This window comes from Pantherophis guttatus, chromosome 9 (assembly GCF_059756535.1).
Source record: "Pantherophis guttatus breed Tessera chromosome 9, ASM5975653v1, whole genome shotgun sequence".
NCBI lineage: Eukaryota > Metazoa > Chordata > Lepidosauria > Squamata > Colubridae > Pantherophis > Pantherophis guttatus.
The window spans coordinates 15,942,695-16,208,994 of record NC_142071.1 but is presented as its reverse complement, the minus strand read 5'-3'; the positions used below and the strand labels follow the sequence as shown (position 1 = coordinate 16,208,994).

General features: G+C 42.0%; 3 protein-coding genes and 1 pseudogene across 28 annotated transcripts; 1 reads left to right on the top strand and 3 right to left on the bottom strand.

Moving 5' to 3' along the window:
* The first annotated feature begins 2,081 nt into the window (after window positions 1–2,081).
* Window positions 2,082–23,758, top strand: YKT6 (YKT6 vesicular SNARE protein). Of its 3 annotated transcripts, none has more exons than XM_034436947.3 (8): window positions 2,082–2,302; window positions 4,395–4,528; window positions 5,573–5,655; window positions 6,729–6,829; window positions 7,689–7,793; window positions 17,690–17,755; window positions 19,487–19,588; window positions 21,169–23,758. In XM_034436947.3, the coding sequence occupies exons 2-8, from the start codon at window positions 4,425–4,427 to the stop codon at window positions 21,202–21,204; spliced, it is 597 nt and encodes a 198-aa protein (XP_034292838.1). In that variant the 5' UTR covers window positions 2,082–2,302; window positions 4,395–4,424; the 3' UTR covers window positions 21,205–23,758. The 3 variants fall into 3 exon arrangements, with proteins under 3 accessions (XP_034292838.1, XP_034292837.1, XP_060549509.1); XM_034436946.3 differs by having other exon boundaries at window positions 2,180–2,364; XM_060693526.2 differs by having other exon boundaries at window positions 2,209–2,480.
* A 6,756-nt stretch (window positions 23,759–30,514) lies between these two features.
* CAMK2B (calcium/calmodulin dependent protein kinase II beta) lies at window positions 30,515–264,708 on the bottom strand. Of its 23 annotated transcripts, none has more exons than XM_034436925.3 (26): window positions 264,264–264,708; window positions 194,491–194,585; window positions 139,229–139,288; window positions 131,495–131,549; window positions 117,706–117,771; window positions 92,694–92,766; window positions 82,463–82,565; window positions 82,271–82,354; window positions 81,128–81,222; window positions 80,183–80,305; window positions 79,299–79,382; window positions 72,652–72,694; window positions 70,299–70,379; window positions 61,536–61,576; window positions 61,097–61,168; window positions 56,384–56,428; window positions 53,704–53,752; window positions 50,150–50,269; window positions 49,197–49,322; window positions 47,179–47,283; window positions 46,506–46,634; window positions 45,267–45,401; window positions 38,496–38,571; window positions 37,370–37,464; window positions 36,022–36,256; window positions 30,515–34,276 (listed from the first exon to the last, which is right to left on the bottom strand). In XM_034436925.3, exons 1-25 carry the CDS (start codon window positions 264,326–264,328, stop codon window positions 36,024–36,026), a joined length of 2,253 nt encoding a protein of 750 aa, XP_034292816.1. In that variant the 5' UTR covers window positions 264,329–264,708; the 3' UTR covers window positions 30,515–34,276; window positions 36,022–36,023. The 23 variants fall into 23 exon arrangements, with proteins under 23 accessions (XP_034292816.1, XP_034292817.1, XP_034292821.1 ...); XM_034436926.3 differs by having other exon boundaries at window positions 61,536–61,573; XM_034436930.3 differs by lacking the exon at window positions 47,179–47,283.
* LOC148112488 (uncharacterized) lies at window positions 151,774–159,977 on the bottom strand. The gene is made up of 2 exons (XM_087875849.1): window positions 158,072–159,977; window positions 151,774–151,886 (listed from the first exon to the last, which is right to left on the bottom strand). The coding sequence occupies exons 1-2, from the start codon at window positions 159,975–159,977 to the stop codon at window positions 151,774–151,776; spliced, it is 2,019 nt and encodes a 672-aa protein (XP_087731975.1).
* On the bottom strand, window positions 159,997–162,686 carry LOC148112487 (uncharacterized; annotated as a pseudogene). The gene is made up of 2 exons (XR_015729396.1): window positions 162,605–162,686; window positions 159,997–162,348 (listed from the first exon to the last, which is right to left on the bottom strand). The product of XR_015729396.1 is annotated as an uncharacterized LOC148112487 (transcript).
* Window positions 264,709–266,300: the final 1,592 nt, after the last annotated feature.

The window sequence follows — 266,300 nt, the reverse complement described above, 5'->3', positions numbered from 1 at the left end:
AGTCCCAGCTGATTGGGAGGAAATGGGGATTTTGCAGTATCTTTCTCCTGGAGTAGGGTGGGAATGAAGATTTTACAGTATTCTTCCCCTGCCACGCCCACCAAGCCACGCCCACAGAAGTAGTAGTAAAAAAATTTGAAACCCACCACTGGTTGGAGCTAATCGTGACACCTCTTAGTCAGTAAATTTGGATCTCCTGGCTTCTTAGCTCTTGTACTACAAGTACAAAAGATGCAATAGTATAAAAAATCCAGTAGTCCCAAAATGTTCAAAGATCTCCAAGAAACATGCAATCAAAGTGTAAGGCCCCAAAATGTACACGAGTCACCAGAATGCCAAAGAGAGAGACTCAAGACGAGGCTTGCAAAAAGAAGCAGATTTTATTTATGACCAAAAATAAAAAGCTGGGTAAAACCGTTCCAAACACATACAAAAGAGACATGTATATAGAAAGGCCACACCTTCAGTGAAGATCTGACCCCTTTTTTATACTGTTAAAACACCAGTTAAATCCCGTTCTAGCATCCTAATTTATGCTTGTGTATTCCTTGTTGCCTTGCAAAGGAATAGAAGCCTCTCAATTAGCGTTATCTCTTCCTTGAGCATTCCTTTGTTCTCCCAATTGGCCATTTGGCCCCCTGGTGCTGCAGGGAACTGAGTTCACACAGATCAAAGGTGTAAATTAGGGCTGAAGTGTAAATTATCCCCTGGATGATGTATGCAGTTCCAACTGAGATATGTACCTTGCTTTTGGATGGCATGAGAAAAGGGAGAAAGTAGATTGATATGGGTTCAGATCAAATGGCAGGAACATATGTTTAACGAATACCAGATACTTTACAGAGGCCTAATAACAGTATATGTTTGTTACAGGATGTTAGTTACAGGAGGCGTACTATAAAGGCGTAATATATCATATGTGTGTTATACAAATACAAAGGCATAATATGTGTTACAGGAAACTAATGGTTACAGAATAACAAGTTTCTACTAATTCTAGTATACCAGCATATTCTATTCTATTATTATTTATTATATCCTATTCTATTATTATTTATTATATCCTTATTACCGTTTCCCTTCAGAAGATTTAAGTGGCTTTTTACCTTCAAAATGTAAATGGTAGTGTTTCCTATTTATTGTGCTTCTCTTCTGTTTGGTCAGCTTTGCATGGTATCTCTTCCATATTTCCACGAGGTGGCTGAACTGATGTGTAATCGTCCAATTCTTGTGCTTACAGAGGTACAAACATCTTTTCAATTGCCAATCGTGGCAAAAGACACTGCCGCAGCCACATTTTGCTGTTGTGAAGATGGACTGTGGCGACGAGGAGAAGGAAGGCAGAGTAAAACCTTTCATTGCATGGGGCTCAGCTATTGTACTCTCACGTGCAAGGATCCTTGCTTGCACCAAATCAGAAATTGTTTCCCGAGGATGCCACTGCCTTGTTCCTGACATTTAGAGAAAAGCATGTTGTTTTGGCACTTAACGCAGCATTTAAAACAGCAGAATCACGATAGCCCCAAGGACGGCAGCCCCGTCTATAATATATCCAAGAATATATTACAGAATAGAACTGGAATATAGCTCTGTATTCTTGACCTTGGAAGTCTTTTACTCCACCCCACCTGCTCAAGCAGGAGACCCTATACCATTACAGACAGGTGGCTGCCCAGTCTTTTCTTAAAAACCTCCAGTGATGGAGCGCCCACGATTTCTAGTGGCAAGCTGTTCCACTGGTTAATTGTCCCCACTGTTAGGAAATCTCTCCTTAATTCCAGATTGCTTTTCTCCCTCAGTAGTTTCCGTTCATTGTTTCTTGTCTTGAATTCTGGTGCTTTGGAGAATAATTTGACCCCCCTTCTTTGTGACAGCGCCCTATTCATTTGGACTCAATTGTGGTCGTGCATTTACAAAGCCTATTCACGTGGGACTCCACCGTTGTGATTGACTACAACTCCCAGATAACGGGAAGAAAAGTCCGACAACGGGAGATCCCGAGAGATCTCTCCCCCCACCCCCGCGCCCTCCAACAGCTCCGCCAACAGTTGCCCCTCCAACGGCGCCGAGGAATGCCCAGACGCGTGCGCGGCAGCAGGTGGCGCGCGGCGACTCTTTCCCTTTCCTAGCTCTATATTTTTCGCAACTCTATGGCTCAGCCAGCCGTCGAGTTGGCAGCTCTTCCGGCTCTTCTGTCACGGGGTCAAAGGGCGTACCGGCTTCCGCTTCCATCACTGTTTCGGGCCGCTCAGCCGTATCCGAGGCGACGCGGGGCCGAGCCGGGCTCCCCTCGGGTCGTGAGGTGGGTCCTTTCGGGAAGTGAAGCGGCTTGTTGGGCGAGAGCGCGGCGAAGACCCCACCCTGGTATTGTTATACTGCCTTAGAGACCTTCCGGCCTGGTTGGACACCCACGCCCATTATCCCCAGCCAGCTGCCTGAGGGAGTCGGGAAAGGCTTTACTAAGGGCTTCCCAGAGTGTGGTGGGTGCAGGCCCAGCAGGAGACTGGAGTGGCCGACGGGGGTGCGAATGCAGCGGGTGGGGGATGCATGGCGGCCTCTCGGTTTGGCTTCTGGGTCTGGGAGGGGCCTTAAAATGGAGCGTGGAAAAAAACAAATCTTAAAACGAACTAATGGCCCATCATCCCCGTCTTTTATGGCAAAAGACGGCCCTTTATTTCAGAAAGCTGCCCTGATTCATTTTTCAAAAACTCACTTGGGGCCTTTCTTGTCCCCTTGTACAGGTAGTCCTCGATTTACGACCACAATTGAGCCCAAAATTCTATTTAGTAAGATATTTGTTAGTGAGTTTTGCCCCATTTTATGACTTTTCTTGCCATGGTTGTTGAGTGAATCACTGCAGTTGATAAGTTAGTTACCTAGTTGTTAAATGAAGCTGGCTTCCCCAATTGTCTTTGCTTGCCAGACGCTCACAACATGATTCCGGGACACTGCAACAGTCATAAATATGAATCACTTGCCAAGTGTCCAAATTTTGATCACATGATCCATGGGGGATGCTGCACAGGTCATAACTGAAAAATGATTGTAACTCGCATTTTTTAATGCTGTTGTAACTTTGAATGTTCACTAAACAAACTGTAAATCAAGGACTACCTGCAAATGGTAACCCTTTGGGCAGAGTCTTTAGTCTTCATGGGAAAAATAATGGAAATTGAATGGTCTTGTTGAAACAAATTTGCATACTGTTTGATGTCTTTGTGTTGGAATATGGGAAGTTTTTGCTCTTGGATTTTCCTTTGTAAAGTCAAGTTATAAACTGTTAAATGGTTTTAACCTTACAAACCTCATTCAGATTTGCCCCCTTTGGGTGAAGTGTTGCCCTTTATTTTTCTCAAGAAAATATGGTCACTGTTCACATACAGGTAGTCCTCAGCTTATGACACTACTGAGCCCAAAATTTTTGTTGCAAAGTGAAACATTTGTTAAATGAGTTTTGCCCCATTTTACAATCTTTCTTGCCACAGTTGATAAGTGAATCACCACAGTTGGTAAATTAACGGTTGTTAATACTTCTTTTTTCTGATCAAATCTTGGTTGATTTGCTTGTCAGAAGGTTGCAAAAGGTGATCACGTGACTCCTGGACACTGCAACCGTCATAAATATGAATCAGTTGCCAAGTGTCTGAATTTTGATCATGTGACCATGAGGATCTACAGTGGTCGTAACTGAAAAATGTGTCACTTTTTCCAGTGACGTAAGTTTGAACGGTCACTAAATAAACTGTTGTAAATTGAGGACTACCTGTACTCAGCTGAGAAGTCAGGAATCAGTTGGGAAATGTGACATTTAAACCATAGACAAGGGTGCCTCAGGTTAGAAAATTTAGAAGGGAAGCCTATTGGTATGGAAAAGTACCTTCCATCGTTCACATTTAGAGTTGGATTATCATGCAGAGGGATGGAAATAAGATAAAAGGGAATCCAGTCAAGGATTACCCATAAGGTTCAAAAAAGGCAGAAGGAATTTTGAATAAGTGCCAAATCATCCTGGATTGGGAGTAGATTTATTTACTGCTTCCTAACTAGATCAGGCAACTTGTCCTTCCAGTTTGTAGTGCAATTTCTGACTCACCTCCACTTCTATTATTCTGGGAAGAATGAATCAGGTGCTTTAATATCAAGATTAGTTGCAGAGTAATTTCATTCTTAATTCAGAGGACAATCATGCACCCCAAGATCTAGATAAACCTTCAGGTAAATAAGTACATTGCATTTAATACAAGAGTTTGTTTTGCTAGCCTTTGTTTTCTGTTGTACAAAGTATCCATGTAAAAGGATTATAGGTCTCTGGTTAGGAATTCATGTTTGCATTTATCCTTGTAATATTTTACTTTATTACTGATTAAGGTGGGTGGCTTTTTTTCTTTGCTCAGGTTATCGAAAAAGGTTGAACAGATAAAAAGATGAAGCTTTACAGTCTAAGTGTTCTTTACAAAGGAGATCCCAAAGTGCACTTACTGAAAGCTGCTTATGATATCTCATCATTTAGTTTCTTCCAGAGATCCAGGTAGGTCTTCGCTCCATTTTAGGATCAGTTAGCTTTCTCCCCCTGATGCTTTCCTGTAACTGCACTGTGACATTCCCTTTGAATTTGTTGCATTGAAATCAAGATTGTAATACTTTTTTTTAATGTAACTTCTAAATCCAAGTAGCGATAAATAACTATTAAATGATAGATCTCACATTCATGTTTCTGTTTCTAAAGTGCATCACCTATGAATTCTATTAAGGTTTAACACTGTTTCCTATTTGGGAGTAATCTGAACAGATGCATTCATATGTCCTTGTACCTGCAAGCAGAATGCTAGCAGTTTTGAATTTGTTTAGGCTGTATCTGTTGATTCTAAATATACATGGCTAAATATAGTTTTGCATTTAACCTTTGAATGTTGAGCCCATCTTCCTGCAAAATGATATTGTAAAATGGAACTACTGGAGTTTGAAAAGAAAACAGTTTATCAGAATTCATTTTCTCTTTTCATACTTTTTGAAGTTACTTGCACTCTTATTGTATTGCAGTGTAGGCCAAATTTACTCATAAAAACATACATTGAATTGATTAGTTTTTTCCACTCATTTATCTTTGGCCTTATTTTACTGTTATAGATTTGTATGCTGCTTTTTTAATGATTTGTATGCTGCTTTTCAAAATTAGTATCTTTTTTTTTAAAATAAAACCATATGTCAAGCGTAAGAAATCAGGAACCAGAATGGTTCAAATGAATACAGGTTTAATGCATGCAAACATTTACAAGAATCTGAACTCCCAACAGTCAAAGCAAATTGGCAGTAGATAAGAGTCAGTGGAATTCAAGGCAGGCTGGGCTTAGATGTCTTATAAGTGCGAAGGGACTCCAGACTGATGATGCACTTGACCCCTCCCTTGGGCTTAGCTTGGTCATCTCCTACATCATATGCTATTACAATTTTTATGATGTAATTATTATCTTCTATTAGCAGCTGATTCTGCTAATAAAATTTATTTTCTTTGCATTTGAATATAGATGGTTTGATAACTAATTGTGATATTTTTTTAATTATTAACTTTCAGTGTTCAAGAATTTATGACCTTCACAAGTCAACTGATAGTAGAGCGTTCAGAGCTTGGAAGCAGAGCTTCTGTAAAGGAACAAGGTAGGCATACACAGTGGTTTGCCTTAGAACTATAGTAAACAAATAAGGGTCTGCAAATAAGGTCTGCAAATATGTAGGGCTTGACATTGAGAATAATGCTGATAAAGAAGATGTAGATAACTACTCTGTAAGGGGGAAAAAGCATGTTGGAAGTTATCTAAGGGAATGTTCTGGATGATTTCTCTAGCTCAAACTGAATTAAATAACTGAATTTCTTAGGAATTTGGTGAATATATTAGTATCTGGCAAGTTGGCGATTGCTATTAAAGTTGAATGACAGCATCACAGGATCCTTTGTGTTGGAAGTTGAGACAGTAAAAAGGTTCCTTCTAAAACTGCTCTTCTTGGTTAAAGAATCCATCACACACTGCTAATAGTTCAAGTTAGAACTACTTCATCCAAACATGTTACATGTTCTGATTTTTTGTAAGGTAAATTGTAATAACAGAAGATGAATTGTGTATAGTATTCAGTCCTGTTAAATCTTACATAAATGTTAAAAAAAAAATTAAATAGTTTTTTTTTTTTAAATTTTTTTTTGAAAAAAAGTAAAAGCTAACAACTAATACAAACTAATTATAGAATAAGGAAGAAAAAAGAAATCAGAACTAAAAGTGCAAGAAAGAAAGAAAAATAGAAAAAAATATACAAAATGGCTTCCAATCTTCTTTACAGCAGCTATAACTATAATTATAAATTTATTTATTTCTCTAAAGTTACATCTATATGCTCATATTCCTTGTGGCTGTGTGTGTGTATATGTGTGTGTGTTTAATGGAACTTTGAGTGTGTTGAACTCTGGTCATGTATTCATATAATATCAAATCAGAACATATTGGAATGTGCCCAAGCAAGACTCCTATTTCTTCTGCTTGGAAGCTGATTCTCTTTTTTTCCTAAATGAATCTTATGTTCAGACTTAAAGAATTGGTTGAGACTTAAAGAGCTCAGCCAACTTGTATCTAAAAAACAAAGGGACTGATGAGTTGGGAGAGTCTGTGGTTCTTTTTCACCAATTCTGTGGAATTTTATATGGGGAAAATGTACATTGTTCATGTTATTCTTCATTTCAGAATACCTCTGCCATGTTTATGTACGGAATGATGGTTTGGCTGGAGTGGTAATTGCAGATCATGAATATCCATCCCGGGTTTGTTTCACTTTGTTGGATAAGGTAAATACCAGCTTGTGCAGGGAGGATTTGAATATCTACAGATGGACTGCAAGATAATGCAGAGTAGGTGCTTTCATAGTTAAAATTGCTTGTAAATAGAGCTCTGACTCAATTCGGACATCACATTAAAGCATTAATCATATTTTATAATCCAAGCCTAGCCTAGGGTAAAATGTCATTTAGAATTAATAAAGACTTTGAAAAACCAGGGAATGAAATATGCTAGATGTAAAGCAGCAGCAACAAAGTTGTTTACACAGCAATGTTCCCATTGGGACTGCCACATGTACCCACTCAGACTGACTGTGTGTGATGATGCAGGGGAGGTTGGTGGAGAAAAAAAATACATTAAAATGAATTTCAGTCTTGTATGCTCAAGATTGCTTTCAGTGAGAGGAAGCTTAAAGTATTGTGTCTTAGAATACTTTCAATAACTTGAAGTCCATTAACTCTATGTAAAATGCATTCTGAAATTTAATTCTGTTACCTGAATTGGGTTTAAATAAACTCTTATGTGTAGATTATCACCTCAGTGAGATGGGCAGCATAGAAGTCTAATAATAAATAAACTATCTCACTAGCATCAGATTGTCTGAGTCATTGCCATCTGTGTCAAAAGCAAAATCATTAATCATTGTCATTGTTCTTTCTGCTTTTCATTTCATATAGTCCCTCCCTGCTATATAATTCTAGAATTTATAAATTCCAATATGGTGTCTAAGCTTTAGGAAAAATGTAATATGATATCTCTATTTTATTTTTGGGGAGTGATGTGTAGAATTCCTTCAAAAGAATGTAAGACATCTTTGAAAATCTGCATAGAAGGATTCTTAGGTTTCTCTTGGTCTTCTGTATGTAGGTACTTGATGAATTTTCTAGGCAAGTTAGTCGGATAGACTGGCCTTCTGGATCTCCAACAACGATAACCTATACAGCATTGGATGGATACCTTAGTAAATATCAGGTATGGTTGGAATGAATATAAATTGTTAGAAAAAAAAATCGGTAAAGGTTTCAGGAAATCAGCTTGATCTCAGAATAACAGAGTTGGAAGGGACCTTGTAGGTCATCTAGTCCAGCCCCCCGCTCAAGCAGGAGCCCCTACACCGTTTCTGACAAATGACAGTCCAATCTCTCCTTGAAAGCCTCCAGTGATGAGGCCCCCACAACTTCCGAAGACAAGACGTTCCATTGGTTGATTGTTCTCATTGTCAGAAAATTTCTCCTTATTTCTAGGTTGAATCTCTCTTTGATCAGTTTCCATCCATTGTTCCTTGTCTGCCTATAGGTGCCTTGGAAAATAGCTTGACCCCTTCCTCTCTGTGGCAGCCCCTGAGATATTGGAAGACTGCTATCATGTCTCCCCTGGTCCTTTTCTTCACTAGACTAACCATGCCCAGTTCCTGTAACCATTCTTCATATGTTCTAGCCTCCAGTCCCCAATCATCCTGGTTGCTCTTTTCTGCACTCCTCAATCCAATGTCTTTTTACCATCATATGATGAATAGAAACTGATTTTATTTATACCCAGTCCTCAATGCCTATAATGCATGATTTAACCTTTAAAATATACAATCTGCAATGGTGTTATCTGGTGCCACCTTCTCCCCCCCCCCCCCAAAAAAAAACAACAACCCAGATTGGTTTCTTGTTTGGCATGGTCCTAAGAGGCTGTTTTCCTAATATTTCTGATCTCACATTGTTGACTGCATCTGTTTTTTATTATCGGCTGATGCTATGCAATGCCAGGTCCGTGGTAAATAAAGCCCCCCTCATTTGTGATCTTGTTCAGGAGGGGGGAGCGGACCTGGTGGGTATTACGGAGACCTGGTTGCGCCAGGAGGGGGGAGTCCCTCTCGTAGAGATGTGCCCACCCGGTTTCCGGGCATTTCATCAGCCAAGGTCACAGGGAAGGGGTGGCGGGGTGGCAGTTATCATTAAAGAGGGTCTTGGTCCGAGGGAGGCCACTGTTCCTCAGACGGCCGGATGTGAGTCCCTCCTTGTGAAATGGGGTCATGGGGTGCAGATGGGCCTGCTGGTTACGTACCTGGCTCCCTGCCACGTGGCAACGGCCTTGCCTGAACTACTCAACGTTATAGCCACGGTGGCGATTGATACCCCTAGACTTATGGTCATGGGGGACTTCAACCTGCCATCCGTCGGTGAGGCGTCTGAGGTGGCTCAGGAGTTCATGGCTTACATGAAGGCCATGGACCTGACCAATTAGTTCATGGCCCTACTCACACGGGGGGAAACACTCTGGACCTGGTTTTTGTCTCTGGTCAGTGGCTGAGTGGTCTCGAGATATAGCGATCGAGCCCTTGTCATGGTCAGATCACTCCCTCTTTTGCTTTGACCTTCAAACCGCCACACCCCACCGCAGGGAGGCGGAACCGATGAGGTTCCAGACGGACCTTGGGCCATTTCCTGAGGCTCTGGCACACGGCTCGACTGAAGACCTAGTGGCTGCCTGGGATAGGGCGGCCGCTGGAGCTTTGGACCGGGTTGTGCCTTTGCGGCCTCTGACCCGGCGTCGATCTCACCTGGCTCCCTGGTTCACCGAGGAGCTGAGGGAGATGAAACGCCGGAAAAGACGCCTGGAGAGCAGTTAGAGGGCCAGCCGTTCTGAATCTGACCGAACACTGGTAAGGTCTCATATTAAGATCTACCTGGTGGCAATAAAAGCGGCAAAGTGTGAGACTTCCGGTTTCCCTGTCTTCGGCGACGGCGGCGCCTTTTGAAGCTCCGCCAGCCCCGCCGCCCGTAGAGCCGCTCCGAGACGAGGAAGCGGCTCGAAAACTTCCAAATCCGTAGGATTGAGGAAGAAGAGGTCGAGCCCCTGCAACCCCCCAGGGAAGTTTCTGGGGAGAGAACAGGCGTGGCTCCCTCCCAACCTGCTGAAACTCCGGGCGACGTGGGACGATTCTGCTTTCGCAGAACAAGCCGGCTGCAGGAAACTTAAAGCGAAAAGAACCAGCTTTAACAAACAGTGAAATTACCTGAATCCTGAAACTTGGAAACGCAAGTATTAGTGCTTTGTTGACTTTTTAAACTGAGAAAAATGCGAATGAGTGAAAGTGCTTTGAAAAAACATGGCGCTCAGAGTTAACGAGCCAGCGAGTGTGGATTGGTGAAGTTATCTTGTTTTGTTACAAAGTTTCCAAGTTGCTACAAAGTTGCTTTGTTTGTAATAAGAGAAACAAGTGGAAAATTTCTCCCTTTTCAATACTTGACTTTGCTTTACTTCAACCTTTATTTGATCAAATCTGGGGGACTTTTTTAGAAGTCTTTGTGCAGGAGGGAAAGGAAAAGGAACTTCCCTTTTTAGAAAAACTAGATCACGTGGCAGGATGGCTTCAAAGAAGCAGGAAGGGAAGGCAACAGGGGGGGGATCCCCCACACACAAACATGAAACGCAGCCTCCCCCTGCTCAACAGCTACAGACTCAGAAAAAAGAATTTGATGTGGGAGATTTAAAAGAATTTATTTCTAAAACTTTGGATGACAAATTTCAAAAATCTCAACAGGAGATACATGATAAACTTCAAAAATCACATCAGGAGTTTATGCAGGAAGTTAATGAAGTTAAAGATATGGTGAAACAGAATCAAAACAAGGTGACCAAAAAAATATCAGAAGTGGCATCTGGCCTGGCAGAATTTATTGGGAAAGTTGATTTTAAAGTTGAAGAACTTAAATCAGAAGTTAATGTTAAGATGAAAGACAATGATTATAAAATTGCTGATGTTGATAATAAAATGCAAAGAGTTGAAAACGAGATTGTCATGATACAATTCAGGGCAATGGAGTTTGCTATACGGCTTCGAGGAATTCGAGAGGAGGAAAGACAGGATTTGAGACAAGTTTGTTCTGAGGCCCTGGCTAAGATTTTACAAGTTAATCCAGATGTGGTTTTTCACAAAATAGACAAAATTTACAGAGTGAACTCTTGGGTGGCCAGACAAAGACAATTACCTAGAGATGTGGTCATATATTTTACAGATAGAGAAATAAGAAACGATATCCTGCAAAAATCCTTTTACACTTCTGTACAAGTGGGGGGCTCACGAATTGGAATTTATAAAGAATTGCCTCCTAAAATGCTGAAAGCCAGAAAAGAATTTGGCTTTCTTGTTAAGGAATTGCAAAATTTACAGATACCTTTCCGGTGGGGCGCACCAGTTGGCATAATTTTCAGATACAAGGGAGAAAGATACCGTTTGAATACCGTGGAGAAGGCACAGCACTTCTACACTACTATTTTTAAGGAAAGAACACCATCTCCACGTACATCTACAGTTTTGGAGATTAAAGAGAGTGAAGAGAAGCAACCTCAACGAGAACTGCAAGAACAGTCTAAGCAGGAATTAGAAGAAGTGCAAGGTGCAGAAGGAGGTTTTCTGGATGAGCCCCTGCTGGAATCTTCTCCAATCTTGGACCCGGTTCGGATGATTGAAGTTAAGGATCAACGTATAACTCGAGCTCAAGCTAAGTTACTTAAACAAAAGCAACAACAACAACAGGAAAGACAAGACAAGGAGGCAGATAAGAGTACTGCACAAGAGACTGGAGCTATGGGAGGAGCAAGATCGAAGCTGTCGGATGACCTTCAATTATTTTGCTCTTTGCTCCAGAAAGAGGCTGATGATGTTTAAGTGTTTATCCTGGAATGTTAATGAGTTGAATTCAGCACAGAAAAGAAAGAAATTATTTACATATCTGAAACAATTTAATAATGATATAATTTGTTTACAAGAAACGCATATCACAACTCAAGATCAAAAATATTTGATAAACTCCAAACTAGGAACACATTTTATATCTTCAACTTCGCAAAAAAAGAATGGTGTGGTTATTTATGTAAATAAGAAGTTTACAGCTAAAGTTATAGAAACAGATGAAGATGGTAGGTTTGTAGCAATTGAATTGTCTATAGCAAATGGCCAAATTCTTCTGATTGGGATTTATGCTCCCAATCAACAACAGGACTATTTCTATAAGATGTTACATACTAAAATATTGCAATGGGATTACAGATCTATTTTAATTATGGGAGACTGGAATGGAGTAATCGACTCTAAATTAGATAAAAAGAGTTTGGCAAAGTCTAGACTCAGATTACCACAGGCCTTTTTTGACATGAAAGAAGATATGGAACTAAAAGATGTTTGGAGAATACATAATCCAAAAGAATTGGACTATACTTTTTTTTCTGATAGACACAGATCCTTCTCTAGGATTGACTTTATTTTGTTGACAGATGATTTACTCGTTAAGACAAAAAGAACAAAGATTTTTCCAAGAACTTTGACTGACCATAGCCCAGTATGGACAGAAATTGAGATGGACAAGGTTGAGAGACGTTCTTGGAGATTAAATGAGAATTTGTTTAGATATGAAAAAAATACAACAGAACTTAAAAAGCATTTGAAAGAATTTTTTGAAATAAATTTGAATAAAGGTACCCCAATTGAAATTGTGTGGGATGCAAGTAAAGCTTATATGAGAGGGGTACTTATCTACATGAACTCTAAACATAGACTGTTCCGACAAAAGAAAAGATCTGAACTGGAAATAGAAATAAAGAATAAAGAACAGTTACTTATTAAAAATCCAACAGATGAAAGAATACGTAGTGCTATAAAACTTTTGAAAGACCAATTTCAAATGCTTTTGGCGGAACAAGTTGCAACAAACTTACAATATGCGAAGCATAACACATTTTGTAACGCTAATAAACCGGGCAGATGGTTGGCTTACACATTGAGGAAAAAACAAAGTATACGGACTATTGATAGTATTGATATTGGAGGGAAAGAAATCTTTCAACAAAAATTAATTAAAGAAGCTTTTGTGGACTATTATACCAAATTATATGGTAAAGAGGAGGTGCAGAATGGACTTATAGAAAAATATTTAAACGATAAAAGAGTTACAAAAATTACTGATCAACAAAAGGAAAGAATGAATTATCCTATAACAGAGGAGGAGATAATAGTAGCAATTAAACAGTTAAAAACAGCCAAAGCTCCTGGCACGGATGGTTTGACTGCAGTGTACTACAAAACTTTGCAAGCTGAAATGGTGGAACAACTTAGAGATTTATTTTGCAATATTCAGCAAGGGGGTAAAATACCCCCATCATGGACAACAGCTTACATATCTTTGATACCAAAAGAACAAATCGGTCCTAAAAAACCAGAGAACTATAGACCAATATCTCTTTTGAATACAGATTATAAAATTTTTGCGAAAGTACTAGCCAACAGGTTGATGCCAGTAATTCAAAAGGTGATTCATGATGATCAAGCGGGATTTATCGAGGGCAGATATATGAAGGACAATGAAAGGCAAGTAATAGATTTATTGGAATATCTTGAGAAGAATAAACAGATCCCTGCAGTGCTGGTTTTTTTGGATGCAGAGAAGGCCTTTGATAGAGTGGATTGGAATTTTCTATTAAAGACTTTGAAAAAGATGGACTTTGGGGATCAATTTATACAGGCGATTTCGGCAATTTATCAAGAGCAAAAGGCACAGATCATTATTAATGGAAGTTTGACAACAGAGTTTAAAATTGAAAAAGGAACAAGACAGGGATGCCCGTTGTCCCCACTTTTATTTATTTTAACACTAGAAGTCTTGCTAAATACAATACGGGACTCTAATATCTTGAAAGGTATAAAGATTAGGCAAGAGGATTACAGAATAAAGGCATTTGCAGATGATCTGGTTGTTACCCTATCACAACCAATGGAATCAATAATCTTGATGAAGGACATTATACAAGATTATGGTAAGGTTTCAGGTTTTAGATTGAATCCAAAAAAGACTAAAATGATAGCTAAAAACATGACACAAGATCGCAAACATGAGCTTGAAAGGAGGGCAGGTTTTGAGACTGTACCTAAGGTAAAATATCTAGGAGTTCAGGTTGCAGAATCAAACATGAAATTGTTTCAAAATAACTATGAGGTGTTGTGGCGAGAGGTGCAGAAAGATATGGAGACTTGGAAAAAACTGCAGCTGTCTCTACTTGGAAGAATAGCAGCAGTTAAGATGAATATTTTGCCAAGATTTCTTTTTTTGTTTCAAATGATTCCGGTGCTTAAAAGTGATAAACAATTGAAAGTTTGGCAATCTGGAGTGAATAAATTCGTCTGGAACGAGAAGAAGCCGAGAGTGAAATTGAAAATTATGCAAGATGTTCCAGAAAGAGGAGGTCTTAAACTTCCAAACCTACAGCTATATTATGATGCAGCAGCTTTAACCTTAACAAGTGATTGGTTTGGAAGTAAAAAGGCTGGAATATTGAATGCAGAAAGTTTTGATCTTGAATTTGGATGGCACGCTTACTTATTTTATGATGACAAAGTTGATAAAGTATTTAAAAGTCATATACTTAGAGACTCTTTGATGAGAGTTTGGAAGAAGCATCGATTCAAATGGGATTATAAAATACCGCTATGGCTGGATCTTGGTCATACTTTGTGGAATACAAATATAATGTCACTCGGGGGGTTTTTATACAAAGAGGTTCTTTTTACAGATGCGGGCAGATGGCAGCTGAAGACATTGCAGACACTGTTGGACGAAGGGATTAATTTAACTTGGTTACAATATAATCAATTACAATTGAGATGGAAAGAGGACCAAAAAACTGGTATTATGTTGCATGAGGAAGAATTGGTTAGACATATAAGAGAGAAAGGTCCAATGCATATCAAAAGGCTTTATAATGTTTTGCTAGAAAGGGACTCAGAAACTGAATTAGTTAAAGATTGTATGATTAAGTGGGCACAAAATTTTGAAGAACCAGTGATGTTGGAAACATGGGAAAAAATTTGGGTTCAGAATGTTAAATTTACACAGTCGCAGAACCTGAGGGAAAATTTCTATAAAATGTTTTATAGATGGCATTTAGATCCCAAAAAGTTGTCATGTATGTACCCTAATGTTCAGCCAAAATGTTGGAGATGTGAATGTTTGGATGCTACGTATTATCATGTTTGGTGGACCTGTAGGAAAGTTAAGGCTTTTTGGATAAAAATTTGGTGGGTTATGCAGAATGTTTTGAAGAAAAAAATTCAATTTTCTCCACAACTGTTTTTATTGGGTATAGTTAAGGGTTTTACATTGGGTGAAACAAAATTGATATTGTATATGATAACAGCAGCAAGATTGTTGATAGGTAAATACTGGAAGAATGAAGCTTTGCCCACTATCGAGGAATGGACTTTGAAGATGGCCAGTTTTGCAGAGATGGCGAAGATTTCAGCATATTTAAAAGATTGTTCACAAGAGACTTATGAATGGGAATGGAAAAAGTGGATAGAATATGTTCAGAACAAATATCAAACTAGAAAGTATCAAATAGCTTTTATTTGAAAATAATGTATTGGAAATATTTTAATGTGATGAGGTAAAGAAAAAAATTATACAGGGAAGGGAGGGGTTTAAGTTTATATATAAGTGTTATATTAAGGGTTTTTTATGAGTATATTATAGGGAAGTCTGGGGGGAGGGGAGGGTTAGGGAGGGTTAGGGAGGTTGGGAAGTCTGGGGGGGGAGGCGGGGGGGAAAAAGGGGTGAAAATGTAATTGTAAAACTTTTGCAATAAAAAAAAAAGCGGCAAAGTGTAACTATTTTTCCGCTCTTATTGCGTCATCAGATAATCGCCCGGCCGCCCTGTTTAGGGTGACCCGCTCCCTGCTCCACCAGGAAGCGCGGGAGGACCCCTTGGAGGGTAGAGCCGAGGACTTTGTACAATATCTGTATGACAAAATCGCTCAGATTCGGGAAAATTTGGACTCTGACTGGGTAGATTCGGGAGGGAGGATGGAGGCAAGTCTTGAGAATATTACCTGGGAAGAGTTTGATTCTGTGACTCCGGAAAACGTGGACAAGATACTGGGCAGACTGAGCGCGGCCACATGTTTATTGGACCCGTGTCCCTCCTGGCTGGTGCTGGCCTCTCGGGAGGTTACACGAGGCTGGCTCCAGGGGATTATAAATGCTTCCTTGAGAGAGGGTGTCTTCCCTGCCGCCTTGAAGGAGGCGGTGGTGAGGCCTCTCCTCAAGAAGCCTTCCCTGGACCCAGCAGTGTTGGCTAATTACCGTCCAGTCTCCAACCTTTGCTTCGTTGCGAAAGTTATTGAGAGTGTGGTAGCGCGACAGCTTCCTCAGTACTTGGATGAATCGGCTTATCTAGATCCGTTCCAGTCGGGCTTCAGGCCTGGATACAGCACGGAAACGGCATTGGTCGCATTGATAGATGATCTCTGGAGGGCCCGGGACAGGGGTTGTTCCTCTGTCCTGGTCCTATTAGACCTCTCAGCAGCTTTTGATACCATCGACCATGGTATCATGCTGCACCAGTTGGAAGCGTTAGGGGTGGGGGGCACCGTGTTGCGGTGGTTCTCCTCCTTTCTCTCTGATCGGTCGCAGTCTGTGTTGACGGGGGGGCAGAGGTCGACCCCGAGGCCCCTTGTATGTGGGGTGCCACAGGGGTCGGTTCTCTCACCCCTTCTGTTCAACATTTATGTGAAGCTGCTGGGTGAGATCATCCGTGGTTTTGGGGTGAAATATCATCAGTATGCTGATGATACTCAGCTATACATCTCCACCCCGGACCACCCCAATGATGCCCTTAAAGTGATGTCCCAGTGCCTGGAGGCTGTACGGATCTGGATGGGGAGGAACAGACTCAGGCTCAACCCATCCAAGACCGAGTGGCTGTGGTTTCCGACGTCCCGATATAGTCAATTGGTGCCATCACTGACTATTGGGGATGGGTCATTGCCCCCCACGGAGAGGGTTCACAACTTAGGCGTCCTCTTGGACTCACGGCTGTCTTTAGAAGAACACTTGACGGCTGTGGCCGGGAGGTCTTTTTATCAGGGTCACCTGATTCGCCAGTTGCGTCCCTTTCTGGATCGGGACTCGTTAAATACGGTCACTCATGCCCTCGTCACTTCACGCCTGGACTACTGTAATGCTACATGGGGCTCCCCTTGAGGAGCACCCAGAGGCTCCAGCTGGTCCAGAATGCGGCCGCGCGGGTAGTTATGGGAGCAGCATGGCGCTCCCATGTGGCTCCCCTCCTGCGCAAGCTGCACTGGCTCCCTGTGGTCTTCCGGGTGCGCTTCAAGGTCTTAGAGCGCTCCATGGCTTAGGACCGGGGTACTTACGAGACCGCCTTCTGCCACCAATAGCCTCTCACCGCCCAGTACGCTCCCATAGAGAGGGGCTTCTCAGGGTGCCGTCAGCCAAACAGTGTCGACTGGCGGCCCCCAGGGGGAGAGCCTTTTCTGTGGGGGCACCCACCATCTGGAACGAGCTCCCCCCAGAGATACAGAAGATTCCGGATCTGCGCACTTTCCGCCGTGCCCTCAAAACATTCCTGTTTCAGCAGGCTGGCCTGGCCTAACTTTCCCTTTATATTGCTTTTTGATTTTATTTTAAACTGGGATGTCTTGAATTATCTAGGACCAGAGTGTTTAGTATATTTTAATTGGTTTTTTTATTAATGTTTATATTAAATGTATTTTTATCGTTCGCTGTTCACCGCCCTGAGTCCCTTAGGAATAGGGCGGTATATAAATTTAATAAATAAATAAAATAAATAAATGAATAAATTATGTTTCATAGAAGTGGTTGGTTGCTGAAATAAGAGCAGAGAGAATAAATATTTATCATAATAAAATTTACTAATGTTTAGAGCACAATAGGGCCTGAGTTTGCATGGCTTTGGTATACTTGAAGAAATTGCCTTTCCTAAATATTATATTGTAATATTAATGACGATTTTTGGTGTCATGCCAAAACATCATCAAATAAAATTCTGTATTGTTCTTTAAGAATCCTCGTGATGCCGATGCAATGACAAAAGTGCAAGCCGAATTGGATGAGACCAAAGTTATCCTGGTAAGTGGTCAGCATCTTGCTATTAATATGGAGATTGCTAGGTACTGGTAAAATTTGGAAGCAGGACAATAATTTTAAAAAAGCAAACTCTAGGGAAAAACCTTAGCGAGGAGATTTATTTGTCACAGGGATCTGTGTATGGCATTCAGAGTGCAGACTCAGTAAATGCGGATCCTATTTTAAAGTCGTCAGGATCGTTTTCTTTGAGGCCGTGAAACAAAACAACTTCTCTTTTTTTTTGTACATGTGAATATAGTTCTAGGTGTTCCAGACACTGGTTAGCTCTTAATTCAGTCTCTTAATGATCACATGTAATTCTTTAAGCCAAGATGAAAACATGATGCAATCAGATAAAAGTAGGTCATAACTAATTTTTATCTTAGCTGTGACCTCCTTTTTGTTGGTTATTGTGATGTCAGCAGAGATGCTCTGATACCAGTAATGAACAAAATGCTTCCTGAATTGTGGAGTAAAACAGTGAATGTCCCGTTTTGGGTACTTCCTGAAGGAGGCCACTTCCCCACCATTGCCCTGAATGCCATGGTGGGATTTCCATTCAATGAGCAGATAACACAGTGCGCAGAGTAGGTTGTTCCGACGCTTTCTTCCTATTTATTCTAGCAATATGTGCAGAAGAGTAGCTAGTTAACTATCTTCAGTGGCTAGTCAATAGTGTGTCCTCCACCTTCTTAGAGCACGGTCAATCCTAAAATCCCTCTGAAATCCTGGGATTCTTTGGTTATTGTGGAGCAATAGAGTTATTTAGTTGAGGGAATCACTAGGAGTAATTTTCATCAAAATATTAATATTGATTGGATTGTAAGCAGTTGATTCATGTGTCTTGTATTAGACACAGTCAAATATAAATAATATTTTTGCTACACCGCAGTTACTTCGAAATAAATCCTAATCATTTCGTCCTGTTAGAAATTTAAAGTGACCCACTGGTTACAAATAGGATATTGATACTGCTCAAAAATGGTGGGGAGAGGCTGGAAATTAAATATTTCTGTCAAATGCTAAAGGTGGAATAAAAATAAAAATTTAAAAAAGTCATGCAACAGACAGTCCACTTCCAGGTGAACAGGCTATGAGGGGAACAAACATCTATAGGCCACCGTTAAGATCACAAGGTGTGCTGCATATGAAATATTACAGAATAGGTTCTTGAGTTGTGGGGTAAAACAGTGAATGTCCCGCTTTGTGTCCTTCCTCAAGGAAGCCATTTTCCCCACCATTGTCCATGGTCTCTAGAGTGTTGTATTTTTAGCACTGGGAGAGAGAAAGCAGATTCTTGCTTCTAATTTTAAAATATTAGGAAAAACTATTCCTTTGAGACAAACCTTTTTGTTTTGGGTTAAATTTCTTTAAAGAGCTCTTTGGTAGCATTTTGGCAGAGACTAAAGTAAAAGTAGAAGAATGGATTTAGTGATAGTGGTAGGGATAGACCGTTGGTCTCCTTAAGAGGCAAATGTAGGCAAAGGCCCAACTGATATGAAAAGCACAATGGCGCTTTCTAAGCTTTTTTCCAAACCAGAAAGTGGAAACCGTAAACACTTGATAGGAGGGCTGAGAGGGTGGGTGAAGGGAAAATTTGGAAATTAAGCTCTCCTAAGAAGGCAGAGCAATTGTAGCCACACCACTTCATAAGCTCCTGTGTTTGCTGCCTCTTCTGCAGCTGGGTTCCTAAGTCAGGGATCTCTCTCTCAGCTGTGTCTTTTTCCCATTTAGCACAATACAATGGAGTCCTTGTTAGAACGAGGAGAGAAGCTGGATGACTTAGTGGCCAAGTCAGAGATTCTTGGAAATCAGTCAAAAGCCTTTTACAAAACTGTAAGTATATTTGGACCAGTGTTCTGTAATATAGACAGTGCTTCCTATCTTCCTACAATGATTTACTGTTTGAGGCAATAAATGTATGGGGTATTTTTAGTCAGTGGAAATTATGGCCTGGAAATCAAATGCCATGAGAGTCTAAGGAGATTATCATTCAGGTCACGGTTGTACCAAAGTTGCTTTTCAAAAGGCAACTGGGCTTTCTTAGTTTTTCCCTTGAAAAGGTTTTGTTTTCACTGGTTTGAAAGAGGAGTCAGAGAGACCATCTAAGGTTAAAATTGAACAGCCCCCTCTCAACAGAAGGGAAGGGATATGACATCATCTATCTCCTATCTATGACACAGTCCTTTCAGCAGCCCCAAGAAGGTTCCACACCCATTTGCACTCTGATTCAAGTGACTCTGAGGATACAGATAAACCCCCAAGTGGCCTCAACAACTCTCAGAAAGAAGCTAACAACCAACCTTCAGATACCAGATGACTACAAAGATTATAAATCCTTCTATTCCCCACCATTCAGTCAGATTTGAAGAAGCTTCTTGGATAAGAAGAGAAACACTTTCAAGGAAAAAAATCAAAAAAGTTCAGTTGCCTTTTGAAAATCACCTTTGGGGCAAATGCCGGGAAATACTAATGTTAATACATCACATTTAGAGCCAGAATACAGTTGTTGTTGTTGCTGTTACTATTATTTATGAATATACATTTACAAAGAACTGTTGCTCATTGGGAAGGTGCTTAAAGAGTGGTAAAAGATGCCTTTGAGTAGAATGCAATTCTTACTGAACGCAAAGCTTCCTTATTATGCAGGTAGTCCTCAACTTATGACTAGTTGCTTAGTGAGCCTTAGAAGTTACAACTGATCTACCCAGGACTACTTACAACCCAGAGTCGAAGGTCTGACAGCTGTGCCTCCCCCTGTGGTCACATGATCATATTTTAAGTGTTTGATGACTGAGCCGCTTTTATTGACCCCATTGGGGTAGGATCCCATTGTCAAATGATTAATGTACAATTTTTTTGTCAGAAACTGGTGTTTGTTTTTGGTTTCTGGCAAAAAGTATCCATTGTGGACAATTGACTTACTTAACAACCGCTGTAAAAAGTTCATAAAATCATGACCCAATTCATGACCAGCACGGCTCATGACTAGACATAGTCCTCAACTTGCGATCACAATTGAGCCCAAAATTTCTGATGGTGAGACATTTGTTAAGTGAGTTTTGCCCCATTTTATGACCTTTCTTGCCACAGTTGTTAAGTAAATCACTGCGGTTCTTAAATTAGTAACAAGGTTGTTAAGTGATTCTGGCTTCCCCATTGACTTTGTTTGTCAAAAGGTTGCAAAAGGTGACCCTGGGACACTGCCACCATCATACATCTGAGTCAATTGTCAAGGATCCAAATGTAAATCACGTGACCATGGAGATGCTGCAACGGTCATAAGTGTGAAAAATAGTCATAAGTTACTTTTTTCAGTGTCGTCGTAACTTTGAACAGTCTCTAAATAAACTGTTGTAAGTTGAGGACTACCTGCAATAAGTGTGTATTTCTTCCCACCTCTCCTGACCTGGAAGGCCCGGAAGCAGAATTCATGCTGTGACATCATGTGACTCCATCCACCGTGTACCTTCACCACCTGCTTTGGACTATCTGGATTTGATCTGATTTCATGACTCCTGGAGAGAGAGGCAGCACCAACAGCAGCAACTGTTGTTTCCAGATTCAGCTGTCTCAGCCACACCGGAGGCAAGAAATACCATGTTGGGGGGTCCATGAAATTAAAACCTTATTTGAAAAAAAAATCCTTTCATGGCTAGAGAGTATCTGGGATATTAGGTTGATGACACAAAGGGAGTTGGGAATGGATCCTGGTGCTTACACACATTCCTGTTTTGGTCATTGGCTGATACCTGTGGGGGGATTTGCTGTTCTCCTTTCCAAAACTACAAGCAGATGTGGACTCATTGTGCATACTTAAGAGTAAGATAAACAGTTTGGCCATCTGAAAAATGCCTTTTTTTTTCAGCATTGCACAGTGTCCTTGTGTCTTAAAATGTTGGATACTGATTTTTTAGAAGTGAAGCAAAACCCAATTTGTTTTGAACCCATACAGAATTATTCAGAGAACACGGATCTCTGAGTTCTGCATGAAAGAAAAAAAAAGATCTCTAAGGCAGCCCGAGAACTGATTATACTTCATAATATAGAAGAAATTCCAAAGAGGTGGGAAAGCGGTTTTAGGACTAATATGGATATGCTTTTAAGTTTTCTCTGATTCTAGGTGGGAAATTTCTTTCCAACCTGAGTCAGACTTTGTTTTGTTTTTGCCAAGGATATAAACAGCAGCATTTAGCTCCCTCTTTTATCTGGTATCGTTGCCACTGATCAAACCCAGGATTTCATTAAGAAGAGATTGTGTGCCACAACCCCTTGGCTGCTCTTGGATATTGCAGTTTGTTTAGGTTGGATTTATTGATGAAAAGCTGGTAATTTATCTAGCTGATGGCTTGTCATTTCTACACTGTTCAGCAGGATGTGGAATGAATGGGGAGCTGTATTGCAATCCGGGCATACCTTCTCACCTTATGTATTATGGCTGCTGTTCTGACAGTGAACCTGGCAGGTTCACTGCAGCCCTTCTTGAACATACTGCACCCAAAAGAATAAGCTGCTGTTTTACACTAGCCATTATACCAGAGCCTTGTAGAGTGTGAGCTATCCTGTATTGGGTCTAAGTGTGTTAGTTGCTGCTACTACGCAGCTTGGTGTTGTCTTGTGATGTCCTCAGCCAAGACTAGATTCTCCCACGGTTGGAGAATTTGTCCCCGCTGGTTTTGTGTAAATGTAGGAAATGTTATTAATGCTTTTGTCTTTCCGTCGGTGGCATCTTGGCTCCAAGGCCCATTCTGTCTTTGCAGGGTGGGGGCCAGGGTGGGTAGGGATACCATTCTACAGTTGTATTTATGCCTTCCTCCCCAAGTGTTTTGATTTATTGTAACTGGGTTGGACATGTCTGCACACCATGTCCCTTAAAGTCAGCTGATCCCCAACCAGGAGTCCTTTGTGAAGCAATTCATCTAGGCAATAGGAAAAACATGCCACTTGGAGCTTTTGCCCATCAATGGCATGTTTGTGCACACCCACCCATGGTGGAATGATCACTCCTCCGATATATTAATCCAATAGGGATAGAAGTCCATCTTCTAGACTCGAGATGAGTAACCAGTAACATCTTGGGCACAGCTTTCCTAACCCTGTTGATAAACTGAAATCACTGACTGAGCCATCTCCATTCCAGAAGAGGCACGTAAAAAGCCAGGAAGCTGTCTTTGCCCATTAGCAAGGAGCCAGTTAGTGCCAAGATAAAATGACAGAATGACAAACAGCAACTTAAGGCAAAGTTGAAGGTTTCTGATGTGACTCTGAGGGGAAATCCTATTTCTGGCTTGCATTGTTCCTTTCTTAAAATGTGTCCGTCATGTACAGTTGCACCAGCTCTTGTTAACTTCTTGAGCCAACTTCCAACTTTCGTGCAGTATATATATCAACCTAGGGGCAGTACAGTGAAGTGGAACAAGTCAGCAACCTGGGGTTTGAACACATTTCTGTTTGACTTGAACCGTGATGGGTGCTTCCTGGGACTTGACAACTTGGCTACATTTGCTTTGTGAGGCCTTTTTTTGGGGAAGACACCGGAGTGAAAGAACAGTGACTCATGCAGAGGCTGCATTGGCAGATCTGATGCAGCACCCTTGTGGTGCCAGAAATCACCAGCCTTAATTCTTTTTCTTCCTCCAATGTCTGCTTCAGATGTACCAACCTAAGGGCTGTCATATTTTCTGTAAAGTCCATTTCTGCAGGGGTCAGTTCCTTGTGGACTGCTAACTTTGTTCTGAAAGATTAAGAGGGTAGGTGGAACACTGCAGTGAGTTTTGCTACTTGCTGTAAAAGAAAATGGGTTCTCCTCTCCTCATTCTGTGATTTGAAATGTACAGTACTATAGAAACTTGCTTGTGTTACTTTATTTTGCCCCCTAGGCTCACAAATTCCTAACCTCTTTCTAATGTGGAAGCTTTTACTAAAGATTGTATTTTAATAAATATTGCTTAATATCTGTACGTACTGGTTATTGGAATATATCTATAAAGTTGTCACTTGATCATCTAGAATTGGTTGTGTCTTATTGTGGGGATTTTAGTTGGGGTCCTATTTCTCATAGGGTGCAATTGTTTGATATGCTTCCAATATTGCAATATATTCTTCCAGAAAAACTGGCTGTTTTTGCTTATTTTTGAACTCCACACCTGGATTAAAGTATGTTGTATTTAACAATGTTTCAACAATTTCTATTATGACCAAAAATTATAACCTCATGTGGCAATAAGGTAAAAAGTAAACGAGTCTCTGCAGATTTTACTTCGCCTGTTGTTGTTGACTGTAGGGGATGGGATGGTGGCCATCTGTTTCATGGCCATTGAGCCAGTGCAGTCTGAAAACATTTCTGCTGTTGTGACCAGCATGACATAATGGAGCACTGTTACCTTCACACTGAAGTGGTACCTATTAATCTACTCACGTCTACATGCTTTCAAACTGCAAGTTGGCAGGGGCTGGGGTGAGGACGGGAACTCACCCCATTGCATGGCACTGAGGTCTTGAACTTGGGCTGCCGGTTTTTCCAGCCAACAAGACCAGCATCTTACCTCTTGAGCCACCCTTCCACCCCATGAGATAATACAGTTCCCCAACACCCAAACTATGAAACAACCCTATTTTAGCTGAATATTTTATTGTGCCAATCCAGCTGAGGAGGCTTGCAGAGCATGTAAACCTTAAAGCACCTTGTTCCAATGCCATGTCCAGCGGGCATTTTCTATGGTCATAGGTAATAGGTGATAAATAAGGGAACCATAACCTGAAGCTGAATGACACTCAAGCAGATCCAGCCAATCTGTCAAATGATCAGTCTTCAGTTAAATGAAGAATGAATACCTTGAATTGCTGCATTCAATGTTATGTTCTCAGTGAAGTTTAATGGCATCTAGTGCAGCTAGCCCAGGAATCCTTAGGAATCCTCTCCTGTCACAGGCAGAGTAGGCCAAAGTGTATTTAGATCCTCCACAAATAAAATTTCCTACAGGAGGCTGGGACACTGCACAAGGCTTCATTTGAAATTACTCGTCAATTCAAGTGTTCCTGGAATGCTGGATATTATCCTGAGCAACACAGGTAGTCCTCAACTTACAACAATTCATTTAGTGACTGTTCAAAGTTACAGTGCCACTGAAAAAAGTGACTTATGACCATTTTTCACATGACCATTGCAGCATCCCCATGGTCATGTGATCAAAATTCAATGATTGGCGACTGACTCCCATTTATGACAGTTGCAGCATCCTGGGGTCACATGATCACCTTTTGGAACCTGACAAGCAAAGTCAATGGGGAAGCCAGATTCACTTAATGTGTGGCTAACACCTGCATTCACTTAACCACTCTGACAAGAAAAGTCGTAAAATGGGGCAAAACTCACTTAACGTCTCACTTAGCAACAGGAAGTTTAGGCTCAATTGTGGTTGTAAGTCAAGGGCTACCTGCACACAGTGTGCAAGCGATCTTGTCCCCCTCCCATCGGTTCATCTAACCTTAGATTGACGCTTTCCTTTTTATATTTATTTTATTATTCTCATTTCTGCCTGGATTAAGTCAGAGGATGCAAATACAACAATCATAAAAACCTGATCAGGAGCAGGGCGTTTTAGTATGCTCGAAAACGTGAACGCAGACTTCAAGTGTGTATTGCAAACAAAGAATATTTTTCTTCTTTAATTCCCTAGGAAGGCTGACAGCTGCATTTTTATATTAAAATTAACTCATTAGCATGTAAAAAGCACGATATGGAAAAAAGGAAGCTTGTTATAAAAGCTCAGAAACACACTGAAGATGCTTTTTTTCTAATGCTTCTAGTCCCCTTTTCATGTTTGGGTGTGTGCATGTGTTTCTTTTTAAATTTTATTTTATTTGCAGTTCTCCGAGACAAAAACAGTCGGAATTGGTTGGTTTTTGTTTTTTTTACACTTACAAGGCTCAGAAAGAAAAGACAGTGAAATGGTAAGAAAAAGAAAGGGAAAGTTACGTCAGAAAGAAGAAAAAAGATCCACCAGCATTCATAGAACAGACTAACAGCTCAGCTTCGCTTTTAGTTCTCAATAGAGATAATATATATATATATATATATAATGTATATATATATATATATTTGTAGATATAGATTTTTCTTCTCTTTAAGGTCATGCAAAAGAAAATCCAACCTCCTCCCCCAACCTAAAAATACCCCCACCAATGTACTGAGTTCCATAGTAAACAAGGTGAACATCAAAGGGGAGGCAACCCTGGTACATTAATGTTTAATAATGAAACACCTGTTTCAACATGCGGCTTGTAAGTTTTTTTTTCATATACATGGATGTAGAGACACTTCTCAAGTTAGTCTTCCACAGAAACCATACAAGCATATTATATTATGCCCCCCCACTGTGAAATCTCCCTTTTTGCATGTTTATTCGAATACCCACCTCCCATTTCCAACTCCTCCCCTCGAAAAAAGAAATGCCAAAAAAAAAAAAATCAAAAACATTTAAACGCAAGGGTGCAAAGGCAAAACAGCTGGAAACGACTGGCTCTAAACATTGTCTCCTCCCTGGGCAATCCTGTCTTGGAAGCACTTCCTCCCCATGTGTGTGCGCATGCAGGGGGTTGATGGGACCACAGCCCCACTTGAGCTGTGAGTGTCGGTGCGGGTGTCTTGTGTATGGAGGGGGGGAAATGATATTTGACCTAAATCCCAGCAAGCAGCCTGCCTCCTGTTCTTCAGCATGCTCACAGAACACAACTGTGTTGGGGAGGGAAACAATACAAGGGAAGCCGCCCCCCCCCCCACCCTTAAGCTTCATCTAGAAAAAGGAGCAAGATTTATGTCTTCTTGCACTCCTGTGCTCCGCTGAATGCCACTCCAGCCATTACGGTGGTGCAGTGCAAAGCCCAATCTCAGGACTGGGCAGTTGTTAAGAGATTTAATCTCTTGATATAAAGTGCTTTCAACGTTATTATCAGTGCTGGTGGGACATTTCCCCCAATGCCTGCTCACATCTCCCTCCCCCCTCCCTCCCCTGTTCCATCGTTCTCTCTTGGTCCAATTATCTTTTACATTCATTAGCCATGCAAAATACTGCACTGAGATGATGGTCTACAAGGAGAACCGGGACTAAGGCTGCACCTGAATGCTATGAAACGTCTCCATACTAGAAGGCCTCCAACTGTCAGGTTTGCACAATCACACAAGTGTGCTTCCTTCCTCTTCTCGAGTTGCTCACACTTAACAGCGGAATGAGTCAATGGCCTCACCCCTCAAAAATTCAAGACCGCATCAGAGAGATTGAAAGAAGCTTCCTTGTCCACTATCAACCACAAGGAGCAACCAAGCCCTTGGTTATTGTAACCAGAGGGGAACCTGTGGATCTTAAGCAGCTGTCAGTGCTACAGGAGCAGTTTTAGATGGAAGAAACAACTAAAGTGCAAAAACAGGTGAGATCTGCCTGAACATAGTCTAAACCACTGAACTACAGTCTAGCCATAAGGCACAAAATAATGCTTGCCCAAATGCTCCCCGCCCCATTTTCACGTGAAATCTGTCCTGTCCACCACGGTGCAGCATCCCCATGGAATTAAGATGCTTGTTGTCAACCAAAACAGGAACTGAGTCTTCTATTTCAATAGTTCATCATGAGCTCCAGTTGCTAAAACTTTACTTTCAACCATATGGATTGCTCTGAGATGTTCAAGGATGTGAATTTGCATAGGAATGTCTAAAAAACAGGTATGCAATTCAATACTCCCATGTTTTCTTCTCATTGGTCCTGTCCATTACGCTGTAAAATGATTGCCGGGCCCTAGAGCTTCTTCTGTTGTGTCTCTGAGATGTGGATTACCCTGCTTGTAGGCAGCCAATACACAACTTAACACTGACATTTGTATTATCATTTTTGCATACCAGCCATAGTAGGATGACAAGACAAGCAAGCCATCACAGAAGTCATACTAGAAAGCAGTATCATTGTGGGGTAAAGAACTGGGACACCATAGTAACAAAATTAGATGGGACACCACAGAAATGACACCAGAAGCAACTCCCTTAGAACATGCACAGGGAACAGCAATAATCATGCCACTTGTTAAGGAGACTACATTACACCATCCCAGCTCAACTAATCCCTTAGTCCATTGTCTCAAATTCCAGCTTTGGTTTCTGACAGCAACTATCACTCTCCAGAAAAACAAACCTTTTTGCTCAAAAATACTGCCAATTTATGTTCTTTAACCCAACAGGTTCTAATTTCTGATCAAGCACATAACTCTTTCTGGGAGGTAGTTTGGCAGCTCTAGTACCTTCCAAATCTCAACTGAAGTCATAGTTACAATTGCACATTAAGTCCTCGGTGTGCAATCTTAATATATTTGCAGTCTATTTTTGACTGTTCTTCTTGCCAACTACATGCAATCAATCTAGCTTTAAGATACTGAATCCCCGAAGCATCAGATCATGCAAAGTTGTGTTTCTTGTACTGGGAGCCGATTGGAATACAGACAATGACTTTTTTTTTTAGATTCAGACAAGTTTCTCCCAAAAAGCACGAAGCAATATAAGCAATGAAACCCATCAGTTTCATATGAGACTGCCAAAAATATAAGACTCCAGTTAAGAGTAGTACACTTGTAGTAGGATAAAAGCAAGGCAAGGTAGGTAGGCACAAAGTAGGTTTAATCTGAAGTACTTGGGAATGAAGGGTGGTTAGGAATAGCTTCCTTAGAATTAACAATAGTCCTATAATTCACTGCAGGAATAACTGCTCAGCAAGATCTCTAGATCTCTTGCCAGCCACCATAACAGACAACTTGGGGATTGGGTAAGCACACGCCCATCAGGGCATTTGCAACTGATTACATGTAAAAGACTCACTTTTGCACAAGCTCTATGGTCACTTGGCCTTCTCATCTGATTTTCGCTCAGTTTTAGCAATTAGGTGGCTTGTATAAGATGACACTGGTTGCAGACTCAAGTATGGATTGTCTTTCAGAAAGTGATTGGCTATTAGGAGAAAAACTACAGTACTTGGTGTAATTTTGTGACTAAATGCGGCTTGTCATCTTTTTTTATTCCCACCCTAACAGCAATGGCCATACTCTTATCTCTAAACATGTTCTTCTGATGATATGAACTTTAGTTACCATAGATTGAAGTGATGGTGCAGAATCACTTGGTGTCAAGTGATAGTGTCAGTGCAGAAGCAAGACCTGCAAATAAACTGGCTGCTCATTTGACTTCATTTATCAATGGTTTATCACTTGGACAAGAGCCAAGTATTGTTAAACTTTGTAGAATTAAATGTTGGCAAGACCGGTGCGAGAAATTTGCCTATACCTGATTACATACAAGATGTGATGTGATTACCTTTTTTATAAATATGAACACTAGAATTGCCAATAGTAAAACTTGGGTCCAGTCATCAATTCGATTTTTGTTCTCCATGAGCATCGATTTTAAAAATCAGTCTGTTTAACTGATTTTTTTGAGACTACTACAACCTGGCTTATGAGACATGTTTTCATTTTTGTGAAGACTTAAATTGTAATATATGTAATTATATTACGTATAATTCCACTTTCATATAACTCATATAATTGCACTTTCACTCGCAGCCAGACAACAGAAACCAGGGAGGAGGAAGGAATGATTGGAATCAATGGGTGGCTGGGAGGGAATTGAATTCATGTGCACTGTCCGTGGCCTGGGAGAATCTCGACAACTCAAGATCAAATGATGAGAGCCTTCTCAGATGAGCAGACTATTTCCCAAAACAAAGAGATTGCACTGGATTGGTGGACACGGGACAATGGGTGGCCGAGGGGGGAAAAGGAGGATTTTAACTATGCAGGTTTTCGCGCAAAAGTCAGAACTGGCTTTGCTGTCTACTATGCCTATATGGATCTATCAGTAAATAGTAAATACACTTGGCAAAATAATATCCCAGGAGTTTCCTTTGCTGCGTATGCCAGTGGGACGGTTGACAGCTCAATTCTTTAAACTGGTAGGATATATCAGTGATCTCCCCGATTGACCTGAATAGCAGGGCCAGCCTTCCCTTACCCGTTGTCTTCCAGTTGCCTTAGATTACAACTCATAGGATTCTCAGGTGGAAGGCTATTGGATGTGTTTACTGGGAAATTTGGAATTTGAAGTAGATGATGTCTTTAAGATTCAGAAAGGTTCTATTTGACATTAATGGAAATTACCCAAGGTTTTAATATAACTTTGCTGCCCTCTGGTGAGCACATTACAAGTTTTAGAAGCAAGGGTGCTTCCATGAAACCAACACAAGTTTCTGACTTTTGCATGAAAGTTTGTAGTTTAAGAAATGCAACAATAAGGATAGGGTCCTCACTCTTATTGTAATCCCCCAGTTGTTTTTTTTAATGTTGCTCATGCATAGTAGTTGAGCTTAGACTTCTAAGTACTACCAACCTTACATAATTGGTTTTCTTTCTGCTGCAAATACTGAGAACCAGAGAGTTAGAAAACCAAAATTTTCTGGCATGTCTTGGGAGATAAATGGACTCCTGTAGGAAATATTTAATTGCTGAAATCCTTGTAACTTTATATTGTTCCTTTCAATAAATCTACTTAAGAAAACTTTGTATGACTTGTGCATAGAAAAACAATTACTTTCAATTTAAATCAACTGCCCAAGAGCCAATTTATCACTTACTCCTCATTTGTACCTAAGGGAAAATATATTTAAAACCATGCACAAAAATTCTAGGGGAAAATCATGAGCTGACATGGGGAAAGATGACATAACAAACTTTAGATTAGAAAAAGAGAAATGCATTTGAACTTGGTTACATTCACCCATCTCTATCACTACAGACTATATGAGTTCTAAAAACAACACTGGGATTGAAATTTTGCATTATTTACATCAGACTGAAATGCTGAATTAATTCTATTCGCATCAAATCGTAAAGTAATGGATACTTGGGGAAGTCAGGCGGTGAGGCATTTTGATTGAGACACTGCAAAAATGGTTTTTATCTAATTAAAAAAAGTCTCTTTGGGGATTTTCAGCCCCTAAATTGTAAATTTTTTTGTGTTATGCAAAATAGCACTTCAACCTTTCGTTCCAAAAGCGGCATTGCCTTCCCATTTATTTTAGCTCACATCACGTAGAGTGGATTCCCTGTGCAACCTAAGTTTTCAACAATCTTGTTCTGCAATCTACAGTCCTAGGAAATCAACGTGTTTGTTTTGGTGACAGAAGTTCCTCCGAAGGCAAAAACTGTAATTTATAAAAAGAGGAAAACCCTTGAGACCTAGGAATATTTATTTTGCTCTCATAATGAACAGGGAAAGGGAGGCAGTGCAGTCTAGTAGCTAACGCTCTTTCCATTCCTGACAGACCTCATATGGCCCTTGTTTGCCAGACCTGTTTTAATATAATAAACTAACATTTGTTATGTAATTTTAGATAAGATCCCTTTATAAAAATTTGAAGATCTGGCTTAGTCCATAAATTCTATCTCTGGAATAAAAAAAAAAAATTAGAAACAACTGTATTTTCTGCATGCACGTTTTCTGAGTACTGTTTGAATATATGAAAGCTAACTAAACTCCCCTAAGTCAGGGGAATCCACCTTTATTACAGCCACTGAGAGATAATGTAAAGCCCACAGATGGGCACAGGTGAGATAAGAGAACCACCCAGAAGAGCTTTAGCTTCTAAAGCATACAGGAAGAATTCTACTCAGACTCTTTTGAGGCAAGTATTTCAGATACATCTAATTATCCAAAGTTGAAGGAAAAATTTGCAACATGGGCTCTGCCTTCCTCCCTATGATGGCCTGTCATCCCTGGAGCTACGCACACCTAGAATTCACCGTTTAATTAAACAACAGGACGACTGGAAGCAAGCTACGAAAAAGGAGCGTCAACAAGAAGTCCATGGGACCACCTCCAAACTTTAAATGGGTAAGAAAAGTAGGATTTCAAAAGACCCCAATCCATCACCCAGTTCTAACTATGGGGTTCTTGATATCAACCCACTTGATTTCCCATTTAGTTGACACTCTGTGCGCAACCCACATACCATCTCAGAAGCAAAGCCAACTGAAATCAACTTGTGCCACTTTCCTGTGTCTCCATCTCTAGAGAGATTACTAGAAAAACCCCTCCCTTCAAAGCAACCACCTCATTAAACTTTGCCTTGAAATCTTTCCTGGCAGGAATCAACAATGTGAATTTCCACTTGTTGAAATAGAGGTTTATGCCCTGCACATTGTAGCAAGGTATTTCAGCCCACTCCCCGCCTCCCAAATCTATTCCTCTAGTCATAGTCTGTGAGGAATCACTCATTTGCCTCTGTGGTCACAAGGACTTAACTAACCACCACATGCTAGGAAATCAATTGAAGCTGTGGAATGCTGAGCAAGCCGCTGGGGAGGAGGAAGGTGAATATTTAAAGATGGAGGGAGGGGAGATCCCGTTAGAAGAAAACAGAGCTTTCTTATTAATACATTCTGGCAAATGCCACACTGTACATTTGCTACGGCCAATATGAGTCTCCTGGCATGAAGATGTAACGAGCAGAGGACAATTGTTGAGATCTTCCACTGGGAGCTGGGGCAGCTGAAGTTGGCACTAGCAACTGCTCCACAGCATCTGACATCATTCACACCACCCTCAGCCAATGAAAGATCCCACAACACCACCTTCCATTACATGCTGTTACAACTTGGTCCATGGGGAGAATTGCCCCCTTTGGTTTCATGTGTTTGGGGCCACCCGTTGAGTCAGTTCCTGAATCTAGAGCTCCCTGAAGAGCAATTTTCTTAAAGTTTGCTGTTACTCAGCTCTCTTTGTAGGTAAATTCACAGAGGAGAGAGAGAGAGAGAGTGAGAGAGAATGGAGATGAATGAATGGCCTATGCAACTTTATGTTGACCAGCTCTTTTTCTTCTAGGCTAAGAACTTCAAGCACCCTCTCCCAAAAATAGTCACTTCCTATTCCTTTTAAGTCAACATACTCTATGGAAGGTAAAGAGAAAAGGGGGTGGGCAGGCTGAACATTTACAGAGTGTAAGAAAGCATCTCTTCCTTGTTCTGCTGGACAGATAGCTTCCCAGCACTAGATAAGGCTGAGATTTAGCACTGTTGACTCTTTTCTTGCTAGCTCTTTGAAGTGACATTACAACTTCCCAGCCAGTCCCACTAAGCAAGGGCAATCCCCATCCTAATAATAAACTATGGTAGGGACACAAGTACAATTCCAGTGTTAGTAGCCCTTGTTGAGAGATCAGGATCAAGAAGCTAGTAAAATGTTAAGTGCTAATGAGAACGCAGGTATCCAAAAATTTGCAGCGAGGCCTATATGTAACTCCAACTACATCATCCACAGACCTGTCAGGATGGCTGCAGTCATAAGCCTACCAGAAAATCATTGGCAGTGGTGTTAGCCTGGGAGGAGCCCAAAAAGCAAAACCCCTCCGCCACCAATAAGATCCCCCCTCCCTCTATTCAAAGGAAACAAAGAAATCAAATGAAGAGGCTGAATAATTAGCGTCATCATAATCCACAACTACAGCTAGAGGAGAAAGGAAATGAAGGGGCCTGGAGGGGGAAGGGTCTTCTTCAAAACAAAATGGTAGCACTGATCACAAACTTCCAAGTGCGAACACAATCACCAGAGGAAAAAGGCCCATACTTTTGGCAGAGAATGCAAATACTATAAAAGGGGGCTGTGTGTTTGGCTTTGTGTATGTGAGTGTGTGCACACACACACACAAACACACGTACGTTATATGTATATATATTTACAATAGATCCTGAATTTAACAGACTCACGGGGGAAGGGATGTCCATCACATCTAAAAAAATTGCAAAATGCAGTTAATTTTTTTAATACATGTGTAAAATGGCAAATGTGTATTTTACACGTGTGTCAAAATGGCCAAGGAGCAGATGCAAAAAAGTGCACGGACAGATTTTGTCCACTGCATCTGAAGCCCGCTGAACCAAGGTCTGGTAAATTAAGTGTGTGTGTGTGTGTGTGTGTGTGTGTGTGTGTGTGTGTGTGTGTGTATAGATGTGTATTCACTAAACAAACAAACACTGTTCAACACTGGGATGGATGCAGGGAGGAGATGGGATCTTTGTTTTTTGTTTTGTTTTTTTTGAAGTTGAGACATTTTTCACTGCAACATCTGGTCACTTGAACAGCTGCACACCAAAAGGAAAAAAAGGAAAATGGAATTGATAGGGATGGTGAGTGCATTATAGTCAGGCTGCAAGTCAGACAGCTGGATGGATTTGGCTGGGTTTGCTGCTGCTGCTTCTTCTTTTTTTTAAATAATTGAGTCTACTTGGATTTTTGTTTTTCTGTGTTTCTCTGTCTCTCTGTCTCTCTCTCTCTCTCTCTTTGCAAACACAGGCACTGGAAATGAAAGAGGGGAAGGAGAGGGAACGGGGGGACACGAGCATGCGGGCGCGTGCTTGTCACTGCTGCTCCCGGCTAGTGGCTCAGCTGAAATCACCATCTCCTTCGGGATGAAATCAGAACAGCCAGCATGAATTCTGAAAGACAAACAGAAATGGAGACATCGTGACGAACAGCTCGAGAACCCCATGAGGGGGTCTAGGACAACTCACCGCTAACTCGCCACGGGACAACTCACTGCGGCCAGCTCAGCTGTGGCCAGGTTACTTGGGACAACTCGCCGCAGAACAAGACTTACACTAATATTGAAGAAATTGTGGAATAGAATCACTAAATAAAGGATGCAAAAGGAAATGTGAATGACAAAAATTAAAATAATTTTAAAACTATTTTAAATACTTAAAATGAATTGTTGAATTGTCCCGCAGTGAGTTGGCCATGGCGAGTTCTCCCATTGTGAGTTTTCCTGTAGCGAGATGGCCCAACAAGTTGGCCCATTCTGCCCATGAGGCAGGCAACCACATGCAATGCAGAGACCTGGACCCTGTTTTTCACAATCCTGAGGCTATTATGCATAACTCAGTTTCAGCCTTGAGCCTGGACATTAGTGGCATTTGTAGGCACATCCAACCCAGTAGTGGGTTTCAAATCCCATCGCTACCGCTTCACTCATGGGAGTGCGTGCTCTCTCTCTCTTGCGGGCGTGACGCTTCTGCACATGCACAGAAGCATCTGGGCAGGTGGGCGGAGCCTCCCACCGCCGCTACTGGTTCGTCTGACCCAGGGTGAACTAGTAGCAACCCACCACTGATCCAACCATTTCCTGATTAAAATCAAATACAAAAGAAACCTCTTTTACTGTAAAAGTTGGATTACCTTAACACTTAATACAGGAAGTCCTTGACTTACAACCAACCATTTAGTGATTGTTCGAAGTTACAACGGCACTGAGAAAAACGTGACTTATGGCCAGTCCTCACACTTACAGCTTCACAGCATCCACATGACCATGTGATCAAAATTTGGCCACTTGGCCACTGGTGTGTATTTATGTTGGCTGCAATCTCCTGAGGTCACAATTTGTGATCTTCCCAGTCAGCTTCCAACAAACAAACTCTACAGGGGAAGCTGTCTAGGCGTAAAGACCACATTATTCCCTTAACAACTGCAGCCAATCACATAACAACCATGGTAAAAATGGTCATAAAATCAGACATGGCTCTCTTGATAATCAGTTTGCTTATAAATGGAAATTCTGGCCTCAATTATGGTCGTAACTCAAGAACTACCTGTAACTGATTAGAAGTCATGTTTCATCTCTTGCAATAGGGACCCTGCTGTCTGCCTATGTTAGAACACCACTGCCACTCCTTTTTTTCCTTCTTCCAAGCACTTAGTCCTCTTCTAGAAGTTTGCCAGAGCTTAAAACTCTGCTTCAAAAACAAATAATGATACAACGCTCCGTTATTTTATGACTCTTACAGCTTCATTTAAGCAGAGTGGTTGCATACATATACATTCTTGAAAACCAAAGTCACGGACTCTAAGTTGATTAAATAAACTGGGGAAAAAAACCAGGGGAAAGCTGCAGCTCCCATCAGAAGCGAAGTCAGAGTGATCATCCACATTCAGCCTGATCTTTTGGAATGGGTGAGCTAATTTTGGGGTTAGAATGGAACATTTGCATTCCCATCTAACAAACCCAGAGCTTCACACACCAAGAAAAGGCCCCAAAAGCAGAAAATTGGCTCCCAATGGGTCTTGCATTGATCCATTCTCTCTCAAATCCAACACAATCATGTGCTCCATACTGACCAACACAAACACCTCAGTTGATCGTTCCTAGAAATGGAATTTAGCCACCCGTTTGCCATCTTCGTACCTTCACTGGAGTGGGGCCACTGGAGCTCCCGAGCAGTGGAAGTGGACATTCTGCCACTTGCCATCCCGGCGGTGCCAGACACGGGTCTCTTCGGACTGGCAAGTACGGGGACGGCCCTGCCCATCGATGTACTGTGTCAGGCGGATGTAGGCAATGCAGGCAGCATCTTCCCCAATGACATGCACATGAGGGTTCAGGATGGTTGTGTGAATGGGCTTGTTGTTCTTAGATAACACTAGAAGGACACAAACAGGGCACTGGTTAGGAAACTGTACAGCAGCAGAAGCAAGGAAAAGGCAAGTCATTTTTAGCCCCTTCTCTTTCAGGAAAAAAAAACCCAAGCCGGTTTAGTCTAGTGGTTAAGACATCAGGCTGGAAACCAGGAGTTCTAGTCCTGCCTTAGGCATGAAAGCTGGTTGGGAGGCTTTTTGGCCAGACATTCTCACTCTCTCTCAACCCAACCTACTTCTCAGCCTTATTGTTGTGAGAAAAATAGGAAAAAGAAGGAGTATTAGGTGTATTTGCTGCCTTGAGTTATTTATAAAAAGTAATAAAAATGGCTGATTTGATTGGATTTAATCAGGTTTTGCTGGCTGATGTGGATTACTGGATATGTTTGACTTAATTAAACACTATTGATTAGAATTCTACTTGGCTTGAAGTGAAGGAAGGAAGAGCAGGAAAACGTTTGCCTCAGTGGCTGGCAAGGTACTTGGCTTTTTTACTTGTCAGTAAAAATTTTTACATCACCTACAATGTTGCAAAGTCCTGTTATCTAGCATCAAAGCTTCAGCAGAAGCTCTGTAAGAAAGATTGTAGATGGACTGATCTAGTTGCTTATTTGTGTTCATCTATTTTGATTGCCCCCCCCCCTTTTTTTTTTTGCCTTTTATTTCTGTTTTATTTGCTGGCTACAGGCTGTCCTAGATATAATTGTGCTGCTAGGGCAGACAGAACTCTAATTTGGGCAGCTGGTCTAAGGGAGGAGACCAAAGAAGACAAATCTTCAATGATAAAAGGAAGGATTAGAACAGGAAGGAGCAACAGTTGCCTCTCTTAGCTTGTTTAATTTAGTTCAGTTCAGTGTAGTTTTTTGCAAGGAATTTGGGGCCTTTTGCTCTTTAAAGTTGAACACAAATTTGGGTGGGGAGACTGTTTTCTATGGGATGAAGCGTGTATCTCTCTCTTCTAGAAGGTTCAACCATCAAGGCTTTAGTTTTGCTTCAGAATCTGTTCAGAAAAAAAAAAAGGGGGGGGAGGCAGAAATTTGAAACCCATGCATTTCAAGGATGTTTTGGGGCCCAAGCACTGGATTGCTCACTTTTATATTATGCAATGCTCTACTCACAGTTTTCAAAGTAAAATCTGTGGAAGTCCATCCCTTCAACAAGATTGCCCAGCGCTTCAGGCTCAAACGAAGTTAGGCCTGGATCACATATTTTTCTAGGGAGAAAGAGAATGTGAAAATTGAGATTAAGGTTTTTTTTCATTTTATTTTTCTCTTTTGGAAGGCAAAATAACTTTTAAGCTTCTTAGTTTTTAGCATCTAACGTAGAAATCTTGCACAGCATCTGAATGCATTCCGCACAAGAACAGGTCCGCACTATTTACAGGGTTTGGGACATTGTATTGCTCTCCCTTTTTACCCAAACATATACACATGAGCTAAGACTAATTTCAACTGAGAAATTAGCTAATGAATGTGTATCACAAAACTGTATCAGATGTATGCACAGCTAAGAGAGCCATAGCCGAGCTGTTAATTAACCAAAGGATTATAAAAGCAGAAAGCTGGAAGGGACATTTCAATCTGAACCTTTCAAGTTGAGCCTACTTAAATCTGACCCACAGCCAAAATTTCAAATTTAGCAAATCCAATTTACTAGTAGGCCAGGCAGAGAAAAATGCAAATGAGCTGACACATCTAAACTTTGCATAAAGTTGAACAGATAATTTTTACAAGCATAAACTACTGCTTTCTAGGTAGAATAAAAGTCAAAGGGAACTCCCATGTTCATTACAATAGGCATCAAATAATGTGGCTATTTGCATGTAACACCTTAGCTGCACAAGCTACATTGGGTGCCGGTTTGCTTCCAAGTCCATCCATGGCATGGAGCCAGGTTACGTACAGAAGGATCCTCTACCCATTATATCAGCCTGTCCCACCCAGTCAAGCAGGGAGGTATGTTACAGATAATATGATTCTTGCATATAAAAACACAGTATTATTTTAAAATAGGGAAGCATCACTATTGAAATGAATGAAAAGTTTGCATACTGTTGTGTAGCTGGAGTTGACTTATTAAAGATATTGCCCTATTATGGACATGGTAAATAGCACAGCAACAAATTTAATTCTATTGATGAAGGGCACTGTTTACATTAAAAAAAGCAATACATATAAAACTGCATATAAAATAGTGAGTTGTGAGACTAGGACCCTTGGAAGATCTCACGCTCAGCCTACTCACGCATAGGCCTCAAAATCGCCATTGTTCACAGCCTCTATCAGTTGCTCCGTTATCTTGATTATTTCCTGTTTGCGGGCTAGGTAAAAAAAAAATCAGAAAAAAAGAAAGGTGGGGAAATTAACAATATGATCAAGAGTGAACACCTTTCATGTCAAGCAGAAAGCAGAAAAATACTGCTTTAACATGCTCCATTCCCACTATTCTTTAGGATCTTAAGGGCAATGTTATTATATCTTGGCTGCAAATATCTGAACTATCACTAAAAGGAAACAGAGAAAGAAAACATGCTAGGTCTTTGCTGCCATCTAGTGACTGTCTGCAGTCCTGATCCTAACCAACAATAGAGATGGAGTTAAACCAGGGAGAACTCAATTCAAAACTCTGGTTGACCATGAAGCTCTTTAAGAAGCAGTGGACCAATTGTTTGGAGACTGCACAACTGCACGAAATCATTATGAGAGTTAAACTAAGGTAACATAGGATGAGCTTCTTGGAGAAAAGGTGAGTTAGTATTAGTAGTAGTGGGTTAGTAGTAGTAGTCCTTCAGAATTTGATGCCATCTTAAAAGAATGTGGAAAAGACTAACCATGGGTCTAAAAGACACAGACTCCCTCAAAAATCAGAGGTGCACAGATTATTCACCATATAATAAGAGCCTGTAGTACAGTGGACTAAAGCACTGTTATTAACATCTGCTGCTTGCAGTTACTGCAAGTTCAAATCTTACCAGGCTCAAAGTTGACTCAGCCTTCCATCCTTTCAAAGGTAGGTGAAATGAGGACCCAGATTGTAGGGGCAATAAGCTGACTTTGTATAAATATATGAAGGCTATTGCTTAACTGCAATCATACAATATAGGAAACAATAACCTATTGTCAGCTTCCATCACATTACCCTTGCCTCAAATATCAGGGCATTCCTTTTTCCACAGAGAAATCTATTGTCCTCTTACAATGTGGGCTGAATCTCCACATATCTCTGAAACCAGCACACACAGGGAGATGCAGGAATTACAATGCACTCAAGTGACTCAATTAAAGCAAGTGCTATGAATAGTGAAACACTCTACCGGCAGAGATGACAATGTCACTGGCCTTGCCTAGGTCATCTCCTTGGAGCCTAAGCAGTTTTGAGACTTCTGTCTTCACTGAAAACCCATTTTGTGGTTGGTTAGCAAGCAACCCACCCTATGTCAACAATAAATTCCCTTTCTTTAGATCTTAACTCTGCTTGTATCTTACAGAGCCATAAGCCATAAGGAGAGGTTAAGTAATCTAAAAAATGTCTTGCAAATAAGAACCTCTACTGAACCTCATCCAATAAGAGACCCAATTGTGGGTCTGAGTGATACGTATTACAAGTATAGTTCTTAATTTATGTCCACAATTGAGACTGGAATGTCCATCGTAATATATTGCAGTTGTATGTCAAGTCAGGCCCAATTATATGACAATGTTTACGGTGGTTGTTAAGTGAATCAGTGGATCCAACTCCATCCATTTCTGCATGAAGATGCTAAGTTTCCTTTCTCAAATTAACTAAGCCTATGAACAAAGGCTTAGCAAAGGCATTTACTATGCAAATGAGCAACAGAAAGGCAGTTTCAAATTAGTACTTGGCTCTGTATTTTACCATCAGCTGATTCCACCAATTTTCTGGATGCTCTTGAGTTTTAAATATTCAATTGTTACTCAGGTAGCACTCTTGCTGTTAAGAAGAATGCAAAGCTAAGAGAACAAATTGTCCATGCTTATACTGCGGGAAAACTCACTCAGAAGACATAAGATTCCTCCCAAATAATTGATATATCAGCAAGACTAAAATACGATTGAGATGGAGCCAGTAAAATCAAGGATTGATAGATTTTGCCTTACAAGTTACCACATATGGATGACTCCTGGAATAAATTAAATGGATAAAAAAAGTAAGGGAAAACAGTGACTCTTTTCCTCAGCCTTATCTGAGCCACAGTTACAAGCTTCATGGAGCAGTAAATCCTATTCTGCAAAGAATTGTCACCAAATATTGCTCAATCCTAAATGATATGACAGATTAGTCCACAGTCATCTCTGAATGCCCTAACTATTTCTTCTTGGGCTGCTGCTTCACAAAGGACAAATGTTTCTCTTTTTACACATCTATTTACTTTAGAAAATTTCCAGGGCTTCTTTTGTTTCCACAGTTGGCCTACTCAAGGAACCTTATCATTTTTTCCCATTAAGTGAATACTCATTCCTGGTTTGTCCCATTTTATACAAAGAGACAATCAAAAAGATCATTCCACATTAAAGAGGGAGAGGGAGGGAGGGAGGGAGGGAGGGAGGGAGGGAGAGAGAGAGAGAGAGAGAGAGAGAGAGAGAGAGAGAGAGAGAGAGAGAGAGAGAGAGAGAGAGAGCACTGAGGTTAGAGACTGAAATCCTATGCACATGTATCTGGAAGTAAACTCCACACAAACAGGATTTATTCCAAGCCAACACATTCTGAGAGAAATGAGAGCATTTTGCCCTTAAACCACCCAAATTGAAAACCCTTGAAAATGCACATCAACTGATAATGAATTCACATTCAGTCATGTTCAGTATAAACATTACACTTTGCAGATGCCACCCTTAATCCGTGCAATGTTGCCTCCTTCTGGTTGCTAACTAAGGAGGAAAATTGCCTTTGTTTTAATCTTCAGACTAAGGACAGTTCTTATCTGTGGCCCTGTTGATCATGCCTACTTTCTCTTTAAAAAGGTAGCATTCTCAATGCTCTAGCACCACTTGTGGGAGTCTCAACTCAGCTGTGCCAGAATCTCCCTCCAGCTGCAAACATGCCAAGCTGTCATCCGTCCTTTGTAAATGTACACCAGTGTCAGAGACTCCCAGCTTTTGAGCCAGAGAAAGACAGTTCAGCGCAAAAAGAACCTGCAGCAGACACTGCAACCTTGTGACTCAAAACTCCAAAGGGAAAAAGAAATTTCCTTTTCCATTTCCTTGGCAGTTGCTGCTAGATGCAATTAATCAGCTATATCAACCTTTGATGGAACAACAAAGAAAATAACCAATAGTCCTTTCTGACCCACTTCTGTGAAGGTCTAAATGTTTAGGTGATCAAGTCTAAAAGTCTGCATTTTCTAAAAACACTGAACTTGTAGTCCCAAACTACTCATAAACAAGTTCATGGGGTTTTTGTTGATGTTATTGTTTGTTTATTTTTTCAGGATTTTTGGAGGTTGCGGTAATTGGATGCCAGACTAAAAGATTTTTGGAGGATCAAGAAAATGACATTTCTTTTTTCTACCTCCAGTAACCTCCAAGATCTTGTTTCTACTTGAAATCTCCGCTTGGTGCTTGAACAAGTTTTGCAGCCAGTCAGAATCCAAAGGCTTTCAAATGAAACAATATGCATGCCCTAATTCCGTGATGGCGGACCTATGGCACGTGTGCCCAAAGTGGCACGCAGAGCCATGTCGCCTAGCATGTGCGGCGTTGCCCGTTCCTTTTCTGGGTTTCTGGCACGCATGCATATGTGACGATCAGCTGGTCTTTGTGTGTGCGGCAGTGCTGGAAGCCAGAAGAGCTGGTCTTCCGTTTTCTGGCATGAGCATGCGCGCCGGCCAGCTGATCGGCATGTGCGCATGCATGGCAATAACCGGAAGACTTGTTAAAAACTGGAAGTACCTTATCCGGAACGTGCATGCCCCCTAGGCAGCTCCTCTTCCTGGTTGTGGCCCTGACGAGCATGTAAAGTGCTCCCTTTTCGGCACTTGGTGCCATGCACTCACATGCACGCTCGCTTTTCGGCACTCGGTGCTGAAAAGGTTCACCATCACTGCCCTAATTGAAACTAACATGACAACTTCCTGCCTGAGGTTCCCTGGATTAATTGGGAGAGGTAGAGAGCCAGGAAGGTGTCTGTGAATCACATAGTCAGATGCTATATGCAAAAAGGACAGAAGCATTCCTTTGGTCCTGAGAAGGAAGATAGTACAGGTAGTCCTTGACCACAACTGAGCCCAAAATTTCTGTTGTTAAGCAAGACAGTTATTAAATGAGTTTTGCCCCATTTTATGACCTTTCTTGCTGTAGTTATTAAATGAATCACTGCAGTTGTTAAATTAAACACAGTTGTTAAGTGAATCTGGCTTCTGTATTGACTCTACTTATCAGAAGGTTGCAAAAGATGATCACATGATCCCGGGACACTGCAACCATCATAAATACATGCCAGTTGCCAAGCATTGGAAATTTAATCATGTGACCATAAGGATGCTGCAATGATTGGAAGTGTGAAAAATGGTCATAAATCACGTACATTTTCAGTGCCACTGTAACTTTGAGCAGTCACTAAATGAACTGTTGTAAGTCAAGGACTACCTGTATTAAGAAGAAGCTTGAGTTGGCCCTTCCCTCAATCACTGGGGTCTAAAAGGGAAGCGAGGAGCACAATCAGGCTGGCAAGATTGTGTTGCTGTAGCCTATTTCAACAGAATTCTAATCTTCCTACAGAGTTGATTTTACTGGTTGGTCTACTTCATGGGGTTGATAGGTGAGAGCAAGCATGTATATTTATAATTGCTGGACAATCATGCATAAGACAGACAGTTACATTTGATTAACCATTTCACAATCATCAATTAATTGGACATCATTATTTGTCTAACAAAATTATACAAACTGCAGATGGTAATATCTAGAAGGAAGACTCAGTCTTAACGTACACGTATTGAATCAATTAACTCAGGGGTGTCAAACTCAAAGCCTGGTGGCCAGATCCGGCCCGTGAGGTGCTTAGATCTGGCCCATGGGGTTGCCCTTGAAAGAGTGAAGGATCAGCCTGTGGTGCCTCCAAATCTCCCTTTTCAGCTGGGACGGCCTCCTGCAACCCTCTGCCAGTGAAAATGGAGCTCGGGAGCCTGTTTTCGCTGGCAGAGCACTTGGGCCACCACAGGCGCCCCTGACATGAATGACATCAAGATGGCCATGCCCACCCTGGCCACACCCACCCCAGCCCCCCAAAGGTCAAACACAACTCTTTATTTATTTATTTATTTATTTATTTATTTATTTATTTAATTTGTATACCGCCCTTCTCCCAGAAGGGACTCAGGGCGGTGAACAGCCAAAATTAAAAAAACATACAAATGCAAAAGTTAAGATAATTAAAAGAATTAAATCATTGGCTAACTCTGATGTGGCACTCAATGAAATCAAGGTTGACACCCCTGAATTAATTGATTAAACAGCTACGTTTTTTCCCATCTGATAAGCAGATTTATGTATACTTAATACACTTATTTGGGACAGTAAAGGAAAGCCATGTATTTGCACACAAATGTCTATATCCAAGTAATTTAAAAGTGAAGGTGGGCAAAATTGGTACTACTTTAAAATCACTTAGTTGAAATACTAAGCAAACAGGGCACACTTAGAAACCCCAATGAATATTTATAATTGTGGTCTGAAAAGTATTAGATTACAAGGGCAGGAGTTGCATGAGAACACAGGGATAATGAACCCTACATCTGGTGCTTGGGTAAGGAAATGCTGCAATAATCAGAAAAATGGTACACTCTATATTGTTTGAAAAGCTCAAACCATATCAATGTATTACTTGTCAAATACTCAATCAAATAAATGCATTATTAACATAGTCAGCATAACCAAAACACAACTAATAGCAACTAAGGCTTCCATCTTACACACTAGAAAATAAGACCACTGAATACAGCAGGACTTGCCTCTGAATAAAAATGAGCAAGACCCCACTACATATCAACAAGAATATAAAATGATTAATGTACTATTATAGAACATACAGTATTAACCCTTGAAAGTAATCACAGGCAATATAATGTTTGGGATTAGGACTATGGATATTCAGGGTCATGTCAACATCAAAAGCAGGAGTGTACAATCTTGGTAACTTGAAGACCTGTGGACTTCAACTTTCAGAATTCCCCAGCCAGTTCTGCTGGCCCAGGCATTCCCTTTTAGCCTAACCTACCTCCCCATTAAGTTGCCTTGAACTTTGGAGGAAAGGTAGTTTATGAATTATAATATTAGCATAGCTAGCCACCTGCTGCACTGGAGCCATCTTGGCTCTCCTCCCACCATCCCCAAAGTTGAAGTTGCATGGGTTGCAAAAAATAAGGCCATGGCTTATAAGTAATATGTCTTCTGGGATGTTGGTTGGAAAAAAAATAGAATTCTGCTTTTCCAAGGGACAAAGAGAATAGAATGAATTAAACATAGGAATTGACCTGGTGCCACTCCAAATAAAAAGGCAACATTTGCACATAATATGGAAACATGAAACATAGACATAAAATGGGTTCTTCTGATGTTTTTGGCCAATATCTGCCCTTCCAAGTAAATCCAACCTGTAAGTTCTTCACCAATGCCAGCTAGCGTTAAAAGTAGCTGAAGTTCAACATCTGCACATGGTTAGAGCCACTGATCATAGAACACTTGTCAGTACCTTCTAGGTTTAAGTACTTGATACAAGCACAACACATCTTTCACGCCAAGACCACTTTTGCACAAGCCATCTGCATACACTACAGTCTGCACAATCCAGTTCTCTCATGCACATGCATCCCACCTTCTTAGCTTGCATTTAGAGCAACCTAGTGAAGATTTAACCATTCAGGCAAAGGCACATGGCAATAAGCGTTAGGCTGTTATTTCACACCTACAGTGTCAGAAGAACTGAATGTTCTTTCAAGTCAGAATAGATCAAGCAGGGCTCAGCTGTTGACTATCAGAGACCACTTGCGCTACTTACGATCTGAAGGAAGAGGACTAGCAATGGGTGGAAATGGGAAAAACTGGGTGGCAGCAGGCTGTGACCCTTCAGCTTCTGGGGCTCCAGAGCCCCTTTTCACCATGCTTAGGACATCAGACAACTTGGAGGCTGGCGCTAGACAGATGTAAGAAGGCATGGAGGTAATCATAAAATAAACAAATTAAAACAGATCAAGGATGTGGGGAAAGGAGTCCTCAAAATGGTATGTGGATTATTTATTCCGGCTCAGGTAGGCAGGTCTTAACCTGACTGTTCCCTTATTTTATGAAAAAAATATCTGTCCGTGTAACAATCCTACTTCACAACCTAACCTGGTTTCTTATAGGCTTCCAAGTGCAATTCAAGGTGCTGGTTATCATTTTTGTTATTGTGGCACCTGATCTCTCTCTGCCCTTCTCTCAAAAGTATGGCTAGCCCTGACCCAGTTGGTCTTCAGAAAGGCAATAAAACGTGGGTTCTTTTTCTTAGGCTTTGGGGTTGGGATGATTGAAGCTTCCTTTTTGGAGAGACACGTGAATATGAGTTTCTGGTTGCCTGTTTGTGTTTTAACTGATGTTCATCATTATCTATTGCATGCTTCCCACAGTTGCAATGTTTAACCCATTCCATGAATGAATAAACAAGGAAGCCCAACTTAAAATTTTTCCTTATCTCTGATTCTGTATTAGAATTAGAAAGAACTCTGGCTGAAACATAGTTGACCTATTTCACAAGATAAATTACTAATTCTGAGAACCAGCTGGAAACCTGTCTCTTCCTTCTGATTTATTAGAGCATCTTCAGCACAAATTAGTTTACCAGGTACAAATTCTTGCTAGAGAACAGTCCCCAATGGAGCAGCTTTCTACTTCTTTGAAAGCATTTCAGCCCTGATCAATGTGTTATTCCCTTCACCTTCCCTTTCAGTTTTTGAGTTGCCATCATGTTTGTTCTAAAGCAATCTGACCTTGCTGAAAACCTCCAGAAGCTAGAGACTACCCACAGTTTTCAGGGAAACCTCTGGAATAAGAGTTTTGCAAGATTAGAATCGTGCTGCTTGTGTGGGACTAGGGACAAGCTCAGCTACATCAAAGACAAGTCATAGAAAATCAACAATAATCTCTTAAAGGGGAGATCAATGGGAAGCCAAGTTCCCGTGTTTAAAAAAAGACCCACAAAGGGCTCATGTCAGTTGCAGGAATTGTAATAGAGAAATCCCAGGGACATTCCACTACTTACACGAGGGAGACAGAGAATTGGTGACAATAGAAGGTGGTCCAGAAAGGGGGCTGGAGGTCTTTGACTCTTCACTTTCGGGGGGCGCAGAGCCCCTTTTCATCATGCCTAACACATCACAGAGTTTGGCAGCTGCGATGGCAGTAGATGAGAAAAGGAAGGGAAAATTGAGAAAACAAAACAAATGGCGCAACCAGAAGAACAGAAAGGGAGGGAAATCCCTTTGTAGCGGCAGAATGTTGAAGAGAATAACCACTCTTGTGCAACTGCACGAGGGAAATTACTCCTCTTTAAGCACAAGAACTTTATTTAGAAGAAAGGAAGGTGGAAAGCCGGAGGTCTAGCACAACTCGGTGCAGCCAATTCATCATGGAACAACTCGCCATGGCCAATTTGCCGCAGTACAATTTGCCGTGGAACAAGAATTACACTAATATTGAAGAAATGATGGAATATAATCATTAAAGAAACGATGGCAAAGGAGGGACAACATTAAATTGAATTGTTGAATTGTTCCATGGTGAATTGTTCCACAGCGAGTTGGCATGGGGAGTTGTCCTGTGACGAACTGGCCATGGTGAGTTGGCTGTGGCAAGTTGCCCATTCTGAAAGCCAGAGGGATTCAGCAAATTTGTGACATGCCACTTTAGAGGCAAGAGATACCCCTGCTACTTACACTGCAGAGGAAGAGGATTAGCAACACCCGTGGATGGATTAGGCAGGGTAATGGAAGGCTTTGGGTCTTCAGCATCTGGGGGTCCAGGACCCCTTTTCACCATGCCTAAGACATCAGATGGTTTAGCAGCCAAGGTGAGATGAGGAAGAGAAAGATGAAGAAACAAATAAAATATAAAAAAAGCACAGAGATGGGAAAAGTAAAATAAGAGGACAGATTAAAGAAAGCATTCCACTGAAGGGAAGGATGTTTCTCAAACGATTAAGAAGCAAGTGGCTTGCATCAATATCCTCCTATGTTTGCATGTTTAAGGCATTAATCAGAGGCTAAATTGTACAAAATGATTGCTGATTAGTTAGGGGCGCACAAGCCTTCTGTTCATTTGGCCCGCAAAAGTGATTGCATATGTTTTTTTTGTGAATTAGCATCTAGGTGCAGTCCTGAATTCTGAGTGGAAGACTTTTTTGCCCCAAGAATTACATGAATTGCATAATAAACACGGAACAAAATCTGATGAGGTTCCTAGCATGTGCACATAAATTTATATCAAGCCAACACATCAATCCTTTCAGTGCACTTTACTGATTGAGTATTCCAACATTGAAGGGATGTTCTCCCATAAAAAGCAAGAAAAGCTAGTTCTGTAGAGCAGTTCCTACTTGGCTGTAATCAGAAATCTACTTACATTGGAGAGGAATGGGACTTGCAACAATAGAAGGTGAGAAGGGCAAAGTGAGAGAAATATTTGGTTTTTCTGCTTCAGAGCACTCTATTTTACCTGGCCTCGTACCTTAGAGAACTAGGCAGCTGGGACGAAAAAATAGAAATAGGGAAGACAAGAAAATCTCTAAAATGTTGAGTTGAAAAATATTAGAGAACTGCATTAGGACAAGAACAATAATAGTATAACAGAAGGGACCTTGGAGGTCCAACCCCCTGCTCAAACAGGAGATGATATACCATTCCGGACAAATGGTTGTCCAATCTCTTCTTAAAAAGCTCCAATGATGGAGCATTGAGAACTTCTGGAGGCAAGCCATTCCACTGTTTAATTGTTCGCACTGTCAGGGAATTTCTTAGTTCTCGTTTGGATCTCTCTTTGATATGTTTCCACCCATTGTTTTTATTAAATTTGATAAAATAAAATAAATAAATTGTTTCTTATCCGGCACTCAGGTACTTTGAAGAATAGGGTTGGTTCCATCCGGATTTCAGCAGGTTCTGACCAGTTCTGGAGAACCAGTAGCGGAAATGTTGAGCAATTCAGAGAATCGGTAGTAAAAATTCTGACTGGCCCTGCCTCCATCTATTCTCTGCCTCCCAAGTCCCAGCTGATCGGGAGGAAATGGGGATTTTGCAGTAACCTTCCCCTGGAGTGGGATGGGAATGGGGATTTTACAGTATCCTTCTCCTGCCACGCCCACCAAGCCATACCCACAGAACCGGTAGTAAAAATTTTTGAAACCCACCACTGGTCCCATCCTATCTGTGGCAGCCCCTTAAATACTGGAAGACTCCTATCAAGTCATCCTTAGTCCTACTCTTCATTAAAGCAGACATACCCAGTTCTTGCATACAACATTCATTGTATGTTTTATATATGTTTGGGATCCTTTTCACATGCTCTACAATTCTCTATCTTTGTGGAAATCCAGAACTTCACCCTGTTGTTATTATTTTGAATTATTTCTTATTCCATCTCTACAATTACAAGAATTTTCCATATTCGGGACTAATTATTTTAATTTGTTGCATTAATTCCTGCTGAGATTAAAAAATGTTAATCACACTGTAGACCTTTTGATTTAGTATAATTTGACATTATTACTTTGCAGGACTTTCAAATGGATCATACAATCTTTGCTAATGAAATCCAAGCCAAGAATGCATTCATTATATTTCATTAAAGCAATGTAAGACCTGGTTTAATACCAAGCCACAAATGCTTTCTAGCAACACTCTTTTTCAGCTACATAGCCGTTGAATTCTGCACATCCTAGCACTCACACACTACTTACACTGGGGAGGGAGAGGGCTTGCAATAGCTGGTAATATGCAGGGTGAAGAATTTGTTGGGTCTTCAGCCACAGGGGTAGTACCTGATCCCTTTTTCACCAGGCCTAATACATCAGAGAGCTTGGAGGCTGAGACAGGACAAATGAGAAAGGCAGGGAGGGAGAGAGAGAGGGAAGGAAAGAGAGAAGATAAAGGAAGGACAACGAAAAGTAACAGTGAGGTAGAAAAAAAAATCTGAAAAGATGACTCAAAGATGCCAAGAATCCTTTAACCAATGCACCAAGTATGTTTTATCTATTTAGTTATGGCTTTCTAAATCAAATTTCTCCTAGCATCACTGAGGCAAATGACTTAAAGTTACATGGATATGAGTAAGGGCTAAGTTGAAAGAATTTTGTCTAAGTTCAACTACTACCATACTTATTCCCGCATTGCGGATGTCTTTTTTTTTTTTTTTTTGTAATCATTCTTCTATATGGCTGAGCCTACAAGAGGCCTAGGGATTTGGATTTCTACCAAGTTTGCAAGCAAGATTAGGGGACCCAGCTTCTATGTTTTTTGTTAAAATAATTACAGGCAATGTGAAGCTGTAGCCATGATTTGAGGCCCAGACAGAACTGAAGATTAATTGGCAAAATCATTACTCAATCTAGCCACAGTTCAAATATGAAGGTCCATCCAGAGTGGATGTTATCAAACTCTGGCACATCAAAGAGGAAGAGATGAAAGAATTAAAGGTTCAAATAGGTTCATTCAGATAACAGGAAAACCAGGCTTGTTGCCATAGCTGAATGAAATCCATGGCTTAAGGCTTATAATTAGGAGTCTTCAATGGAAGGTGGAACAGGGGATCATTTTATTGTAAGCTGCCCAGAGTTGCTTAAAATCGGCAGCCCTATAAATTTTCCAAATAGACAAATAACAGATAAACCAACATTGGGGCCTTGCAACTTACAAGCAGCCGTGATTGCAGCAGCAGCAGATGAGATGACAGATGTCTGCAGGCTGGAAGGAAGTTCAGGGGCAGATCCTGAATTCACGTGACTTTTTACAAGCTCATTATCAGTGCTTTTAACTGGGGAGAATGTGAAAGAGTAGAAAAAGAAACAGAAACACCATAAAGACAGAAAGGAAAAAAAATCCAAAGAACAGCGACACCTTTGGTGGAAGGAAAAAAACAAAATAGGAGACACAGAATGGGAAAGTAAAATGTATTTTAATAGAAAAAAAAAAGAATAGGGAAATGGAATTAAGATACACAGACACATAGAGGCAACATACTTTCAAGTATGACAAGCAGGAAGGTTTGATTACATTCATGTCCTGCCTGGGTAGGGACTTTTTAACAAGGTTATCTGTAGTGGTTGAAAATTCAATTCTTCCCAGTGGGCTTCACCCCTTTAGTCCTAATAGACAACTTTCCTTCTCCTTGGAAACAGGCAATAAAGCATAAAATGGCCTTCAATGGACTTTCCCCATTGTTTTTAATATCCCAAGGCTACAATCAAGCCAAGCAACTGGTTACCAGAAGAATAAGAGACATGGAGTCCCATCTAGAACTTAACAGGATATCTCTCTACAGAAGATATCAGATTAAATAGGGTGTGTGGGAACCAGCAAGGTATCCGAAAGACCTGAGTTTTTCTAAGAGTAGAACAGCATCTTTTACAGCCAGACTTAATATCCTCCCCTCAGCACTCCTGCAGGGCAGGAATGATAAAACCACAATAGCTGAGTGAATATGTACAAGTGGCGATGGGGAAATTGAAGATATTTCACATGTCCTATTGCACTGCAAGTTCTACAGGGACATCAGATCAATGTATGTTCTCCTTCTAGTAGAGAGATTTCTAGGGAGATCAGGTAACTTCTACGTGAACCATCTCCTCCAGGATTCAAATCCAGCCACCACTTGTGCAGTAGCAAAATTTTGTGCTGCTGCAATGATAATAAGGAAAAAAATATCTAAAGAACTAAATATCTTTATTCATATTAATACTTTGCTAAATTATTTTCCAATAATTTCTAGATAATGTTTAACTTTTGTGCTGGTCTGTGACTTTAATAAAGATTGATTCTGATTCTTTATAAGGTATCTGAGCAGCAACATAAGATATAGTTAGACTCAGCTTAGCTCTTCTTAGGTTCTAAACTCATTTCTCTTGATCACATTGATGTGGGACCATCATTTAAGCATCAGGGCATGGCCTATTTCATAACTCTACCCTGGCACTGATCATTTGAACAATCTATGGAGAAAGTGAACGATACAAAAAGGTGCACATTCTTTATGAAACCACAGAGATTTGAGACAAGACTTGTATCATGTAGTCTTCACTCCTCATTTGTGAAAGGTTACATGAGGCGAAGAGATATGACAAAGCTTTCCCCGAGGGTGGTCCTTCTGAGTTCTCCTATTACCTCTTGGGCTTTAGAATGTCTCCTCTGCCTTTTGCTTGATAGCACTAGAAGCCACATGTCTAGACATGCACCCACGTTTTTCTCTTGGAAATGCAAGCTGAGTCTTAAGTAAGTCTTGTAGAAAACACAAGCCCAATCTAGCATACATGTAGACCATGCACACACATGCCATCCATTACAGTAGAACTACGTTACACAAATTAACCCTCATTAGTCAAGGACCAAAATTTGACCCCAATACTGTAGCAGGAATCCACCCTCTCCTGCAATTGATCTAGAGCTCTGCTTTACTAAATATAAAAGATTATGCTTCAAAACAGAAGTTACGATATTTGGTGGAAAAGGCATATACAGGAAGTACAGCTACATGTTGGACAGAAGACAAAGCTTAAGGTTACTCTGAAAGAGTGCTACCTCTCCTGGTTTGTATGTGTGTGTGTATGTGTATATAGGTCTTGAACCCAAACAATATAAATCCAACCTTTCTTCCTTTCTCTTTCAACATAAGGTTATCTATAGAGCTGTGGTGGCACACCGGTTAGAATGCAGGGCTAACTCACTGCTCACTCCAGGAGTTCGATTCTGAGCAACTCAAGGTTGACTCAGCCTTCCATCCTTTTGAGTTGAGCAAAATGAGGACTCAGATTGTTGGGGGCAATATGCTGACTCTGTAAATTGCTTAGAGGGGGCTGTAAAGCATTATGAAGTGGTATATAAGTCTATGTGCTATTGCTATAGTGTCAAAAACCTTTGCACTGGTTGACTTGTGCACCATTCTTCCCGTTCCTGGACCAGAAGGCCTTGCTCACAGTGATTCACATCCTAGTCACCTCCTGTTTGGATTTCAGTAACATACTCTTCATGAATGCCTTTGAAGAACATTTGGAAACTGCACCATGTCCAGAATGCAGCAATGTGGGCAGTTTTTGATGTTTCCCATACATTCATATAACACCACTACTCTGTGAGCTGCACTGTATCCCAGTAGGCTTCTGGATGCAACTGAAGGTAATCGTTATCACTTATAAAACTCCTGCACAACATAGGACTGAACTATTTACAAGACTGCTTATGTCCCATCATCTCTGCTCATCCCACTATATCTAGCAGGGAGTGTTCTATGTCCCCTCTGTCATACAATGTCATCTTGTTGGACCTTCATGGCACTTGTCCTGTAGATCCTGTGGGAAATGCTGGTGGCATCATGATTGGAGGGGGAATCACAATATTCAGGTTGTTTTGATGGAGCAAAATATACAGTATCTTAAACATCACAAAAGCTTCATATTACTTTCTGATCTTCCTCTAGTAGGGCAAAACTGACTCATTCTATCTTGCTTATCAATTTCTTTAAATGTGTTATTCAAAAAGAGATGTGGTAAACATGGGTTAGGTTAAGTAGGGTTTTGAGCCTAGATTGAATTACCACTTAAAGAAAACACCAGTAATTATGGCAGATACAGATTTCACAAAGGTGACATTTCTCAAGTATCCTTGAAGATTGATTTGTCATCACCAAGTGTCAACAGCCTGCAAGCACTGGAGTACAACACCTTCATAATAAGCCAGGATTCATCAAACAAGTGAGAACATGCACATCTGTTTTCCATTTGCCCACAAAGAGCCTTGGTAGTACAGTGGTCTAGGCACCCTGTTATTAAGCTGGTTATTAAGACCAGTTGCCTGCAATTACTGCAGGTTCGAATCTCGCCAAGGCTCAAGGTTGACTCAGCCTTCCATCCTTTCTAAGGTAGGTAAATTGAGGACCCAGTTGTGGGGGCAATAAACTGACTTTGTATAAATATACAAAAGAATGAAGGCTATTGCTTAGCACATTGTAAGCCTCCCTGAGTCTCCGGAGAAGGACGGCATATAAATCAAAAAAAATTTTTTTTAAAAAAAAACTTCCTTTCTAGCTATGGTCTAAAACAGAGTCTGCATTTATCAATTTCTACTATGTAAACTGCTACGGCTTCCAATATTCCATTTATAGTCAAGCGCACAGACAATCAGGAGTATGCAAGCGGAATAACTAACTCTCCAGATGTCAAGCCTTTGACCCCTGGGCCAACTCCTTAATTCTGTTACCTTTCGTGTCTTCATCCTCTATGGTGGTGTTTGTGCTGTCGGATGATTCCTGTGGAGACAAATAGGAGTAGGAGAAAAAGAAAACAGAAGGTTAGCAGCTCTGGCCACAAAAAGATGTTTGAGGAGATGATGAGCATGTACAACTTGAACTTGAGACCAGAGAATCTGGATAAATCAGAAAAGAAACTGTGGGATACTCAAAACTCTCCTTTTTCAAATAACAATAAATCGGCATATTAATCAATATAGAAGTATCTGCCCCAAAAAACTAGGGAGATGGTTCACCAAGTATACCAACTTAAAAAACAGAATTGTAGTTGGCTTGGTTTTTCTTGCTTCTTAAGGAAGAAAGAACTCAAATCTCATCTTTAGTAAGATTGATAAAGACTTCTCATGCAGAATTGAACTGGAAATTCCATTTTTAATGTTGCAGTGTGAATCAACAAGGAAAAAATGCACAACTGGCATTTGCTTCTACATATGGGTGAACCTTGAGATAATTATGTCTCCCAGTAGTTGAGCCAAACCCTATTTACTACTGGAGTATCTGTCATAACATAAACTTAGTCTTGTTTGCAGAATTATGGTCCGGCTCATAACTATAAGAATGTTCTCATTTCTCATAAGCATTTCATCAAAGAATGTTATTCTAGAATTAAGACTTGTCAGATTGTGGCAGCTCAGCTTCAGCAACTAAGATGTGGGGACTTCAACTCCCAGAATTTCCCAGTCAGCTATGCTAAAGTTGTGGAGAAACACTGATTTACAGCATGATATTCTTTGAGGTGTGGAGCTGGTCTGGGGATAGATATTACTACTCTTCCTAAAAGTAAAGCTTATTTGGAAATAAATGCCATTGATTAGATTAAGGGGCCTGCACAGAATAGAATCTTATCCCTCACATACTATTAAGATTAATTCAAAAATTCAAAATTCCAAACAGAATGATTAGTTTTTTAAGAATCATGTAACTTTTATAAAAATGTATATTAATTAATATTAATTAATAAATCAATAATTTCCCCCTTCTGTTCAATTATGTTTGATTCTTGGAGATTGCCTGGAGTCCCTGCAGTTTTGCTGGGGGAAGCAAATGCAATAAAAGCAGCAAATGTGATATTCTCACAAGTTCTTTTGAACATAAACCACCTATCTCATTTGTCAAAAACAGAGTAGATTTAACATTATGATAATATTTTATAACAGTTCAGTTTGCTGTGACACCTTAAAGAAAATGGTTGCTCTCCCTCATGACGAAAAAGCTATGTTTCTAACAGGAGAGGATTTTCCTCTCCAAACATTTGCAACAGAAAAGAATATATTCTAGAAATAATTGTAAATATGAACAGAAGACCTTAGTAGCCTCCATTTATTGCCCAGTTGGAAGAAAGTCAAAGCCCCACATTCAACATAATCTCCCCAGATTCTTCATCCCAATGTAATCTGATATAGGGGTACCAGTCCCCAGACTTATTTTACTTCCTCTAAAAAAACAAGCTGTATAATTAGAAAAACATTATCCTTTTTTCCCTTAAAATTCATCTAAACCAGGAAATATTCTGTCCAGAAGAAAAGATAAATAAATGGGGAGGTTGGTACTAACATGGTTTCCTTGACCAACCTCTATCAGATTTAACCTTTAAAAAACAAAAAACAAACCAGCCAACAACCCACAAAAAAAATTCCAACTGGTTCTCTTCTTAAAGCTGTGTCAGATGCACTGAGTGAATGGGCTTGAAGAGATAGCATAAACATGGTAAAAAATTAAAGCCCCTGCAGCGAAGAATGGGTTAAGAAAATGCAGGTCTGGGTGGAAGTGAAGGCTGGGACCGATAATGAATGATAGTGACATGGAGCAACTATGCTGATCCTCACACCATCCAGCCTCTTGGGATGTCTCTCTTTGGTCTGCCTGGCTGCATTCTTTCACTTGAGCATGAAGGAGTTCTGGGGTCAGAGTTGAGGCTTTCTTTCCCATCCTATCCCCCAGCACAAAAATGCTCAGTTGAGACTTTTAGGAGTATAGTTGGGATTACGAGAGTCTCCACACAAATTAAGAATTTGAGATGGGGAAGGTTGCCTCCCCCATCTAGAGTTCTCAATTTGTGCGGAGACTGCAGTAACCCAAACTAGCAGGCTCAACACATCTAGGACCAGAACAGGAGAAAACAGGTTTGAAGGACAATCCCATCCTCCAGAAGATCTAGTTCCAGGTGACAAGCGACTATCAACTTCTTCCCCTCAATTCCATCTGTTCTGTCTGGACCACTTTCATTAGCCTCATTGTAAGCCTAAAAGACCTGGAACAAAATGTAGGGAACATACCACCAGCAAGGGAGTCATGGAAATTCTTCACCTTTCTCCCCAAATAGTGGAAAGTCTAATATTTGCGATTCTTCAAGCAGGCCAGACCTTTCAAAAACAGTGCTGCAGTTGTAATTTCGTGCTTTCTATAACACCTCAAAAGGCAACTCTCTTCCCCCACCCTTAATTAGGCCAGTGGATTAGGGTCTAGGTTGCAGGATTTCGGGTATACGGAAAAAGGCACAACAAGAGCCTACGGTCTGTCCCCAGAGGTGAAATTACACAGCAATGCAAGGAGCAGGGAAAAAAAAGTCAATTTTTATCCAAGATAACAAAAAGGGCAAAACTGAGGAGAAGGAAAGACAGGCAGCAGTACCTTAATGCTGTCCACTGGGTTATGGATAACGGTGGTTTGAGGTTCCTACAGAGGAAGGAAAGATGAACCAAAGAAGAACAGAACAAAGAAGAGGAAGGAATTAAAAAAATATATATAAGGAGAAGAGGCAATAATTGGAAGAGGAGATGGAGCAGAAAATGATGGTAAAAAATATGAAAAAAGGGAAAAGGAAGGGAAAAAAAGACCAAGACCCACATAAGAGCAGGGGAGGGGAACAAAATGGAAGGGAAAAAAGCAAAAGGCAATTAGTTCAGCAAAAGGCAAATGATTAACAAACAAAAAGTGGCAGAATAAATCAGGAAGAGAAGAATCAAAACTGGATTTTCCATGAATGAAACCAAAAAATCATATTTGAACCCCATGATAAAATTGCTGTGACTCCCTTGGAAATGGAGAGGGCAAGCAGAGGTATCTATGTTTAATCTGTTTGCGAGCCAAAGAAATTGCTGCAATAGGGAGCATGGTCAGGAGAACAAAGAAGAAACTTGTAGGTGGGAGCGGCAACCAACACTCCTACCTGGGCGGTTAACATCACAACGCAGGTTCCACTGAAGATGGAAGGAGGGAAAAACGTAGCAAAAGAAGAGCAGAAGGTCCTCTGAACAAATTCCTCGGACTTGTGCTATGCTCTGAATTTTTAAATTAAGAACCAATCTCTACCTCGCTCCATGGGCGCATTCCATGATGATCCTGTAGTTTGGATCTCTCACCCATAGGTTCTGGGTACACAACAGAGGGCTGAGCAAGAGGTATGGGGTATGAAAAGTCCATCCAATATAATTCTAGAGATAGCTGAGCAGAGGTTTTGCTCGCTGAGAACTTACCTTCCATAACATATGTTGTTTTACAAACCTTCAGTGCTTTTCTGACACTTTTAAGATGTACTTACCTGGAAGCAGGTAATTCTAGGGCACTAAACTAATTTGTTCAGTTGGCATGGATATGGACAAGACTTTTATGGCTTGGTGTAGGCAGGGTGGTAAAGCGAATTTGGCAGGAATAGGCAACATGTAAGAATGAGAGACCGGTCTCTTTTTTTACATGACTGTTAAAGTATCAGCTTCCCACCAGGTGGTTTAAGAGGGTAGAGCTTGGGAGAAGAAGGACCATTCCAAAGCTGAGAAACTACCAGAAAACCTGTCTGTAATGTATTTGATATGGTCTAAGAATTATCCACACATATATCTCTACTTCTTTAGTAATAGTGAATGTGCATGTGTGGCCAATGTGTGCTAAATATGCTTAAAGGTGTTGTGTGAATATAGTGGAGAAGGAGAAGAGATATATGCATGTTAATAAAGCTTTGAAGCAACTCAATAGTAAATAACGCATGCTTTGGTGCAAGATCTTCCAAATTCAATCTTTGGCATTTCCAGTTAAATAAGCACGTAGCTTGAGATGATTCTTCTTTCTTGGGAACCTTTAAAAAAATCCTGTCAATCACTATTCAGCTGCCTTCTCCAAGCTGATGCATTTCAGGCAGGCTGCGTTTGTGCTGCGTTATGTCTTAGAACAACAGCAGCTATGAAAGGAAGTGCTGAACCAAAATCTAAAGAAATGGGGCACAGTTCAGTCATTTTTAGATAATTGTGAAAGCAAGACATCTTTTTTCTACAGCTGATACCTACAATCCAGTTTGTGCAAACCTGCAAAGTATTCCAGGAAGAATATGAATTACTATAATGGCTTGTGTAGCTGGACTTAAAGGCTAGAGACCTAATTGTGTAAGCTTGGTACAGCTCAATAGTCCTTTTTATGCGAGGGGTTGGGGATCTTGAACAATGAGTTCATAAAAGGGCAGGTTTCGGTACTCACGAATTACCTATTGACACGGGCACCAGTGCTACCCATTTAAGAGGCTATTCAGAACTAGCAATAAAAGCAAAGCATCTTGACTGCCACTGAGAGGAACTGAATAAAACTATGTTTGAGGGTTGCAGATGAAAGTCAATTCCCATCTGAAGAGATTGGAACGATGGGTGGGAGTATCAGCCGGGAAGGGGAAGCGGGAGTGAATGGAAGCAAAAAAATCTTAGGTTTCACATCGCTTTTCAAGATTCAACCCTGTGTTTCTTGCCCCCACTGGCAAACTCTGAATTGATACATTCTTCACCAGCCGCTCTGTAATATTTAATATGCCACATAGGGCTCTAGCTATTGAAATCTCTGAAGGGTTGGCCTCTTGCCTTCAATAAAGCCAAGCTCTTGCTTAATAGACAATTGGAGAATTGGGTTGGGGAAAAAACCATCCATTTTGCTCAATTAAAGGCAGTTTTCAACCCTGTTTCTTTGGAAGGCAAATATTTGTTCCCCATGATTACAGAAGGAATCTGTAGTTCCTGCCACACTGAAGAAACTGATAAGCTTTTCCCAACGTATATTATCATCTAGGGTGCTTCTATGCTGGGGAAAAAACTTCCAGAGTTCTATTAAGTTTATTCTCTGGAATCTTTCCTAGCATCAACTACATAAATTGACTATAGAGAAATTTGCCATCAAATTCAATTTCTTGTTGAAAGGAAGGGCCAACAATTGACATAGCTTGGGAAATGATCACTACCCACCAATACTCTGAAAATAGCATTTATCATATAACGACAGCATTTCAAAGTGCCTCTTTTAAGCTTGTAAGAGAACCAAATAACTGGAATACATGTTTTTCATCATTAAAACCAGTTCAAAGTCTAGTTTTAAATTGAATAATGACAAAGAAAGCTGTTGAAGATAAATGGGCTGTAAACCAATATTGAATATGGGTCTCATAGAAGAAAAGAAGTAGTTTGTGCTGTAAGAAAGAAGTTCAACCTTGTTGTTTTGATCAATGATAACAGCCCATTTACTGCATTTTTAACACTCTGCTACCTTCCTAGTGTACGTATAATGTAAATATGCTCTATTCTCTTGGACAGCTCCATATACTGTTTGGATTCATATAATTTAATTTAAACCTGCTGTCTCCATCCCTTGACCTCTTTTAATACTTTTTGTACTAAAAAATTAGTGGGCAAAGAAAACCTTTCAATAAAAAAATGTCACAGTTATTTAAAGAATTATCTCATTATCTAATTTGTATCATATTCATATAAGCAAAGATAGCAGAATGCAATTACCTATAATTGCCCAATTTGTTTTCAATCTGCGTCTTTCTGAAGATTCATTAAAATCCCAGTTGTGGAATTTTATTTCCCTTCAAAAGCAACATAAATTTCAAGATATCTTCCTAGCCAGTAAAGTCAATGTAATTTTATATTAAGACTTCATGAAAAACATTATTACAAAACTGATATTTATTTGGTAGAACAGCTCTACTGTTCCTGTGTTCAAATACAGGACCTCCAAGTTATTTAAAGAATTCCATATTTGCCACCTACGTAAGGGGAACCTACTGAAAATAAAGACCAAAATAGAAATATCTTTAAGGTTTGCAAATACAGCTTCTGAGAGCTTTAAAACTTTTATAATAATTCTAATTCCTTCACCTGTTAATGCTTCATTGACTTGTTGACAGTGGAGCAAAGTGTGCAAAGTTTAAATAGTTCCTATACGTTTTACCCCAATGCCTTACTTTACAGCTTTTTCCTATATATATATACATACATATATATATATATATATTTACAATAATTACATAATAACAACCTAGAATCTGTAACTCCTATGAAAACAAATGGAGCCCTGCAGATCAATTAATGTTTGCTATGCCACACAGTTATGTCCCAGAATTATTATTCCAGGAGTTTAAAAATATGTATAATGTACATTCTTTTGCACTTTTTTACACTTGAGAGTGAGGCTTGTGGATACTTGGGATAGGCTCTCAGTGGAATAAAATGTTTAGAGAAAATTAAGAGATTTAAAATGTCTCATTTAGCACCAAATCGTAAAGTAGCCATGAAGTTATGAATATTTAAGTTTCAGTAACCAACATGACCTCTGGATTGAACATATCTGGAAAGGAGGTTTTAATACTGAGGCACTAAGTACAAATTTGCACAAAGCAGACCAGGGTGATATCCACAGATGGGATTCAGATGTTTAGAGGTGGGAAAAAATTAATTGACAACCACAGTTACTGGGTTCTATTATTTCTCAGAATGACTGATGAGACAAGGTGTAATTATAAGACACTCTTGTTTATTCTTTCTGACCAAGAATAAAAAGAGGCCTTTGTTTTTCTTTTTTTGAGGACGAGGTGGGGAATTTTTTTTTTTTTTTTGGATTGTCTGCTGGGATATAAGACAGTATTAATTTGCAATTCAAATATCCTTATCTTGTGCCTTGTATTATTGAATGGGAGAACCCAATCAATGTGGAATACACTGCGGCTTAATTTTGTTACCAGGAAGCAAATTAAACATTTAAAACTGCACTAGATCCTAGGTAGCAAGATCAACTGAATGGGGTCTTCTGGTTTGGACTGCCTAAGAAGTAAAATATATATATGGAGGATAAGCAGGAGGACCATGAATAAATTCTGAACTGTCTCCCAACAATGGAGCAAGAATAGCATGAAACAATTTAGGGATTCACAACGGTATCAGTTAGAGGCAGAACACAGAGTTGAAGTCCTTAAATCATGTATAGTTGTATCAGCAAGCATTAAAGAGCAATTATAGCAGCAAAACCACAGGGAAATCAGTGTCCCAAATGTTTTGTATAAAAACAGAAATAAAAATAGAAGGGAAACTGTACCAGTGCGGCTGGAGGAAGGGTTCCTTTTGGACTGGTAACTCCGGTGCTGCCTTTGGTGCTGTTTGTCTGAGGCTGTATCAAACATACACATTTTTGTCAATGAAGAAAAGAACACAAAACACTTTTCATTCAGATAATCCATATCAAGGCCATTTAAACTCATAAAGGGTGCATCATTTCATGATTTTACCTAGCAATTATGTACAGATAAAGCTTTGGAGAATGGGCCCTCCTTTCACCGTGGTTCAGAGGGTTTTAACTTATAGAGAATAGAAAAGTACTTTCATTTCTACCATTTAGCTACTTTGCTAATTGAGTTTCTGAAAACGATTGTGGGTTTAGAGCAGAATAATCTCTCCCTTTAATACGGCACAAGCCCAAATCTTTCCCTGGTTTTCTCTTTCATGGAATGTTCCACAAAAACCAGAAATATATTTACCTTCACGCCGTCCGCTTTCTTATTCAGTAAACTTTTAGCTGCTGCATAAAGAGGGAAGAAGAGATTTTAGTGGTAACTCTCTTGTTATCTTGAGAAATACTCTGCACTGTCTAAATAGTCCTTCCCCCTACCCCACCCCCAAAAACAGTTTCCCCCATCCAACTGCTAAAAGGCGACTTGAGAACAATGGCTAAGCCCCAACATCTCCAAGCCAGAAGTAGACTTACAGATGAATAAGTTTCACCAGTGGGCAACCTCCCAAAAGCAGGGAGGTCAGTAATGGGTCTGCAATAATACAAAAGAGTGGAAGCTTTGCTCAATGGTATTTTAGTCACTGTTGTTTCTCAAATTGCCATTAGCTTGGCTTAGGCACACATTATTTGCCCAACCACAAGGAGGGTGTCTCTGTACAGCAGTGTTCTGTTTAACAAAGCAGTAGTTTGAATAAAGTGGGACAGGATCCTTCTATGGAGAAATTCCCCAAGCATTCCTTCTCCCCTTTAGCTGAACTTGCAGAAGAACATAGACAGCTTCTTGAATACTAATTTTGTGCTAATAGCTCCAAGACCTATCCTAAGTATCTACTCATTTTAGAGACGCTGACATTTGCACTGAATATGCTAGATCTTTTCAACAGAATTGCATACAGGTTCTTTTCTTTTTGAAATAAGGAATATCTGTCTTTCTTATACTAGGTAAATCTTCAAGACAACCTTGAATCTTGCAGATGCCCCTATAACTATCTTGGCAACAATCTATCTTCTTCTAAGGTGATACTATCATCACCATCATGATGCAATCTAGTCCCACAGTCCTAGCATCCCCCAGTAGTTTCCCATTTAGGTATGCCTACAAGTCAGTGTTGATACCTGGTGACTGTCTGGATTGGTCCTTGCAGTTTTCTTGGCAAGACTTTTGGGAGTGGTTTGCCATTGCCTCCTTCCTAAGGCTAAGAGAGTGACTGGCCCAAAGTCAGTCTAACGTGGACTAGAACTCACAGTCTCCAGTTTATAGCCAGGTGCCTTAGCCACTACACAAATAGGCTCTCTCCTTTTGCACTGAGAATTTCCAAATTCTTAAACATGAGCTGTAACCCAAGCTGACTCTTGCCAACCAAGCTGTACAATTCTGCTCCTAGCAACAATTTTTATCTTCGAAGCAAGGTTGGAGCTCATATTCTGATTTCTAAACAAGTCACATCTGCTTCTTTACTGAAGCCACTCTATTACAGTCCATTAAGCAAGCTGCATTATTTTCCCATGTGTTAAGATTGTGACATTACGCCCAACATAGCATCAGTCTTTTTTCCTCTGTAATTAGGATTTCCTTGTAAATGGTGGTATAGAATCATTTCATTTCCACCTATATCTCATGAGATATTGATAATTCTCAAAAATTCAATGATTAAGTACTGGCTTCTTATGTCGGGTTGGAGTATGTCATTCAGAGAATATAGATTTCTTGGCCATTGCATGGTTGGTTTTTGTTTTTCTAATTGCTTCTTGTTGCTATTATTTGGCTGAGGAGAGACCCAAGAATGATATGGGGAGAAAAAAAAGCTGAATTGAAATGAAATGCATGGTAAGGCTGAGAGTGGGATTAAGAAGAGTGATAAGAGCAAATGTGGTAGGGATTAAAACTAGAAACCTGGTTATCTGTTATTTGGATCTGGTTACAAGAACTTCTGGGAATCAACAATGCCATGAGAATCCTCTAGGGATTGAACAATTGATGACTATTGTGTTGTATCTGGGCAAAAACCAGGTAATTTGTACAGTTGAATGTCTAGTGTACAGCAAAAGAAATCAAGTTACAATCTATTATTGGATCTACTGTGAAAGTACTATGTCAGATGGAGCACCATCTGCGGAAGAAGATGACTCCCTCTGCTTCTGAATCCCAGTCTTATAACCCTCTTGGTCCCACATTAAGTCCAGTCACCACCATTGATAGTTATTATATCAAAGGCCAGAACTCAACAAAAAGTTTGCTTACCTTACAGAAATTTACAGAAGAGGAAAAGGCGAGAGAGACAGGCAGTAAGGAGGAGGATTGGAGGAGGGATAGGGAGAAAGAGAGGGGGAGAGAAAAAAAGGGGAGGAGAGAAAAAGTGTTGAGACAGAAAGCAAAGCCTTTGGGACAGAGGCCCTGTCTTGACACCAAAGGGGAGTGAAGCAGCAGCACCAGCACCACAGAAGCAGCACCACATACGCACAGGGAGGAAATGGACCACACAATCACCACACTAATGGAAGAATGGGAACTCAAGGATAGAAAATGGACTCCAAGTAAGATGACATCGTTTTCCACAATGTACAACTCTGGAACACCAGAATCAACATCACTCGGGTTTTTTTAAACACATAACTCTTTTTCTACTCTTCCCTTAATGCTAAATATTCTGGCTTGTAAAGGTTTTCTTTTCTTTTTTTCAAAGTTTACCTGTGACTCATGTAGTTCATGATGAAGCGTGGAATTTGTCCTAATAAACTTGATACTCCAAAAGTCAGTCCCTCTCAAACCCATTTGTTGGAACTGCAAACCCCAGAATTCGTGAAATGGGACCAAACGGAGGAATTCCACCCTGGAGGTGGCTGCTAGATTGATGGCAGACTCCATCTCCTTGCTCTCTGTCTTCCACCCATCAATCAGTAGAACAACTTGCCTCCAGAAGTTGCAGGTGTTCCAACACTGGAGATTTTTAAGAAGACATTGGACAACCATTTGTCTGAAATGGTGTTGGATTTCCTGCTTGATCAGGGGGTTGGACAAGAACCGTGATGGCAAATCTATGGCACGCATGCCCAAAGTGGCACACAAAGCCATGTCTCCCTGCACGCACAGCCTTGCCTGTTTATCTTCCGGGTTTCTGGTGTGCATGCGCATACAATGATCAACTGCCCTTTGTGTGCACAGCAGGGCCAAAAACTGGTGTGCACATGCAGGTTGGCCAGCTGATTGTCGGGTGTGCATGCGCATCAGAACCCGGAAGTTCGGCTTTTCTGGAGCGCAGCCCTGACGAGTGTGTGTGCACACATGACATTTCCACACAACCTTTCGGTCTCGGTGCCAAATAGGTTCACCATCCCTCCTCTAGGGCTAGAGTATCCCTACGGTGAGATAGGCAGCAAATAAATTTAACAAATAAAATAAATAATAAATAAATCCCAAGAAGTATGATCAATGGATTGTGTATTGGACTGAGAACATTTTAGTCATATAACGTTCTTGGAAATGACTACAATCATTGCTGCTACCTTTTAGCTTTAAATGGCTTTGTGTATAATATATATTTTGATAGAAACAATATTGGCAAGTTCATTTGTTAAGAGCAAAGATGGGGCAATAGCTGATATATCTCTGAATGTTAGAATTACTGGTCTAGCTATATAGCAATGCCTCCAAATGTAAGAAGAATCTACAACAGAATGTATTACAGTTTATTATGCCGGGTGCAGAAGAGGAAATTACAGCTGTTCTTCAATATTGCTATATCTCTAGCAGCATGCAAAGCCTCAAACACCCAAAAAGAAATGCAGAAAATCTGTTTATTAAGGATATAGCCAATATTCCCCTAGTTCTCCTTCCTTCCCCTAGTTCTTCTTCTTTCTGATCAATCCAAATGTGTTACGGAGAATCCTTCACATCTGCAAGAGATTTATGAGCTATGTTGAAAGGTGCTGTAAAAAGGAAAGGAGGAACGTGCTTTCATCAGCAGACAAATAGCACTGGATCCAATTCGATATCCTTTGTTTTTAAGCCACCATAATCAAAACAATGAAGCTGACCTCAAAGAGTACTTGGAAAGTACACAAGATGACTTTCTCCTCACCCCATCAGAAGGAGGTAGAATATTATCATTGTATCTTGATTTTGTCAGAAGTTATGTCAGCAAATCAGTATTTTAAATGAAGGTATTTTCCTTGGACTGGGTCCAGGAGCTTCAGCTGTTGGATAATGCAGTGGTCAAGGTGTTGGGTGGTGCATCCAGCTATGTGCATAATTGAAGCAACTGCAGTATTGGCTGCCAAGTAGCTATTATGCCAGATTCAAGGTGGCATTTTTGCTATATAAGACACTAAAAAAATCTGGACAAACCACTCAACACCATTACAAACCTATGGATTGCTGAGGTCATCAGAGAAGTCTTGCTCTTACAGACAAGCCTCCCTTGTGGCCACCTGAACTTTGGTACCATTTCCTCCGAACACGAGTCAAGAGCCCTTCAGCATTTGTTATAGACCTCTCTCTTTCCTGTATCAATGTTGGAAGAGTTTTAGTTTAGTTTAGTTTTTTTCCTTCCACCACCTTTCTAATGAATCTGTTTCAACCTTTTTCTTATTGATCTTATTTTGGCCATTTTTATGGTAAGGTGATAGATTGAGAAATAGTATCTATCTATCTATCTATCTATCTATCTATCTATCTATCTATCTATCTATCTATCTATCTCCTCCATCATCATCATCATTTATCTATCCATCTATTTTAAGTGCCCACAGTTTCTTTGGATAGTGGAATGAGTGGCATATAAATTTAATAAACTAAAAAAGTGTTCATGACCACACATATCTCAAAAAGTGATTCTGTGTGGTGTACAGGAAGTGTACGCTACTAAGTATGGAAACAGAATAAAATATATTAAATAATAACTAAATGAAATGGGCCATGGCAACAACTCTGTTGCAAGAAAAAAAAATCAATATTTCTTGTGCTGGCAATTGTTATGAATCCAGTAAAAATCTTGCATTGCTCAGAATTTGGAAGGGAAAAGAATTGTGATAGGAAAAGGTTCAAGAATCATTGACCATTCTTGGATATAGGCATTTTAGTCCCTACAGCAGTCTCTATATTATGTCCAACATTTGGCAGCAATATTTATAATATCTTCTAACAGGCAGAGGACAATAGGAGAAGGGCTTGGCTTCACTCCAAGAGAAGAATCAGAATAGCACATATTAATCATCAACCTATTCTTGTAGAATCAGGAAGCTAAAGAATAATAATACACCTGAGAATTAGAGGACCAAATGCATTTCAAAACGTATGTTGATCAGGCAGCTACCAGAAGAATATATATTCATCTCATGGTTGTCTCTATTCTTGGAGTTTCTTCTACTGCTTCTGTAGTATCAATCCTGTGTCTCTCTCTGAAAATGAGGAACTGGCTACATCAATGTTTCTCAACCTTGGCAACTTTAAAACCTGTGGACTTCAACTCCCAAAATTCCCCAATCAGCTATTACTTATTATCTGGAGTTGAAGTCTTAAAGTTGATAAGGTTGAGAAACAATGTGTTCCAGTATTTCATGTTCAGCATTAGAAAAACTGCTATCAATTATTAATTGGATAACATATTCTTGAATTTCAATTTTAGAAGACGCTAAATTAGAAAAAGAAGACTGGAATATCACGGATGATCACTGCAAAGGTTACAGGATTAACAGAAGCACTTTCTGTGGTAAAGCAAAAATCTGCAATACGTGAAGCAGCTTTAAATAAAAACTGAGAATAAAGGGTGAACAAGAAGACTTGGAGCTTTAAAATATCTAAAATCCTTGCGGGGGCAATTTGCTGAGATGACAATAATAAAAGATGTTACTGGTGATTATGTAGCAGCAGTAGCCATAGAGGCAGAGTGGAAGAATCCAAATGGAATAATTATAACTGTTCCCAAAGAAGAAAACCTACTTATTAAGCCTTTTCTGGATCTTAAAGGAGGCAGTTTTAAGTTCAATACAAAAATGAGCCTTTGTGTCTTTCCTTCATTTAAATTATGGGAGTTGGTCCAATACATGAAAAGCCCTGGGTTGGAGAAGTTTGGAGAAGAATATAATGTACAGCTTTTACACTGTACAACAAGGCACAAAGCAGTAGGATATTTTGCTTTAAAGAATTGGCGTACAAAATCAAGGAGACAGGCAATGCAATAACATAATTTTCTCTTTTGCTTCTTTTTCTCTTTTTTTCAAGCCTGAAATCTTAAGGTGGGTTTTCAGAATGACATTAACTCAAAAGTAACTTAGACCGGTCAAATTACTGCTACCATACAGAACTATCCATCTTGCATGCACATCAGCCAATTTCAGCACATCAGAAGCACTTGTCCGCTGTCTGAGAAGAATTACTTCTAATTCTTCTAGTCAAGGCCCAAATCATGCACCAGGGCTACACAAATTCCATGCACCATTTACCATTTTCACACTATCACAAAACTGGGGTACAGACAAACCTGTGACTACACCAAGCAACAAGAAGTTCTGGCATGAATAAAGCATCAAGGGAAACTTACGTTCGCATGCCTCAATAACTGTCTGGATGGATTAGATATGGAAGAAAGGTGTGCTCCTGGATCCTAAACCCCTTACTCTAAAGCAATGAGCCTCACCTGTTTTCTCCACTCTAAGCTGCATTTCATCTTCAGATGTTTGTAGGAGCATCAAGTATGCTCCAATTTTTGGTTTTAGTTCTCCTACATTTTTCTACTAGTTCATCCATGTTTTCATCTTATCCATAACAGAAAATTACAAAAAATCTATCACTTGGTGCATTGCCTTCGGTTTTGCTTTCATAATCCTTCCAGGGTATTGATTCAGACGCATATTAACCTACCCAAGGTTAATTTATGGCTGAGCTGCAAACCTCTAGTCAAAGGAGAACAGAGTCTGTTTGACTGCATACTTCATGAAGCTTAATGATCACTAGATGTATTTTTATCAATTGAAACCAGTGCCAAGCCATCTTGGTGAAATCAAGATCATCACCAGGTCTTCTCTACCTTGGTGTCTCTAAATCAGGGATTCCCAAGCTTGACAATTTTAAGACATGTGGACAGTTCCAAGAATTTCAATGTGGGAACCCCTGCTCTAGATGTGTTTGTACTCGGGTCCAAGAATTCCTAATCACCCAAGGGTCATGATGGCTAAAAGTTATAGGAGCCCAAATTCAAACCATGGTGTGGTTTCAGGTGATGGAACAGGTAAGCATAATTAGTTTCCTGAGATAAAACTTATTTTTTTTAAGGTTTAAGATTTAAACAGCAAAACAGGGAACAGAATGACCTCCTAGAAAGGATGGGTCTACATCTTCTGCATGCTAACAAAATAAGCCTGATCTATAAATTTACAGTTCTCTTTAGCAAAGGAGAACATCTCCACCAGAGTTCATGCCTGGTTTCAACAGGGAAAAAAATGGTAATTCTCATCATCCTACTGATGCAAAAATTAAACTCCAGAGAAAGTCAAGCTATGAAACAAAGATCAAATTCACTTTGATGCATGGGTGATGCACTGTTATTGCCCAGCTCATGTAGTGCATATTTTTATTAGCACCAACAGGTTCACCTGAGCAAGCAGCAGTCCTTTTTGGGAAAGAATTTAACTCCCAACTCATAACAAATAATTAGCAAAGCAAGAGCGGAAATAGATATTCTTCCTTCTGCATTTCAAATGCTTAAGCTCCAAATCAGACAGGTCAGGCAGCGAAGTGGGCAATGTTCCAAAATTCCTATCAAAGTGTAAAAATCAATTTGTTGGTTGGTTGTTTATGAAAGAACCAACTCAAAAAATGTTGCCAGGGTTAAATGATACTGGAGGAGTTTCACTGCTGGCAGTTAAATGAATACAACATAGCCCTTTTCATGACTGGAAGAGGAAAGAGCTATGTTAGAAATATTAACATATTTGAATTCTGCATGCAAATAAGGAAGTGCATGGGGTCTTTTAGCAAGTATTTCAGCTATAATGAGCTTAACGGTTCTTAAGGCTCTGAAGAACTCTCTCTTGCTCCAGGCAATAAGGCAAGTTCTGGTGTTTGAGGATTCTTGATTTAACCAGGGCAACCTATATGTTGTCACAGTAGTTTTTATCTTTTACAGTTAGTTCTCGACTTACGGACAATCACTTAGCGACCATTCAAAGTTATGATGGACCTTCCTGGAGCTACTTATGACCCAAATTCAAAGTTTTGATGGCTGGAGGGAGGGGAGCCTCCCAGTCATGTGACTGCATTTTGAGCACTCAGCAACCAGCCTGCATTGATGGCATTTGCAGTATCCCTGCAATAGACTATTTAGTTTCAGTCATGAAGACCAACTTAGCAATTTTTGATGAGAAATCAAGTGCAGTACCTCACAATCTCTCCAAACACCTCACAAGTAAGGAAAGTTGGGGAGGAGGGAGGACAGACCAAATGACAATTAGATGCATTCATCAGGCAGTCACCCTCTCTCCTTTTATTAAGACTACCACTGTTCCTCATCGTTTCCATGTTCTATTGGATGTTCCATGTTGTTAGAGTAATAGCCTCAGGTGGTATTTAATAATATATGGTAATATATTTACAAAATACGCTAAAATAATATCCACCCACCAGATCCTCAACTTCTAACAACAACACCACTACTTAGCCTGCAAAGAGTGCATTTCCTTTCCTGTCATTGGTCTGCAACTTTCATCCTGTTTTATACAATGTCTGGAGACTGCTGACTTGCAACTTTCACATTAGCTGATTTCAATCCCTTCCTGTAACATTTTCATGACCATTTCTAATCACGACTGAATGGAGCGCAACAGAACTGACACCACTAAACAGACAGACTTCTACAGAGAGAGCCCTTGTTTGGGCTCTTTGGAAGTGAAAAGGCTAGCCCTGAATCTTACAACAGGGTGGGATGAAGTGTTTTGGATGGATGACACAACATGCACTCAATATTTCAAAATGAGAAAGGGGAAAGTGAGGAGGATCTCTTCCGGACATGTCTACCTTGCTCCACCAACCCAATGGTGGCACCGGAGGCTGCTGCTGCTGCAGACATGGTGGCAGGAGCGGTGGTCTGTCTGCCCACTGTTAGCACCAGAGTGGAAAACAAAGAAATAAAGGACAGCAAGTAGGAAAAGGGATGGGGGAAAGAGTTAGAGAAGAGCGGAGGCAGAGAGAGAAAGAAAAAAGAAAAGGCAGAGGGAAAGTAAGAAGGGGAAAGAAAGGAGACAAAGGAAGCAGAACAAGATTAGAGTTAAAGTTGAGATGAAGAGACATGACTATTGGTAGCAAATGTGCATTCACTTTTACACAATCCATGGATCTTTTCCATCAGATCAAGAGTTATTATTATCTTCTTTCTCTGCACTGGAAGCCCATTAACTGTAGGGAAACCCTCGGTCCTCGTTTAGGCTCATAACTTTTGAAGATGCTCTAAAGTACTCATTCTGCTACCGAGTCCTAAAAAGCATGATGGCTAGGAAAGGCTTCTGTAGGAGCAGGATTAATAAAATGCAAGTGGAATGAACAAGGTCTGCTGAACATTAAAGTCCTACTGTTGCGGTTGAGAATTCCTAGATGTTACTAAAGCATGGAATGCAGTATGGGAGCCATGCACCTCTTCTGCTGTTGGCTTCCTGAGCTTCACTGATGTATTAAAACACAGCAGTCATCTTTCTTCCACTTCTGGGGTTTCCTCCACTATGATTCCGAACCACTTAATGGAAGACACACTTAGCAAGGAATGCTTAAATGCCAAGTTCGAAAGCCTCCAAACCAGAAAATACTGTGATTCCAAAAAAATTTATGGAATTTGGAAATCACCATAAAATTACTTAGGAAGAAGTAAAAGAAACTCATGGCAGAACACAGGTGCTTTCTAGCCATCATCTGTTTTCCAGCTGGGAGGATCAGGCCGCCATTAAAATCCAGTAGCTTACCCAGCTATAATTCCAGGAGATCCCATCAATCCCCTGGCTAGCAACAGGCCAGGAGTAGAACAAAAAAATTGAGATTTATTTATTTATTGCTGAAGATCACTGCTTCTTTCAACATTTTTACCCATCTTCCTTCTTCCTCAATGTTTTCAAAATGCTACAGCTTCCCAGGCACTTTGTCAATCAACACCCAGTTTTTTCCCAGAAATTCCTGCATCCTGAGTAAGATAAAACCTCCTTGTCGATGTTAGCATAGTATATCTTTATCTAGAACTAACAGCCCTTTACAATCCCTGCTAGCTGCAGAATTTGAGTTTTCGAGGTGCAGAAAATGGATTGTGCTGTGATTTGCTGGAAATTTCATAGGGCTTTGATTAGGCCCATGAACAGTGATGGGAAAAGAAACCCCGCAGGAGAGCAAGGAAGGAGAGACAACAGTAGGGGTAGACTATTGCTTGAGGCATCTACTCAGCCATCTTTAACGGTGATTTTTTAAAGAAATCAGATGCGTTTGTTTCCTCTTTTTTGGCAGGAAAAGCAACTCATTTCCCATAGTAGGAAAGTACTTGGCTCTTTTAGAAAGTGTTTCCAGGATGGATGTCCATTATGAACTAAGACCCACAGATGGAACAAGCTCACTGCAATTCTGCCTCCCCAGGCCAAGCCAACTCGAAGAATTAATATGCTACAGTCCAAAGCATGCACCTTCTCAAGATTCCCCTTCCAGTTTCCTTTCCCTCTCCAACAGGCAAAACTAAGGAAACAACCTAGAGAATCTGCCCTACTTAAACCTGGAACAGTTTTAGAATAACAAGAGGACTGTTTCAGAGACAGAGGAAAAGGACTTGGGGGAATTTGCAACAACTCCTGAAAGTTCTGTGGTAGAGTCAGGATTAAAATGCATTCAAGCTAGGTTAATATAAGGAGGAGCCTGAGAAATGTAAATTGAGGACAGTTTGGGGGGCAGAGGAGCCACACAGAAAGCCTGCATGGATGGGTATCCCAGTGCTAAAGCATCGAATACAGACTTTGGCTGCATTTATTTAGGACAATGAAGGAGGAGAATAGATCCACAGGAAGTTTGGCAGGGCTCACGAAAGCAAGCTTGTTAGAAGGCCTTTGGTGGCCATTCAGGGTTTTTTTCCCTGCCTTTTGAATCACTGATGAATAAATAAAGTTTGGGTGCTACCTCTGGTCCCAGCTTAACCTTTCTGATGATAATACGGTCATGCCAAAGAACATAGAGCATTAAGAGAAAAGGGATGAATGTCACATTTCAAGACTGAGACTAAATAATAGTGGTTTAGAAGAATTTCCTTTTGCTTGCTTGCTTCATTTTAATTAAAGGAGGTTTGGAAAGCACTAAGGTGTATTTTTTTTAGGGTTGTCATTTAAGCAAAGCAAAGCAAAGCTTTTCTCACCTGAAAAGTTTCTTGTTGCCAACATAGTAGTTAGAATGGCACCCTAAAAAGGAAGAAAGCAGAAAAAAAGTAAATAGATGTAAAAAGAAAATTCTTGAAAGAATTTTAAACACAAAGGAAAAAAGTGAATAGAATTTATGTAGCATAAACAAAGAAAAAGCAATGCACCAAATCGTTTTCTGTGTTCTTAAAGTTCTATGGGAAGAGGTGTTGTTTAATCTACTGTAGCCTTTTTGAGATATTTATGTATCAGTAGAAAATTGTGTGCTAGATATTGTTCAGATCTCAAAGGATGACAGCAAATCTCAACAGTTATGTTGGTACATCACTGGACATCATGTTTGTATTCTAACATGACCCTATGCCCAGTACAGATAGCCCTTGGCTTATGACCACTATTGAGCCCAAAATTTATGTTGCTAAGTGAGATGTGTATTAAGTGAGTTTTGTCCCATTTTACGAACTTTTTTGCCACAATTGTTAAGTGAATAACTGTAGTTATTAAATTAGTAACACAGTTGTTAAGTGAATCTGGCTCCCTCATTGACTTTTTTTAAAAAAATTATACACCGCTTTACAGTGCTTTACAGCACTCTCTAAGCGGTTTATAGAGTCAGGATATTGCCCCCAACAATCTGGGTCCTCATTTTACCCACCTTGGAAGGATGGAAGGCTGAGTCAACCTTGAACCTGGTGGGATTTGAACTGCCAAACTGCAGAAGCCGGCAGTCAGCAGAAGTAGCCTGCGATACTGGATTCTAACCACTTGCTTGTCAAAAGGCCGCAAAAGGGTGTCACGTGACCCTGAGACACTGCAACCATCATAAATACGAACCAGTTGCTAAGCATCTGAATTTAGATCATATGATCATGGGGATGCTGTAAGGGTTGTAAGTATGAAAAATGATCATAAGTCACTTTTTCAGTGCCATTGTAATGTCGAACGGTCACTAAATGAATAGTTATAAGTCGAGGACTTCCTGTATTGTCCCTGCTGCCCAGTCAAGTGACAAAAGAAACTGTCATGGATTGCTGAAAGTTTATGTCCACATTTTTCACAGTCCTATTCTTTCAAGCCCATAGACAGGATCTCAAAGGGGGTTGTAATCTATCATTAAGTTCTCACCCTTCTCCATCCCTCTAAAGCACAAAGGGTTATTATCTTCATAATAGGTCTCTGAGTAAAGTCAAGCTGAAATAATAATACTACCTGCCTAAAAAATCATCTGCTGACCTTCACAAATAATGGTAGCCCAAACAGTGGTTCACCAAATTCCACACACTAATATTCTGCCTTTTGTGTTTCTCATTATCCCAGCTGTAATCCACTTAAATAACAACACCATCCCTGAAATAGTGAGTTCTAAAATGAAAATAAAACTAATATTAAAAAGATAACACAAGCTGGCTGTTGCCTCTGTCTTTGGAAGGTTTACCGACTAAACTGAAATAAAGAATGCAAACTGAGATGCGTCTAAAACATGATTCATTGAAGAATAGCAGAAAAATCTCCCTAATTGCTAAAAAGAACTACTAATTTAATGAAGATTTTCTGAAGTGGATTGTTGATTAACATTAAAATCTTTGCAGAAAAAGATTAATATAGATAACATGCTGTTGGGCAAAAAGAAAATAATTCCATTTCTTTTCATTATAGCTAACCTTTGCCATGCTTGGAAAGTTAAAGACATCTTGTCAAATAAATCAGATCAATTAGTATGAGGCCTGGAGAATGTACGGAAGATAAATGCTTGTGCCCTAAGCTGCCTATTGTAATACTATCACTTTTCCAATACATGGAATATACGTGAAATAATGTGTAACAGACATAGAATTATCAGGTAATGAGTGCATTGTAATGAGAAATAGGCTACTTTTAGAAAAGAAACAGATGTCTAAATTTTGGGGCAAATTTCAAAATTATCTCTAACATGTCCTGAAGGATAATCATTTTTATTTGCCTCACTAATGTCTCTCTCATCCAAAGCAGGAGCAAAGAGTTTTAATTTGATTTTAAAACCAATGAAGAACTGAAGGCAGCTTCTCTTGCTAACTTAAATATTCCATAAACTTCATCTCTGGTTTATCTTGTGTGTCAAATTTCATATTGGCCTGTTAGGAAGGCTGCATGTCTGTTTCCCGCCATATGAATATACTATATAGAACAGGGTTGTCCAACTTTGGCCAGTTTAAGATTTGTGGATTTCAACCTTCAGAATGCCCCAGCCAGCATGGCATGGCTGGGTGGGGAATTCTGGGAGCTGAAGTCCAAAAGTCTTAAAAGTGGCCAAGGCTGGACAACCTTGGTATAGAACAAAAACATAACAGTGGGACTCTCACATAGACATTATTTCCTGAGCCATGAATGGGTCATTTCGTCCTTAGAGGATGGATGTTTCTCCTTCATTTCATTTAATCTACTCTATGAGATTCCCAGAAAGCTCCTTCATCTTCAGCCTATCAAAAGGACAATGTTATCTTTTCCCAGCCTTAGTCCTTCCTGTTCTGATGGAAACATAGCTGAGAGAAAGGCTTAAGTCTTCACAGTCTTTCTCATACAATACAACTGTAACTTCAGCTACTATCTGTTTGTCCATCAACTGCTTGCTCTGGTGGGGCCAAGAGACATTGGGGACTAAGGTCTTTGTGTGTTGAATAAAAGATGTGGCAGTCAACACATTTGGGGTACAGGTGATGTCCCTATATGCTAGATGCAACCTGGCATCAGGAACATCAACTACTAAACAATGCATTCAGTCTACTATTTGTGTGTCGAGACTGGCTTTGAATTCAGGAAATCAGGGCCGAAACATCTGGCCTAAAGTTTTACTTTCCTTACATATAATTTTATTCTCTATCATCCATTTTCACTAACAGTTATATAAAGGATCAGTGCAGCTATGCTTGCTTTTCTAAAGATCAGTATTATTGCCAGAAAACCAATCTGAGCTGTCATGGTTCAAAACATGGCATTACTTCTGTTGCCTTTATAAGAATTATAATAATTTTAATTAATGTTTAATTAATTAATGCAATTAACCTTAGATGGCAGAAAAAAAGTTGTTCAACCTCATCCTAACCAAAAAGCTAATCAGGTATTTTCTACTGTTTTATTCTGGTTTTAACAAAAGGTACAGGGTTCAGAAAGAGAAGATTCAGTATTTTTATCATTGTTATTTCTATAAATAACCCCAGACCCTGGAGTTCAGTCTAGGCTGTTGATCACGTACCTCTCCCCCAGCTGTGTGGCCTCAGCCCTGCCCGCACTATTAGATGTCTTAGCCGAATTGACGGTAGAACTCCCCAACCTTTTGGTTGTGGGAGATTTCAATCTGCCATCGGCCAGTGAGTCATCTGAGTTGGTGCGGGAGTTCATGACCTCCATGACGGCCATGGACCTGACTCAGATTGTACAGGGCCCAACTCATATTGGAGGACACACACTCAACCTTATTTTTCTCTCTGGACAGTGGATAAATGATCGTGGGGAGGGGACTTTATCTACTGACCCTCTGTCATGGACCGATCATTCCCTCCTTAGACTCGACTTTTCCTCCGCCATCCCCCATCGCAGGGGCGCGGAACCAGTAAGATGGTTCCGCCCCAGGCGCCTGATGGAACCCAAAAGTTTCCTGATGGAGCTTGGGTCATTTCCCGCCTCCTTAGCCCACAATTCATCTGAGACCCTTGTTGCGGCCTGGGAACAGGCTGCGGTGGGGGCCCTGGATCGAATCGTGCCTTTGCGGCCTCTGATCCGACGCAGATCCCGGGCGGCTCCTTGGTTTACCGCGGAGCTCAGGGAAATGAAGCGTCGGAAAAGACACCTGGAGGGTGGTTGGAGATCCTCCCGATCCGAGTCCGACCGAACACAACTAAGAACCCATATTAGGTCTTATCTTGTGGTGATGGAAGTGGCGAAACGTAACAGGGCCTAGTCTTGGTGGAGACATCTGGGTTGAGTTTGAGCCTGTTTCATTGGATGACGTGGAAAGGATTATGGGTAGGCTGGGGTACATGTTTACTGGACCCTTGTCCCTCCTGGCTAGTTTCGGCAGCCAGGGAGGTGATTGGAGACTGGATCCAGGCTGTTGTCAAGGCTTCACTAAAGGAAGGGGTCTTTCCCGCTGCGCTTAAAGAGGCGGTGGTTCGACCCCTCCTTAAGAAGCCTAACCTGGATCCTGACGTACTTAACCACTACCGTCCAGTCTCCAACCTTCGCTTTTTAGCGAAGGTTGTTGAGTCCGTGGTGGCACAGCAATTCCCTCAATTCCTGGAGGAAACTGACTACCTGGATCCTTACCAATCTGGTTTCAGGCGTGGCCACAGCACGGAAACGGCATTGGTCACCCTAGTAAATGATCTCTGGCGGGCCAGGGATGGGGGTTGCTCCTCCATCCTGGTCCTTCTTGACCTCTCAGCGGCGTTCGATACCATCGACCATGGTATCCTGCTGCAGCGGCTCAGGGGGATAGGGTTAGGAGGCACTGTTTTACAGTGGTTCTCCTCCTATCTCTCAGGCCGTCTGCAGTCTGTTTGGGCGGGGGGTCAGGGATCCTCCCAGAGGCCTCTCACTTGTGGGGTGCCTCAGGGCTCGGTTCTCTCCCCTCTGCTCTTTAACATCTATATGAAACCGCTGGGTGAGATCATCCGTGGTTTTGGGGTGAGGTATCATCAATATGCTGATGATACCCAGCTTTACATTTCCACCCCGACCACCCTAGGGATGCCCTTTCCGTGATGTCCCACTGCCTGGAAGCGGTGCGGGTTTGGATGGGGAGGAACAGGCTTAAACTCAACCCTTCCAATACTGAGTGGCTGTGGATGCCGGCATCCCGGGATCTGGAGATTCCATCCTTAATGATCGGAGGTGAAACCCTTGCTCCCTCCGATAGGGTCTGCAACTTGGGTGTCCTCCTGGATTCTCGGCTGTCTTTAGATGACCATCTGACGGCCGTAACCAGGGGGGCCTTCGCACAGGTCTGTCTTGTGCGCCAGTTGCGCCCGTTCCTAGACCGGGATGCCCTCGCCACAATCACTCACGCCCTTGTTACCTCTAGGTTGGACTACTGCAACACCCTCTACATGGGGCTGCCCTTGGGATGTGTCCGGAGGCTTCAGCTAGTCCAAAATGCAGCCGCGCGGGTAGTTACGGGGGTGTCTAGATACTCCCGTGTAACACCTCTCCTGCGTGAGCTGCACTGGCTACCGGTAGCACTCTGGATACGTTTCAAGGTGCTGGTGCTCACCTATAAAGCTCTTCATGGCTTAGGCCCGGGGTACTTGCAGGACCATCTCCAGCCGTTCTCCCATCGTCCTGTGCACTCTCACAGAGTCAGCCTCCTCAGGGTGCCGTTGGCCAAACAATGTCGGCTGACGACCCCCAGGGGGAGGGCGTTCTCTGTGGGAGCCCCGACCCTCTGGAATGGATTGCCCACTGAGCTCAGGACAGCCCCCGACCTTCTTTCCTTCCGTCGCGAGCTGAAGACGTGGCTCTTCCGCCAATTAAACTGATCCGTTTGGGGGTACACTGGTATAATTTTAAATTGTTTTTTAATTGGGTTACTGATTTTAATTTTGTATTGTATTGTGATTTGTATTGAAGTTGTCATTTTGTAAGCCGCCTTGAGTCCCTAGGGAGAAAGGCGGCATATAAATCGCAATAAATAAATAAATAAATAAAATAAATAAATAAATGCTATTTCGTGGGTCTGAATATTTCCCATAGGGAAAAAAAATAAAAGCACTTTACCTCCTTAAGGTAATTCAGTATACAGATGAAATGGGGGAATGGTAAACTAGGAAAGGTGTATCACAAACCTGGATTTTAATAGTAAATAATAAGAGAACTGGTGATTTTTACAATAAAAAAAAAGAACAGTGAGCTCACATCAATATTTTTAGATTTTAATGAGGAAAAATGATAGAAAGATGCATATAGACACAATTAGATGTACGGATATGTTGAAGATGGAAATATGATTGGGTATGACAAATCTTAAGAAAACTCCCTTTTATGAACCTGTAATCCCTTAATTCAGGGTAGAGTTGGGGCAACTGAAGGGAGCTGAACATTTACTGGCTGGATGCCCTTCCTGACACCACGTAGAGTTCGCAGCAGATATTTGCATATCTTAAGAACAGCAGCCCAAAAGGTGAAGACATCACAAAAACCAAAAGAGTAGAGAAGTTGAGAAAGTGAAAAACAATCATATTGAAGGCAATGGAGAAAGAAACATTGGAATAGGGAAAGGCAATGAAGAGGCAGGAAGAGTCAAAATAAATTGAACAGACGACTCAGTCAACTCGTAAGAGGCAAAATCTAAATTGAACAAAACATGGCAGGTCAGAAATGAAACCTGTGATTACAGATAAAATAATTGAGAAGGTTAAAAAGATAGGAAGATGATGACAGAGAATATGAAGAGGAAAAGTTGTAAGCTGATGCAAAAGAAGTTAAATCTGTTCAAAAAATGATAGACAGTAAAGAAAAGCCATCTTTATAAGGTGAAGGAAAGAGACCAAGGATGTTGATTTATATTACTAAGGACAGAATCAACAAAACTATTTCACTTACAGGACCCACAAGAGAGATACGGCACGGAAAGTCCTTATGCATTTTCATCTTCATATCCCCTTAAATCGCTTACCTTGAGCTTCCTTCTTGCATTGAACTTTTTCAGACACTCTACAGTCTCCTGCCTGTGCATCATTGAGGCCACTGTCGAACGTTGCTGCAAAAAGAATATTACAAGACATGAGTGTGAGATAGGGAAGCCAAGAGCAAAAGTCTAAAGCGTTTGGCCTGGCATTAAAAAAAAGTGCATGCAGAAACAAGTGGGGGGGAGGATTCAACAAAAAGGCAAGGTGAATTGGGTTTGTGGGGAAACAGAGACAGACTCTATTGCCCTCCTGACCTGCTTCGGTGTATCTAATACATGCAGGTTCCTAAAACAGCTTAGGTACCAGTTAGTCATATTGAGCGCACTGTGAAGGAGGTCCTTGAAGCAGTCCATGGAAAGGTGGTTGTAGTATCTGCCTACTCAGGCAGTTTCCCCAGCACCATGCAACCCATGGTTCTGCAGATCCCCAATAGTAACATATGTAAGTCAGCTTCTTGGAGAGGAACATTGGTATCACTAACAATAAGATTAGTCTAAACAAACTGTACAGGGGACAAGTAGTGGGCCTCCTTGTGGCTCAGTGGATCCTCCGTAGATCATCCCTATCTAGCCTCTTCTCAGTGGATCCTTCTTGGATCATCCAAGCTCTTTTAGTCAGCTTGCCACAGAATACTCAAAACAGTGAAGTTTTATAAACAAAGTTATTTAAAACTTCTGCTCAGTAGAGGTACTCTCATAAAAGCTCTTTGGGTGCTTATGCATCCTTATCATTATTTTGCTAATATCCTATCTTAGAAGGTGTAACTATTATAATCTCTAAGGGAACTAATCAAAGAAACTTGGGATTCTTCTAACAATGTTTGAGCAGATAGGTTGAAACTAAGCCACAAGGAACACGCAATCATACTTACGCAGACCCATGGATGTTTCAGAGCTTCGTGTGCTGTGATTCTCTTTGCAGGGTTGATGGTTAACATCTGATTTATGAGGTTTTTTGCTTCAGGAGTGACTGTATCCCATTCAGGGGAAGGAAACTAAGGAAAGACGATATTGCAAGAAGACAACGTTAATATTAAAAGAAGAGGGTCTTCTCTGATCAATTAAGTTGGTATTTCTAATAAAAATGCTAGAGTAACACAAAGACGCAACAGAAATCTGAGGCATGAGCCAAGATTTCATCCACAAATTGCTGTTAAAACTCAATATGAGGCATTCAGTTACAGACATTTTTTAAAAAGTATGTATATATATATATGTATATGATTTATTCCATTTGAATCATTGTTAACATATTTGGCAATATTTTTTTAAAAAATGGACATATTATTCTAAATCAGGCATGACCAACACATGGCCCACGGTCTGCATATGGTCCTGGACAGCTGTTACAAGATCGTAAACTTTTAACATTATAATGTGATTTTTTTAGAGGTAGTTACTATATTATATATTTTATATGAGGCCCAAGACAATTCCTCTTCACTCAATGTGACCCAGGCAAGCCAAAAGGCTGGAGGCACCTGCTGTAAATCATGATTTCTTTATTTCATAAATAATTAGTTGAATACAATACAGCATATTAGGGTTTAAGGTGATGTGTAAAGCCAAGCTATCTATCTATCTTGACAGCTATCGATTGAAGAAAGAAAGAAAGAAACACCCACAAAGCATCCCTGAGTCCTTTTGAAACTCAGCATTCTCACAATCTCAAGGAGACTTAAGCTCCTGCTGAGGAGCTTACAATTAGCCCAATACATGATTTTAAGAAAAGCAACTTCTGAACATTTTTCTTCGGGTAGTAAAACTTCACAGGTTGTAAGACAGAGGGAACACAAGCAAAAGAAACCACTGCTCACATCGTAGGCACCAGCCTTAATCTGTTGGTACAGCTTGTGCTGATCCTCATCCCAAAAAGGAGGATACCCCACGAGTAAGATGTAAAGAATGACACCTGGGTGTGGGGAGAAATGGAACAATAGCAAATTGATAAACAAACAAATGACATGTTGCAATGTGATTTGAGATGGCCATTTGAGTAATCAATCAGCAATAATCTAAACTGAACTAAGTAAGTGAACAGATCCAAATCTTGAGTTGCATACTCTACTCATCCTGATTTGGGACAGGAAGAAAGCAAGCAAGGAAACAAGCAAATGATTTCTGATCCTCATCTTGCAATAGATTTCCAAATTGTAGGCAAGGAGTTGTAGGCAAGGAGTTGCAGGCTACTTCTTTTACCAGGAGTGTGTGTTTGTGTGTGTATGTGTGCATGAGCAAATGGGAGGTCAATAGTGATTGGAACAATTCAGCAAGCAAAAGGACTTGAGAAGCACATCCCATCTAGAGCGTTCACTGGTTTTCAGCAGAAGGTGAAGACCTGGAGCAAGAGCCTTCTAGCCATGGGCATCCACAGATATGGTTAAAGAAAAGTCAACATGCTGACCATAATGGTGTGATTGCCTGGTTTTTGTTTGTGTTGTACATGTGACCCACAAAAACAAATGGAGCTTTGATAGTCCTGCCATCTTCACCCCTTTGACCACAAGGTTTTATATGCTCCATCCAGTCAAGCACGGTATCTGGTGACCACATAGGCACACCCATGTAATTTTCCTGGCAGCCATATGGAACAGAATGTCATCATGCAGCTTTGACTATTTTGCTCATATTAGTGCTAAATGTAGTGTTTATTATTGCAGGGGTGGTTTTTTTTTTTTTTGCTCTGGGCCATCTTCTGTAAGGAGGAACATAAATGTATAGCTATAGTAATATGTGACTTCAATCCTTACCGAAACAATTTACTCTACAAAACTGTCTTCCAGTTTGTCTTCTATCAGAGTTCTATCTGTGTTTATCTTCTACCTGAGTTTTGAGGGCAACACACCAACTTTTGTAAGCTGCTCTGCAGATCAGTGCTGAGCCGTGGACTAAATGGGAAGCCCTCTCTGCACCTCTACGGGCCCACCATGATAGAGCAGAAAGATGTAGCTCTCTCTTACCACATGCCCAGATATCCACAGGTTTCCCATAAGCTTCTTTGCGTAGAACTTCTGGAGAAAGGTAGCCAGGAGTACCTGCAAAGCCTGAGGAAGAAAGCAAAAATTGCCAACACACGTATGTTCACACAACCGTCTGGCTCTACCACACAAATCAAGAAAAGAGGAAGGGAGCATAGTTCCACCAGCACTCACCAAACCAGGCCTGCTGGTCTCCTTGCACCTCAATTGCCAAGCCAAAATCTGCCAATTTCACCGCTGCTCCTTTGCATTTGCTGGCCAGAAGCAGGTTCTCCGGCTGTCGGGATGACCCAACAGAATACAGGGTGACGTTTTCATAGTCATGTATGGTTTGTGGTTAGTTTAAATCAAAAGGGAAGGAGGAAGAAAAAAGAAACAACAACAACCAGTTTGCAGAAGTCGTCAAACATTTGCAATCCTCCCCTCCCCTCCATATAGAGTGAGACAGACAGACCTAGAGAGAACCTATTTAAGTGGAAGATTATCACTAAAACTGAGACACTCCATCGTACAGACCAACTTTGCATGAATGGCTAGTTGTGGACTGAACGGTTTTGACCTCATAACTGAACCCCCTGCTAGTTATTTGCGTGATTTGATTTAGCGACATCATGAGAGATCCAATGTGCTTTTGTGCCAGTATTTCTACCAATGCAATCCTATATGTACTGACTTGGGTACTCAATCCATTGAAGGTGAGTAGGCAAGTTTAACATTCGCCTGTTGGCAGTCCAGGATCATCTCTGCTGCTTGTGTATCTATAACATCGTAGTCTAACTTATAATTAAAGTGAGTGGCATTCATCCAGAATTAGAGGGAGCTATCTTAGCAGGTTCAGAAGCACAGGCTTTCTACAGTTCTAAGTAAGCTGTTTTTAAAATGAGTTTAAGTTGGGAAAAAAGATTCATAATTTATTTTAAATGCACTTCTATGGGGCTATATTGGGAGGGGGTGCACACAAAAACTGCAAGGGGCATAAATAACCACTAGCTTGACTTGCATTTCCTAGCACATGTTTTTTCCACTATATAGCTGTGACTTTAATCTTCTTGATTTGAACCTGGCTCATGATATATAGTGCCCTCCCTACAGCCCTCTTACTGTCCAACCTACCAATACCTCTTTAAAAGGCAAGCTGTGGTACTAAAGAGCTAGCGAGGGCTTTGAAGCATCCATGATGTAATGTTTTGTGTTTACAAATTAGCATTCCAGGGGAAAAACTAATTTCTTGGGAAGATTTGGGAGATAGATTTCACTCCTGCTTGCAATATTGTTTGCTATTCTAGAATTGTTAAAGCGTTTCCTAGCACAGGTAGTCCTTGATTTATGGCCACAATTGAGCCCAAAATTTCTGTTGCTAAATGTTTTGCCCCATTTTTACAACCTTTCTTGCCACAGTTGCTAAGTGAATCAACACAGCTATTAAGGTAGTAACACATTTGTTAAGTGAATCTGGCTTCCACACTGACTTTGCTTGTCAGGTCACAAAAGGTGACCTGAAGTGATCTGAATTTTGATAATGTGACCATGGGGATACTGCAATGCTCCTAAATGTGAAAAACAGTCATAAGTCACTTTTTTCAGTGCCGTTTTAACTTTGAACAGTCACTAAATGAACTGGTGTAAATCGAGGACTACCTGTAGAACATCTTGACGATGCTTCCCTTACAACTTGAGGTTTCGGTTGCATTTAGTTTTGAAGATTCTGAATTCTGACCCCCTTCCTTCTTGCTGGTATCACCCACTCGTTGAAGGGGGTTGGATTAGATCTTTTCCAAGCAAGAAGTATGTAGTGTGATGCTAGATTTCCATCAGATTGGGGCAGACTGGATGGTGACAGGTTAGGTAAGGCTAGATTCACTCTTCCATTTCTCTCTGGTCATGTCATTACTGTAGCAGAATGGGATGAATATGTGTATGTGTGTGTGTGTGTGTGTGTGTGTGTGTGTGTGTGTGTGTGTGTGTGTGTGTATGCAACATCAAAGAGAAAAGGAACATAATGGTGGGTCTCTGTTTCATTTGGTAAACTGAGAACGACACAACAGACAATATTCGACCCACCAAACATGCACAAGGGCTCCCCTCCATTCCATCCTTTGTTTGAATTTCTTTTTTGGATCCAACAAATATGGATTAATAAGCTCCACTTTGCATCCCATTATAGCTAGTGTCCAAAAGGCAATCCAGAGGCTAGCTGCTCAAAAGTTAGCAGACACAGAAGTATTCCTGTTGAATGCATTCCTTAGAAAATGTTGGCAATGTTATAAATTATAGAGAAAAAGAATGTACGCAAGCGTTGGAAAAAGATTAGGAGCAAACTGTGGCTGCCAGTATGCAAACATGCACTGCTGAGTCTATGCACCATGCAACTTTCTTCTTATGGGGTTTAGGAGGGACACCTTAAAAACAAAAGAACTTAGATTCTACAGACTGTACTAATGGGAGGTCCAATAATTATTAAGAGATACCATATATCCCACTGAAAAAAGTAGGGCTTGACATTTAGCTATGCACTTTGGGATGAACATCCTTGAATGGTGTGGGAGAATGAACGGACTTTCAGAAAAAATGCAGACTTCACTACAGGAACCATTTATGTTTCTGTCTGAGATGCAGGCAACACAGACTCATCCCCAACAGCCTGCACCTGTGTTCAACAGTGAAGGGCCACAGGGCAGAAAACATCCTGCAGAAAACCCAGCTCCACAAAACAGTCCTTTCAACAGTTCCAAGAAGGCTCCACACACATTTGCACTACTCAGGTGACCCTGAGGACACAGACAAACTTCCAAGTGGCCTCAACGACTCTCTAAAAGAATGCAAATGACCAGCTGTCTGCAAGGAGTATAAATCCTTCCGTTCTCCACCATCCAGTCAGAGCTGAAGAAGCTTCTTGGATGAGGAGCAAAACATCTTCAGAGAAAAACAAGGAAGTCCAGTTGCCTCTTGAAAAAGCACATTTAGGACAACCATGACCTGGATGACTGAGAAACTCCATAGAAATAGGGCTTGATATGCTCAAGTTCCTTCTAACTAGCCATCAATTCACAAACACCATTACATCACTTTGAGACAAGGAAGATCATCACCCCACTTGGAAGGGTCCCAAAGGTGTTTTTTTCAAAAGGGAACTGGACTTCCTTTGTTTAACATTGAAGACATTTTGTTTCTCATCCAAGAAGCTTCTTCAGTTCTGACTGAATGGTGGAGAACGGAAGGATTTATATTCCTTGTAGTCATCTGGTTGTTAGCACTCTTTCTGAGAGTAATTGAAGCCTCTTGGAGGTTTACCTGTGTCTTCAAGGTCACCTGAATAGTGTCAATGGGCATGGAACCTTTTTGGAACTGCTGAAAGAACAGCATTCAGTTAGAACTGAAGAAGCTTCTTAGTTGAGAAGCAAAACATCTTCAGGGAAAAACAAAGAAAATCCAGTTGCCTTTGAAAAAAGCTACTTTGGGACAACCATGATCTGGATGACTGAGAATGTCTAGCTCTCAGTTCTTCATACTTTTTTTTTCTGCCCTGAAAGACTAGATACAGCTTCTTAACTATTGTGGGATGGCTATTTCTTCAGAGGCATGGTTGTTAAGGAATGGAAACATATTTCCAGCAAAAGGATAAAGTCCCCACTGCAGTCCTGCTACAGTTAATGAACATCACTTTCCACTAGGATTTCACAACTACCTTAGGCTTCAGTTGAACACTTTCAAGACAGAGTGCTTCATTAAACTATAATTCCCAGCTAGGAAACTCCAAAACAAGCTGGAACATCTATTTATAATCCACCCTTAGAATGAATGGGAATTAAATTAGTTGTCTAACCCTATTGGTTCAAAGACAGCTTAAATAATACTGAATCTTGGAACTAGCATTATAAACTCAGGCCAGGGTATTTCCCGGTGACACAACATGTTTCCTGGCCTTCCTTTTCCCCCCCAATAAGCAACATCAAATTAAGATACAAAAGCAATGCAAGGAAGCACTTCCACCCTACAGTCATTGGCAGACACATCCTAGAAGCTCCGTTAAATGTGGAGGGAATCACATTTGTAACAAACTATTATTTATGTACAATATCAATAAGACCTTTCGGAATAGAAGCCAACATTTAGCCAAGTTACTGTACTGAATATTTCTACATGTAGCAGCTAAGCAACTCAGAGGTCTGATTTGCATATTCACTAACCATGCTTTGTTCAATAAACCTTAAGTGGTTGGATTTATACTTCATACTCAGTTGGAAATCAAACTTCCTAACTACAATGGTTGGTTTCACAGTACAACATAAACTAAAATCAAAAAGGCACATTATGTCTTAATATGATATATGAAGCTACAGGTTGTCTTTGGAATTATCTACAAATCATAAAATAGCCTGAGACCAATGTAGCTGGTTGGTCACACCTTTTCCTAGTAGACTTCTAAGTCAACTTGAAAGTCCCTTTGGTTCTACTTTATGGGCAATTTATAGTTACTATTATAAGTCAAGATAACTATTGCACTTTATTGATTTCATACAAATATCTACTGTATACAGTTGTTGACTAATCAAGAGTGAAGGTCAACAACCATTAGGAAATTATGTCCACTGAACCTTTGTCTAAAAAGTAAAACTTAGCTATAAGCTATAAGTATAAAACAGTATTACTGAACTCTACACTAACTTTCACAGTCCATTAAGAATTGACAATTATACTTTATCTTCATTTAGTGATTTCATTCTGATTCTACTTTTCTGCAAACGGCTAGAAAATGAACTGATAAATTCAGTTAGCAAAAATTAAAGAGATTTCATTCATAAGCACACTTAACTTGGTAGTGCGTTCTATTATAATCAAGGAGGACAAACATGAAGAAAAAAATTGCTTATAATTTGAATGATGTGTTTTCTAAGGGTCTATGACAATTCGCTGTGGCCAACTTGCCATGGCCAACTCACCACGGTCAACTCACCAAAGCCAACTTGCCATGGCCATCTTGCCACAGGAGAACTCACTGCAGGACAAGAATTACACTGATATCAAAGAAATGGTGGAATAGAATCGTTAAAGAAAGGATGCAAAAGGGGGAACAAAATGAAAGCTGAATGACAATTTTTTTTAAAAAAAAATTATTTTAAATAATGAAATAGAATTGTTAAATTGTCCCGCAACAAATTGTCTGGTGGTGAATTGGCTTTGGCGAGTTGTCCTGCACCAAGTTGCCCGTGATGAGTTGGCTGTAGCAAGTTTGCCACAGTGAGTTGGCTGTGGCAAGTTGTCCCATTCCCCAATACCACACCAAGCAGTGCATCTGCTGTTCAAGTCATTAAACCTTACTGTAACCAAAAATCTTTTTGGCACAATGTGATTAATCTAATTAAATCTGTAAGACTACCATGTTAATGACTCTGACAGTGTATAAGGTCACTCAGTTTAGTTACACCTTTGTGTAAACTTCTATAGAATCATAGTGGAAAAATGCTTTAATGTAACGGCTGAGATCCTCCATGATATTCACCACATCTATCTTCTTTGCTATTCCTCTTCAACGAATTCAAAAAACTATCTAATTTTATATATTTATTAAATTAATTTGCCACCCATCTCACCAGTGTGTGGGTTTCAAAATTTTTTACTACCAGTTCTGTGGGTGCGGTTTGGTGGGCATGGCAAGGAAGGATACTATAAAATCTCCATTTTCTCCCGATCAGCTGGCACTCAGGAAACAGATAATAGATGGGGGCGGGGCCAGTCAGAATTTTTGCTACCAGTTCTCTGAACTACTCACAATTTCCGCTATCAGTTCTCCAGAACTGGTCAGAACCTGCTGAAACCCATCTCTGTATCTCACCATGCCTATCTCACTCCACTGGGTGGCAGAGTAGCTGTGTTCATATATGAATAACAGAGTTGGAAGGGACCTTGGAGGTTTTCTAATCCAACCCCCTTTCAGGCAAGAAACCCTATACCAGTGATGGTGAACCTTTTTGGCACCGAGTGCCCAAACTGGAATGCGCATGTGCATGTGTATACGCCAGAGCGCTGGAAACTTGAAGACCAGCTGGCCAGTGCGCATGCATGCGCCAGCCACCTGGTCTTTGGGTTTCCGGTATGCATGTGCCCACAGAGAGGGCTCTGCGTGCCACCTCTGGAACCCATGCTGTAGGTTCACCATCATGGCCCTATATACCATTTCAGACCAATTTCTTCTTAAAAACCTCCAGTGATGGAGCACCCACAATTTCTGGAGACAAATCATTCCACTGATTAATTGTTTTGTCTATTTCTCCTTAGAACTAGGTTGCTACTCTCTTTGATTAGTTTCCATCCGTTGCTTCTTGTCGTGCCTTTGGAGAATAGGTTGACCTCCTCTTCTTTGTGGCAACCCCTGAGACATTGGAGCACTGCTATCATGTCTCCCCTAGTCCTTTTCATTAAAGTAGACATACCCAATTCCAACAACTGTTCTTCGTATAGTTTAGCCTCCAGTCCTTAATCATCTTTGTTGCTCTTCTTTGTGCTCTTTCTAGAGTCTCAACATCTTTTTTTTTATCATGGCGACAAAACTGGATGCAGCATTCCAAGTTTGGTCTTTCCAAGGCATTACAGAGTGGTATTAACACTTCAGATGATCATGAGTGCAAAGTGTTTTATATTTTAACTCTTGAGTTTGAAAATAAAAAAAAAATTAAAAAATCCCTTTTAAAAATTTATTTTTCAGAAAGATAGTGGAGAAAGTCTTCCTTGCCACAACTAATTTTTCAAAGCATCCAGTTATTATGAACACTACGGTAGATATTAGGAGATAATGGGTCGCTTCCAGATTGAGTTATCTTTAGAACAAACTGAAGGAAATGAAAAAATTGTGACTAAATTTAGTCCCCTTGATTTTAGTTGGTCCTCTGGAAATACTACATTTAGAACTGAACCATTTAGGCTGCATTTCCTCGTACATCTGCATAAAGTAACACCACATGAATATTTTCATTTATACTTTATCTTTGATTTGCATAAGAAACAAAATCTGCATTAAAGGCTTTGTTTAGTCGCAAATATCAGAGTAAATATATTAATAGATACGCTAAATGGATATCCTTTTGTCATAAAGTATGAGTACACAAGTGTGAGTTATTAATGCAGGAACCTTTCTTGTCACTACAGGTAGTCCTCATTTACTGACCATAATTAGGACGGGCAACTCCATCATTAAGCATTGTGGTCACTAAGGGGAAAAAACACATGACCACAGTGACCTTACAATGCCACTTCCGTTTCCATTGCTAAGCGAATCACTATGGCCATTAAGCGAAACATCATGTGACTTGTGATTTCACTTCTCCTTTCTCCATTAATTCTGCTTATTGGAAGCCAGTTGTGAAACATGCAAATGGTGATCATGTGACTGAGGGAAACTGTGACACTTGTAAATGCAACAATTGGTCACAAAGCTATTTTCTTTCCAAGTGTTGTATCCTTCTACAGTCACTCAAAGACGGTCAGTAAGCGAGGACTACCTGTACACTCTTACAGATTACCATAGGTGGATTATCATTGGCACTGTATTATCCCAAAACTGCACACACAAAAGCCCCTGCCTTGGAATAATAGAAGCTGGTTTAAAATTGCACATCTCCATTTAGAAAGCAAAGGGAATACCACTTCGTTATCCCATGCATGTGAAATCACATTTTATCTCTCAAGAGATTTTATTTTAGCAACCATGAAGAACCACAAGCATCTTCCATACCGAACCATGTTACCATAGGCAAATCCTTGGCAGAAGCTAAAACTTTTCAACCATGGAATGGAAAGCAAAGGTTTTACCTACTTAAGCAACATTGTCCAAGGCTCTGGAGATATTTTTGCACATCTTGCCTGTTAAGAGTTTAGGTAGGTTTATGCACAAATTTTATTAGGCATTTGTGAAGGCAATTCCACTGCAAGCAAAGCCAACTGCTCAAATAGACCAAATAATTTTGAGGCATGGATGCTTTGCTTGACTCCAGAAATGAACCCTCCAATTAGCTTGACACCTCAAACAATTGAGCCCTGCTTATGTTGAACAGAAAGTTAAAGATGTTAAGCAATTTTGCCAGGTTTCTTTGTTTATTTCTTTTTTTTAAATCTTAAAGGTCTGGTCAAATTTATGTTCCAAAATCTTAACAAGAAATAATAACCACAGAAGTGGAATGAGAGGGGTAGCCCAGTTCTTTTTTTATAAAAGATCAACAGATACAGACACAGAACTTTTCAAAAAGAAATTCCCAGCACACAGAGACAAAGAGGGGGGTCTTGTCAAGGTTCCCCTCCTTTATTGCCACTACAACACACCCAGACATTGCTGAACCTTAACCACCCATTAAACTTATCAAATACGATCTCTTTATAACACCCCAGCAACATCTCAACCCAAAGGAGTGTTATAAAGAGGCCGGACAGGGAGTGTGCCACAATCAGAAACCCAATACAGGAACACTCACAGAAATAAATCATTTGCACACATTTAAACCAGACATAGAATGCATGCACACTTCTAGAAGAAAAGAGATTACAGCTGCTCTGTCTATAAACATTACTATGTGAATTAAAGTCTTGACCCAGACATCGAAGCACAGGAAGAAAAAAAGTTGGAAAGGGTGGGAAAATGAATGGCTAAAGGAAAGTGGAAGAAGGCAAGGAGTAAGTAAGTTGGGGAACCAAATGATAGTTCAAGTTTGCTAAAAATATTGGGATTTGGCTGTTCCTATGTCCTACCCTATGGACTCCCTGGTTGGTCCTCCAACAGCTACCCAGAAATCAGCTCAAATCCACCAAACTGCATGAAAGTGCAAGGATAAAAAATGCCATGCAAGCATGCAGAAAGGAAGGCTTTCTTACATGGAGCCCCAAAGCATTTGGCAATGCTGGGAGAGGAAGATATACAATTACAGAAGATATGACAGGATGGATGGATGGAACTGGAAGGTCTCCACTGTATTAGGAAATGATCATGAAGTATGGTAGCTCTCCTATTAAGAAAACGTCTTGCAGTCCAGGACTCACTGGGGACCATCTTTTGAAGTTCTAACTTTGTACAAGGCAGTGATAGCAAAGAGTAGTTTTGCTCCAACGTGGCCAAGAACATAGAAATACCTCTGAGGTCTTTCGCATTCCAAGATTTGCCCAAGTGGTCCAAAGAAATCTGCTAGGCAGTCTAAACTGCACTTGTACAATCCATTGGTTGTGTACGGTCACACAAGCTCTAGAATTTAGGTATCCTGGATATATAGCACTCCTGGTACCTTACAATGAATTCTTACTAAACATCCTCCTTCAAGCATGCTCTATTTGATCTCTGAATTTCAATAAAAGATGCAGTCTGTTGTTTGATCACTGAAGGGAAATTGTTGTAACTAATTCTTCCATGTTCCTGAAAGCTAACAACCTCCTAGTTCTGCAAAACTCAGAACAAAACAACTTGGCTTCCCAGTTATACTTCTGCAGCTTGGTAAAGTAAAATCAAAATCATCTGTCTCTTTAACATGTAGAATCCAGATTATTTTGGCCTTACTTTTGCTCAAGGTGGCAAATTATTATGTTCTTGATTTACTGGTAAATGTGGGGGCATACTTTGCCTAGTTTCCTGGTTTATTCTGAGTTTAGGTATCTTTCTTTTTTTTTAATCTGGACTCTTAGGGCTCTAGAATGCATGTTACATGGGAAAAGAGGGTGGGTGCATATCAGGGTGCATATGTGCATGCACTGCGGTGGGAGTTGGGAGAAGGTAAGCTGTAAAGCACACAATTCTGCAGTTTTCAGATGCAAAAGAGATGGAAAACAATGCAACCCAAATCAGCAGTTTGATGTAAGGATGCTGTGGGGCAACATGAAGATCATAGATCCCATCTCTCTAGGCAAAACAAACCAGCTTATCATGAATTATAAAGTCAGCATAGCTGGGTCTTCTTCAAAGCCTACAATCCTGTTGTGCTGAGGTCCTGCTCATTAACTTCTAGATGACCTCTAAAGGAATAGAATACTGGGCTTGATAGCTTTTTTTGGTCTGACCCAACAGGATTTACTTATTCTAATCACCTTTAGAATGACGGTTTCACCCAGTGCTTGGAATGTTAAGATGATAAGGTTCACCAGGCAGTAGATCTCCCCTATTTGTCCAAGCCAGGCTAGATCACAGGAAAAAACATACAACACAGCTGCCATTAAATTAAGCTGATTTCTGATTAGTCTGTCAGAGGGATGACCTAATAAATCCAAGATCAAGAAACAAATTGCACAACTATCTAAGGACCCTGGAACATGTTTTTCAGGAAATTTAGTCTGAACCATTCAGAAGTGATCCAACTTCTTTTTTATGGAAGTTAAAAAAAACATGCAAAGATACAAAGACGGACAGACGGACAGAGCAGTGGGGAAGAAAACTCACCTTGAGGTCTCTGTGGACGACCCCCATTTGGTGGCAATGGAGAACAGCCTCCAGGATCTGCTGGATGCAATGACTGCATGCAAACACCAGGGGGCGTGTTAGTTCACGGTGAGTGGTAACAACCGCACAGGCTGGTGGGTGGTGGGGTGGGTGGAGGGAGTAATGCAGGAAAAATAAGGAAAGGGAAAACGGAAGAGGAAAAAAAGGAAGAGGAGGAAAGGAGGGCATGGGAAATAAAGGAATCTGATTTCCTCTCTGCAAGATGAGAAACCCAAGTTACAGATACACACTGTGGGAAAGTGAAAGTGCAGCTGAAGAAGAATGGGGGTGTTGCCTCCCGCAGAGAGGGAAAGGACCAAGAACTAAGAGGGACTGAAACCCTACCAGCCAAGAGACAGAGCTTACAGCAGATAGATGTCTGAGACTGCAGTCAAGAAAGGCAGAAGAACAGAGTCTTCTGGTGGAAGGGCCTGGTGGCTCAGCAGACTAAAAGCATTGTGATTAACACCAGCTGTCTGCAATTACTGCAAGTTGGAATCTCACCAGGCTCAAGGTTGACTCAGCCTTCCATCCTTTCTAAGGTAGGTAAAATGAGGACCCGGTTTGTGGGGGCAATAAGCTGACTTTGTATAAATATACAAAAGTATGAAGGCTATTGCTTAACGCATTGTAAGCCACCCTGAGTCTCCGGAGAAGGGCGGCATATAAATCAAATTAAAAAAAAAGAGAGATCATAGGAGAATGACGGCAATCCCAGCTTCTATCTTGATCTGGACGTAAAGTTCCCAGGAACAACAAATCAAGCTTGCTATCAGTATCCAGCCTCTTTCAGGCACCCCAAAATCCAGTGCACTAACATCTGCCCTGAACCCCCTATGTGCAGCAGCTGTCGTCAGTCCCCTTCACATACCTTCACTGCAAAGTTGGGATGGATCACTGTGGGAAATTAACACGGAAGCCTCCTACTAGCAGGGATGTTGTAATGCTCAAAGCTAAGAGATGATTCTTCACAGTGGTCCTCTCAGATCTTTTAAGGTCAACTTGGTAACCAATTGCTTGCGGTCCAGTATCTTTCATCCTCAGGAAGATACTGGAACCGCTTGGATTGAGGGGACTGTATAGGTAGTCCTCAATTTACAACAGTTCGTTGAGTGACCGTACAAAGTTACAACGGCATTGAAAAAAGTGACTTATGACCATTTTTCGTACTTATGACCGTTGTAACATGCCCATGGTCACTGTGATTTACATTTGGATGCTTGACAACTGATTCACATTTATGATGGTTACAATGTCCCAGGGTCATGTGATCCCCTTTTGCAACCTTCTGACAAGCAAAGTCAATGGGGAAACCAGATTCACTTAACAACCATGTTGCTAATTTAACAACAAATGTGGCAAGAAAAGTCATAAAATGGGATAATACTCACTTAACAAATTTCTCACTTAACAACATAAATTTTGGGCTCAGTTGTGGTCATAAGTTGAGGACTACCTGTATTAGGTTTATTCCTGGGCAGGGTGAGATACTTCAGATTTGTTATTCACCCCTAACCCTTACAATCCCTTCTATATAGTTCCAGGAGACATTTTCAGAGGAATATCAGTCCATTTTGGAAAACTGGGTGTTCTGATAGGCATAAAACAAATCCATTTCTTCTGCCACTGAGCCATCACTAGATAGACTGTCAGTAGATTATCTCCAAATAGCATTTGGAAATGAGACCAGACATCTGCAGAAGACTTTGCTTAAGGGAAATGAAATTTTCAGTTGTCCAAGTCCAATCAGCCCAGCCTACAATTTCCCCAAAATATACTGATGACATTGCGTGAAAATCAACCCACGACTGTGACAACTTTCTAAACATTCTCTGTCAATATTCCTTGTATTAAGTATATTAAGCTTCCAATGGATTTAATGCACCAATGTTTGTTCTTGAAATAATTACACTCCTAAGATTAACAATTAAACAGGTAATCTTTGACTCTACCCCTTTTGGTGATGTTACTGGATGACTGCTAGGCTCATGTAAAAATGTAAAGAAAAAAAAGGAGTATCCCGCTTACCAAAGGGGATATACCTGCTCAGACTATAAAAGGAAGTTTCAAGCAAGACTGAAGGAATCTCTCAACTATTTCCAGTCATCTCATTCATGATAGGACAATAGCACTAGCTTTCGTAACAGGTACAGGATTTTGTAATCAGCATATAGACAATTTTTTTCTTTTAAAAAAAATACCATTAACTACTGTGGTAACCAGGAGTCAGGAAAAGGCTCCAATTTTCCTTCCCCAAAACCCATTTCCACAGAGTATACAGTAGCAAGTATACAATAGCAATATAATTTGGTCAAGCAGTTGCAAGGCAGTTCTGACTTTCTTGGGTGTGTATCAGTCAACCTGGCACCCAAAGCTACTCCATAAATATGCTGTATTTATTCCGTGTATTTAGTGCAAATACACTGAATGTCCACCTAATAATGAAATAGTTCTTACTCGGGGTAATTTATCTGCAAAGTAGGTGTTAACAAGAAATAGTAATTCCTTCTTAGACACTATTGATATATTTATTCCTAAAAAGTGAATGACTAAGCTGATCTAAGGATAGAGTATTCAAGTCCTGCATCAGTTGAACTCTGTTGATCTTTAAGATTGTGCAACACTCAATCTTCCTCTATACAGTTCTGTTGTGTGTGTGTGGGGGGGGGATTATTGTCTAAAACTATCACAAAATATACAGTTGCTATGTTCCTCTTAGAACCAATGGCATTTTTATGGAGAAGGATATATTCTTTTAAACTAGTGTTTCTTAATCTTAGCAACTTTAAGATGTGTGGTCATGAAGCTCAAACATCTCAAAGTTGCCATGGTTGAAAAACTTTAATTTATACCACTATCTGATAAAACAAAAGGATGGGATCAACCTAGGACATTTTTTTAAGAAGCATAAATTTTAAATGACCTTTTATTTGCCCCTGGGAAGATTATTCTACTCACACCTTGGAGTGTCCTTCTTTTTTCTCTATAAATAGAGTAAAATGGCTCTTGATTCCACACTGGGCTGGAGACATCAACCCCTGGTTCACCTTTTTTTGGCACTATGTGCCATTTTTAAAGACAGAAAACGACAGAGTCCTAAAACTTGTCCTTTAAGTGAAATTGCAGTGGAGAAAGGATTCAGTCCAATAACACTGGACTCATCTGCTAGTTGTTGTAACTTTTCCATTAAAATATATTTGGTTATTTTGAGACATTCAAAAATGAGTTCAGGAAGCTATCAGGCTTAAGTCTCCTAGGGTTAGACCATTCCCATTTTGTTTTCCTGGAATTACTGCAAAGAGTTTGTAATTGTGATTTTTTTTTTACTTTCTTAACTGTATTTACCCTATCATCCATGTCCAGCTAGCTTTTCATATGGCTCATTAAAACAAGTCAGTTATAAAACTACAATGTAGAGTCTGACTATCACAAGGACCCAATTTTCTGCATCAATAAATCTCCCAAATTATATTCTTGATTAGGTAAGGTATTGAGAAACCTACATTATCTCAGTATTTCTTTTAATTTACAACTTTATTTGCCTCCTTATCTTTCCTAATTTGAGTTAGGACATATGCATGTGTTTCCTCTCATTTTATTCTCAGATCAGTTTTATGTGGGAAACTGGACTGAACAAGAATTGGCCAAAAGTGACCCCATGAGCTCCATTATTAAGTACAGACGTCAACTGGGTCCCTGTCCAACTCTCATCAACCAGCATGATAATTTCTGGGTTAGATTAATAGGAGTTACAAATTCAGTGTTTTTGATAAGCACTTGTTTGGAAAAATTTGGGGCAGGGGATTAATATGTACCCTGATATGTACCCTAAGACTGCTGAAGGCATCACATCTCCTGTTTACCAGCAACTACCTCTTCTTTTTTGTCTTCTTCTGACTTCTTCTTTCATTGAATGTTCCCTCCATATACTAAACCCTTCTTTCTTGCTGCATCTGAGATCAATAAATTTCCTTCTCCGTTTTATGTATTAAAATTAATAGTCTATTGAGAAAGAGGGTGGGAAAACTGAAACAATTTGTTGCTTTGATTGAACACTATTGATCTATTTGATCATTTCAAATATTAAATTATATGCTGGAAGAGGTCCAGGGCAATCACCCTATTGCATTGTGGGAATGACCTTGGAAGACGGGGAGAATTCACAGCCAGGAGAATAGTAAAATAAGAGCTTAAGCCATGGTTAAGGAATGTTGGAGTGACAAACATCTCAGAAGGGACCCTCCTTAATTACTTGTGCAGTAAAGGTGGCAGGGGAGAAATGTACTTTCAGACTTGCAAAATTCTGTTAATATAATCTTACAATAAAGTAGAATTAGTCCATTGGATCCAGCTTCTTGTCTGGACTATCTCGCTAGCCTAATACTTTCCTGCCCTCTTCAAAAAAAGCTCTGCTTATGAAGACTGAATTACTACTAAAGAAAAGTGCAAAGCCAATGTTGTAATCAAACAGCCGAGTTGGAAAAACAGCAGTACCAAGAATTGTAGTTCTGAAAAAGGACAAATAAGACAGGTTAAATATGGACCCATAGGACAGAGATATAAAACCAGACATGAGGTAGAGAAAATGGATAGGAAGACCTCTTCTCTATGTGGTAAGGACCCAAGATCATCTAATAGTTCTGGAAGTGAAAGACTCAGATCAGATCACAGGAAGTAACTTTTTTGCATGGGATACCTCAAAGCAGTGGAGACAGCAAGTGACTACCTTGCTGGACCCTTCAAAAAGGAATGTAATAGATTGAGGGAGTTTATCAATAGCTATTAATCATGATATACTTTCTGACATTATGCAACTCCCATGCTATTTCAGCTGCTAAGGAACTGGAGGATTCTGGTGTGCTTATCTTCTTCTTGAAGACATGATTTCCCATAGTCTTCGGCGGGGGGGGGGGGGGGGGAAATCGGCCAAGACAGGTTCTTTTGAATTCTTATATTTTACTCAGTGGTGGGATTCAGCCAGTTCACACCACTTCGGGAGAGCCAGTTGTTAACTTTCTGAGCAGTTTGGCAAACTGGTTGTTGGAAGAAATCATTAGGGCAGAGAACCGGTTGTTAAATTACTTGAATCCCATCACTGATTTTACTCTTGGCAGGATCTGGTTTCTTTCAAAGGAGGAGACTGTGAACAACTAGAGTTGCAGCATTCTGCAGCAGAAAATATATAACCATTTTTTTCTTGGCCGGCATCAAAAAAGTCTAAACCTTCCTATGGCTATTTAACAAATGCACCTTTTCAATACAACTGCAGTGATGTTTCCCCTATTACAAATTCGTTGTTGGAGTTTACCTATATCTGTAGCCTAAGGCAGACATACAGATCCCTGCTTGTTATAGGGCTTCTGAAAGTCATGTGTCTTGTTGAACAGATCTAAATGCTTTGCTAACAGATCTCAAAATATCAATGAGATTTTAGGAAATGACGTTTGTTTCATGACAAATTGAAATGTGCTCATTTTTTACATCCCAGATGCAGAAAAAGTTTATTTCTGGTGTACAGAGAAGCATATTTTAAAGGGAGCATTTGAAAATAGCTTTGTTAAAGCGCACTGGTAAATATACACCCACAGATACCCAACTTGGGTTGTTCATGGCTATGTTACAAATCATGCTTAAAATCTTTGCAGTGTTGAGGATTATGGAAAGGAACATAAAACTATGTCTTATTATGGACCTGCACCATTAGTTGCTGCAGATCTGTTATTTGCTACAGAAAAAGGTAATAGATACATTAGCACATGGCAGCATATAGAATGCCTTAATTGATCTCAGAAATGAAACAGCATTGGCCCAGTTTGGGAAATGGGACACCTCCAGGAAAATAGCAAGGGTTTATGCTAGATGGGGAAACCCCGTAAAATATCCCAGAAGAAAATGGGACAAACCATTTCTGCACTGTGGCCAAAAAAAGTACATGGAGAAATCCGAGCCATTGGGAGATGAGCTTGACTTGATCTCTGTAGAGGCATATTCTTTAATGTCAGCTGTGGGCTTCTTAGGAAAGCCAGAAAAATACTTCCTTTAGGAAACTGGAACATGGTACGGTCAGGATCCAGAAATAGCACTGTCCTTTTCTAAAGGCTAACTTGGCAGCAGCCATCTGCACATTATGGAAAATGATGCCAAGTGTTAGAAGAGCTTTGGAATCTAGCCCAGCACATGTGAACATCTTTTTCGAAGCAAGTCAATCTTGTGACTACAGATGACTTTACTACCATTGGGAGTTGTATTTAACACCCATAGTGGAGGTTCGGTTATTATTTGAGACACATAATTAAAATATCTTTTTTTCTGCAGATTCGATGAGAGGCGATACCTCACTCGCCACCCGTCAACTATTCTTAATTTAATAGCAATAGCACTTAGACTTATATACCGCTTTACAGTGCTTTACAGCCCTCTCTAAGCAGTTTACAGAGGCAGCAGATTGCCCCCAACAATTTAATGCTTTCAATTTAGGTGCCACCAGACTCCAAGACTCTGGAAAGCTCACAATACAGCAAATAGTAAAGTGCTGTGTGAATAATAAAAAACAAAACAAATACAGAACAAGAAAAATAATAACAAAACATTGGAAAAATCTATTAAAAGGTGCTCCATCTACCCTAGTTCAAGGTGTGGGAAAACAGGTACCTTCAAGTCCCTTCAGAATATCACTAGGATGGGAGCCACACAGATCTCAGGGGCAACTTTATTCCAGAGGGCAGGCATCCCACCAGAGAAGGTGCATTTCCTGGGTCATGATAACACTGACTAATTGAAAGGCCCCAGAGTGGATTGACCCTGTCAGGTTGTATTGGCTGGACAGACACCATGGGAGATAGGCTGTCTCTCAAATAACCGGGCCCTATGCCCTGTAGAGCTTTCTAGATCATAACCAGGCTTTCTGGAACTTCATCTCCCAGAGGTTCTCAGTAACCAAGGTACATCCTGAGATCAACACATAAGTAGAAGTTGCCTAGGGGTGATGTAGTCCAAGGCTTCAGCCACCCAGATATTCAAAGCAATGACTAAGGACATGGCCAGGAGATCCTCGTGGGGGTGGGGGGGGGAGGACAACAACCATAAGCTTCCTCTGGAATCCTACTGGCTCTACCAGTAGCTTGAAGATACTTGCACTTAAATATGTTTAAGATGTAACTATTTGCTCCCTGATGTTATATGGGCTTTTGCTCCTCCTGAACAGAAGGAGAGAGGACACCAAATTTCTATTGGTTTATGAAATAAAATAAGCTTTACAAAACAGCTTCCACCTAGCTCATAGACCCCTGGATATATGTCTCATGGTGATAATTTCCGCCCTTTTTTTTGTAAATCACATACACAGAGCCAATGGTATCTAAAGGACTCTCTAGACCACTGGTGATGTCCTCATGTAGATGTTACAATAGACTTCTAACCCACACATGGCCAGTCTCCCAAATCCTGTTTTCCTACTCCTTCTGAAATTCTCAGTGCCAAAATTCAGCATTAAAAAGACAAATTACAGTGCTGTGAGTTTCCACTTAAAGAAAGAAAAAGCAATAAAATAGATGCACTAGAAGGGGAAGCCCAAGTTTTAAAATCTTAAATATGAATGGATGGAGGGCTGGAAATTTCTCTGTTCTAAAGATCAGTAGGGTCAAAATTAGAAAAAAGCTGGCTTGGGTGGGGGTTGAAAAGAAATCAATTGGGGTCAGGGGAAAAATTTCTTCAGTCTGCATTTTAATGCCAACTAAATCATTTTTTTGAAACGTATATGAGAACTGGAACATAATGATAAATGCATTTTTCAAAATATTGTGACAGAGATTACAACTTTAACAACACATGTAAATAATCCCTAGGATGGAAAATTGCATGCACGCAAAAGAAAAATGCACACACAACTGCATACATTATTTCCTACATTCATGAAATCAGACAGAAATGCAACAACCTAAATCTGAGATTGGCAAAAATGAAAAACGAGAGTGAAATGTAATTCAACATGCACAACCATTCCCAGAAGCATTTCATTCTTGGATTTTGTTTACTCAGTTCACTATACTTTATTCCATACAGTTTAAGAAACAAATTAAGAAACATTCAACCAAACAGATGGTTAGAAGATCACAGAATGGGGGAGGGGGCAAGGATATTTGCCAGACTGGTTTATTTGAATGTTTTTGCTAGAGCCAGACAGTATCTAACAAACAGAATGGAAATTACTTTTTTTGGGGAGTTAAGAAATGGTCTCTGAATGGTTGATTTAAGAATCTGCATCTCTGTACAGCTCCCTTATTGGACACATATTTCACTGAGCCCTGGAAAATCCTTGCTTCCCCAGCTACCACTCCCCATATCTAGTCAAATGGAACTGGTAACAGTGCATTCAGGTGGGTGGCCTGGTTTGCAAATGAATTTCAGAAACACAGTGACATGCTCCCTCTTGGCCATACTCTGTTCTCTGGAAGCCCAAATGCAAGCTTAAAGATGGTGATAGCCATTGCATCTTTGTTCTCTTTCAGGATGGTAGAACAAAGGTCAATGTTTCAACTTTCCTTGGCAGAAACCAATAAGGTCTATTTTCCATAAAAGCTTCCTATCCTTTCAAATAGTCAATTATTCCAGAGATTTTTCCAACATTCTGTGCTTTTTATCAACTCAAATGAATCTTGTACAAGATGAAGCCCTCTTGACTGAGATGTATGGACTGTAATCCGTATGCACACATGCAATATGTTAATATCTATATACTTTGTTCAGTTCCATTTCTTTAGAGCTGACTTTAAATCACTTCTGTCCTCTTCACTGTATGACACTCCCCACTTAAAGGAATTAGGATTTGACTAGATGTTTTGTTTCTTCAATGGCTATTATGCCAGAGCTGCCTGTTCAGAATGGATTCTAACCTTTGAATGAATCTTTTCCCCCTCCTCTATTCATTCAAAAACGGTCAAGGGAATCGATCTTGCTTGTGATCCCCTTCTATGTTCTCTTCTCCTCTGTCCCCTATAGATTTTCGAGGAGTTTGAAATCAATTGGAGATAAATCAATTTCTTTTAATTAGATTTCCCTTCCCCGTTCTACAACAACTTTCAGAAGCTGGGATCCTGAATGAGAGAAACCACTAGGTATTTATGTAATAGCATCACATTCTGAGTCACTAAATAAGTCAAGAAACTGAAGCTCCCATCAATATTGTGCATAATGCACTCCAAAGCAATGAAATTTAATTTAATTTAATTTATCGCATTTCTATGCCACCCAACTCCCAAGGGACTCTGGGCGGCTTACAGCAAAAATACAGAAAAAGAGTCCACAGCATCCCATTTCCTGTCACAAAGCAAAGGGTTCAAGGGAGGCTGGCTTAATGAGTCCATTGTCTAAGAAAGTCTAATCTAGAAACTTTTCTCGATCACCAGATAGACTAAACATCCTGAACCAGGCTCTGGGTGTTCCTTTATTTGCATCAATGGCATGCACTCCAGCCCAACCACAATCTGTATTAATTCTGATCTTGAGAAGACGTAAGATGATGCTTTGGTTCCAAAGGAAAAAAAGGACAAGAGTTGGGAAGAAGCAACTGTGGTAAATCATCAGTGTAGACCAGGAAAGAGAAAGAGGGAGAGGGGGAAAGAGAAAGAGCACACACACAAGCACATGTGGAAAAATGAATGGATGAAACATGCCACATTGACTTTGCCTCTTCCTCATTTGCCCAGAAGGGGTTGTTGCCCCAAGATAATCTGGAACTGGGAATATATCTGGGCCTGTGTGATGATGTGGGAGGGACATCCCAGATCTCCTACCTGCCTGCACCCATCTGACCTTGCTGGAGTGTTGCACAGAGGAGAAGGATATAGCCATGCAGGTTCAAGGTGGAAAGAAACCATCTCTGAATAATTGCCCACCCCATATGCCAAACCAGAAAAGGAAGCTGGCACTGCAAATCCCCAGACCTGGCCAGGTTTAATTTATTATGGCAGTGCCCTATTCTCCCAACCCCACATTCTAAGAGGGTGAAAGGCATATGTATACTGACCTTCAAATCCCTGTGCACAATGGCATAGTGGTGAATGTAAGTTACGCTTTCTAATATCTGATGGATACAGTGACTGCAAAACAAAACGGGAAGGAAAGGAGAGGAGAGAAGGTGGGTGGGGAAGAAGGGGAAGGTTGGGAGGGCGAGGAGGAACCACACACAGAAGAGGAGCAGCAGGGAGGAAGGAGAGAGAGAGAGAGAGAGAGAGAGGGAGGGAGGGGGAGAGAGAGAGAGAGAGAGAGAGAGAGAGAGAGAGAGAGAGAGAGAGAGAGAGAGAGAGAGAGAGAGAGAGAGAGAAGAGGACAAGGAGGAAGGATGGAGAGATTACCCAAACAAAGTGGAGTGGAGACAGTAACAAAAATATGCATGGCAGGAAATCAAAATCAGGGATTCCAAAGGAGTGCAGGGAAGGGAATGATCCACAGGACAGACAGATGGACAGACAGAAAGGGACAGGGGACAGGGGGAGATATGGGAGAACGAGAGAAGGAGAGAAACAATGTTGTGAAAGCTCAGAGACCACAGCAGGGTTATCACAAGATGAGTGCAGGTCAGCGACTGTTAATGGCACCATAAACTGTGCCCAGTCAGGGTGTGAGAATAGGGAAGCCAAGCTAGGCAGCGGATTTCCCCTTCTCTTCCAACCAAAGATGTTTAGGAGGAGTGAAGTGGTTGTGCAAATCAGCCCAATATTAAGGGTGAAGAGCCTTCCCCCCCCACTTCTAAAAGAGACACTTGGCATTCAGAGACCCTTTAAGGGGCTGTAGTTCAGAAGGCATCTGAAAAGAGGAGGGAGAAACAGTCTGCCAGGTAGTGAAGGGAGGAGGAGGAGGAAATCCATAAATTTGACTTTTGCATTTTTTTAAAAAAATTGACTTTTTTTGTCAAAAGCACCAGAGGCGTTCCCAGGTTGAAAGGATTATTTTGTGACATCACAATTGCCCTGGGGATGCCCAGTTGGAGGCTCCTTTCATGTCCCTGGCAGGAGCTGGAGTGAAGGATGAGAGCTCAACCCCGCCCCATGGCAGCTCTCGGGTCTCGAAAGTAGGCTTGCTATTCTCCTGCCCAGTGTTCCAATCACTCGAGCCACCGTGGTCCTATGAATTTGACTAAGAAGCAATAAAAAACACCTTAGTCATGACCTGATAAAGTAGGGGCTTCTATATCTGTAAACTATATTGTCTAACCATGTCTACAACCTCATCAGCTGCTCTTTGTTTAGATTTCCTTCTGAACAGCTCATCTGGGTCCAGCTAATGTAGCACTATTTCAATTGGGAAGGAAAGAGAAACACTCCCATGTGTCCATAGAAAAAGCTAGTAGTGACAACATGGTTTTGGTTACCCTTGGGACATAACATGGAATAAGGGATTGTTCATACTTGTATATCAGGGGTATCAAACTTGATTTCATTGTGGGCCTCATCAGGGTTGTGTTTGACCTGGGGGGGGGGCGGGGTGGACACGGCCAGGGTAGGCATGGCCAGCTTGACTTCACTCCTGTCGGGGATGCCGCTGGTGGCCCTAGTGCTCTGCCAGCAAAAACAGGCTCCCGAGCTCCATTTTCGTCTGCACAGCTGTTTCCAGGGCAGCCCCACGGGCCAGATCTAAGTAACCCGCAGATGGGGGCCCCCAGGCCTTGAGTTTGACACCCCTGCTGTATTTGGACAAGACTCGAGGTAGGTACCTCACTCGAGCCCACTGATTGAGACTCATCAGCCCAACCTAATGTTCTGAGTGTAGACTCTTCCTCTTCGCCTCTTTCAATCCTAACCTAATTCAATTCATGCTGTTCTAGGTGCTACCACCATGCTTCTCTGGATCTGTCTCTCTCCCTCCAGGAATCTATTCATGGAAATCCTAATTTGACCCATCAGTGCCCCTTCTTCCCCAGTCCTGTGCTTCTCATATGGGAGACCATTCCAGTCAACCTCTGTAGTTCTATTAGGATTTTTGTAGATAGCTCATAAGAAGAGCTAAAAGCTACATGTAGGCAAAAAGAAAAAATCCTTAAGATAATTTCTTCCGGCAAGAATTGCTATACAACAGTTCTCAGAATTCTTTTTAGCTTTCTGATGGCTTTTTGATAGCTTTCTAGGCGTGGCAACTATGTGCCATATTGAGCAATGCTAATAAAATTCTTATTACTGATTTGCATAATTTTTCTGTTAAATTTGCAGCTATTGATACCTTGGTATGGTAACTGTCTTCAAGATCATATTCATATTTGCATTCCAGCACTGAGGACTTTTTTTAATACCTCTCCCTTGTAATAAAGAGAGTTTAGATCAAATATTCTAAATAATTAGGTGGCATCAGATCACATCCTTGAATGTACTCCCACATCAAATATTTCCTATTAATAGAAAGACCAGTCAGTTTTCTCCCAGAAGAAAAATGCTGATATTAGGCATGTTCCAACACATAATCCTCCAGCTACAATATGTAGTGATATAGTCAAGGAAGGGCTGTACAATCTGGTAGTTCTAAATATGTGCTTTAGTTCTATCCAGTGGGTCAGGCTTTACTTTACTTTACTTTTATTTGATTTGTATACCGCCCTACTCCCGAAGGACTCAGGGCGGTGAACAGCCAACAATAAAATACATACATACAAAATTTAAAAAGCAGAAATAAAATCGAATTAAATAGTTTGGCCCAGACAGATTAAAACCCCAATCAATTTAAAATAATTTAAACTTTGAAGATTAAAAATATTAAAATATTAAAATTGTTTAAAAAGAAGGAGAAAGTTAGGCCAGGCCCGCCTGGTGAAATAAAAAGGTCTTTAGAGCGCGGCGGAAGGTGCACAGATCCGGGATCCTCTGTATCTCCGGGGGGAGCTCGTTCCAGATAGTAGGTGCCCCCACAGAGAAGGCTCTCCCCCTGGGGGCCGCCAGTCGACATTGTTTGGCCAACGGCACCCGGAGGAGCCCCTCTCTATGAGAGTGTACTCTATGAGACCTGATTATTATTATTATTATTATTATTATTATTATTATTATTATTATTATTATTATTATTATTATTATTATTATTTGTTGAATTTGTATACCGCCCTACTCCCGAAGGACTCAGGGCGGTGAACAGCCAGATAAAATACATATAATACAAATGTTAAAAAAGCATTAAAATACAATTAAATAATTGGCTCGGAAAACGAAATTTAAAACACCCCAAATTCATAAGACAAATTTAAAATTGAAGAATTTTTAAATTTTTAAAAGTTTAAAAAAGAGGTTAGGCCAGGCTGACCTGCTGGAAAAGAAACGTTTTGATGGCACAGCGAAAAGCGCGCAGGTCCGGGATCCTCCGTATCTCCGGGGGGAGCTCGTTCCAGATGGTGGGTGCCCCCACAGAGAAGGCTCTCCCCCTGGGGATCGCCAGTCAACATTGTTTGGCCGACGGCACCCTAAGGAGCCCCACTCTATGGGAGCGTACTGGTCGGTGAGAGGCTACTGGTGGCAGAAGGCGGTCTCGTAAATACCCCGGTCCTAAGCCATGGAGCGCTCTAAAGGTGGTAACCAAAACCTTGAAGAGCACGCGGAAGACCACCGGGAGCCAGTGCAGCTCGCGCAGGAGGGGGGTCACATGAAAAATCCTCCTGGTCACGGCCGTCAAGTGCTCTTCTAAAGACAGCTGTGAATCCAGGAGGACGCCCAAGTTGTGCGTCTCTGTGGGGGCCAATGATTCACCCCCAATAGTCAGTGATGGCACCAACTGACTATATCAGGACGTCGGAAACCACAGCCACTCGGTCTTGGATGGGTTGAGCCTGAGCCTATTCCTCCTCATCCAGATCCGCACGGCCTCCAGGCACCGGGACATCACTTCAAGGGCATCGTTGGGGTGGTCTGGGGTAGAGATGTACAGCTGGGTGTCATCAGCGTACTGGTGGTACTTCACCCCGAAAGCACAGATGATCTCGCCCAGCGGCTTCACATAAATGTTGACAGGAGGGGCAAGAGGACTAACCCTTGTGGCACCATGCATATGAGGGGCCTCGGGGTCGACCTCTGCCCCCTATCAACACAGACTGCGACCGGTCAGAGAGAAAGGAAGAGAACCACTGCAACTCAGTGCCTCCCACCTCTAACTCTTCCAACCGGTGCAGCATGATACCATGGTCGATGGTATCAAAAGCCGCTGAGAGATCTAACAGGACCAGGACAGAGGAGCACCCCCTGTCCCTAGCCCTCCAGAAATCATCTACCAACGCGACCAATGCTGTTTCCGTGCTGTACCAGGGCCTGAAGCCCGACTGGAACGGATCCAGATATGTTGTTTCATCCAGGTGCTGGGAGAACTGTTGCGCAACCACACTCTCAACAACCTTCACCACAAAGCTAAGATTGGAGACCGGACAATAGTTTACCAACATTGCCGGGACCAGGGAAGGCTTCTTGAGGAGAGGCCTCACCACCGCCTCTTTCAAGGCAGCGGGAAAGTCACCCTCACCCAACGAAGCATTTATAATCCCCTGGAGCCAGCCTCGTGTCATTTCCCGGGAAGCCAGCACTAACCAGGAAGGACACGGGTCCAATAAACAAGTGGTCGCATTCAGTCTGCCCAGAATCCTGTCCACGTCCTCAGGGGTCACAGGATCAAACTCATCCCAGATAACATTCTCAAGACCTGCCCCAGTCCCTCCCCCTGAGACTTCCCAGTCGGAGTCCAGATCGTCCCAAATCTGAGTGATTTTGTCATACAGATACTGAGCAAAATCCTCGGCTCTACCCTCCAAGGGGTCCTCCCGCGCTTCCTGGTGGAGCAGGGAGTGGGTCACCCTAAAGACGGTGGCCGGGCGGTTATCTGATGATGCAATAAGAGCAGCAAAATAACTACATTTCGCTGCTTTTATCGCCACTAGGTAATTACTAGTGTCCGGTCAGATTCAGAAAGACTGGCCCTCCAATACTCTCTAGGCATCTTTTCCGGCACTTCAACTCCCTTAGCTCCTCGGAGAACCAAGGAGCCAATTGAGATCGGTGCCGGGTCAGAGGCCACAAAGGCACAACCCGATCCAGAGCTCCAGCGGCCGCCCTATCCCAGGCGGCCACTAGGTCTCCAGTCAAGGCATGTGCCAGAGCCTCAGGAAATGGCCCAAACTCCATCTGGAACCTATCAGGTTCCATCAGGCGCCTGGGGCGGAACCATCTTACCGGCTCCAGCTCCCTGCGGCGGGGTGCAGCGGTTCGAAGGTCCTTCACCCCACCCCTGCACCCCAAAGGCTATCAGCTTAACAGTGTGCATCCTATTCTGATGCCCACAGAAATTTTAGGATACCGTCTGGAAGGTCAATGATCGAACCTTTTCCTCTGATTTGCTCTGCCACTTGCTTTAGAGAACTCCTGCAATGAATTTGGGCTTAAAAAGCGATGAAAACTCTGTTATAGATACAAGCGGTAGACAGCAAGATTCCATTTCAAAAGTAAAAAAGCACAGAGGACATGAGATTGGTGAATGGGAAACAGTCACTGATTTTAATTACCCTCTCTCATCATCATCCTAGCACTCTCCAGGAATTATATTCTATAGTTCTTCTGACCCCCCTGACCACTGGACTTCCAAGTAAACATGAGGGCAGTTGTAGTTCAAAGCATGAATGAACTTGAGACCATTCAGTTGGACAGCAGCCAATTAAATATTCTGCAGTTGTTCTGGATTTCAGTCCCATCAAGGAACATGGCCAGCAGTAAGGGAAGTCCAAAACATCCAGAGGTCATCGGGTTGTCTACCTCTACTTTAACTGAAACCTCAATATGGATACTCTCAGTCTAAAAGAAAGCAAATTTCCCTACTGACATCATCTTGGTAACCTTCCTCTTCACCAACCCCGCCCACAAAGGAACATTAAGTTTTTATCAGGCAATAGCAACCTTAATAATCAAGGAAAAGACAGAAGCTGACCATAAATGGTAGGAAGCCTAAATTATATTATGTTAATCCAGAAGAAAACAGAATATGGCACAGCAGCCACAAGGATCTTTTTAAGTGCAGAAATAAGGCCTTTGAACATTTGAGCTGGACGTTTTTGTTTAAAGTTTTGGAAGATAAAAATTTTGGGCAGAAAATTATAGAAAGGATGAAATTGATCTATACTTCACAGATGGCCAAATAATTATTTATGTGGATTTAACCAAACCATGTGATATACAAAATGGAACAAGGCAAGGTTGTCCATTGTTCCCCCTTATTTATTTTAGTTCTTGAAATATACAGTGGAATAGAGACATAAAACAAGATAAGAGAGTCATGGACATAAAGATTAAAAAAGAGTTATACAAATTAAGAGTATTTGTGGATGACTTGGTTCTGCTTTTAGCAAATCTTTCAAAATGAATTGGACTTTTAATGAGTAAATTAAAAGAATTTGGGGCTTTAGTAGGTTTCAAGATTAATATACAGAATACTAAAATGTTAACCAAAAAAGTGAAGATACAAGATCAAACAGAATTAATGAATAAAATGAGGTTTTAAGATTAAGAAGGTAAAATACTTCTCTATTACTATGACAAATATGAATTGTATGTTATTTCAAAATAACTATGTTAAGACATGGAATGAAGTTTAAAAAGGCATGTTAAATTGGGATAAAGTATAATTGTCACTGTTGGAGAAAATTTCTGTGATTAAGTTGAATATTTTGTCTAGAATGTTATTTTTGTTTCAATAATAATTGTCTTGACAATTGATGTACCATTTAAACAGCAACAAAAGGAGATATCTAAATTTGTTTGGTAGGGGGAAAACCCTGAGTATTATATATGGTATTATAAGATGCAAAGGAAGAGGGGGATCGGGTCTACCAGATTTCAAATTATACTTTGCCGCTGTTAACTTAGATGAAAGTGGATGTTGTTAAGAAATAGAAGGCTGTTGGAGACAGAAGGACATTATCTGAGATTTGGGTAGCACAAATATCTATGATATGACTAAGCTAAGATTAATGTAGATTTCATAAATCATTATGTCAGGTGGGCTATTTTTAGAGTATGAAATAAATAAATCTAGGTTATGCCCAAAAATACCTTTATGGCTGTCAGCTAAGAAGCATTTTATAGATGATAAGTGGTAAGTAAACATAAATGTTTAACTTATTGTGATATACTATGATTTTCTCAAGAAGAGTGCAAAATAAAATTAAGAGAAGATTTGACAATAGAAGGATATATTTGTCAATGGTTTTCCTATGCCCAATTATTAGAAAGATTTAAAATGGATAAAAGATTTTACAGTTTTGAACAATGCAAGAGTGACTTTGAAATAGAATTATGTACCAATGAGATGATTATGTTATTGCTAAAAGGTATAAATTTTTATTGAAATATGAGACAGAAGAATAAGCGAAAGCATGTATACTAAAATGGGCTAAATATTTTGGTTACACTAAACAAATGGATCAACAGGAAAATGTGTAATTGAAAGAATTGAAATTTAATTATGTTCTAGTCTTAAAGGAAATTTTTATAAACAATGTACCATTGGTATTGGTCACCAGAGAAATCATATAGAACACGGGTGTCAAACTCACCACGTCATGTTGCCGTCATATGACATATCGCATTATTTTTCCCCTTTGCAGAGCTGGGGTGGGCATGGCCTGTGCATGACGCATCGCCAGTTTGACACCCCTGATCTAGAATGTATAAAGGGTACTTCAAATTTATGCTGGAAATGTGAACAACATGAAGACATATTTTATCATGTGTGGTGGATGTTAAAATAAAAAGGAAAGAAAAAAAAGATACAAATACATACACTAATTCAGAAGATTTTAAAGTCTAATGACCAATTAAATCAGAAGTTTTTCTTTTGGGATTAATGGACAGATATCTAGAAAAATGCCATGGAATGTTGTTTTTATACATGACAACTGCAGCAAGATTATTATATCCCCAAATTGGAAGGATTCTGCATCACTTACAATGGAGGAATGTTTGGTGAAGATGATGAAATTTCCAACGATGGCTAAAATGATTTCCTTGATTAGAGAAAACATAATATCTACATTTATGGCTGACTGGAAACTCCTTACAGATTTATTTATTTTTTTTACATGAAACAGGAAAAAAAGGCACAATGAGCTTCGGTTTTGAAGACTAGAAAATAAAATGAAATAATAGAAAAAAGATGAGCGTTTGTTTTTGTAATCATAGTATAAGAGAGACCTTTGTAATCATATTTATATTAGTTGTAGAGGAAAATGGAAGCTTTTTCTTTTAATTTCTTTTAATTTTTTCTTGCTGCGCTTTTGCTTTTTTTTTCTGTTTTCTTTAGTCTGTATTAGTTTGTGTTACTCTTTATTTTATCTTTACAATTTATATATAGATAAAAGCGGCACATAAGATACTGGACACAATTACAAACTGAGGAATCCATCTGGGGACTCCTTCAGTTCATATCTACATGACAACTGAGTGGAGTGATTAAGTTAGTAAGTGGAGTTATTAAGAAAAACAAAGCATATACTATTACAAAACTTAAGTCTATATGCAGGGAACACCCAGTGCACTTGCACGTTTCTCTTGCTGTGGTTTATTGAACAAGCTAAAATGGTTTGGTTCATACATGATGTGAAGCACACATGGGCCGCCCTGGCAAGCTATGTCAAAACTCAATACAGTGGTTCAACCAAGCCATTTACAAAAGTGATATCTCCCCCACAATAGTTTTGTGAAGCTACAAGGGAGAGGCCAACTTGTGTTTTAATTATTCTCATATGCTTGAATTACATCCTATCCCACTGAACCTCTTTGTTCCTGACCTCTTGGACAAAGTGTCTCATTTCAGTAAGCTTGTCTGGCCCACCACACCTTGACGCATGTGTGTAGCTTGCTTGTGTAATTTCCTGAACTCCCTACATAGGTTTTATCACTCCTGTTCTTAATTCAGTTATTTGGGGTATTATGCTATTAGCTGTACCTAACTTCTCTCCAAGGCTAACTGAGCATAACTGCTGGAATTGGGAACGCATACTAATCTGTCAACGTCCAGTTCTTTTTTCCAAGAGAAGAACAGAACATAACATAAAAACAGAATTGGAAGGGACTTAGCAGATCTTCTAGTCCAACCCCTTGCTTAGGCAGGAATCCCTACACCATTTCAGACAAATGGTTGTCCAATCTCTTTTTTAAAGAGTGTTGGAGCATTCACAACTTCTGGAGGCAATTTGTTTCCCTGATTAATTGTTCTAATTGTCAGGAAATTTCTCCTTAATTCTAGGTTGCTTCTCTCCTTGATTAGTTTCCATGCATTGTTTTTTGTCCTGCCTTGAGGTGCTTTGGAGAATAACTTGATTTCCTCTTCTTTGTGGCAATCCCTGAGATATTGGAACACTGCCATCATATCACCCCAATCCTTTTAATTAAACTAGATATATCCAATTCCAGCAACCATTCTTTGTATGTTTTAGCCTCCAGTCCCCTAATCATCTTTGTTGCTCTTCTCTGCACTCTTTCTAGAGTCTCAACATCTTTTTTACATCATGGCGACCAAAGCTGGATGCAATATTCCCAAGTGTAGTCTTTCCAAGGCATTCGAAAGTAGAATTAACACTTCATGTGATCTTGATTCTATTCTTCTGTTAATGCAACCTAGAACAAAGTTGGCTTTTTTGGCTAAAGAGAACATTGCTTAATTTGGGCAAGAGATAGCAGACTAAAGAGGAAGTTTCTAAGGCAGTATTTCTCAACTTTGGCAACTTTAAGATATATGAACTTCAACTCCCAGAATTCTCCAGACAGCTGAGGAAGAAGTCCATACATCTCAAAGTTGGCAAGGTTGAAAAACACTATTTTAAGGCATCAGCTGGATTTGCAAGATGAAGGTTTCAATTTCATAGATTGGATTTGGAACAGTGCTGGGCTTGGCAATTATCTTGCATGCACACTAGTTTCTGCCTTCCTACTTATAGTTCCAATGTACTTAGCAGGGCTGTTCTGAAGGCAAATACAGATAGTCCTCAACCTATGACAATTTAACCCAAAATTTATGTTGCTAAGTGAGAAATTTGTTAAGTGAATTTTGCCCCATTCTATGACTTTTCTCACCACATTTATTAAGTGAATCAATGCAGTTCTTAAATTAGTAACACATTTGGTTAAGTGAATCAGGTTTTCCTATTGACTTTGCTTGTCAGAAAGTTACAAAAGGGGATCACGTGACTCCGAGACACTGCAACCGTCATAAATATGAGTTAAATGTCAAGCATCCGAATGTAAATCACGTGACCTGCAACGGGGATGCTGCAATGGTCATAAATGAGAAAAATGGTCATAAAGTCCCTTTTTCAGTGTTGTTGTAACTTTGAATGGTCACTAAATGAACTGTTGTAAATCAAGGACTACCTGTATTTAGGATTAACAGAGGATGCTTTTCTATCACTAGGCCCTTCTTTATGGGCAGGAAGACACCATGAGAAAGGATCTAAGGTTTTCATGCAGGGTTACCATCAAATCAAAGGTGCTTAAACAAAACACAAGATATTATTTTCATTATCTATACCAGACTATCATTGTCCCTGATCTTTTACAGAGTACAAAAAAACAGGGATTGCTGTTCTAAGGAGCATAAAATATTAAAAACACCAGGCTGGAATTTATGGTAGAATTATTCTGCACTCCTGTGGTTATTTCTCTCATCACTGAAGCACTGGAGGAACAAGATAGGAAAGGAACAATGTAGAAAAACTGAATTGTGTGGGAAGAATTACACCAGATTCTAAACTTTGGGATTGCTATGGCTTCCCTCTCTTAGAATGTCTTCATTGCTAAATGTCTGGAAAACTTGGGAAATGGCTATGGGCAACCAGGTTTCTTAATTCAAACAGATATAATTTCACAATGTATTTCTTCACGTTCATGCCTTGGTCAACAATCTCGTTATTTATTTATTATTTATTTATTAATTTTATTTCTATACCGCCCTTCTCCCGAAGGACTCAGGGCGGTGTACAGCCTAATTAAAAACACAAAGACAGACAAAATTTAAAAATAATTAAAATTATTAAATAATAGGCCCAATTTGTAAAACCCCAAATTTAAAATCCCATTTAAAACCAATTAAAATCTTTACATTGATAGCCCAGCCTGGCGGAACAACATGGTTTTGAGGGCACAGCAAAACACACGGAGATCAGAGATTTTACGAATTTCTGGGGGCAGATCATTCCAAAGAGCAGGGGCTCCCACAGAGAAGGCCTTCCCCCTGGGTGTCGCCAGCCGACATAATTTGGCCGATGGCACCCTGAGGAGACCCTCTCTGTGGGAGCGAACTAGCTGGTGGGAGGCTACTGGTGGCAGAAGACGGTCTCGAAGGTATCCAGGTCCAATGCCATGGAGCGCTTTAAAGGTGGTAACCAACACCTTTAATCGCACCCGGAAGACCACTGGGAGCCAGTGCAGCTCACGCAGGAGGGGTGTCACGTGGGCACAACGAATTGCGCCCATAACCACCCGCGCGGCCACATTCTGGACCAGTTGGAGCCTCTGAGTGCTTTTCAAGGGGAGCCCCATGTAGAGAGCATTGCAGTAGTCCAGTCGGGAGGTGACAAGGGCATGAGTGACTGTGCGCAAGGCGTCGCGGTCCAGAAAGGGCCGCAACTGGCGGATCAGGCGAACCTGATAAAAAGCCCCCCTGGCCACGGCCGTCATATGTTCTTCTAAAGACAGCCGTGCGTCCAGGAGGACGCCCAGATTGCAGGCCCTCTCTGTGGGGGGTAAAGATTCACCCCCAATAGTCAGCGATGGCACCAGCTGACTATATCGCGATGCCGGGAACCACAGCCACTCGGTCTTGGAGGGGTTGAGTCTGAGCCTGTTCCTCCCCATCCAGACCCGCACGGCCTCCAGGCAGCGAGACATCACATCAAGGGCATCGTTGGGGTGGTCTGGGGTGGAGATGTACAGCTGAGTATCATCAGCGTACAGATGGACTCTCACCCCCAAACCACGGATGATCTCACCCAGCGGCTTCACATAAATGTTGAACAGAAGGGGCGAGAGGACCGACCCCTGCGGCACTCCCCATGCAAGGCGCCTCGAAGTCGACCTCTGCCCCCCTGTCAACACGAACTGCGAGTGGTCAGAGAGGAAGGAGGAGAACGACCGCAAAACGGTTCCCCCTATTCCTAACCCCCTCAACCGCTGCAGCATGATACCATGGTCGATGGTATCAAAAGCCGCTGAGAGATCTAACAGGACCAGGACAGAGGAGCAACCCCTGTCCCGAGCCCTCCAGAGATCATCCACCAACGCGACCAATGCCGTTTCTGTGCTGTACCCCTGCCTGAAGCCCGACTGGTACGGGTCCAGTTAGATAGCTTCATCCAGGTGCCCGGGCAGTTGTCGTGCCACCACACTCTCGACAACCTTCGCCACAAAACGAAGGTTGGAGACTGGACGGTAGTTGGTTAATTCAGTCGGGTCCAGGGAAGGCTTCTTGAGGAGGGGCCTCACCACCGCCTCTTTCAAGGAGCGGGAAAGGCACCCTCACTCAGAGAAGCACTTATAATCCCCTGGAGCCAGCCTCGTGTAACCTCCCGGGAGGCCAGTACCAACCAGGAGGGACACAAGTCCAATAAACATGTGGCGGCACTAATCCTACCCAGAACCCTGTCCACATCCTCGGGAGCCACAGGATCAAACTCCTCCCAGATAATATTCTCAAGACCTACCCTCGTCTCCTCCCCTGGACTCACCCAGTCGGAGTCCAAGCGTTCCCGAATCCGAGCGACTTTATCATGCTATCTGGAATTGCTATCTGAGGAACAGTGGTCTCCCTCGGACTAAGACTTTCCCTAATAATCGCCGCCACTCCCTCACCCCTCCCCTGGGCCCTTGGCTGGTGAAATGCACAGAAACCTGGTGGGCACATCTCAATGAGGGGAACCCCCCCCTCATGGCCCAACCAGGTCTCCGTAATACCTGCCAGGTCTGCACCCCCTCCAAAATAAGATCACAAATGAGGGGGGCTTTGTTAACAACAGACCTGGCATTACATAACATCAGCCGCGGACCCAGGGCATGAGGCTCTGTGCAACCCAGGACCCGAGTCGCGCATTGGGGGCCGGAGTGCACAATCACTCGTAGACAGCGTATGCGCACCCCTGAAACATGATATGGTCCCCTGCGCCCATCGTATCTGCCCCTCCCACTCACTATTTCAATTGCACTGCCCTTCCCAACACCTTGTTTTTCCCCAGACAAATTTCCTTCCGTGATCCCTCTGCTGCGCCCAAGCGACCCATCATCCCACCCAGTGGCTATATGAACCCCCCAGGTCCATCTCTACAACCCCCTCCCCTCCTCCCGGGTCCCCTTAAAATTTTCCTTAAAAATCCCAATAAAAAACCCCTCAACTCCCTCTTCGCTGCATGCCATCTCTCGGGGTTCCAAAGCCCGTCATCAAGATAGGCCCTCGATAATGTGGAGGGCCAGGCCTGCGAGAGGGGGGAGTCTCGCAGCGCTAGAAGGTCAGCTTTTAAAAGCATCATCCGAACCAAGGACGGGAAAGGAGGGCCAGTTCGGGGTTCCTCCATAGTCCAGAGAGATAACCATGCACAGATCACAAATGTCCATCGTAGAGCTGGACTCCACTGTCCTCTCACGACAGGGAGAAGGTCCAATGTCCTTTGATGTTTTTCTTTCACCCAACGGAGAGCCATATCCAAACCATCCTCTCACAATGGTTAGTCTCCCTAGAGATGGTTACACCAGGGATGATGTTCCGTCTCCTCCGTTGGGTATAAAAGTCCCTCAGCTCCCCCATAGTAGTGCTTGGTCTCTCCTTCCGGCGAGAGTTAAAGTTATGAAAACTTTAAATTGATATCTGAATTTCTTGATGTCTCTTTGGTACCTCCCGCTATCTCCTCCACCTTTGCTGCTCTACACCACTCCAAAGGCTGGAACTCCTTCCAATCTAGGTTGACAAACTTCAGACACCCAGCTGTCATTGTATTGTAGCTATGAACACTTCTCAAATGTAACTCTGTTTTGTAATTTGGTGGCCTTGATGCATCAACTCTTGAAGCTCTTTACTAATGACAGATACTTTGCCCAGCAACTGGGCAAAAGTTGAAACTGTTCTGTCCCATCCAATTTTTTATTCCTTACTGCCAATATTCCTGCATCCTTGCACACCTCCAGTTCTTATCCCAACTATCCTGGTTAGACTACATCTGCAAAAGAGATGATACAATCTCCAAATTAGCCTAGAGCAATAAAAATCTCTCTACGGTTGAAGTAGGATGAGAAAGTTAAAGTGTGAAAGCACTAACAACAACTTCCTTTTAAGAAGGCTAAGACCCCATTTGTACTTGAGATACTCAACCACAGATTAAGCCTTGTTTATAGTAGTGGGAGCACACTCCAGCCACCTCAATCAAACTTCTCTCACCTGTCACACTTCCTTTAGCAAAGAACGGAGCTGGTAGCTGGGGAGTGACCTGGTCTGATGAAAGTGCATTTGGGAAAGAGAGTATCCTTAAATGATCAGATGTACTGACAGTGCTTGCATCTTATATAAATTGGAGGGTGGGGGAGGCACATGAAGAAACCAGGATAGGTATATCTCTTCTCACCCTGCAATGCCTCACATAAATTCTATCTTCATCACAACTGTAAGGTGAACGGGACCCCCGCCCTCTGCTATGTAATCAAGTGCAGGAGTCCAAGAGTGTATGGGAGGATTGGCTGGCATAGTATGAGGCAATGGGGCACATTATGGCAACCACTGGTGCCAAAGGATGTGAGAATGTCACTGCAATCGTGAAATCTTTTGAATACAACCATGTGCTCCAACACCCCCCCCCCTTCACCTCCCTGATCACAGATGGGTTCATATTTCACAAGTTCAAGCTGGAATGGGATCTGGGAACAGAGAGAGAAGGTGGGGCTGGAGGAGGGAGAAGGATGGAGGGGGGACAAGTGGATGTGGAGTTACCACTCACCTTGCATCAGCTTCACTGTAGTATTCTCTGGCAACAATGTCTTCGAAGAGCTCACCGCCCGTGACCCTGCAAGGTGACACAAATGAGATTTCAACCAAAGTTTGACATTTGTCAACAGGACATTTGGGGAGTATAACACTGTCAGCCCTTCACAGCAGACCAGACTAGGAAGTTCAAGGTATACATGTCAATACTACTTTAATCATAAAGTTATGGGACAAAATATGCAATACTGAATGTAATTCTCCCCACCCTATCCCTTTATCTTCATGAGAACAAGAAATGGTCTTCCCAAAAATGCTTTTTGAAAAGGCAACTGGACTTTCTTTGTTTTTGCTTGAAGACGTTTTGTTTCTCATTCAAGAAGTTTCTTCACAACTGAAGGTTACTACATATTGAAGATTTGAACTGAAGAAGCTTCTTGGATGAGAAGCGGAAACGTCTTCAAGCAAAAACAAAGGAAGTCCAGTTGCCTTTTCAAAAAGCATCTTTGGGACAACCATGACCTGGATGACTGAGAATCTCCATAGACAAGAAGTTGTCTGAGAAATTTTCTCATGTTATAATTCTGGCCAGGACTCAGATTTTTTTTTAATCAGACTTTTTCCCTCATGTTTCTCAAGGTTATTCCTTCTTCCCATTATAACCACTGAACACAACTATTCCCGAAAGGCTTGGAGCATTTGCTGCAAGTTCTAGCCTTCTTTCAGCCTCTTACATAATTGCCTGGCCCTCACCCAAATAAATTGTCATGGACCCAATTTTTGTTCCATCAAGGAATCTCACCAAAACCAACGTAAATCTAGCTTGTTGAGCATCTGTCAAGGTTTGCTAATGTGACAAAATTGTATTTATTTGGTCAGAAAAGGCCTAATTTTTCCAACTTTATTTTGAAAATTAATTCTAACTTTAAATATATGTAGTTTAAAATCTCACTGCAGCTACCCCAAAATGGTACATTTATATTGAGGTCATTTGTCCACTTTCTTTTTCTTCTTCCTCTCTTCTCCTCTTTAGGAGAAGTTCTTATATTTTATCTTTCATCCAGATAGAGGACTAATTATTTCAGGGTAAGCAATCTTACAACAAATACAGTAAACAAGTTAAGAAAAAATATACCAAAGCCATTTAAGGCATGAATTAAAAAAGGGAAGAAATACAGCTAAGTTTAATTTACATGACTACCATTCAGTAGGCTTCTATATTTCTTTTTCTTCTTACAAGATATTCTTGTTCATAAAGTGATTCTTGTTCTTGAATATGTTCATTCTTTCTGAGGATCTGATCAACTCCATCCAATTACAATTTTCTCCGTCTCCCACTTTACTCTTGAGCCATAGCACTACTTTTCTGCCATCTTAAATTTCTCAAAACATTTCCCCATTTTTAGCAAATATTCCATGCAGGAATTCAATAAACCATCTGCTTGCTCTAGTTATGTGGCATTTATGTATAACTTACAACTGTCCATGCTATCTTCCTGGATAACACAACTATTGATTTTGATATATTAATTTTCAGATCCATACTCTATTGCACAGTACAGTTTACACTACATATCTTTTGTCTATGGTGATTCAGGTCATCCAGGTCATGGTTGTCCCAAAGATGCTTTTTCAAGAGGCAGCTGGATTTTCTGGTTTTTCTTTGATGACGTTTCGCTTCTCATTCAAGCTCTGAGCTGAAGAAGCTTCTTGGATGAGAAATGAAATGTCGTCAAAGAAAAACCAGACAGTTCATTTGCCTCTTGAAAAAGCACCTTTGGGACATACAGATCTTTTGGGTTCTCAGCTAACAATACAGGGTCGTCCGCTTACAAAACTGCATGTACATCCATATTCCCAAGAAACACACCCCTAACATCACCACAAGTGTACCTTAATGTGCTTATCCACAAAATACCTTGAACAACCAAGGAGGCATCACATCCTTTTCTTTCCCTCAGTATTGAATTATTTGCTAAGCATTCCGTTTATTTGCCTTACTTCCATCATATACTGTTCTTGTTTCATTCAACGCACAACTTTCAACTACATCTTCATGAAAAAAATAATAATCTAAGCCTATTCCCTTTTTCATATCCTTTCCTTTCCCCCCCTTTCCCCCCTTTTAAAACTCCCTTTTTATGACCCTGTAATCCCTTACTTCGGGGTAGAGTTGGGGCAACTGGATGGACCTAAGCGTTTACTGGCCAAATGCTCTTCCTGACGCTCATGCGGAGTTCACAGCAGATATTTTTTCTTTGCACCCTAGGAGAGAAATACCTGCTGCTATGATTGAATTCTCAACCTTCCGAGTGGGAGGTAAATGTCTTCATCACTAGGAAACCGTGCTGCTCACCCTCTAAATCAACCAATGTATAATTTATTTATTTATTTATTTATTTATTTATTTGTTTTAATTTGTATACCGCCCTTCTCCAGCGGGACTCAGGGCAGTGAACAGCCAGAATAAAAACAGGACATACAAAATTTAAAAAAAGTTTAAAAATAATTAAATATTTTTGGCCACAATTTAAAACAACCCAATTAAAATCAATTCAATTTAACCGAAACAGTGGGATCAAGCCAGCCCGGCTAGGTGAAATAAATAAGTTTTCAGGGCCCGACGAAAAGTCCGGAGGTCTGGTATTGTGCGTATCTCTGCAGGGAGTTTGTTCCAGAGGGCAGGCGCTGCCACAGAGAAGGCTCTCCCCCTGGAGGTCGCCAGCTGACACTGTCTGGCGGATGGCACCCTGAGGAGGCCCTCTCTGTGCGAGCGTACTGGCCGGTGGGAGGTAATTGATGGCAGAAGGCGGTCTCGTAGATACCCCGGCCCTAAGCCATGGAGCGCTTTAAAGGTGGTCACCAACACCTTGAAGCACACCCGGAAGACCACCGGGAGCCAGTGCAGCTCGCGCAGGAGAGGTATCATATGGGAGCGCTCCGTCGCTCCCATAATCCCCTGCGCAGCCACATTCTGGACCAGCTGGAGCCTCCGGGTGCACCCCAGGGGGAGCCCCATGTAGAGAGCATTGCAGTAGTCCAGGCGGGAGGTGACGAGCGCCTGAGTGACCGTGCGTAGGGAGTCCCGATCCAGAAAGGGACGCAACTGGCGTATCAGGCGAACCTGATAAAAAGCCCCCCTGGCCACGGCCATCATATGCTCTTCTAAAGACAGCCATGCATCCAGGAGGACATCCAAGTTGTGAGCCTTTTCCATGGGGGCCAGTGATTTGCCCCTAATAACCAGTGATGGCACCAGCTGGCTATATCGGGATGCCAGAAGCCACAGCCACTCGGTCTTGGAAGGGTTGAGTCAGAGCCTGTTTCTCCCCATCCAGGTCCGCACGGCCTCCAGGCACTGGGACATCACTTCAAGGGCATTGTTGGGGTGGCCTGGGGTGGAGATGTACAGCTGGGTGTCATCAGCGTATTGATGGAACTCTACCCCAAAGCCACAGGTGATCTCACCCAACGGCTTTACATAAATGTTGAACAGAAGGGGCGAGAGGACCGACCCTTGCGGCACCCCACAAACAAGGCACCTCGGGGTCTACCTCTGCCCCCCTGTCAACACAGATTGCGACCGGTCAGAGAGGTAGGAGGAGAACCACTGCAAAACGGTGCCCCCCACCCCCAACCCCTCCAATCGGCGCAACATGATACCATGGTCGATGGTATCAAAAGCCGCTGAGAGATCTAATAGGACCAGGATAGAGGAGCAACCCCTATCCCGAGCCCTCCAGAGATCATCCACCAATGCGACCAATGATGTTTCCGTGCTGTGCCCAGGCCTGAAGCCAGACTGGAGCGGATCTAGATAGACAGCTTCATCCAGGTACTGTGGCAGCTGCCACGCCACCACACTCTCAACAACCTTCGCAATAAAACAAAGGTTGGAGACTGGACGATAGTTAGCCAAAATAGCCGGATCCAGAGAGGGCTTCTTTTTTTTTTTTTTATTGCAAAAGTTTTACAATTACATTTTCACCCCTTTTTTTCACCCCCCCACCTCCCTCCCCAAACTTCCCGTCCTCCCTAACCCTCCCTAACCCTCCCCCCCAGACTTCCCTATTATGTACTCATAACTAATAACACTGATATATAAACCTGAACCCATCCCTCCCCCTATATAATTTTTCTTCTTTGTCTCTTTACATTACGATATTTCTAATACATTATTTTCAAATAAAAGCTATTTGATACTTTCTAGTTTGGTATTTGTTCTGAACATATTCTATCCACCTTTTCCATTCCCATTCATAAGTCTCTTGTGAACAATCTTTTAAATATGCTGAGATCTTCGCCATCTCTGCAAAACTGGCCATCTTCAAAGTCCATTCCTCGATAGTAGGCAAAACTTCATTCTTCCAATATTTACCTATCAACAATCTTGCTGCTGTTATCATATACAATATTAGTTTTATTTCACCCCGTGTAAAACCCTTAACTATACCCAATAAAAACAATTGTGGAGAAAATTGAATTTTTTTCTTCAAAACATTCTGCATGACCCACCATATTTTTATCCAAAAAGCCTTAACTTTCCTACAGGTCCACCAAACATGATAATACGTAGCATCCAAACATTCACATCTCCAACATTTTGGCTGAACATTAGGGTACATACATGACAACTTTTTAGGATCTAAATGCCATCTATAAAACATTTTATAAAAATTTTCCCTCAGATTCTGCGACTGTGTAAATTTAACATTCTGAACCCAATTTTTTTCCCATGTTTCCAACATCACTGGTTCTTCAAAATTTTGTGCCCACTTAATCATACAATCTTTAACTAATTCAGTTTCTGAATCCCTTTCTAGCAAAACATTATAAAGCCTTTTAATATGCATTGGACCTTTCTCTCTTATATGTCTAACCAATTCTTCCTCATGCAACATAATACCAGTTTTTTGGTCCTCTTTCCATCTCAATTGTAATTGATTATATTGTAACCAGGTTAAATTAATCCCTTCGTCCAACAGTGTCTGCAATGTCTTCAGCTGCCATCTGCCCGCATCTGTAAAAAGAACCTCTTTGTATAAAAACCCCCCGAGTGACATTATATTTGTATTCCACAAGGTATGACCAAGATCCAGCCATAGCGGTATTTTATAATCCCATTTGAGTCGGTGCTTCTTCCAAACTCTCATCAAAGAGTCTCTAAGTATATGACTTTTAAATACTTTATCAACTTTGTCATCATAAAATAAGTAAGCATGCCATCCAAATTCAAGATCAAAACTTTCTGCATTCAATATTCCAGCCTTTTTACTTCCAAACCAATCACTTGTTAAAGTTAAAGCTGCTGCATCATAATATAACTGTAGGTTTGGAAGTTTAAGGCCTCCTCTTTCTGGAACATCTTGCATAATTTTCAATTTCACTCTCGGCTTTTTCTCGTTCCAGACAAACTTGTTAAGTCCAGTTTGCCAAACCTTCAGTTGTTTATCACTTTTAAGCACCGGAATCATTTGAAACAAAAACAGAAATCTTGGCAAAATGTTCATCTTAACTGCTGCTATTCTTCCAAGTAAAGACAGTTGCAGCTTTTTCCAAGTCTCCATGTCTTTCTGGACCTCTCGCCACAACACCTCATCGTTATTTTGAAACAATTTCATGTTTGATTCTGCAACCTGAACTCCAAGATATTTTACCTTAGGTACAATTTCGAAACCTGCCCTCCTTTCAAGCTCATGTTTACGATCTTGTGTCATATTTTTGACTATCATTTTAGTCTTTTTTGAATTCAGTCTAAAACCTGAAACTCTACCATAGTCTTGTATAATGTCGTTCATCAGGATTGTTGATTCCATTGGTTGTGATAGGGTAACCACCAGATCATCTGCAAATGCCTTTATTCTATAATCCTCTTGCCTTATCATTATGCCTTTCAAAATTTTAGAGTCCCGTATTGTATTTAGCAAGACTTCCAATGTTAAAATAAATAAAAGTGGGGACAACGGACATCCCTGTCTTGTTCCTTTTTCAATTTTAAACTCTGTCGTCAAACTTCCATTAATAATAATCTGTGCTTTTTGCTCTTGATAAATTGCTGAGATCGCCTGTATAAATTGGTCCCCAAAGCCCATCTTTTTTAAAGTCTTTAGTAGAAAATTCCAATCCACTCTATCAAAGGCCTTCTCCGCATCCAAAAAAACCAGCACTGCAGAAATCTGTTTATTCTTATCAAGATATTCCAATAAGTCTATTACTTGCCTTACATTGTCCTTCATATATCTGCCCTCAATAAATCCCGCTTGGTCCGCATGAATCACCTTTTGGATTACTGGCATCAACCTGTTGGCTAATACCTTCGCATAAATTTTATAGTCTGTGTTCAAAAGAGATATTGGTCTGTAGTTCTCTGGTTTTTTAGGACCAACTTGTTCTTTTGGTATCAAAGATATATAAGCAGTTGTCCAAGATGGGGGTATTTTACCCCCTTGTTGAATATTGCGAAATAAATCTCTAAGTTGTCCCACCATTTCAGCTTGTAAAGTTTTGTAATACACTGCAGTCAAACCATCCGTGCCAGGAGCTTTGGCTGTTTTTAGCTGTTTTATTGCTGCTGTTATCTCCTCCTCTGTTATAGGATAATTCATTCTTTCCTTTTGTTGATCAGTAATTTTTGTGACTCTCTTATCCTTTAAATATTTTTCTATAAGTCCATTCTGCACCTCTTCTTTGGCATATAGTTTAGTATAATAATCCACAAAAGCTTCTTTAATTAGTTTTTGTTGAAAGATTTCTTTCCCTCCAATATCAATACTATCAATAGTCCGTATACTTTGTTTTTTCCTCAATGTGTAAGCCAACCATCTGCCCGGTTTGTTAGCGTTGCAAAATGTATTATGCTTCGCGTATTGTAAGCTTGTTGCAACTTGTTCCGCCATAAGCATTTGAAATTGGTCTTTCAAAAGTTTTATAGCACTTCGTATTCTTTCATCTGTTGGATTTTTAATAAGTAACTGTTCTTTATTCTTTATTTCCATTTCCAACTCAGATCTTTTCTTTTGTCGGAACAGTCTATGTTTAGAATTCATGTAGATAAGTACCCCTCTCATATAAGCTTTACTTGCGTCCCAAACAATTTCAATTGGGGTACCTTTATTCAAATTTATTTCAAAAAATTCTTTCAAATGCTTTTTAAGTTCTATTGTATTTTTTTCATATCTAAACAAGTTCTCATTTAATCTCCAAGAACGTCTCTCAACCTTATCCATCTCAATTTCTATCCATACAGGGCTATGGTCAGTCAGAGTTCTTGGAAAAATCTTTGTTCTTTTTGTCTTAACAAGTAGATCATTTGACAACAGGATAAAATCAATCCTAGAAAAGGATCTATGTCTATCAGAAAAGAAAGTGTAATCCAGTTCATTTGGATTATGTATTCTCCAAACATCTTTTAATTCCATATCTTCTTTCATATCAAAAAAAGTCTGTGGTAGTCTAATTCTAGACTTTGCCAAGCTCTTTTTATCTAGTTTAGAATCAATTACTCCATTCCAGTCTCCCATAATTAAAATAGATCTGTAGTCCCATTGCAATATTTTAGTATGTAACATCTTATAAAAATAATCCTGTTGTTGGTTGGGAGCATAAATTCCAATCAAAAGAATTTGGCCATTTGCTGTGAGCAATTCAATTGCTACAAACCTACCATCTTGATCTGCTTCTATAACTTTCGCTGTTAATTTTTTATTTACATAAATAACCACACCATTCTTTTTCTGCGAAGTTGAAGATATATAATGTGCTCCTAGTTTTGAGTTTATCAAATATTTTTGATCTTGAGTTATGATATGCGTTTCTTGTAAACATATTATATCATTATTAAATTGTTTCAAATATGTAAATAATTTCTTCCTTTTCTGTGCTGAATTCAACCCATTGACATTCCAAGATAGACACTTAAAGGTCATCAGCCTCTTTCTGGAGCGCAGAGCAAAATATTTGAAGTTCATCCGAGAGCTTCGATCTCGCTCCTCCCATAGCTCCACTCTCTTGTACGGTACTCTTAACTGCCTTCTTGTCTTGTCTTTCCTGTTGTTGTTGTTGCTTTTGTTTAAGTAGCTTGGATTGAGCTCTAGTTATACGTTGATCTTTAACTTCAGTCAACTGAATCAAATCCAAAATTGGAGAAGAATCCAACAAGGGCTCACTCAGAAAACCTCCTTCTGCACCTTGCACGTTTTCTAATTCCTGCTTAGACTGTTCTTTCAATTGCCTCTCTTCACTCTCCTTAATCTCCAAAACTGTAGATGTACGTGGAGATGGTGTTCTTTCCTTAAGAATAGTACTGTAAAAGTGTTGTGCCTTCTCCACGGTATTCAACCGATATCCTTCTCCCTTATATCTAAAAATTATCCCAGCTGGTGCGTCCCACCGGAAGGGTATCTGTAAATTTCTCAATTCCTTAACAAGAAAACCAAATTCTTTTCTAGCTTTCAGCATTTTAGGAGGTAATTCTTTAAAAATTTCAAGTCGTGAGCCCCCCACTTGTACAGAAGTATGAAAAGATTTTTGCAGGATATCATTTCTAATTTCTCTCTCAGTAAAGTATATGACCACATCTCTAGGCAGTTGTCTTTGTCTGGCCACCCAAGAGTTCACTCTGTAAATTTTATCTATTTTATGAAATACCAAATCAGGATTAGCTTGTAAAATCTTAGCCAAGGCTTCAGAGCAAACCTGTCTCAAGTCCTGTCTCTCCTCCTCTCGAATTCCCCGAAGCCGTATGGCAAATTCCATCGCCCGGAATTGTATCATAACAATCTCATCTTCAATTCTCTGCATTTTATTGTCAACTTCATCAATTTTATAATCATTGTCTTTCATCTTAACATTAACTTCTGATTTGAATTCTTCAACTTTAAAATCAACTTTCCCAATAAATTCTGCCAGGCCAGACGCCACTTCTGATATTTTTTTGGTCACCTTATTTTGATTCTGTTTCACCATGTCTTTAACTTCATTAATTTCCTGCATAAATTCCTGATGTGATTTTTGAAGTTTATCATCTATCTCCTGTTGAGATTTTTGAAATTTGTCATCCAGAGTTTTAGAAATAAATTCTTTTAAATCTCCCACATCAAATTCTTTTTTCTGAGTTTGTAGCTGTTGAGCAGGGGGAAGTTGCGTTTGATGTTTGTGTGTGGGGGATCCCCCCCCTAATGCCTTCCCTTCCTGCTTCTTTGAAGCCATCCTGGCTCGTGATCTAGTTTTTCTAAAGAGGGAAGTTCCTTTTCCTTTCCCTCCTGCACAAAGACTTCTAAAAAAGTCCCCCAGATTTGATCAAATAAGGGTTAAAATAAAGCAAAGTCCAATATTGAAAAGGGAAAAAATTTCCCAGTTGTTTCTCTTATAACAAGCAAGGCAGCTTAGTAGCAACTTGGAAACTTTGTAACAAAACAAAGTAACTTCACCAATCCACACTCGCTGGCTCGTTAACTCTGAAGCTAGGCGCCATGTTTTTTCAAAGCACTTTCACTCACTCGCATTTTCTCAGATTGAAAAGTCAACAAAGTGCTAATACTTGCGTTTCCAAATTTCAGGATTCAGGTAGTTTCGCTGTTTATTAAAACTGGTTCTTTCGCTTTAAGTTTCCTGCAGCCGGCTTGTTCTGCAAAAGCAGAATCGTCCCACGTCGCCCGGAGTTCCAGCAGGTTGGGAGGGAGCCACGCCTGTTCTCTCCCCAGAAACTTCCCTGGGGGGTTACAGGGGCTCAACCTGTGCCCTGCGATCTCTCCTTCTTCAATCCTGTGGATTTAGAAGTTTTCGAACCGCTTCTTCGTTTCGAAGCGGCTCTACAGGCGGCGGGGCTGGCGGAGCTTCAAAGAGCGCCGCCGTCGCCGAAGACAAGGAAACCGGAAGTCCAGAGAGGGCTTCTTGAGGAGGGGCCTCACCACCGCCTCTTTCAAGGCAGCCGGCAGGACACCCTCCCTCAAAGAAACGTTAATAATCCTCTGGAGCCAGCCTCGTGTAACCTCCCGGGAAGCCAGCACCAACCAGGAGGGACACGGGTCCAATAAACATGTGGTCGCATTCAGCTGTCTCAGAATCCTGTCCACGTCCTCGGGAGCCACAGGATCAAACTCCTCCCAGATAACACTCTCAAGACCTGCCTCAATCACGCAAGACCTGCAAGGGGTCATCCCACGCTCCCAGATGGAGGAGGGAGCGGGTCACCCTAAACAGGGCGGCTGGGCGATTATCTGATGATGCAATAAGAGTGGAGAAATAGCTAGATTTTGCCGCTTTTATCGCCACTAGGTAGGTCTTAATATGAGACCTCACCAGTGTTCGGTCAGATTCGGAACGGATGGTCCTCCAACTGCTCTCCAGGCGTCTTTTCTGGCGCTTCATCTCCCTCAGCTCCTCGGAGAACCAAGGAGCTAGGTGAGTTCGGTGCCGGGTCAGAGGCCGCAAAGGCACGACGTGGTCCAGGTCCTCAGCCGAGTCATGAGCCAGAGTCTCAGGGATTGGCCCAAGCTCCATCTGGAACCTATCAGGATCCATCAGGTGCCTGGGGTGGAACCACCTAGTTGGTTCCACCTCCCTGCAGTGGGGTGTAGTGGTTAGAAAGTCTAGTCGAAGGAGTGAGTGGTCAGACTATGACAAGGGTTCAATGACTATATCCCCTATATCAAGGTCACTCAACCACTGACCAGAGATAAAAATTAAGTCCAGAGTGTGCCCACCTATGTGAGTGGGGCCATGAATTAACTGAGTCAAGTCCATGGCCGTCATGGAAGCCATGAACTCCCAGGCCACCTCAGACGTTTCACCGATGGATGGCAGGTTAAAATCCCCCATGACCAAAAGCCTGGGGGTATCAACCGCCACCCCAGCTATGACATTGAGCAGCTTGGGCAGGGCCGTTGCCACGTGGCAGGGAGCCATGTACGTGATCAACAAGCCCATCTGCACCCCACGACCCCACTTCACAAAAAGGGACTCACATCCGGCTATCTGAGGTACAGTACCTCCCTCGGAGGTAATAACCTCCCTCCCTCCCTCCCTCTCTCTGTCTTTTTATTTGTCTTAACCTGTTGAAGAACAAAAATGTTGTCTTCCCAGCATTAAGCCACATAGCAGTTCTGAAATACTATTCATTTCAGAACTGTTATTCACTTCTCAAACTTTCCATCAGAATTCCACCAGATATCTTCCAAACAAATTAAATCTCCTATGGGTTTTTAAAAACAGTTTTGTTTTTGGAGAATTTTTGTTGAGGACTGGTTTTATTTTATTTTGATTGTTTCACTGTTGTGGTTACTTTAATTTTTCAAGTCCAGCTCTGCTATCTATTATGTTATTAGGCCATTCATTTTTGATGCCAAAATAGACAACAGCAGACACATTATCATCAACACATTATATCTCAACCAGGATAAAAGCAGGCAGCCTCCCTCAGCCTTCAGACAAGGCACTAAGAAATTGCCATCCATACACTAGAGCAAAAATGATGATACAAATTCATATACAATACCATTAAAAGCAATGTAGGATAGGTAGAAGACAGATTATCCAAGGCTCTATTCAGATGCCAGGTATGAAGAATGGCAGATGAGTACTCAGAGTTCAGTTGTACTTAAAAAATCCATATTTGCTCAACAAGATGGGTGGCAGAATGAATGAATGAATGAATGAATGAATGAATCAATCAATCAATCAATCAATCAATCAATCAATCAATCAATGAATTCTTGCCCCATTAACCAAAAACACAAGAAATGTGATCAGATGGAGATAAGGAAATTAAACTCATCGCCAGGAATAAAGAATAGCCACCTAAATCACTATCCATGCCCCAAGAATATTACTTGATTAAACCTGGTCAAAATACTGGGCTGCTACAATTGTGCAAAATCAATAGAAGGCTCATAAATACACTCACCCCAATGGAAGGCCCATTGAATTCAATGGAATGAAAGCCCAAAAAACATGTTCCTGTACAGATGCACACCTATCGTATATTTGAGTCAGGAATGTGGCTTTTGGACTAAAATTTAGATTTATTCCTACATTCCATTACAAATAAAAATAATTCATTCTGACCACTCTACAGGGATGTGTATAATTCTGTACTTTTCCCTTTAAACTACCAAATGTTAACTGATTAATTAAAAACTTTGAGAGAGGCTAGAACAGGGGTCAGCAACCTTAAACCCTCAAAGAGCCACAAAATTCCTGACCAGAAGCTCCACGTTCAATTCTGGAGCCGACTAGAAGTCCGGTTCCCACACTATAGAGTCTCCTCCTAGCGTGGCGTCCTTTTTCCTCTACTTGTCCTAACCAAAAGCCCTATCAATTGTGGAGCCAACCAGAAAACCCACCCCTTGCCATAGAGCCTCCCCCTGGGATGCCATGCTCCCCCCCATCACTTAACTGGAAGCTCCTCTCCAAATTGTGGCACCAACCAGTGACAGGGAGCCACAGCAGAGGGATGAAAGAGCCACATGTGGGTCCAGAGCCATGAGTTGCTGACCTCTGGGCTAGAAGGAAGAGGAGCTGTCATGTGTTAAATAGCTGGATGCCAGAAATGCACGATTCCTCTTTGATACAGAAATGCAGAGATTAGGAAACAGAGTGGAGTGGATATAAAGGTTACAGCAGAGACCCAAATGGATGATTCAGCTTCCACATCATTACTGCAACTGATTACTGTAGATCAAGTCTTAGGCATTAGAGGCACTAGAGCTCTTCAAACACCTTCATTGGATGACCATAACCTGTTCCTCTTCTATCCCCTCATTTCTCACACATGCTCCTGAATCTGCTAGGTATTCAAGGAACCCAGATTTGGCACACAAAGTAATGGCACACAAAGTAATTGAAAGAGTATTGCACCGGATGGGCTCTAGAGCTGGGCACAGAGCCACCTTTGGCCACTGCAGAATGTACATGAAAGGAAAAAAATCTATCAGTAGCTTTCAATTCTTCCTGTTGCAGCCATGGCCATGCCAAGGTCTGTGTGACTCCAAGCAGAGAGAAAGGAAGGAAGGAAGGAAGGAAGGAAGGAAGGAAGGAAGGAAGGAAGGAAGGAAGGAAGGAAGGAAGGAAGGAAGGAAGGAAGGAAGGAAGGGAGGGGGGAGAAAGGGAGAGAGAGAGGGAGAGAGGGAGAGAGAGAAGCAGGAGCTGCACTGACTCAGAGGACAGCTAAATATAGTTTGCTGTTTAACTGGAGCTGTCAGAGAGGAGGAGGAGATGAGATCACTGGTTTCTATATCTGGAAATCAAGTGAGAGGCAGCCAAGCAAAGCACACCGTGTCTCTGTGCCTCCCTCCACGGTCAGATACTTTGCCCAGGACATGGCCTACAAAATAAAAGGGGACGAGGAACCAAGGCACGATCACCATCTGGAGCCCTGGAGCCAACCTTCTGTGTGGTTCCTAGCTGGCCTAATCTGGGTCTTCAAAGGGTAGAGCAACAATGGGCCTCTCTAGCCTGCCAGGGTCCCTGAGTCACAGCTATCATCCCAATAGCCTCCTTTCCCCCTCTTCCCTGCCCACCCTTTTATGCTAATGGCAGCCCTGCAGCTGCAGTCTTCGCCCACCTACATCCATTAATATGGCAACGCCTGCCCAGCTCCTGAGGCAGCATGCAAACATTTGCTCAGAAGGTGCCGGAAGGCAGGGCGTAAGGCTATCCAAAGCAACCCACAAAGAGGATGATCAACTTGTGGCAGCCAAAACACATTGCCACAAGGAAAAGCACAGAGCAGAAGACTTATAAAGATGAGCAAATTCCAGAAAGACCTTGGCTGGTACAGAGTTTCTTCAGAACCAAGTATTACTTACAGATCAAAGACGAGGTAGTGGAAACCTTCCTCGGATATGCTGTCATGGAGGCGAACTGCAAAAGAAGCACAACAGATATGTTACATTGGGCAAAGAACTTCCTAAATTCTGCAGTATCTTTTATTATCCTTGCCCTCCTTCTGTCTATTTGATGCACTACATAATCTCACAGATCACAAGTCTAGGGAATAGCAACACCGCACCCATTGTAGCCAGTTCACAAAGTTCTAGGATTCAGCAACATAGCTCGAAGAAAGATCTGCAACAAAATAGGTGACCTGCAGCCTCCCATCACCTTCAGAGTCCAAGTATCTTGGCATTTTTGCTGTCCCACTGCTTTATCTATGTTGTATCTATTATTTATGATGATTGTATTTTATGATTATGATTATCACTTGTTGCTTGTATGCGCCCTGAGAGCTTATGCACCCCAGACAAATTCCTTGTGTGTGTCCAATCACACTTGGCCAATAAATAAAGAATTCTATTTCTATTATCATCTCCCCCACCTCCCCAATCTTGTTGAATTTGAATCTGTAATGCCCTCTGTGATATCTGCACTAGGCTGTTCCCTGCCAATAAACCTATTTGGTGGGAGAAAATTAGGCCATAATTAAGTCTGGATTTTCTGCCCTAGAATCCAGATGTCCATCTTGTCTAGAATCCTATTTTCAAGAGCAAAGAAAATCAAGCAAAACCTGACAATCACAGATCCTGACTACTATGGAGCCTTCATTTTTACTAACCTCCAGCATTGGCCCATTGGTTTTTATAAGAGTCTAATATCAACTATTTTTCAAATTGAACCTATGGTGCTCAATACTCCATTATGGGATCTGGTTATAAATCCCAACAAAGCAGGATAAAAAGGTGCCTCCAGTGACGGTGAAAATAAAAATCAATTAATGGGGTCTAAAACCTAATCCACTAAACATACAGAAGTTTTTCAAACATGGTTGTAGTTCAAAATGTACCAAAGGTGCTTTTTCAAAAGGCAACTGGACTTTCTTTGTTTTTCTTTGAAGACCCTTCACTTCTCTTCAGTTAGAACTGAAAACGCTTCTTGGAGGGGAAGCAAAATGTTGTCAAGGAAAAATAAAGAAAGTCCAGTTGCTTTTTGAAAAAGCATCTTTGGGACATCTATGACCTGGATGACTGAGAATCTCCATAGACATGTAGTTCAAAATGTACCAAAGTACTTAGCAACATGCAATGAAGGGAGATGGGACTGTAATTTTAACAAATGCATACATATTTTAACAATATAGCAGTGAATTTAATTTGCTCCGGCTGTTTTTTTAATTAATGATTCTCGGCTACATGTTTATTTGAATATGCCTGAATTTTAATAGGACAGAAGATAAACGGATCTCTCATGGCATGCCAGCACTGTAATTCTGTTAAGGAGAAAGCAAAACAAATCCATAGAGATTCCACATTTTGGGGAGGGGGGAGAAGCTGGCAGGGCAGACAACATTCTTATAAATACCTCATATCCAAAAAAAGAACTTTCTTGCACCCCATAGAATTAAATCTGACTAAAAATAAAAAATAAAACTTGTAATGTGTCGAAGCCTGTTAAAAACAGAATAGAAGGAGGAACAAACTGGCAGATCACCTAGCAAATATAGTGTGAGTCTGGCCTGACAGCTTCATTCAGCAAACTTTCAAAATTCTGCTAAAACTTTACTTATTCATGGAACATATTCCCTACAGTATACATATTCCTGACCATTTTTTCCTGCCCTACAGGACTGTTACCCAGATATATTTGGCTGAACGATAGTGATATACCAAAGTCATCCAGATTACAAGTGTCTCAAAAGTGCTTTTTCAAGAGGCAACTAGACTATTTGCTTTTTCTTTGAAGACATTTCACTCCTCATCCAAGAAGCTTCTTCAGCTCTGACTGGATGGTGGGGAATGGAAGGATTTATACTCCTTGTAGACAGCTGGCCATTTGCATTCTTTTAGCAAGTCATTAAGGCCACCTGGAAGTATATCTGTGTCATCAGGGTCACCTGAATAGTGCAAATGGGTGTGGAGCCTTCTTGGAACTGTTGAAAGGACGGTGTTGTAGACTGGAGATAGATGATGTCATATCCCCCACTCTGTTGAAGTGAAATGTCTTCGAAGAAAAAGAAGAAAGTCCAGTTGGCTTTTGAAAAAGCACCTTTGGGACAACCATGACCTGGAGGACTGAGAATCTCCATAGACATCCAGTGTGATTCATAGTTTGGAGGGGGGGTGTTGTTTGAACCCAGCTCCCTGCAATCCTAGTGTGAGGTTCTAAGTTCTACACTGCACTGATTTACATAACTACATATGAAATCACAAGCTGAAAGAAGGGATTGATTCCTGATGCAAGAGGGACTTCTTCAATAAGTTGAAGAAACCTTTTTGTTACTACAGTTAGTCCTTGAATTACAACCACAAGTGAGCCCAAAATTTCTGTTACTAAGTGAGACATTTGTGAAGTAAATTTTGCACCCTTATATGAGCTTTCTTGCCACAGTTATTAAGTGAATCATGATAGTTTTCAATTTAGTAACACGGTTATAAAGTGAATCTGGGTTCCTCGTTGACTTTGCTTGGCAGAAGGTTGTAAAAGGAGATCCCATAACCCATAATCCCTCATAATAAATATGAGTCAGTTGCTAAGTGTCTGAATTTTGAACACGTGACCATGGGGATGCTGCAATGGTTGTAAATATGAAAAATAATGATAAGTCACTTTTTCAGTGTTGTTGTAACTTTGAAGAGTCACTAAACGAACTGCTGTAAGTCGAAGACTATCTGTAATTGAAGTACAATTCTCGAAGGAATACTTTCACATAATGATCATAAACAGAAATCTCTCAAAACATAGACCACATCATCCAAGATCTAGGATAAAAGAAGCTCCCCCTAATGATCTAACTGAGTTTCCTGCATGGTCCAGGGGATTCGAAACAATGGTTTTCATGGCATCTCCCCACCATTATCACTTTATTTTTTCCAAAAATCCCTTTTGGATCTTAATGTAACCAGTATCTTTTCCTCCCAACCCCAGTACTGTACTATGTTTCTTTAGAAAGAGAATTTGGGTGAATATAAAGTAGTGGTAAATTTATAGTATTAGGAGGAGAACCAAATTATATTCTAATCTCAACAGGTATTTCCAGGACTGCCTTACACCTGGTTGCAGAATTACACAGGATGCTATACAACTCCTAATAATCCAACACTTCCATGACATTAAAAGGGCTGAAACTAGGAGATAAATATTGTTCCATCACAGCACCAGCATTACAGAATATTTCGATATTTATGAATATTATTGAATATTTATGGAAAGAATTAAAAACTGAGTTATTCCAGAGAGCCTTTGACAATTGAATATCACCTTGCTATTATATGCTAGGTTACATTGGGGCCTATTGGGTGATTATTGCAGGATGGTTAGGGATATTATTAATTTAATTGTAGAGCGTTACATTATTTTTTTATTTATAATCTTTTTGTTTTTGCTGTGGACATTAAAATGTTGACTTTTTGCCAAAGTCCATTGGAGATGGGTGGCTAATAAATTCAAATTAATCATCATAATGAAAGAAGTAATACTTAAGGAGGGAGGGAGGGAGGGAGGAAGGATGGTGCCTTATTTGCAACACTCCAAGATCAGCTCTGGATTCAGAGGAATGAGCATTCGCAGGAAGACTATTCAGCAGGGTTGTCTACAGAGCATGGGGAAAAAAAGACAAGATGAGAGCTGGGTTGTGCGATTAAAGAGCCATCCATTTTGAGTGGATGTGTTTCTCTGTGTATGTTGCATGTGACACACATAAAAGCCAGAAAGAGCTTCAATCACACCATCCCAGACATCAACTTGCCTTCTTTTTAAATCATATTGTGCCAACATCTCTGTACTTTAGCATTGGTTATTTGGAGAAGAAACCAGGCTCAATACTTAGCTTTTTTCTAGTAGTATTGAAGCAAAACATAGCATCATGTAACACAGCAGAGAAATCTTGGAAGAGCACAAAGGTAAACACAAATCATCCTTCTTCCAAAAAGAAATTTGAGCTAAAAATCTTGCAAACCTCAATGTGGCTTCTATGAACCATAATCTGAAGCCATTCATGGTTCATATTTATTCTTACTTCAACCATGGCATTTTGTTTGAATTCAGATGGGGATGTATTTATGATAAAAAGGGTTAACTGTCCCCTTCTAGTTTCTGGACCTTACAATGGAACTATTTCTTAACTCTACTAACAGAATAAGAGACTTGGAAAGGACCTTGGAGGTCTTCTAATCTAACCCCCTGCTCTTACAGGAGACCCTATGCCATTTCAGATAAATGACTGTCCAATCTCTTCTTAAAAATCCCTAATGATGGAGCACCTAAACTTCTGGAGGCAAGCCATTCCACTGATTAATAGTTCTCACTGTCAGAAAATTTCTCCTTAATTCTAAATTGAATCTCTCGTTGATAAGTTTCTATCCTTTACTTCTTATCCTGCCTTCAGGTGCTTTGGAGAGTAGGTTGACCCCCTGTTCTTTGTGGCAGCCCCTTAGATATTGGAATACTGCTGTCATGTCTCCCCTAGTCCTTCTTTTCATCAAGCTAGACATACCCAGTTCCTGCAACCATTCTTCATACGTTTTAGCCTCCAGTCCCTTAATCATCTTTGTTGCTCTTCTCCGCACTCTTTCTAGAGTCTCAACAACCTTTTTATATCATGGTGACCAAAACTGGATGCAGTATTCCAAATGTGGTCTTGCCAAAGCATTATAAAAGTGCTATTAACACTTCGCATGATCTTGATTCTATCCCTTTATTAATGCAAACCTATTTGGGAATACAGTTAGTTTTTCTCCACCTTGCACATCTTAGTTCCAATTAGACCATGATGTATATACATTCGTTTTTTAAGTAAATAAATAGACAGTAATAATGGTAGCAAGCTGCTGTTGGCAATGTTTACATGTTACGGTCTTTGAGACAAACCAAGTCTCTTCTTACCTATAGTTAATGTTAAGCTTGCTTAGTGTTGTGTATACACTCAGCTCTAAAAGCACCACTTCAAGCTAAAGCACCCCAATGCTGCCAAAAACCAAGAGGAGAAGATTTAATTTGGCTGCCAAGAATTGGTGTAGAGAAATAAGAGCAGTGGAAAGGAACATGATTCTTTCCCTGAAGAACCAAGGGAAAATATGCCTTTCAGAATTTTGCTTCTGCTACGTGGCTTTGGGAGAGATATATTACTCCTTGCTAAAAGGAGGTTTTTCATCTGTTCTGACTAAATGGTGGAAGGATTTATATTCCTTGCAATCATCTGGTCATTAGCACTCTTTCTGAGAGCCATTGAGGCTACTTGGAGGTTTATCCCTCAGGGGCACAAATAAATTATTCAGGTGACCCTGAGGGCACAGATAAACCTCAGAGTGGCCTCAACGGCTCCCAGAAAGAGTGCTAATGACCAGATGACCTCAAGAAATATAAATCTTTCCATTCTCCACCATTCAGTGGTGGTTCGCAACGGGGCCACCCACGCGATTCATAGGGACTATGACTCCTATCCAGTCAACAGAGTGCCTGTTGCAGTTCAGGGGATAATTGCCACCTATCTAATTTCACTATTTCTAAATGAAATAAGATTAATGGGCCCCATATGTTTAATGCCTCCTCACCTTTCCTGATGATGAACACCTAACTTCCTTAAAACTCTTTGAGGAAATTCAGTTTCAGAGCCTAAAGGGCTTACATTACACACTGGGAGAGAGACCGGGCACTTCTGTCAGTCAAAGCAAATCCATGATTTGCTGAATAAACCAAAATTAGACATTATCCTAAGCCCTAAATGGCTGTTCACAGATATCATGTTCGCATATTGCAGGCAGTCAAAACCAAGCAAACTACCCGACAGGTTCATGCAACCCAACCCAATCAATTTTCTGGACCCATGAATCTTTTGCTCCTGTACTGGTCTTCTATATCTTTCTAAGATCACTGAAGCTAAAGTGCATCTATTTCAATTCCATTATACAAGAACGTTTCTTTTTTCTTTTGCACTTGTGGCTGTCTCTAAATCTACCCAGAAGATACCTGTGACGACACAGTTTCCATAGAAACTAATGCATTGGGAAGAGGGGGGTTGAGAATAGAAGATTTTTCAAAAAGAGCCAAAAAGCCCCACAAGGATTAAAACAGAATAACTAGCATAAACACACTGAGTCCATTACAGCAAGCAGGGAGTTCAGTTTTAATTGCCTATTTGGTTGAGATGGAGGGAGACCTGGTCAAGATGATGCTTCCTGGAAGCTCGTCTTCTACCAACCTTGTTGTCATTAGCAACTGCAATGGATTTGCAAAAGTCTTTAAAGGTGGCTCCATGCAGCACTGGGAACAAAGGGGGCAGGTTGACCTGTTGTTCAAGCAAAAAATCCATGTCCACCTTTCATAATAACAATTGTGGAACTCGCTCTTTGAATTTATAGCCTACTTTTCTTCAAAATAAAGCAGAAGAAGAGACACCATTGGCATTTATTTGATTTACAGGATATTTTTCAAACAACCTTGGGAGATAAAATGGTGGGACACTATTAGGATTTCACAATAACTATTCAATGCCATAAGAGTAAGTCTAAATTTCAATTTCATGAAATTTGGTAGGAATGGTTTCCTGAAAAGACTTAAAATCGGGCAAAGTGATATAAAGGCAGAACTGTTGTCCCAAATGGAGAGGAGTGAAGTGGCAAGCCAAACTTTCATGCATTTTGATCATGGACTGAAATCCAGGGAGATCTCGAGAATAAATAATGCACAGATTTGGGTGACAGTTGTAGTTTGATCTGAAGACTACATTTTAAACTCATCCTAACTTCATAATTACTCTTAAGTATAAATCACTCTGCCAAATCTTCTTTGTATAATAAACTAAAATCAAGCCATCTTTAAGTGTGTGTAGAAAAAAACATTATTACATCAGGTTCTCTCTCTCTCTCTCTCCCCCTCTCTCCCTCTCTCCCTCCCTCACACCACACACACCACACACATACACAACCCCCCCCCCAAAGTTCAGCAAAGAACAACCTCATCCCACTTTTCCTTTGGGAAGCTTTCAGCCCCCTCCCAATTGAGTCCTTGCCAGGGGTATGAACTTCAGTTACTCCTACACATTTCTGGATTTAAAGTCTGCACCCTGATTTTAAGTCAGAAACAAATCTGGAGCCAACAGAAGTGAAAAAGGGCAAAATATGGTCCATCTTACCAGGATTTAAAAAAGAAACCAACTGGGTCAGCTGTCCAAGGGTTCCATAAAGCCAACCAATATCAGTGAAAAATTATCTAATAAAGGCACCGTAGTATCACACTAGAATTTATATTTATGTAGAAAATTCACAAATATAAGAAAAAATCACCATCAATCAGGTTTTTTTAAAAAAAAGTGTGGCACTTTTCTCTTCTTTCTAGTACTTAAAGGGATGGCAGAGAGGAAATCTCCTGCAAAGTTTTTACTGGTTTTACTGGGAAGAGTACTCAGAATATTTTTAATATTATTCAATCCAAATTGTCTAATTGTTTGGCAACTTTAAGAGGCATGGACTTCCCAGAATTCTGGGAGTTGAAATCCACACATCTTAAAGTTTCCCAAGTTAAGAAATATAGACAATCTTGACGTTTGCCATGTACACCATCCCATCCCATCCCCCTCTTTTCCATTTCCATCTTAACCAAGCAATATTTACCAATGTTGGAATGCTTCAGGAGACGGCAGATGCGAGCTTCTCGCTCCAACTTCTGGTGATCTGGAAAGAGAAGAAGAATATACAGCCTTTAGCATGCCATGGATGTCAGATCCCATAACATTCGTTTTTTTAACAGAACATCAAGGAGAGAAACAGCATTTTTCTGAAGGCAATAAGTTAGTTCAGAACTCCATTGCTTCCAATAATAAGATAGAAAATTTCCTGTTGCGGGCTATTGGCTATAACAAAAAATAGCACCAAACAGAGTAGCCCAATGCACTGCTCCCATCAGCTAGTTTTCTATTTGAATTTTAAGCATGTGATTTCAACTACGTTCTTGCATATATAAACAAAATCTACTGCATCATTTCTGAGTCAAATTTTAAACTGATTTTAAATTGGAATTGTTTTAATCACGGCCAAAAGATTTAATTATTTTAATCAGTTTTTAGATTTTGTATGTTTTGTATGTATGTCTTGTTTTTATTTTCGGCTGTTCACCGCCCTGAGTCCTATATTGGAGAAGGGCGGTATAGAAATTTAAACAAATAAATAAATAAATACATGCATTGACAAACCTCACTATTGGGGAAGCTGAGAGGATTTAACTAAAGCAGTTAAGATGTTGAATGTACAAACTTTATAAATTTGTTAACTGAAGCAAAATATGTATGAGGGTGAAGGTTCATTCTTATAAACAGAAGAACACCAACATCGACATCCCCTAAACTCCACTGAAGATGTTTCCTAACCTGGTAACAAAACATTCGAAGACCAACCCACAAGCTCAGAGAATGAACCTTCACCTTCATCCTATATCCGAGCTAGATATTCACCACTATTGCAAAATATATATAGATTAATTTTAGAGTAATAAAATGCAATGCAAGTTATGTAAGGATACTAAGTATAAACTGTAAAAAAAAAAAAAAAACAGAGGCTGAGCTGGAATCAGTGAGATTCAGAAATCAGCTGAATAAATGACCCTTCATTTGGTACTAAATCGAAATCAATATTAGTATTAGCCTGTTATCTTAAAGAAGACATTTCATAAATGTGAAACGCTGACATCTCTAGAATATCTCGCTTTCCATTGTATGATAGCAAAAGAGGTAAACCCAACTCTATTCCAAAATGATGGTGATTCAAATAAGGGTTAGAAGTAGTCCTCGACTTACAACAGTTCACTCAATTGTGACCATTTTTCGCACTTTCGGCCATTGCAGCATCCCCAGGATTATGTGATCAAAATCCAGAGGCTTGTCAACTGACTCAGACTTATGGCCATTGCAGCATCCTGGGGTCACATGATCACCTTTTGTGACCTTCTGATAAGTAAAGTCAATGGGGAAGCCAGATTCATTAACACCCAGGTTACTAACTGAACTGCAGTGGTTCGCTTAACAACTGTGGCTAGAAAGTTCATAAAATGGGGCAAAACTTACTTAACAAATGCCTCACTTATCAACATAAATTTTTGGTTCAATTGTGATCATATGTTGAGGACTACCTGCACTTAGGAATCAAATTTCAGGAACAGTGAGATGTTCAGCCATTTTACTATTTATTACAGTTTCAATCCACTCAATAATCAAAGTTTGGTCTATTTTCACCGAAAGGAAGGTCCAGCAAATGTTACAAAAACCCTGTGGGTTTTTTCTGAACACACTCAAATTGACCTGCTCTAAATATATACGTATCTTGTTATTTTACCAAATCAGTTACTCTTGAAAGGGATATAATAAGTAGTTCGATCAAAACCAATAATATGTAGGATTAAAGTGTTTTAATGGTTTCTGTTATATTCCTCCTCAGATACTTCATCTTTTCAATGAAAAGTGGCTCTCTTTTGATTTGCACATAGAGGAAATTAAGAATAGGATTAAGAAAGCAAAGAGAGAGAAGTGATTCTCTCACAAAACTGGGGAAATTCAGTAGAATTTAGTAGAAACAAATGGAAGTACTTGGTGCAAGACATAATTAACATTTTTCTATTGCAAGAGATTGTAACATCCACTGTTCTTGAGAAAGAGGCAAGGATCTATTGCTCCCATCCTCAGAAGCCTGACTCCTGTGTCTCTGCAAACTGAATGAAAATTATTATAACTTGTAATTATCACTTCAGTAGAGGCCTATAAAATGAGGTCAGCTTTTAAAAAAAATCTTCAGCACTCAAATGCATTAAAAAACTGCGCTCAATTGCCATAATGGAGGGAAAGACAGAGTTTATTGCAGTCAGAAACCAGAGTGCAAAATAAAATATGTTAACAATAAAATAAGAATAAAAATGTTACAGTTGGTGGCAGGTTGGATGGAAATGCATACTGGCATAGCTGTTTGCTGCCTCCAATTTTATAGTATGGCAATTTCATGTATGTATGTAAAGTAAGTATGTCTGTAAATGTGTAGGCATTTTTATTCAGGGTTCAACATGTTTCACTATAGGATAGTAAGAGAATGCCAATTTTATAATACGACAATTTTGTATCTATAGGCAGTCCTTATTTAGCAACCACTACTAAGATCAGTAATTTGGTCCTTAAGCAAAGCAGCCACTAAGTAATACTGCAACTGTGCTTGTGATCTCACTTCAGCTTTGCTTTGCTTTACAAACCTATGAAAATTATAAATGCAAAGTTTGGTAGTTAAGTTACTTTTTCATCACTATTGTAACTGTGAATGGCCACTAAACAAGACACTTGCTAAATGAAAACTGTCTCTCCTCCTCCCTCTATCTATCTATATATCTATCCATCTATCTACACTTTTATCTAAGTTAAATAAGTTTCACCATGCAATAATAAAAAGAATTATACTGCTTCCTCAGTTTTTCTTTCTCAGAAGTTGCATCTGCTCAGAAGGCATTCAGTACTTAATTCTCAAGGTATCTACCTTTGGCCTTGGAAGATTTAATTTCTGATATACTGGAAAGTGCATTTTCTAGCTATATCATCTAGACATTATGAGTGAATGAAGCACTGAAGGCAATTATTATAAATCAAGCGAAGCGTGATTAAAGAGGCATTGATCCCACCCAACTGAAAAGTGATTGTAAGAAATATTTATATGGTAAAATATGACAGAGGAAGAATAAAAATGGATGTTTGCCTTTATGTAGGTGATCTAAAACCTCCAAACTACAGCTGATTATTTCACACATTCAAAAAAATTGTCTTGACTTCTTACCTCTGTATTGCTCCTTTTTCTGTATATGTAAGGATCGCCTCTCCTTCTAACTTAAGAAAGTACGAACTCTTGAAACGTGGTTGTTCAAAAGGATTTTTTTATTAAGCAGAAGTGAAAGCCATCCAGCTAAAGCACAATCTGAATGCCCTTAGGCCAGCAGTTCTCAACCTGGGGGTCGCAACCCCTTTGGGGGTCGAACGGCCATTTCACAGGGGTCGCCAAAGCCCTCTCTCGCCCCTCCCCCCACGCCTTCACTCACCCTCACTCTCTGCTCTGTTGGATCGCCGGCTGTTCGCTTACCCCGCCCACCCCCAATCTATTGCTGCCTCCTGAGTCCCAGCTGATGGCTAGAGGAAAAAAAACTGTTTAAATTCTTGTTGCGGGGCTTCAAAGGGCTGCCCTATAGCCAGTGGTGGGATTCTGCCAGAACCGTTTGTTAAATTGCTGGCTTGCCCCGCCCCTCCGCACCACTATTTATTGCCAATAAATAGTGGTGGGCGAGGGGCGGGGCGAGCCAGCAATTTAACAAATGGTTCAGTGTTTTTTTGTAATTTTATTGGCCCGCGGAGCTTCAGCATAGGCTAATCAGCCCTTGATTAGATGGGCTCCCGACTCAAAGAGTCCTGGAGCAGATTTTTTTTCCCTAGCTATGCTGAAAAACGAAACTGAAACTGCTTTGCTGTTGCTGCAAGGTTGGAAAATTAGGCAGGCAGATTTCTTTTCTTTTTCCTCACCAAAAAAGGTAGGTGCAAACAATGGGAAATTTAGGGCAAAAGAGGAGAGTTCAAGATTTTAAAACACAAAAGAAAAAAAGCTCTATTTAACTAGGGAATTGTAATAATTGAGATAGTATTAATTGTATATTTCTGAAAGCAGAAATGGTTAAGTTGTGGTTTGGAGGAATATATAGGGGAAATTATTTGGTTTATTATTATTGGTAAATATAATTAATTGATTTGTAAGAAATTGGATTGCATGGAAATAATTGGAATATTCATGTTCATATTGATTAATATACAAAAAAGGTAGTTATATAACTAATTGATTTATATTAAAATGTTGAATTTATATTAAACAACTGTAATATTACATAATTAACCAATGTGAGGATGGATATAAAAATAGATGACAATGGGAAGGGGTATAATATAGAATAGAAGGGAAAAATTGAATTTGATTAACATTAGAGATGAGGATGAAGGGTAATATTGGTTTTTTACAAAAATAGATGAGGAATAAATATGGCAAAAAGGAAATATAGAAATTGTAAATTTAATTGAAATGACTAAACACTGTTTAAATTTGTGAACCGGCCAAATACTCTGTTCAAAGAAAATACATTGTATGTTTGTATGTGTGTTTCTAATTATTGTTATTTATTCATATTTGTTCTCTTTTATTCTTTAAAGTTTAACAATTCATTCTTTATCTTAATATCTTTATATTTGTTTGGGGTTGGCTTTCTTCCCTTTCATCTTTTTTATTGTACAGCAATCTTTCTCCTCAAACCTACCACCTCTCTCTTTTCTTTCCTTCTTACTTTCTCTTCCTCCCCCTCTTCTTCTCCTCCCTGCTTCCTCTTCCTTTCTCCTTCTCCTCCTCTCTTCCTCCCTCTCTTACCCTCCCTCCTACTCTAATTTCCCTTCCCTTCCTTCATCCCTCTCTATTGCTGTATCCTTTTATGCATATGGACTACTCAGAGGGCTGAAAAAGTTATTTCTGACTGGTCCTCGCACTTTTGACCAGTCCTCGAATTTACGACTGTCCTCACATTTTACGTTTTTGCCCTAGCTTGTCACCATGGTGAAGAGAAGCAGTTGTGAAATGAGTGACACGGTTGTTAAGAATGCTGCATGGGCATAAATGTGAAGATGGTCAAAAGTGCGAGGATCTGTCAGAAATGACTTTTTTCAGCCCTCTGAGTAGTCCCTATACACATAGCCATGGCCACCCGGTCACATGACCAGCTAGCCATGCCCACCCAGTCACATGATCTCCAAGCCATGCCCACAAAATAAGCCACGCCCACAGACCCCCCTGGTTGGGGGTCACCACAACATGAGGAACTGTATTAATGGGTCGCAGCATTAGGAAGGTTGAGAACCACTGCCTTAGGCAAAGCAGTAGGATTAAAGTGGTAGAGACCCCTCCCTTTAAGTCAGAATGCAGATTTTAGCCAATACACAAGTTTGAAAATATTTTCTTTACTATTTCCTTTGAGAACCCGAACAAACATGCATTCCCACCACTACCCTTTAAAGTGAGACAACCCACATGGCTATCATATAAATTCCTGCAGGTAAAGGGAATCTCAGGCCTCCTTGGTGCCAGGATATAGGTTGTAAAATATCTGATGACACAGGCCATGCTAGTAATTCAAATCCAAGTTTCCCCCTTCCTCCACTTGAATGGCAGTATCACTTTTAGGGATCTGACAGAATACTTCTTTAAGAGTACAGAATAAAGGTGGCATACACATTTAGTAATATTAATAAAATGTATAATACTTTGATATGACTCAAGGGCTAATCAATAAAGTAAACTCATGCCAAGCAGTGTTGTAGGCGATGACCAGGCTGAGACTAAGGGAGGGGTCAAATGTGTCATCCATCATGAATCCCTGAGCATCCACAGGAGATCAAAATCCAGCCCACCTTGAATGCTTTCTTAATTCCTGCTCATTTCCCTTGACCATTAGTAGTTCAGATTCTTATAGAGAGCTTAAGCTTGCAATAAATCTTTATACCAGGACGCAGGTTGTTGGGGGCAATATGCTGACTCTGTAAACCGCTTAAAGAGGGCTGTAAAAGGACTATGAGGCAGTATATAAGTCTTATTGCTATTGCTATTGCTATACTCCTTTGAACTGCCTGATCTTCTGATTTCCCCAGCGCTTGACAAGTGTCACTAATTCTGCTTATGAGCAACCCCATTGATCTGAATCAGAATTTAAAGGAGTGAGGCTGTGTAATGGTATGTGGGAATGAAGAAAGGAAAAAGAGCTGCAAACCAGGCAATGGTCTGATGAACAAAACTTGAGTCCAAAGGAGAGATTGGGGTGGCAAAAGCACCTCAGAAGGGACCTTTCCTAGTATTGAGGAGAGTAGAAGTGAATGACGAAAGCAATATGTTTATGGAGATTCTCAATCATCCAGGTCATACTTATCTCAAAAGTGCTTTTTCAAAAGACAACTGGACTGTTTTTTCTTTATGAAAAAAGAAGACAATGTTTGGCTTCTCATCCAAGAAACTTGATCACTTGTGACTCACATCAGTCATAACTGATGAATCTTCTTGGATGAGAAGCTAAACGCCATCTTCTTCTTCCATAAAGAAAAAACAGTCCAGTCACCTTTTGAAAAAGCACCTTTGAGAAGAGAGCAATACTTTCAGATTTGCAAGATTTTGTTAATGCAACTGCAATAAAGATAGAGCTAGTAATCAGACCTATGGGTCTTCTCTACTATCAGCCTGTTTAATGTCAGGTACTAAAGAAAATGGAAAGGCTCACCTAGCATTTTGCAACACTTTTTCCAGCTCTTTTAGCTGAATATGACTATTCTAGTTCCAAACTTCCCTTCTTTATTTCCAACTCCTACCTTCCACCCAGCTTTTTTTAATTTTTCAGCATATCTTTGAAATGTTTGATCCCTTGTCAAAAATCTTCCTACTCTCTCTGACTCTTTCATCTGTTTTACTTAATTATTTTAATTATGTTACAGTTTTAACTGCTATGAGATGCTTAGGGAGCCAATTTAGAACGGTAGTAAATTACAAATCCTTTTGCCAAAAATATAAACACAGATAGTACTGTAATATCCCACTACAACTTTCTAACTTAATGGCTATTAGCACTACTAACCGTACGTGGTAAAGTGTTATGACTGTTTAACAGCGGTTTCGTTCCATTTTCTATTACTACAGTGATCCTCGATTTATGATTATAATAAGGACCAGAACATTTATCGCTAAGTGGTATAGTCGTTAAGTGAGGCATCAAGTGACTGCACCCAATTTTATGGTCTTTTTTTTACTGCAGTCATTAGCCAAGACATCATGTGATTCTGATTTGCAACTTTTCCTGTTGGCTTCCCCATTGACTTTGCTTGTCGGAAGCAGGCTGGGAAGACCACAGATGGTAATGTGATCAGATGGACACTGTGATGGTCCTAAATGTGAGGACTAGTCATAACTCACTTTTTCAGCACTGTTGTAACTTCAAATGGTCACTAAAGTCAAAGGCTACCTGTATCCTGTTCTGAATTGTGCACCTGAACTCTGCAATATTTCCATTATGAAACTACTCTGATTCATTGAAGAATTAAAACAATGGATTTCACTGGGATCAAAGCATTTCTAATTGTAATCTTACTGTGCTTTTTTCACACCACTTATCTTTAAAAAAAATGTGTTATGGAGGAAATGCTAGAATGTCTGCACGCAATCTTCTCATTGACAGACCTGAAACTGATCTGTTTCAAGGCACCCGTTTTCTAACTATAACAGCTGTTCTTCTGGTCACTCTCTTCTACAACTTAAAAAAAATTATATGCTGTAGTTTTTCATGATTTGACTGTACACATAACACTAAGGTATGGTTTGTAATAAAAGCCAGTGTAGTGTAGTGGTTAAGATACTAGGCTCAAAACTGGGACACTGTTCTAGTCCTGCCTTAAGCATGAAAGCCAGCTGGGTGACTTTGGGCCAATTACCAGGAGATGTTGAGTTCTAGTCCCACCTTAAGGCATGAAAACTGGCTGGGTGACTTTGGGCCAATCACCAGGAGATTGTGAGTTCTGGTCCTGCCTTAGCCAGCTGCATGACTTTGGGCCAGTCATTATCTCAGCCCTAGGAAGGAGACAATGGCAAACCACTCTAGGGGCTAGTAGAAGCTGTCAACAGTAGTCAATATTGTCTTGAAAACACTAAAAATAATTTACAATAAACTACAACTAGTTGGATTCATAGAATACTATAAATCATGATTTATTGCTTAGCGCATTGTAAGCCGCCCTGAGTCTCTGGAGAAGGGCGGCATATAAATCAAATTTTAAAAAATAAAAATAAAAATTTACAAACCACAATGATATAAACCAGTCTGGAACCATACAACGTGCTTACTACAAAGTCAAACTACATTATGGCTTAGTTCAGTGGTGAAATGTAACATTTGTTACAACCGGTTCTGTGGGCGTGGCTTGGGGGGGTAATGTGACTGGGTGGGCGTGGGCAACTTTTTTTCTTTTTTAAAGCGTTTTTTTACAACCTATTCAGGCAAATAGGTTGTAAAAAAATGCTTTTAAAATGTTTTAAACAGGCACTGACGATCACAGCTGTGGTGCGCGATCGTCAGAGCCTTTTTTTTTTACTTTTTAAAAGCATTTTTTTACAACCTATTCGGCTGAATAGGTTGTAAAAAATGCTTTTAAAAAGTTTTTAAAAGGCACTGATGATCACAGCTGTGGCGTGCAATCATCAGAGCCTTTTTTTAACCTTTTAAAAGCAGGAAGTAATGAGACCCAGGTGGGTGTGTGGAGCCTCGCGCCACCATCGCTACTGGTTCTCCTACTACAATCGCTACCGGACCGCGCGATCCGGTCCGAGCCAGTGATCTGTCCCCGTCTACACACACACACAAACACAGCCAGCCGAGGGTTAAGAAAGTACTTGGCAGGCACACAGGTTGTTATCTCAAACTTGGCAACAATATAAGCACCGTCTGCCAAGAGCTTTACTGCAACAGATAACATAAAATTACATACGCATTGCAAATAGTCCAGCAAAACAATATCCCTTCGGCAGCTTCAGATGTTGTTCAAGTGACTAGCCAGAGTTAGTTTTTGTTCGTCACGGAGTTTTACCAGCCACCACCCTCTCTTATATAGTCTCTGGGGTGTGGTCCAGTGACTCAGTTCTAATCCCTAGCACGCCTCCTTAACTGCTGCAACCGTTTATCACGCCTTTGTTGGCGTGCATCCAGGAACAACGGCTCTCCTTCCTCGCTCTCATCCGAGACACCTGGCTCCTGGCTAATCTCCTCTCCCTCGGCCGGCACCTGAGACAGTGCCAGTGGGGAGGGGCCTGGAGAGGGAGGCCTGGCTGACTCCTCTCCCTCATGTTTGGAGCCTTCTTCCTCCGATGAGATAGGCTCAGAGGGCGGGGCCACAACAGCCAGGTGCATTTCACCCCCGGCTTAGTTTGATATTTACAGAAAGCTAGTGTTCCCATTTTAATTGTTCATCATTTCATTCATTTTTATTCTGCTTTATTGTTATAGAACTGAAAAAAAAATTGCTACTGCTTTCTTGTGACAGAACTGTTTCTGTGAACCAGTTTCTTAAAACTTTTAGTTGAGCTCGGGTTATTTCTCACACAGAAAGGGAGCAAGGTTTGTGTTGCAAATTCTATTTCTCATGCCACTGTTAGTTTCTAAAAAGAATTTGGGTTTTGTTACTTCCTTAAAGATAAATAAATTTCGGGTGCAAATGGACTTCACACATGTCTTTCAGCCTTTGCACTTCCTGCTTCCAAGGCACATGTGTCACAAGCAATGCACGTACGATGTTTCCAAAAATAAGAACTGCCTGGTCACACTTTCCCAGGAAGGAGGGAAAACATTCTTAATTATTCAGATAGTACTTTGCTCTATTTCTCACTGAAACTCTATCAAGCCATTCTCCATGCAAGAGATGGGAGTATGAAAATTCTAATTCCATCCAGGGTGTGCATCCTGCTAAGCCATGGTTTATTTAGCTCATCTTTGTTAAATAAATCACATTTTCTCTTAAAGTGTTATATGAACTCAGGAAACATTTCTGTTGCTGGATGCAGGGCCCATTTTCTGGAGATTGCTATATGTGGGGTAAATTACAAGTTCTGAAGCCCTTCCGAGGAACTTAATCTCTTAAACTTTTACTCTGAAAAGTTCAATTATCTTCTGTCCACAATCAGTGCCTTCCATTCATTGGCCAAGAACATCCAGAAAGACAGACCAAGGCAAACATCTGCAAGTTTGGGAAGGGAAAAGTAGAAGAGCAAAACTAGTAAACCCCAGGGATTGACAGTTGGCCATCACCAGAACAAATGCTTTATTTAATAAAAGTGAAGCTCAGGTGAGCAGGAGAAATCCTGCCATTGGCCTCCCTAATAGTTTCAACCCTCCAACCTCCTTCAATATTTTTGTAAGTTCACCAATGGAGTCTGTAACAAAAGCACAAGTATAAGAATATCTTGGGAGAGTAATTAAAAAAATCTTAGATTGTGCAAAAATGAACAGATTAATTTTGATGATTGAAGAGAGAGAGGATATGGATTATTATAAGATATGGGGAAATTTTATGATTGGTTAAAAAAGAGATATAGATAAAGATTGTGATAATTAAATAAGGAGAATGTTATATTAAATGTATTGTAATTTGGGGAAAATATCGCAACAGAAAAATGGAAACTATCAAGGAGAAATGAAGGTAGGAGGAGTAATAAAAAGAAGAAGTCACGGAAGAAACACTGAGATGACACACGGAAGGATTGATGTATTATGTGTTTGTTTTTAAAAATAAAAAAAATACTTTTATAAAAAAAAGAATATCTTGGAGCTAGTGACTGGGGAGGGGAAGGAGGGGACAGGAGAGGAAGGGACAGGAAGGGAAGGGAAGGGACAGGAAAGGAGAGGTCATTAGAGGGAATCTGTATTTTCTTCTGTGTAAAGTAATAACGTGTGTATCTGTACGTGCACTTCCCTCCAGGGATTAATCATGGGCTGGGTATACAGGTGCCTCTGTATATGAAAGGGAAGAGGGAAGGTCTAATCAGGGTATGTGCCTATGCATTGTGTGCATGTCTGTATATTTCTACCCTTCTCTCACATTGTATTTGAATGTGTCTATGCATTGGGAATAGATTGCCTGTTCTCCATTCTGGATCGTGAAACCAGGAAGAAGGAGGAACGAACAGTTTATATATTTAACTGCTTTTTCCATGGAGATTCACTATCATTTTTTTTAACTTTGCACATCCCAAGTCTGATCTAGTTAATTTTCAAACTAAAATTTATTTTACCAGTTTCTTCTCCACAATTTACTCTTGGGGAGGGGGGGAGAGTTATCATGCTGATGGACAAACAGATCCCCTTTACATAATTTATCCCCAAATAGAAAGAATAGGGTAGGAAAACATTTAAAAAGAGCTCAATTTTGTTTAATATAGCATCTTCTTTTTCCTGTTGTTGTTCCCCAGCTAGCAGAAACTTAAAAAATAAAAACAAAACAAAACAAAAATTGGATTTGCTATTGACAGACGATGGAAATTGCATGTAAAAACTGCTGAACCTTGACTGCTATTGTCCCAGATGTAGGGACATGAGACCAGATATGAGAAAAATGATATATATATTTGACAACTTCTGAGCAGACATCAGATCTGAAAAACAGATACTGCTTGGAAGAACAGTGAGTTAAAAACACATCTAATTCAATGCAACCGAAAGAGGATGCTCCTCAAAATTGTGGCTGAAGGAGGGAGGGAAGAGAAAATGAAGAAGAAAGAGAGTTTTCGAATCTGAACTTCCAGTAATTTGTTATTTTTGATGGCCACAGCAAGACGATCAAAAGAATTATATGCCATTTGCAGGACACAATAATCAAGGATTGATAAATCTTACAGGGATCACAAATTGCACAAAAGACCCTTCCAGCTTTATCCCTTTTGGGCATTGCACCATTCACAAAAGTATAAAATGGGAGATACTGAATTTATAGTTTGGTGCAACCAAAGTCATGGTTGACTTTATGGTTATAATTCAGTGTTTTTCAACCTTGGCAACTTTAAGAGATGTGGACTTCTAACTACCAGAATCTGGTCAGGGAATTCTGAGAGTTGAAGTTCATATATCTGAAAGTTGTCAAGCTTGAAAGACAGTGTTATGATTGCTTAAGGGGGCAGGAACACCCTCTTGGGATGTATAAAACAGGGAGATCCAGACAATGAATGGGGGAGGTTGGATTGTGAGGACAGTTCTCTGTGAGGACAGTTGTCTGTGAGAACCCCCGAAATATTCAAGGTCATTTCCCTGAGAGAAGAATGCCAACATGTAGAGATATTTTCAAAATATCTCTTTTAAAAGTTCATTGGACAATGAGAGACAAGCAATGGGAAGGGACTAAGGGAAGAAAGTTAATTGGGAAAATTTGGCATGCAAACCCATAGTTCTGGCTTTGCACTATTGTAATTCAGTTGACTTCTAGTAAACTATACCTTTCTCAACAAATGGAGTTAAGGATCGTTTTTGCTTAGAAAACCAAGTTGAGGCAGGTCTGAAAGCCAGGGTGATTGCCAGTTTTAAGAGAAAATTCCAAGGTTCTTTAGGAGGTAAGAAATTCCAAGCACCCGCCAGCCATGCCACTGGTCTGGCTCTTGCTAACAAGATAAGCAGCATCATCTGCTGCTAGTTCTTGATGCTCCTTGCTGGGGCTGCCTATTAATCAGGGACATCTGCAAGCTGACAAGCTGTCTCCGCTGATGCTCAGGGATCTCCCCTCAAAATGACACGTCAGGAGCATCACCACAGCAACCAACTGCTTTCAAACACAATGTTCAGCAAAGCAGTTGTTGTGTTCAAAGGCTGAGGGAGGATATCCTGCTGGTGTGCAGTTGCCATGTTTTCAAGGCAGCGTTCCTTTCTTCCAGGGTTGGAATCAGCGAGGAATCACTCCCTTTTCACAAAAGCTAAAGGAAAAATGATATTTTTCTTGGAAGTTGAAAACTGAGTTAGAAATCCCTAGAAGATGAATATTTTCTTCCTTTTTGGGTACGGGACCAGGGATGAGTTCAGCACAGTCTCAGTTCCCCTACTTTTGTAAGCCATCCTGGCTTGAACCTTCAAGCAGAACTATAACTAAATGATGGTTTCATCCAAGTTGACTTCCCAGTGGAAGAGACAGGCTGAGCAGAAAATAATTGGGACCTTTGTTAAGAGCCAGGCAGCCTTTAAAAAGCATGGTTGTAAATCCTCGATTTACAACCATTCATTGTGGACTTCAATTCCCATGCTAGTTGGGGAATTCTGGGAGTTGAAGTCCACAGGTGTTAAAGTTGCCAAGGTTGGACACTCCTGATTTAGATTTAGTCAATGCAAAATGAAATGGCATGGAACAGATTTTGTCCACCATAAAATGCTTCCACTGTTCCTCAAACTAGGCTAGGAAGACCTTTCAGCTCAAAACCATAACTGGTTCCATAAAGGGGCACCACAGTTCACTTGAAATAATTCACCTGACACAGCAAGAGTGGGAAGGTCCATAGCAAAGTCAAGGGTGGAGCACATTGTCCACCCAAGATCCAGGATTAAATTACCATTTCTCTAATCAGGATCTCAGAAAGGTCTCTCTAGAACCCTGAATAGCTGCAACTATTCATGCAAACAATAGTGAGGTAGAGAGATGAAAGTTTATCATGGTTTCTTTGGTTTTGGCTAAGCACAGGGTGTGAAACTGGCTGTTTTGGTCCATTCAAAAAACCACAACTTGTAGGACTTCCGGTTGGCACCGCAGGAATCGTGGACGGTCTCTCCGGACCGCCAGCCCCGCGATTTCGTAAAAGCCGCTTTGTCAGCGTCAAGCAACTGTCTAGCGGCTTGAAAACCTCTCCATCGGGAGAAGAAGGAGAGGAGAGCCGGTGGGTGTGAGTAGAGCTCCCCGAAAGCTCTCTGGAATAATTCCAGAGGCTTGGAGGGTGAGAGCTCCCCAGTCAGCCCACTAAAAAACTCCGGATCCGGGACGACTCTGTTTTAAACAGAGCCAGACGTCGCGACCAATCCTGCAGGCAGAAGTGAGTTTGATTGAATACAAGCGCAGGCAGAGTGGAAACAGGAGAACAAGCTTTACAAGTAACAGTGCTTAACTCCGGATTTACATTGTTTCTAACTGAATCTCTTTGAGTTGGAGGCTGAAGATGGCGCCTTTGTTATGGGTGTGAAAGTGAAAGTTAGAAACGAAAGTGTTTACTTTGCACTTTGAGAGTGGATTAAAGCTGCTGGGAATTGAGAGTTTGTGGAGAAAAGACTATTTTGCTTGATAAATTATAGACTATAGAATTTTCAAACTTTTGAAAATTGTGCAAGGGATTTTGTGGCTGTGAAAGGAAAAAAGACTTTAAAAAAAAGATGGCTTCTAAACAAGTTAAGCCAGGAGCTTCTAGAAGTGAAGGAGGTTCTCCAGTAGTGTCAGTAGTGACACAGAAAGCACAACTTCTGGCTGATTCACAGAGTCAGGAGGCTTCTTTTAATGAACTCAAAGAATTTATAAAAGAAGCCATGAATAATCAAGCTGCAGCTATGAATAACCTAACAGTAATTGTGGAAGGGAAATTAAAGAAATTTGAGGAGGATATAAAGTCAATTAAAGAAGTTGTTGAAGAAAAGCATGATGAAATAAGAGATGATATTGTTTTAGCAGTCTCAGGATTGGCAAAACTTATTATTCAGGTGGATGAGAGAGTGGAAGAAATCAATGAAGCCAATCTGAACTTGGAAAACAAAGTAGGAGACATTATGACTAAAACAGAGAAGGTGGATGAGCTTTTTATGGAAAGGGGTAAACTGCAATTGAAACCCTTAAATGTATTAAAAGAAGAAGGGATAATTTACACTTGGTTTCAGTATGGTCAGCTTCAAGCTAGATGGAGAGAAGACCAAAAAATTGGTGTTATGCAAAATGAGGAAAACTTGGTAAAACAGATTAGAGATCAAAGTCAAATGCATATTAAAAGGTTGTATAATGCATTATTGGAAATAGATTCAGAAACGGAATTGGTTAAGGGCTGTATGATAAAATGGGCACAAAACTTTCATGAACCAGTGATGATAGAAACATGGGAAAAGATTTGGGTTAGAAATGTTAAATTTACGCAAGCACAAAACTTAAGAGAAAATTTTTATAAAATGTTTTATAGATGGCATTTAGATCCTAAAAAATTATCATGTATGTATCCAAACTTGCAAGCTAAATGTTGGAGATGTGAATGTGATAATGCAACTTATTATCATATATGGTGGACTTGTAAGAAAATTAAGGCATTTTGGATAAAAATTTGGTGGGTGATGCAGAACATTTTGAAAAAAAGGTTAAAATTTACTCCTCAATTGTTTTTATTGGGCATAACGATGGATTGTACAGCATTAGAGACTAAACTGATTTTGAACTTAATATCAGCAGCAAGGCTGTTGGTAGCGCAATATTGGAAGAAGGACTCTTTGCCTACTAGTGAAGAGTGGACACTGAAAGTAACGAACTTAGCAGAAATGGAGAAAATCTCAGCGTATTTGAAGGACTATACACAAGAAAGATACGTATCAGAATGGAGAAGATGGATTGATTATATTCAAAATAACTACCAGACAAGAAAATATCGAATAGTTTACGAATGAATGTTAAGTTTTAGAAGTATTACGTTATTTATAGTGGAGTTAAGGTTTCAGGGGGGGATTTTGTAGTCTAAGGATAGATAAGTTAATTTAGCTTATGATTGTTAACTGAAATACCCTGTATTTTGCTCTGGGAAGTCTTGTGGGGGAGGGTGGGATGCGGGGAAGGGAAGTGGAAGGGGTGGGGGGGAGGGAAAAAGGGTGGGGGGAATATTGGGGGAAAATTCTTTTTTTTTGTAAAACTTTTCAATAATAAAAAAAAAAGAAACCACAACTTGTACAATGTAAGGCCGTTTCTTAACAGAAATACTTTTTAATGTTCATACAAATAAAGTATATGAACATTGCATCATTATCATATTTTTCTTCAACTTCATCATCACCTTCATCCAAAGTTCATCCTACCACTTTTCAAACTGGGGTATATTTTAAATCTCTTAAAGTTTGTTGTTTCTTTTCACAATGTATCCATTGCCATTTCCTATACAGGTAGTCTTCAACTTATGACCGCAATTGGAACCAAAATTGCTAAGCAAAGCGGTTATTTACTGAGTTGTACCCAATTCTATGACTTTTGCTATAGTTGTTAAGCGAATCACATAGTCGTTAAGCAAATCAAACCTCCACCACTGGCTTTTTCTAAAACTGGCTGGGAAGCTCACAAATGGCAATCATATGACCCTCCAATACCCAAACCCTTGTAAACATATGTTGGTTGCCAAGGATCCAAATTTTGATCATGTGACCATGAGGACGCTGCAACCATTGTTAAGCAGGAAGACCAGTTTTCAGTCACTTTCTTCAGTAGCTGCTGTAAGTTTGATTGTTAAATGACTGGTTGTAAGTTGAGAACTATTTGCGAAACCAAGAAGTTTGATCAATAAAAGATCCATGGGGAAGAAACCAAATGGAAAAGAAAAAGAACAAGATTATTATCTTTCATGGACATTTAGCAACAAAATATTGTTTTTAATCAGCGAAGGACAATCTTTGGAAGAACAAATGATGGCTGCATGTAACAAACGGAACAGGTTGCGGAGAAACAAATAACAGCACTTGGGGAAATGCTTCAGGAGCGACCGTTGGTTCACGACATGACGTAAGCATGTCCCTATTTTAATCTACAAAATGGGAGAGGACAAGCTCAGGACATCTACTGCAAACAGCAAGGAGAGAGGGATTTGAGACCAGAAAGGGGGTCGGTCATTTTAAAAAGACAGAAGGAGGCAAAGATAGGAGAGTCTTGTTTAGTTCAAAACACGTGAAGTTTGGAATAATCAGCAGAAATGGGAAAAGGTCAGAAAAGTAGGCTAAAGGAAGAAGTGTTTCTCAGAACAGTGCTGTCAGCAACAGGATTACACCCAAATGCATATCTCCAGAAGAACTGGAACTAGAACTGGAACAAAAAAGGAAAGGAGGGAGGGAGAGGAGGCGGCTGATGACAAGGAGGGATCCTGGGCTCTTGGAGACAAGAGCAATAAACTGGGAAACAGGCCTTCAAATTCAGCATGTCCAAGTGACGAAAGCTTGTTCTATTAGAAAGAACATATCGGGAGTGTGGACATCATACAGGATGGAGCAGCTTGGTTCAGTTCTGTTCTCTGAAAATACTTCAACAAACCCTTAGCTATGCAAGCCAATCTAGCAGCTCCTCCTGAAGCAGGCTCAAAAATTTGATACTAGAAAGTGAAGTTCCCATCTTGCATTAGGCATCGAGGGGATTCCATTGTATATCTATCATGGAAAGAAGGGCACCTCGGAGGACACGAGCTCTGTCTTTCAGTATCTTCAAGATAACTTGGGTGTCCTCCTGGATTCACGGCTGTGGCTCTTCTAAAAGAAGAGCATTTGATGGCTGTAGTCGGGAGGACTTTTTATCAGGTTCGCCTGATTCGCCAGTTGCATCCCTTTCTGGATCGGGACTCCTTATGCACGGTCATTCATGCCCTCGTCACTTCCCGCCTGGACTACTGTAATGCTCTCTACATGGGGCTCCCTTTGAGGAGCACCCAGAGGCTCCAGCTGGTGCAGAGTGCAGCCGCGTGGGTGGTTATGGGAGCGACGTGGCGTTCCCATGTAGCACCTCTCCTGCGCGAGCTGCACTGGCTCCCGGTGGTCTTCCGGGTGCGCTTCAAGGTTTTGGTTACCACCTTTAGAGCGCTCCATGGCTTAGGACCCGGGTACTTACAGGACCGCCTGCTGCCACCAGTAGCCTCACCGGCCAGTACGCTCTCATAGAGAGGGGCTCCTCAGGGAGCGTCGGCCAAACAGTGTCGACTGGCGGCCCCCAGGGGAAGAGCCTTCTCTGTGGGGGCACCTGCTATCTGGAATGAGCTCCCCCCGGAGATACGGAGGATCCCGGATTTACGCATCTTCTGCCGCGCCCTCAAGACCTTTTTATTCTAACAGGCTGGCCTGGCCTAACCTCCCTTTTTAATTTTTAATTGTAAATTTTAAATTTGTCTAAAATTTTAGGGGTGTTTTAATCTGTTCTGGGCCAAATTTATTTAATTAGGTTTATATTGTTTTTAAATTTTGTAATTCTGTGTGTTTTATCTCTTGGCTGTTCACCGTCCTGAGTCCCTCAGGAGTAGGGCGGTATATAAATCTAATAATAATAATAATAATAATAATAATAATAATAATAATAATAATAATAATAATAAAAAATAACCATTTCAATGAAGGGATTTAGTATGAAGAATTTGGCGGCATGACAGAAAATGAACATTGGAGCTTACCTGAATGTTCGATCTATGTGCGCTGCAGGAGAGTCCAAGCAATGGGTTCAAGTTTAGCCTGGTTGGCCAGAGACTGAGTTGAATTTGCCTAGCCACGCCTCTTTCTCCCATGAGCCTTCAGTGTTTCGACGAAGAGGTCTGTAGAAGACGTAGCAAGATGATAGAAGAATGTCCACTATAAGTAAGTGTTGGATGCTGGACCGCTACAGTAGGGCGGGGTTGGACTCTCCAGCAGAGCACATAGATCGAACATTCAGGTAAGCTCCAATGTTCAACCTCCTGTGCGCTGCTTGGAGAGTCCAAGCAATGGGATATACCCAAGCTAAGTATCCCTAGGGCGGGAGTCCGAGCGGTCCAGGTGTCGTTCTCCTGGTAGAACTTGTTGCAGGACTCTTCTGCCAAACGAAGCCTCGGCTGAGGCAAAAAGGTCCAACTTGTAATTTTTTTTTTAAATTTGATTTATATGCCGCCCTTCTCCGGAGACTCAGGGCGGCTTACAATGCGTTAAGCAATTTCTGATAAAGGTAGTGGGAGAAGCCCAAGTTGCAGCCCTGCAGATCTCCAATATGGAAGCCTGAGTAGCCCAGGCTGCTGTGGTGGCAGCGCTACGAGTTGAATGTGCAGTGATGTTTCTAGGCACTGGAGTAGATTGGTGTTCGTAATCCATTGCGATGCAAGCTTTGATCCATCTCGCAATTGTAGATGGGGTAACTTTCTTCCCCATGGCAGTAGGCTGGAATGATACAAATAGTGATTCAGACTGCCTGAATGATGTGGTCCTGTCAATATATTTGCGGAGTGCCCTACGAACGTCGAGCGTCTGCCAACGTCGTTCTCTAGGATGTGCTGGGTCAGGGCAAAAGTTAGGTAAAACCACCTCCTGTGCCCTGTAAAACCAAGATTTGACTTTTGGTACGAAAGTCGGTTCCAACCTGAGGACCACCCTGTCGGAGTAAAAGATGCATAGATCTCTACGTACCGACAGTGCCGCCAGTTCGGAGATCCTTCTCACAGATGTGATTGCTATCAAGAAGGCGACCTTGAAGGTAAGTATTCTGAGGCTGGTGGATCCTAAGGGTTCGAACGGAGCAGACGTAAGTGCTTGCAGAACAAGAGGCAAGTCCCAGGAAGGATACCTATGGACTGGAGGAGGCCGTAAGTTAGCAACTCCCCGAAGAAAACTCCTCACCTTGGGGTGTTGAGAGAGAGAGATAGGACCCTCTCCCTGTAGAATAGTCGCTAAGGCGGCCACCTGTCTGCGGAGCGTGTTGGCAGTAAGTCCCCGTTTGAATCCTGAGTGTAGGAAATTCAAGACGTCCGGAAGAGAAGCTGCCCTGGGAGGAATGTGCGATTTTTGGCACCAGCTAGAGAAGGTTGACCAAGTGGCGTCGTAAATCCTGGTGGTAGACGGACGACGAGACGCCTGGATGATGGAAACAACCTCACTTGAGAATCTGGAGTCCCTCAGTATTTCCCGCTCAATCGCCAGACGGCCAGTTGGAGCCACTGGGGCTCGGGATGTTGAACTGCTCCCTGGCTTAGGACAATCCTGTCTGGCGGAATCCTCCACGGGCGGGACACTGACAGTGATACCAGGTCCACAAACCAAACCCTTCTGGGCCAGTGCGGAGCCACCAACAGAATTTCTGCCTGCTCGTCCAGAAGCTTCCGGATGACCCTTGGTAGTAGAGGTGTCGGAGGAAATGCATATAGAAGGCCTCGAGGCCAGGGCGCCCGAAGGGCGTCTGTCACTTCTGCCCCTGGCGTCGGAAATCTGGAAAAGAACCGTGGTAGGTGAGTGTTCTTTGGTGTTGCAAACAGATCCACGCATGGTTGGCTGAACCTGGTCATCAGTTGGTGAAACAGGTCTGGATGGAGACGCCATTTGGAGTGGTCGATGGTTGTTCGACTGTTCGACCAGTCCGCCTGTTCGTTGTGTGCGCCTGAAATATGTTCCGCTTGGAGGGATAGCAGGTGTGATTCCGTCCAGAAGCCGAGGCTCTCTGCTTCGGATATCAGGTCCTTGGACCGAGTGCCTCCCTGCCTGTTCACGTGTGCCTTGGCGGTCACAATGTCGGTTAACAGCAACACGTGATGGTTGGTTAGCGAGAGGTAGAAATGACGGAGAGCTAGGTGGGCAGCTCTGAGTTCCAACCAATTTATGTTGTGTAACAGATCCTGCGGAGACCATCTGCCCTGTGCCATCTGGGAACCCAGGTGAGCCCCCCAGCCGAATAGACTGGCATCTGAAGTTAGTGTTAGACGTGGCGGTTCCTTGAAGAGACAGCCTTTCTCTAGGGAAGGTGACATCCACCAGTTCAGGGAGTGGAGAACTTTTGGAGGCATTCTGACTCTTGTTGTGGAGTGACTGATGCCTGCTCGTTGGCTCGGTAGGAGGAACCATTGTAAGGTTCGGGAATGTAACCTCGCCCAAGGAACGATTGCCAGACATGAAACCATTTTCCCTAGTAACTGGGACAATACTGCGAGGGAGACAGACCTGGCTGACCTGACCCGATGTATCAAGGCCCGTATGCTGACTAGACGTTCTGGTGATAGAAAAACCTGGCAACTGACTGTGTCTATCCGGGCACCTAAATGATGGATAGAATGGGATGGAATTAACTGGCTCTTTTCTAAATTTATTGAAAACCCATGAAGTTGCAGAGCCTGAATAGTCTCTGACAAATCCTGTCTCGCCTGCCTGATGGATGAAGATTGAATCAAAATGTCATCTAGGTAACATTGAAGCCTGATTGGGCGAGCCCGCAGATGGGCTGCAACCACGTCCAGGAGCTTTGTGAACGTCCTGGGGGCAGAGGACAGGCTGAATGGAAGGGCCCTGTATTGGAAGTGTTGCCCTGCATAACAGAATCTGAGATATTTCCTGTGTGAAATCCGAATTGGTATGTGCAGGTAGGCTTCCTTTAGATCTATGGATGTAAGCAGATCCCCCTGTCTGATGCAATTTAGAATAGAGGTTAAGGATTGCATGTTGAATCTCTTGTATTTGATGTGTTTGTTGAGTCTTTTTAGATCTAGTATTTCCCTGCAACCCCCCGATTTCTTGAGAACCAGAAAGAGGATCGAGTAGAAACCGAGACCCTTCTGCGAGACAGGCACCGGTTCTATTGCCTGGATGGAGAGTAGATGAAGGATCTCGGCTTCCATTAGAGACCTCCTGGTGGCATCCCTGGGAAGAGTGCGAGAGATGAATCTCCTTGGAGGAAGGGATGAAAACTCCAATGTGAGACCGAGCCGGACGGTTTGCAGAGCCCAGGTGTCGGTTGTGATGAGCTCCCATTGGGCTGAGAACCTCAAGAGGCGGCCTCCAATGGGAACGTGTGACTGGGAGTCATTTGGACCTGCGGTAAAGTCTACCGCCGGCCCCTCGAAAGGGTCTCCTAGACTGGGGTTGTCTAGACCTGTCCCTGAACTGAGCCCTATCCTGGGATCGGTCTGAAGTTGGAGGGTAAGTCCTCTGATAGGTTGGGGCGGAGTAACCGCCCTCCGCCCCACGAAAGGACTGCCTGCGATAATATGGAGAGTATCTCCTGTCTGTCCTCGTGTATGACAGGGGAAGTACCTTCCTTTTATCCTTGGTCTCTACCAAAATGGGATCTGAAACATCACCAAAAAGATTATTGCCCTGAAAAGGAGCAGACTCCAATTTCCATTTGGATTTCATATCGGCTTGCCAATGGCGAAGCCATAATAATCGTCTGGAAGTCATATTAGAGGCCAGGGCCCTGGAAGCGAACTTAGCCGCATTAAGGGTTGCATCAGCAGAGTATTCTGCTGCAGCAATTAACTTGTTGATGTCCTGGTGTAACCTGACATCTCCCTGGGGAGCTCTTGCCTGCATTTGGCGCAGCCACAGGAGGGAGGTTCTATTAAAGAAGGAAGCTGCCGTGGCTGATCTGATCGCCCAGGCAGCTGCTTGATGTGTCTTACAAACTGACATCTCAGCTTTCCTATCCTCGGTCTTCAGCCCTTCTGCAGAGTCTGAGGGGAGAATATTGGAAGATGCTAGATTGGCAAAGGGAGTATCTATTGTAGGCAACTTAAGCAAGTCCTCTACCTCCTGTTCTACAGTGTACATCTTTTTGTCTAATCCGCTGGGATTAGACAAGGACCCAGGTTGAAGCCATTGCTTCTTAATAATGTCTATGAATAATCTGGGAGAAGGAACAGAGTCCTGGGTAGTGACCGGTTCTGTAAATAATTGAGCATGGAGATCCTGCTCAGCTGAGCGGTCAGATGCCCCAGCCACAACCCCTAGATTGGCCATGGTTTTGGCCTTGTATAACAAGGACTTGAACATGCTAGGGTTGAAAAGGCTAGTGAAGGCTGGTTTGTCTGGAGATCTGCCTTCATCTTCAGAAAGATCATGATCTGCGAATTCTTCCTCCTCCTCAGCATAAGACCATTCACTGCCCTGAGAATCATGAGGTGAGTGAGGGGCCCGGGAATAAACCTTATTCTGGTGGGCCTGTGTACATTGGGAGTGGTACCAGCTGAGTCAGGAGCAGGAAAGCCTGTTCTAAGCAGGGCAGAGTCAATGCCCTGGGCAATGGTCTGAGCTAACATCTGGCAGAGTTCCTGGGAAAGGACAGGGGCCTGGCTTACCTCAGGGCGGAGCCTCGCCGCTGTAGGGGTGAAAGTAGCTGAGGGAGCTGACCTCCTAGGTACTGAAATGACTCCCTGATCAGATGAATCCTGTTCTGATATGGGAATAACCTCCACAGCACTCTCAATTAATTCAGTTGGAGGATCTGTGGTAATAATATCTGGAGACCAATTCAATCTATCTTCGTTTGAAGCAGAAGGAGGTGTATCCTGAATTGGAGGGATATTAGGCTCTGGGTGAACAATGACAAGGCCTAGGCCTGGAGGCTTCTGCCTGCTTTTTTGCCTTTGCAAATTGTTTCTCTAAGGCTTTTTGCCTTCTTTCTGCATCCTTATCAACAGCTGTGGAAGAAGGGGCCTTGGATCTGGTGGAAGGCCCAGGCTGAGCCCCAATTGCCTTACTGTGATCTGAAGACTTAGCTCTCTTAGAAGCAGAGGAATGGGATGCAGTACTTTTGGAGTGAGAGGAGCTGCGATCCGCCATCTTGGAATGACAAGCAAAAAAAGGCAATTCAATCAGAGGATCTTACTAGGACAATGATTATAATAATGATATTATTCCTCACTCTTGTAGTTGTAAATATGGTGCCAATTTTCCACTGCTGTTAGGTATTAAGCGTGAGACTGATCAATGACCAGCTCTAATAACGCTATGAGAGAAAGGCAGCAGTAATCAATGGTGCGGGAGAGACACAACAATCCCCAAACCATAAAGGCAATAGCAGTAAATCAGCCAGCAATGCTAGGCCCGATCGCCAAAACTCACATGGCTCCTTGCTGTGTTTCCGATAAACCAGGACTGCTAATTAAGATCCCTTGAAGGTTTCTGAAAAGTTTGAGGCTTTTGCTCCGTTTCTGAGCTGCTAGAAGCCAAATTTGCCTTTAAAAGCTGCTAGGAGTCAAATTTGCCTTTAAAAGGATTGCCTCCGCTGTGCTGTTAATGGCGGCAATTAGGAGAGGCCCCTGAGGCAACAGATTAGCTCCGGAGCTAATTAGTTCCACGGAGCTCCCGGCTGCAGCTGGAAAACACCTCAGGCTGTTGGTGGTAATTTTAAAGAGAAAAGGGAGCAAGAGGCTTCTTTCTGTGGCTGGCAGAGTATTTTAAATAATTTTTCTAAGACAGAGAAATTTAAAGCAAGTCTCTTTAGGCCGACTGAGTTGAAACACTGAAGACTCATGGGAGAAAGAGGCGTGGCTAGGCAAATTCAACTCAGTCTCTGGCCAACCAGGCTAAACTTGAACCCATTGCTTGGACTCTCCAAGCAGCGCACAGGAGATAGAGAGGTTCCTTTAATATGAAAGACCAGGAGAAATCAAAGCAGTCAGCAAACTGGGCATTTACATACAAAAATAAATTTACATTTACAAAAATAAATAAGCAACAGCTTGCTTACCCACAGAATTTCTGTTCCCAATCCTGGTCATAAAAGGAGGACTACATGCATACATTGCTTCTGAACATATGCACCACCATGTCTGTTAATTTGAGTAATTGAGAAGGTGCTACTTAACTCTCAGCACACCCACGGATTTTCTGCGACAAAGTTTGCCCCTGAGTGGATTTGATTTAAATCAACTTGATTTAAATCACGATTTAAATCACTAGTAAAAAGGCTTGATTTAAATCAACTCGATTTAAATCATAATTTTTAAAGAGCAACTGTCAACTCTGACCCGCAGCGGCTCCTCCTCTGACCTGCTGTTGACTCACCAACAGTCCCAATATTGCAGAATATACCTCATGCTACATAACTTTCATGCTGAATAAGCTAAATTATTAATGTATCTTAAATAGATAGCTATTTTTAGATACATTTTTACTCCCAAAGCATTTTATTAAAATAAATTGGATAAAAATAAAAAAAATCCAATTTAAGTAAAAAAAATCCAATTTAGATTTTTAAAAAATCATTTTTTTTATTTTTTAAAAAAAGAATCATCGATTTTTATCCACCCTGGTTTGCTCTGGGGGTAGGATTATTCTAGACTAGAAGCTTACTTGGTGCAAACACCAAAAAGCACAGATGGTGAGAACCTGAAAGCTAATGGCCCAGGAATCCCCAGGACTACATACAGGCTACATCACTCGAAAGCAGCACACAAACACACACCTTGGTCTCCTGAAAAAAATCAAGCGTCAAAACCTTGCCACAAATCTTTTTATAGGAAGGGCAAAAGGATTTATATATATAAAAAGAAAGAGTTGTGCTTTCCGAAACCTTCCTGCCTCCACTCTGAAAACCACCAAATCATTTGATTTTGGGGGAGGGGGTTGCCCCTTTCTATAATGTGATCACCCTTCTTCTGATGACATCACCTCTTAGCTTCCGGGCACTTGGGAACAAGCTCTGACCCCCAGTTCTTGATAAATTGCTTCCTGATTGATGTTCTCATGCCTACAGTTCTCATGCAAAGCACGAGATTAAAAATCAAGATGTACTCCATAATGTCCAGGTTCAAATTCTGACAATTCTATATGTTGTGTTAATACAGGTAGTCCTTGACTTATGATCACAATTGAGCCCAAAATTTCTGCCACTAAGCGAGACATTCCTTAAGTGAATTTTGACCCGTTTTGCAATCTTTCTTGCCACAGTCGTTAAGTGAATCACTGCACTTGTTAAGTTAGTCAAATGGTTATTAAGTTAATCTGGCTTTCCCATTGACTTTCCTTGTCAAAAGGTCGCCAAAAAGGGATCACGTGACCCCAAGACACTGCAACCGTCATTAATATGAGTCAGTTGTCATGCATCTGAATTTTGATCACATGACCATGAGGATGCTGCCACAGTCATAAGTGTGAAAAACGGTCATTTTTTAAGTGCTGTTGTAACTTTGAACGGTCACTATACGAATTGTTGTAAATTGAGGACTACCTGAATTGTGAAGATCAGCATGCTAGCTGGGGGAATTCTGGGAATTGAAGTCCACACATCTTAAAGGTGTCAAAGTTGAAAAACACTGCTCTTGACAAATGTTAATTCAAACAAGAAACATTTTACTATTCATGTCTCACTTATCCTTCAGTCCAAAAGCTGGCTTCCTAGACAAGTCCCTCACTTAAATCCAACATCAATCTAACCACTTTATGAGGTAAGTTACAGCTTACAAAAGCTGCTGCCTTTTAATTAAATTTGTTAGTCAGAAAAAATGCTTCTTCTAACTTTTGGCCAGTACAGACTTACACAGCTCTCCTCCTACAATTTCGACAGGCACTTGTTCCCTTGTCCCATGGAATATAGATGTACAGGAGGTAGCTAATCAACAAAGAACAAAAAAAGGTTACCTAGATTCTTAGGTAAAACAGTACTAAATTCTTACTAGACTAGAGGAAAACTGATACAATCCATAAATGTACTTCAAATCATGAGCCTGTTTCGGGAGAAACAGCCCACTTTCTCATAAATAGCTACCAATGCTGGTGTTTTTGGTTAGAAGGCACAAAATACCATTTTCATCTGGATCCCTGGAACAAGTACTCACAAATTTACTCTGTCTGATAGCTGCACCAATTAATATGAATTCAATATGATTAAGCCCCTTCTGCAAACAGTCATTTTAACGAGCAAAGCCAACAGGCTCATGTCTATCAAAAACAAAAAACAAAAAACAAAAAACCCACCCCAGTCAGCTCCCAAAATTTTCAGATTTCAAGGTGCACATTAAAATTCATAACCATTAAGGGAAATAAAATGATACGAGATAGACTTTTCCACCACGGGTTACACCAATTAACTCGTCATCTTGCACTGCAGATGAGGAGGAACGGATTGTACCACCTTTGAGATATAAAAAGTACCTCCGCACTGTAAGGTGATAAGTATTCCAAGCTTGCTTGAGAGTTTTCAATCTTTTCTGTTCAAAACTGCTATACTTTTGAACACCCATCCTTCTTTTTCTAAAGCTATACCCAGATTCAGAGCTCTCCAAAATCATGCAGCTAGAAAGGGCTGAAAAATACACAGCTTACTAAGACCTATTAATCAGACTTTTATAATAAGAGAAGAAGCTGCCTAAATCTAAGGTAATAAGGATGACATTGCAATAGGAAGATGAATGCTTTGGTGAATCTTATTTCCAAGCAATGGTGGCTAGGTCTTCAATACTACCTTTGCCTCTGGAGCTAATCAGCCTTTGCAGCCTGTAAACCTTTATTTTTAAAGAATCAATGTCCTTTAAATGATATAGCACCAAAAGAAGCCAGGGGAAATTAAGATGTGGGCGAACATTCAGAGATGTGATTCTTAACACAAGAGTTCCCCAAGCATGCTTTATAAACATGCCTGCCCAGAAATTCCTACAGCTGATGGCTCCTATGTCTACATCAGGGGTGTCCAACCTTAGCAACTAAGACCAAGCTGGCTGGGGAATTCTGGGAGTTGAAGTCCACAGTTCACCCAGAGTGAACACTGGGTTCACTTAACAACAACAATTTATTATTACAGACTTAGACCAGAGACCAGAACAAATAAAAGCACTTAGTATATATACACTTACAAATTCTAGTATAAAATAATAAATAACTAAAATCTATAATAAAATCCAGTGTCAATTATACATGATCTGACTATATGATAGTTGCAATTCCTAAATTGTGTGGCCCGTTGTAGATTCAACACTAAAAGGGAAATGACTAAGCAGTACTAAGGGTTTACCACATTTGTTATATAACATCGCTATGGTGGAGAAGACACGTGTTTGCGACAACTCCGCACTGCTTCTGCGCAGAATCTAGCCACCTGCGGTAGTGTCAGAACGGCCAGGATACCTAGCAGTTATTGGCAGAATATGTTTTTTCCTTATCTCCGTATAAAAGGAACATCTAAGGAGCATGTGACCCACAGTCTCCACCTCTCCTGAGCCGCAGGGACAGAGTCTTTCCATAAATGGTATCCTTTTATACTTGCCATACAGTACAGCCGATGGAAGCACATGGCACCATGAGACTGCAAATGCTTTCTGGTGGTTTGCTGACTCCAACTGACTAAGATAGCTGGCAGGAGCAACAACACATCTAATGGCATCTGGAGCCAGAAACAGTGGAGCTTTCCCTAAGTCTGCCTGCCTCTCAATGTACTCCACCCTTTGTCGCAGGGTTTGTCTTGCTATATCATAGCCCATCTTGAATATTAAAGCTGGGGAGAAGTCTAGTTTGGCAAGGTTGGACTCGACAGTCTTGATGAAGAGAATTTCTTTTGATGGATTAAATTCACTTAACAAATGCAGCATTTGCTTAACAACCACCCACAAAAAAGGTCATAAAAATGGGTCTGGTCATGTGATGACCTGCTTTAAAACCAGCACAATTGCTCTAATTGCCATGCTCAGTTTCAGATGTAAGATGAAGACTACCTGTATGTCATTACATGGGCTCAAGCCAAACAAGCATTTGGTTTGCAGGAGCTGATCTACTCAGCAGGTGAATTGGTACATGGCAGAGAGTGGTAGTCAAAGATCTTTGCACACATGCCATTACTCAATTTTATTCCACCAAATATGATCATTGCTAACCCTCATTTGATTGATTGAATGCAGAAGAACATAGTACAATCTTATTTATAAGAAGCCAGTAAAAGAGCTCTAAATACAGAATAATAGAGATGGAAGGGACCGTCAAGGTCTTCTAGTCCAACCCCCTGTTCAAGCCATTCCAGACAAGTGGCTGTCCAGTCTCTTCTTAAAAGCCTCCAGTGATGGAGCACCCACAACTTTTGAGGGCAAGCCATTCCACTGATTAATTGTTCTCACTGTTAAGAAATCTCTCCCTAGTTCTCGGTTGCTTTTCTTCCTGATTAGTTTCCATCAGTTGCTTCTTGTCTTGCCTTCAGGTGTTTTGGAGAATAGGTAACCCCCTCTTCTTTGTCTTCTAAAAGATTTTCAGGCCTGGTCTTGTGCATGTATGCAGTGATGGGCTGCTGCCGGTTCAGACCGGTTCAGGCAAACCGTAGTTCTGACAATAAGCTGGCCCTGCTCTATCCTGCCCTATATCTCCTTCTTTCTGGCTCAGTTGATTCGCACGGCACAGCTGATTTCCGCCCCTCCGCTGTTCTACTTACTGGGGCTGCCTTAGAAGGTAAGCAGCTGAGTTTCAAATTGCTGTATTTTGAACACTGCATGCAAGTGCGCTAGGCACAAGTGGGCACAAAATATGCATGCCTGCACAAAGCGCGTGCTCACAGAACCGGTTGTTAAAGTGGTGGGGTTGCAGCCCACCACTGCATGTATGTATATGCCATGTATGACATAAGGAACCAGAAACTACAAACTGGAATTTGAGCAAACAGATTCAACAACAACAACAACAAAATTGTTAGACCAATGGGAATAAAAACCAATTTACATGATTTTGTTTTCACAAATGAGAGAGCAAGAGTATTTGTTTCTTTATAAACAATTGGAATCCTGGAAAGAATGCCACATCTAAAAGAAAGCAAAATTGAGTCATGTGCTTTAAAATACATTTGTGGAATTAAAGGAGTGATGATAGCCCAGCTAGCAGGATAATAAATCAGAGCCTTAAAAAGCCCCAGAGAAATATAATGCCTATCCTCAAAGTTATGTTCTTACGATATCAGGAAGATTCTAGTTTTAGCTGTAGATAATTTTTAGAGCATCAGATATTTCAGCCTCTAATTCTCCATAAAAAGTTTCTCTGCTTTCAGTTCATTTATACAGCTGACCTCCTCCTCTGAAACTGGTCTGCAGCAGTCTGGATCCTGGTTGTTGCTTATCTAGTCTAGCAAGATGTAGAACATCTAAAATAACAACAGCAACACAAACCTCCTGCAAGAATTAACACTTCTTCTAACAGTTTCCTCCATCACATGTACTTACATTCAGGTTACAGGGCTCAGTTCAGCTGGAACTTAAGACAGGAACTTGGATATAGGTGAAGTTACACTCTTCCCCTTCCAGAGGCATTCTATACTTTAGAATAGCACTTTTCAACCTTGGCAATTTTAAGATGTATGGACCTCAACTCATTATCCCAAACTGCCCACTGGACTCATTCAAGTATTGATTTAATGATTTAGCAGAAAACATTTTTTTTTTTAACCGACAACTGCTAAAAATAATGATAACACAGCAGTTAAGTGGAAATGACCTGCCAATTATAAGGGGAAAGTAAGGTTTCATAAAAAATGGATTCAAGGATTTCTCTTTCAACCATGTTCAAGATAGACAACGGCCACTTTCTATAGGTTGTGATATTTTTGGAAGCATGAAAAAAACCCCAAGAATCTTTATTATAACATCCTTATTTGGGTTTTTAAGGGGATTTCAAGCCGGCACCTTCTTAATCTCATCTTCTATCCGTAACCTCAGCAACCATACACATTTTTTTTTCTGAAGTCTATCCAACTTCCTTAATACTTGTGTATGATTCTCACTGCATTGTTGCATGTTCAGACAGTGACTGGCTTCATTAAAGAAACCTATGATCTTGTTCCTGCATATCCTTCTTGCAAAGCCTTTATGATACATCTGTTTCTACTTCCTAGCCACTCAGAACCACACACAAAGTCCTGAGCAAAACTAGAATTTTCTGAAAGTAAAAGTAAAAACTTCCTCAAGTCAAGCTCAACTGTTGATAACTACCTGGGTATCTGCATCAAATCATCTTCCGTTGCATTTTGCAGGAATGCTTTTTCAACTTCCAAGTCTACAGATAGTTCTCGACTTACAACCACAATTGAGACCAGAATTTTCATTGCGAAGCAAGGCGGTGGGTGGTTAAATGAGTCACACCTAATTTTACAACTTTTTTGCTATGGTTGTTAAGCAAATCCGGTTTCCCCGTTAACTTTGCTTGATGGAAGCTGGCTGGGAAAGTTGCAAGTGATGATCATATAATCTGGGGGCACTGTAATTATCATTGCCAAGCGCCTGAATTTTGATCACAGGAATGTGGGGATGTTGCCACAGCCATAAGCGTTGAGGACCAGTCATATGTCTCCTTTTTTTAGTGCTGATGTTACTTCAAATGCTCACTAAACAAATGGTTTTAAGTCAAGGATTACCTGTAGTTACAGTATATACCATGGATTCTCTTGTACAGGTAGTCCTCAACTTACGACCTCAATTGAGCCCAATTCTGTTGCTAAGCAAGACACTTAAGTTTTAGTTTAGTTTAGTTTTATTAAATTTGTATACTGCCCTACTCCCGAAGGACTCAGGGCGGTGAACAGGCACAAGATAAAATACAGAAATACAAAAATTAAAACAATTTAAAACCAAATTAAATAATATTGGCCCACGACAATTAAAATCCCAATAAATTTAAAACCAATTAAAATTTCAATTTAAAATTTTATTTTATTTTTTTAATATAAACTTTATTGTTTAAAAGAAAGAACATTTAAAAAAAAACACGTACAAGTTTCTCACAATTGAGAGACAAATTTACATATACAGTACATAAACGTCACCTATTAACTAATTTCCATTATTCTATATAAATATATATATTAGATGTACATATATATAAACGTACAATAAAAAGGGGAGAAAAATTAGGCCAGGTCAGCTTGCTGGAATAAGAGGGTCTTAAAAGCACGGCGTAAGGTGAAAATGGAGCTCGCGTGAGGCCCCTCCGAGCTCTGTTTTTGTTGGCAGAGGCTGCAGGAGGCCATCACGGTTGAAAATGAGTGACGTCAAGCTGACACGGGTGACGTTCAGCTGGCCATGCCTACCCCGGCCGCACCAGCCCAGGGGCCCTGACGTCGAACAATACCCTGATGTGGCCCTCAATGAAATCGAGTTTGACACCCCTGCTCTAAACTAAAATTACACATATTCATGAAGGGTAGCTCTGTCAACATCCACTAGTTACATTACCTCGTACTCATGTTTTGCGAGGAATCACCACAGAGCTACAAGGCTATTGCTGAGCACATTGTAGGCTGCCCTGAGTCTTTGGAGAAGGGCGGCATATAAATCAAATTTTAAAAAAATTAAAAAAATTAAATTAAAATTAAAAAATTAAAATTAAAAAAAAAAGAGCAAGAGGAGAACTGTGTGGTGTTTTGATTCAGCGAAAAGCTCTGGTTATGATCATATGGCCAGCTGTTCGAACTGGGGGCTGCAAAGCCAGAAACTATATCCGGTGAAGTGGGCTGGATTTCATAGGATAAGTAAGTGCACTCCACCATTTCACTCTGTGGAAGGGAGATTTGTAACATGTTGTGCCTTAAGGTGCGCTTCACAGGGCTTACGGTATATTAGTTTGCATTTGTTTTTACTTTGTCTTCAAAACTTTATGTATGACTTTATTTATTTATTAGATGTAGTGGTGCTGGAGAAGTACCAGGGCCTGAAGGAGGAACTGGAAAGTGGAGGTCAAAGTGGTCCCAGTGGGGTAAGGGGCACTTGGAACTGTGACTCCAAAGCCGGGAGAGGGGCTCCAACAGATCCCAGGAACCATATCGGAGCTCTCTGTCCAGAAATTGCAATGCTAGGAACAGCTGAGATACAGGTAGTCCTCAACTTACAACCACCATTGAGCCCAAAATTTCTTGAGACATTTGTTAAGTGAGTTTTGCCCCATATTACAACCTTTCTTGCCACAGTTGTTAAGTCAATTACTGCAGTGAATAAGTCAATAACCTGGTTGTTAAGTGGATCTGGCTTCCCCATTGTCAGAAGGTTGCAAAAGGGGATCACAATATCTTGGGGCACAGCAATGGTCATAAGTATGAACCAGTTGCCAGGCATTTTATCATGTGAACATGGGGATGCTGCAAAGGTCGTAAGTGTGAAAAACAGTTTGAATGGTCACTTTTTTCAATGCTGTTGTAAGTTTGAATGGTCACTAACTGTTGTAACTGTCGAGGACTACCTGTACTATGTAGAACCCTCAAACTCCTAGGCCCCTGGTTGAGGACCCAAGACTGAAGAAGACACAGATCACACACACACCCCGGGGGGGGGGGAGGATAAATAGACAGACAGACAGACTGTCGAGATCCCCTCGACACCTTGCATTACGGTGAATCCTGGTGCTATGAAACCTTCAGCAGCAAGTGGCTTGTGGGGGTTGGTTAGGTTATTGGGTGGGATCTCACGTTTACACAGGTGGTGGGGGTGAGTAGTACAATTGCAGGCGGTCGGTCACGCTGCAGTCGGGACAGGCTTTGTATTCCTGACACCCTCCGCCCGCCGCTGAGAAGGAGGAGGATGCGGCTCATGCATGCGTTGTGGATGCCAGACCCGGAAGGGCGTATTAACAAGCCGCAAGAGCGGGCGCGATCTTTAAAAGGCGTTGGGAGGCAGCCGCTCCCAACGCCGACTTTGTGTATTTTCACATCAAGTTCACTTGTTGTTAGTGGAGCTGTTCAGGTGGAATAAAAGATTAAGCAGCTGAAACCTGTTGGCAGCGTTCTTCTTCCCACTCTGACTCAGACACGCAATGCAAGTTTGACACAGACAGACGTTTACTATTATTCTGATTGCCTTTGCGTTAACAGAATACAGACTGACTGACTGGCTGGCTGGCCTGGCTTGCTCAGTATGTTCCACAATTGTTCAAGGGAGATGGAGGCACACCAAGAAGCCCCTTATTTCTTCCCATGAGGTTGACAAGCAAACAAGAGGGAGGAGCAGAAACCCCAAACTGCTTTGTATTGTTTTGTGACTCCCAGCCTATCTTTCATCAGGAGAAAAAAAAGCAAGAAAGAGAATCTGGTGCTGGTCCATGGAACTTCTCAGCAGCCTAGACAAATTAAAGGCTCAGGAGCATATATGTCAAGCTCCAAAGCAGCTGAACATAGGCCAAGCCTGGTAAGGCTGCCTAAGCTGGGTGCTGTCAGTCAAATGTGCAAAGCTGTGCTCTCACTGGCAGAGGAGTGGAACGTGCGATTGAGCATGCTCCAATCTACCTGCATTGCAGTGGCTCAAAATGTCCTCTATTAACCCAGCTGTATGCTAATCCCATCATGCCCACCCAGGACACTGATTAGCACAGCAGCAGAGCCAGAGGAGGGACTTTTTGCTCTGAATACAGGAGGGTGGGGAATGAAGCAAGGAGGGGATGCAGGGAGAAAGAGGGAAAAAAGAGAAAAGGGAAAGAACAAACCCATCTCTGTAACAGATCAAGCATAAGTGTCTTGCTATCATTTACTATCATCATCATCCACCTCCTCCTCAGCATCTAAATGACATTTTTTCTTGAGAAGCAAAATTAAGACTTAGGTGATGCGGACCAGTGTCACCAGAGACTTGGAAAACCTGGTAGAAACTCACTGTCCATCTTGCTGGCCTCCAAAAAAGTTGTCTTTGAGACTAAGAAGATCCCAAGATTGGTGGAAAGGAGAAGGTCCTTTATCAGGGAGCATAGTCGTATATTTGAAAGACTATACTGTACAATGGTCTCTTGCCAATTAATGAGGTGATAAAACTGGAAGGAAGACATGGGAAGCGAGGTCCTGTTACTCCTTGGATGGGAGCCGTCTCTCCTTCAGCCTTCATCAGACAGCCTCTGCAGAGTAACAGGGAAATGTAGAGGCAGGAGGTCAAGTTCCTTGCAGCCCCTTATCCCCAAGGAAGCTAGATTCTCACTGAATCTTGTTAGCCACATTTATTTAAAAGAAGGGGTTAATAATACACATTACATTACACCCAGTGGTGGGTTTCTACCGGTTCGGTAGTGGCGGTGGTCGGAGGCTCCACCCACCTGCCCGGACATCATCACAGATGCTCTGCACATGCGCAGAAGCGCTGTGCGCGAGTGAAGCAAGCACGAACACACACGTGCTCCTGATTTCGAACCGGTAGCGAAATTACATGGAACCCACTCAGGAGTGGGTTCTAAATTTTTTTACTACGGATTCTGTGGGCGTGGCTTATTTTGTGGGCATGGTTTAATGGTCATGTGACAATTCTTTAGGATTTAGCAGAGTCTACCAGGCTTTTAACTGCTTGCAGAGCCGTACCAGTCTATCCTTTTGTTTTTGGAGCATTCTGGTCTACCCATTTGTTTTTGGAGCGCACTGGTCTACCACCACACTGCCTTTTACTGCTGATCAGCTGTAGGGCAGCCCTTTGAAGCGCCATGGCAAGAGTTTAAACAGTTTTTTTCCTTCTAGCCAATCAGGCAGAGGTGGTATTTACCAGTTCTCTGAACTACTCAAAATTTCCACTACCGGTTCTCAAGAACCGGGGAGAACCGGTAGCAACCCACCACTGAACCCACTACTGATTACACCCCATTCATCATTAAATATCTTTAGGCAAGGTATAACAATAGCAATAGCACTTAGACTTATATACCGCTTCACAGTGCTTTACAACCCTAAGCAGTTTTCAGAGTCAACATATTACCCCCAATCATCTGGGTCCTAATTTTATCGACCTTGGAAGAATGGAAGGCTGAGTCAACCTTGAGCTGGTCAGGACTAAGCACCTGGCAGTGAGCAGAATTAGCCTGCAATACTGCATTCTAATCACTGCATCATCACGAGGTTCCTTGATCTTCTTTCCAACCACCCACTGATCCAGGGGGGAGGTAGTTGCTCTTTTTCCTGATACAGGCGAAACATAAAGGTATTCTGAATTTACAATGTTTGGCAAACTGTTAACCTTCTCAGCCCTGAGGTCCATTGTGCATTTTCTGATTTTCAGAAAAAAGACCATTTTCCTGCTCCTCTACTCCATATGTTTTCATGCCAATTTCTCCTTTTAAGAAGTGCTTGACGATCGTTAACAAATGATGATTAAAATTGCTTTATTACCTTTTCCCTCTTCTCTCACTTTCCTTTTGTGCTATGCTTTGTTCATTTTAAAAATCTGTTTCCTAAGGGACAGGACTGCCCTTAAATAAGATGCATTATGAAACTCATTTATTGAAAACGCTTTAAAATGATCATAGTATTTTGTCAACAAAGTACTGTTGAAAATAAATCTGATTACTTACACTAGTATGTGACTGTGGTACATGCCACTCCCCGGCCTATTAATTTCTGCCCCCAAATGGGCCTAAACTGTGAGCAAAATCCTGACATCCTTCAGATACTTGATGCTCATCAACACCACCAACTTTTGCAGAAACAATATGATTTTAACAGCTGCAGCTCAAAATACAGAATTGATGTGCAGCCAGCAACAACTGGCCTTGACCTCATCTACCACTCCTGAGGTCAAGGCGAAAAGAGCTGCCAAGGAAAGCAAGATGACAATGGAAGTGTGCCCAAAGAAAGAAGACACACCGAGTCTAATGGATGGAAGATGGAATCAGCAGGAGAGGGTCATCCATTCAGCTAGAACATGTCTCCATGAAAACACTCCACGGAAGTTCAGACTTTCAAAGGGGAGAAGCAGTTTGATGTAGGGTGGTGAAGCTGTGGTACTTTTGAGTTGAACAGCCCCCCAAAATGCCTTTACTTTGGACAACCGATAAAAGCTGCACACACAGCGAAGCACTGCAAGCCTGTTCATTAGACACCTCTGAGCATGCTGCAAATACAAGCTCATTAATACATAGAAGCCAAATATCATAAGGGAAGCAATTAAACTCGAGACCTAGAGGGTTCTATAGAGAAACTAGCAGGGGCTAATCTCGTAATGCTTCTCACCTTTAAAATTGCCCAAGTACTGCTTTGTTCTTTATAATTGGGGGGTAGTTTGATGGTCATTTCTTGCCCCACAGTTGCTACCTGAACTGCTACCCCACTACTTGAACTCGCCTTCTTTATATACAGTAATGGCTCTAACTTTTTACAGGGCAGCACAATGCCATCAAGGTGATGCCCCCAGTATGGGTCTATCATCTTGCAATCACCTGTGTGGTTTCTTTGCTAATTCTTCCATGCAACCCATAATCCAATCTTTTGGTGGCTTTGGTGGCTTATTGGATATGACTGCTGAAAGCCTTACAATAGGCACATGCAGTAAAGTTAATCCCTCTTTCCAGCCAAGCTTGACTTTTGCTGATTTCATGAACACATTCACATAGTTTCCTTGGCAGCAGTACCAAAGGGATTGCTTCTTCCAAAATGCTTTTGACTTCCCAGTCTAATTTATCAACCATGGGAATTTCTGATAGCCTCCCAACCAAACACAACATAGCTGAAACTAATAAAGGATAACCTCCATAACATTCCCAAAATTGCAGCTAAAAATCTGCTATTTTCTGAATCACATATTTTTGCTGCTCTCTTGACTACTGATGTCCTCAGCCCTGTTGACTTAACTTCTCTGATTCTACCTAGGCTTCATTTTTTTATTTATCAAGTTTATTTGCCATCTATTTTGCGGTTCAGGCGACTCTGACTCTTAGACCCAATACTCCATCTTGTTTAATTCTGTCTATGCCAACTGCCAGTTAATCTTCATAGTTTCTAGCAGAAGTCTTTTCCAACAGCCATGATCTAATAATTTTAACTGGATGTGCCAGGAACTAAACTTTGGACGTCTACCTGAAAAGTTCTTCCACTGAGAAGAAGCTGCTTTTAAAGTATATACATGTGTGGGGAATATAGGTATGCACACATGTACATAAAATGTATGTGTGTGTGTGTGTGGGTGTATTGTTTACTTTCTGCATGCAATGTTCTTCCACTGAGTTATGGCTCTTTCCAGAAGCTGCTTTTTAAGAATGTATAGGTGTGAGTATATGTATGTATACATACATATATACATATATGTATATGTATACATTTATTGTATACTTGTCAATAAGGGGAACCATGTACATATTCTATATAGCTAAATAACCAAATTGTTTCTTTCTCTTTCAAAGTAGCCATTTGTGTTTGTGTTCCCACTTTTTGGTACATGGTGTAGTGTACATCAGATGTGCACACAGTTTTTCTACAAGAAAGCAGCAGCCCTATCAGAAAATTCTTAATCATGAAGCAGCTGAGAACCCTTTGCTGTGACAAAATCAGCCTCTTTTGAAAGGTCATTGAAAAAGAAAAAGAACCAGATATTTACCCCAATGAAAAAGCACAATTCTTCCTGTCAGACATATTCACTTTAAAATAGCTTCTTTCCTCGGATTGTCAACGAATAGGTAAGGACAGAGATGTACTGCTGCTTAATTAAATCAGTGATTCCAATACCATCCTAGAAGTTAATATATTCATGACCAAAGCTATATTCTTGAAAACTATGTAGGGAGATCAACCATCTTAGATTCGGGCCAATCTATTGCGTTCAGCTGCATTTGCAACCATCTAAAGTTATCCAAAGATTTTACAGAGAGAACAGGGTTGTTCACACTACACATTTACAAATCAATCTTACTGCCCAAGCGGAGTGATCTGACTCCAGAATGGCCAATAATTAAACCCTGCTGCTCAAAAGCTGCCAGATTGAAAGGATAAAAAGGCTTCTTTTTTAATTTTCCCATGTTAGAGAGATCTGGAACACTGGATTTGGAAGGACATCTATCCTTAGTGAATGTAATTCCCAAACATACACACACACTCAAACACACACATTTATATACATATTGAACAAAAAAGCATCGATGTCTTCCCTTAATGCTAAAATTGAGTAGAAAAATTGATCAAGTTTGCATTAGAATTCACTCTTCGTAATCTAAAACATGAAGTACACAAAGACACAATTCAAAAAGTGCAGAATTTTGTGATGTGACTCTCCATTTTTTTTTTAAAAAAAAAAATCAGTATGTGTGCCTATCGGGAAAACTAAAACTAAAATATTAGTGAAAAATAGCAATAGGAACAGCATTTTGACTTATATACCACTTCATAGTGCTTTTCAGCCCTTAAGCATACAAAATGAAGAAAATGAAGGAAAACTGCAATATATTATGGGAAATATAATAAACCGCCTATGTTTTCAGGAGCCTTTTTTCCACATTGCAAACTAATATGGAAATAAAATGAATTTGGGGAAGGAAAAATTGAGAAAAACAGAAATTGAAATTGACAGATTTGTCCTCTTTAAATAACACTAAATAAAAACATACAGACAATATGTGCTTAAGAAACATATTCTTCTGCTAAAATGAAAAGGACTGGAACGGGTTGAAAGTTGCCTGGGTTATGTCCTTAGTTTGAATTAAGCTGAACCGAAGTGAGGAATTAGAACATATGAGGCTCCCACAGGAACACAGATCTCCTATGATGATGAGAACAGATGGAAATATGGAAAAGGATAAATGGAGCTTTAGAAATAGAAAGTCAATTAAATTATGGATATAGTGGTAAGATGCTTTATAGAGAAAGATCCAGAATGTGAAGAACCACTTATTCCCAAACAAACATTTGATCCATTTTATTTATTTATTTTTCAAACACATTTTTTTTATTGTTTTTAAAATTCAAACAAATCAAACAAATCATTTATCTAATTAAACATTTGTGCAACCCCCCCTTCCCTCCCCCCTCCTCCAACTTCCCAGAAGAAAAACAGGGTATAGATTTTACCAAACATACGCTAAAATATGCTAAATTAATGCAAGACATTAAAACTCCCTAGACCCCTTAACTCCCTTTCTACAGATTATTCATTAACCTCCCTTTAAACACAAAATAACATATAATCCTTTAGCCCTAAGATTTTTTTATTTTATTTTAAAAAACCAATAACAAACACTAATAGATAATACATACTTAATCCTTTGGCTATTCCTCCTGCTTTTGTTCTCAATATTCAAATATTTTTAACAATAACTAAACCTTAATTAATAATTAATTGAACTCTCAATTCATTTAGTTAATCATTGTAGTTAATCATTAATACATCAATAATTAGACCAGAAAAAATTAATCTTCCCTTCTTCCTTTCTTTCTGTATTTTTTCCAATCTTTCTTCCTCCCTCCTTCTTTTATTTTGAGGAGGTTTTGAATTTTAACTGGGGGTTGATATATCTTTAAGATTTGTCCCTTTCTCAAAATCATTTCCTCTGGTTTAGAGCCCCCATATCGACTCTTCTTGCTTGTATAGACAGTCAGTTCATAAAACAAAGAATTAACTCGATCAGTTTGCAAAGAAAAATCCAGTTGCAATTAATTGTGTGAAAGCCTCTACCAAATCCTCCAAAACCTCGTAAAGCTGATCAGTTTCTTCTTCTTTCTGCTCCAAATTATATTTTTCAAAAGTTCTGTCAGTTAATTCCAAAAGGGCAGGAAGAAGGTTTGAAGATTCTTGAGGGTCAGCCAGTTCCAACTTCTCTGTCTTGATCAAAATGTCTCCTGCACTGTCATTATGCTTTCCTTCAAAAACATCCTCAATTGCTTTTTTATCCTCCACCAGTTCTGTAAATTTTTGTTCCATGATTACTGTAAAGTTATTAATAATTTCAATTTGGTTATTCATGGCTTCCTTTATAAATTCTGCAAGGTCTCTAAAAAAAGCCTCCTGGCTCTGTGTTTCAGTTCTCTGTGTCATTTCTGACGCCATTAAAGAGCCTCCACTTTCAGAAGCTCCTTCCTTGGAAGCCATATTATTTTAAAAGAATTTTTCTTTTCAGAGCCATAAAGTCTCTCAAACAGCTTTCTCAGATTTATTTGTAATTTATCAAGCAAGATAGTCTTTTCTGGACCCAGCTCTCAAATCCAGCAGTTTAAATCCAGTTTCTGAGCACAAGTCTATTAACAAGCACTTTCATTTCCTACTTTCACTTTCCCCACAACAAAGACGCCATTTCCAACTCCAGCTCAGCAAAATCAAATAGAAACAATGTATCCCAGGAGTTAAGCATATACTTGCAAAAGCTTGTTCTCCTGCTTCCATTCTGTCTGCTTTTTGAAATCAGTTGATCTTCTTCTTGGCAGCAGAGTCGGTTGCCGGCGTCTGGCTCCGTTTAAACGGAGTCGCCATGGATCCGGAGCTTCAGTGGGCTGAACGGGGATCTCTCACCCTCCAAGCCCCTGGAATTGCTCCAGGGGCTCCTGGGGAGCTCTACCCTCGCCCACTGGCTCTCGTCTCCTTCTTCTCCCGAAGGAGAGGTTTTTAAGCTGTCTGACAGCTGATTAGCGCTGTCAGAACGGCTCAAATGGAATTGCGGGGCTGGCGGTTCAAAAAGACCGTCCGCGACGCCAGGCAGTGCCAATCGGAAGCCCCATTTGATCCATTTTATTGATTGATTGATTGATTGGATTTGTATGCCGCCCTTCTCCCGAAGGACTCAGGGCGGCTCACAACAATAAGAAACAGAAAATACAAAAGTTAAAAGACAAATTAAAGCAGAATAACCAATAAATAAGGTTAAACGTGGGAATACAAATTCAAATTTAAGATTTAAGAATTTAAAAAGCTACAAAATCAGTTTAGAGTCAACCCAGGCCTACCCGTTGGAAGAGCCAGGTCTTCAAGGCCCGGTGGAAGGTTCGGAGGTCGGGGATTATCCGGACCTCCAGGGGTAACGTATTTCAGAGGGTAGGGGCTCCCACAGAGAAGGTTCTCCCCCTAGGGGTCACCAATCGACATTGTCTAGCCGAAGGTACCCTGAGGCGGCCAAGTCTGTGGGAGCGAACCAGGCGATGGAAGGCTACCGGTGGCAGAAGATGGTCTCGCAAGTACTCTGGTCCTAGGCCAGGCAGGGCTTTAAATGTGATCACCAGCACCTTGAATTGCACTCGGAAGACAACCGGGAGCCAATGCAAACCGTGAAGGAGTGGTGTGACATGTACCCTCATGACAACCCGCGCGGCCGCATTCTGCACCAGTTGAACTCTCCGAGTGCTCCTCAAGGGCAGCCCCATGTAAAGTACATTGCAGTAGTCCAAACAAGAGGTGATGAGGGCATGAGCAACTGTGAGTAAGGCATCTCGGCCCAGAAAGTATATAAATTTAAATATTAAAGGTATATAAATTTAAATATTAAATTATTAAATTAAATTAAAGGCGAAATTGGTGAACCAGGTGCACCTGGACAAAGGTTCCCCTGGCTATGGCAGTCAAATTATCTTCCAAGCTAAGCCGGGGTCCAAGAGGGCTCCCAAATTGCGTACTTTCTCTGAGGGGTTCAACACCTCACATTTTACCGGGATCCTACCCAAGTTATCAGAAACTTAAGAAAGATGACACTTTGTCCCTTCTGCAACACATATACTTGATCACCTCAGCCTAAGATCCCCCATTTCACCTTCCACTCGGTACATATTTGTTGTTTTTTATTTATTTATATTTTATTTATTTGTAGCCTATCTTTATTTTTACAAATAACTCAAGGTAATGAACATCTTAAACTCACCTTCTTCCTCCTTATTTTCTCCAGAACAACTACTCTGTGTGGTGATTTAAGCTGAGACAGGGATACTGGCCCCAAGTCACTCAGCCAGCTTTCATGCCTAAGGTGGGACTAGTACTCACGGTCTTCTGGTGATTGGCCTAAAGTCACCCAGGAGGATTTTATGCCTAAGGCAGGACTAGAACCCACTGTCTCCTGGTGATTGGCCCAAAGTCACCCAGGTGGCCTTCATGCCTGTGGTGGTTCTAGAACTCAGCCTCCCACTTTCTCATCTCCTTCCCCACAGCACAAAACACATCACCCTCCTTCTTTTCCATTCCTTTTTTAGAAACCTTTGGTTGTAGCATCAAACCTGCAATCAATCACATAGGGGTTCATTGAGGCCAGACTCCTTCACTGGGCAGGAATCTGAATTAAAAGCACAAAGCAATGCCTCTCCTTATCCAAACCACTGCCCAGTTCAGTGCTGGGCTTCTTTGTTTCTCCAAAAGGCCTACAGAAGGAATAGACACACTGAGATCCCACAAAGACTTCCTGTCTTTGGATCCTTAATGTTGAAAATTAGCAACAAAAATCTCCCCTTCTTCTTTAGCCAGGAAACATGAGAACTGCAGCTAAAACCTTAAAATAGCGGAGAAGGAAATGGAGAAGGAACAGAAGAAGCAGAAGTATTTACCCTCCCCTTGGTGCATACTTGTTGCTTTTTATTTAGTTTTATTTATTTGTAGCCTGCCTTTATTTTTAGGAGGAGGAGGAGGGGGGGAGGGGGAGGGGGGAGGAGGAAGAGGAAAGGGAAGGGAAGGAGGAAGATCTTCCCTTGTGCTCCAGAAGTGCACCAGCTTGTTTATATTCAGACTGAGAATCTTCAGGCTCTACTTACATGTGTGGAAGTGCCCTCCAACCAGGTTGCATCACCATCTTACCCCACGACCATAGACCTTATTCTCTTTGACCATCAAAAGCATATTCCTCCCTTGCTTACAGAAGCAGCAGAAGACAAATACCCATTCTCTTTTCCCTGTCATGCTAAGAGTGAGTGTGTGCGTGGGTGGGTGCTCAGTTGCATTCTATTCAAATGTAACCCTTTCTAAAGGACCAGTTAACACTGGTATTTCCAAGACATGATTCTCTCTTTTCTTTTTCAAATTCAATGCACTATCAATATTCAGAGAAAGGAAAACCATTCAGGTGAAAGACTAGGTCTAATGCCTGGTTTCTGCTTCTGAGCTGAACTTATTCCTGCCCCCTCTGAACTGTGAAAAACTCTTTCTTCGGTTACCTTCTGATTTCACAAAGCTTGCAACAGGAACAGAGATTGTGAATCTAGAATCAACCAATTATAAATACCTTTCAAAGTCCCAAATGAAATCTGAAGTGTTAGTCAAAAGAAAAGCTGATGTATCAAGTTAAGGTTTGATGACAAAAGAAAGAACGGAGGGCAAGAGAAATTAAGATTCTTATTTAAAAACCTGTCAGGTTTTGGGGAGCAGAAATTTCCAAAGAAAGTTCGACAGTTAAACTTAGAAAGTGGTGCTGGAGAATATATAAAAAAAGAAAATAATGAGAAATGAAAGCAAACAATTAACAAGGGATTTTACATAGGGTAAAATTAATTTCTTACATGTTATGTGATAAAGAATTGGGATTTCAAAAGAGATGCTTGGAAAGTTTTGAATACAATCAATTTTTTAAAGGAAAATACTATCTATTCATCTATAAAATGCCAAGCAGGTTTTTAGATTTTTTTAAAAACATTTTTGCAAAGTGGCTGATAATTCCCCATATGTGGTGACTCAATCTGTGTTAGATTACACACACACACACACACCGTATTTAATAGCCCAGAGAGAAGAGAGGTCAACATGATATATATATCCACAAATAACACAACATAAACCAGACATCTTCCACTTCTTGTGAATCACAGGCTCACATGGACATTCATCCACAGGTAATCGTGGCTAGTTAACTATTAAGAAGCCTTTCAAATCTGAGGGTGATAAACACCATTCCCAATGAACATAATGACAGTTCATGAAAATAACTCTCAAAACAATGTGGCTCTTTTATATAACAAAAATAAAGAGGGAGTAAATAACAGTCTGAGTCATAGGTCTTTTGTGTAGCTAAATCCCATAATTTATTTTGAATTCCTATTTAGATCTGCACAAAATCTCTACTTGTTAGGGTCAGTATAAACTTAGAACAAGTGTTTCCTAACCTCACTGTGGGCAACCACCAATATATTAGAACTAGAACTCCCAGATATTTTAAGAAAACTGGATGAGGACTCAGATTGTTGGGGGCAATATGCTGACTCTGTAAACTGCTTAGAGGGGGCTGTAAAGTACTGTGAAGTGGTATATAAGTGCTAAGTGCTACTCCAGTGAGGTGCGACCAACTAAAAACTTCTCTCTCTAGTCCTAACTAAGGAAGGGCATTCTTACAGGGGGAATAATAATGCTTTAAAGATCTGGTTCCTTAACTATTCAGGATTTTATTTTTATCCCACCTTCATTATAATTTATAAATCACTCAAGGAGGCAAACATATCAAATATTCCTTCTTCCTTTTTTCCCCACAACCACCTTGTGAGATGGATTGGCCTTAGAGTGACTGGCCCAAGGTCAACCAGCCAGCTTTCATGCCGAAAGCAGCATTAGAACTCAGTGTCTCGTGATTTTCAAGGAAATCACCAGTATTTTAAATTGTACAAATGGGAAATGAGAGCAGCAGCTGTAATATTGATGGGGTGTCAGCCTTGCAACTCCTTGGAATACTAGCTCAACCAAAAGCTTCTCTCTCTAGTCCTAACCAGTAATTCAGATTAAGGTGACCGTATCAGAGTTGCAAAACTCTGGGCAAAAAAATCTCTTTGCTGCCATGTAGTATTCTTGATCTTTGCAGATCAAATATCTAATTCAGGGGGGATCCTTGGTATTTTGCAAGAAACTGAATCAAGACTGTAATGCCTGTCAAAAAATACCTACTGTATAAATAATAACATGGGTACATCAAAACAAACCTCATAGTTCAGATTATTTCGAGTATTCTGCTAAACAGGTGCTTGTTTTATCATATTATGTATGATTAATTAGCCCAATGCATGCAGCACATTAACTATAGTTGGTGGTTACTATAATACAAGAAGAAACCAATCTCACATGCAGATAATCTTTGACTTACAACACTTCATTTAGTGACCATTCAAATTTACAACAGCAACTTTAAACAAGTGATTTATGACCATTTTTCACACTTACAACATTTGTAGCATATCCATGATCATGTGATCAAAATTCAGATGCTTGGCAACTGGTTCATACTTATGACCATTGCTGTGTCCCAAGGTCATCAGATTCCCTTTTGCAACCTTCTGACGAGCAATGGGGAACCCAGATTCACTTAACAACCATGTTACCAATTTATCAACTGCAGTGATTCAGTTAACAACGATGGCAAGAAATGTCATAAAATGGGGCAAAATTCACTTAACAAATGTGTCACTTAACAACAGAAATTTCAGGATCAATTGTGGACGTAAGTCGAGAACTACCTGCATATTTAGAAAACTACAATGACACATCTCTTTCTTGTACACTGTAGGAATATTTGTCCTGAAGTTTCTCATTAAAAAAAAAATTAATCAAGTGAAAAGATATATTACTATTAAATTCATTCTACAATTCACCTCTGCCATTTATTCCAGTTCAACTTAAGTTCAGTTCACCTTCTGATTACATGTTTTTATAGAGGTTATATTACAAGATTATATAAAAGCAGGAATTATATCTGGACATTACTAAATGTTGATACAGCTTCTAATGATTTTTTGAGTGTAAGCCATATTAAAGTTTATTATTATTACTATACGCTATCACCTAACATATCACTAAGTACTTTTCTGTGCTAAGTTGGGACAACAGGACTGTAGCCTGTTCTTGTCCCATGGACTTGCATTTACAGTGGAATCAGAAGCAAGGAAAAGGAATAAAACAATAAAGTATTAATTGAACAAAATCATGCTGATTTTTCATAAAAATTAAGCAGGGGAAAGAGTCCTCCAAATTCAGGAAAAGGTAGAGATTCAAATATCTTTTAAGATGTAATTGTGAGAGGGTGTGTAAAACTGGGTTACAAATGCCTCTGAACTTTAGGATGTAAGACCTGGATTGAGAAAAACAAACCGAGCGTTCAAATCTTAAGAGAAATGAGCATCAATATGAAACTTCCTATTTAAAATCTTGAAAGATACCCATTTCTGCATCAGGCTTCATACAGGCATGACTAAAAGCCTCAGACCTTCAGTCACTAACCCCCTTGTTTAAGAAATGGCTTAATCAGCAGAAGCCTTCCACAGTAGGCATAAGACTAGATTAGTTATTTTACTGTAGACAAGAATGATACCATATACACACCCAGCAGACACATCTCCTGCAGTATATAGGACTCAAAAATGACAAAAAGGACAGTCTGATAATCATTAACTGAAATAAAGATTGACTGACTGATGAAGTACCTGAAGGCAGGACCAGAAGCAACAGATGGAAACTAATCAAGGAGAGAAGCAATCTAGAGCTAAGGAGAAATTTCCTGACAATTAGAACAAGTAATCAGTGGAACAACTTGCCTCCAGAAGTTGTGGATGCTCCAACACTGGACGTTTTTAAGAAGAAACTGGATTTCTCTGAAATGGTATAGGTGCCTTAGCAGAGGTAGGACTAGAAGACCTCCAAGATCCCTTTCAAATCTGTTATTCTGAGTCAAGCAGATGTTAAGATGTGTACAAGGGTTTAACTTTTCAACTTCTTTCAATGGATATTTGGCTTTCTTTTGAAGATTCTGGAAGTCAGGTGACTTTATTTCTAGCCTGGCTTTTCTTCAATAACTCAAGGTCCCACACAAATTATTCTCTCTCCTCCTATTTTTCAACAACAGCCCCCTGGGGTAGGCTCTGTACAGCCTGGGGAACACTGTTTCCTGTCTTATCTTGAAGACCTAATCACTAAAATGAACACCAGAAATTAGTTCAACCACAAAAATCCCCTCAACTACCTTCTTTCTTGTGCTTCTTATATATTTGGTTATCCATTTATATATGGGTAGTCCTTGATGTATGACCAAAACTGAGCCCAAACTTTGCTGTTAAGTGAGACATTTGTTAAGTGAGTTTGCCCCATTTCACAACCTTTCATGCCACAATTGTTAAGTGAATCACTGTGGTTTTTAAGTTAGTAATATGATTGTTAAATGACTTTGGTTTCCCCGTTGACTTTGCTTGTCAGAAGGTCACAAAAGGTGATCACAGGACCCTCCCACACACTGCAACCATCATGAATATGAGTCAGTTGCCAAGTGTCCGGATTTTGATCACATGACCATGGGGGTGCTGCAACCATCGTGTGAAAAATGGTTATAAGTCACTTTTTTCAGTGCCATTGTAACTTCGAATGGTCATTAAATGAAATTTTGTAAGTCGAGAAATACCTGTATATATAATCAGAATGATTTGATGAAATCAATTTTTTCCCAAAAATACTTTTGCCTGGCTCTTGTTATATGTTATTATATAACAATATATAAGTTGTGCGTTTTTGTTATAAATTGTACATTTTAAATGTACATAAAGAACATTGTATCAGTTTCCTCTCCAACAGTTTTGAAGAGAATCAATAAATGTGCTAATTGGCCTGTAATTAGCAGGATGATCCCACTTGCTGTTTCGAAAGGGTTTGCTAGAACATTGCTTTTTCCTTTCAAATACTTTCACATTATACCAGGGTTTCCTGCTAAGCTATACAACGAACAAAATCAATGGAGTCCTCTTTGAGAGAGAAGGGTGGTGCAGAAATGTGATAAATAAAAAATTAAATTTTCTCAAAATATTTTAAACCCAAGTTTCAGAAAAAGAAAAGAACCTCCATAAAGATCCACAAACTACTTAAACAGACTCTTTCAGTGCTGGAAATATTCTTTAATCATCAAGGATAATTTGATTTGTACCACAGAATTTATTTAGGACATATCTAAAGAAGGCTATTACTATGCAATCAATGTTTATAGAAGAGCTGAGGTTTATTTATTTATTAAAAATATCTCCAGGCAGCTTCTCATTAGTATAATTTACAATAGCTGTAGGTATTCCAGAACAGAATAAAAAAAAAAAGGGGGGGGGGAGGCCGACAGAATAAAGCAAGATGATGTAGAGGCTGGTGAAAATTGGCATTAAAGGCTGGGTTTTTAAGCAACTCCTGTCACCATCCATGGTGGCACAAAGCAGATGGGAGGTCATTCTACACAGCACAGATGTTATTTCAGAGAACACCCATCTCTGATTCACCATCAAGTAGCAATTTGCAAGAGAGGGCATGTGGAATAGAAAGTAAAATATGTCTTCAGTGATAGAGTTCTCCTGAGATCATGGATGCTTAAGAGAAACTTATCGGTGCAGACATATGTTAATGTAATGTAGGCTTGAAATATTTAGGGGATAGCACCCTAACATTAATGTCTTGAATCTAAATGGCAGAAGTCTAGAAGCCAATGCAATAATGCAATCACATTTTGTAGCATTCCAACTTCTCATCAGGAGAGGACTGTATTTCAACAATGTTTCTCAACCTTGTTAACTTTAAGATGTATGGACTTCAACTCCCAGAATTCCCCAGCCAGCAACCATGATAAGGTTGAGGAACACTGCTTTACAGTCATCTGATCTGTGGTAATGAATGACCATAATCATGCTACTCTTATCTAGGAACAGAGCAGCTGATGTACTAGCTTCAGCTAAGAGCAGTTTCTCCTGTGTACAAAAATCAACTGAGTGTCCAGGGATAACAATAGATCTATAACAGAATAACAGAGTTGGAAGGGACCTTTGAGATCTTCTAGTCCAACCCCCTGCTCGGGCCGGAAAACCTATACCATTTCAGACAAAATGATTGTCCAATCTTTCCTTAAAAACTTCCAATGTTGGAGCATCCACAACTTCTGAAGGAAAGTTGTTCTACTGATTAATTGTTCTCACTGACAGGAAATTTCTCATAGTTCTAAATTGGATCTCTGCTCAATTAGTTTCCATCCTTCCATCCTAGTTTCCTTCTTGTCCTGTCTTCAGGAGCTTTGGAGAATAGGTTGACCTCTCTCTTTAGATATTAGAATACTGCTATCATGTCACTCCTGGTCCTTTTCATTAAACTTTACATCCTTGGGATCTCAAATCCCAGAATTCCTGAGCCTGCATGGTCCATGGGTCTTAAATTTACCACAGGTTGCCCACCTCTGATTTAGGACCTTTCCCAGATTGCAAAACTTTCTTTCAGAGGGAAAGGCAACATAACCAAACACTCCTCATATAATCCATTTTTACATATCCTGCCTTTTCCCCTGGTTTTTCCTGTCACACTTTTCTAATTCCAAGAAAATGCTCAGCAAATATAAATGAGAGGGAAGGGGAGGAGGTAGATAACATACTGGGGATATCCCTCCTTTATTGCTTGTCCAGACTTGGTAGCTACAGAGGTATTTTGTATTCTGCAAACTTTGTCATTTCTCATCTTCCAAAGGTTCTTCGAACTTTACAGAGATTGTCTCGAAAACAGATATATTTATTTCTGAGAAAGTATGTGGAGGGTGCAGTTATGAGGTTGCAGAGGGTGGAGATTGGGAAAAAAATTAAAAAGAAAATTACCATGCCGGAATCATTCCAAAATCATGCACAAGCTACAGACTTTCATATTTTTTCTAAAACAGACCGGCAAAACTTGCACAACTTGTTAATTTCAACAGTGTACTTCCGTTTCCTTTGAAAACCTAGAATTTGGAATCCCTCATCAAAAGGGAGCTCTTCAAGAAAAAAAGAATGAGCCTCTAAAGAGATTCTCCAGCTTTTTAACCTGGTTGTTACTGACTGGGAAATTTAAAGGACAGAGAGGCTGATAGGAGGGAGGGAAGAGTCTGAAATTGATTAGCAAATCACCCAGGCAAATTTCCCAGGAGGATTTTGAAAATGACAATGTACACCTTGTTGAAGATTATTAGTTTACTATATAAACAATGTATAAACAATGGTAATGGTATATATCGAACAAGCTATATTTGTCTGGCACACTCTAAACCATAATGGCTAACTCAAATCAGGTTACAGAGTGATACAACATGTGAACCCAGTCAATCTGAGTAAAAGCTATGGGCATTTTTTTCTTTTTTAATTAAATTACTTACAGTGATAGACGAAAAAGTTGATCTATGATTAGCTTTTGAAATCGTGAGAAAATTCACCCTTGCATTTTAGTCCTTAGATGTTTTATTTAATGTTCACTCAAATAGAAACAAGCTTCATAAAATTTATCAGCTCCTGTTTGTTCTTTGTGAATTTTTGTAATTTTTGTAATTGTAAGTCAGTCACTCTGGATAATGAGATGAGCTGCATATAAATTAAATTAAACAAATGTTGTGGATGCTCAGGTTATTCATTCACCCAGCTTCTATTTACTAATCTATACTGAATAAATCCAGGAGCTCACAAGGACAAAAATAAGACTAATTTTTTTAAAGAAGCAAACTTATAGGTGAAGCTATCAAACATCATGATCTTCGTCATCAGCCCCTTTTCAACTAGCCAACCTAACTTTTAAAAAAATGCAGACTTCCAATTTTCAGACTTCCAATTTTTTACCTCATACGCTTTTTCTATTGGAATTTGACACTTCAAATGTTTATCTCTTCAGGAGATAAAACAGAGTCCCAACTGTCAGGTTAAAAGCTATGCGCATCAAATGGTGAGGGAGTTTAACAAAATGAAGCTGAAAACATATTTATATTTGCAAGTAGCTTTTTTCTCAATCTTTGTAGCTACTGTAATTCACAGGAGCCCCAAGAAATGCTCTTAAAATGCATAACTTTTCTTGGTGGCGAGGTTATTATTATGAACATTATATTTGAACTTAAGAGTTTAAGAGTTTATTAGATTTCTATACCGCCCTTCTCCCAAAGGACTCAGGGCGGTGTACAGCCATATTAAAACACATAGATTTATAAAATTTAAAACCAATTAAAATTGAAATATAAAAATTTGGCCGCGAATTAAAAGTTAGCCGAAACGCTGACCAGTCTATTGCTTTTTTTCCAATCCTGTTATTCAACTCTTTTTTCCCCTATCCTCCCAATCTAAAAGAGCAACATAGACTTCCTTAGGAAATATGGGGCTTTCTTTGTAACAGAAGTTATTGACCTGTTGTAGGTTTCCAGAAGTTTCAGTAGCTCTGCAAAGCAAAAAAGTCCTACAGCTCATTTATTTGTGTTATTCTTAAAGACAGACATTTCAAGCTCATCCCAATTCCACAGAGTTATACATCTATTTCTTCTCTGCCCCAATTCCCCATCCTCATATATAGCTACAAAAAATTTCTGAGGTCCACCAGATCCAATGTAGGGATCCAGCCAGCAATGTGGATGTAGAACATAGATTAGGAATTCAAAGTCTATGAAATTCTTGCTAATTGAATGGCACAATTTTTTTAAAAACAGATGCAATTTGTTTTCCCAAAGGTGCTTTTCCAAAAAGCAACTGGACTTTCTTGGGGTTTCTTTTCTTTGAAAATGTCACACTTCTCATCCAAGAAGCTTCTTCAGAACTCTGTGGGATTGGGATGAGCTTGACATGTCTGTCATTAAAAATGAAATGAATAAATGAGCTGTAGGACTTTCTTGTTTTACTGAGCTACTGAAATTTCTGTAAAACTGAGAACAGGTTAATAGCTTCAGTGTTACAAAGAAAATCCCATTTTTCCTAAGGAATTCCAAGTTACTCTTTTGGTTTGGAGGGAAGGTAGAGGGAAAAAAGATTTGAATAATGGAATTGAAAGAAGAACTTGAAGAAGCTTCTTGGATGAGAAGCGAAATGTTTTTTTACAAAAAAAAAAAAAAAGCCAAGGAAGTCCAGTCGCCTTTTGAAAAATCCCTTTGGGACAACCATGACCTGGCTGATTGAGAATATTCATAGATATGCAATCGGTTTACTTTACTTTTCTGGACAAAGGACCCTTCTTAATGCAGCTCGCAGGAAGAACATAGGAAAGCTATTTAAAATACTAATCATTAATTCCAAACATTTTCTTCCAGCTAAAGCTTGGTTGTGCCTTGTTGGAGGCCCAAATGATACTTTATTGGTTGGAACCTTGGCTGAATTGAGCATTTGAGTTCCCAGCCCTGCTCACCAAGCTGGTAATTCTCTTCTCTTTGATTGGGCTCACTGCTGCCTCTCAACCCACACTTTATTCATGCTGGTTTTAGGGGGGGAAAGCCAACCTTAATGAAGTGGTTTTTTAAATTTCAATTTAAAGATGATGGGGGCTATAAAATAGGTAGGCCTTACCAGAACTTCCATATGTTTTTGGGGAATAACATATTGTAATTCCCTATAAGACTCTCAAAAAGCATTGACATTGGATGAGGTTGGTCTCCTCAGCCTTGAAAGTGATCGTGGGGAGACTTCACAACATGCCTTAACAACAAACTCTCTACATATGCCCAGATTCAGAGAGTGAACCAATCATGCATGTCTTTCAAGCTGACTCCTGCACTGTACTAATGGTAAACCTCTAAATTATCAGAAGACATTCCAATCTTAAATTACGAATTTCCTGTTAAGTGACCAATTTAGAGTTGCAAAATTTTGAGCAATAGCAATCAAAATCAGATGATGCTGAGTGAGTCTACAGATCTCATTTAAGAAGCCATTTTGTATTCTTTATTCCTCATCCTTTTCCTCTTGCTCCTATCATTATCATCGCTTTTTTCCCCTTTGCTTTGCTCTCCATTGTTTAGTTTACTGCTATTCCCTTAATCTGATGCACTTAACTAATTTCTTACTGCTCCTTTGGTACATAGCTACTAATATAAAATTCCAAACAGTTCAAACCCAGACCAGGAATATGAACTGAGTTTAACAGGAGCCTCTACAGCTACCTAACTGGATTCTAATACAAGTCTTCAGCAAAGTGAGAACAAAAATGGAATCCGGATGTTGGCCTGAACAAGGAAGGCTATGGTGGAATTCAGATGTTGTGATTAATCATGCATAAAGGTGATTTACTGGACAATCAACACTTAGGCACAAACCATAGCTTAAATCCAGCAATAGATATATTTGTTCTGGTCAAAATCAGAATCTTCTTTCCTATGTACAATATATCCATTTACAGGCAGTGTGGAAATATTTGTGTAAAGCTGCATTTCTGTCTGGTCTGGTGTAATATCTGTAAAGCTTAATAGATTCAGATTCCCGTTAAGAGGAACAAAACACTGGCTGATCCTACTTGCTTCCAATACTTTACCTATCAGTCTTTTACAGCTATTCCGTAGTCTGACCAAAAATACCTTTTGATAACTACTACTTACGAGCCCTGTGCAACTCCTGTACCATTCTCCACAGCCTCACATACAGTTAATCTACTCATAATCATGTGCACCTTTTAAACACTTCAGTACTGCCTTTAATCAGCTTCTCTCCAATATCTCAACCTCAGCCTCTCCTTTGCATCTAAACTTTACTATGGTAATCCAATTAGTAAATTAGTTACCCTGCCTAGGTTGTGCCTAGAATTTATCTTTAAGCAATCATCATTAAAAAGCAAGTCATGTTTTCCTCTGGGATCCTACATTATGGCTTCAAAATTAAATTACAGGAAATGCTAACTATTCATGTGGAAATGGACACAGAGATGATGATGCCACCACAATCTGGAAAGGGGGAGCTGAACCAAGCAGAATGTTAGATCTTATCTATCAATCCCTCTCACCCTGAACAGAGGCACATAAGTGGGATCTTCCACTTCATATAAAGTACTTTTATCTTCTCCTGTGGATTTGATCAGAGAGTTGGAAGGAAGATAAGAGGTCGTTAAATCCAATCCCCCCGAACAATGCCAAATTCACCATAATAGTATCCAATCCCTACTTGACAACCTCCAGTGAAGGGGAAGAAACTGCTCCATGGGCAATCTATTTCACTTCTATTGTCAGTACTTACTGCCAAGAAGTCCTTCCTAATGTCTAATCCACTATTTCTCAACCTCAATAACTTTTAAGTTGTGTGGACTTCAACTTCCAGGATTTCCCTGCCAGCCTGCCTAAAATCATGGATGCCATATTCTATGTGTAATGTAACCAACCGAGAATATAGAGGAGCAACAACTTTTCTTGACTTTGGCTCTACACTTTAGCTGTTGCAGCCTTGGACTGTTTTGCTCTTTTGCCATCATTTTTTGTTGACTCACATTCAGTTTGGGATCCATCAAGGCATTTTTCACATGTCCTACACCTCTGTACAGGTGAGGAACAATAAAAGAAATTGCAGAAAAGAAAATTCTGCGTGTCCTTCTTGGTTCTTGGGCCCTGACATTGAGTCACCATCTTTGTATTTCCAAATGGGCCTGGAACAGATTATTAGGTGAAATTCTGAAATTCCTGTCAGAAAAGAACTAAAAGCGATGTATAAACCAAGTACAAAGTAAAATGAACTTTCTCACTTTCATTGCTGCTTAAAAGATTCCTAAAATTAGTATTTCATGGCTTAATGACTCACCTACTGCCTGGCTCTACTGTCACAAGGCCCAGGTCAATTGCTCACAATACCATATCTTCAGTAAACTCAGTTTGTTTCATTTGGTCTTCATTATTCCCATAAACATTCCTTTTCACACATAATTTTTTTCTGCCAACTAGTTCATTCCACTCTATAAAATATAAATATCTGGGCCCTTTGAGCTCATCATAAATTTCAAGACTCCAAGGGCAAAAGGGATGGTTGGAAAATGGTCTTTTCCCTAGTAACCAAAGGAAAGAAAGGGGTGCAAACTACTTTTCAAAATAACATGCGGAAAGAACTATTGATTCTTCAAGAGCCTTTCCATTTTCTCTTGTTGATAAGCAGTAATTTCTGCACTTGTTACCTCTGGCAGCTTTGCCTTGTTTGCCAGAACTACCAATCTATTTTCTCATCATTCTACATGTTGAGAGTGTCTCTTGAAACACGGCAGCACCTCAGGGAACCAAAACAACAGAATCCTCCTAGAGCAGAAATATGGAAAGCACAGTCATTTTGCAGAAAGAAGGAAACCAACCCTACCTCTTGCTGAAAGCTTCTTGGTGTTGATAATCTTGGCGGCATATTCATGTCCAGTGCAAAGTTTGACACAGCGTCGCACCACGGAAAAAGCCCCCCTGAAGAAAGACAGGAAAAAAGAGATTGGTTAATGACTGCATGGCAGGAGAATTTCATTGACATGCTCATTGCAAAATTCCTAGTCCATCTGTTTTGTTTTTTTTTTTAAGAAAAAAAGGTATGGCTTTGCACCCATTTGATTAGCATGCTAATATTTAAACTATTTTTATCCTACTGTCTAGTTAACACTTTTACAAATACCCCTAGTCCATGTTCACGCCCTAACAAATGTGGCAGACAAGGAGAAGGTGATGGGGAAGAAAGAAAAAAGAACAAATTCAGTCATAAGCACTTAAGCTTAAGGTCGCTGGTTGCTGGAATCAAAGAGATTCATGACTTCCCAAGTTACCTTTCCACAGGTAAGCAGGACCCTTTGATCAGATTAGAAGAATCTCCACCAATAGAATCTCTCCCCAAATTATATTTATTATATTAGTTTCATCCATCTCTGAACTGCTTCCAGATCTGTTAAATCATACCACAGCTTTTCTAGGCTTCCTAGGTAAGTGGAATACAGCAATGTTGTTCCTGATATTCACAAATATCTGCAACCCTACAGATTATTTCACCCAATGGCTAACAGTGGTTATAAATCAAGAAACAAGACAGAGCATTCAAGAAGACAGTGCCCGTGAAGAAAAGTCCTCAGCCTTCACTTTCTGAGTTCTCTTGTCCAAGGTACACTAAAATCATAGTCCTTGACTTACCACCATTCATTTAGTGACCGTTCGAAGTTGCGACGACATTGAAAAAAGTGACTTATGACTGGTCCTTGCACTTATGACCGTTGCAGCATCTCCATAGTCATAATCATGTGATCAAAATTCTAATGCTTGGCAACTGGCATCGCAACTTCCCAGCCAACTTCTGACAAGCAAAGTCAATACAGGGAGCTGGATTCGCTTAACGACCATGTGATTCACTTAACAATAATGATTTGCTTAACAATCATAGCAAAAAAGTTCTCTAAAATTGGGTGTGATTCAATAATCACATTGCTCAGCAATGGAAATTCTGGTCCCAATTATGGACATTAGTTGAGGAGTCCCTATAATGTTTCTCCCCCTCCCTTCCTGGATTTATACAACAGCTTAAACTGGAAAAAAACACACATTCTTTCGTGTGAATAGACCAAAAATGTTGGGAGTAGATGAATATTTGGTCTGAGCTCACCTTATATGCTTAATATGTTGGGCAGCTTCTGCCTTTAAATTTAAATACTTATTTATATTGGATCATCAAGAAACTTTCAAAGCTCAAAAGGGATTTAACACAGGTCTTGTCCAGCGAGTTTATCTTCTGAATGAAATTGGCTTTTATCTAAACACTCTTCTGATACTACCTTTAACATTTGGCTTTTGTGTTAAAAAATACCTTTATTTTTCTCACAACTAAGAGGCTTTAAAAGTGCCCCCCCCACACACATCTCAGGGATTGTTAAACTAATTAATCCTGTTCTATTGTGGGACAGTGAGCTTTTGGAAATATCATTCTATAACCTTTTCCAATTCTCAGAGTGGTATACATTAGCCAGTAACCTCAGATGCTCTCCTGTCAACAACTCCTAACAGCTGTCTTTTCCTCATGCCACAATTCCAACCGGTAGGAAAAACATAGGATTAAAACCATGTGAATGTCACATTTAAGACCAAAAGCATGGAGCTTCTTGTTCTTCACTACTGCCTCCTAGGAAGAATTTTAGACAACCCGATAATTGTTGATTTATAAGAGAGGATCCAGAGTGTTGTTTTAATGGTCGACAACTGGATTCTGATGGGAAGTGTACCAAGCCTACAAAGGCAATATCCATCCTCCACAGTTCCTTCTCTTTTTCATCAGAGTGATATCTGGGAATTGACCCAATTCAACTCAAATGAATAAGACTGAAGTTAGACATGACAGATATTAGTTCCATTGATTGCTTGCCTGTCCAACATGTATTTTATCAACAGATTGTTTTTTAAAATCATGTTGCAAATCATTTGGAATTATTATTAACTATGTCTGAAATTTGATGAAGGACAATTCACAAATGTAAAATGTAACAATGATTCTATCTAACTATCCATTTAGAGGTAGTCCTTGATTTACAAGGTGATTGTTCACTGCCCAATTTTACAACATTTCTTGCCACAGTTAAGCAAATCACTGCAATTGCTAGGGAATCCAGCTTCTCCCCATCAATCTTGCTTGTTGGAAGCCAGCTAAGAACATTGCAGTGATCACATGATCCCAGGACACTGCAACTATCATGCCGGTTGTCAAGTGCCCAAATTCTGATCATTTGAAGATGTCGTGACAGTCAAAAGTGCAAGGACTAGTTGCAAGTCATTTTTTTCAGTGCCATAAGTTCAAATGGTCACCCTATGAATGGTGGTAAGTCAAGGAGTGCCTGTAACAGCCATTGATAAGGACACAGTTGCTTCAATTCATAGCACAGAGATTCCATAAACAAAACCCCAACTATTGCGCAGCAGAAATGCTGATATCTTGTCTCAGGGTATTATCTTTACTTTTTAATTTTTTTCTATCTTGTTTTGTTTTGGAATAGTTGAAATCTTGAGAGTCCCAATGGTATTCTTATTAAGAGAGAATTTGGATGGCTATCACCGTAGGGGGCACAGGCAGAAAGTATTACAAAATAACAAGTGAAAAGCAAAAATATATGCTTAAGGAAATTAACCATGTTGATTAATACCTAATTCCGCTAAAGAATTAAATGTGCATCTAAGCACATTTTCACTGGAAATAACTTCCCTGAATTCTATAGGTAGTCCTCGACTTAAGACCACAACTGAGCCCAAAATTTATTTGCTAAGTCAGATATGTATTAGGTGAGTTTTGCCCCATTTTACAACCTTTCTTGCCACAGTTGTTAAGTGAATCATTGCAGTTGTAAAGTTAGTAACACAGTTGTTAAGTGAATCTGGCTTCTCCATTAACTGCTTGTCAGAAGGTCACCAAAGGTGATCACATGAGATCCCGGGACATTATGACCGTCATAAATATGAGTCAGTTGCCAAGCATCTGAATTTTGATCATGTGATTGTTGGGATGCTGCAATGGTTGTAAGAGTGAAAAATGGTTATAAGTCACTTTTTTCAGTGCTGTTGTAACTTCGAATGGTAACTAAACGAACTGTTCTAAGTCGAGGACTATCTGTATTGTTTTATTCCTGAGTGGATACATACAGCATCAAACATGGATATTCAGACTGTGTTAAACCAAGTACAACCCAATAGGATTATATCAGCTTTTGCCCACCCCACATGATGGGACTGAAACACCCAGAATTCTCAAGCAGCAAACTCTAGAAGTTGCAATTCCATTGCACAGTGGTTAAAGTGCAGTACTACAGACTACTTCTGCTGCCTGCCAGCTGCCTGCAATTTGGCAGTTCAAATCTCACCAGGCTCGGGTTGACTCAGCCTTGCATCCTTCTGAGGTTGGAAAATGAGGACCCAGATTGTTGGGGGCAAAATGCTGACTCTGTAAACCGCTTAGAGAGGGCGTTCAAGCACTGTAAAGTGGTATATAAGTCTAAGTGCTATTGCTATGGCTGTTTGGAGAGTTTGCATTTAAATGACAATGACTAAAGTGATACATTGAGTTTGTTTGTTTGTTTATTCGTGTCAGAAGCATATAAAATACAAGATTAAAATATATACAAATTAGCAATTTGCCCAGAAAATAGCAATATTAATTGCATTCTGTCACTCTTGTCATGAAGTCCTCAAATGTACCCTGATCAGGGCACAAAGGGCAGGTATATGTATAGGTGTTATTGTCTGCATGTCACCACAATCCCAAAAAGCATACACTGAGTCAAAATATGCTTATTGCATAGCCGGCTAAATTCACACAACCCAAGTCAAAAGTAATGGTTAATCGATCACTATGGCTAGATGTAGGATAGATTCCAACCTCCTCTCTTCCCCACACCAAAATAAAAAAAGATTAAACAAACCACTATCAATACCTGGGAAGATCCTGGAAAAGATAATTAAAAAACAGGTCTGCGAACAACTAGAAGCAAATGAAGTTATAACTAATAACCAGCATGGGTTTGTTAAAAACAGATCATGCCAAACCAATCTTATTTCATTCTTTGATAAAGTGACTATATTAGTAGATCAGTGAAATGCTGTGCACATAGTATACTTAGATTTCAGTAAGGCATTTGACAAAGTAGACCACAACCTACTTCTTGGTAAGCCAGAAAAATGTGGAATAGACAACATTACCACCAGATGGATTTGTAGCTGGCTGACAAACTGTACTCAATGAGTAATCCTTATTGGTACCACATCCATGTGGAGAGAAGTAAGCAGTGGGGTACCACAAGGTTCTGTCTTAGGCCCAGTACTCTTCCATATCTTCATAAATGACTCAGATGAGGGAATAGAATGGGAAGTCATCAAATTTGCAGATGACACTAAATTGGCAGGAATAGCCAACATCCCAGAAGACAAGCTCAGGATCCAAAAAGATCTTGACAGACTTGAACAATGGGCCCTATCCAACAAAATGAATCTTAATGTGGAGAAAAGCAAAGTTTTACACTTAGACAGGAAAAATCAAAGGTATAAGTATAGATTAGGCTAGACCTGGATCAAAAACAGTAACTGTGAGAGGGACCTTGGAGTCCTAGTGGATGATCACTTGAATATGAGCCAGCAGTATGCAGCAGCAGCCAAAAAAGCTAATACAATCCTTAGTTGTATAAACAGAGCAGGGGTGAAATCTAAAATTTGTTACTACCAGTTCTGTGGGTGTGGTTTGGTGTGTGGGGGGGTAATGTGACTGGGTGGGTGTGGCCAACTTTTTTTTTTTTACTTTTAAAAGCATTTTTTCTACAACCTTAAGAGGTTGCAGGAAAAAAATGCTTTTAGAAGCCTCTGACGATCAGGCAAGTCAGCTGGGATCGCCAGAGGCTTTTAAAGGCATTTTTTCCCCCACAACCGCTTCAGCCAAAGGGGTTGCAGAAAAAAATGCTTTGAAAAGCCTCTGACGATCCCAGCTGAGCCGTGCAATCATCAGAGGCTGGTTTTTTTTTAACTTTTAAAAGCATTTTTTCGGCTGAAGAGGTTGTAGAAAAAATGCTTTTAAAAGTAAAAAAAAAATAGCCTCTGATGATCGCGCAGCTCAGTTGGGCATGGGGAGGGGGCAGGGATTTTTGCTACCAGTTCTCCGAACCACCCGCCGCCATTGCTACCGGATCAGGCGATCCGGTCCGAACCGGGAGCATTTCACCCCTGAAAAAGAGGCACAGAATCAAGATCACGTGAAGTATTAGTACCACTTTATAAAACCCCAGTAAAACCACACCTGGAATACTGCAACCAATTTATATATTTTATATACTACAAAAAAAGATGTTGAGGCTTTGGAAAAAGTGCAAAGAAGAGCCACTAAGATTATCAAAGGCCTGGAGACTAAAACATATGAAGAACAGCTGCAGGTTTTGGGTCTGGCTATTCTAAAGAAAAGAAGAATTAGGGGTGATATGTTAGCAGTATTCCAGTATTTGAGGGGCTGCCACAAAGAAGAAGGGGTCAAATTATCCTCCAAAGCACCAGAGGGCAGAACAAGAAACAATGGTTGGAAACTAATCAAAGAGAGAATCAACCTGAACTTGAGGAGAAACTTCCTAACCGTGAGGACAATTAACCAGTGGAACAGCTAGCATTCAAACGTTGTGGGTGCTTCATCACTGGAGGTTTTTAAGAAGAGACTGGACTGTCACTTGTCTGAGATGGTATAGGGTCTCCAGCTTGAGCAGGGGGCTGGACTAGAAAACCTCCAGGGTCCCTTCCAGCTCTATTCTATTCTGTGGATTTAGGATATGTACCAAGCCCAAGCCAAGCAGGCATTACAGTTTAGGACAAAGAAGAATATCAGCCTGTGGAGGCTTCCGGTTTGGCTTCCGTCACTGCCAGAGGGTCTTTCGGGACTGCCAGCCTTGTTGCCTGTAAAGAGCCGTCTCTACAGCTGAGAGACGGCTTGAAAAACTCCGTCTCCTTGAGGAGACGTGAGATAGAGCTGGCGAGGGCAGGTAGAGCCCTCTGCGAACTCCCCAGAGTTTTTTATTACTCTTGGGGAGGAAGCAGAATATGGCTCCCTATACAGCTCGCCGCTGCTCCGGGCTTCGAGGGAACTCTGCTTTTTGCAGAGCCAGGCGATGGGACCAATCCAATTAATGAAAACTAACAGATTATCCAAACAAACAGGATGAAATCCGGATTTGGGACCCTAAATTGCAAGTATTTCTAACAATTTTATAAGTGATTTTAAAAGCGAAGAAAAAAAGTTTAAAATGGCGACTGGCTGAGGCTTGAGAAGAAGAAAGCTGAAAGCGAAAGTCCTTCCGCCTGAATAGTTCAATACGTTACAAAGTATCTGAAATAATAGCGCTGGCTAGAATTGAAGAGAAAAATTTCTACTTTATGTTTCTTCCTTCTTAGAGACTTGATATTGATACCGTTTGGAGAGAAGTCTTTTTCTTTTAAAAGAGTTTGTCTGTGTGGCAGGATGGCGTTAAAAATGACAAAGCCAGACAATCAAGCAGTGGGGGGGGGCTCCCCCATTTACAAATCATATGAACAAGTTTTGAGCTTGCAGATTCAGAAGAATGGCTTTAAAGACCTAAAGGAATTTGTTTTGGAGGAGATGGCAAGACATGATGAGATTGTGAACCAGAATCTTGAAAAATTCAAGCAGGAAATTAAAGAGTTGGTGCAACGAAAATATGCCAACCTGAAACAACAGATTGTAACAGCTTTGAAAACTTTTTCAGAAATAGTTATAAAGATGGATAACAATACTAACCTAGAATTAGAGTCTAAAGTGAAGGAAGCTGATAATAAGTTTTATAATTTGGACAATAAAATACAAAGAATTGAAAATGATTTGATAAATATTCAAGACAATAGCTCAGAAGTAAAGTCTAAAATAAAGGAAGCTGACCACAAGATTTACAATGCAGACAATATAAAACAGAGAATTGAAAAAGAAGTCATAATGATGCAATACAGGTCCATGGAATTTGCGGTCAGAATGAGGGGAATACAGGAAAATAACAGAGATGATTTGAGAAAGATGTCTGCTGAAGTTCTGGCTGGGATTTTAAAGGTTAGTCCTGAAGAGGTATCCTGCAGGATTGATAAGGTCTACAGAGTGAATTCTTGGGTTGCAAAGCAAAAGCAGTTGCCTAGAGATGTGGTGATTTATTTTACTGATAGAGTAATAAGAAATGATATTGTGCAAAAGTCTTTTAACTCCACTTTGGAAAGGAACGGAAGGAAGATTTGGATATAGAAAGAGCTGCCGTCCAAGATGTTAAAAGATAGAAAGGACTTTGGATTTTTGGTGACTGAGCTAAAGAAACAAAACATCCCATTTAGGTGGGATGTTCCAGTTGGTATAATATTGAGATATCAAGGAGAAAGAGATAAATTAAATACTGTTGAAAAAGTGGAAGAATTTTACTACAAGGTTTTTAAAATGGATCCATCAGCGTTAGGAATACAGGAGGGGAATAAAGAAAAGCAAAATGAACAAGAGATTGAAACTCAGGCTAAGCAGATGGCGATGGAGGCAATGGAAAAACAACAAGTTACAGAGGCCCTTTTGGATGAGCCACTTTTGGATTCTCCTTCAGAGGTTATAGCTGGATTACCTATAAATATTTATTTTATTTATTTTTATTTTATTTTGAATTTGTATACCGCCCTTCTCCCTGAAGACTCAGGGCGGTGAACAGCCAAATAAAAACATCAATTACAAATATTAAAATACAGTTAAAAATATATATATAGATTTGGCCCCATTAATTAAAATGATAAACAAAACAATTAAAAACACTTAAAAATACAAGAGAGGCGGCTTTGGATTTTAATGTGATGTCTTATCAAGTTACAGACCAGCATGGAAATCAATCAGCTGATATGCAAGTTCTAGAAAGGCAACTAGGATGGAGATCTAAACCACAAAAGGCCAAGAAAAGAAGAAGCAGGTCCTACAAAACTAAAAAATTTTAAACTAAACAACAGTCTAATGCCAGTTACTTAAGAGACGATTAAATATAATAAGCGGGATTTATAGAAGGCTGATACATAAAAATATAATTGAAGCAAATTATTGACTTATACTATTTTGAGAAGAATAACAGATCTCTGCAATGCTGGTGCTTTTGGGATGTGGAAGGTGGCCTCTGATTGAGTGGATCGGAACTTTCTATCTTGGACTCTTTGAAAAATGGATTACGTATATGTTGAGTTATGTGGCAAGAGATCTATGGGATTGGGGCATGCAGAAGATCTGGTTGTTACCCCAATGTGGTGGTTGGAATTAACAATCTAGATAAATGACACTACAGAAGATACTACATGGAATATAAATATAAAGTCACTCGGGTGGTTTTTTATATATGAAAATACTTATTATTGATGGGGGCAGATGGTAATTGAAGATACTGAATATACTGTTGGAGGCTGAACCTGATATTACCCTAATATGGGTGATGGAATTAATAATCCAGTTGAAAGACATTACAGAAGATATTATATGGATTATAAATTTAAAGTCATTTGAGGATTTTATTTATATATGGAAATATCTTTTAGTGGTGTAGTGTGGGCAGAAGAACAAAGATATTAAAAATATTATGTATGTTAGACCTGTAGGAAAATGGGTGGAGATAGGTTATTGACTGTTTAGTTTAGGAAAAGGGATGTTATGTTTAGATATAAATATATGTAAAAGATTTGAATTAAGAGATATATGTTTGGGGGTGGAGGAAATGGGTAGACTATGAGTTGAATAAATGCTAAATCAGGATTTATTATATAGTTTTATAGCTGAAGGTTGTTTTGAAATGTATAGTATAGTATAGGGGGGATATAATAATAATGTTAGAAAGAAATGGTTAGAATGTGGGGGGTGGTGTAAAAGGATGGTAAAGTATTATATAATTTGATGTTAATTTGGATTTTATTTTGGAGAAGCCATGGGGGGAGGGGAGGGGGAGGGGGGGTTAGGGTGGAGGGGGGAAAAATGGGGAAAAATCTGTATTTGAAAAACTTTTTCAATAAAAAAAAAAAGAATATCAGCCTTTCTTTAGTAATTTCCAAATTTGCTTGTAGAACCACGGAAACAGCATGTGCCTGATTAAAGCTCTAGCTCACAAGCTAGTTTAACTGGGTTCATAGCTTTACACATTTAGTCATGGGTCCTTACACCTCATCCACGGTTTTAGGTTTGAAAAAAATAGGGACCGTTATCCAACTTCATAGAGAATGATATGCCTGCATGTTGTAGGGATTAAGAAACCTGAATTGTTTTCCTAATCTAAGAAAAAGAGGATCGTTTCATGGTTGTCGAAATGCCCTCATGCAATCCGAAAGACAGCAGTCTAACAATCCTATGTCATTCCTCCTCCCCATTAATCTTGTATGACCAATTCTATTCATTTACTAAATTGCAGAATACAATTCATCCTTAATTGTTTTGCAAGAACGAAGATGGAGAAACTGGCCTTGTTCATTACTAAGTGAGTTTTGGTGTGGAGCAATTGTGTGTCATTTCTGTGACAATGCAATTTGCATGGAACTGCAGGCTGCTTTTTGCACTGTGTGCCAATTTGCAATTAACTGTGATAAAGGAACATGTGCTCCTTCTGGTCTTTGTCTTTCCTTTCTTCAAGTTATATACAGTAAATGCCTAACCAATCGCCTTTCTCTGAATTAGAATAGGATTAGAGCATTATTTTATTACTTGCATTGTCCCCACAAGTTTACAGCCACCCAATAATGGATTTAGATCTAAATCCATTTTCATCACTAAGAAAACTGTTGTTTGCATTAATAATCTTAACTGACCCACTAAGACTGTCAGTGCGTTTCCAATAATCTACAAAGTAAGAACTGGTCACAGGAACTTCAATGGATTTGTGGTGAACCACTCTGAGTGGCACAAACTGAAGACGTGGCTCTTCCGTCAAATAACTTGATCTGCTAGGGGTTGCACAAACTGTAATAATTTTAAATATGGTTTTTAAGGGGTTTTTAACTTATTTTGTTATTTTGTGATTTGTATTATTGATTGTTGTTGTAAGCCGCCCTGAGTCCTTTGGGAGAATGGACGTTGTCTTACCTGAACGTCCCTTTTCTGGGCGCTGCGTACACTATCCATGCATGGGTTAATCCTTCAGTGCTTGGCAAACAACTGAGTGAAAACAAAAGACTTTTCCTCCCCTTTCCGGCTCCCAAGCCACGCCTCTGGTCCCATGATCCCCCAGTCTGAACGAAGGCTCAGCAGACAAGAATCCACACTATGAGTAACTTAAAAACTCAACTTTATTAACTCAAATTAACGTAATGGAAAAAGAAACTAGTCTCAGTCATAAACGGGGCAGGCAGCCCTGACGGGCGGGATATGGATAGTGTACGCAGCGCCCAGAAAAGGGACGTTCAGGTAAGACAACGTCCATTTTCCTGTGCGCTGCTCCCACTATCCATGCATGGGATATACCCAAGCTTAAACTCCCTGGGTGGGAAGCTGACTGCCTCCAGAGTCCTCCTCCGTCAAGACTTTCTGCAGTACTCTGCGGCCAAACGATGCCTCAGCCGAGTTGAACGCATCGATCTTGTAGTGGCGGATGAACGGTGTGAGGGACGACCACGTCGCAGCTCTGCAGATGTCCATGACCGAGGCTTGGGTGGCCCAGGTCGCCGTGGTGGCTGCGCTGCGAGTCGAGTGCGGTAGAATCCTGCCGGGGCCCGGTTTGGAGTTCAGGTCATATGCCAGGGCGATGCAGGCCTTGATCCATCTGCTGACCGTAGCTACTGATATCTTCTGACCCATGGACTTCGGGTTGAAGGAGACCAGGAGACCCTCAGTACGACGGAAGGGAGCGGTCCGTCGGATGTAAGTGTGGATGGCGCGTCGAACGTCTAGGGTGTGCCACCTCTCTTCTCTGGGGTCACGAGGTGAGGGGCAGAAACTTGGCAGAATGAGCTCCTGGGCTCGGTGGAACCACGAGTTGACCTTCGGGATAAAGGCAGGATCCAGGCGTAGCGTAACGGTGGAATCGTGGAAAATACACAAATCTTTGCGGACTGAAAGGGCCACTAGCTCTGAGACTCTCCTCGCCGAGGTGATCGCCAGCAGGAAGGTCACCTTAAATGATAGGTACTTAAGCGAGCTCGAGTTTAGGGGCTCGAATGGGGGCCCGGTCAGCGCCCGTAAAACTAGAGGTAGATCCCATGAAGGGTAACGGTGTACTGTGGGGGGTCGCAGGTTGGTGGCCCCATGCAGAAACTCCTTGATGCGCGGGTGGTGCGCGAGGGATTGGTACGAAGCGCATGCAATGACTGTTGACAACGCCGCTGTCTGTCTTCGTAGGGTTGCAGGGGCCAGGCCTTTGTCTAGGCCAGCTTGTAGGAACCGCAGAATGTCCCGAATAGTAGCTGACGTGGGGTCGATATGCTGGTGGGCGCTCCAGCGACAAAACGCCTGCCATAATGACTCGTAGATGCGGGTCGTAGACGGACGCCTGGCCGCCTGGATAGTGGCAACTACCTCGTCTGGCAGGTTATCCTTCTTCAGGATGACCCGTTCAAATGCCAAACGGCTAATTGCAGCCACTGGGGCTCTGGATGTGTGACTGCCCCTTGGCACAGAATGAGCTGCTGTGGTGGGATCACCCATGGCTGTTCCACGGACAGTGCCACCAGGTCGGCGAACCATGGTCTCCGGGGCCAGTTCGGGGCTACCAGGAGTAGGTCTGCTTTTTCTGCCAGTAGCTTTCGGATGAGACGCGGGAGCAGCGGGACTGGCAGGAATGCGTACAGGCGACCCTCGGGCCACCTGCAGCGCAGCGCATCGTGGTCCTCCGCTTGCGGTGTCGGGTAGCGAGATATGAAGCGGGGGAGTTGAGCGTTGGCCGGGGTTGCGAAGAGGTCTACCACCGGTTTTCTGAAGCACGAAGCGAGTTCTCGAAACAGCTGAGGGTGGAGCTGCCATTCCGCTTGATCTATTGTTTCGCGGCTGAGCCAGTCCGCCCTCACATTGGTTGCCCCCGAAATGTGGTCTGCTCTGATCGAGAGAAGATGTCTCTCTGCCCAGCTGAACAGCTCTGCGGCCTCCCGCATCAGGGTACGGGACCTTGTGCCCCCCTCCCTGTTGACGTGCGCCTTGGCCGAGATGTTGTCGGTCAGGATTAAGATGTGATGCCCCTGCACCGTCGGCTGGAAGTTGCGCAGTGCCAGTCTGATCGCCCGAAGCTCTAGGAGATTGATGCTGCATTGCCGTTCTTGAAGCGACCACTGTCCTTGCGTGACTAGGTTGTGGAGATGGGCTCCCCACCCCCGAAGGCTGGCGTCGGTGGTGAGTATCAGATGGTCCGGCTCTAGGAAGCTGGACCGCTTGAGGAGCGCTGGCGATGTCCACCACCTGAGGGACCGGCGGACCTGGAGAGTGAGGCGAACTTCCTTTGGGGAGTTGGCCCTTCCCGTTCGCTGGAAGGGAAGGAGGAACCACTGCAGGGGTCTCGAATGTCTGCGTGCCCACGGTACGATGCCGAAGCAGGATACCATCTTCCCGAGGAGGCTTGAGAGGTGGATCAGGGCAACTCTCCTCCTCGTCAGGATCTGCAGGATCAGAGTTCGGATGCTCTGGACTCTGTCCGGTGATAAGAATACTTGGCCGCTGGACGAATCTATCACCGCCCCTAGGTGAAGAAGCCTGGTGGTGGGCTGAAGTTGACTCTTTGCAAGGTTTATGGTGAAACCGTGATCCTGGAAGATCTTCATCACCATCTTCATGTCTCTGGAGGCCTGGTCGGGCGTGGACGACAGGACCAGAATGTCGTTCAGGTAACAGAGCACCCGGATCAGGACGGCTCGGAGCCTGGCTGCCACCACCGCTACCAGCTTGGTAAAGGTGCGGGGGGCCGACGAGAGTCCGAATGGCATCGCACGGTATTGGTAATGCCGTCCCGCATACTCGAACCTCAGGTACCGACGGTGATGCGGATGAATGGGCACGTGCAGATAAGCCTCCCGGAGGTCGACCGACTGAAGGAAGTCACCCTGTCTCACCCCCGCTAAGATGGACTTGAGGGAGTGCATTTTGAACCTGCGGTATTGAACTGACAGGTTCAGATGCTTTAGATTGAGTATAGCCCTCCAGCCCCCGGAGTTCTTGGGTACCAAGAAGAGGGTTGAGTAGAAACCTGAGCCCCGCTGGCTGTGCGGGACCGGCTCTATGGCTTCGATCTCCAGGAGGTGGGCAATCTCCTGTGACATTAGGTCCTGAATCTCCGAGGATCGAGGGGTTGGGCAACGGACAAACCGGTGGGGCGGCTGACCGGAAAATTCGATGGATAAACCTGAAGAGATCGTACGCCTTACCCAGGAGTCCGAGGTCGAGCTGGCCCATTGTAGATGGAAGAGGGTGAGCCTTCCCCCTATGGGTCCCGTGGGCCTGGAGTCATTTTCCCCTTCTGGCGGGTTTAGGGCCGGCTCCACGGAAGTTGCGCTTAGGCTGCTGTTGTCATCCTCAGTCTCGGAACTGCTGCCTGTCGTGAAATCTGTCTCCTCCCTGGTATTGGGAGCGATGAGAGGAGGACCCCCTGGGTCCGGCGCTGGCACGAAAGGGCTGCTGGAGCGGGTAAGGTGTGTATCTGCGTTCCTGGCGCCGATACGTTGAGGGGAGGATCTTCCTCTTGTCCTTCCCCTCGATCAGCATGGGCTCCAGCGCGGCTCCAAACAGCTCTGGTGCCTTGTATGGCACGGCTGCCAACTTCCACTTGGCTTTGAAGTCTGCCTTCCAGGGCCGGAGCCAGAAGAGCCTCCTAGCTGTCAGGGTTGAAGCCAGAGCTCTTGAGGCAAATTTGGCTGCGTTCAAGGAACCGTCGGCTGTGTATTCTATAGCAGCTATTATCTTATTTAGATCTTGATGCAGTCTGGTGTCCTCAGGGGGAAGCCTGTCCTGTAGATGCCGGAGCCAAATGAGTGACGCTCTGTTGAAGAAGGAAGTTGCCGTTGCCGATCTGATCGCCCAGCCTGCAGCCTGATGTGCTTTGTGGAAGGCCCACTCCATTCTCTTCTCCTCCGCCTTAAGCGTGTCCAGAGGGTCAGTGGAGATCAGCGAGCTGGAGGCTAACGCTGCCACAGGTTGGTCTACTGAAGGGAGCGCCAGAAGGTCCTCTAACTCTGGGGCCGAGCAGTAGAGTTTTTTATCTAGGTTGCTAGGTGTTGCCAGCGAGGCCGGCTGGCCCCAGGGATTCTGGATCACATCCGCAAACAGCTGAGGGCAAGGAATGCAGTCCTTTTGCGGTTTTGAGGATTTGAAGAGCGCGTCGTGAGGGCCCACCATTGGGGGGGTAGCGGCTGTGATGTCCCCTGGCACTCCCAGGTTGGTTGTAAGTCTAGCCTTGTGGAGTAGGGACTTGAATAGGGCCGGGCGAAAGAGGCCTGTGAATGCCGGTGTGTCTGGTGCTAGGCCCTCATCCTCTGATAACTCCATCTCCTCAGGGGCCTCCTCTGCTTGGTCTGATTCCTCAGACGAGGATTCTTGGCCCTGTACTGGAAGAGGATGGGACTGGAGCTGGTGTTGCCGTGCCTGGGCAGGTGCGGCCTGTCCAGGTGTCTGAGTTGCCTGCTGCAGGGTTGCAGAGAAGAATGACGATAGTGCAGCCGAGAACATGGCTTGAAAGTCCATTGGGGCTGCTATTCCTGGCCCCCCCTGAAGCTGAGGGTCTGCCCTTGATGGCGTTGAACTTGCTTCAGTGGCCCGATGATGATGAGCTGGTGAGGGGCCCCTTGGAGTCTCCGGTCCGGCCCCTGAGCCTGCCTCGAAGCGGGGTGTGATGAGGCCCGCCCTGGGGAAATCAGGAGTTCTTGGGGTCACTGCAATGTCTGACACACTTGTAACTCCTGGCTCTGCCTCTCTCGGAGGGGCGTGTGTGGTCTCCAAAGGCGCAGGCTCTCTGGATGAGGTCACTGAGGCTGCCTTGTGTGCCTTCTCCCACTGTCGTTCCAGAGCATTGTGTCTCCTTCGGGCGTCTCTATTCTGGAACGGTAGGGAGCCCTCTGAAGCCGCCCTGCTGGCAGACCTCTCATGCCTCTTCTTTGATTTCTTTTCCCCCCCTTTTGACTCCTTGCGCGGGGGGGTGAGCTCTAGCTCCATGTCTGAGGATGGAGGGGAGTGAGACATAACTGCAGCCACTAGGTTCTTCGGGCAGGCCCCTTGCCCTGTAGCTCCACAAGCCGAGGGATAATCTCTTCAAAAAGAGGCTCGAGCTAGGCTAGAACCTCTCCTCAGAAGGTGGGGGTGAGGTGGATTGATTGCCCCCTGCAGGCGTGGGGCGGAGTCTGCAGCCGCCCCCTGATGGCCGATGGGGGCGTAGGCTGATGAGTCTGGCCAATATGGCGGCCCGAAGGTCCCCCAATATGGCGCTGGCACGTGGGGAGGCCTGTGCCCGACTCAGGCAACGGACTTATAATGGCGGCCCGAGGGTCCGACCAAACGCCGCGCGACTGCTTTGGTGGGAGCTCGTTCTTGGAATTTGCCCTTCCTAGCGCAGGGGGGGGCTGCCGAGCTCTCTGGTGCTCCGCTGCGCCTCGCGCTGATGCCCCGAAGCCGGTGCGGCGAAATCGCTCCTGAGGGGGGGGCACCAATCGGTGCAGCGTGGGCGGCCGGAGCTTCCGAATCCGCCGCCCAGCTGATGAGGGGCGAAACCGCTCGGCTCCCGGGCTGTTTAGGCAAGCCGAGCAGTTTGAAATAGGGGGGTTGCTCAAAGCCCGCCGGCCAGATGGAGGGGCGCGGCTCGATCGCTGCAGCAGCGCCCGGGAAGATATGCCAGTTTAAAATTCAGGAGGTGGCCAAGCGAGCAGCGTGAGCGCGATGTTCTGCTCCCCCCCCTTCCAGCTGGTGCTTGCTATTCACTCCGAGAGCAAAGTAAAACCGCGAAAGGGAATCTATTCAAAATTAACAAAAAAGCCTAATCGCCCTAAGGAAAGGGAAGAAAGAAATTGGAAGAGTAATAAAGAAAGAAAAGGAGGAAAACCCCACAGACTACTGTACCTTTAAGAAACCTGTGGAGCTCCAAAAATCACTACAGTGTTTGCCAGCAACTGAGTGAAGACTGGGGGATCATGGGACCAGAGGCGTGGCTTGGGAGCCGGAAAGGGGAGGAAAAGTCTTTTGTTTTCACTCAGTTGTTTGCCAAGCACTGAAGGATTAACCCATGCATGGATAGTGGGAGCAGCGCACAGGAAAATGGCAGCATATAAATCGCAATCAATCAATCAATCAATCAATCAATAAATAAATAAATAAATAAATAGATAGATAGATAGTAGGATGGGATCTAAATTTATAAATAAATAAATGAATATAGATTTTTCCAATTTAATTATAAGCATACTTTCTGTCCTGGAAATTAGAAAAGTCATCAAGTACAAAGAAAGAATCAGGACAAAGAAAGGTTAACTCCATCACATATAAACTAAATAAATAGATGGAAAAGCATAGCACATATTACGTATTGATTCAAAAAAACAACCATTTTATTCAACAAGATTTAACTTTCTTGTAACGGTGTGCAGCCAGATGTGGTATAGAGAAGAAGAAAAGAGTCCAATGTTATTTCATTAATTATAATAAAATTCCATGTTCATATTACATTACTGCTTTGTATATTGAAAGTGTAACATACACACATGCTCAATTAGATTTCAAAGAAAGCTTCTCTATAAACAAAAAAACCACCTCTTTTTTCTACCTCCTTTTCTCTTTCTGATTCAGTGCATGTTGTGGGTGACACAAATAACTTTTGCAAAGATTTGAAGTGATGCTTGTAAGCAACTTTAAAAATTAAATTGCATGCTGCTGCATGAAATAGGCTAGAACTCAGCACTGTGTCATCCACCAGATAACCAAGAACGGGACTTGCCCCTTTAATAAAAAATTATAATGGCACAGGAATGTTGAAGCCTTGCTGATCTCACATAAGATGTTTTTTTTTTCTTTTTCTGACTATTGACATCTGAATTGGGCTAAATATCTAATTGTGTGATGCCCTTCCTAACACTAGCGGGATTCACACATGCCTGTAGCTAAATCCCACAAAACAGCAGCCCCACTCTTCAAGATAGAAAACATTTCAATCACTAGGTTGGGTGAGCGCTCAAATAAATCACACTCCTTACACAAAAACCAAATGACCATAAGTTTAAACCTGCAATACTAACTTCTGCAATCTCTCAATCTAATTAAGGCAAGAGCAAAGAAAAAGCTACTTATCACCTCTGAAGAGTCATCTGATATACAGCAGAGAGAAGAGTTTTTTTGAGCTTTTCAATCATCTCCACAAACCTTAAAGCCTCAATGAGCAGAGATTATGGTACAGGCAGTCCTCGACCTACAACAGTTTATTTAGTGACCATTCAAAGTTACAACAGCAATGAAAAAACTGACTTATGACCATTTTTCACTCTTATTTATTTATTTATTGGTTCGATTTATATGCTGCCCTTCTCCCGAGACTCAGGACGGCTTACAATGCATTAAGCAATAGCCTTCATACTTTTTTATATACCTGCTTAGTAGGGCTTTCGAGCCCCCCCCACAAGCGGTGGTCTTTTTTATACAAAGTCAGCTTATTGCCCCCACAAACCGGGTCCTCATTTTACCTACCTCGAAAGGATGGAAGGCTGAGTCAACCTTGAGCCTGGTGAGATTTGAACTTGCAGGAATTGCAGGCAGCTGGTGTTACTTAACAGCACTTTAGTCTGCTGCGCCACCAAGGCTCTTATGACCGTTGCAGCATCCCTGTGGTCACGCAATTTACATTCAGATGCTTGATAACTGTTCCTATTTATGACGGTTGCATGTCCTGGGGCCATGTGATCCCGTTATGACCTTTTGACAAGAAAAGTCAATGGGGAAGCCAGATTCACTTAAGAACTGTGTACTAACTTAAATAGGTAAAGTGATTCACTTACCAAATGTGGCAAGAGAGGCTGTACAATGGGGCAAAACTCATTTAACAAATTTCTCACTTGGCAACATAAATTCCGGGCTCAATTGTGGTCGTAAGTCAAGGACTACCCGTAGTTGGTGGCAAGAGGCTGCTGGCTTACAGGCAGTCCTCAACTTACAACCATTGTTTAGTGAGCAAAGTTATTACAGCACTGAAAAGTGCGACTTATAGCCACTGCAGCATCCTCACGATCACACGATTAACATCTGGGTGTTTAGCAACCAACATGCATTTATGACGGCTGCAGCATCCTGGGCTCATGTGGTTGCCCTTTGCAACCTTCCCAGCTGGCATCCAACAAGCTAGGTCAATGGGAAAAGCCAGATTCCTTTCACAATCACATGACTCACCTTAACAACTGCAGCAATTTTGCTTAAACACCATGGCAAAAAACTTGGGTGGATCATTGTGACTTACGACAGAAATTCTAGACTCCATTATGGTCGTAAGTCAAGAATTACCTGTACTTATTTTAATTATTTTAAATCTGAAAATGTAGCGATTACAGGTAGTTCTCGACAGTTCATTTAGTGACCGTTCAAATTTACAATGGCACTGAAAAAGTGACTTATGACCATTTTTCACATTTATGACCACTGCAGCATCCCCGTGGCCACATGATCAAAATTCAGATGCTTGGCAACTGACTCATATTAATGACGGTTGCAGTGTCTTGAGGCCATGTGATCCCCTTTTGTGACCTTCTGGCAAGCAAATTCAATGGGGAAGCCAGATTCACTTTACAACCAAGTTACTAACTTAACAACTATAGTGATTCACTTAAGATCTGTGGCAAGAAAGGTCGTAAAATGATGCACAATTCACTCAACAATTGTTTTACTTAGCAAGAGAAATTTTGGGCTCAATTGTGATCGTAAGTCGAGGACTATCTATACTTCACAGGAGAAATGGGAATTTTGAATGTTGGGAGTCCAGCACACCTGGAAGACATCCTATGTGGGGAGACTGTTCCAGGACAGCAGACTAGAATTCCAAATTAACACTGCAGTGCTATGCATACTTCATCAGTAGATGAGCCATGAAGCTTTGGAGGAAGCCTTGCTTTGACTCAATAATTGCTTTATATTTTTTAAAAGTTGATGTTCCATATCTGGCGTTTCTAGGCAATATGATCAGATAGCAGATAATGGGAAATATTTTTTATTCCTTGAGACTCCAAGAAAAAAAAGACAGGAGTCAGAGCAAGCAAGAGCAGCTTAATTGGACAAAACATCCTGGCCTACTTTAAAGTAGTTCCCTTGACAATGGTCTGCAGTTCTCATCTGAAATCCTAGCTGCAAAATAAAATGCCCAAATATCTCTAACTAACTACTTTTGGCCGCTAGATAAGTCACTTACAGAAAGGCATCCATTTTCCACCATATACCAATGAAAGTTCTAATTTTTATCTTTTTTCCCCCCATGTGTTTCTTCTTCTTCTCTCCACATATTTTAATTCAGATTAGAAAAATAAATTATAATGACATAATTAACATTATTCCAAAGGGAAATGAAAATGATTAATGCATGAAACCAAGCACGCTTCAGGTTTTAGAACTACTGAAAATCAAAAGAATCCGTTTATTTCAAGGTTTAAAATTGCTCCTAAATATAGTAAAAGAGGGGATGCCATTTCTGGAAATTATTGTTAAGAACTATGGAGAAGAGACTGCATATTGCTACCCTATAAACATGTTCAACTAAAATGAGCTACAGAAGATTTACTTATTTATTTTTAAATTTATTGGCTGCCTATATTACTACATGGTAACTCTGGGCTTACAATATTAAAAAGATAAAACTATACTACACCTATAAACAATACAAATAAAACACTATAAAAATACAAATACTCAAGCTAACTAAAAGATGGGGAATGGGAGAGTTGGAGGAGCAGGGGGGAGGGGGATCTTTTATTAACCTTCTATCAACCATCCCCAATGTAAAGCCCCCCTATTGGAGCCCCAAGCCAATTGGCAGAACCAGGTCTCTATGCTCTTCTGGAAGGTCAGGAGGGTTGGAGCCAATCTCAGTTCAGGGAGGCAAGATGTTCCAAAGAGTAGGCACAATGGCAGAGAAGGATCTTCTCCTGGACTTCACCAGCCAGAATTCCCTGGCTGATGGGGCCCCCAGGATGCCTCCTCTGTTGGCATGGGTCAATCCCAGTGGGATAAGACAGTCCCTCTAATAAATTCCGTATTGCCTGGAGAATGATGCTGAAAAGCAATATCAAGAACCCATCTCTTAGACCATACATGAAGAACTTTACGTCTGTGGGCTTCCTCCAGCCCTCCAGCCTGACTCCTCTGCTCTTCACATCCTCACCACCATCAGAGGCCAAGTTGATACTCACAGGAACACCTTCAAGGAGTGGTGTCTTTTTTCATCTCATTCATTGGTTTGAAAGCCTTCTCTGCTTCCTATCTACCCCAATCCATTTTGTTTATTAAAAAAATATTTAGCAGAGCTTTGGAGGGAAGAAGAGACTTCTTTGCAAGCCACCAAAATTACATTTGTGCTTACCGCTCATAGCAACTATATTTCTAAATCTCTACTCAATTGGAAATACATCTCTGACCTTTCAGAAAGGCCAACTTTTTCATTTTAATTCAGAAACCTTCAAAATGAAGTTAACTGTCACTTTCATCAACTTCTTTTGTTCTACAGGTTGATAATTTATCTTTAGAGTAGAAGGCTAGGCTGTAGAGGGATACCAACAATACTAAAAAGTCTGCTTCATGGACCGTGGGGGCCCAACTATACCAAAGAAGTTGGTATGATCCATTATTCAGTAATTACTGGATTTAGGAAAACGCTGTACATCAATAGAGCTATCTAGCTCAATATTGTTTTCTCTGCATTGGCTGATAGAGCTCTGGATCATTACAAGAAAAAAAATATTTCCAGATTTGATTTGAGAGACTGCTCCTTAGGTGTTCTGCATACAAAGCATAAATTCAGAGATATTATGTTTATGTTTTCTTAAACCATGTGTGCTTATTCTTTGCTGAATAAGCTACAAACAAGTAAATTCTTTGTAGGTGTCATGGTGGTGCAGAGATTATAATGCAGTATTGCAGGCTAATTCTGCTGACTGCCAGCAGTTTGATCCTGACTGGCTCAAGTCTTCCATCCTTCCAAGGTCAGTAAAATGAGGACTCAAATTGTTGGGGGGCAATATGCTGACTCTGTAAAGGGCTGTAAAGCATATATAATATAAATGCTAGTGTTATTGCTAAATTCATCCACTGCACTATCTATGGATCACAGTTTACAAATGCACTGCATATGTCTCCTCTAAATCAGAATTGATTTCTCATCACAGTATTGTATTTATAAACTATGGCTTGGAAGCCACAACTGTTGGTTCATCCATTATTAAGTCAACACAATGTCATCCCATTTTGCTTTGTGTGATGTACAACCCCAACTCAACTACAATGTGTTTCTTTTGGTTTGGGCCTAATGGATTGTATGAATTATCTGGGTTTTATATGCTTTATGTTAAGCTTAATTTGGTGAAGACATAAAGCCATGTTTACAAACCACAACAAATGGCCCGATACTTCAAACCAAGTCAAAACCAAACCAGTCAGCAAGTACTTATTCTATTTTTCTTGATAGCTATGTAATGATTCTTTTGACAGCTTTATATTTATTTTTTTCTTGGGAGTTGATTTTTCTACTAATTACAAGTGGCATCCTTGAACTTGCTGACTGGACTTAGAACCATCAATTTCTGCTCCGCTGGCTGAACTTAGAACAAACCGTCTAAGTGGGAAGAGTAAAAATACATGAGCTCATGCACGTACTTAGTCACAGAATTAATGGAGGGACTCGTATAAGAAGTATCTTGCTCACAGTGGGTGAACCTTGGGCAGCCAAGAACTAGATTTAACCATTTGGGGGAGTAAAAGATTATAAAATGGCCTCATCACACTGGTAGGAAAGAGTTGATTATTTGAATGGGAGTCTCTGTTTTTAAATGCAATTTTATAAGGAGCGAAATAGGAAGCAGTTTTTTTCCCCAAGAAAGGAACATTCAGTGTGACATCAAATAAAACCTAATGAGATTGGCTGTGGATGAGTTCCTGTTAGTGCAACTTTGAATCACTGTTACTCTAACCCTGAAGCACCAAGTGATTCATAGCAAAGCACGTATGGAGCACTATTTAAAAAAGCCTCCCATCTGGTGATCTGCCCTTGTGCCTTCAAGCATGTATTGATTCTTGTTCTAGACGTTTATCTGCCACTGGCACAGTCAAAATCATCCAGATCCCAGTTTGTATGAACCGTAACCTCCGTGGTGCCTCTCAAGGGAAGTGCATGGAGAATGCAATGGGGCAGAAACCCACTGCAAATACAATAAGGGTTATTCAGCCCTGTTTCACAGAAGCTTGACTGCCATGAAAATTACAAAATTAATGCTGGGGAAAGATATCAAGAACCTGAAGCTTTATTACAGTTAGTCCTTGACTTACAATAGTTCATTTAGTGACTGTTCAAACTTGCAAGGGCACTAAAAAAAGTTTTATGATTGTTTTTCACACTTACAACCTTTATAGCATCGCCATGATCAGGTGATCAAAATTCAGATGCCTGGCAGCTAGTTCATACTTATGACTGTTGCTGTGTGCCAAGGTCATGTGATCCCTTTTTGCAACCTTTTAACAAGCGAAGTCAATGGGGAAGCCAAATTCACTTAACAACCGTGTCCCTAATTTATCAACTGCAGTGATTCACTTGACAACGGTGGCAAAAAAGGTTGTAAAATGGGGCAAAACGCATTTAAGAAATGTCTCACTTAACAGAAGAAATTTTGGGCTCAGTTGTGATCCTAAGTCGAGGACTACCTGTATTGTAAGAACAGCATACGGTATTTCCAGTGTGCTATCACTGGAAAGTAGGAAAGGAACCTAGCAAAGAAGTCTGATTCTGGGCCCAAATAATAACTTTTGCAGTAGATGCACATAGAATCCCCAGTCCATGTTCTTACAGGTGGTTCTTTATTATATACTTTTAAAAAGCCTTTCAAAAAATGCAGTGCATTAACTCTGCAGTATCACTATAAAACAAAAAAGAAGTTAAAGGTTCCATTTTGATGTTCTGTGATTTCAAATCATTTTTGTCATTTTTTTCAGCCCCTCAAAACTTTCCCTGAGAAACATCACTGACAGTAATATTAAAGATAAGAGCATGAAACTTTATGCCAAGGCTGCACCTGGAAGCCATGACTCAGTATCGTGCAGTCAAGAGACCTTTAATGTTAATGGCATCACGAGCCTTCTGCATGTAACCAACCAAGAAAAGGATTTCTATATCAGATTTTACAGTATAAGCTTTCCTCACTCTTACACAAACATATTTCAAGCAAAGGAACAGATTGATCATCCAGGAAACAATTACTAACTGTTCTCCTTGCAATGAACACAGCTAGTGTGATGGAAGTCAAAATAGGCACCTAAAGCTCTAGAGCAAAGTCTAATGAACTCCTCCCTCACTAAACAGATCATGGCTAATTCATGTAACACACTAAGCCAGTTTGCACAGCACGCTAATACAAAACTAACCAAGCCAATTATGCTTAATACATTATACAAACCCAGTCGGTGGCTTGTTTCGCACATAATCCAAGACTGCCATATAACTTCTTCATTTTTCACTTACCATGGCATTAAACTAAATAGAATAATAATAAAAAAACACTTTAAAATGCTTATTTTGGGGGAGCCAAATGGAATATAAAACCACAGTTAATCCTAACTTGCTTTAAACCAAGAGTCTCAAATCACGAGCTATATGTCACTCTCCAAGGAATGTTCTGTGACTTGCAGCAATGTTTGGATGCTTTTCAGGGACATCAAGAAAATGCAGAGACTTGGGCACAAGAAGTCCTCCAGGGGGAGAATGGACGTTGTCTTACCTGAACGTCCCTTTTCTGGGCCCTGCGTACACTATCCATCAATGGGTTAACTATTTCAGCCTTTGGCAATAACTGAGTGAGAGCTCAATTTCCCTTTCCTGTTGCCCTGCCACGCCCCCCAATCCCATGATCCCCAGTCTGAACGAAGTTATGGGAGACCACACCGTATCAGGTAAGCAACATAACTTTAATAACACAACTGTAAAAAAAAAACAGACAAACACAACTGGGCAGAAAGCCAACTAAGAGAGGGGAGGGTATGGATAGTGTACGTAGCGCCCAGAAAAGGGACGTTCAGGTAGGACAACGTCCATTTTCCTGTGCGCTGCTCCCACTATCCATCAATGGGATATACCCAAGTTTAAACCCCATGGGCAGGAAGCTGAGTGCCTCCAGAGTCCTCCTCTGTCATCACTGTCTGCAACACTCTACGGCCGAAGGATGCTTCTGCAGAGCTATAGGCGTCTATCTTATAATGGCGGATGAAGGGCGTCACCAATGACCAGGTTGCTGCTCTGCAAATATCTGCCACCAATGCCTGCGTTGCCCAGGCCGCTGTTGTGGCCGCGCTGCGTGTGGAGTGTGAAAGAATCCTTCCCGGAGGAGGTCTAGTGTTCAGTTCATACGCTAATGCGATGCAGGCCTTAATCCATCTGCTCACCGTGGAGGCTGAAATCTTCAGTCCCATGGAGGCCGGGTTGAATGACACTAAGAGCGCCTCCGTGTGTCGGAAGGCCGCCGTCCTGTTAATGTAAATGCGAAGGGCACGGTGGACATCGAGGGAATGCCATTGTTTCTCCCTGTGGTTGCGCGGGCACGGGCAGAAGTCCGGTAGGATGAGTTCTTGGGCGCGGTGGAACCAGGAGTTCACCTTGGGGATGAAGGCCGGATCCAGTCGCAGGACTACCATGGTGTCCCTGAAGATGCAGAGATCCTTCCGGATTGAGAGTGCTGCTAACTCTGAGACTCTTCTGGCTGAGGTGATGGCCAGCAGGAAAGTCACCTTGAACGATAAGTGTTTGAGGGCAACTGAACCCAAGGGTTCAAACGGGGAGCCCATTAAGGCCCGCAGCACCAGTGGGAGGTCCCGTGATGGGTAACGGTGCACCGTGGGGGGGGCGTAAATTCTTAGCGCCATGAAGAAAACCCCTGATGCGCGGGTAATGGGACAGCGCTTGGTAGGGCGGCACGCGATGACCGTGGACAGAGCCGCTGTCTGGTGTCTTAGGGTCGCTGGCGCCAGCCCTTTTTCCAGCCCCGACTGCAGGAACTCAAGGATGTCCTGGACCGTTGCCGATGTTGGGTCCGCATGGTGTTGGGAGCACCAGTGGCAGAACGCCCGCCACGAAGCCTCGTAAATGCGAGTTGTTGAGGGCCGTCTGGCAGCTTGGATAGTATTTACTACCCCATCCGATAGCCTATCTCTTTTTAGGATGACCCTCTCAAATGCCAGATGGTCAATTGTAGCCACTGAGGCTCTGAATGACTGACCGCCCCCTAGCAGAACTCCACCTGGTGTGGGGGGATCTGCCAAGGTTGCCTTACGGATAACGCTACGAGGTCGGCGTACCACGACCGACGAGGCCAGTTGGGAGCCACTAGCAGTAGGTCGGCTTCCTCAGCCAGTAGCTTTCGGATGAGCCGAGGAAGGAGGGGAATCGGTGGAAAGGCGTAGAGCAGGCCCTTGGGCCATCTGCATTGTAGGGCGTCGTGGTCCTCCGCCTGTGCTGATGGGTAGCGGGATATGAAGCGAGTCAGCTGGGCGTTGTTCGGGGTCACGAAGAGATCCACCTCCAGCATCCCGAAGCGGGCGCTGAGTTCCCGAAATAGGCGGGGGTGTAGCTGCCACTCCGCTGGGTCTATCAGTTCGCGGCTGAGCCAGTCCGCCCTGATGGTGGTTGATCCCGAGATATGTTCCACCTTGATCAACAGATGAGACTCCGCCCATGCGAATAGGGCCTCGGACTCGAACATCAGCACACAGGACCTCGTGCCCCCTTCCCTGTTCACGTGCGCCTTTGCCGAAATGTTGTCTGTCAGGATCAGAACATGTTGGCCTTGAACTACTGTCTGGAATTGTCGTAGCACCAGTCTGATTGCCCGAAGTTCTAGGAGGTTGATGCTGCTGAGCCGCTCGCTCCTGGACCACTGGCCCTGCGCTACCAGATGGTGTAGATGGGCACCCCATCCCCGCAGACTTGCATCTGTGGTTAGTGTGAGTCTGTCCGGGTTTAGGAATTTGCAGCCCCTGAGGAGCGCGGGGGAACTCCACCACCCGAGGGAGAGACGGACCTGAGATGGTATGGTCACCCTGCACTTCAAGTTGGACTTTCCCACTCTCTGGAAGGGCAGTAGGAACCATTGAAGGGCCCGCGAGTGTCTGCATGCCCACAGAACGATACCGAAGCAGGATACCATCTTCCCGAGGAGCGATGCTAGCTGTACAAGGGGCACTCTTCCACCTTCCAAGACTTGTTGAGTTAGGTCTTGAATGCTCAGGATCCTCTCCTGAGACAGGAGTACTTGGCCTTTGACCGAGTCGATCTCCGCCCCCAAGTGCAGAAGTCGAGAGGACAGCTGTAGCTGGCTTTTCTCGAAGTTGATAGTAAAGCCGTGGTTTTGGAACGCCCTCAGGACTCTTTCCATATCCCTGGCCGCCTGGCTGTGTGACGACGAGAGGATCAGAATATCATCGAGGTAACAGAGGAGACATACTGGAATGGTGTGGAGCGTGGCTGCCACCACCACTACTAACTTGGTGAAGGTGCGAGGCGCTGACGAGAGTCCGAAGGGCATTGCGCGGTACTGGAAGTGCTGACCTGCAAACTCGAATCTCAGGAAACGCCGGTGACTGGGGTGGATAGGCACATGAAGGTAGGCCTCCCGTAGGTCGACTGACTGGAGGAGATCCCCTCTCCTTACTCCCGTTAGTATCGACTTGAGGGAGTGCATTTTGAATCTGCGATACTGTACCATCCGGTTTAATCATTTTAGATTCAGAATGGCTCTCCAGCCTCCCGAGCTTTTGGGTACCAGGAAGAGGGTTGAGTAGAAACCGGAACCCTGCTGATTGTGTGGTACCAGTTCTATAGCCCTTATCTCCAGCAGGTGCGTGATCTCCTGTGCCATTAGGTCTCTGAGTTCTTTGGACTGTGGGACCGGGCAACGTACAAAGCGACTGGGGGTAGGTCCGGAGAATTCAATGGAGAGCCCCAATGAGATCGTGCGCTGAATCCACGAGTCCTCTGTTGATTGGGCCCATTGCTGGTGGAAGAGTTGGAGTCTCCCGCCGATGGGGCCCGCGGCCCGGGCGTCACTTTCCCCTCCTGGCGGTTTTGAAACTGGCCCCGCGAAAGGATCATTTAGCTTGTTGGGGTCGGCCCCGGTCTCGGAACCGAGATCTGTCCTGGTGTCTACTAGTGCTCTGGAAGTAGGAGCGCTGTGGCGGGGGCCCTCTCGGCCCTGAGCTGGTCCGAAAGGGCTGCTGGTAAGAGTATGGTGTGTATCTGCGTTCCTGCCGCCAGTATGCTGATGGAAGCACCTTCCTCTTGTCTTTATCTTCGATCAAGATGGATTGCAAGGCTGCCCCAAATAAGTCTGGGGCTTTGTACGGGGCTGCGGCCAGCTTCCATTTGGCCTTAAGATCTGCCTTCCAGGGGCGAAGCCAGAACAGCCTTCTTGCTGTAACGTTCGATGCCAGAGATCTAGAGGCGAATTTAGCAGAATTCAGAGATGCATCCGCGGCGTATTCGGTGGCGGCTACGATCTTGTTTAAGTCCTGGTGTAGCCTTGTGTCCTCTGGGGGCAGTCTTTCCTGTAACTGGCGTAGCCAGATGAGGGCGGCCCTGTTGAAAAAGGAGGTTGCCGTTGCCGTCCTGATTGCCCAAGCTGCCGCCTGATGTGACTTACGGAGGGCCCACTCCGTCCTCTTGTCCTCAGCTTTGAGCCCGTCTACTGCATCTGTGGACACCATCGATGAGGATGACAAAGAGGCTACTGGCTGGTCCACCGATGGCAGTGTTAATAGATCCTCCAACTCCTGGGCTGAGCAGTAGAGTTTTTTGTCCAGGCTGTTCGGGGTTGTTAGCGAGGCTGGCTGTCCCCAGGGGTTCTGGATCACGTCCGAGAAGAGTTGGGGGCAGGGAATACAGTCCTTTTCCTGCTTGGAGGACTTGAAGAGCGCGTCATGGGGTCCTGCGACTGTGGGCTTAGGTGCGGAGACCTCCCCAGGTATGCCCAAATTGGTTGTGAGGCGCGCCTTGTGGAGGAGAGACTTGAATAATGCCGGGCGAAACAAACCCGTGAAAGCCGGAGAATCTGGCATCAGGCCCTCATCCTCTGACAACTCGAAGGCCTCGGGGCCCTCCTCAGCCTGATCTGAACCCTTTGACGAGGATGTCTGGGCATGCGACTGTTGGTGTTGGGCCTGTTGCTGTTGGGGCGCCCCTTGTGCTGGTAGTTGACGAGGGGGCCCTCCCGCAGCTTACTGCCAGCCTGCAGCCAAGAAGGAGGACAATGCGGTTGAGAACATGGTCTGAAAATCTAGCTGGTTGGCTGGTAGGGGTCCTTCTGGAACTCGTAGGCCAACTGCGGTTGGTGTGAATGTTGCTTCAGCCCCACGGTGGCGCCAGCGAGGTGGGTCTGATAAGGGAATATCCGGCAGTGAGCGAGAGACTCCTCTGGGTCGTGGTAACTCCTGGTTGAGCCCGGCTGCGCTCAGGGTTGCCGGTGTTAGGGCCAGCTCTGCCAGGCTTGTGATGCCGGGGCCCGCCTCCGCACATGCTTGGGGAGTGGGTCTAGGAGATTCGGGTTGCCGCTCTCTCCTTCTGTGCCTTAGCGCAGAGGCGCTCTAGGGTCTTATGGCGCCTTGCAGCATCCTTGTCGTGGATCGGGGGCGCCTTTTCCCCGCGGTCTTTGTGATTGGAGGACCGCTTCTTTGAATGCTTCTTGGAGGATTTGGTCCCCTTGCGAGGTGGGCTTGCCTCTAAATCTGGGTCCGAGGAGAAAGGAGAATCTGACATGGCCATGGCTGCCATCCAACTCTCTCCGCGAGATTCCTTGCCTGTGCCTTAAATGAGGCCCCTGTGTCTCCTGGAAGATGGAGCCCGAAGGTCCCCAAATTCCTTTGCAGCGAATGCTCCATTGAGATGGCCCTGCAGATGGGTGTGGGCCTCCAACTGCCAATCTGGGCGGAGCTAGCCTTATATGGATGCAGCCAAGATGGCGGCCCGGGGGTCCACCAATATGGCGGTAGCACGTGGCTCTGCAATCCGAGGGCTGGGGAAGCTGCGGTCTCACGGCGGCGGCCCGGAGGTCCTATCGCCTGCCACGCTCAGCCCGAAGCGGCCCCAAGGGCTCCGGCAACGAAGGGGGGGGGTGATTGCCTCACCGCGCTGCTCTCCTCTGATCCACGTGCGTTGCGCTGGGCTAGGGAGGCTGCGGACTCACAGCGGTGGCCCGAAGGTCCTACCGCCTGCCACGCACAGCCCGAAAAGGCTCCGATGGGCTCCTGGTAATGAGGGGGGGGAGGAAGGGGTTGCTTGCCTTACCACTCTCCGCTCTCCCCTTTGCTGCTCTGACGGGCGCCTGCTTCGATCGGCGCTAGCGGGGGTAGCTGCTGAGGCTCGCTCTCCCCCCCTCCCGCTGCTGAAACGGAGGCCGGTCTCTCTCTCCGTGAGAGCTGTAGCCGGCGCGAGCCAGGAGCCTCTGCCGGGAGCGACGCGTGGGCAGCCGAAATGGTCGCCGCTTCACAGCTGCTGAGCCGATCTTCCTTTTCGGCTTTTGAAGGCAGGAAACCGAGAGAAAAAAATTCTACTCAAAAATAAAATAAAAGCCTAAGCAAACACTGACTTCCGGGTTGCTGTTTGTCGCTGCCCAATGTTCCTTTGGGATCGTCAGCTTCCATCGCCTGTTAGAGCCGCCTTCACAACGGAATGGCGGCTCGAAAAAACTCCGTTTCCATGAGGAAACGGAGATAGAGCCGGCAGGGGTGGGTAGAACTCTCTGCGGAGTCCCAAAAGTTTTTCCTTTACTTTTGGGACGGAGCGGATGAGATGCCCCGTATCCCCAGCCGCTGCTCCGGGCTTTGGGAGACCTCTGCTGATGCAGAGCCAGGCGTCAAAAGCAAGCCTGCTAATTCAACAGACTACTCAAAGAAAATGTGAGCTGGACCTGTAATACTGAACCGCAAGTATTTTACTGATTTTTTTAAAAAATTACTTAAGAGAGAGGAGGAAAAGAAAGAGGGAAAAAAAAGCCTTTTAAAATGGCGTCGGCTGGAGGAGAGGCTGAAAGGGAAAGTCCTTCCGTTTTCTATTACTACAATGTAGCGGAATAAATACCACTGGCTACATTTGTAGACAAAACTTCGCTCCTGTGTCTTTTTCTCTTTTTTTTCCCTTGGAGACCTGATATTGTTGTTGATTGGAAAGAAGTCCTTTTTTTTTTTTCTTGCTTTTTTTTTTTAACAAAGCCTGCCTGGGCGGAAACATGGCACTGAGACTCATAAAGTCAGATAAACAAGAAGGGGGAGGGGATTCCCCCACCAACAACTTAAAGGAACAAGTCTTAATTCTTCAGTCTCAGAAACCTGATTTTAATATAATAGAATTTTTTATAGAGGAGATTGAAAGAAGGGAGGAGATTGTGAATCAGCAATTTGAAAAATTTAAGCAGGAAATTAAAGAATTGGTGAAATCTAAGTTTGATTTTTTGGAGAAAAAATTCTCAAAAGTGGTTAATGGTTTTACAGAATTTATGATACAGTTGGACACAAATACTAATGTACTAGAGTCTAAAATGGAAGAAATTCAAGATAAATTGGACAATAGAATTCAAAAAATTGAAAATGATTTGACAAACACTCAGGATAATAGCTTAGAAGAAAAACCTAAAATGGATGCTGATCAAAAGTATGGTAATGCAGAAAATCTGCAACAGAAGATTGAAAAAGAGATTTTAATGGTACAATATAATTTCACAGAATATGCGATAAGATTAAGAGGTTTGCAGGAAAATAATAGAGATGATTTAAGGAAAATATCTTCTGAATTTCTAGCTGGGATTCTAAAGGTTCAACCTGACGAAGTGTTTTGTAGGATCGACAGAGTTTATCGAATCAACTCCTGGATTGCCAAGCAAAGGCAATTGCCTAGAGATGTGGTGATTTATTTTACAGATAAAGAAATTAGGAATAATATCGTACAAAATTCCTTCAATTCTAATTTGCAATTGTATGGAAGAAAGATTTGGATTTATAAGGAACTCCCACCTAAGATATTGATGGAAAGGAAGAAATTTGGTTTTCTGGTGAATGAGTTAAAAAAGAGAAATATCTCATTCAGGTGGGACGCCCCAGTTGGTATTATATTTAGATACCAAGGAGAAAGATATCAGCTAAATACTGTTGAAAGAGCGGAAGAATTTTATCAAAATAGGTTGAAAATGAACTTAACATCTTCAGGTATAATACAGGATAAGCAGCAGGAGCCGGAAATAAAGGTAATATATCGAATTACAGAGACTGTACCAGATGAATTGCCTTTGGATTTATTGGATACCCCAGCTGGACTATCTACAAATTTGAAAGAAGTGGCATCTAATCTTAATGTGATGACTTATCAAGGCAAGGATAAGCATGGAAACCAATTAGGGGATATACAAGGGATAAAAAAGAAACATGAGATACAAAAGCAAAACCAACAAGACCAATCTACAAAGCAGAATAAAAACCGACCAGATGATACACATTTTGTAGAAAGGAAACCAGGATGGAAACCAAACCCACAAAAAGAAAAGAAAAAAAGAAACAGGTGGCATAAAAATAGAAATTTCTAAATCAGGCAACAGTGAAGCCAGTGATTTTAAAATATGAACGATTATGTGTAAACACAGAAGAGGCGACGTATTGGTTAATATCATCCTGAGGATTGTGGCAGATCTCTGCATGGCCGTAATCTGGGGACGTGAAACGAGCCTTAAACTGACGGATTTGAATTATCCATTTGGGGATTTCTTTTTGTGTTGATAAACATATTATATTATCTTGAATCACAAGGCAAGAGAATTATGCTGGGGCATGCAGAAGATCGGGTTGTTACCCACTACGATGATGGGAATTAATAATCCTGATGAAACCCACAATTATTACTATATGGAATATAATTATAATGTCACTTGGGTGGTTGTTTTTACTTTTATACATATAAGAAGATATTTACTACTGATGGGGGCAGATATGATTGAAGATCCTGAATAAACTGTTGCACTAGTAAGCTATGTTACCCGATTATGGATGTTGGTTCTACCAATCCAGTGGAAAGACCTCAAAGAAGATACTATATGGATTATAAATTTAAAGTCATTGTCTTTTCTTTTTTTTTATTTAGATATAATGGAAAATATAGACATATATTTTTAAGTAGTGTGGGCAGTGAATCAAAGATGTTAAGAAATGTTGTGTATGGCAATTTTGCATGATAGTGGGTGAATAAGCTAGTTAGTAGATTGATTAGTCTAAGAAAAGGGATTTTTAAGTGTTATATTTAGGGGAGTGGAGGAAATGGATAGAGTGGAATAAATGTTAAACTAGATTTTATGGGGAAGGCCGCTTTGAAATGTTATAGTAATATATATAGAAGATTAAATGTTAAAGTAGGACTTATCGTATAGTTTTAAAGTGGAGAAGTTATTCTATAATGTCATAGTATAATGTCTTTTTTTTTTTCCTTTCTTTTCTCTTTTCTGATATGTATGGATAAAGGGGGATGTTATAATATTAATAATATTTTTAGTAAGTAAAGGTCAATATCTAGAGGAGGGAGTAAGTAATCTGTTATGAATTAGGTTTTTTTTTGTTATGAAGAAGTCATAGGGGGGGATGGGTGGGGAGGGGGGGTTAGGGAGGGGGAGGGAGAGGGGAAAAAAAGGGGGAAAAATTTGTATTTGAAAACTTTTTCAATAAAAAAAAAAAAAGCCTAAGCAAACACTAAAGAAAGGGAACCAAAAAAAAGGGCTTCTGAAGCCTGGAGCTCTAACGGACTGGGGATCATGGGATTGGGGGGCGTGGCAGGGCAACAGGAAAGGGAAATTGAGCTCTCACTCAGTTATTGCCAAAGGCTGAAGACGTTAACCCATTGATGGATAGTGGGAGCAGCGCACAGGAAAAGAAGCTTTTAGCAACAGTCGCAGACTTAGGTCTCCCACCCAGATTAAGGCTTAGGTTGGCCAGGGAACATTCTCACTGCAAAACCAGTAACTACTTTGTGAATGGTCACTCCTGGCCCAGCTGAAAGAACCCTTAAGGTGCTGCTGTTGTTCCTGTTTCAAATAACTGCAGATATGGCAACAGGCAGCATGAGGCCTACAACAATGAAAGGAAACAAAGAATAAAGAGTTAGATGGTTGCTAAGCAACCAGGCTACAAGGCAGCAGTAAGGGAGCTGAGAAAAGACCTCCCTAAACACAAATGCATGATGAAAGGGGTCTACTTTCCTCTAGTACAGAAAGAAGAGAAAGTATCCCCAACTGCTTTTTCCAAAATGCCTTGAAATGCCCTATAACCACCGGACATTTGTCAAGAGTGGGAAGAAAACTATGTGTTAGGAAACATTTCTGCCTGCATTTCAGTGATTTCATCCCCAGCGAAAGAGGAGTTATCTCATGAATGATGATGAAGCCAATTGCCAAAAAAAAAAAAGGGGGAGGGGGCTCCTTGCCTCTGAAATCCAAGCAATGCTACAGCTGCGAATTACTTGCTCAGAAGCACACCTGTTAAATGAGGAGAGGTGTGTATGTCAGCAAGTAGCATTTTGCTATTCATTTGCTTTCTTTTTGTTCTACTTTACTTAAAGGGGTGGCGTGCTGAAGAATGTTGGTGGCTACATGCATAGCTGGAACATTCAATGCCCAGAAAAACACAGACTCATCCCATAAAGGATGGGGGAAAGAGAGAAAACTCAAGAGAAACAACAGTCTTAGAGAAGAGCAACTAAGATTATTAAAGGCATGGAGACTAAAACATATGATGAACGGTTGCAGGAGTCTAGTCCAGAGAAAAAGACTGGGGTGACATGATAGCAGTATTCCAGTATTTGAAGGGCTGCCACAAAGAAGAACCAAAGCACCAGAAGGCAAGAAAAGAAACAATGAATGGAAATTAACCAATTCCAAGAGGAGTAACCTGGAATTAAGGAGAAACTTCCTAACAGTGAGGACAAATAACCAATGGAACAGCTTGCCCTCAGAAGTTGTAGGTGGTTCATTACTGGAGATTTTTAAGAAGAGACTAGACAGCCACTTGTCTGAAATGGTATAGGCCGGATACCCTGCTTGAGCAAGAGGTTGGACTAGAAGACCTCCAAGGTCCCTTCCAACTCTATTCTGATTGAAGAAGCCTATTTGCTTGCTTTGTAGCATAGAAACAGTGACAAAACACTTACCGAAGCAAACACAAATATAGAGAAATGGGAGCCTTGAGCCATTTTTTTATGGGTAACCAGTTCCACCTGCAACAGGACCTCATGTTCACCCTGTTCAGGTTCTACCTGAGAGGCATTGAACTGAAAGCATTCTCCAGACCAGAGAATTATGCTTTGGGAGATCTCACTTCCAAGAAGCAGCTGAAGTCTCAAATCTTTCGGCCCTATTTATGGGGTTATTTTAAGCAGAGGTGGCCTAATCATGACCAGACCTACCATGTTTGGGAAAGGAAAACCTAATTTTTCTCCAGCCCAATCCCTTTTGAGAAACGTGCACAGAGACTGCTTGTAAGTTTTTGAAAGAGAACTTGGAGGCAACCCTATTGGAAAAAGCCCACATATTAAAGAAAAAAACCATTTTTGCAAAACTGGAGAAGCAGAAGAGGGAAAGGAAAGCTCAGCATTTTTATCCCACAGCATGTCATGCTCCTGATCCCACTGACACCATAGGGCAGTGATCACTAAAACAGCATGTTTTATTTCCCTGAAAGAACAGACGATTTCTTGGGAAGAATTGAGTTCTTGCCGCTGTCCAAGGTCCTGCAGTGCCAACACTGTATGATGCTACCAGATAAAGCTCCTCCCAGGTGTCTCATAGGAGAGCTATGTAAATCCATGGTAGCTCAAAAGCAGGAATCTGGTGCCCCCTTTCCAGACTAACAGATCTGATCAAAAAAAACATGCATTCATGGGCTATTATTATCAGAGCATCTCAAACTTCCAGGACACTCCATTAAGGATCTCAAACTGACGGGTCCTTGGTGCTCTCTGAGCTTGGTTGTTTACTTGCAGACATTTCATTACCCAAATTAGATAACCTCATCAGTGCTAGTAAGGAGTGGGGTTTGCTCTCTGTTTATATTCTAGTGGCTTGCCCTGTGGTGGGCAGATCTCAAACTAGCCATCTCCAGCATACTTGAGTGAGAAACTGCTGAACTCACATACAGTACATGGAAAGGTTTCAAGCTATCTCAGAGTCTCAATAAGTACACCAGATTTTCAACAGGGTGCAGCTAATAATTCATAATGTACTTGCAATCTGTCTCACGTATAAGCAGCAGCTGAACAACCAATCTTCAGTCTTCTTCTCCTTTCCCTCCATCTCACTCCAGCTTAAATCCCTCATCAGTCTAGCCATTCAATGCATCTGGTGAAGTGAACTACAGCTTTCAAAGCCTCATGCCTTTTAATAAAATGTGTTAGCTAGCAAAGGCAATAACTGACTCCTTCAGATTTCAGGGTGGACTCTGCATGCAGAAACAACCCTAATAAGCTAAAGGCAAAGCCGATCAAAGCTTGACATGCACAGAAGTGCTTTCTAGAAGCATTGCCTCATATTGCGGACTTGGCTAGCGCAGCACAGAGTACAAAACTACAGCCTTGGGGGGGGGACTGCTACACATTGTGTTTTCAGCAGCCTTGCTAGTGGCTGTTGAGTCTGCTCTGCCTTAATAAAAATGAAAATTTAGTACATCTCCTTAAGAGAGTATCAGCAAAAACATTCCCAGAAGGCAGAAATGTGAAAAGATGTTGTCCTAATTTCAGTTTAAATCAATCCCATCAATATTTGGTCATGAAAATGGGAAGGAGAAATACAGTAGTTTAATTGCTGATATACCTGCACTGTGGCATCCACTTAATGAGTAATTTATGGGGTGTTTTGTACAGTGTTAAGAATGCTGCATTAGCCATGGAGACAGGATCCCTTTTGCTTTTCATTCTGTGTTAGCATTTTTGGCAACAGAAACAGCCTGATCTAGTGCATTAGCCTTTGCCACTTCATTCTAATAATAATCACATAGAGATGCTGCCTGCCAAGTATCCGGCCATGCCCTGCTGCCCTTGGATTCCTAGATGGTTAAAGCTCTCCCAAAAAACAACTGACTTCTCTGAACTCCAGATTTCAAGAACCACGTTCTCTTAAACTGCTGAATCCTCTTCCACTCCACTTCCATAGGTTGAATTCTGCTCTCCATCTTGATCCCTCACATCTCAATGTCTCAACTTCCTAGTCATCATGTCCATTCATTTATTTTTAAGAAAATAAACAGATTACACTTTTCTTCAAATACAGAAAAGTGGAGAACATAAAGCAAATAAACCCCAAAATAATGATAAGTAAGAAAGCCGTCAACAAAGTGAAATATGGCAGAACGAACCATGGTAAAACAGCAATAAGCACAATCACTTTTACCAAATGCTGGTAAAATGGAACTTGGGCCAACCTGCAACACCTTGTTGACACAACACCATCATTAATAATCATGTTTACTATAGGAGCCTGTTATAGCAAAGCCAAAAGTAAATGAAGATCTGGAATAATGGGGAAATTTGGTGCACAAAATAAAGCAAGAGGTTGATCAACAGAAAATTGGCTAAGAAAATTCAGTGCTTACAACACAGTTCTTTCAGCAACCTAGAAGAGATCACTGGATGAACACTCCAAAAATCAAAAGGACTATCTATTTTCAAGCCAAAATGGAGAAGTTTTATTCAGTCAACCCCATCAGAGTCTGGTGGGGATGTGACAGCAGGCTGAGGACATGAATTTCTTCTTCCCAAATTACAACCTACATTAAAGAAGGCAAATAAAACCATTGAACCAATACCACACAACCTCTGCAATATTCCACAGTTATAGAGTGGAAGAGAAGAAGACCTTTAATGGATTAGATTGGACAAAGAGACAGCCTGAAGAATGTTGGACTGAAATTCATTACTTCATCAAAGGGGAAGCAAATAAAAATATTCCAAAATGCAAAAAGCGATGAAATGGCTGCCTGCTGATTCACTCAAAATAGCTGAAGAAAGATGGAAAGCAAAATGTAATAGCCAAAGAAGAAAATCTGGCCAACTAAGCACTAAGTTCCAGAGAAAAACAAGAAAAAAAATCCAATGAATGACATCTCAATAATCAAAGCAAAGGAACTGAACAGTAAGGAATTTAGAAAATTATACAAGGTATTGCATACGTTATACAATAAGGAGCCTATTGATGTGTTAAATATATATCCTGCCATTTCAGGCAGGCAAGATGATATACTTGGTGCCTCTCAAAGGTAGTTTCTGAAAAGGCAACTGGACTTTTTTTCCTTGGGGAAGATGTTTCACTTCCCATCCAAGAAGCTTCATCAGTTCTGATGAAGCTTCTTGGATGAGAAGCTAAATGTCTTCTTTCTGAAGGAAAAAATAGTCCCGTTGCCTTTCAAAAAAGCACCTTTGAGACAACTATGACCTGGATGACTGAGGATCTCCACAGATACTGGTACTCCTCATTAATTGGTTCTGGGAGGCGCGATGAGTACAAAAAATGAGGAGTACCAAACAAATTGTTCTCATAAGGAATAATGTAGTGAGTCAAAAGGCAGCTGACACTGCAAGTTTTAGCTTGTGCGTTGAATACCAAACAAACAATGAGTACCGGGACAAAATTTTCACATCAAAATGAATTTAATACCAAATTTGATGTGTTTCAAAGCAGTTGAACTCCAAGGTATCACTATATATAATATTCTCTTTTCCTACTTTTTTTTCCTACAAAACAAAACTAATGATGGGCATAATATAAGCCTATTTCTAACATATGGCTGTGGAAGCTATGTCATCAGAATGGCTGAACAAAGAAAAATGGATAAGTTATATACTATGGTGCTGGCGAAAATTGTTGAAAATATCTTGACTTGAACCACAAAAAGAACAGATAATTCAGTACCAGATGAAGTCAAATCTGCTCATGGAAGCACTAATCATGAAATTATAATTTAAATATTTTGGACACATAATGCAAAGAATCCCTGGAAAAGGCCCTGAAATATTTAGAAAAAGAACCCTCAAAAGATAGGGAAGGTAATAACTATCCTTTATGACAACACTAACAAGCAATCCTGGAAAAAAGATGTCCCTCCATTTATGAAGAGTTAGAAATGTTTGAGCAACAAATAACTTCTGAAAAAGTCATGTCTTGGTAATACAAAGACATGGTTCTTGTGTTTGCAGTTAGGTTAGTGACCCTATGCAACTGAGTTGGTTTGTATAAAAAGAAACTATGTAAATAAGAATGATTTTTTAAAAAGGTAATTCACCATTTTACAGTAGCCTTGGCCCAATAGCAGTGAAAATGATTCTAGTGTTTCTATCAATCTTCTAAAAAATTCCTATCATGCAATGAATGTAGACACATCTTGTTTGGAATTTAAGGAATGCTGGCAAGGGAATGATAAGTTGAAGTTCACTCATCAAGTTGCCAATCTTGAAAGACACTGCCCTAGATCCATTTCGATATGGAGTTTCAATTAGATGGAGCAACTGTGGAAACTCAGCAGAATCAACAATTATAAAATGGAATTGTGATTAATTAACAACACAACCCTTATGTGCCTTGATTATACTGCTTTATTTTTAATAGTGAAGAATTAAGGCAATGTCATTAGATGTGATTTAATGAGTAATGCACTAACTTTCATTAGCTCAATTCATATACCATGCAAAGTCAGGTTCATTAAAGCCTTGGATTACTGAATAAACCATTAGGGTCTAGTTCAAACAGCATCATGCCAGAAACCAGGTTTTCCAAATCACAGTGTCTGGTTTTGAGTATAAAGCTAAACCAAAACCAAACAAACTTCATAATGGCTTAGAGCAATATGTTATTGGCTGCATTCATATATTAATTTAGAAGTCTTTTAGTAGCTGAATATTGATGAATAATCCATAAACACCTGGTTTGCACAGAATACCAAGTCATAACATTGAGTTCACACACTGTGCCATCCACTGTGAAAACAGCCCTTCTTTCAGCCTTGGTTGTTCATAAATGAAGAATTATAGGTAGTCCTCACAGTTGGGACCAGAATTTTCATTGCTAAGCAAGGTGGTTGTTAAATGAGTTACATTTATCATCTTTTTGCCACAGATGTTAAGCAAATCACTGCAGTTGTTAAGTGAATCATAGTTAAGTGAATCTGGCTTTCCCCATTGACTTTTCTTGTCAGAAGCTGGTTGGGGAAGTCACAAATGGCAATCATATAACTCAAGAGATACTGCAAACATTGTAAATATATGCCAGGTGCCAAGCACCCTAATTTTGATGATGTGACTGTGGAGATGCTACAGCAGTTATAAGTGTGAGGACCAACTGTAAGGCTCAAAACAGATTGTGGGGGTTTTTTCAAGCTCACTGTACCTGACCTGTAAATATTTTAATTTTTACCAGGGGTTCCCTGAGATCTAAACTTTATTTCAGGGGCTCCTCTAGTGTAAAAAAGGGTTGAGAAAGGCTGAATGAGAGTAATTGGGGTTTTTTTTCTCACTGCCTGTAAGTTTAACTTCTCCTTGTTAGTAGAGCCTATTCCCAACCAAAGCTGGACTCTCTAAGACCTTTTCTTCAGGTTGTGAGAGCAAAGAGTTATGGGAATTATTAGCCAGCAAATCAGGAACACATCATGCCTGGAGTCCACACTTTGGACTAAGCCAGTGGTTTTCAACTTTTTTTTTCACCACAGACCCCCTTTAAATATCTTTTATGGCTTCAGACCATGGCCATAGATTACCAAATCAAGATTTAAAATATTTCTTCCAGCCTTTATGGTCCCTATGATGACATCAGGGGTTCACAAATCATAGGTTAAGAAGCACTGGGTTTATCGGGTTGTGTCTTAGTGCGCTTGAACAAAGCTAGTTAACTATGATTTAGTAAATACCTTGTGGTTACTGTTACCATGGCTTCCATAACCTGCTTACATAGACATATGACAAATTCTTAGTTAAATTGGGCTATCAAATGTCAGACAGAGATCAGACTACATAATCTTAAAAGTCCTTCCAAAAAGATGCAGATTGGGAAAAGAGTCAACATATTCTGCTGTAGATTGTGCCCGAAAAATCACAACAAATGACTTTCTTAATTCACAATCATTTTATGATGGACTGAGAGACAGCTGGGGAAGGGAAGAATATATGTCCCTCCCCTCTCACCCACACCCACACCCACATCCCTTTGAGGTTCTTCGTGGCCATTACAGAAAATTACGGAGAGCAAAGTACCATCGGCTTCTCTGGAGAGACTTTTTCTACATAGATGGATGGGCGAATTCATGGGCCTTGTTTGACATGACTTGTTTACCATGGAAACCATCAGTATATCTTGGATTGATAATAGGAGATGATGATTCCAGGGTGAGATCAAGGGACAAAGCCACTGCAGAGAAAATAAACAGAGGAGGAGGGCAATATGGAACATGGGTTAAATGTGGAGGAGGAGGAGAAGGAGAAGGAGAAGGACAAAGTCTGTTGGACTTCCAAAACTTATTTGCAATCTAGGAACTGCAGTTTTAGCATCCAGAAACCTCTGCTTTGCCAGAAGACATCGTAAAGGCGAATACTACAGAACTGCCAGTAAAAGCCCATCAATGCCAGAACAAACATTGTCTTACCTGAATGTTCCTTTTCGGAGTACTGCGACTGCAGTCCATAGCTGGGTTCCTTCTTCATCACTTCCTTTTGACTGGGTGATATTTCAAATATATATCTCTCTTCGTCCTGTGGCCACGCCCCCTGCTCCCATAATGCACCAGTCTTTGAACGAAGGCGCGACCACCTAAAATAGTCCAAGAAAGCACCAGTAGGAGGAAAACAAGAACAAATCCAGTCCGGCTCAGACACCAACAGCCAAATAATAGAAAAAGAAATTCAGGGGAGGGGATGGACTGCAGTCGCAGTACTCCGAAAAGGAACATTCAGGTAAGACAATGTTCGTTTTCCAGAGTACTACTCCTGCAGTCCATAGCTGGGATATACCCAAGCTCAGAAAAAAATAAGGGCGGGAAACTAATGGCCCCCGGAGTCCTGCGTCGACAGGACACTCTGCAGGACTCGACGGCCAAAGGACGCCTCAGCGGAGGCAAAAGAATCCACCCTGTAGTGTCTGATAAAAGGTGTCACCGATGACCAGGTGGCGGCCCGGCAGATGTCGGAAACAAATGCCTGAGTGGCCCAGGCAGCAGACGTCGCCGCACTACGAGTAGAGTGAGGCAAAATCCCAGACGGAACCTGCCTGGCCTGGCTTTCATAAACTGTAGAGATGCACGCCTTAATCCATCTGCCCACGGTTGAGGGAGATATTTTTTGGCCCAAGGACCTTGGATGAAAAGATATCAAAAGGGCCTCCGTTCTCCGGAACGACTCAGTCCTGCGAATATAACGACGGAGGGCCCTGCGCACGTCAAGGGTGTGCCAGTCCTTCTCACGTTGGTGCTTGGGCGACGGACAGAAATCAGGAAGGATTAATTCCTGAGCGCGGTGAAAATATGAGTTCACTTTAGGCAAAAAAGCCGGGTCCAGGCGAAGAACAACAGTATTAGCATGGAAAATACACAAGTCTTTCCTGATTGACAGAGTTGAAAGTTCGGATATCCTCCTGGCGGATGTGATCGCCAAGAGGAAGGCGACCTTATAGGACAAATACTTAAGAGATATAGAGCCCAGCAGTTCGAAAGGGGGACACATAAGCGCTTGAAGAACAAGGGAGAGGTCCCAGGTCGGATATCGACGAACCAGAGGCGGACGTAAGTTCATAGCCCCATGCAAGAATTCTCTGAGTTGGGGATGCTGAGACAGGGACGAGTAAGGAGGACATCGAACGACAGTGGACAAAGCAGCAGTCTGACGACGAAGGGTGGAGGGCGACAAGCCCTTGTCCAGACCAGATTGTAGGAAGCAGAGGATGTCAACGACCTGAGCCGACGTAGGGTCCACCAAGTTGTCAGCACACCAGGCACAAAAAGCCCGCCACGAGGCCTCGTATATGCGTGATGTAGAAGGCCTACGAGACACCTGTATAGTATTTATGACTGAATCGGGGAGACAGTCCTTGCGCAGGATGACCCGCTCAAACGCCAAACAGCCAATTGGAGCCATCCTGGATCTGGGTGAAACACCGCTCCTTGGCGCAGAGAGAGACGGCTCGGTGGAATCTCCCACGGGGGAAGTATGGACAGAGCCACTAGGTCGGCATACCACGGCCGACGAGGCCAATTGGGAGCCACCAGCAGAAGTTCCGCACGTTCTTCTAACAACTTTCGAATTACTTGAGGAATCAGCGGAAGTGGAGGAAAAGCGTACAAAAGGCTGGGAGGCCAGCAGCACCGTAGAGCGTTGTGATCCTCTGCCGTCTGAGCTGGGTAACGTGTCACAAATCTGGGAAGTTGGGCGTTCGCCGGACTGGCGAACAGGTCCACAACCGGTAGGCCGAAGATGGCGGCAGCCTCCTGAAAAATCTCGGGATCCAGCTGCCATTCTGACTGGTCTATCAGTTGCCTGCTGAGCCAATCGGCTCTGACGTTGTCCACGCCCGAGATGTGATCGGCCTTCAGAGACAGAACGTGACCCTCGGCCCAAGCGAACAGCTTCTCTGCTTCCAGCATCAGGTCCCTCGACCTCGTGCCCCCTTCTTTGTTTATATGGGCCTTGGCGGAGATATTGTCCGTGAGGACGAGGACGTGCTGGCCTTGCAACAGGGACTGAAAGTGACAGAGGGCTAAGCGAATCACCAACTCCAAGATGTTGATGCTTAACGCCTGTTCCGAAGGTGACCAGCGGCCCTGCACCATCTGATCGTTGAGATGGGCTCCCCAGCCCAGGAGACTGGCATCTGAAGTCAATGTTAGCCGATCCGGGAGCAGGAACTGTGTGCAGAGAAGAAGTTTGGGACCCGTCCACCAGTTGAGGGACAGGGAAATTTGAGGGGGAAGAGAGACCTTGTGGAGAGAATTGCTGCGACCCGTGCGTTGAAAGGGGAGCAGGAACCACTGCAACGGCCTCGTGTGTCTGCGCGCCCATGGCACTATCGAGAAGCACGAGACCATTTTTCCCAACAACTGGGATAGATGTAGGAGAGGAACAGTCCGCTTGGATTGAATGAGCCGAATCAAGCTGCGAATGCCTTCTACCCTGTCCGGGGAAAGGGAGACCTGGCCCCGAACAGAGTCGATCACTGCCCCCAAGTGTTGGAGAACAGTGGTCGGGTGCAGATGACTCTTCGGGAAATTGATCGAAAACCCGTGGTCCTGAAAGGAACTGATGACAAGGGCCAGGTCCCGAGATGCTTGGCTTCTGGAGGAGGACAGGACTAGAATGTCGTTCAGATAGCACAAAACCCTCACAGGAAACATTCGGAGAGCAGCCGCCACCACCGCCACCAGTTTTGTGAAAGTCCTTGGAGCAGATGACAAGCCGAAGGGCATTGCACAGTATTGATAATGGTCCTCCCCAAGTTGGAAACGTAGATATTGGCGGTGGGCCGGGAGGACCGGAACGTGCAGATATGCCTCCTTGAGATCGACAGACTGGAGAAGGTCGCCCTGTCGCACTCCAGCAAGGATGGATCCCAGGGAATGCATCTTGAATCTGCGGTAGCGAACCGACAGATTCAACTGCTTCAGATTTAAAATGGCTCTCCAACCCCCCAAATGTTTTGGAACCAAAAATAGAGTCGAGTAGAAGCCCTTGCCCCGCTGATCCGGTGGAACAGGTTCTATTGCATGGATAAGAAGCAGGTGGAGAACCTCCTTCCGCAAGAGAGCCTCCTTGTCGGGGGACCGGAGGGTTGGACAGCGGACATAGCGAACCGGAGGACGTCCCAGAAACTAGCGTCGTTCCGGTTTGCGGTACAAAGACGCGGGCATCACCTTCCTTTTGTCCTTGTCCTCGACCAGGACGGGATCAAGGGCAGGACCAAAGAGGTTCGGGGCCTTATAAGGGGCCGCTGCCAACTTCCACTTTGCTCTGGCATCAGCCCTCCAATTTCGGAGCCAAAACAGCCTGCGAGATGTCACAGAAGAGGCTAAGGCCCTCGAGGCGAACTTCACTGAGTTTAACGAGGCATCCGCCAAATATTCGGTGGCAGCCACAATTTTATTTATATCTTGGTGAAGACGTGTGTCTTCCGGCGGCAGTCTCTCTTGAAGTTGCCTCAGCCAAAGCAATGTGGCTCTATTAAAGAACGACATAGCAGTCGCCGTCTTAATTGTCCAAGCAAGGGATTGATGTTCCTTACGAAAGGAGAGTTCGGTCTTTCTGTCCTCTGATTTAAGAACGTCCAGAGCGTCCGAAGACAAAAGCGAAGAAGAGGAAAGGCTCGCAATCGGAGGGTCAACCACCGGTAAGGACAACAAGGAATCCTATTCCGGAGCCCCACAATACAACTTTTTGTCCACGCTGGTGGGACCCATCAGGGAACCCGTTGAGACCAGGGAGACTGTAGAACATCGGCAAAGAGCTGAGGGCAGGGAATAAAATCCTTCCCCGGCTTGGATGACGAAAACAAGGCCTCATGAGGAGCTGAGGAAGTAGAAGGTTCAGCAGACGGGACTCCCATATTGGTGATCTGTCGAGCTTTATGCAGCAGTGATTTAAACAACGAGGGCCAGAATAAGCCGGAAAAGGCAGGAGTGCCCGGTGCAAGGCCTTCATCCTCCGAGAATTCCAATTCCTCAGGAAGCTCCTCCTCCTGCTCGGAGTCTTCAGAAGAGATGTGAGCCAACCGGGATGGAGACTTGGAACGACCAGGAGCAGCCGAGTGAGAAGTATAGGACGGAGCTGGAAGAGGCTGCTGAAGGACAGATTGTTGAAGACCGGCAGCCAAAATGGAGGAAAGAGCATTGGACAACGCTGTCTGGAAGTCCACCTGGGGAGTCAACATCTGCCCATCTGGACCCCGAAGCCCGGCAGCGGTTGGGGTAAACGTCGCCTCAGCCCGACGGGAAGATGGAGCAAGAGGTTCAGCAAGTCCCACAGCCGAAACATCTGGCAAGGACATAGAGGTCCTTTTGGAGAGACCGCAAGGTAGCCCAGACGGGACCTGAGAAGTAGAGACGTCACGATCCAGAGCGAGGACCGTACCCAGGTCAGGAGCAGCCTCAGGGGCCAAAGGTGAGTGACCTTGAGGAGGTAGCTGCTGGTTGGATGCAAAAACAGAAGCAGAGGTGGCCTGCCTGGCCCGATCATACTGCCTCTCAAGCACTCTATGCCGGCGCTGGGCGTCTTTTTCCGCCGCTGATGAGAGACTGTGCTGGTGAGACTCAGTAGATGCGGCAGTAGACCGTCCTCGTGACTTCGATTTGTGCTTGGACGGGGCCCTAGGTGGACTGGGCTCCCGCTCCGAGTCAGAGGACAAATAGGAATCCGCCATAACAGGAAGGTAAGTCAATATATATGCAAAAGTCTTTGGTTGTTTGTAGGTTTTGTTTTTTTTTAAATTATATTAATTATTTCCTTTTTTTTTTTTAACAACAATAGGAACTATATACAAGAGTCACCCACAGCCTCGTATGATGGGGGGGGGAGACAACCAGGAGGCGCGGTGGAAAAAAACTTAGGAGACCCCCAATGACTCGGCTCAGAATCAGGCAAGGCTAGCCTCTGATCCCAGCACCCAGGGATAGCAATGAGGCAATCAAATGTCCAGACGTGCTCGAAATATCAAAGAAAACCATCTGACACAAAGGGAATTGGAGCGACCAGCCGGAGGATCGAAGCAAAATGGCCGATGTAGCAAAGACGGCCTCAAAATGGCGCCCGCAGTGCTCCGAAGCACATGGGCCAGCAGCGGCTAGCTCAGGACGAGCTTGGCAAACTAAGCAAGGCCACCACAAGAACTCGCCCCTCTGTCCCGGCTATACGCTCCAAGGGCGCCGCCCGAAGGTCGGACGCCCAGCACTCACACCACCGGCCGCTCGGGACAGCAAAATTCCACGATCTTCTCGCCGATCAAAAGGTGCCGTCAGCGCAGGAAAGGGAAGCCGGCTGAGCTAATTAGGCCTCGCTCCAGCAGGCGAGCGCCGCACACACATCAGAGCCTGCAGGGCAAACCTTGCAAAACTCCGGAGCCGCCACTACGAGAGCCGATGTCAGAAATCCAAAATAAAGGTGTGGGGGGTGCCTACAGCGATCCGCAACGCCTGCACTCACACCGGCGGCTGTAATAGAGATCAGGGGACCGCCCCGAAGGGTCGGAAACCCCAGCTGCGGTCTGACGGCCGTCAGAAACCCCAGGAAAGAACGGACTGGAGCCCCAGCGCCGATTCCTATTCCCTGCAGCTTTCTCCTATATAGGCTCTCACCGAAGAAAAAAACTAACAAAAATAAATAAAAACCTAACGCCAGAAACCTAAGAAAGAGGCAAAGGTTGATCACGAAGAGAGAAAAAACACACCAGTCTTCAGTGACTGAGTGAAAAGACTGGGGCATTATGGGAGCAGGGGGCGTGGCCACAGGACGAAGAGAGATATATATTTGAAATATCACCCAGTCAAAAGGAAGTGATGAAGAAGGAACCCAGCTATGGACTACAGGAGCAGTACTCTGGAAAATGATGCCTCAGGAGAACAAAATAAAAAGAGACACAAGCACTCCCCTGGAAAAAATATATACTACAAAATCTCATATTGAAAAGATTCAGATGCCGTCCAGGTTAGCCACAATGTTCTATCCCGAGACAAAACATATCCTTCAGCAGGTGGCAACATGCAGCCCTCAAACCATACAGGAAGGACACAGCCAAACCTTTTAACGCCAGTCTTGGCCCAAGTCCACCAGACATCCCTGGCTGGCCGGCAAATGGCAGGGGAGTGAATTCTTGAGCCCCATCCATCAAAGTGCCTCCACTGAGGTTACATAGGCTGCAAAAGGTACAATTGGTGATTTGCCATCATGCAGAACAGGAAGCTTTTAAGGATTCCTGCCAGGTCATAAAAGAAAAGCTGTGTGGTAGAAAAATGCAAATGTAGGATGGCTGGGGATCATGTAAAAAGAGCTCCCAAATTAGCTGGAGGACAGGAGTGAATAAACCATCGGGATCCCTACCTGATCTGCAAGACAAAGGATACAGCCAGGGATCTTGACTTGGGAAAGAACTGATTTCAAATTGTCATTGCCTATTGTCTATGGAGATTCTCAAGTCATCCAGGTCAAAGTTGTCCCAAAAGTGCTTTTTCAAGAGGCAACTGGAATTTCTTCAAATCCAAGAAGCTTCTTCAGTTCTGACTTGAAGAACTGAAGAATCAGAACTGAAGCAGCTTCTTGGATGAGAAGTGAAACGTCTTCAAGGAAACACAAAGATGGGCCAGTTGCTTCTTGAAAAAGCGTCTTTGGGATTGTCAGGCCTGTTCTTCATTAATGTATTTCCAGAGTTTAGTCCCTTTACGTTCAGCCTTTTGATCTATGGGCTTGCCTTAACGTTTTAGATAATTATAGCAAAATGATGTAAACTATTTGAGAAGCTTCTTTGCTCCGGAGGGCCTCTTTTAAAATGAAGACCAAGCAACAAAATGACACACACACACCCAGAAGTTCACCCAGGGAACTACATGCCACGACCATCCCTCAGCTTAGCACCCGACTGCAGAATGCTTTGCAAGGATAACTGTGAAATCAAATAGTTGCAAAAAAACTGGAAAGCAGAAGCGCTAAGCTGGTTTTCTTCTTTGGCTGCTACCCAAAGTTCCAAAATTCCCAGCAAGCGTTCGGCAGGACACTTTATTGGGGGAAGACCATGCAAGGCTAATGAAAGAGCCAAACATGTTGTTTTTATTTACAAACTTCTCAATATTCTCTAGCCTGAGCTTGTTTTGGAAGCTATGGGATCTGCTATTTTATCTCAATTTTTTAAAAGGTTTGATGATATTCCAATCTGATTCATTTCTGCCCATGACATCATATTTCCAGGTGAAAAAAAAAGGCCTTGCTTTCATTCCCGCCCCCCACCCCCCACCCCCGCCCAAATGTAAACAATAATAGTTAAGCAATTGTATACAGGTAGTCCTCGACCTACAACAGTTCATTTAGTGACCAAAGTTACAACAGAACAGAAAAAAATGAGCTTTGACCATTTTTCACACTTCCGACCATTACAGCATCCCCATGGTCAAAATTCAGATGCTTGGCAACTGACTGATACAGTATTTATGACAGTTGTAATGTCCTGTAATGTCCTGGCAAGCAAAGTCAATGGGAAAGCCAGATTCACTTAACAACCATGTTACTAACTTAACTGCAGTGTATTCACTTAACAACTGTGGCAAGAAAGGTCATAAAATGGGGCAAAATTCACTTAACTGTCTTGCTTAGCAACAGTAACTTTGGGCTCAATTGTGGTCATAAGTCAAGGACTACCTGTACAGTAAGATGTAACCAACTTCTGATACAAAATGCAGTTATATTTTTATTCAGCTTGGGGAAAAATACGTATCTGTCTTCTTCATTTATCCATACCTATTTTCCTGGCTTTCTCAGGCAGAGGCAGAGGCAAAGGAAATTTAGATTTTTAGAGAAAGGGTATGAAGAAAATACTTCATGTAACGGATCCTCTTTTATTTCCTTCCCCGGTTTCCATTATTTTTGACAAAGCAGAAAAACAAGGAAAGAAAAAAAATGTTTCCCATAATTTTGCTTTCCTGAGCCTATGCTTCAATCTAGTCAACAGTACAAGATGACCATTTTCAGGGTCAGCACATCCTTCTGAAATCAGCAGATGAATGGCAATCTTTTCACTCAATAAGGAACCACAAGTGAAAAATGTATGGATTGCCTCCCAAGGAACAGAATCCCACTCTCTGCACTTCCAATCATCCAGCCATTTTGGCATTCTCGGACTAATCACATCTAGGGAATTGGACCTGAGGTGTTAAAAACTAGTGATACCTATCAATCTGGGCAGATTTGGTACTCAGAGTGAACCAAATCCAGAAACCATATAGGAAAATTCCACAACCCTCCTCAACAACTTAGTTTTTGCAACTTGGTCCAAATTAATAATTGAAGCATAGGTATTCCTCAACCTAGCTCCACAATTGGAACTAAAATTTCTGTTGCTAAACTAGGTGATTGTTGTGAGCCGTGAACGATTTTATGACGTTTTGGTCAAGCAAATCACTGTTGTTAAATGAATCATGTAGTTGTTAAGCAAAGCCAGTTTCTACCATTGACTTTGCTCTTCAGCAACCAGCGGGGAAGGACACAAAGAGCGATCACAGGACACTAGGATGCTGCAATTGTCATAAATACATGACGGTTGTCAGGCACTAAAATCTTGATCATGTGACTATAGGGGTATGACAATGGTTGTAAGTGAGAACCAATCATCTCTCTCTTTTATCAGTGACACTGTAACTTTGAATGGTAGTGAAAGGAACAGTTGCAAGTCAAGGACTCCCTGTGCAGACTACAGCATCCACTTGGGAGAATGGATACACTGCTCAGCTCCCCTTACTACACACTGCCAGAACGAATGCACTTAATTCTGTATTATCTGTATTATCAAAATTTGTCATGTTACACAGAACTGTCCAGAAGAACATCTGTATTCCATTGTAAACAAATATCAATGTTTGTAACCTACCATGATTTGGCTAGGATGCTTCCCAGTTAAGAGTTAAGTAAGAGCCATGGTGGCGCAGTGGTTAGAATTACAGTACTGCAGGCTACTTCTGCTGACTACCTGCTGCTAGCAGTTCAAGTCTCACCAGTTCAAGATTGATTCAGCCCTCCATCCTTCCAAGGTCAGTAAAATGAGGACCCAGATTGTTGGGGGCAATAGGCTGGCTCTGGAAACCACTTAGAGAGGCTGTAAAGCACTGTGAAGTGGTATATAAATCTAACTGCTATTGCTATTTAAGTACAAAATGTTTCCCTGTTCTGCAGGCTGGTTATGCTTTACCAAGCAGTTGTATTTGAAGCATATCAGCAAACTCCTTTGGAGCAGTCCCAGGCCTGCATTCTAGTTATCACAGTTTGATTCACACAGTGTGCTCAACTATCATGCCTTCTTTACAAATCACAATAACTGGATTAATACAATATCCGAAGTCAAGCCCATCAAATACAACCTGTCAAATCTGAATTACTGCTGAATATTAAACTCCAAAGTTAATTTTTATAAGACTAATGTATTCTGCCAAACATCCCACTCATATTCAGAGTACTCTGAAGAAACTAATGGATGGTCTGAATACTTTCCAGGAACAGCTTTGTTGCAATGACAAAAACAGCAAAGAATCTGAAGGCAATTCTAGTCTATCGAAACTTTCAGCTGTATTGTAGTACATTTAAAATACTGCAAAACTCTTACTTGAATACTACTGCTCACGATTACTATTGAAAACAAGTAATTGTATCTATCCCATCATGGATAGATCTCCCATCTGAGAGTAAAGTCTGTTTTTTTTCTATGATTTTTTCCCTCCTAAGAGGGAATGTTAGTGTATGGTGGTAAAAAAATCCTAATCCCAGAAGCACCTTTTCCGACTAACACGTTTCAACAAAAGGCATTGGCTTTTAATAAAATCTGTTAATTGGAAAAGGACTACCAGTCTCCTGGTGTTTTGTGTTTCCTGGGTGCTATTTCTTGACATGCTAGATCAAAGGTGTCCAACCTTGGCAATTTAAGACTTGCAGACTTCAACTCCCAGAATGGCTGGCTGGGGAATTCTGGGAGTCGAAGTCCACAAGTCTTAAAGTTGCCAAGGTTGGACATCCCTGTTCTAGACTAAGACATTACCTTGAAAAGTAACTTTTGCGTTTGGAATGTATTTCTATTCACACAAACCCTCTTTTTCAGATAAAAGAAGATAATTTAAAACATGCACAATTTTCTTTGTAACAAGGAATGAACAGCCTGAAATCAACTAACTTTAGCCATTTTCTGCAATCTGTCTATGGAGATTCTCAGTCATCCAGGTCATGGTTGTCCCAAAGGTGCTTTTTCAAGAGGCAAATGGACTTGGGTTTTTTTTGAAGTCTTTTCGCTTCTCATCCAAGACACTTCTTCAGTTCACTCCCGCATGCCAAAAACCAGAAGAACAGCCACCTGGTGTGTATGCGCGTGCCGGACGGCTGCTCTTCTGGTTTCTGGCACACTCATGCACACCAGCCACCTGGTTTTCTGGTTTCTGGTGTACATGTGCACCAGTCAGTTGGTCTTTGCACGCCAGAAACCAGAGGACCAGGTGGCTGGTGCGCATGCGCGAGCTGGCAACCGGAAGAGCAGCAGGGAGACCTGTAGCATCCTGAGATGCTGTTCAGCGATGCAACCTGAGATGTTGCTGAGCTATGTCTTCTGACTTCTCTTGTGTTTGGTCAAGCTAGCTGAGTTGCTAGGAATTGTAATTCAGCCAGATATTTCTTTAACAACAATAACCCTTACATAGCATTTTGGAGTGTTTACTGTACAGCATTTTGTCCAATGCACAATCTAACTGTAATCCTTATAACAACCCTGTCTACTGCATTATTCTTGCAACATCAAAGCTGGGATAGAGAGAGCTAAGGCAGGGCCTTAAGTTGACAGCAGAATCAACATTCAAAGCACTACAGGAGCCGCTCACTCTTTTTTATACAGCCCCCTATTGTTTATTTCTGATGTGGTCGATGGGATCAACATGGCAGACAAACATCTACTGTCTAGGATTGGCTGGGATCTGCAGGAGGGCTGCCCAGTTGATGGGTCAGTTCCTCGCAGACTTTGGGAGGCCCCCGCTTGGATTTTGGGGGCTGGGGGTTGGAGAACATCTCCCCCCACTATTTTCCATCGTTTCCCCTTCGTACTACGTCTATCTCGGACTGGCTGCCGCTTTTACTGACTTACCGACACCGAGACCTGGCTTATTTCCATCTGAGCATTCCCCCTAGCCGTTTGGGGGGATTGTCAAATACGTTAGGATGCCATGTGAGCCGGTGTAATTCTTCCATCTCACCAGCAGAGGGGACTGACCATCAGACCAACCACCGTGAGAGGGTGGTTTGGCTTTGAACCCCTCGGGCTGTGTTTGATATTTTGCATTGGTTCACTACTTCCATCTCACCAGTAGAGGGGACTGACCATCAGACCAATTACTGCGAGAGGGTGGTTGGATTGTATCCCCCTTGAACTGTGTCGACTTGGCAAGAGACTTTGCCCACTGTTGTGAGGGGACAATGGTCTTGGACCTTGGACTTTGGATGCTCCCATCTTATTTGTTCTCCCCTGGACCTTTTATTTTCCATCTGGACCCTTGGGACATGGTCACTTTATCCTCTTGTGGCAAGATGTATTCGGCAGCTGAGCTTCTTGTTCTGCGAGACTCCCCCCTCTCACAGGATTGGCCCTCCACTCTATCGAGGGTGTACCTCGATGACGGGTTTTGGAACCCCAAGAGGTGGCATGCAGCAAAGAGGGGGCTGAGGGGTTTTTTAAAATTGTCACTAGCTAATCTTTTAAGGGTTTTTTTGGGGGGGAGGGTTGTTTGGCGAAGGAGATGGAGGGTGATTTGTTAGGGGGGGGCCAGGCCCGGCACAGGGTCGTGTTAGGGGAAGTGCGGAGCGGGGAGTGGAGGGGGTTAGTGTTGGTATGGAGGAGGGCAATTCCATCAGGACTGTCGGTGGGAGGGGCAGATATGGTGGGAGCAGGGGGCCACATCGTGTTGTGGGGGCACGTGCCCGCTGTCTCCAAGCGGTGACATGCTCCGGCCCCCAATGCTCACCTCGTTCCCTGGGTTGTCCAGAGTCTCAGAGCCCCGGTCTTAGTGATGCTGTGCAATGCCAGGTCCGTGGTCAACAAAGCCCCTCTCATCTGTGAGCTGATTCAGGAGGGGGGAGTGGACCTGGCGGGTATTACAGAGACCTGGTTGGGCCAGGAAGGGGGGTCCCCCTCGTTGAGATGTGCCCACCAAGTTTCCACGCATTTCATCAGCCAAGGGCCCAGGGTAGGGGTGGGGGAGTGGCGGTTATTGTAAAGGAAGGCCTCGATCCTAGGGGGGCCACTGTACCCCAGATAGCCGGATGTGAGTCTCTCCTTGTGAAGTGGGCCCATGGGATGCAGGTGGGCTTGCTGATTGCGTACCTGGCTCCCTGCTGCGTGGCAACGGCCCTGCCCAAGCTCCTCAACGTCATAGCCAGGGTGGCGGTTGATACCCCCCGACTTTTGGTCATGGGGGATTTCAACCTGCCATCCATCGGTGAAACATCAGAGGTGGCTTGAGAATTCATGGCTTCCATGACAGCCATGGACCTGACCCGGTTAATTCATGGCCCTACTCACACAGGAGGACACACTCTGGACTTGGTTTTTGTCTCTGGTCAGTGGTTGAATGGTCTAGATTCAGGGGATATAGTCATCGAACTCTTGTCATGGTCAGACCATTCTCTCCTTAGACTTGACTTCCTGACCGCTACACCCCGCCGCAGGGAGGCGGAACCGACTGGGTGGTTCCGCCCCAGGCGCCTGATGGATCCTGATAGGTTCCAAATGGAGCTTGGGCCATTCCCTGAGACTCTGGCTCACGACTCAATGGAAGACCTGGTGGCCACCTGGGATAGGGCGGCCGCTGGTGCTTTAGATCGGGTCGTGCCTTTGCGGCCTTTGACCCGGCGCCAAATCGGCCCAGCTCCTTGGTTCTCCAAGGAGCTGAGGGAGATGAAGTGCCGGAAAAGACGCCTAGAGAGTAGTTGGAGGGCTAGTCGTTCTGAATCTGACCAAGCACTAGTGAGGTCTTATATCAAGACCTACTTAGTGGCGATAAAAGCGGCAAAGTGTAACTACTTTTCCGCTCTTATCGCGTTGGCAGATAATTGCCCAGCTGCCCTGTTTAGGGTGACCCGCTGTCTTCTCCACCTGGGAGTGCGGGAAGACTCCTTGCAAGGGCGTGCTGAGGATTTTGCGCATTATCTGCACGATAAAATCACTCAAATTCGGGACGGCCTGGACTCTGACTGGGTGGGTTCAGGCGAGGTGTCCGAGGTGGGTCTTGAGAATGTTATCTGGGAGGAGTTTGATTCTGTGACTCCTGAGGACGTGGACAGGATGCTGGGGAGGTTGAACGCAACCACATGTTTATTGGACCCGTGTACCTCCTGGCTGGTGCTGGCTACCTGGGAGGTTACACGAGCCTGGCTCCAGAGGATTATAAACGTGTCAGGTTTCGATGTCGTCGATGCAGCACTTCAACCTGCATTTACTCTAGTGCTGACAAAACGCTTCTTTGAGTGAGGGTTTCTTACCTCCCGCCTTGAAAGAGGCGGTGGTGAAGCCCCTCCTCAAGAAGCCCTCTCTGGATCCGGCTGTTTTGGCAAATTACCATCCTGTCTCCAACCTTCGCTTTGTGGCGAAGGTTGTTGAGAGTGTGGTTGCGCGACAGCTCCAACAGTACCTGGATGAAACTGTCTATCTAGATCCGTTCCAGTCCGGCTTCAGGCCTGGGTACAGCACGGAAACGGCATTGGTCGTGTTGGTTGATAATCTCTGGAGGGCTCGGGACAGGGGATGTTCCTCTGTTCTGGTCCTATTAGATCTCTCAGCGGCTTTTGATACCATCGACCATGGTATCATGCTGTGCTGGCTGGAGGGGTTGGGAATGGGAGGCACCGTCTTACGGTGGTTCTCCTATCTCTCTGACCAGTCACAGTCCATGTTGGCTGGGGGGCAGAGGTCGACCTCGAGGCACCTTGTTTGTGGGGTGCCGCAAGGGTCGGTCCTCTCGCCTCTCCTGTTCAACATTTATGTGAAGCCGCTGGGTGAGATCATCCGTGGATTTGGGGTAGAGTTCCATCAATACGCTGATGACACCCAGCTCTACATCTCCACCCCAGACCACCCCAATGATGTCCTTGAAGTGATGTCCCGGTGCCTGGAGGCCGTGCGGGTCTGGATGGGGAGGAACAGGCTCCAACTCAACCACTCCAAGACCGAGTGGCTGTGGCTGCCGGCGTCCCGATATAGCCAGCTGGTGCCATCGCTGGCTATTGGGGGCAAGTCATTGGCTCCCACGGAGAGGGCTCGTAACTTGGGCATCCTCCTGGATGCACGGCTGTCTTTAGAAGAGCATATGACGGCCGTGGCCAGGGGGGGCTTTTTATCAGGTTTGCCTGATACACCAGTTGCGTCCCTTTCTGGATCGCGACTCCTTATGCACGGTCACTCACGCCCTTGTCACTTCTCGCCTGGATTACTGCAATGCTCTCTACATGGGGCTCTCCTTGAGAAGCACCCAGAGGCTCCAGCTGGTCCAGAATGCAGCCGCACGGGTAATTATGGGGGCGACATGGCGCTCCCATGTAACACCTCTCCTGCGTGAGCTGCACTGGCTCCCGGTGGTCTTCCGGGTGCGCTTCAAGGTATTGGTTCTCATCTTTAAAGCGTTCCATGGCTTAGGGCCCGGGTATTTACGAGACCATATTCTGCCACCGATAACCTCCCACCGGCCAATCCGCTCCCACAGAGAGGGTCTCCTCAGGGTGCCGTCGGTCAAGCAATGTCGACTGACGACCCCCAGGGGGAGAGCCTTCTCTGTGGGGGCACCCGCCCTCTGGAACAAGCTACCCCCAGGAATACGACTGATCCCGGACCTCCGTACTTTCCGCCGAGCGTTGAAGACTTTCTTATTTCAGCAAGCCGGGCTGGTTTAAAATTTTAATGGGCTATTTTATGGGTAAGGGGTTTTAAAATTTGGAGAAGCCAAACTGATCTAATTCTGTTTTAATTTATTTTAATGTTTATACTGTATGTATTTTAATTTTGGCTGTTCACCGCCCTGAGTCCTTCGGGAGAAGGGCGGTATACAAATTTAATAAACTTAAACCTAAACCTATTTAGAAGTGGGGAGGGGGGGAAAGCCACTTTCTTTTGTGAAGGATGGTTTTACTCCTTAGTTTTATTTGCTTATTAACAATACTTACAAACCCACCCCAATCCCAAAGGATCCTGGGCAGATCATAAGTCTAAGCAAAAAGAAAAACAGAGCAATAAATATAAAACCAAAAACTAACCACGAAACAAAACCAAAAATAAAACCCAAGGTTTATTTTATTTATTTTATTTATTTATTTATTTTATTTATCTGCCCATAGTCAGACAGCTGCGAGTGGAAGTATATTGGAATAAAACAGCTGCCGCATGTTTATGAAACTGCAGCAAGGTGGGGGCCTTCACATACTTCTAGGGGGAGGAGAGTATTCCATATTTACGGAAAGCTCTATAAATATACGGTGCGTATATGCTTGTTATTTGTCATTTAATTTAGCCTATGTCCCTCACTGTTAAATGATGTGGTGCAACTTGTTTTCTCAGGAAATGATGACTAAAGTGAGGTCAGTGGCTTCAAATGAAGTGTACAAGGTCAGCATGAGCCAGAGGACTCAAAACACTGAAACGTTTACATCTGGACTTCCTTTATAAATGACTCATGGATCCAAGCATTTATAAGCTATAGAACACTGCGTTTGCCACCCGTTTAAGGGCGATCCTAAATTAACTCATTGTCTGGAGTTGCCTCAAACTGGAATCATCAGCAATTGATGCACAAAATTGTGTAGGTTGTGTGAATGCAGCTGCTGGATCTTTCACTGATCTATTTAAGCGACTTGCCTAAATTCAGCCTGTTGTGTCTGACTCTAGGGGGCACTGCTCGTCTCAGTTTCCTAGCTGAGGGACAGAGCCAGCATTGTTTGAAAACGTTTCAGTGGTCACAAGGCCAGCATATGCCAAAGTACTGGAATGCCGTTACCTTAACGTTAAAATAGTACCTATTTATTTACTTGCATTTGTTTGTGATCAAACTGCTAGGTAGGCAGAAGCTGGGGCAGGAACGATGGCAGGAGCTGAGGCACGAAGGGGAGCTCACCCCATCACATGGTACAGGTAGTCCTCGACTTATAACCTCTGTTGAATCCAAAATTACTGATACTAAGCGAGACAGTTGTTAAATCAAGATCCATGGCAGTGAAGTGGTTAGAATGCAATATTGCAAGCTAACTCACCACTCACTACCAGTTCGATTTTCACCGGTTCAAGATTGGCTCAGCCTTCTATCCTTTTGAGGTGGGTAAAATGAAGACCCAGATTATTGGGGGCAAAATGCTGAGGACTGTAAAGCACTATGGAGTGGTACATAAGTCTAAATGCTATTGCTAAGAGAGTTTTGTTCCATTTTAATCTCTTTTGTAGCCACAGTTGTTAAGTGAATGACTGCAGTTAAGTCAGTAACATGGTTGTTAAGTGAACCTGGCTTTCTTATTGACTTTGCTTGTCAGAAGGTCCCAAAATTTGATTACATGACCCCGGGAAATTGCAACAATCATAAATATGAGCCAGTTGCCAAGTATCTGAATTTTGATCACGTGACAATGGATGTTGCAATGGTTGTAAGTGTGAAAAATAGTCATGTCACTTTTTTCAATGCCGTTGTAACTTCGAACAGTCACTGAACAAACTGTTGTAAGTCAATGACCACCTGTACTTGGGTCTCAAACTGCTGACCTTTCAGTCGACAAGCCCAGCATCTTAACCGCTAGGTCACCACGGCCTGTTAAGAAGATTGTGACTACAAAAAAAGGGCAATGAAGCAGTTAAACCACTGGCTGAAAATTAGGATCTCAATGTGGAACTTGGCTGAGCTTTTCAGTTAAACCATAATGTTCTTTGACATTTTTTCCCCCCCAAATTTGGGCAGTGAATAGCGTTGCCTCTGTCTGGACACCAGGCAAATCCCAAATACTTACCTCATAAACTAACTCAGAGATTCTGCGAGGTACCATCTGGCTCTCAAGCTTCACAATTTTTTTTACGCTATTTCCCAAAGATATTAAGACTATTGCTATTAAACGGAAGTGTGTTTATGTAGACCTAACCATTAGACATAGTCATGACTACTAACAAACGTGACATGATTGTCTGTAACTACAGGCACACCCCACCCTGCCAGGTTAAGGGCCTTAGGGTTGTATTATTTGGCACTGAGTTTGCAATGAGCTATTCTGTATTATTTTAATAAGTAAAGTTAGCCAGTGTGGCGTTGCGATTAAGGTGCTGAACTAAGAGCATGATGATTTGGGTTGTAATTCTCCCTTAGAAGCTGATGACTTTGGAACTGTCACACTGTCTCAGCTCAAGCTTGGGAAGTTGAAATCACCCGTCCACCAACCCACACTGGGCCACAGTGACCTTCAAGGAAGAGACTTACATTTTGCATTGGATTACTTTAAGAGGAGGAGGGATGGGGAGGCAGGAGATTTTTTTTTTCTCGAAGTAAATAAAAAACAACATTATGGTAATACAAGTAGTCCTTGATTTACAACAACTCATTTAGTGACCGTTCAAAGTTACAATGGCACTGAAAAAAAGTATACAACCTCTGAAGCATTCCCATGACCGTGAGATCAAAATTCATATGCTTGGCAACTGGTTCATACTTATGACCGTTGCTATTTCCCAAGGCCTTTTGCAATCTTTTGACAAGCAAAGTCAATGGAGAAGCCAGATTTACTTAACAACCGGGTTACTAATTTATCAACCGCAGTGATTCACTTAACAACTGTGGCAAGAAAGGTCGTAAAATGGGGCAAAACTTGCTTAACAAATGTCTCACTTAACAACATAAATTTTGGACTCAATTGTGGTCGTAAGTTGAGGACTACCTGTAATGATAAAATCCAACCTTGCCAGAGCAGGCAAAACTGCTACAGCTCACATTTCAGTTGCTATTCTTACTTGAGTGATTTGTGGAATGTATCTCCATTCTCTTTATTCTTTGGAAGCACATCCCAAACCATTAATAAAATACAGAGACATTAAAATGGGTGTGCACATATAGACAGAGACATCCCTGTTACCACCATTGTCCTGCTCATCAAAGGCATCCTATACCACAGAGGCCTCCATTTCTCTTAGAACAAAATCTTCAATTAACTGTGCTCCAAGCAACATACGACTTCACAGAAAGGAGCACAGATACGCACCGCTATGCAAAGTGGGCTAAATTCCAAGGGAAGCGCCAAAGAGGATGGCTCCCTTAAAAGCATACTAAAAGGGGAACATTCATCATCTCTTAATGGCCCATGATATGTGGCTCCTCCAATTACAAACCCATAGCTTAGAATGTGTTCAAATCCTGCTTATTTTCTATTTTGGCAGGAGCTTTCTAGATTCTTCCGATGATTCGCATTACAGGTAGTCCTTGACTTACTACAGTTCGTTTAGTGACCATTCAAAGTTACAACGGCACTGAAAAACGTGACTTATGAGTTTTCACAGTTATGAGTGTTGCAGCAGCCCCCATGGTCATGTGATCAAAATTCAGATGCTTAGCAAGTGACTCATATTTACGATGGTTGCAGTGTTCCGGGGGTCATGCGATCATTTTTTACGACCTTCTGACAAGCAAAGTCAAAGGGGGAGTCAGATTCACTTAACCGTGTTACTAACTAAACCATTGGAGTGATTCACTTAACAACGGTGGCAAGAAAGGTTGTAAAATGGAGCAAAGAAACAGAATTATCTCTCTTAGCAACAGAAATTTTGGGCTCAATTATTGTTGTAAGTCGAGGACCTTCTGTCCCTAAATTCTGAAATGCCAGAAACTCTACTGGTCAATGATATATACCAAGGTGATGGCCTCTCCTTAAAGGATGAACTTGGCTGTCATCTATACCAAGGGTCCCCAACCTTTCAGACCTCAGGGACCACCAAATTCATAATTTTAAATCCCGCGGATCACTAATATGATCTGCCTAATGACCGGCTGGGTAGGGGAGGTGGCTAGGTGGTCATGTGACTGAGTGGGCATGGCCAACTCAATGTCACTCACATCAAGCCAGCCCCTACTCACCCCTCCCCTCCCAGCCCCTACTCACCCCTCCCCTCCCAGCCCCTCCTCCCCTGCCCGCCCGGGCTCCTTAGGGTCCCAACAGGAAGCAGTTGTTGGAGCTAAGCAGCCACCACAAGAAAGAGTTGGCAAAACAGCTGGCTCAGTTCAAACTGGATCTGGCCAAGAAGGAGGCACAGCAGAAGCACCTCACTGAGCACTATGAGCATAGACTTTCCACGCAGAGGGAAGACATGCAGGACTGCAAGTCTGGGTACCGGCACCTGGAGGCTCAACGGGCTGAGATGGTCAGCCAGTTCCAGGCCACGATGCAGTCCCATTGGAACAAGGCCCTCCGGCTCTTTGCCACCAGTGGCGCTTCCCTCCAGCCTTTGCCCAAAGCCCCACACCAGGAGACTGAAGCATATCCCAAGTCAGAATTTCTGCCCCCCTCAAACCCGCACAAAAGGACCCCAAAGAGGGAGACTCTCTGCAGCAACACAAATGTTCATTGCACATACTGTATCTGTCCCAGGGGCCGTAGTTTGAGGTCCCCTGATTTAGTGCAATATAAAAAATGCAAATAATTTTTCTGTGGACCACCAAAATTTTCTAGCGGACCACCAGTGATCCAGAGACCACCAGTTAGTGACCGCTGATCTATACAGGCCAGTCAGTTAATCCCTGTTTCTCTGAAAAGTAAGTATAGCAATCCCAAGCATCTTTATTCAAATCCATTTCATTTCCTAATGAGCATTTTTAATTTCAGTATTTGCTTTAAAAAAACCTCTAAATGCATTACACTGTTAAGGAAGGTTTTAATAGTTAATTATCTTCATTGTTAAGAACGGGGGTGAAAGAGGCTATTTCCTTTAGCGTCAGTTTCCATCTGTCCATGCATTAAGATAGAAACTAGCATTTTCCTCCCTCCCGTCTTTTTTTTTTCTTTTTGTTTCTCCAGTCTCAAATACTAGATTCTCTGTCCACGCTTCATATTAACTTCTGATTTTGGCTTTTTGGCTTTTTCTTCCCTTCCTTCAATTTCTTGCTCAGTTCTGACCAACTCTCAATGCAGTTATTTCTCAAGAAATACATGACCGCTGGCTGCCTGGGCCCTTCATCAGGTTGTCAGTAAGTTTCTTCAGTGCATTATATCCGAGCATGAACTAATTTTAATGGCCCTTGAAGCAAACAGATTCCAGCAAAGCTTTCCACTCACGCCTCTACCAGAACAGGGGGAAAAAACCACATTCTGCAAGATAGACCCAATCTGTCCTGTTTTCTCAGGCTTTCACACTTCATTCAGCTTCCTTGTTAATTAGATCAGCCCAAGAATTGGGGGGAGGGGGGGAGAGCGGGAAGAGAGAGAGAGAGAGGGAGGGAGGGAGGGAGAGAGAGAGAGAGAGAGAGAGAGAGAGAGAGAGAGAAGACTGAAATGACACCCTACATAAATCAGGCAGAATGTACAGCACACAGATGGTTACCATGTTGTCGGGCTGCAAAAGATGATTGACAGCATCCACCAACAGCTACATATTTTATATTAGATTTATACATATAATCCGAGGCACGTGCTTTAAAGCAAGAGCTCTCTTAATATACTGTAGCATAATGTGGCTTTTACACATTAAAGGCAGCCCCCAGTACACATGGTACTTCACAGCAAGACACATGGTGGACCAAGAAATGTTCAACCACGAACTGCCAACCATGTTTCAATGGAACATGTTGTTTCTTACTTTATTAATTTATGGTTCAGGGTGCAATTAGAACTCCCAAGTTGAGTTAAGTATGTACTCCGAGTAGGTTAAGCATGGATATGTGTGTTATGTGAACACACTTCCTGTGTTTCAACGGCAACATCAGCTAAACCTAACATCTGGGAGATCAACCAAAACTATATAATGAAGTAAAAATAAACTTTGCCAGGGTAAACACTGATTGTGGCTAAGACATAGTGTGGTTTAGATTTGTGAACCCAAACACTGTGATACACAAACCGTAGGATTTCGTGTTATGTGTAAAGTCACTGTGGCTTGGGCAACAAACATTATTGAAACCAAACTGTCAACAAGTCAGTCTTCCTTTTTTTGTCACAATGCTTAAGAGATCCTGGTAGGCATCCAACTCACACAGAAGACAATTTTCATATTCCACTGAGACTAAATGGATGGGGAAATTCCTGGGATCACCATAAGATCTCTGAAGTTGCATCACCCAGTCATGGAAAGCACCAAGTCCAATAATAATTCCAAGGCAACAGAAATACATTGCAACTGAACACAGGTAGTCCTTACAACCACAATTGAGTCCAAAATTTCCATTGCTAAGCAAGACATTTGTTAAGTGAATTTTGCCCCATTTACCCACTTTTCTTGCCACAGTTGTTAAGTGAATCGCTGCAGTTGTTAAGTTAGTAACATAGCTGTTAAATGAATCTGGATTCCCCGTTGACTTGTCAGAAGGTCACAAAGGGGATCACCGGGACACTGCAACCGTCATAAATATGAGTCAGTTGCCAAGCATCCGAATTTTGTTCATGTGACCATGGGGATGCTGAAATGTCATAAGTATGAGAAACAGATATAAATCACTTTTTTCAGTATTGCTGAATCTTCAAAAGGGTCACTAAACAAATTGTTGTAAGTTGAGGGCTACCTGTATACTGTTGCTGTCAACCAATTGCGCACTCAACAAAAATTGCATCCTCCTTGTGCATTTAACGTTATTTACATCCTATGTCAATTAATGAAAAGTAACAAAAGCAACATTGTCATGTCCTGTTTTATCACCTCCCTTCGATATGACACTATTGGCCTTCACTGCCCTAACTTACATATACTGTTAAAGTGAACTCTATAGTGTGGAATAGCTCCAAACACAACCTAGAAACAACCCGAAATAAATCTGCCAGTCTTGACTGAGGTTCTAGTACCCAAAGCTTGTCCCTCTGAGCTCTTGCTAACCCAGGATTAAAACTTCTAAAAAGCTGACTCTATCCATGTGAGTCTGCTCCAAATTCCAACTTTGATTCTTCAAACTATCCAAGCATGAGGTGAGTGGCTTTATAAAACAAGCTTTTTCAACTGTATCTTACAAAGTTGGGAGAGACCTCTCACGGAATGTTGAGCCTGGCCCAACTCAGTTAAACAGCAAACAAAATAAAAAGTATCATTCATGAGGAATATAAAAAAAATTGAAATCAGGTTACATAGAAGTATGTCATAATTACTCTTTGATTATTTTTATTTTTTTTAGTAGACCCTCATTTACAGCTTGTAGGTTCTCTTACCCGCTGTGGGCATGTCTCATTCTTCACGCTACAGACAGCCTGTATTTTAATATATTCCTCGTCTTTTAAGAGAGACAAATCTAATGCATTCCATCTTGTTTATATATGGGGGTTGGAGATGTTCTCCATATATTTGAAAATAAGCCGGTTTTAGCTTGCATAATGATGGCATAGACAGAGTTAAATAAGCCAACCATCTTCAAACTACATTCTTCAAGGACACAATGAATGCATTATCTCACCACCCTTATGTGTGGCAAAGTAAATTGCAATGGCCAGCACAAGTATCTTTACAATATATTATATGCAATATACACTTTTCTAGACTGACTGATCTGGAGGTGCATTCAATTATGTTCACTTGTAAGCATGTCTTTTTAAAAATGATGGTATAAGGGAAAGGGAACCTATCATTTCTAAAAAAGATACTCTTCAGTTATAGTATGGAATGCTAATAAACTCTGTGATATAAACCATACAAAACAATAAAAGCAATTTCTCTGAGCTACCCTTCTTCATCTAGTAAATTTATAGCAACCAAGATTCTAAATTCTACTTCTTGCTTTCTTCTCTGTGGCTACCAAGAAAGACTGTAAAGACTCTCTCAAATAAAATTCAACTCCTGGTGACTTCATGGATAAATCCACGTAGATTTTAACAGTCATATAGAAAGGCTTTGTCACAGCCGCCTTCTGCTATCTTTTGGACTAACTCAATGTTTCTCATTGTCAATAACTTTTAAGATGTGTGGACTTCAACTCTCAGAATTTTGGGAGCTGAAAGCCACACTTTTTAAAAGTTGCTGAGTTTGAGAAATACGGACTAATTTACCAGTTTTAGCCCTGGGGTTCCTGAGGCTCTCTTACATAAGTACCAACTCTGCTTAGATTTGATGGGGAACAGAGCTGGCACAGGCAGGGACAACAGGAAAATCCAGCTAAAGTTTGGCAGCCTGTGAAGAACTTTTATCAATAATCATTGAGTTATGGAAGTTTATACATTACTTCTGTTAGATTCAGCAGACATCCAAACGGTTTAACTTAGGTTGCCCCATGGTCCAAGTATTGACTCTAGCACAATAATTGGAAACAGAAGCCTGCAAAACTTTTTGCTTACTTAGATGGCTTTCCATATGGAACAGCTGGAAGAGAAAAGGCCATCACTGTCTAAGGAACCGTGTCTTTCACTGCACTGTTGGGAAGCAACTTAGTTGAGGGATAACACAATATAGGTAGTCCTTGGCTTGCGATCACAATTGGGACCAGAATTTCTGTTGCCAAGCAAGGTGTTGGTTAAGGCCTGATGTTTTGGAATGATGATTAAGTGAATGATTGAAGTTGTTAAATGAATCACTGCAGTCATTAAGCTACCTCCATTGACTTTCTTTGTCGGAAGCTGGCTGGGAAGGTCACGAACGGCGATTACATGAGCCCAGGATGCTGCATTTCCTCATAAATACATATCTGTGGCCAGGTGCCCAAATTTTGATCACACGACTATGGAGATGCTGCAACCATCCTAAGTGAGAGGAACAGTCATAAGTCTCTTTTTTCAGTGCTGCTGTAACTTTGAATGTTCACTAAATGAACGATTGTAGTTTGAGGACAATCTGTACTACAGTCTAACACAAATAACATTATCAGCTTCCTGTACTCCACAATTGCTTCCTGGGCCCACTACCTCACTCTGTTTTATGGCAGGATCAGCCCCAGGAATTGTGACAGCAAGAACAACATCTTCACCTCCTGGAACGAAATGTCTCAAGAACAGCCCTGCTGTCAAATTTCAAATCCCAGCTGGGCTCAAGAACAAACAGCCATCTAGATCAACCTTTGGGCACCAGGGACTGGTTCTGTGGAGAGAGGTTTTTCCACGGACCAGAAGGGGTGTGGTTTCGTGTGCTGCCTGCATCCCGCAGATGGGGCTTTGCTTCTTTGCGTGGCCCAGTGCTGTTCCACAGACCAGGGGTTGGGGACCCCTGATTTAGAGAAGACAGGATAATCCCATCCAGCAGCAATAGTCAGAGGATGGATGGATAAGATGATCATCAGAGATCTCATTTTATCACATCAACATAACAGTATCAACATAACAGGGTCTCTTTCTCTGGTGCATATGAGAATCTCATAAACCCATTAAATTCAAGTCCTAACATTACGTAAAGGCATCATTGTCCATTGTTGAGAAGCTACAAACAAACTCTACTTTCTGCTGGGTTAAAAAAAGGATCACCTTTGGGAGTGAAAGGCTTCTGGAGAAATCCACCTGAGCTGTTGCATTTGGTAATCACTGACTGACCAGAATTGCAGACTACCATCACTCAAAAAAAAAAAAAAAACCTAGCTAAGAAACCAAGACAGTTATAGTAAAATAATCAAGGAGAATAAGGTTGATTTTAGGACAAAGGAGAAAAGCTGCCATGTTCTAACATGAGGATATTGTGCTAAATTTTTCATAAAAGGGGCTCTAGTCTACCACTACGTCAATGTATCTCCTGATCCAATCTTCTTGAGATTCTTCAGAAGAATTGGACTCCAAAGCCCATCATTCCCTCAGCCAACCTGGCTAAGACTGACAGGCAAGTGTCTATGGAGATTCTCAGTCATCCAGGTCATGATTGTCCCAAAAATGCTTTTTCAAAAGGCAACTGGTTTTTCCTTGAAGATGTTTCACTTCTCATCCTAGAAGCTTCTTCAGTTCACAGAGGAGAAGCGAAATATCTTCAAGGAAAAAACAAAAAAGTCCAATTGCCTTTTGAAAAAGCACTTTGGGGACAATGACAGGCAAGGTGAAGTCCAAGACGTTTAGAAGGTACAGGGTGGAAAAGGTGAACCCAGTGATCCAAGATGTTTCACATCTGTTCTTAGAGTTTGCTCTAACTGACTAACCTGCAACTCACTAATCTGGATAGCTCTGGCTGGCTATTAGAAGCTGGGGAAGGTTAGTGGGGCAGCATTCGCATCCTGACCAGCAGAAGATAAGCCCATGGACCCTGAAATGAAACCAATCATGGAAACGGTAGAGCCACAGTTAGACTTATGTCAACTCAGGGCTGCACACAGTCCTTAGTCAGAGGTCTCTTCAAGAGTTAACACACTGAATTATCATTTTGAAGGGGGAAAGAGAAAATAATTAAATGTATGGGGAGCAGTCCTGTTAATTGTCACTAATTTTAATTTAATCATATGTTGTTTTTCCATTTGGTTCCATCCACTTTTTCTCCCCAATTCTTTTTTGAATTATTTGGAAAGATCTATAGCCCACCCTTTTCCCCCCAGCTTACAAGAGGATCTCTCTTTTATCCTTAAAATGACCCTGAAAAGGAGGTTAGGCTGAAAAAGAGAGAGTGGTTCAAAATCACCCAATGAATTTCTATTGGCTGTTGGTGGAATTCAACCTGGGATTCCCCAGTTCAAGTTTAGCTTTACCTGCCACATCATACCTCTCCAATCAAGGAACTCACACACAAGTGCAATTCCCACCCAAACCAGAGAGCTTAATCATGATATAAATCTAACACTTGTGCTATCAGTGCAGAAATCCTGACACAGAATTAATACTGAAAGGACTAGCTCTTAACATGTACGTAACAGTATATTACCCAACTGTATAAAGGAAGAACATTACACCTCTTAATAACACAGGTATACACTACGTAACAGTAGTTCTATGGGGTTTCCTATTGTACAAAGCCACAAATTAATTCTGGGTGGGGGGAAAAATTCCCAGTGGGCAAAGATCTTATTTGGGGAAGTGCATCTTATCTCAAGGGTTTTTTTAACCCGTTTTCTCTCTTCTGCTTTAGATTTGATTCTATAATTCTATTAGATCAGGTACAACAACCCTGATGGATGCAGAGAAGCATCAGAAGGAAAAAGAGTAGAGAAGCTGCATTATAAAGGAGATATGAAAAGACAGATTTGGGTTGCATCCAGAGTCGTAATTCTTCCTCTTTCATTTTGCTGAAAAGCATGTGTGCCGGACAGAGGCTGAGCTTGGAAAAACAGCCTGTCAGCTTTTAAAAAGTTGTTATTTATGACCACAACCCACGATTTGCAACACTACCTAAGCCAAGAAACATTACTGCTGGCCTTCCACACTGACACAACAGCCATCTGAATTCTATCAGAATCTGAATGGGGAAGGGGAGAAACGGATAAGAGAGAAGCATGTTACATATGCTAAATCATATTTTTTATTTCTCCCCCTTTAAAGGTCTTAATGGGGAAGCCAAACAAACAAGTTGGGGGGGGACAACTTCACAGCTTCTGATGTCCCTTGAAAAACTAAATAAACAATTAACAATATATCAAGTTGAGATGCCGCTGTTCTGCTTTTCCCATGCCATTATTCACAGCAAAAAAGCACTGCTTAGTCTGTTTCCATGGCTTTTATATCAGCAGCTGTTTTTTAAGACTGTCACAGTATATTATATAATATACATATACACAGACACACTAACACACACACACTCATTCACCACAGCAAAGAGGTCAGCCATCCCAAACCACCCCTGGAATCTCTGAAATTTGCTTTATGCCTTAGGTAGCCACAAACCTGACTTTGCCACCCCAGGAGAATTTACATTTCTGGGGGAAGGAAAAGTGGAGGCAGCAACCAAAAGGGAAAAGAATGACTGGGGGTGGTGTCTAAATGGATGGCTAATGTGAAGGGGGAAACCTGAAAGCAACTTTTCTCTCCTAGCTTTAAAGCCCAAATCTACCCAATAGGCTGGATAGGGGGTGATGCAGATCTTTTTCCACAAAGCTCTGCTTATGGCTCTGGGAATTTCAAAATGTCTATTTAGTGCAAAGGAACAGACAGGGAATTCTTCTCTTCTACATATCTTGGATCACGAGAAGTTGACTTGGAAAGAGAGCCACAAACGGGACTTCTACCCTTGGCTGCCCTTAATATAGAGGCGAGAGGAGTGCAAGAGGAGACCCGCAGAAAGGGGAAAGTGATGGTTACCCGCCACTCTCCCCCGGCTCAACATGCAGGGCGGCTGTGATCACCAGCTGCAGAGGAACCCCCATAAGGAGCAAGTGTGGGAAGCAGGAAGCAGAGCAGCTGCTTTGGGACCCGGCTGCCCCAATTAAAGGGGTCGGACTGTCCTCGGCCACGTATTGGGGGAAACCGCTCCCAGCGCCTGGGCGAGGAACACCGGAACCCCCCGAGCGAGCAAGGCAGAGATCGGGACAGGATCCTGGCTGGGGTCATTTCAGCTTTGCGGAGCCAGGCCCGAAGTGCCCCTGAGCAGGTGCAGAGCGCCTGCCGTTAATGAGCAGTTATACCCAAACTGCAGAGCTTGAAGTTAGGGCGGGGAAGGGGGGTCGAAATGGGCAAGCCCCCCTCTCCCAACCCGTTGCGGAGAAAGCCCGCAGATCTCTCTCCGTCACCCCAGGAGGGGGGCTCGCCCGGCGGGCGGCTTCCCCGGTCCCTCCGGAAGGCAGCAAAGGCGGCCCCACCAATGGGCGAGCGGCGGACTCCCCGACCCCTCCCCAGCGTTACGCAATACGCCCAGCTCCCGGGCGCTCCCCGAGCCCAGCCCCTCCCCTGCCCTGCCAGGCTGGCTCCAAAGGCAAGCGATTAACCCCTTCCTCCTCCTCCTCCCCCCTTGCCCCCTCCCTCCGAGGCGCTTTACCTCCTCGCCCCCCAGGGCAGTTCCCCTCTGCCCCCCCCCATTGCCAGGCAGGGGCAACCGGCCCCGCTTCGCCGAGGGAGCCCAGCAACCGGGAGCAGCTGGGCTTCCACGGTATGTCCCCCGCCCCCGCTCCGGCGCGCAACAAGCAGCGGCAGCAGCAACCGCCGCCCTCGGCAACGCTTGGCCGAGGGGCCGGAGCGCAGAGGCTCGCAGCCCCCCTGGCGGATCGGGCATCCCCCTCCAGCCCCGGCGCCGCCACGTGCTCGCTCTGCCCGCCTGGGAGCCACTCGGGGGCAAGACGGCCGCCACTGCAGCAAGGGAGCTGCGGCTCCGGCGCTCTCCCCGGCGCCAGCTCCGACGGAGGGCGCAGGAGAAGCCGCAGGAGGCGGCGCGGCTCTTGCGAAGGGAGCGGCGGGGGGCTGCGCGGGTCCGCCGGCCGCAGCTCTGCAACGTGCGTCATGGCTGCGCAGCGCCGGGGCAGGATCCCCCCCTCCTCTTCGGTCGGGCCGCGCGGGGCCTGGACGGTCGCTCTGCGGGCAGGCTGCAGGCGCCCCTCCTCGGCTGCAGCGTCCAGGGCTCGCCTTTCCTTCCCCCGGCCCTCCGCCTGCCCGGTCCCGGGGTGGCTTTGCGTCGAGCTCGGAAAGGGGACCCCGACTTCCCCGGGCGGACCCCGCGGCCTCGGCTCCTTACTTGCCAATTTCCTCGTAAAGCTGATACTCGTCGGTGAAGCGGGTGCAGGTCACGGTAGTGGCCATCGCGGCTGCAGCTTCACTCCGCAATGAGCCGCCCGGGCTCCGCTCCGGCTGGCAGCGGGGGGGAGGGGGGAGAAGGGGCGGGGAGGAGGAGGAAGGGGCGAGGCGAGCGCCGAGCAACGGGGTCCGCGGAAGAGCCGCTCCTGGCTGCTGGCGGCGGAGCGCGGCCCCTGCAGAGCGAGCGAGCGAGCAGCGATCCCGGCACTGGGCAGAGTCCGCGAGAGCTGGCGGGGGGAGGGGGAGAGAGGGAGGGGCGACCGCCCCTCCGGTTCGCCTGGCGTGCGGGCGGGCGCGTCTCAACTTTGACGGGGCGGAGGTGTCGCTTCGCCCTCTTCACTGCCGGGAGCGGCTGCCGCTTGTGCGGGGCTCGGAGTCCCACCTGCGCCCTTAGCTGCGTCCCCTCCGCTGGGCTGGGCTGGGCTGGGTGATGGACCCGGTCCCTTCCCCTCCGCATTTGCTGAATTGCTTTGCGCGTTCTGCTTCCCGGAGGAGGGAATGGCGGAAGCCTTATTCAGACGTGTGAAACTTCATCCAGTATCTTCCAGGTGATTTCCACGCCCCCCCAGGTGAACATGAACAACTTTCTCTCTCACCTGCAGCTCCAAGAATTCCTAACCAGGCCGGCCTGGGAGAAAATGACTCTATTATCTAGAACATTTTCCCTGCCAGGAGACTATATTCCTGCCTCTTCTGCTCAGAGCCGCTTCCCTCATCCACCGATGAACACCTGGGTCCAGTAGCTGCTCCCTTTCTGCCACTGCAGGTAGCTCTCAAATCCAACCCAACCCTGCCATCTTCTCGCCTCCTTTGACAGCGCTTCCAGATGCTGACTCCAGCATTTTGCAGCTCGGGAAGCATCAGGTGCTTGGTCAGCACCTCAGAAGGAAGTTCGAGATTCAAATTTAAAGCCAGACTTTTACCAGGGTGGGGTTTACTTGCAAGAAAATCGAGGCAAGGTTGCTTTGCCAATGTGGTCCTCTGTTGCCATGATTCATTCCACTTCTTTAGTTTGCTTGATAGACAGTCTCTTCTTAAAAGCCTCCAATGATGGGGCACCCACAACGTCTGAATGCAAGCTGTTGCACTGGTTGATTTATTCATTATTTATTTATTTATTGGTTCGATTTATATGCCGCCCTTCTCCAGAGACTCAGGGCGGCTTACAATGCGTTAAGCAATAGCCTTCATACTTTTGTATATACCTGCTTAGTAGGGCTTTCGCCCCCCCCCCCCAGCGGTGTTCTTTTTTATACAAAGTCAGCTTATTGCCCCCACAAACCTAGCTTGTCCTAGCTGTTAGGAAGTTCCTCCTTAATTCCAGGTTGTTTCTCTCCTTTCTTTAAAAATAAATTTTATTAATTTATTAATTTTATTAATTTACTATTGTTTACATTTATCAGTGCTTAATAAACATCTTGTTGTCTAGGTATTTAATTTGCTTGACAATATTTTAATCTCCACCCCTTTTTTCCAGTCACTGATAAAATAGATTCCATGTTTGGTAATATTCTGTATCTTCTTGATTAGTTTCCATCCATTAATTCTTGTCTTCTTTATTTAACTGATCCTGGTTTTTCTGGGTTTACAGAAGGGAACCATTGATTAACCATGTGGGTTGGGTCACACTCAGATTCAAGTAGGGGTGGCTTAATGCAAGGGTGCAACTACAGCCTAGCTGTAGGAAGCTGATTTGTGGAGAAGCTTCTCTACAATGATGTTGAAGAACCATGGCATGATTCTCACTGTGCCACCTATAAGATTATAACTTTGACCATCCTCACTATGATCCTTTAGTTCATTACCTATTGAGACCTGCCACAAAATAGTGGCAGGTAGGATTTTCAAATGAGGTACTCCAGATCTTCAATGCTATCTGGGGACATAGTCTTGGCTTACCCTTTGCATTACAACCATTCATTTATGTTGGGGGTTACATCAGCACTGAAAAAAGTGAGTTATGATCAGTCCTTCTGCT

Excerpts from the sequence above, each read along its gene's own strand:
- CAMK2B (XM_034436925.3), bottom strand. The coding sequence starts at position 264,328 with ATGGCCACTACCGTGACCTGCACCCGCTTCACCGACGAGTATCAGCTT. Across the intron at positions 53,753-56,383 it reads ACCCAGTGGACAGCATTAAG|GAATCATCCGACAGCACAAA; the intron begins GTACTGCTGCCT and ends TTGTCTCCACAG. Across the intron at positions 37,465-38,495 it reads GGCGATTTTGAGGCCTATGC|AAAAATATGTGATCCAGGCC; the intron begins GTGAGTAGGCTG and ends CTTTCTCCCTAG.
- YKT6 (XM_034436947.3), top strand. The coding sequence starts at position 4,425 with ATGAAGCTTTACAGTCTAAGTGTTCTTTACAAAGGAGATCCCAAAGTG. Across the intron at positions 4,529-5,572 it reads AGTTTCTTCCAGAGATCCAG|TGTTCAAGAATTTATGACCT; the intron begins GTAGGTCTTCGC and ends ATTAACTTTCAG. Across the intron at positions 5,656-6,728 it reads AGCTTCTGTAAAGGAACAAG|AATACCTCTGCCATGTTTAT; the intron begins GTAGGCATACAC and ends TCTTCATTTCAG.
- LOC148112488 (XM_087875849.1), bottom strand. The coding sequence starts at position 159,977 with ATGGTTCCTCCTACCGAGCCAACGAGCAGGCATCAGTCACTCCACAAC. Across the intron at positions 151,887-158,071 it reads CAGAAATTGCTTAACGCATT|GCAGCCCCAGCAAGGAGCAT; the intron begins GTAAGCCGCCCT and ends CCTGATTAATAG.